The sequence below is a fragment of the Phyllostomus discolor genome, chromosome 11 (assembly GCF_004126475.2).
Source record: "Phyllostomus discolor isolate MPI-MPIP mPhyDis1 chromosome 11, mPhyDis1.pri.v3, whole genome shotgun sequence".
In the NCBI taxonomy this organism is placed as follows: Eukaryota; Metazoa; Chordata; class Mammalia; order Chiroptera; family Phyllostomidae; genus Phyllostomus; species Phyllostomus discolor.
Window position 1 is genome coordinate 86,254,995 of NC_040913.2, and position 271,102 is coordinate 86,526,096.

General features: G+C 49.3%; 4 protein-coding genes across 6 annotated transcripts; 1 reads left to right on the forward strand and 3 right to left on the reverse strand.

Annotated features, from left to right (window-relative positions):
- Window positions 1-1,368: 1,368 nt before the first annotated feature.
- Window positions 1,369-85,917, reverse strand: SNX25 (sorting nexin 25). Its single transcript, XM_036011759.1, is given in 23 exon segments — window positions 1,369-1,953; window positions 2,483-2,583; window positions 3,097-3,145; window positions 3,147-3,286; window positions 6,134-6,192; window positions 9,713-9,834; window positions 12,123-12,160; window positions 12,163-12,286; window positions 12,892-13,005; window positions 15,792-15,932; window positions 16,934-17,065; window positions 18,280-18,444; window positions 20,723-20,995; window positions 22,182-22,313; window positions 27,416-27,597; window positions 35,935-36,005; window positions 40,590-40,686; window positions 49,646-49,647; window positions 50,128-50,314; window positions 51,353-51,525; window positions 55,821-56,037; window positions 61,233-61,317; window positions 85,284-85,917. Coding segments are annotated over 23 exon segments (3,069 nt in total). The 5' UTR covers window positions 85,668-85,917; the 3' UTR covers window positions 1,369-1,872.
- Window positions 85,918-92,313: 6,396 nt separating this feature from the next.
- Window positions 92,314-121,030, forward strand: CFAP97 (cilia and flagella associated protein 97). Of its 3 annotated transcripts, none has more exons than XM_028526956.2 (5): window positions 92,314-92,444; window positions 99,763-100,802; window positions 110,396-110,670; window positions 116,662-116,812; window positions 117,963-121,030. In XM_028526956.2, exons 2-5 carry the CDS (start codon window positions 99,779-99,781, stop codon window positions 118,088-118,090), a joined length of 1,578 nt encoding a protein of 525 aa, XP_028382757.1. In that variant the 5' UTR covers window positions 92,314-92,444; window positions 99,763-99,778; the 3' UTR covers window positions 118,091-121,030. The 3 variants fall into 3 exon arrangements, with proteins under 3 accessions (XP_028382757.1, XP_028382760.1, XP_035867653.1); XM_028526959.1 differs by having other exon boundaries at window positions 92,438-92,699; XM_036011760.1 differs by lacking the exon at window positions 92,314-92,444 and adding an exon at window positions 92,770-93,021.
- A 4,829-nt stretch (window positions 121,031-125,859) lies between these two features.
- SLC25A4 (solute carrier family 25 member 4) lies at window positions 125,860-129,838 on the reverse strand. The gene is made up of 4 exons (XM_028526835.2): window positions 129,601-129,838; window positions 127,809-128,295; window positions 127,150-127,290; window positions 125,860-126,287 (listed from the first exon to the last, which is right to left on the reverse strand). The coding sequence occupies exons 1-4, from the start codon at window positions 129,709-129,711 to the stop codon at window positions 126,130-126,132; spliced, it is 897 nt and encodes a 298-aa protein (XP_028382636.1). The 5' UTR covers window positions 129,712-129,838; the 3' UTR covers window positions 125,860-126,129.
- Window positions 129,839-196,127: 66,289 nt separating this feature from the next.
- HELT (helt bHLH transcription factor) lies at window positions 196,128-197,830 on the reverse strand. The gene is made up of 3 exons (XM_028526251.2): window positions 197,552-197,830; window positions 197,212-197,308; window positions 196,128-196,796 (listed from the first exon to the last, which is right to left on the reverse strand). Exons 1-3 carry the CDS (start codon window positions 197,567-197,569, stop codon window positions 196,297-196,299), a joined length of 615 nt encoding a protein of 204 aa, XP_028382052.2. The 5' UTR covers window positions 197,570-197,830; the 3' UTR covers window positions 196,128-196,296.
- Between the last annotated feature and the right edge of the window lie 73,272 nt (window positions 197,831-271,102).

Sequence of the window (271,102 nt, forward strand, 5' to 3'; positions counted from 1 at the left end):
ATTACGAGATTTTATAGTAGCTAAGGTTTTATCCCTTTCCACACCTCAGGCCCGCGTGCCTCGCTCTTGTCCTCTGCCGCTCGTGTAGCTCTCCTTCTGCCGCCTGAAGGCCCACCGTCACGAGTGTTCTCTCCCCAACACTCAGCCCGGTTCCACAGGCCTTTCAGGATGCCCACACAGCGATGCAATGAAGCAGTGCATGTTGGCTTTAATGGCACATTTAATAGGTTTGCTGCCTTTCTTCACCCAAAGTAAAGAACACGCTTTTCCACCTGCCAATGAAACACAGGTCGGAGTGGCTGCACCTGCGCTGCTCCCTCCACGGTTCCTTTGCGGCTGATCAGCTGATCTGTTCCCCGCCCGTCTGCTGGCTCCCTAGCCAGTGCCAAACAAGGCACTGTCCTTCCTGTGCGACAGAGCGACCAGCCACAGGTCTGAGCAGCCCTCGGAGTGGGTATCTGACACCTTAGAGATTTATACCTTAAAGAGAGACAGAGGAGTCGGCCGTGCTCCCACCTGGAGTCTGAGTTTAACAGCCGCAGCTGCGCTGTGCACGGGGTGGGCGTTCCCGGCCCTCGGCGCCTGCACAGGTGTCGCTTCTCTGGATGTCCTTTCTCCATTCCTACGAAGGGCAACTCCTACCCGTGCAAAGAGCCAACTTCGATTTTTACCTGAAGTGTCAGATATCACCCTGGTTTGGTACATAATTATCAAAGAGCTGAGAGTGTAAGAATCCCAAAGATAACATTTGGTTTACTGATCTTTAAATCATTTAGCTTTCAGAAGTTCTGTTTCACATCAAGAATGTGGCGGCCATGATCTATCGATGATATACTCAGTACCATGTTAGTACCTCTAGCATTTTTTTCATGGATTTCAAACTGCACGTCTGCCTGTCGTTGTACGTTCAATATTCCCGGCCGTCAGAGAGGGGAACGTGTTTTACTGCCCCCACGTAATAGACGGTCAAGCCCCGGAAAACGGACTGAGTTGTGCAGGGACGGTGGGTGCCTGGATGTCCCCGAATGCCCCCACGGGTCCACGAGACTCCGGGACACAGTTGTGTCCCTGCACTCCCTGAGGTCCCTCCCTCCTCTTCCCGCTCCCTGGGCTCAGCCCCCCCCCTCTGCGGCCCCGCCCACCCCCCCCCCCCCCCCCCCCACAATGCATCACTTCTTCTCATTCACGTCCACATCGTGTTTTCCACAAACCCATCCCGTGTCCGGAGAGAAGGCAGCAACCTGTTTCCTTGCAGAAGTACTTACGTGCACCATGTTTTCTACTAAAAAGGGCACCCGATAAGTGTTTGAACTGCCTGCAGTGTTTCAACCTCTTTCACATATAAGCAACTTAAACGTCATAGAGCACTATGATTCGTTTTTATATTTTATTGCTTCAAATGCTTCAAACTATGGGAAATCTTTGGTAAAAATAAAGACAAATTTTTCACAATAACTTTACATAAAGCATTGCACAACAATGTTCTTCGATACACATGAGTATAGGAATGTTCAAAATCCTCAGCGAGGACATTATCTGTACAGTATTTACAGTTCTTCGTTTCAAAAGTTTTCATAAATATTTATAATATTTCCTAGGTTCTTACCACATATTAACATTTATATGTCAATCGGCACGTTGAACTTCAAAGTATTTATGTTCTCATGAAAATAAAAACCAACAGTCAACAGAAGTGGTGTTTCCTGTTGCCTGCGACAGCATCGACTCCCTCTGCTCACTTCCCGTGAAACCAGGGGGACGTAACTAAAACAAAATCCACATCGTTCTCAGTCAGGCCCTCCGCGGAAAAGAGGAAATGCGGCGTGTCTATTATCACAGACGTTTCTCGGTGGTTTATTTATCTGTGCGGACTCACGCCTGGCCCGCCCTCGGCGGGTCCCCGTGCGCCCTCAGCTCCGGACACAGTTCGGTCAGCAGCAGTTCCATCAGCACCTGCACCGAGGAGGAGGAAGAAGAAGAAGAGGAGGGAAGACTGTGTTTTTTCTCCAAGGGTTTCCTCAAGTATCTACATTTAGGAGTCAAGTCTAATTTTAGGTCTGGGATTGTTCTCAGTCAACAAGTCACTCCCAAGGAGATGGAATGCATAGTGCTTTCGGTGGTCGGCTACCCAGTGCCACACCATCACAACAGTAACACTGCAACTCTAGTCAGACAGACGCCCGGGTGACGGCTTGCTCTGCTGAAACGGGAAAAACAAAGCAGTCGTGTTCCATGACGTCAGAAGCCAAAAGGCGACACAGTAGGAGAACAACGAGGATGCACCAGCCTGGGGGTGATTTGTTTTTTCAACCACACTGAACAGGCAGACAAACGAAGAAGGAGGCGGAGAAAATGGTCCAGAGTGACAAGTAAAACGGATGATGAAGAGTACAAAGAATTTCAATCTGCCCTATAACACATGGGTAGAATAGTAAAACTAAGGAGGACAGTTAACTCTCTGGTCAGCCTTTGCGTTACTCACATACAACAGGTGTTTATTGGCTCTTGTCTCCTGCAGCGCATTGAATATTTTGATTATCCCATGGCGGGCATTCTGCTGTCCGACAAGGCTCTGCAGCATATCTGAAAAATCAGGTGGATATTCAACGCTGTTACTGGTGAAATGCACAGTGCACGGAGATTCAGTTACGTAACCCGCCCACCATAAATAATGGCGCCGAAGCCTGAGGAATGGGAATGATGAGCTTTCTCCAGTGTTTACAGAGAAAATAAGATTACTTAGAATCTTTCCATGTAAGATATTTATACAAACTATAATTTTAATACATTGCTACCCAATTAAAATTAAGCATTCAAAACAGGTGGACTTTAGCAGGACTTTTAAAACCCCACAAGTATTCTGTTCTAAAACATTTTCCTCCCCTAAGTTAAAACAATGAATAAACAGTATAGTTCTTATTGAGATTTCATGTTAATTTCTCAGCAAGGAGCAAGCATGGTTTTGGTCTTTTTAAGTGTGATCATTCTTTTCATCGTAAATAGTGTTTCCCGAGAGAGAGAAATGAGGCACACCTTACCAGGCGAACCTTCCCCCTCTACCTCTGTTCTTGCCAGGGCCAGGGCCCAGGCCCTCACCTGGAATGTTTTCCAGCAGCTCTGCTGCGCTCATCTGCTTCGTCTCCTCCATTTTGCTCCTTGCTTCTGACTTTGGTGGGGGGTGCCAGTTTCCCATGCGGCCAGAAGGCGTCCCGGAAAACGGTGATGTAGTAAACCAGCATCTGCTCGCTGAAAATCCAGCTCACCGTGTCCCGAATTTGTTTTGAGAGAAGAATATTTCTTGGATGAGGTTTTAAAAAATTGTTCGCTTGTTCTCAAAAGCATTTATCAATGGGAAGGTTAAGATACAGCCACATCTGATGTTTGATGAATAAACGAATTGGACGTTAAACTCTGGCTCTGAGAGTTGTTTTTTATTTGGTGATGCCGTGTGACCACTGACCCCTGAGCTCCCACTTTATCTTCTCTCTGGCGCTCACTGCTCCGAATGCTCCGAGCAGCATCTCCCCGGCGAGGAGCTGATTTGTTCAAAGCTGGCAACACTCTAGCTGTGCTCAGCACCTAATATACTAATTTCTCCTCGACGTAGTACCAACAACTGAAAACTCAAATCCACTGATGGACAGTTAAACGTGGCCTGCAACACCCTGAGTTCTTCAGGTCCCAGGGAGAAACAAGGTTCTCCGTCTCTGGTGTCGCTATGGTAGACCGTGCCAGCAGTGTCCTCTGACCCGGGGCGCATGTCTGACACGCCCACAGGGCCAGAGGAAAAAGAGCCCCTCTCCCCACAAAGGAAGGGCCCTGGAAAGACACCCCTACCTAGCCATGTCGATCTCCGTGGGAATGACGGCTGGGCACAGTGTAAAGAGGTGGCTTATGTCTGTAACCCAGGTCTCCCACACAACCCTGGTTCATCGGTTATGAGTCAGTTCTCACCAATTATAGGACTATGCAGTCAGAGACAAATACAGTTCCAAAACCTGAGAGTAGTTATTGGTTGGGAGCAGGAAGTCCTCTTTGTTGAAAAAGGGAAAAGAACTGTTTTAGATTATTAGTGCCAGAAACACTGGGAAATTCAAACTCAATTCACGAATAATAAATTCAAAGCCCCTTTTAAGAATCTGACTTCCCAGTGTCGCAGGTTCGATTCCCAGTCAGGGTACATGCCTGGATTGCAGCCATGACCCCCAGCAACCCACATTGATGTTTCTCTTTCTCTCTTTCTCTCTCCCTTCCCTCTCTAAAAATAAAATCTTAAAAAAAAAAAAAGAATCTGACTTCCCAACCAGATTTTTAAAGAGACAACGTAAGGTTCTCAGAAACAGTACCTGAAATAGGTATTTCAAGCCTAGAATTTCCGGACAGGGGACAACGCTCCTACCAACTGGGCCGCGGGCCAGGGCTCCGAGCCCAGCATTCTTCGCACGGCAGCCCTCGGGGCTTAGAGACTGCGCGGTCGAGACTGTTCATTCTGTTTCGTGACTGCACGTCTCCTGAGCTACTTCCCTACATTGCTCAGAAAGTGCATTTCAACGCATACCTAACAAAATCATTTTGCTAATGTAATGGGACTTGTGACTCTAAGAAAACCCTGTCAACCTGCCTGTCTGGCCTCAGAACATCGGCATAAAAAGGCAGACACCTGGTTCCTGTCCGTCATCTTCCCTGGGTTACCCATGGGTACTGCATGAAGAAAGGGAACGAGAAAACTTTACACTTGCAACTTAAAATTAGGTAAGTGACTCTCACCCAAGGCCATCACCTAAGTATTTTCCATCAATGTGGGTCTGGCTTTCTATTAGCCAAAACCACAGGAAGCTTCTGAAGCAATTCCGGTACGTGGATTACAGCTGGTACAAAGTGAGTTCTGCTGCTTGTTTTTATGTAACCATATCAGCTAAAGGCAAAGAAGCAGAGGGCAGGGGCGAGGGCCAGGGCTCCATAAATCCCGCACCGGAGAAAAAAAGCCGTTTGAAGGACTAGCCTGGAACCTCTACACCGGGCCTCCCCTCCAGCACCATGAAAGTAAGTGCCCGTGTGTTCACACCGACAAACTGCAGCTGTTCATGCGACACCAGTAACTCGGAGCCAATATCGTGCTGTACAGACAAGCAAGGACAGCGGGAATGACCTGCGAAACTGAAAAGGGAAATGTATCAGCAAGCCTGGAGTCTCCGAGAAAAACAGGGCCGCCTAGGAAACTCTTACCCAGCGCCCGTCCCTACTGAGGTTAAGAGGGCTGACCTTGACCTAAGCTGCAAGTTCAGCAGGCCCCTTTCTGCTGAAAACAAACGCCTATGATCTGAACAAAGAAATCACCAACACCAGTTTTAAAAAAATCTAGAATGGTGTGTTTATGACCACAAGGAAAATATATTCTATACGCAAGTGAATGGAAAGATAATGTGTTCTTTATGTTTTCCATAAAAATTCACACGATAAAACTATCACATTAACGTCGTACACATGCTTGACAACTGAGTCTTTCAATTGGAAAAACCTGATTTTCATCTTAAAACATAATTGCTGTACAGAAAAAAGTGATCTTTCCCCTTGCTTTTAGCAGCCGACTCACATTTTCACTGTGTGAGAAAGACATAATGTTCATCCCCTGAAGAATCCTGGGTATGGAGTGAAGCTTTTATGTTCAGATAAAAACATAACACATTTAGATACACAGACATGAGATTAAAACATTCATGTGGCTTACAACAGTGGTACATGACGGTCCAATACTGACTAACAAAAGGACCCTGGCTGAGGGTCTAAGCCTTAACCTGGTTCCCATCGTGTGACACAAAAACACTGTGTCCGGGATGCCCAAGACGGTCGTCACGACCGCAAGAGCTCTTTACACACGGGGCTTCTGCGCGCGTCCCCAGAATGCTGGTGCTAGCTCAGGCATTTGCCGTCTCGTGCACCGTGCATTCTGTGGGGCGATTCTTCCAGAAATCTGCTCCCCTGGCCGATCCCAGAATCGTATCGGAAACAAAAATTAAAATAAACTACCTTCGGTATGAAAGTACAGCCAGCTACTGTAGCACAGGTGGTTTGACTACGGAGGCAAAGAGCAGGTGAGCATTCCAACATTAATTTTGTGCAACCTCACTTGTGATGGTCCTTCCAAAAGTGGCCTGCACGAGAGCAATCAGCGTTCTTCTCACCCATTTAACACTGAAACACAAGTCAGAGGAGAAGCGTCCGTACAGGAGCCATGGTTACATCACTTTCCTAGCCGCACCGGCACAAACCTTCCCCCCTAACTCACTCCGCGCCCTGGTGCAAGCTGGGGCTGTGAGTACCGCCGAGTGTGGGTGAGATTCGCAAACCTCTACCCAGGAAAAACTCCTTACTCAGCTTCTCATTTGCCGCTTAACAACCAGATAGGATGAGACTCGGGGCTTTTACAGCTTTCTGATGGCTCTAACAATGGCTGAAACGAACGAGCGGAAATAGGGATTAACTCCCTGTGTCCCCAGGCTCCCGGCAACAGGTCTGTGTCCACCGGCAGACGGTGCGGCTCCTGTTCCGGATTCTGGCTGGCTGCCGCCCAGCCGCCGACCGCCTCTCTGAACGCGAAAACACGCTGCGTCCCAGGCTGACGGCCTGCTTGCTGGTTTGAAATACTAGTGATCTGGTGGGTCTCGCTGCCTCCCATTCGCGTACTAGTTCAGGAGCACCTGGCACTTTTCTCTGTTTTACGCTGTTGTGGGCGGAGCCGGGATCCCCCTGAGCGGTGAACCCAGCGTTCCCCGGAGCCTGCGTTGCCGCCGCTGCCCCTGCTGCCGCGCCACGGGGGCAGCTGGCTCCGGCCGCCTTCTCTGGGCCACAGTGCCCTCATCTGGGAAAGGACGGGGGTCACGTGTGCTTGTTTTGCTCTGAGGGTCTCGTCAATACTTTGTGTGAGAGGGCCCTGGGAGGCGCTCACCAGTCTAAACTTTCCTCATTACCTCGGTGACGACGGGATACAAATAGGAATGGGAAGAAAAAGAAGGCAGAGAAACGCTGCGAGGGTATTTTAGGTCTGCAAAACTGGAATCTAAACCAAATTTTCTGCTTATTCACCCACATTCATCACAAACGGTTAGCCTCTGACACACGAGCACATGAGAAACTCAAACTTGACTGTAGCGGAGCCCAGAGTCCAGGGGCCGGTACCAGCCCCGAACCTGAAATGGGCGGCCTCACAATGACCCCTGGGCGAGGGAAGCCTCACAAACAGAAATCAGCAATGGCACACGGGCTTGGTGCTGGGCGTACCGAACATTCCAAGGTCACGTCTAACTTTTCAATGGCTCTAAGTGTCCAGTTAGAGTAGTGGTGTTAATCCTTCAAGTAAGACTCAAGTCGTGGAGTCGGGATCCTGCCTTCAAGGCACCTGACGTGGCTGAAGGCATTCAGGACACGTGGCCAGCACGCGGGCCTGCGCGGGGAGGCTGGCGTGGCGGCTAGGGAGTGCGTCTGTCCGTGATGACACCCTCCCTCTGCCTTCCCAGGGCAGAGAGGCAGCCCACAGCCAGAGGCTCTGAGGACAGGGCCCTCCAGAAAGAAGGCCTGTCGGCCAAGTGACCGGTCCCAGATTGTTAAATGGCTGTGTGGCTACCGGCCCCTTTTGTGTGCTGAATAGAGCAGGAACCAGGAACTGCCCTGCTCCAGATTCTCCCGTCACTGACGGCTGCTGACAACTTTTTCCCGTCCCCCCCACCCCAAAACAGCCCCCATGAGCCCTCTGAAGGGCTCGTCTGTTGAAAGCCACGGAGACAGCTGCAGCAACAGTAGGATTCTGCTGATGGCAAAGATATCACATCTCATTATAGATGATGTTCTATTTTTTTCCCCTCCGGAATGTCACCGGCCACACCAGATATGCTCTGGGCGGGCACGTGACAGGGGAGAGGTGCCCGCTGCGGAGAGGGGAGTCTGAGCCCCACTCTGCCCTGACAGAGCCACCACGTCTCCATCTCCGCACCCCAAAGACACAGACAGGGACACAGACTCAAAGGGCGCTTCCCCCTTCCCGTCAGCGCTGGGAACCCGGGAGGCCTCACAGTGGGATGGGCCAGCCTTCCCCGGGGAAGAGTCGGGTGCTGGGCGGAGGGACAGTGTTTTCTGACGGTTGCCGGACCCCGTCCAGCGGCAGCACACGTCTTAATGCGTCCCGAATTACACGAGCGGCGGCGACGGCTTCTTCGTCTGAAAGGACCTTCAGTGCTTGGGTGGCATTCCGTCACATGGAGGTTTCTTCACTTATCCCCCACTTCTGAAATGTAGCTTCCAGCGTTTCAATGCTAAAACTATGCTAGAAATGAACGTCCTTACACCTAAATGTCTGCCTGTGGTTTTTGCATTTCGTTTGTGTCTACTGGATAATGTGAGTTAGGCGTTCAGAACGCTTACATTGTAAGTGACACATTGTGAGTGAGCTGAAGGGAAGAATCTGCATCCGACATGGTTTTGTTTCCCCTGCAGAGCTGCACGTAAAACACATGCTCCCAAGGCGTCTGCTGACTGTTGAGGCTCTGGCTTGGGCAAAGGAGAAGTTCAGTAACCAAGATAATTCATTCCGGCGCTTGAAAGCTTCCCGCCTGTTCATTCACTAGTGCACCTGGCCAGGCGTCGCCTGGACCACCTACTATGGCTCAGGCGCTGTAGCAGAGACTGAGGATTAAAAACGCATAGATGTGCTCAAGTGTACAGAGCACTTGAAGTGTTTGCATCTGCTAATAATTCCTGAAGGGACACTAAGGGACATGTAAGAAGGGAAGCACAGCCCCACTGCCTGTATGAGACCAGCTCCCGGCCTGCCTCCCTTGCCCCCAGGGAACAGATGCTAATCTGCGTGGACAGAGCACGGACGGCCAGAGGGTGTCACCGTGCAGGCTGGAGGTTACCCCTGGGCCTTGCAAACCCTTGCTCCCCTCGCGTGCTTCCTCTTCGGGCGGTTAGTGGGGCCTTTCGGCACCATCACACCGCCAGCTAGTACCCAGGCCCCAAGTATGGCTGCATGCGCCAGTCTCCTGGTGTGGCGGCCGTGGGAGGTGTGGGTGGGCAGGGAGTCCTGCTTCGGACTCAGGTGCAGACCAGGGACTGAGGTTTGACCTTTCGCCCGAGACTCGAGTATTGCTTCAGGAGAGGGGCCCTTGTGTGGGTCCTAACAAAATGGTTGTTTTGATCCTATGTTTGCTCTTGTTTCTTCTAAGTACACCTGAGGAACTACTAGGGTAGGGTTTCTCAACCCGACGTCACTGTCACTTGGGACAGGAGTCTTCGTGCTCAGGGGCTAGCCGGGCACCGTGCGGGGCTCAGCAGCAACCCTGGCTCCCACCCTCTGGGTACCGGGAGCACCATCCACCAAGCTGTGACACTGAAAATGCGTCTAGAAAGAGAGGTGGCTGGAAGGGGATCCAGGCAGTCCTGTAACCCCTGTCCTCACAACACCCAACCTCTTCTTCGGCAACCGGGCTGAGTCACGGGAACAGAAATTCAGGCCATTCCCTGTGTCGGGGGTCTTCGGGCTGCGTCCTCAGATCCCACCACACTATCTGGGTGACCCTTAAGAGTATCTGCTGAATGAGTGAATGAATGAATGAATATAAATATAGATACATGTTTGATTCCGAAATAAAGGGACATTAAATGTGTGTATGTGTAACCGCTGAGCCAGAAACACACCACTACATGGTAACAAAAAGACTTACTTCCTCGGAGTTCAAAAATCTCCCCAATCAACATGAAACAGGGCTCGGCCAAGGAGTCTTTCCTCCCGTCCACGTCGTCACCGTAATCTGACAGGTCGCTGTCCTCCTCTGCCTCCTCCTGGGGGCACAGAAAAGTCACAGAGGCAGGTCACCTACCCCACTAAGTGGCAGCGCTGTTCTCTGTTTCCAGGTGTGGACGCCACGCTCTGGGCTAACATTGCGACCCTCACACAACCTTTGACTTTCCTACGTGCAGATGTCTAGGTATTTTCAATGGAGAGGAAAAAAATGTATCTGACCATTCCCCAGTATTTACTTTTTAAATAAAAAGACTTTATTCGTTTATTTTTTTTGGGGGGGGGAAGGGAGAAAGAGGGCAAGAAACACTGCTGGGGACCTGACCCACCACCCAGGCACATGCCCGGCCCAGGATTGAACCAGCAGCCTTTGGTACGCAGGCGGCGCTCAGTCCACTCAGCCACCCCAACTGGGTGGGGCTCTCTGGTGTGGGATTTGAGCACCGTCCTCCCCCTCCAGCTTCAGTCAACACCAGGAGTCAGGCCACGGCTTCCTGTCCACTGAGAGCGGAAGCAGCAGAAGTCCGAGCGGAGACTGGAGGCTGACGGAGCCTGTGGCCCCCTGAGGACGAGACTCCTGCTGCCCCACTCAAGGACACGTTGAGCTGAGAAGTGGGTGGCTGACACTGGTAGATGCGGGTGCTCCTCCAGGCCCTTAGTAAACCAGGGTTTACAAGCTCAGACGCCTACGGGGACCAGGTCGGGAGCCGGGGGAGGGGTGGTAACAGCGAGAGCCCCGCCCTGCCTGACCGGGAGCTGGCTCCGGGCACAGGCCTTCCCGTGCGCTGTTTTCAGAGCCGCCAGGCAATTCTCATGAGACTGAGCGGGTGTCCTGCACGTGTCCTTCACTGAGTTCTGACACTGTCCGCCTAGAGACTGGCATCAGACGCCGAGGGTAAGGACTCGGTCCTACAAGGCTGCCCCCACTTCAAACACCAATGGCACGTCTAGGTTGTTACCTGTTCTCCTCCCCGACCAGCTGTCAATCAGGGGTCCCATGACCCGCCCCCCTCGGGTTCAAGTAATTTGCTAGAGCACCTCACAGCACTCAGAGAAACATTCACTTACACCCGCCAGCTTATTACAAAGGATGTTGTATAGGACACAGGTGAGCATCCTCACGAGGTGCGTATCCACAAGGAGCGTGGAGCCACCGTGCCCCCGCCAGGCTCACCACTCTCCCAGCAGCCCCACGTGCTCATCAACCTGGATGCTCCCCGAACCCCGTCCTGCTGGCGTTTTACAGACACCCCGCTGCCCAGTCATCGTGCTATATGCTACACCTGACAAGCTCAGGGGAGGCCCATCTGGGGGGGCCTTACAACCCCAGCGGCCAAAGTGACCACACAGGGTGGTCTGCCTGTAACTGAAAGCCGTTCGTGGTGGTCAGCCAAGGCCCCAGGCCTGCGGCTTCCTTGACAGAGGTCGGTCTTTAACTCTGAAACGGTCTGCTGTCTTTGTGCATCTCGGGTGCCATCTCTCTGAAAGTCAAAGTAGACTTCTGTCGAGAGTGCCCAAGGGAGGGCCGCTAGCACTGGAGTGTGGGGCCGCCTGCGGTGTCTGCCGCGGCCGCCTGCAGCGCGGGCACGTCCGCCCTCCCGTGCCCGCCGATGTAGCACACTCGTCTCTGCGTGTCGCTTCTCATCCATCCCGGTTTCCCGCCCGGGCTTCCTCCCGCCTCCCCGATCTCTCCAGCGGAGTTCCTGCAGCCCTCCGCACGCCTCCCCCTTGGGTAACAATGTACACGATAAGCTGCAAAGCTGACATTTTCTGGAGCATTTTCTCAGTCCGTTGGGATTTTGCTTCCCAGCAACTGTCTTCACTTTGGTTCAAATAAACTCTTACAAGACTTAAAAAGTATGTACACAAAATTTTAAAAAATCACTCCTCAACCTGGCACGGCCTTGCCCCGCCCACTCCTTGCCTAATCATCCATCAGTCCAGGGCAGAGACCCCGCCGCCCCCAGTCCAAGCCGCCTCCTCCCCTCCACAGCAGCTCCAACTCCTCCGTGAAGTCCCCCCACCCCAGGGACTGGCTCGTGCAGCCACCTGCAGGGGCTCCTAAGAGCTTCCCACCGCATTTCACTTACCTGCCATCATGAACCCTTTTGTTTCTGAATCTTACTGCTGCCGAGTGGCTTGGAGGGGGCACAGGCAGGTGTCGCAAACACGACCATGGCAGTGACTGAATGAAAACGGGTGTCCCTGCCTCACCCCGTGAGCAGGGTGCTTCCCACGAGCGCGTCACCGCGAGCTGCCTCCGAACAGACCGCGGCTCACGCATGCCAACCCGCGGCCCACGGCCCGGGCTCCAGGCAGCTCAGCTCACCTCCTGGTGCGGGAAGAAGTCGCGAGGAAGTCTTTCCAAAATGAGGATAATGAGAAGGTGGGTTTTTTCCCCTGCACATCAATGACCTTGAGGTAGTCAGGAGAAGGGCTCAAAAAGGCATAAAGTGCTTCACTCTGAGACAGTCTTTCGTCTGAAAGCAGATTCTGCGGGAGAAAGGGGGGCATCACTCCTCTGTGGGACCACGCGCTGCAAAGCCACCGGCCCACGTAACAAAGGTAGCTTACTCTCATCAGGATTCCGAGCCTAAAACCACGGCCCTTGCCCGCTGGACTCGAGTGTATTAGATCGGTTCCCCGTGACGGTAGTGGCACACCACCATCCCCTCTGGGTGGCCGCGGCGCCCCCACCAATCTGCTCGGTGGGGCTGCTGTGCAGAGGATGGACCCGCTCTGGCCCACCTGCTCAGTGCAACCAGATTCCCCCTCTGCACACGACTCGGAGTCTGTACCGCGGCTGCCCCTGGTTCGGGGGCGGGGACGGGAAGGGAACGGGAGGGACTGGCAGTTTCCAGACCGAGTGCTAGTGACGAGGGGGTGTTCGGTTTGGGGAGACAGAGAGGGCTGTACACACAGTGTCTGCACTTCCCGTATGGATGGCGCACTTTAGTTACCAACAAACAAAAAGTTATTCTGAGGATCTGGCGTGGCCTGCGGGAGCAGGAGGCCGACAGGCAAGCTCTGCGAATGACGACAGTTTAACCCCAAACAGCTGCTTTTCCTCTCACAGCCAAAACGTTTCCGTCGCTTACCTGTAAAAACTTATTCAGCTGATTCTTGGACTTTTCCATAAACTTCTGATCTACAGATTTGAAAGGCAGTTTGCTGAGAGAAGGCAGCTGGACTTTTTTTAGAGAAGGGAAGCACTGTGGGGGGAAAGGAACATGTTAGATCCTGGAAAGTACACTTCGCTCTCAGAGAGACATTCGGCATCACAGTGAGGACAAGCCGGGGCCCTTCCTCCTGCACTCGCCCCTCTGACACTCAGGCCTTGGACACCCACCTGCTCCGACCCGGCTCCGGGAACCCGGAGGAACGGGGTGTTTGGTGGAAACGCTAAGCCTCGTGCCCGGGCCCTCGGACCCTGAAGCCAGGCCAGGCGGGTGGATTTGCACGCCGTGCACAGGTGCGGGGCGCGCTGGGTGTGCACACCTGGCGCACAGCACCAGGGGCTCCGTTTACAGCGTTGCTGGTGGAGGTTGTCCAAGGCGACAAAAGAACACAATGGGAAGAGAGAATAACCTGGGTTGAAGCCCCATCACTGCCTTTAATGGCACGCTGCAGAGTGTACACCTGCCAATCACACTAGTAACACAGGTCAGTACATAACAATAACAAGAGACTTCCTTTGTGGAGGAAGGCCTGCCCTGTGCAGACGCTGTGCCGGGCCGGCAGGTGCAGCAGCTCCATGCGGTGGGGATTGGGGCCGTTCCGTTTCCCACGTGAGAAGATTCAGGACCGGGGATTCAAGCCCAGACCCGCCTGACTACGAAGTCTGTGCTCTTTGTGCCAGTTCCCGCGGGACGCTGCCAGTGCGCCCCTCAGAGAAGAGGGAGAGGGTCCCACAGGTCCCCACAGCCCCACTGCCAAACGCCGGCCTTCATGAAGGCCCCTTGCATGTGCTGCACGAGATCAAGCGCTACTGACAGGCAAATGCGCACAGGGTGGGCCGGCCACAGCCTCGGGGGCCCCTCGCCACCAGGGTCAGGCAGCCGCCACGCCCCACCCCACGGGCCTGGCCACAGCAAGAAAGGACATGTAACTGGCGGCCTGTAACGAGCGCTTCCGGTGGTGGTGAAGGGGGCACTGGCCTTCCCCATGCAACCCGCTGGAGCTCCCCCAGCACGAGGGCGCCTGCCCAAGGAGGAAACACCAACCGGTGCTCTAATTCAGGGCGAGGGGTTAGGGGAAGGACACCACACCACACGGGTGAGAAAGGAGCAGGAAGGGAGGAGCACAGCCAGCAGGGGCCAGAGGAAGGTGCCCACCCAGGGGGCACTCTCCACAGGGAACGCTCACACGGCAGGACAGGAGACCCCAGGGCTGAGCGCGAGCCGGAGATCGGGCCACCGAGAGGAGGGGGGACAAAGCCACGGAAACACCACCCAGGGGCCTTCACAGTCTGTCCCCTCTGGTGCCTCAGTATCACCGTTTTTATTTCCTAAGAATGTCCTCTCTTCCCTAAGAGAAATTCCGTCACCCCTAAATCCCTTTCTCTCCTTCCTTCCATTTTTACCAGCAAATAGATCAATACTACACTTGGGCTTCGCCGTAGTTCGTCGTAGGGCAAACGATGCATCTTTCTGCAGTGTGCCGACATTTGGGGGAGAACTTATTCTTACACCGGTGACTGTTTTGCTGGCCACGCTGCCAGAGTGGCCACGGTCCATTCGAGAAACGCCGAAGCGCAACATTCAGCTGTGGCCACCCTCCTCTTAAAAGCGGTTGAAGAAGTAATTGCATTCAGAAGCTGGTGACTCAAAGGATTTTAAAGAACCACCCTGGGAGAAAAGGTTAAAGGGACAGGCAGAGCCCACTGGCAGAGGAGGCGTCTGAGAGGCGCGCACAGGGTGTGACCGGCAGGAGTCCACTCGGAGCGGAGAACCTACCGGCCTCAGTGAAAGCGGAGGCAAGGGAAGAACTGTTTCGTCGCTGGGGTGGAGGGCAGTCACCTCCAGGACAGGGCGAGTTACAGAAGGTGGCCTTTCTGGGGCCAACGGGAGAGCAAGGAGTTGGAAGCCAGACTACCTGGATGCCAGTCCTGGTTTGGCCACCAGGTACACGTCCTATGGGAAGTCAGCTACACTCTCCGGGTCAGTTCCCCCGTCCGTCAAATCAAAGAGCTGACCTAGACTGATGGCTCTCAAAACATTTTTAACCAAACCCACAGCAGGAAAGACGTGCTAAGTTGCAACCCACAACACACGTGCACCTACACAAGTCTGTATAAATAACACGCACACACACACACACACACACACAAAGCTGAAACAGATGCTCCGTGCGCAGTGCCTTCTACAATGCTAACCTGGGGATGCTTGCTGCGTGCCCCCCATCTCCTGCACACCTTGTGTTCCCCTGTCCCCTCATTCCCACAATGGCTCTGAGACGGGCGAGGGGGTGCTGTCGGTCGGTGCCTGTATTCCACCGACAAGGAAGAAGGGCCACAGAGGGGCACAGAGTGACGAGTCCTGGGTCACAGAGTGGTAAGGAGTCACGCTCACGCTGGGGTCCCAGGTGGCGCAGTCACGCCACTTAACCGACTCCCGGAGCTCTGTGTTGAAACCCGGGGCAGCCCCCTCCCCTCCCATTGCTGTCGCCGCCCAGCGCTGGCTGCACTGCCCACTGCGGTGGGGCCCCAGCAGGCAGCTCCGAGGCCGCTCCCTGGTCCCTGGCCCCCTTCCAGCTCTGGGGGGTCCTCTGGGGCCCCATTCACGATGACTGAGATCAGACAGTTATCTGTCCTGAAGGATTTAGACGAGGCCAGATGATTGGAGCTATGAGTAATTCTAAATGTCAGGCCGAAAATGCCACTTTGCCAGTATCAACAGCAAAGAAAAAAGATGAATTGGTTTCCTTATGGGGAAAAATCGAAATGAGCTCTTACACCTTTTGTTGCTCAGGAATCCTAATGGTCTGCGAGTATGCGTACCTCACTAAGTTTCCGGTGCAGATTCTGAAACTCACTGAGCCTTCGGGGGACTGTCCAGTTCTTAGTTTCAACTCCTTCCACGTCTTGCAAGCTCACCATGACAAAGTAGCAGGGCATCTGCTCGCCGTTCTCTTCTGTGACCTTGAGAGCAAAACAAACCAAACCAACACAATGATAACAATACAACGCATAGGGAGCCTGTGGGGTAGCAAGATTTTTACACGTCCCCCCGGATTCCGCCCCCCCGCCGGTGCATACGCCCTGCACAATCCCTGGGACTGGGACTGGGACTGGGATGAATTCTGTCCCGACAGCCAGGATGTTACCTGGCACAGCTGACCTACACACAGGGAGATGGCCCGGGTGGCGGGTCTAAGCTAATCCCGGGAGCCCTTGAAGAGCAGAGAGATCTCTCTGGCCAGCAGTGGAAGAGGAAGTCACGGAGACTGGGGACGCGAGGAGGATTCAACGTGCTGCTGCCAGCTTCAAGACGGAGAGGGACACAAGGACAGGACTGGGAGCACTTCCAGTAACTAAGAACAGCCCACAGCTGACCGCGAGAAACCTCAGGGAACCGAATTCTGCCACGAACCCGGTCATATCGTGACTAAGGGCTTATAGACTTGTGAGCTGATAGATGGGTGTTGTTTTAAGCTATGAAATATGTGGTGATTGGGGCAGAGTTAGAGAAAATGAATACGGCAGACTTAACATCCTCTGTTCCCTTGGAAAAGCTCATGAACAGCAAGCCGACAGGTGGGAGGAATGCCAATGGCTCTCAGAGAGGGTGGGGGTTCCCCCAGCTCAGTTCCAGGAACCCACACACTGGGATTTCCGTTTCCATGAAATTTACCTTGGGAGACATAACGTCCTCTCCCCCCACCCCCTCTCCCGCCTGAAGTCCCTCACAGTTCCCGCGAGCAAGGACGGCTTTCCGTCTGGCGTGGGGCCCCCTGCCAGGGAGGCTGGGGGAGCTCCCCGTCCTGGCAGAGCCCGAGGCAGCGTGTGGGGGAAGGCGGGACAAGGGCAGTCTCCAAGAGCAAACGTGAGTTTTCTATCCGCGACCTCAGCTCTCCAGGATAAATCTCGCCTTGTGAAGCCCAACGTTCACAGGGAACGGGAGGAAGGGCGGTCGGACCCACCTGGCCCCCGGTGATGGCGGCCCTCCACAGGCCCAGGTTCTCGCACCACCAGTCCGTCCGCGCCATGTGCAGCTGGAGGTCGGCGCGCTCCTTCTCGGTCAGCATGATCTCCTCCTTCAGCTTGGACACGATCTGCCACGGGGAGAACACCCGGGGGGTCACGGAACCACTTACAGTGCCGCACGGGGCGGCGAGACAGCAGGGCACAGAATCAACACACAGAAGTCGGCTGCATTTCCAAGCACAACAGACAATCCAGAAAGGAAATGAGGAAAACAACTGAATTTACGATAGCGTACGAATAACAAATTACATAAGATGAACTTAAGCAAGAAGGTGAAAGACTTCTGCCACAAAAACTGCAGAACGCTGATGACAAAAATTAAAAATATAAATAAATGGAAAGGTAGCCTATGTTCACAGATTAGAAGACTAAATATTGCTAATGTCAATACTATTCAAAGCAACTTAGGGATTCAGTGCAGTCCCTGTCTAAATCTCAACGATGCTGTTTCTTTAAGATAAACAGAAAACACCTGCCCTATAGTTCGCATGGGATCTCCAGGGAGCCTGCAGAACCGAAACCACCTGGGGAGAGGACCAAGCCGGCAAACTCACTCCCGACTTCCAGTGCCTGCTGCAAAGCTGCATTCACCAATGCAGCCGGTGCTTCCTGGTGGCCACCCTCACTCGCCGGCCCCTCACTCATCGCTGGGGGTCCTGAGCACACACTCGGACAGCACCACAGGCGGTCCATTCCGCAGACCAAAGGGTGCCGCCGGCTGTACCTCTATGGCTGAAATGTCCTTGTCGGACCCCCAGGAGGCGTGGACACAAAGCAAAAGGCCACACCACCTCCTGGGTTTGAGAAACGCCAACTAGCAAGATGCTATTTACACTTTTAAACTTACAAATTTAGTTGGATTTTAGCGAAATAATTTATTTCTTGCACAATTCTGGGAGGCTCTCTATGTTTTACTTGCCGCATTTATAAGAAAATAAAAAAAAAAAATGTTCAGATTGTCCTTGAGTGGTTAACACACTTGCAGAAATGACCTTGGTACCAAGGAAAGCTGTGCCCCCTCCCCAGAGGTACTGCAGGCAGGCCAGAGAAGGGGCAGAGTTACTCATGGTTGGCAACTGGGAAAGAAACCCAAATCATGTGATATTAGAAACAAGTAACGTTCTAATTCTTACTAGAAGCAAAATAATAATAATAATAGAAGTCACAGTAAAATTCCTTTTAAAGAAACGGTGATACCTCTCAACATAAACTAAAATTTGCTTTTTATCAAATTAAAAAAAATAGAAACATTCAACAACAACCTCGAAAGCAAAAGAGTTACCTTCTTGTCAGGTTTTGGTGCATTTTGAATAGAATTTAGAGCTTGCCTTTTATATTCAAGCTTCTCATTTAGCTCTCGGAGTCTGTTTACAGCAAAACTGGCTTGTTCATTAATCTGGCTGGTGCCTTCATCCACGGCTTCCTCGCCAGCCTCACCTCCCAGGCCCTGGGAACAGAAGGCACGTGACCTCCATAGCTTATAAAGGTGGACCACTCAGTAATTATCATCTATTCTATAGGCGCTACAACACCATAGTGCACGCTCCAAAGTACTAGGTTCCAATAAGGAAAGAACCTATAGTGGGATGTCGAGAAGGGGAGTGAAAAATTAAAGTGTTTGTAGCCCAAGTGACAGGTATTCAGAATTGCAGTGAAAAAAACAAAACAAAACAAACAGTAACCTAGAGAAAGGACAAAAGTCCACACCATTATTTCCCAAATGGGGGGGCACCCAAGGGGGTCTGCACGGAACACAGGGCAGCCCCGTCATGTCCGCAGCTCAGCCTGACTGCCCTGGGCCTGGTCTCTGACAGGCATGCCCAGGCTGGGTGGGCCCCCTCTTGCTGTCCTAGGAATATTAGGAACAACTCATGCAGGTCCCTTTAAAATAAAATTCTCAAATTCCTACTAGTCCAAGTACTTTCTGTATATACTTCGTTCGGTCCTTCTCTTGAAGATGTATTTTATAAATCATTGGGTAGACTGTTTTTCTAGTAAAATGGTTAGCTTCTGAGAGGGACTTCAAGTTCACAGAGAACAGTGTAACTTGGAAGACTCTGGGTAGATCATCAAGGGCTCATTAGTTAGACCCCTGAGGGGCAACAGCGGCGGGGCGCTGAGAGGAACCGCCAGAACTCCGGTCTGGTGAGTTTTCTCCCGAGCTTTCTTCCCGAGTTTTTCCGTCCAACTTGTATTCATTGTAACAAACAGGAAATTTAAAATTTTCAAAGAAAAATAAAATGTGATCATCATAGAAAACCAAGAGCTGTTTTTGTTTTTGTGGGTTCTTTCTAAGCCTTGTCCATAAGTACATCACTATTACATCCTTCCACACCTGTGTACACTCAAGTAGGTAGGTCCGCCTTTTTCACGTAACGCACAGTGCCGCATGTATGGCGGGTGTTAGAGTCTTCAAAGTTGTAATTTATGCCCAGACAGCCCTTTACAAACTGATGATTTAACTGTGGCAGAGACCTACTGCTGCCCCTGCTGGGGGCTGGTTTTGCATTTTCGCTGTCCCAGAGGTACTAAGTCAAGCTCCACTGTGCATAAATGTTTTCCTACATTTTAGCTATTCTGTAGGACAGATTTCTAGAAGTGGGAATTACTGGAACAAAGAGTAGGAACTATCAAAAGGTCAGACATACATAAGAGGGTAATACAATATACCCTTCTTGGAATCCTAGGTGAAGTTGGACATTTTTTCATGTTCATTTACTATGAATTTCCATATCAACTGTCAGTCCTTGTTCAATTTATCTGTCAGGTATGGATGTGTTTACTAACTTGAATAACCTCTTCTGTAGCGCTTGCACACTAACCACTGTAACCCTGAGGCAGAGGGATGACACGGTTACAACAAACTGGACGGTCTCAAAAAGAAAATGCAATGAGTCACGAGCTTGGGACCAATCAGTGTAGCGGGTTTTGTCCTCTGAAAATGTAAAGAATCACGTAACAAAACTTTTCTTTCTTCAAAAAAGCCTGAATGAATGAATTTAACAACAGTTCCGGGGTGCCAGATCCCAACGCCATCAAGAGCAAGCACTTGATCTTCAGGGCTTGAAACAGAGTGGACTGGGAAGAAAGAATCCAGGATAAATTATCGTCTTTCTACGTGAGATGACTCGAAAACACTCTGTTTCCTTTGTACGTTCACAACTCCTAGAACTCCTGTGTCACTAGCAGGAAATGAGAGGCGGCAACAAGGGCTGCCCAAAACGACCCAGCACACCAGGTGAAAATCACACTTCCGGTGCGGCTGAGCAAGGTGCCTTCCAGAACATCTTCATCTCATCGGATTTTCTTAACTCCAAGATGTGTCCTATGACTCCGGCCATACTCTCCTTCTCCCCTCATTTCCCCTCCGGCCAGATGGTCCAGTTCCACTGATTCTCTAACCCGGCCTAGGCTGTGGACGGCCCACCTCCCGGACTTCCCGCCCTCACTTTTCAGGAGTTGAACTCAGCCTGTCTCTCGGGCAGACGGAAGGCAGGGAGGGCTGTGACTCAGAGCTGGGACACGGCAGCCCGTGGTCAGAGGGACAGAAAAAGCAGTGTGTAAGGCCGGAAGCAACGAGGTAACACAACATCAAGTTCCAGTGGAAGTCCTGCATGTTAAAAGATGAAAGCGCACCCCGACTTTGGCTTCGACAGTATGTGCTTGCCCGATTATACTCAAAGCTCGTGCACCGAAAACGAAGCAGAAAGTGGAACGGGACTCACCACGTCATCCTTGTGAGAAATCAGCTGCGAGGCGCGCTTCTCTTCCTCTTTCAGCATCAACCTCTCATACAGGTCACTGACGATAAACGAAGGGTAGTACCTGTCCTTCAGGACCTCGTAAACGTCTCCCTGGATCCTGCAGAACACGTCAATGCCCTTGTTGCCCACAAGGCATTGCTGGATCTCTTTGTACAGGGGTTTTTCCACGGGTATCTCTTTGCTCTCCACGAAGAAATTCTGGTAAATTTCACCAACCAACTGTGGGATTTCATTCTGAAAAGATGGGAAAACAGTGAGAAAAGTGAGACACATCATCTCTGAGAATTACTTTCTCCTGCACACTCTCTGCTTCTCGGAGCCGGAAGGCAGGCAGTGAGAACGCACGCCGGTGCACGCCAGGGCCGGGCCTCGGCTTTCGTGTGCACATATTCGGGCCAGGGGTACATGTCAGATGCTGAGAAAACAACGGGTTCCCTAACGCGACCGCCATGTTGAACAGTTAACAACAGGTGGTGCTCAGCTCTGGCAACAAAGTACAAATGAGTGATTGACTTAATGTGCACAGTGCTCTGTGCGCTTATTTTCATAAGCCTCACAAAATATACGTATTATACATATTGTTAAGTGTATTTATAGACATAAACACACACATAATTTCACATTCTTTTTTTTTAATCTTTTTTTTTAAGATTTTATTTATCTATTTTTAGTGAGGGAAGGGAGGGGGGAGAGGGAGGGGGAGAGAGAGAGAGAGAGAGAGAGAGGGAGGGAGAGGGATCAATGTGCAGTTGCTGGGGGTTATGGCCTGCAACCCAGGAATGTACCCTGGCTGGGAATCGAACCTGGGACACTTTGGTTCCCAGTCTGCGCTCAATCCACTGAGCTATGCCAGCCAGGGCTCACATTCTTTAATTTAATTCTTAAATACATATTGAGAAATTACTGAGTATTGTACAAAACACAATGCTTATTGCTGGGCTTTTCATTATAAGGGGCATCTGTAATCAAAATTTGTTTTGTGTTCCTTAACCATATTTTAAAGAAAACAAAAGGAGAACAAACATTAGTATAAAATATGCATATTATGATATTAAAATTAACAAGGTCATAAAACTGAGTTGTAGGTGACAAGACCAACTTTATTATAATAACAATGTAGGTACGTATATGCCTTTCTATAATGTGTTAAAAAGGAATCACCTTTTACTAAATTTACCATTTTGGTACATTTATTGATCTTTTTTCCCCTTTGAATCTATATTTAAAATAGTCTTTTGTAAAACAAAAAACTCTAATTTTATTTACCCTTATAGGCTAGGACATAATGCCAGTGTTACATTTGGTTTAAAACACTATTTCAATGTATTTTCTTAGATCTCCGCTGAGAAACACAGACCCAGGGCAGAGCGTGTGAGTTTTCACCGGCTGGTGGCTAACACTCCTCGGCCTGACAGACTACCTTGTTAGCATTCTTTAAGCATTCCACAGACTCCCAGAAACTGATCAGAGCTTTCTTGTCCATCCTTTCCATGTACGTCCCGAAGTGCTCTCGGTAGAAAGTACTGGCCAAGATCTCTTCAAACTGAAGAATCTGTTAAGAGAATTTAAGAAAAAGTTCTGAAAAATCAAATTTTAAATATCAGTTTGTCTTAACTGCCAATGGATTAATTTCTACTTTAATTAAGTTCTACATTTATTAATAAATGCTTTGTTTTCTTATGGCCACAGACAATGTAGTATAGTACTTCTCTCCCTCTCCTAAATGTTGAATGGCAAAAGTTTACCAAACATTCAAAATGCACATATACAATAAATACCAATTTTCTATAGAACATTCACTCATTCAGTAAAAGATCTATTTGGCGTCAACTCTATATCAGACACACTTCCAGAAAAATGAAACAAAAATCCCCGCCCTGTGGGATAAAAGTGATACCAATAACAGAGAAACTAAAGAGAAATGTATTGAAGACCAGCAAGCTGGAGGGTAATAATCTGGCATTTTTGCTTTCCATCCTATTTTATTTGGCTGAGGGAATCCACAAATGATTTTATACTTCACCCTTTTGTTTACAGCATCCCATTCATTGAAAAAATCTTTTGTAAGCATCATTTAATTGAACAATGGAATGTAACACTCCATTGTATGGCCAGACCCAAACTACTCCTTCATCATTCTGCCAGCTTACCAAACAACAAAACCCGTCCACCCGAATCCACTGCGGGAGCCATCGGGAGCAGGGACTGCCGCAATGTGAGAAAGCAGATGACCCTCATTACACTTTCTAACTCAGTGAACTAGGGGAAATGCCTCTAATTTAGAAGAAATGTAAGCCCCCTCATCCTTGGTTCCTAATGAGGTTTAAAAATGGCACCTACGTACAACTCAAATGCAATGAAAACATTTTAAGATTGTTTAAAAAGATTCTTGCTACTGTAGCAGAAAATTTTCAGAACGTTATGTGTCACATCTCTGCAGAACCAAGTGTGTATGTCAACGCCTGCTCAACTCCCCTGCCACCGACAGGAGGCCCCTAGACGTGCTCGCTCTGTGGGCAGAAAGGGTCAGGCACCTTCTCTCGCAGCTTCTGGGCACTCATTAAAGGAGATGGCCGCCACTGCTGCAGACCACTAATGATTGGTTCCCACGATCATTTCAGACCAGCGGCACCTAGCTGGTTTGCTAACGGGGGGAGACTGCAGCATGGACCCTTCCTTTGTGTAAGCCGTACCAGCGAGGCACTTTGAAGTCCAAATGCTAACTGTCCACGCTCCTGGCAGGTCTGAAGGAGCTCATCCCAGCTTCGGCTGGGGATGACAGATCCCTCAGAAAGCGATTTATTTTTAACATAGGGAGGAGATGAGCAGGAGGGACAGTCAACAAATTTTTGGGAAGTCTCCCCAGGATGATTTCACTCAGATCAAATGAATTCCAAGTAAGATACCAATTCACATACATTTGCAAAATTAAGCCTAAAACATCTTCTAATTCTTTCATTCTTTCTATGTTCACTCCCAAAAGTTGCAACTATCTCCAAATAAGTGAGAATATATATATATATATATATATATATATATATATATATATATATATCTCAAGGATAATTAAACACCTGATGTATCTTGTATCTTGGCTGGCGGATGAGCCAAGTTCTCTACTGCATTTGTTTTTTCTTCTCTTGAAGTCCGCATGAGCATTTCACCTGTGTAACACCCACACTACTTGCAAATAGACATCCGTAGGTTTGAATCCCGGCTCTGTTACTTCCTAGGCCCATGAGCTCTCGTTACTGCATCACTCTGAGCCTCGGTTTCTTCATCTGCAGAATGGGGACAGTACCGCCTGCTCTACAGGCTGCTGTGAGACTTTCAAGAGCTGTTGTGAATCACAACAGACGACAGAAACTCATCACAAGCCTGAACCAGGATTTTGGCGGAGAAAGACGATGATGGAGGCCAAAAATCAGGGTGGTGAAGAGGCAACTTTCTAGCTGGGTAAACATGGGTGAAAGGATTAGATCAGTGGGTCTCACGTGGGTTTAAGAGATCACAAAGGGCACCAGGACACGTCTGGGGGTGACAAATACATTCACTCTCTTAATCGTGATGATTTTGTGAGCATATATACTTGTCAAAATGTATCCGTGTACACTTTAAATATATGCAGTGTACTGTATGTCATTACACCTTAATAAAGCTGTTTTAAAAATATGTATTGCACCAAGCCTTGACAACAGAACTGCAGATAAATGATGTGTGCGATGTTTACACTAAGGACCCAGCGCCAGGAGAACATACAGTGCAGGACTTTTCCTATTTATAGATGGCTGGATTCGATTCGCTAGGATTTTGTTATGGAACTTCCTGTTTAGGGTCAGGATATGATTGATCAGCAGTGTTTCGGTTTCTCCCTGTGATGTTTTCTCTGGTTTGGTACCACAGTCACCCTGGCGTCCTGTGAAGGGCTGAGTTCCCTTCTCCTGCATCTTACCGGAAGGGTGTGGTTAAGACTGATGTTATCTCCGCCCTAAAATGTTTAACAGAACTCGCTAGTGAAATGATCTGAGCCTGACGTTTTCTTTGTGGGAAGGCTTTAAATTATGAATTTATTTCCTTTAATACATCTAGGGCTAATCAGATACTCTGTTTCTTTTTGAGTGGGTTTTGGTAATTTGTATTTTTAAAGGGTTTATCTACTTCCTTTCCATTGTAAAAATGATTGGCTTAAAGCTGTTCATGATATTCCTTTGTTAACCTGTTAACGTACGTAGGATCTATAGTGATGCCCTCTCATTTCTAATATTAGTAATGTGTGTCTTCTCTCTCTCTTCTCTTAATCAGTCTAACTAGCGTGTATGAATATTACTGATCTTTTCAAAGACCTATTTTTGGTTTCACCGATTTTCTATTTGTTTTCTATTTCACTGGTTTCTGTTGTTATATTATTTATTCCCCTTTAGTTATTTTAGTGCTAATTTGTCAGACTGAAGATGAAGATCACTGATTTTTGACCCTCTTTTTCTTCCTGGTAAGCTCCTTGTTTTAAAGTCTATTTTGTCTGATGTTAACGTGAGCTACTTTAGATTGTTTAAGTTTATGTTTGCATGGCAGGCTTGTTCCCCTCCTTGTACCTTCAACCTATTTTTACACCTTTATAATTTCTTGTGGACAATGTGTAATTAAGTCTTGGCTTTTATTTATTCACTCAGGCAACCTCTTCTGCTTGGAGGACTCACCTAATGTTGAAGGGGATGTTTGGAAACAGAGTCCGTGGTGACGCCTCCAGATCAGAGACGACTCATTGGGATGGAGCGAAGCTGCACTGTCTACTTGTGAAGACAGCAGAACAGCTCGGCACTAACCGAAGTTTTACCTTCCAAATGGCAGCCCACCACACACACTGGAACGCTACTGTACCCGAGCCTTCCAGCCTGAAGCCCCGAGGAAACGGTTTCACTCTGAGGATAAACTGTTGCAACAGAAATGGGTTTCCTCACCTCCTAAGAATCTGGGAGAACGAGTCAAAATGGAGCTGGGACCAGGTTAGCTCTGCTTCTAGTAGGAACTGCCAGACAGCCTGCGTGGGAATCACATTCGGTTCTCCTGAAATGAGCTTCCCTTATCTTTCCCAGGGTTTTTCTCTATCGTCACGTCTAACACCGCATCACCTTCTGAGTAAGTAGCTAGCCACCAGCTGCTTCTCCTAGGTGTGCATCTCCCCTCTCTGTTGCGTCACTTCACCTATAATTGCGTGGGACTCTCCGACTCATTTTGTATCCTAATGCCTTGCACTGTCACTGAGAGATTCAATCCTCTCGATAAATGTCCATTGAATGGAAGGAAGGAAGGAAGGAAGGAAGGAAGGAAGGAAGAAAGGATAGGACACAAGAAGACCTCATCTATGATCAGTGTGGCTGGACATTTATTTAAGAGCCCAGAGGCTGAGGAGAAGGAGGGAGAGGAACAACATTCAACCTGTCAAATCCACTCTTTCTCCAATGTTTACCAGAAGGTGAAGTTTACACTTTGAACCACAAAACCAAAACCGCAGAAAGGTGCATTTGCTAACAGCAGAATAAACAGCCCCCCAGTGGCTAGCGGCCCCCTCTTTAAAACGAAACCTCCTTGGGGCCACACAGCACCCCTTGTGCAGGATGCTGCAAAAGAGCTGGTCCGGCACGGAGCGTGAACTTTCCTGCAGGGGCTCTGACGGCCACTGAGCCAGGAACAGGGTCAACTGTCATCAGTGCTGGGATAGAGAGGAAGGGGTGATACACGGATGAGCAAGAGCTGAACAGGGAAAGGTCGAGAGACTAAAACCAGAGTGAGTGAGGTTAGGGGCTGTAGCCAGAGTTGGGTGACACAGATGCTGCTTCTTTGTGGCTAACTAAGCGCCACCTTACAAAAGAGGAGGGTAAGAGGAGTGTGCCTTGAAGTCCGTTCCCAAGTGGTACAGCCGAGCTCCTCAAAGGGTACTGCGGCTGTTTCCTTCGACCCTGGTCCACTCTCGGTCCTGGAAGACAGGCTTGGTCCTTGAAAACAAGGACAGGTACGAGGTAGGGCCACAACACTTTCTTCTGTGCCATGCCTTAAGGACTGGGCACCAGACGGTCCAAAGTTTTCTTACACAGAAACAACCACCGATACGTTGCGGTCTAGCGAGAGAGCACTCAGATCTGTGAATCAGCTCGACTCGGGTCTTTCAGCTCGTTCTGCCTCTTCTTACCTGCGCGGCCTTAGGAATTTACTTGGGAAGGAACCAACTCTGTGTCTTCACCGATCAAATGGGAATATATTTCACGGCAATGTGGTGAGAGCTAAGTAAAATAACTTACAAGACACCTTCTACTTCGTAGGTGGTTACTTCCGTCGAGTGGTAACACGCTGGGGTCCTTGCAAATATGAATGTGCTCCCGTAGGGGTGGGGGAGGGCAGAGGGGGGATGGGAGCGTGCACACGGGCCTGTGCACACACACACCCCCCCCCACGCCTCCCTGCCGTGCCCACTCTCACTCCCAGCAGTCAGGGACACCAGGCAACACAGGTCTGCGCTCACGAAAGCACACGCACCAGTCTGTGTCCTAGAACATGTGTCTTAAGTCACACACCGAAAAGTCGGAAGACTGCACCTCTGATTGCATCGGTGTTCGTAACGAACAGGAAACGGCCAAAACGAGAACTGGAAAGGCCTACCTTCTGGCTTTGAGGCCCTTCCCCCTCGTCCAGGGCCCCGTCCTCCTGCTGGTCATAGGCAGGGCCGCCCAGGGCTCGGATTCTCTTCTCGCACTGCTTCTTGGCCACGGTCAGCTGGTTAATGTACCGCTTCATGTTCCTGGCCCTCAGGAGGTCGGCCTTCATCGCAGCCGTTTCTTTACCTTGAACAGGATGGACGGAGAGTACCCGGTCAGAGGACAAGGCACAGAAGAGGGAACACGCAACTCTGAGCCGGATTCACGTCTGACGCAGTGCATTCGGAACAACGGTGGGTGCTAAAGGACAGGGTAGGGCAGGGTAGGATAGGATGGAATTTATGCTAAACACACGCATGCTCTCAAATAGAAACACCATGAATTTCTACATACACCACTGACAAATCTGACTCAAATGTAAAAACATGTTTAGACACCTCCTCTGTACACGTATACTCACAAACTGGTTTGCATGTGTGCAGGTTTGCATGCAAACATGTTTGCATGTATGCATATAGTCGGCCCTTGAACAACAGGAGTTTGAACTCCTGTCCACTCATCGGACCACGCATCGGTCCACTCATATGTGGAGATGGCAGAACCCAAGACTGAATCAGAGAACTTTCAAGAAAAGGCAGGTTTATGAAAAACACGACTTCAATGTTGAACAGTGTGGCGGACGACATTTGCCGATGGTGGCCATAATATCACCTCCGTTCTCACATGCTGTTTTACAATGTCACGCGGACAACCTCCCTCTGAATACCAGGGTATGTGCTCCCTTTCCCTGGACCTGGGTGGGTCTGTGACTTTGCAGGAAGGGACGCTATGACTTACAATGCCACATGGTAGAAGGCCACTGACTTGGAGCCCTGAGCTGCCATGTAAGTCATGCGCCAGCTGTGAGGCCTCCAGGCTGGGAGGAAGCCTAAACAGTCAGTCAGTGGCGAGACCTGTGTGGCGAGTCCCCCGGCCCACCGGCCTGGCTGGGTCTCAGCCCACATGCAACACTGACTTTGCACCATGTGCTCGCAGCTCCTTGAACATGACCTGTCCAGCCCCAGACCAGCAGGGAAGCGTCACCCCTGCCAAACCCTGCCCAAACTACAGGTTCACGAGCCAAAGAAACGATGGTCGTTTAAGATTCCACATTTCAGGGTGCTGGGAGAGGCCGCAAAAGATAACCGGAAGAGGCCAGCCGGGTCTGAGGGGACTTGAGCTATTACAGCAGAGACTTGAAGTGAGGAATTAAAAAGTGCCTGGCTCTTAGATGCGGACTTCAGGCGTAGGAGAGTGAGACAGCCCGGGAAGAAAACAATGACCCCAGGATGTAATCTCCTCGGAGCCTCCAAAAGGTCAATGCAGGCTGCCCCCAAATTAGTCGATGGAAGTGTGTGTGCGTGAGCAACGAAATGCTTGGAACAGATCGTTTTTCAGAAAAAAAATCATTTTTAAACATATATCCTTAAAAATCTAAATTTTGTGCACAGCATTTTATATTACCCTGAAACTGGAGACCAAAAAAAAGTGTTTTTTACAAAGTAAACCTAGACCACAATTTTAACTTTGAGTAAAAACAGACTAATAAAGAAATATACCTAGGAAAAAAAATGACACACACTTATCAACAACCGAGTTGTTCTTGTCCTAAGAAAGCTTTAAAAGCCTTTCTAAATGTACAGAAACTAGGAGCACATTCCAAAGAGGAGGAGGAGAAAAAAGAGAACAAGCCTTCCGCTGCAACCCAGCTGCAGGGCTGAGAATGTTCCAGTGCTCCACTGGAGTGCCGCCTGCTCACGGGCGCCTCCTGCTGGCAAAGGGCAGCCCGTCGCTGTGGTCCGGCCGCGCAGCACGCCGCTCACAGGTGCAGCAGCCGCCGTGGTCCGGCCGCGCAGCACGCCGCTCACAGGTGCAGCAGCCGCCGTGGTCCGGCCGCGCAGCACGCCGCTCACAGGTGCAGCAGCCGCCGTGGTCCGGCCGCGCAGCACGCCGCTCACAGGTGCAGCAGCCGCCGTGGTCCGGCCGCGCAGCACGCCGCTCACAGGTGCAGCACATCGCCGTGGTCCGGCCGCGCAGCACGCGGCTCACAGGTGCAGCACATCGCCGTGGTCCGGCCGCGCAGCACGCGGCTCACAGGTGCAGCACATCGCCGTGGTCCGGCCGCGCAGCACGCCGCTCACAGGTGCAGCAGCCGCCGTGGTCCGGCCGCGCAGCACGCCGCTCACAGGTGCAGCACATCGCCGTGGTCCGGCCGCGCAGCACGCCGCTCACAGGTGCAGCAGGCGCCGCGGTCCGGCCGCGCAGCCCGCCGCTCACAGCTCACAGGTGCAGCAGTCACGTGGCGCTCTGACAGTCCCGTCTACTTCCGCCTCAGCAAATGAATGCCACGCTCAGGGCCCACGGGCTGACACGCGACTCATGCAGCCCATGTGTCTGTCCTGCAACAGCCCTTGTAAACCCACTGATGCGGACGAATACACGTCTTCACGACCTGAGAACCCATTAGCCAAGAAAAATTGGAGTCAAGAAAAGTGTAGACGCGGGCACGCAGCAACCAGCGTGGCCCAGCTGGAGCCAGATTCTGTGGCTGTTTCTCTGCGGGGCCTTGGGTCACACCGTGCGTCGTTGAACCTGTGTTGTTGCACATGTGCTGTCGTGTGCTTACTCACACAACATTTACTCTAGCCTACAACGGGAGCATAAACAGCAGCGGGTGGAACTGGGTAGCAGTCGCTCTTTAAACTGCTGCCAAGATGAACACACAAGTCATGCAATATTCTAAAGCAATTAATTATACATGTTCACTGCTTTTCCTCCTAGGTCATCTAGAGTCTGCTGAGGTCAAAGCAAAAAGGAAGTGGCTTCATTTGGGTTTGTTTGCCGCAAAGGACATTGGGAATAGACATTAGGTGAACACCTTTGTCTATAAAGCCACCAAGAAGACCTGTGACCAACATCACAGAGTTTCCTGTTGCTAGAATCTTCTGCCCATGAGGTTTTCCTTGCTTAAGCAAATGGAGTGGCAGTTAAACAAGAAGAGGGGATGACTATTTGCTACCATTTCTAATGAGGCAAAGGAGGGCGAAGTAACTTACAGCACAAACTAGCGACTTGAGAAATAGCACAGGGATAAAGGGATGGAAATACCACCTCTACACTTGTGGAGGGAGGGATTTGGCGGCGGACGGGGCAGGGTTCCTCAACCTCGGCCCCAGTAAATCTTGGCTGTGGGGCCGTCCTGTGCCCTGCAGGGGTTCACAGCACCCCTGGCCCCTGTCTACCACGAGATGCCAGTAGCACCCTTCTTCCCAGACGTCACAACCAAAAATGTCTCCGGACATTGTCAAATGTCCCCTGTCCCCTGTGGCACGACCCCCGTGGTGCTGCGGGAGGCAGGCTGCACGCCTGTCCCCTTCGCGGGACCCCCTCGCCAGACCCCCGTGGGTCTTCTCACATCCGCCAGGCAACGCAGGTAAGGAGCTAGGGGAGCGCCTCACTAGACAACCTGGCTCCACACCAACAGACCCACACACCTTTGAGTCTCTCTCAAACACGAAACAGAAGTTTTAACAAACACCCTTTGAGGGGAGGGCTGGAGAAACAGGTGTGTATTTACTCGGGCACCAGCCAGGCTTCCGAGAAATGGTGCCTGACTTCTTGACAGCAATTCTCGGTAGTGCCTAAGCATCACCGGCTCCTGCAAAATTACTGGAACATCGCCTCCAAGTTTACCCAGGAACTTAAAAAAGGTTTACCGTATGTTTCAGCTTGAAGCCGGTAGGTTTTGGGTTTTGTTGTTTTTTTCAAAGAATAAAGGGGATTCTCTTACTGCACAGAACACTTGAAATTCCCTGAAGTGTCACTCCACTGCAGCAGAAAGCACACTTGAGGAGCGAGGCGAGAGGACCACAGGAGTTGGCGCAGAACCGCTCCCACAGTCCAGGAGGCAGCGGCAGAGCGCTCACACTGTCGAGGAGAAGCTCACAGGCCCCGCACAGCCTGGGCAGGCATGCCTGCTGCACTCCTGCAACGTCCTTCCTTTAAGTGTGGCTAACGCTGCCTTTGGGTTTAGGCCCTCGAGATGTTTGCAATATACATTCAACGTCGTGATGTCATGTCAATGAAACCCACACGTTACGTTACCAGGACAGCCCTGCTCCCAAATCAGAACGGTTAGTTGAACAGACATGAGACATTCGCCTGGAACACAGATCTGACCCGCATAATCTCTAAGTGTTGAGCACGGCTCTCTGAACATCGGCCTGTGTGAATGAGCAGGGCGGTGGGAGGGGCCTGGGACCGAAAAGCGGGAGGCCTGCGTCCACGATCTGTCCACCATCCGGCTCTGTGTGCAGACTGACCAGCGGTGAGAGCCACACAGGGCACAGCATGAGCATCCCTGCAGCAGAACCTGATTTGCATGGATGCAGGTATTGGCATCTATGGTGACTCCAGTTTTCTTGGGGGACGGAGATGGCAGTAGGGTTGCCTGTCAAATTACGAGACTCTGGAGAGTGTAAAAGTGCTCTGAACCCTGCGTCCCTGGAGGCAGAGAAGGGAGGGGACGCAGGGGGACAGTGGCAGTGCCCCAGGGTGAGGCTGGACAGGGAGAGGCTGGCCCGGGTCCTGGGAGCCACGGCGGGGAACCCCCCTGGGGTGGCCAGTCAGTGTGGGTCATTCATGAATCAGGCACGGTCTGCATCAAATCACCGCAATGCCGGAAAGTCAGATCACATCCAAGCATCAGAAAGGACCCTGAGATGATCAGCTCCCTCCTTTCAGGCAGGGACGCCTTTAAATCCCAAAGTGGACGATCTTCATAAAAATAATTCCCGATGGAAATCATTATGGTTCTTAGCAAGTGATTGTGTTTCTGTGTGCATGTATTTGATATATTCCAAAGTTCTTCTACGGTTCTACTAGATACATGTAATTCCCAAACTGTTTACTTACCCCCTGAAGAAAAGAAGATGCACGATTTTACCAAAGCCTCCCAGCCCACGCCACGAGTGTGGCACCTCCAAGCACGTACGGTTTACACACAGCAGTTTCTGTCAGGCTCGAATCCGCATCAGGCTCTTTGCTGTAGTCAGCTCAATGGGTATTACTCTGAACCGCCTGAACTATTCTTGGTAACATTTCAGGATTCAGAACAGCAGAAAAGAAGGCTTTGAAGGGAGCCAAAATGCTAGGCTTATTCAGATTCACATCAAACTACAGAGAAAATGTAGCGTATGTCCCATCGCTCCTAGAATTCCTACACTTGGCCAGTGTTTTTGGTTCATTCTGGTGACTGTAACCAAATGCCACAGACAGGGCGGCTGTGAAGAACAGAACTGTATTTCTCACGGTTCTGGAGGCTGACAATGCAAAATGAGGAGCCAGCAGGCTGGGGCTCTGGGGAAGGCCCTCTTGCAGACGGCCACCTTCTTGCCGTGTCCTTAACGTGGTAGAAGAAGTTGGGGATCTCTCCGGGGACTCTCATAATGCACAGGGTCCTAATCCCACCCGTGAGGGCTCCACCTCATGGCGTAAGTGCCTCCCACAGACCCCACCTCCCAGTGCCATCGAGTCGATGTCAGAAGCTCAACATGCGAATTCTGGGAAGGCACAGACATTCCGACCAGCGCAGCCAGTTATTCTAACGGACCACTTCTCAACCACCCGGCTGTTCTAACTGTAAATGGAAGCTGGAGAGCTGGGTACCAGGATGCAAACACGAAGGCGTCAGTGGCTCTGTATCGGAGCAGGGGTCCCGGGTAAGCAGCCTCGGCATTGCTGGGGAAGCTGGGGGCACTGCATACCCTCGGGGCCCACTCCGGATGCTCGGGGTGGGAAATCCTGGGGGTGGCCCAGCAGGCGCACTTTGACTGGCCCCCCAGGAGGTTCTGAGAACGCCGCAGTCTGAGAACCTCTGCTCCACGGGACGAAGTCCTGGCACCTCGGGCTCGCGTGCCAAGCTCGGCTCTCCAAGGCAAGCCAAGCAGCAGCACGGTGCCTCACCTGGCCTGACCCACACACGGGACGCTGGTCCACAACGGCCTTCTTCGTCTCTGCACACTCAGTACCCTCCACCCGCATCCACCTGACAAGCCCAGAAAGGGATGCCGGCCACTCCGTCTTTCTGAGTCGCTCTGTCCCCCCCTCCAGGGAAAACCCTTCTCGAACTCCGGTCCAGGCGGGGCTGCCCGCACCACCACTGAATTCTGCACCTGCTGCTCTCACCGCAGTTACCTGACTGCACCATAACCTCCTGTGTGTGACTGCCCATCTCCTCGGTACACTGTGGCCGCCTCAGGGTCAGGGACGGTTTTATTCATGGCACAGCTGCTCTACCACATACTGGCACTCCGAAAAATGCAGGTGGGATGACCCACTGCCTACTTCTGGTGGGTAAGGTACCTTTCAGAGTATAGTCTCCGCTGACATGGGGGTCTTACGAGAACTCAAGTGCTCTCTCATCCACCCAGGACCGGGGAGGCGGGAGAAGAGACGGGCAGGATGAAACACAAAGGATAAGTAGGAACTGCCCAGGCAGAGTGATCCTGAGAATAGGGCGGCATCCCAAGGAGAGGAAGAAACAGAACGTGCAAAGAACAGGACGAGGCAGGAGGAATCGGGCATGTTGGGAAAACCGGAAAGTCCGGGCGGCTGCGGAACAAAGTGGGGGGCGCGGGGTCGGGTGGCAGGTGGTGAGGCTGGAGGCGGAGTGCAGGCCAGAGGGAGCAGCACCGCGTGGGCTTCCCATCAAGGAGTTTTCATTCTAAGAACGACGGGAAGATAATAAGGGGTTTTAAGCGTGGAGGTGACATGATAAAATGTGCATTTTTAAAAAATCATTATGGGTTCAGTATGAAAAACATAGCAAATAGGGCCAGGAGTGGAGGCAAGGAGGCCGGTTAAGAAGCCACCGCTGTGGCTGGGGGAAAAGACCGGCGGTGGGAAACCGCGGCGCGGAGCGAACTGAGTCGAGATCCGTTTAGGAGGTCAAGCTGCACGAGGACAAAGGACTAGCTGGACCTCGCGACGGAAGGAAGGAACGAGGGTGACTCCCGGGTTTCGGACTTGGATGCATGGATGGACGGGGACGCCATTCATGGAGACAGGAAACCACAGGAGGTGGCCAGGGTTGCGGGACTTCGGCTTGGACATTTTCTCCTGGCAGAACAGAGTGAGCTGGCGAATTGCCCGAGGTTCCAGAGGGCGCATAATCAGAGGAAATTTCTCACACCTTTTAGATGCCATTTTTTTCTTTAAGTCCTCAAACTATTTTCACTGTTGCATATCATTTCTTAAACGTCAGTGATGATGATTGAAAAAGGCTTGTTGGGCCCTGGCTGGCGTAGCTCAGTGGATTGAGCGCGGGCTGGGAACCAAAGTGTCCCAGGTTCGATTCCCAGTCAGGGTACATTCCTGGGTTGCAGGCCAGAACCCCCAGCAACCTAACACATTGATGCCTCCCCCCCCCCTTCCCCCCGCCTTCCCTCCCTAAAAATAAATAAATAAATAAATAAATCTAAAAAAAAAGCCTTTCTTAAAAAAAAAAGAAAAGAAAAGAAAAAGACTTGTCGGAAACGTCTTTATGTGCAGCAACGAGACTACATTTATAGCGCATACTCATTCGTACACACTACGTTCATGAGCGAAGTTCCCATCTCCAGGCTGAAACAAAGATATTCTTAGGATCTTCCATCTGTTCATTCTTTTGTAAAACTTCTTCCGTTTCCCACTCGCAAAGCGAATGTGGAAATGAGGAGAGCAGCAACACTGGAGAAGACCCTAAGTACAACCGCACACGCGGCCCGGTAGCACCGCTGCAGGGTCCGGGACACCGTCACGCGCATGCGCGGCAGCGTCTGCAGCCGCTCAGCGATGAATGGAGACCTGCCCTGCACGCGGGACAGAGCAGGTCCCCCGCCCTCGCGTAGGACAGGGGAACGTGCTAGACCAGCAACGACAGGGGGGCTGAGAGCCCTCGCCACCCCTCCCCACCGCTCCTCAGGACCACGCCTGCGTAAAACGCTCTCCATCTGAAGGGAAGCACACGGGGAGAAGAAACAACCTAAAGCCTATTTCTTCGGAAATACACGCGAGAGCGGCGCCAGGACAGAAGGCGTTCCCGATTCAAATGCTTCACGCAGGAGAAGGTTACTTATGAAACAGCAGCTCACTGCGGTCATTTCAACGGTGATCAAGATTAAGTTTCTAGATAGAAATATTAATAAATATTAAGATTATTTTTACTCTGTGACCAAAGCTATGAAGCCGTGTTTAGCTTAAAAACAGAACAAAAGCACTGTCTACCCAGTAATTATCATCTTTTCAGAGTTATGACTCAAGATGTACAGTTTCTAAAGGAATGGAGAAACAAACGAAGGTTTCTGCTAGGATTAAATTATATTTACTTTCTCTAATGCTGTTATGCTACTACTGCAATAAATCAAAACTCCACGTGTAAGCCAGAAGAACGCTGAGACTTGGCAAAGCTCTGACAGTAACTAAAGAAAACGAGGTGGTTCTTACCCTTGTGCCTCTTCAGCTGGGGAAAGCTGCTAATTGTGGTTGCCTGGATTATTTCCACTACAATTTGATACCTGATGTTAAAAGAGAGAGAAGAAGACAAGATTGAATGGAAAGAAAACACCATCCTCAGAGATACTTTTACATTGAGCCTGTACTAATCAAACAGTACACGGATGGTGTGGGTCCTGCCCACATGTCACCAAACCCACCAACGGAACGGACCACCTACCCCGGGCCGGAGCTATGCCGCATGCTGGCCGTCTCTGAGACCCCGGCATGAGAATGGCGAACTCGCTCCCCTACTCCGTTCCCTACACCAGGAGCATTACTACCTGCCCCCTCCCCGAAAGCAGAAATCGGAGGCTATGCTCAACTCCTCCCTTGCTCCTCTCCCCACACCGGTAACCAGAGCCTACTGGCCCCACCTCCCGAACCTGCACTGTGCAGTGAGGTGCCCACGAGCCACGTGCAGCGGCTTGAACGAGTTAAATCCAACCTTCAGTTCCTCGGCTGCATCAGCCACAGTTCAGGTGCTCCACGGCCACCTGCAGCTCACAGACCATATCGGACAGTGCGTGTGAACATTCCCATCGCTGCAGAAAGTTCTGTCGGACGATGTTGTCCTACAGGCTTCTCAGAGCTGCTCTCCCCGCTCCAGCCCCACTGTCACCGTCCTAGTGACTGTCCTCACGACCTCCTATTTGGAAGGCCCTTTCAGACCAACAGAACAGAGGACCTGCGGTGGGACCCTGGTGCCAGCAGCGTTCCCACTCCCCAGCTAATTCTAACGCAAGAAAGAGCCTACAACACCAGGTATATGTATATGTGACTAAGAACACCTTCGAATCAGGGAAAAAACAGCTTCCATTTTAAGTACAGTGGGGCCTTGGTTCTCAAACTCAATTCACTCCAGAAAACTATTTGGGAAGCTATGTGTTTGAAAACTGAATCCCCTTTGTCTGTCGCCCAAGAGACAGGTGACTGGGCAGACAGGCACCGGCAGGAGAGGGCTGCCAGGTACAGAATCGACCCAGAGTGTTGTTAGGCAACTGGGATGCTTTTCCCTGAACAACGTGGTTCAGAACCGAACTGTTCGAGAACCAGGGTTTGCATGTACTGGGTGTAACCCCAGAGTTGTGGCTACTTGGGGCATGTTCAGGTGGGCTTTAAGGGCTCAAGTTCTAGGGCTACTCAGTGGTTACTAAGTATTGCCCTAAACCCTTGTGTCTCTCAGCCCTTGATTATTTATATTGACTAATTAAGAATCTGCCCTAATAAAGCTATTTGACATTAATTATTACTCTGGACACAAACTCTGCAGCACTCTGAGATTTAATGCTACATCTGGCTGGCGTTGTACACTCTTTTGCTTTTCAGCTAAAACCTAATGGGATTCAGGAATTCATCACAGCTACAGCTATTCATGGGGTCCCCACAAACTCACATCGTTCTGTTTCTTCGCTTGTGTAATATAAATACCAATGCCCGCCTCCCACCACCTCGAAAACAGGCTGTCAGGAGCCCCGTGGCCTGTCGTCCGGAGAGCGTGGCGGACACTGCTGCTTGCCGCACCCTTTCTCTCACGTCCTCCCTAACTGAGCCACAGTTTTATCAGGAAAAGCAATGCGCCTTGCTGAACACCTTCTCCCTAGCAGCCAGAAATGGCCACTCGGGACAGTTCTAACCTGTGAGAGATAAGCAGAAGTTGCTAGGAAAAGCCGCCTAAGGGGGCAGACTCCACAGAAAAGCCTCCTCCTGACCCGGCTGGCGTAGCTCAGTGGATTGAGCTCGGGCTACGAACCAAAGTGCCGCAGGTTCGATTCCCAGCCAGGGTACATGCCTGGGTTGCAGGCTATAACCCTCAGCAACCGCACATTGATGTTTCTCTCTCTCTCTCTCTCTCTCTCTCTCTCTATCTCTCTCCCTTCCCTCTCTTTAATAAAAATAAAATAAAATAAATAAATAAATAAAATCTTAAAAAAAAGAAAAGAAAAAAGAAAAGCCTCCTTCAGTCTTTTGTCCACACCCTTTCCCCATCTACCTGCATGAACCAAGGATGCAGCTGGGGAAAGGAAGGCACAGCAGCCGTGAGGATGAAAGCCACCGGCTGAGATGGTGTCATAAGGAGACCGGAGAAGTCTAGGTCTCTGATGGCCTCACTGAGCCATCACAGCAGCCCCACGCTGCCCATCCTGGGACTTGCTACACGAGGAAAATAAATCCCTAACGTGCTTACGTCCCTGTATGTCAATCTGTCTCATGGCCCAATGCCACCCCAGCTGACGGAGCACACTGTGAAGACGTCACACGCAGAGGAGCCAGCTCCAGGCTGCGAGCCCCGGGGCCAGGTCCCCCAGACGGCAGCTGTGCTGGGACACTGAAGAGCAACCAGCTTTTCTGGCGGCGCTGCCTCCTTCCCTCCGGGTGACGATAGATCGCAAAGGTGGCTCTTGATGTGGTTTCTCCTGCTCCTTACTAAGCAGGTGAGGAGACAGCTTAGAAGCAGCATAAACAAGCCTGCAAACATCAAAACCTAACACTCCCTAACCAAGTCCTTAACTAACCTGGGACTGCCGTTCCCTCCGCAATGGGACCCTGGGCGTCTGATCCAACCCGACCTCTTTTTCTCCTCGAGATGAGCCTGGACGTCAGCCAGGACAGTTTCTGTGCACCCCTCATAACCACGGTCCCTTTCCAGGCTATTGCTCATGCACGTTCCTTCAGGAACCATCTGCCTACTTGGCCACCCAGCTAGATCTCACACCTATTACTTCTTCTTCCCGCAGCTCTTCCCCAGCCCCTCGAAGCCGCATTAATGCTTCTCTCCTCTGAACTCCTAAGCCACTTCTGCTCTACAACAGCATGCATTCAGGTATCACTTTTACACCGCTGATGGAGAGAGTCATGTCTCCACAAAGGGTGCTGTGAATGAAGGAAGTGGTGAGTCCAGGCCTTCTCACTTCCAGGCCTAACTGACACTTCTGTAAAAAAGGGTAACACATCTGAGCCCCCGACAAAGCTGCACCTTTGTCCGTGAGAAGGATGCACCACCTTTTTCCTCCCCAGCTTTGCCATGAGCCTCTCTGAAGACAGGGATTGTGTCTTGTATTCTCCCACAGGACCCGGCCTGGCCCCAAACATGTGGTAGGCACTCAGTCAACACTAGTGGGTGCTGTGGATGGAGGGTTTGTGTTCCCCCAAAATTCATGTTGAATCCTAGTCCCCAAGGTAATGACATGTGGTGGAGGGACCTCTGGGGAGGTTGATCAGGTCAGGAGGGCGGTGTCCCCATAAATGAGATGAGTGCCCTTAGAAAAGAGACCCCCGAGAGCTCGCTTTCCACCAAATGAGATTACGGCATGAAGACAGCTGTCTACAAACCAGAAAGTGGGCCCTCAGCAGACCCCCCAAGCTGCCGGCCCCTCATCTTAGACTTCCCCGCCTCCAGAACGGTCAGAAATAAATGTGTGTTGCTTAAGCCACTCACTCTGTGGCATTTTTGTCACAGCAGTCTAAACTGACTGAAACAATGAGCTAAATTACTCCGTGACACTTAAATTACCATTGCAACGCTTAACAGGTACAAATAATATTCTGAACAATCTGTTCTTTCGATATTCTTAGTGATGCACACTCGGGAACAGATGAATCATCAATGGTGCTGAAAAATAACACAACCACCTGAGTAAAGAGTTAGCTTTTTTACTGTGAACCCAGCTAACATTTTCGGATTCCTCTCATTGGGTACCAGGCACCTGTTTAGATATTTTAATGTATATTACCTCGTTTTATGCTCATGATGAGGTGCCGTAATTATCCCGACGTTACAGAGGAGGGAGCTGGAGTTCAGGGGACCGAGAAACCCGTGCAGGGTCTCGCTTTCAAGTGTTTTGAAGGACGAGGGCCTCGATGACCGAGCAGAGCTGCCTGGCTCGAAAGCTCAGGTTGTGAGCCACGTTCCTGCCACCCTCAAATCCAGTACAGGTTCAAGTTTACCCTGTCTGAGGTCTTTCAACGCATTCAAGCATGGCCAATGCCAGCCACTCTTTCTTTCACCCTTACTGCCTTCGATATCCCCCTTGGGTACCACTTTTGTGCCATACCAGACCACATGCGATACCCCCCAAACACTCTAGCTCTCTCCTGACCCAGCCTCTGCTGATTCTTCTCCCTCTCGCATGCAGTGCCTCCCTTACCTGTCGCAATCCTATTTGTCCTTAAACACTCAGCTCATGGCCACTCCTCTCGGAAGCTTCTTAGACTCCTCTCTTCTACGGGGTGAAGTATTTGCTCCTACACACTTCTTCACTCTTACACTCTACTTCTGGCCTTTGTATTTGTTTCATATTTAACTACTTACCCCCACGTGGGTCTCCTATGCTGGACTATTAACACCTGACGGCAGGGGATAGAATCCAAGGATCCACAACCAATTCACCTTCACATACACCAGACCCACCTCACACAGAGCTAATGCACATAGTAGGCACCTGAACATGGTTAATGAGTTTGTAGAATTCACTTTCGCTTGACACCAAAAGGCAAAGTAGGAAATGAGCGGGTTTCTCATTCCCAGCAAAGCCATATAAACACCCGCATCCGAGTGCAGGCCAGCCTTGAGGGCTCCTGGTCCGCCGGGTGGTTCTCAGGGATACCTGCCACTCACTCGGCTTTCTTCCTCCAGAGGAGGACGTGGCCTTGCTGGGACTGTGCTGGGTTCAAGGACTAGGGGGACTGGTATTTGCAAACATTCTGTGGCTCAGAAGTGCTGAGACTGTTAGTGTATGTTTTCCCAAAATGGTAATGCAAACTCCGGTGTTAAGAGAAAGCAGCCTCATAAGAATTCAGCTCTTTTCCAACTCTTGCGAGATCCTACCTACAGTGTCCCTTGTCCCCAGGACGAGGAACAACAAGTCACACAGAGATAGCTGCCACCTGCCCCTCCGAGCAGCCGGCTCGCCTCTCTGCAGACGGACACACTCAGCTAAATTAACGAAGACCGGGAGCAGCTTTGCACTCGGGGACTCCTGCTACCAATCTTAACTCACTGAAGTCCTTGAAAACAACCCCTTAGAAATCCACGGACTTATTGTCCTTCTCCTGCCCACTGTTCAGAACAGCCTTGAAATTCTATCAGAACGGGTTTCAAAATTATTTATAGGTCAAATAAAAAAAAAACAGTCTCTTCATTTCATTAGGAAAAATGTACACAGATTTTTTCTTAAATATTATTTTAAAGCCATCTTTAAAATAAGATGGGCCTGAACACCCTGGAATGTCTTAGCAGAATCAAAGGCTGGGAAAATCCTACCCTCAGGTGTAATATGGCAAATGGTATAAAATACTTTTATGTTAAAATTAGCAAGGGTATATTGTAGATTAGAATACCACACACACACACAAATGTTTAAGAAAAAATAAAACCTTAAAAAGAATGTTTTCAGAGTTGCCACAGACCACTTGGCACTAGTCCAGAGAGAATGTTTTCATGGGAGGGACTTTGGTTAAAGCGTCTGAGAGGAAACAAAGCCACAGTGTGTCAGGTAGCGAAGCCGAAGCTGCTCCCTACCTTGGGAAGGGTCTTAGAGTAGTTAGGAATTGTGAGCGCTGGCACCAGATGGCCCGGGTTCAAATCCTGCTGCCAACACTTACTGAGTCACCTGGGGCAAGTTATTTAAGCCACCTAAAAATCAAGAGTCCCCATCTGTAAAAAGAGGACTAACAATATTCTTCCTGAAAGGGTTGCTCTGAAGATTCAGTGAGATCACACCTTTAAAATATTTGGAATAATGCCTGCCCACACACAGTGCGAGTTCAATGTTAACTATGGCTATGGTTGCTGAACCCCACTGCTGACCCTTTCAACATGCACTATTTGGGGAGACGGTGTGTGTGTTTGTTAAATAGGCAGGAAAATTTCCTAAGTAGCCTTGTTTTCCTCCTGACTACACGAGTGCCTCAGCCTAATGGACCGAAGACCAGCAGGGCCGCGGCGGCCGATGATGTTCGGTGTGTGACCCACAGGGGGCGCCCCCCACACCAGGAGAGGACAGAGCTCCCGCAGGGCTGGGGGAAGGGCGGAGCGCAGATGGAATTTAAACGCAGCAGCAGCGGGGCAAGCTCAACACCGGGCTGCGGAAAGAGGTCACGTTCACGTTCGGGAGGGTCCGGGGTCCCCTTTCCTTGGACACAGCAGTCAGGAGAGTCGTGGGATGCTGGGCCGGAAACCCACCACGCGCGGCTCCACTAAAGGGCGGTGAAGGAGGCTGCTTCTCTGGGCGGATGTGTCATTCTCGCTGGTAGAATTTCCAACAACAAAGCTCTCAGAGTCCAGGTGAGCTTTTCGAGAGAGCGCAGTTTCTCACTGAATAGGAAAGAAGTAGTCCCTCCAAGAAGGGAATCGTTCTGACGAGCTACACACAGCTGCTGCGTGCCCTTGAACGAGAGACTGTTTCCTGTTCACTTCGCAGCTGCCTTCAGTGTCTGCTCCCCCAGGCCGATAAACGGATGGGCGGACGGCACTGTCTCAGGCTGAGCCCATTCTCACTTTCTCTAAAGAACGTATGTTCATGGAAGAAAATTGGAAAATACACGAAACACAATATTCAAAGTTAATCGCAACATTTGGTATATCTTTATAAGCTTTTTTCTAGGCAAACACGGTATTTTGTTATAAGACTGAATTTATGCTTAGAAATACTGCCTTAGAATCTTTCTAATTTATCAATTTATGGTTATTGCCTTCCAGTATTATTAAATATTCGGATGCAAGACCATTGTTACATGGTGATCCATTATATATACACATGCCAAAAAAATTTTTTTATTTTACCCAGCCCTTCTAGTGACGCACGCTGGTTACTTCGAGAATTGAACCGACCCCGGGGAGGAGTGTTAACACCATGGAAACCGGCTACACTAAGTCAGGGCTTCCCATCCCTACGCACAAAAGCCAGTTTTAGAATTACCAGCACACCACTGGCTCACTCTTCGCCACAGTTCCTGCAGCAGACCCTGTGAATCATGAAATTCCTCCCTGCTGGGCACAGACTTAGCATCCCCTAGTCTTTGTTTTTATAAAGAAAAAAGCACTCCCCACCCAGCCCACCCCACCCCCAAGTATGGACGTTTCACTCCAAGTCTAAGTGGCTCCCTCCCTGGCCTCTCCCCACCGCTCGCTCCCTCCCCTCCCCTCTGGGCTCCCTGGAGAAGGAAGCGGTTTTCGATGGGACCACGGGGCCGGAGGGACTGGGCGTGCGAAGCGCAGCCGTCCACTCTCCTTCCTCTTAAGAACATGTGTCTCCCCACCTCCAGGGCCGGCCGGCTGGTGGGCGCTGCACCTGCCAGGGAGGTGCGGTGGGGGCAGACGCAGGGACAGGGAGGCCTGTGCTGCTCCGGTGCTGCCCAGTCCGGTCCGGCACTGCTAGGCGGGGAAGACGCCCGATTCTGAGACTCAGTCTTAGAGTCTCACAGAGACGGACCACAAAGCCCAGGATCCATCAGGAATGGAGGGGCATCTTGGTCTTCGCTGGCCTTACTCCTTGGCCTGAGATGGCGCAGACCTCAGGATGGAGAGAGAGGCGTGCGACTTACAGGGTGTCCTCAAACTCCCAGTTCCAGGGGGCCACTCGTAATGGGCCAGTGTGATCCCTGGTCTGATGATTACAGGGACAACTGTAGTGGCTGACGACGAGGAACAGGCAGGTGCTGGGCTGAGGGCTCCACCCACACTGCCTCGTGCCCCTCACTGCTGTCATGTGCTCGCTGATTTCTGACGTGCCCATGGTGCATCAGTCGGTCTTCAGGTGTGTATAGTTTTCCTTGCACATTCCTCTATAACGTAATCTCATTACTGCTCGTGATTCACAGCGTAGTTTCAGAATCTCTGTTCAAAACGCTGAGCATTCAAAGAATTTAAGTTCTTTTACACACATGCATGCAACTTTCAGAATTTTAATATTGTTGTGAATACACTACCTTCATGTGCAAATGCGGCTAGCTAAACGAATTCGGAGATGAAAATCCATCCCCGTAATAGCTAAAGAAAAAATATTTAGCAACTCCCTCATTAACCCACTCCACCATTACGTATGGTCTCCGAACTTGGTCTATTCGTTATTCCCACTGCCTCTTGCTTTATCCTAGCAAAACAGAAAACACCCCATCGACCTTAGTACGCACTTGATAAAGGGTTTGCTTCTCTTTTCTGAGCCAAATAAACTTTATCTTTTTCATTTTAAATCTTTCATTCATTAGGAGAATGTCCTCTCCACTATTTTCAGATTTTCCACGTTGCTCTTCGATTGAGGGGTCAGGAATGAACCATCCAGAACCAGAAAACCTAATAAAGGTTTGGCAGCAGATGAAGTCACAGCAGTGACGCGCTGCTCGGACTTCATTACCTCTCGTCTCCCTGGCAGCCGGCCGCCATCCTGAGCTGACAGCACTCTCTGGCAGTGTTTTTCTTGCATAAGGAAGGGCCAGTGCCTGCAAAGACTCACAGATCGCAGAGGGTTACGGCCACACCACTGTGAAATTCCACAAGGTTGGGGCTGCGTGTCGCTGCTGTCCCTACCTGCCTCGCTGGCAAGACACACCCAGCTTTTCATATGGGATCTGAAGTCAGACAGACCTGAGTTCAAATCCCAGCTCTGCCACTTACTAGCTATGTGATCCAGGGCAAGCCACCTTCCTTTCTTCAAGCACACGGTGAGAATAATAGCGCCTAATGCACGTGGCTATTATCATCATCACTGATGATCACAGAGAACCTGACATGATGCTTAATACTCATTAGACATTCAACAAACAGTGGATTAAAAACGAAGACCGTTTTTCCCTCCTTGAACCTCTGTGTGGCAGCTCTTCAGCCCTGGCGAATGTCCAGGCCGGGAAGGGAGCCCTTTTCCGAGGCCCGTGTGCGATGCTGCTAGTGCCACCCTGCTTCACTGCAGCTACACGACACGCAGCACTGTCGAGACACGGCTGTCTGCCTGTCCCAAACCCACTCTTCTCTCTTCCTTGGTGACAGGATCCTCCTTTTCAGCTGAGCCTAAGGCTGCCAGAATAAGGCGATCAATAAAAAAATATAAGCAGAAGTGTCAAATAAACAGCTCCCAGAAATTTCCTGGAAAGACGGCCAGTGCATGACCTTTGCCGCTGCCTTTCCTTGCCTTCACGCTGCTTCCTGGCCATGATGGATGGCGTCCTAGAACACGCCCTGGGCCCTGAGGCCCCTGGAACACACCCGCTGGGGCCAGCGGAGCAGCGGGCTGGAGGGCCAGGAGGGGAGTGGAGCCCCCCACTAGCAGTGCTGGAATGCCTACCAGACTTTTTATAGAAGAAAGAAGAACCCCTCTGGGCTTCAGTAAACCATCTTATTTTGTGGGTATTTCGTGAATCTAACCCTAACTAACATAAGTGTCTCCAGTCTATTCATGGGGTTAAAGCAACGGCTCCTATTGGGGTGACTTGGTCCCCCTGTGGACATCTGGCGACGTCTGAAGTCACTTCTGGTTGTCATGGCTGCGGGCCTGCTCGTAGCAGCCAGTGGGGGGAAGCAAGGCATGCTGTAAACACTCTACCATAAACACAGCAGCCCCCACAGTGAAGAATTATCAATATCCAGCCCAAAGGGTCGGTTTTGGCAAGGCTGAGAAACCTGGGGTTAAAATGCATCTCAGGAAGGCCTCTGCTGATTACAGTAACTTGGTAGGAGAACGAGGTATCCTGATTAACCACCTTTCTCCTCCCCGGAGCATCTCTAACAGTGATAGGCCGTTCTCAGAGAGTTACAGTACAACGAATTGTGGGACATAACACCCAGCCAAGGCTTCAGATTGGTAGCACATGGGAGAACATCCCCTGCAAAAGACATTCTCAATACTAACTGCATGTTCTAATCCCCTGGGAAGCGTTTAAAAATGCTGATGCCCAGGTTCCACTCCAACCAGCGATGTAAAAACTCTCCCATTTCATGGGGGAGCAAGTATTTTTCCCTGGGGTGCTTCTTACAGATTCACTGGAGAATTCCGCAGCGTGCAGCCCCGGATGCATTCCTGGGCCACAGCCCACCCACTCCTTTCCAAGAGGCACTTTCAAGAGCAGTATCTTTGTTTCCCGTTGCCTAACGTTTACCTCGACTCCGGCTTTATCTCCAGAATAAAGGAACACGCAGTTCCTTCCCGGGGGAGGCCAGTTCCTTCCCTGGGGAGGCCGTCATTGTCGAGCTTCCCCACAGGGCACTGAGCTCTGAGCCCCGCTCCGCCTTCCCCGCCTGGACTCACCGCCCCACTGCCCACGGTGGCGGGAGGTGGGGGAGCCTGTTCCGCCTGCCCTTTCATATCCGGCACCGAGATGCCTGTCAGATTTGGGGGCTCCTGTTTTATCAACAGAGTGGGTCGCTGCTTCTACTAGAAGAGCCTGGAAAACTCAAAGTCTTGAACCGAGCCAGCCACCACAACCTCGCTGCGACGTCTTAGAAGACAAAGGAAGCAGCCAAGGAAAGCGAGACACCCAACTCCCACTGTAATTTTTTCAAAGCCTGGGTGATTTTCATAAGCAGTCAGGATTTAAAAAAAACACCCACTAAGTTAGTATAATTGAAGGAAGTACGTCTAGCTCTAGACTCCTGCTGTGAAAGCCTCTCAGGCCGACTCAGAAAAAACACACACCGCAGAGCTTCAAACACTACCTTCAAGGTTTGTCTGCTTCTTTGTCTTTAACACATTCCGACCTGGCCGAGGTAAGTGACTTTTTTCCCCTCTAGAAAGTAGGCATCTCTCTGTCAAATACGCGTCAAACAAAAGGGGACAGTTTCATCAACCTTGTCGTCTAAATAAGACGCATGCCCTGCCTTAGGCAGCCAATCTAAAACTTTAGGAGCAGCGAGTTGAAAGTGGTGGCCCAGAGCACCCATCAGGTCAGACGGCAGAGCGCTCGCGTGTCCTCAGAAGGGCCACAGAACGGCGAGGACCGAGACTGGAGCGGCCGCACCGCCAGCGGCAGGCAGCTGATAAGCCTCCCCGTGTGTCGGCTCCAGCCGGGAGTCTGACGGAGAGCGACTCCGCCCGTCAGTAACAAAAAGCAGACCTGACCCCGGCCTAGAGAGCAACTTCTCTGTGGGATACACAATAAGGAGCCAAATAGCAAGATAATTTCTGCAGCACCACCTACGTGTTTGGGCAAAACGATCTGTGTCCGCCACGGCAGCGTTGTTCCCGGTAGCCTCTCGGGCTCCAGCTGGGCGAGCAGCAGAGGATAAAGGCTGGCCCCCGGGTCTGTTCCCGAGATGCAGCGAGCAGGGACGGCAGCCCCGCGGACAGAAGACACGCCAGTGCCACAGGACGGCCCGGCGCTCTATCACACGGCAGAGCCCGAGGAACCGCCTGAGCCCCAGGTCCGGGGCCGCTGCCCCAGCACAGTGCGTACAGAAGGACCCCGAAAGCTAAACTCTGGGTGTGTGCACCGATCGTGGAGACCAACGCCTTCCGCAGTGTCCTTCTCCAAAGGGATTTCGCCAAGATCACCGAGGGGTTACCATGATCCCCTAGCTGTGCTGCCAAATGCATACGACTCTTTTAACAGGTTTACATTCCTTGTTAAGAGAGAACTTTGCAGCCCTTCCAGAGGAAGTTAGAGACATAATTCCAGAGACTGGCATGTGGAACTGAAAGTTTATAAAGAGACAGACAGGGGTCAGAAGAGGTCATTCCAGTTGCGCTCCATTATGGCACCAATGTAATTAAATCTGAAAATGCATTCTTTTTGTTTCTAATGGAGTTCGATTATCTAAATCACCAAAGTGTCTCCAAGGGGCCTCCCCTGTGACTTTACAGACTCCGTTGGAAGCACGTCTGACGGTGAGGCGGCAGGCCCAGGGAACTCAACAGTCGGACAGGAATGTGCCCCAGAGACACGCCCTTCCTGGGGTCGGCACTCCGTTACTCCCCGTCGGGGGCAGGTGTACAGCGGGGGCAGGCGGCCGCCGAGAGAGGTTAGGAATCTGCAATATTTTATGTGACTCTCGTTTACAAGGTGGGGCAAAAGTAGGTATACCATTGTTAATGTGGAAAATAATACAGTAATCAATAAGTAATAATACAAGAATAAACTCTGTGTTTATTCCAAAGAATGTTTGCCCCTCCCTGTGTTTACCAACAGTCGCTGATGAGGCTACTGAAGATGCTCAACAATTACTCAAAGGGCGTTCTTTCAAGTGCAAATGAAAGATTTCCATGGGCTGGTGAACGGATAAACAAATAGGGGCTATTCATACGATGCAATGTTATGCAGCCAAAACCAGGAATAACATATCGATACATGCTACAACGCGGGCGAACCTTGAGAACACTATGCTCAGTGAACCAAGTTCCAGTCACAACAGGCCACCTGTTGGACGACTTGATTTCCACGAAGTGTCCGGAACAGGCAAATCCACGGAGACTGAAAGCGGGCTAGTGGCTGCCAGGGGCCCAGCGGGGGAGGAGGGGAATGGGACGGGACTGCTAACAGGCACGGGTCTCTTTCCAGGGTGATGAGAACATTCGGGAACTGGTGACGACAGATGCACAGCCTTGGAATGTACTAAAAACCACTGAATTGTATACTTTAAAATGATGAATTTTGTGGTATGTGAATTATCTCAATATTTGAAAAACCCATTCTTTTTTTTTAACTCCTTTTTTTAAAGATTTTATTTATTTATTTTTAGAGAGGGAAGGGAGGGAGAGAGAGAGAGACGGAGAGAAACATCAATGTGCGGTTGCTGGGGGCCGTGGCCTACAACCCAGGCATATGCCCTGACTGGGAATCGAACCTGCGATACTTTGGTTCACAGCCCGCGCTCAATCCACTGAGCTACGCCAGCCAGGGCTGAAAAAGTCATTCCTGAGTTCAGCATTTGCGCTGCCCGTGAAAAGCCTCCCTGTGCTTGGAGGGCCTGCCCCCTTCTGTAGGACCCCCCCCCCCCCGGCAGTGCTCACACGGTTTCTGTTCCGCCTCATGTCAGAGGGAGCGTGTGAAATCAGAACGTCGGGTGCAAGCCCTGGCCACGCAGACCGGGGCAGTCCACGGCGCCACTACTGGGACAAGCGCGGGGGTCCGATGGCCCTGGGGCCGGCGACACCATGGGCCGGTCTGTAGAAGGCAACTCTTGCCGAGCTGTTTCTTTACCTGCCAGGTGACGAACGGCCAACACGAAGCTATGCATAGCATCCCTAGAGCTGAGCCTCCGGTTGGTGCATTTTGAAAAACTAAACCATTAATTCTTATTACGATCCACGCCTATAACGAGGAACTGCGCTCGGACGCAGAATGACAGGGGACGCTGAAGGACCTACCAAGAGTTGGCTGTTCACAATAATTAGTTCCGTTTATTTTTTTAAGGTCCTTTGGCCACTTTTTGTAACTCTGCTTAACGTTGACCCCAGTTCAGAGGCAAAGAAGACAAGTGTAAAATCTCAAATAGTCAAAGATCCCATTTCAGCCAATGTTTACTTTTCCATCAGCGATTTGCCAAAATGAGTTATCAGAGGCAAAATGATGTGCCCGAGTTTCCTTTCTTCCCCATGCGTGACCATCTGCAGACGCTAAACCCAGAGTGACTAGAGAAACAGAAGCCCAGAAAGGCCACCAGCTACACATTACGCAATCATACTGTATGTGCACACACTTACTGTAAAAAGAACAACAACAAAACACACACACTCACCCCTAAAATATATCAAGTACGGCAAGTGAGATCGAACTTTCTTATAAAATCGATTCCTGGGGTCTATTTCAAATGTGTTTTCTCGAAGCAATTAGTCAAGAGCCCTTTACTCCCAAACCTGCATGTTCTCTGCAGGGGTCTCTAAGACCAATGAAAATCAACACCGCGTTCTGCAATGTAATGTAAACTCCCATCACCTCCTTCCGACGCTTGCCTAAGGAAAGGTCCAGAGTGGCTGAGCCTGATACTCCTGCCAGCCGAACGGCTTTCAGTCCATGTAACCTAAGTACCTAAACGCATGACACTTGGAGAAAACCCACTCCACTGCTTGAGGAGGAGCTGGATACGTGCGGCGGTCACTGAAGGCAAGGCGCGCACACTTCCTTCGCCTCGGCTTCCCGGGCCAACAGGCTCGTCTCCACCCACCCAGGCCGAGGCGAGGGTCAGCAGCTACTGTGGTGCTCCGGCTGGGCCCCCGATACCTGAGCTGCTTCAGGAACTCCACGTCCGAGTTGCTGTTGATGAGCTTGATGAACTCTTCGTAGGAAGGAGCGTAGGTGTAGGCTCGCTTGTGATGCTCATTCATCTGCTCCCTGCGCTCCAGCTGGGCCAGCAGCATCTGGTTGATGTAGTCTGGGTTGCTGAGCAAGGCCACCGCGGGCTTCAACACTGCAAGGGGAAGACGGCACAGCTGAAAAGGGCATCGCTCTTTAAAGGAACTGTCTTTCTATTATGTCACTGAATCCATGTTTGGGGAACATTTAAAACTACCCAAATGAGGACCATATAGTCACACACATACCCATACACACACGCGCCTGCCTTTCCGAAATTACTAACAAAGGTATCAAAATTAAGTGCTTTGATTTTTTTTCATTTATTTTCTTTATAAGGCTCAACATGTTCTATCTGCCCAAAGATGAAAATCAACTTTCTTCCCTACTGCTGAAAGCAGACCTCAGGGGGGAAGTTGTTAAAAAGTCAATGACACCATTACAAATTCATTCTATGAACTTTAGGTTCAAAAGTTCCTCTTTTCTCTGTGGTTGATTACATCAGCTACTGGGTACCACTGGCTAATCCTGAAATACTGAGGGTCAATCAATGCCCAGTAAATGCGATGTTATTTGCGTGAAATTACGAGGTAGAAAATTTTCTCTTAGGTCCTATTTTCTTCTTTTTCTTACCTGGCTAAGCATGTCCCTGGATATACTTTTTTCTAGTAATCACATCATATTGTGGTACAGTTTCGTTTTTTTTTAAATGTATTCCGAGTTCACAAAATTACACATAGGCATTATCAATGAATCTTGTAGCAAAGGTATTTTAAGTAAATGCACAGTGAAGTTTGAGTAGAGATACTCTTTCATTAACGTATACGTTCCTGGCCTGGATGATGCAAAAGCTATCCCAAATGGATGTTTCCTATGAAAAGTGTACGGGGTGGTTACCCTGTGTCAAAATAAACAACAAAATGTACTCTGCACTGGGTGATGCTATATAAAAATCTGTTCATCAGGTATGGCCAAATGATGCCCTCTCTGAGTGACATATTCTAAATAAAATATTCTAAATCTCCTACACCCTACAGTGTGCAAGGTCCGTGTAGGTGTCCTGTCACCTGCTACCCATCACATTAGTGTGTAGCACCTTCATTTGCACAACTGCCATCACAACTGGAAATATCGATTACTTATGGAAGGCTACCTTTCATCGTGAGAATCTCTGCGAGCATTATACGTAAGCTGAGAGACTGCACGTCCTTGGAGGGGAGGAGACAAAACACCAGAACCCGAGAACACGTCTGTAGGAATCTTATTTCTTCAGCCGAGTTCCTCAAGCAGGCATGCAACACAAAAGGCCTTGGCTGGTCTTCCTGTCTACAAAATGGACACATGAGAGAGGATAAAAGAAGGAAAGAAAATTCTAGAAACACTTCAGTTATAGGCCATTAGGTAAAACATATTTCAAATGGGCAATGCATCTGTTTTAAAAACTGTATCTGCTCCTCAATAATACCAGTGGGTCAAGAATTTTCTCAACCAGCCCTGGCTGGAGTAGCTCAGTGGATTGAGCGCGGGCTGCGAACCAAAGTGTCGCAAGTTCGATTCCCAGTCAGGGTATATGCCTGGGTTGCAGGCCATGACCCCCAGCAACCGCACATTGATGTTTATCTCCCTCTCTCTCCCCCACCCCCTTCCCTCTCTAAAAATAAATAAATAAAATCTTAAAAAAAAAAAGGAATTTTCTCAACCACAGACTAATCTGGGTGCAAACACACGGCCTTTGGGGATTTCAAACCTTAAGTAGCACCAACAGTTATACATAACTCCCGAATCACAGCAACACTCCGGAAAGGTATGAGTACATCTTTAAGTAGATTATTTTTAAGTCTCCTAGATCTTTCATAAATGTGATCTATAGCTTTACTTTTCAAGGGAAAAAAAAACAACAACAACAAAAACCACTAGCAAAGCATAAACCAGAGGCACCAGCCAGCTTCCCTGACTGGGGGATCATGGGATTAAAAACACCTACGGCGCGTCTACTGAGGAGAGCGTGCACTGCTTGACGCTACATAATTCGGGGGCACACTGCCTTCCGTGAGGCCCCCGAGTGTTTCCCAACTAGTTCTGCCAGCCCGGGTCACAGACCCCCTGTCAGCACTGACCCCACCCCACCCGAGGGCCACTAGGTTGGAGGACCCGAGGAAGGAAGAATGGAGAGAACTTTCTGTACCTCTTTTTCTTACAGTACCTTGGCAGCAGCTCAAGAAAGAAGAGGGAGGTAATTTGTTAAAGTTTATGGGCTTCTTACAGTAACTGGTGGCTAATATTGGAAGAGAGGAAAAAACAAACACTGAACGGACTGGGAGGAAGCAAACCAGGCCCTGCCCGGGAAGGGAAACAATAAGTGCCTACTGGAGCCGTTATGACCAACGTCTCTCAGGGGGGAACCGTGATTTCTTTTTGCACGAGGCTAGACTAGTTTCTAGAATGTGCACACTGAAAAAGAAAGCTTTCCTCCTTGTCTTCTCCAGCAAACGGGAGGGGTTCGCCCCTAACGTGCAAAGCCGACAGCACGAACAGAGAGATGTTAAGAGCGAGCCTTTGCCCATACACTAATCTACGCTGCCTTTTTTAACTGGCGCCTTCAATTATTTTAAACTCCAGCTATGCTGCCGGCTAGAGTTCAGTAAGACTCACATGCTACTTTGTCATTTCAAGCACTTTTAAGGGTGACACTTTACTTTAAATATACATATTTGGTTAATATTATTGTGGGAAGCTGGCTGGAAAAAAAATCCCAATTTCAGGAGTTGCTTCTTTAAATAATATCAAAGTGCCCCCCAGGAGTGCACACCGCCCCTTCTGGGTCCAGTGGGAGACGGACAACGGACGGGGCCTGACCCTCGGACTGCCGCGGATCCCTCTCCGCCTGCAGCTGAGTCAGGGGAGCGCCTTCGGACCGAGCCGAAGCCCAGAAGGCCGGTCAGACAAGCTTGATCTCTGGGGAAAGGAAAGGGAGCCCTCTGTGAACTCCGGGCAGGATATTCCCATGATGCCCCCTGGTAAGTGGACATCAGGCGCCGCTTCAGAAGCCAAGAAACAATCACGGGTCCAACGGCTGCTTCTGGGTCAGGAGTCGTCCACGTCGCGTCTGGAGGACCTCGGCCCTCGTCCTGGCGGCGGCATCCTCCTCCCGTGGGTGTGAATCTGCTCACTGCAGCCCTGTGACTGACCTCGGGCTCTCGTGCCCCGAGGGAGGAAAAGGGCCTTTCGTGAATTTCCTAGGTGCACCATTACTTCTCTTTCCCATCTACACCAAGAAGTATACGTGGTCATCACCATTTATAGATGAGAATGTCAAGGATCTGAGCGGTTAAGTGAGCGGTCCAGTCACAGAGGTAACAAATGGTGAACATAACCCTCAAGGCCAGGCTCTTTACCCCACACCACAGTCAGAGACTGCACAGATTTGGGGCGGGGGGGGGGGGGGGGGGGGAGGGAAATGCAGCGATAAAGAAAGGAAATATGTGAATAAGAACATTATTTTTCCCCCTGAAACACCATATCGGTGCTTGACTGGTAAACAAAACACGGAGATCGTAAAGCAACTACAAAATTAAAGATGCTATCGATGTGATGGCATAAAAAACAATTGTTTTTAGATTTCCCTGAAACCCGCCAGAACAAGACAGATGGGACAGAGGAAGTGGAAGCAGAGGCAAGAACTAAGTGTCATCTGGGTTGGCTTGAAGCAGCAACAGAATGTTGGCCCGGAAATAAAGACAGGCCCCCCGGAAAGCTGCCACCACATAACTGCCTAACAGTCGGCCGGAGGGTGCGCTGCTTTTATTAACGCAATTTATTATTCTCTTGTCTGATAGCGGCCAAGTCAACCGGAGCCTCCCAGGCTGTCGAGCCATTTCGCAGCCAAGGGCATCTGCACAGCCATGGAGATTTCCAGGAGAAGGGCACGGTGCACCTGGGGCCAGCAAGCACAGACCTAGCCAGCAAACCCAAATGAGCTGCCTACCCGTCTCCCGGTGTGATTTGGAGAAGACGACACACAAGCAGATACTAGCTCTCCCGGCTTCCCCTCCGGGGCACGCATGATCGTCTGTGTGCAGAACACCAGTGGCCCTCTGGTACTTTCCAAACATCCGTAATCCCAGAGAACAGTGAGAGCGTATTTCCTTTAATAAGGACTATCAACGAGAGTGTCCAGGCACAGCCTAGATATCAGTAGAACAGATCTGCCCTGGGCGGAAGACCACTAGAAACCCAAAGACAACTAGAAACTTCATTTTAGAAGTTTCTAAAATGCAATCAATTTGCCTCGCCCAGTGTGGCTCACATGGTTGGGTGTTGTCCTCCAGATCAAGAGGTTTTAGGTCCAAGCCCTGGTCAGGGCACACACCTGGGTTTGTGGGTTAGGTCCCTGGTCCTATGAAATTGGGTCACATCACGATGTAAGATGTATTTCTTTCTAGGGGTCCAAGCTTTTACAAGTTTGCCGGAAAACTGTAGGCATGTGATGACTCTGTTGTGGACCTCAGACTCATAAGCCTGTGCCCGGCAGACTTCGGGAGAGAAGACGATACGGAGAAGAAGCAACACACCGGGGGTGGCCGGCAGCTGCCGTACGTACGAGAGGTTCAGCAACCAGGCCCCGCCGAGCAACACCGCAGGGCAGCAGGGAGGCTGCTTCCTGATAGATTCATGTGAGAGACCTTCTTAGAATAAGAAGATGCGTTATCACCTACGCAATAAGGCTCCTTACTCACCCCCTTGTGTAGTTTTCAAAAAACGTTCTCTCCTCCCTAAAAGTGGAGGTAGAATAACACCAGAGAAAATAGGCCAATTAACCATAGGGAGCCCTGTTCCTGCTCCAGCTGGGTCCACTTCCAAACCGGCAGAGGGCTCCTCGTCTCAGGAGCCTGCTCTGTAGGCACAGCTTAGGAGCGCACAATGCACCCCTCTTACATGCACTCGGGAGCGACGCGCTCACTGAAGATCCTATCAGCAAACCTAAGGAAGGAAGATTTACCACCAGCACAGAGCTGGCCTTGTTGAAGTCTCCTTCCAAAGGCAATTGCGTGATGGGCACAGACCCTCCCCATGCACGGCGCAAAAGGCCAACAAGCCCCCCGTCCGCCGTCTTCACATCGAAATATCTCCAACTGTATCGCACAAGCTCCAGTATTAAGTTCCGTCTAAAAATGCATTTTCAGGATGTGGTAATGTTCTTAGCACAGGGCTCACCAAAAAAACCCAAAAAAACAAAAAAACTGAACTTTTCTAAAAATTGTAAACTCAGTGACACTCTTTACAGCATAAAACACTATCATTTTCTATTTCTAGGCATCCATAATACTATTAATAACTTCATGATAGTGCTGATTCAGTGAAATTCACTTCACTGTTTAAGATACTTACAAAATTAAACAAGTCCACAAAGTAGTTTGCTATTACCAAGTTATTTTAAAAAAATCTCTGTGCTATCACAACACCATGATTATTCCCCTCAACATGTCTACATTTCAAGCCAGGCGTCAGCAAGAGACAGAGTATTCATTCTACAGTTCGTCTTGACTGTGGTCCCTTGACCAATGAGAACAGTATTTGCATGTGGAAAAGGAGGGCGAGGGTCCCCGTGTTCGAACCTTTACCTGGCATTCGCAGCCTTCAGGTCACAGAAGTGAGTGAGTAAGGTCCGCACGACGTCATTGCAGACGACTTTCACCACGTCCACGTGGCTCAGTCTGTGGTGCAGCTGCTTGGCGATCTCCCAGAAGTCTTCCAAGAGCAGGTGGTACAGCTGTCCCTCGTCTTTGCTGAGGCTCCCGTACCAGGACAGAATGTAGTCTCTATAGCTGTAGTCAAACACTACCGGGAATACACAAAGCAGTGAGCAAAACTTAGATGAAAGAAGCAAAGACCGACACAGCATCTGTTTATACTGGAGACTGGCCACCTACTGTTCAATGTACACTGTTTAAAATACAAAAAGTACAGTAGAGCCCTGGCTATGTGGCTCAGTGGACTGAGTGCCATCCTGCAAACCAAAGGGTCATGGGTTCGATTCCCAGTCAGGGCACATGCCTGGGTTGTGAGCGAGGTCCCCAGTGGGGGATGCGCAAGAGACAACCACACATTGATGTTTCTCTCCCTCTCTTCCCCCCCTAAAAATAAATAAAATACAAAGAAAGTACCAAAACAAACACATAATCTTTCAAAATGAAAGATTCTCATTTAACTGGAAGTTTTGGGGTACAGTGACCAATGAGCTATGCCTTGGATTTTCTTGGGCAGCCCAATTTTTAAATAGTCTGTCTGATTCCAAACTATCTAAAAATAGAGCATCTTGGATAGTGACAACACACTTATGGAGCGTACTAATTTATCAATTCGTTGCCTTGCAGCTCCAAATTCACCCTTTTTTGCCCCACTCTGATCCTGGAGCTCAACCCCGTACACATTTCTTCTTTGCCAACCAGAATAATGTTATTGCGCTCTATCAGCAGAGGGTGCTGGGGGCGCCCTGGGGCAGAAAGGGCTTCTCTCCTGGTTCCTGTGTGCTCTTCTTGGGGGGCTTCTGCACATGCAGCTGACGGCGGCACAAGGGGCACTGGCGGTGCTCACCGCCAGCAAGTTCCAACAGCACCCAGAGGGCAGCTTCCCAGAGGACTCCGCTGGCACATGGGGGGTGGCTTCCCCCAGCCTCCGGTACCTCCCCAAACTTCTCCACCATCACGTGGGACAAGGCCGTGCCCTCTCCAAAGAGGCCTGGGTCGCAGCTCTCTGTGGTGAGGGACTCCTCTTCCAATGCACCCCTCACTCGAGTGCTTTGCCCAGAGACCCTGGAGATAGTGTTCCCACTCATCTGCTAATCCCTATTCTTCAGAGTTCTCTTTACCCCTCAGGAATTAACCCCATGTGACAAGCTAGTAATTCTTTTTATTTTAATCCTCCCCCAAGGATACATTTATCGATGAGAGAGAGAGAGAGAGAGAGAGAGAGAGAGAGAGATCGATGTGAGAGAGAAACATCAATGGGCCGCCTCCTGTACACATCTCAACCGGAAATCGAACCTACAGCCTACGTACGTGCCCTGACTGAGGATTGAACCTGCAACCTTTTGGTATATGAGACGATGCTCCAACCTACTGAGACACCCAGCCAGGGCCAGGGGAAATTTTTAAATAAATGTTCTTAAGCATTTCTTATAAACTGAACTCAAATTGCCGTAGCCTTAACAAGCACCCCTGTTATAATTTGCAAGCACACCAAAAAGACCCTCAGTTTTATGAAGGCAAGTCTACTAAAAATAGCTAATAATATTCAAAATTTCAAGTAAATATGCTGGTACCAGGGTTCAGAAATATAAATTAAAATACTCTAGAGATGCAAATTATAATCACTACAGATTTTCTAAATGCTTACAAAACCTCTCAGCCTTCCCAACACACATTTTTAGGCTCTAATTCCTTCTTAAATTAAATGTCCAAATTTTTAGAAGGCAATTCTGGTTTTAATTTGTCTCATGTTAGTTTTTTTTTTTCAATTAAATATTTTAAATGATTATTTTCTTTATTGTATAGAAAAGCTTTGGAATATTTAAGCTTATTAATATATTGGAAAGGACTATGTGATTAATGTACTTTATTGCTAAAATATACTGCATTAACCTTGGTAAAACAGCAACTTGAAGCCCATGGTTGTTAATTCTAGGTTTATTTTATTTGGGGACTGGTCTGAATGGCTTGGAAAGCTGTCACTGATACCATGATCTAAGTAGGAGAAGTACACTCTCTTGGCTGTGTTCTCTGTATCTTCTTAAATTTTTTCCTGTGTTTGCTTTTTTAGCTATTTTATTTTGTATTGGGTTCAGGTGCACAGCTTAGCAGCTAGACAATCACACAGTTTGCACAGTGCTCCCCGATATTTCCAGTACCCCAGCTGGCACCATGCACAGTTACTGCAATATTCACACTGTTTTTTAACAACTACTGCTAAATGCATAATTTTTTTTCTCAATAACCACTTCCATTACAGCCTATCTCTCTCCTTTGGTAGATCATATAATCATCAACTCTCTTGGAAATCATTTGGCTTAAAACAAAGGACAGCATATTGTAAAGGTTAAGAATATGCCAAAAATTACTGTAGAAAAGTGTAACTAACTAAAGCTCTTACACCCAAAGGCTTTGGATAATGGGTTTTGTTTTTTATTCATTTGTTCTGTTTTGGTTTTTGTCAACTAGGTCTCAGCCCTATCCTGTATGTCTTCCCGGAATTACTTCTGGAACGAACTGGCCCATCCTAGAGAAATCTGCCATGCTGAAGTGCAGGGAAATTGCACTTCCAAGTCTTAAAAAATTAAAGGGACACCGTGTCCATAGCAGCATTATGCACAACAGCCAAGAGGCAGAAGCAACTAACGTGCCCGCTGACGGGTAACGAATGATATACAACATGCGGTACGTGCCACAGATGGAATGCTATTCGGACTTAAATGGACGGAAATTCTGACACATGCCACAACACCGACAAGACCTTGAGGACGTGATGCCAAGTAAATAAACTAAAAACAAAAGGACAAACACTGTATGATTCCATTTACACGTGGAACGTAAGAGCCAAACTCACGAAGACAGAAAGCAGAACGGCGGCGGTTACCAGGGACTGGGGAGGGGAGAGCAGGAAGCGTGGTCTAGTAGGCACAGACTTTTAGTTTTGTGAGATGAAAGAGTTCCACAGACTCCACAACAATGAAAATGTACTTAAAACTACCGAAGTTTATACTTAAAAATGGTTAAGATGGGAAATTTTACATTATGTGTACTTTACTGCAATTTAAAATAATTTTTAAAAAAATTAAGGAGAGAGTTCCAGGTCCAGGGATGGTGGAATAGTTTTTATCAGACTAACCTTCATACAGAAAACAATTAGGAACCCTAAAGGAAAATTAAGAACTATTTAAAGGCACTGGAAACAGTCCAAGTAAGCGGAAACTGAAAAAGAGTCCTCCTCTGAAAGAAGGAACCGATACTGCGTGTAACTCACGTTCATACAGCTTCCCCCCGAAGGCCCGCAAAGGGCCTGGACGCGCAGGCAGTTCAACTTCGACTGAACATCTGTTTTTCGGTTTGGATTTTGCTTGGGGTTTTTGTGTTGTTTTTTTTTTATTTTTAAGATATCAAAAAACAGAGTTAGAAACCGCCAAAACAGCTGGAAACACAAGTAGGAAATACCAAAAAGGGTACAGCCACAAAACCTGGGTACGAACTCTCAAACCGGTTGACGGCTCTAAACTCAACGTGCATGGAGTGGGACCACGTGGAGACCAGTGGGAGGTGGAGACCCGGGGAAGGCTGAGAGAGCTGAGCAGAGCCTTCAGCCGCTCTCCCCGGCAGGGCTACCTGCAGGGCTACCGTTGGGAGGCCGAGTCCTGCTAAGCTAGAGGTATGACCGTGGCTTCCACTGACGCTGCGGAAGGACCACGAAATAGGCGAGTTCAGCCGAAGTCCCGGGACTAACAGATCCACGTAGACTAAGGACAAAATCCAAATCAATTCGCCCTTAAAAAAATGCCTAAAACCAAGTATCTTCAAGGTGATCAATCAGTTGAAAATTAAACTGCATACTAGAACAAAACTAATATTCTTCAGAGGAAGAGAACAGAATCTAGATTGTCTAGAAAGTAGCATTCACATTGTTCTGTACACAATTAAAAATAATTAGGCCTGAGAAGAAACCCAAAAAAGTAACATGTAGTTAAGAGAAAAAGCAATCAACAGAAACCAACCCCAAGGCAGCCTGGATGCTAGAATTTAGCATACAGGTACTTTAAAGCAGCTATTATAAATATGTTCAAGGAATTAAAGATAAAAATGGTCAGAATAAATGAGAGATGGGGAAACCTCAGCAGATAAACAAAAAGGGACCAAAGAAATTCTAGACATGAAAAGTACAATATTTGAAATAAAACATTTGCTAGATGCACTTAATTAACTACAGGAGGCAAATTTTCTGTAATGACATTCTTCATGTTGGTGAAGGCGGTGATTACATGGTTATAGGCACTTCTGAAAATTGTTGAATTGTACGCTGAAGATTTGTGCATTTCAAAGTAGATTGACTTTACCTCAATAAAAGCAATTAAAAATTGCTTTTGAGATTAATAATAATAAAGTTGAATTTTAAGCCCAATGTTTTATCAAAGTCACCATACTTTACTATTATAACAGAAACATTTTCAAAGTTTAATCACAGTCCCCAAAGGTCTGAGATTCTATGAAACCACACAATTTCCAACCGTCTCTGCACTTACATGGTATTCACTTTCAAATGTTCATAAGGTGATGTGTGTGAACTACAGCCAGTAAAACACACTAGCTTACGCGCCACTTACTTAGTTCTTTCTGAACTTCCTAATATCACGTATCCGCCTGAAAAACTCACACATTTTTTGCACATATAACTGAAACTGTCGGTGTCTTTGGAAATATAATTTTAAAAATCGTTTTTGAACTTTAATTCAATCAAAATATATTATCTTTTAAATGTCAGTATTTATAATTACACTTATTCCCACCTTGAGACACGTAACAATATTACACCCTCCGCAACTCCCCATTCAACCTTCCTCAGTACAAATTTCATTCTTTTGTAAATCTGGTCACTATCCCTTATTTTGCTCAATTGGTTTGTCCGTCAGTGAGCTGAAGTAGAGTGTATTCATTCCCCCTACACCTTCTCTGGGTTACATCTAAAAGAAGAGAGTGTTTTAGGGGATAGAGAACAGACCCTTGCTTCCTGTGGTGAAACACACTCCACGTGGCTGGCTACCTTCAGGTGACCTAGAAATTCCAGCTTAATAAAATGTTTATATCCTGTCTGTTCTACCAAAACATGGATATATTTATTTAGTCATCAAATAAAAATTTCATGAAGAAAAAAAATCCTAATAGTACATAGAGACAGGAAGGAAAGATAACTTTGCTAGAGATTATTCTCCTCTTAGAACACCATAACGAAGTGCTCTGTATGGCAATTACACTCTCCCATTTAACCCTTACCTTCTTTCAGAGCTTTATCCATATGATGAGAAATTACCACCCTTCTCGACTGAACTGTCTCATGTGAGTTTCCACAAACAGGGCTCTGGCATGGAAGAGAAAGAGAAAAGATACCGATTACTAAATGAATAAAATCACATATAAAAATAAAATCAAAGGTATGAAATGTCCTCTACACAAGCCATAACATATTGCTTATCAGACCATAAAGTTCTTTGGGAAAAATAAATAAGTATTTAAGGTCAGTTTAAAGTTTTTGGAAAAAAAAGAATTCAGGAAGGACTTTTTCCCTTTTAGATATCAAAAACGTATGATGCCAACATAGAAAGAAGCAAACCAACAGAACAGTAGAAAGTACAAAAACTTGCAAGATGTTTGGGAACTTGTACACCAAACTATTAAAAGTGGTTCTTTCTAGGGAGGGGCCTAGGATTTTTAACTTCTTAGTCAATATATGTCTCTATAACAGCAAGTTTTTAAAAATGTTAAATACCACTCAGCAAAAAAAAAAAAAAAAAAAAGGCGGAGGAGAGAATATACAGAATTAAAATCCCACTATCGGGCTAGTAAGACTACAGTAAAGAGGAAAAACATTTTAAGTGTTCACACACCCAAATAACCAAAAGCATGTATAATGTAACTGAGCCTACTCATTGGTTTTGGAGGCTAAGTAGTGTTAACATTTGTATTTTTTTTGCACTGCACATATTACGAGTGTTCGACTAGCATTATCACATCACTAAGGAGCTCAAATGGCTAATATTACTATCACCCTCGTGCAACACACCAGCCTGAGGAAACCACTTCATTCGCAGGCAGGCCACCCAAACACAGCTGCAGGCAACCCCGTGCGTCCGGGCCACCCAACGGGGAGCAGGAAATTACTAGACCCAGCTTAGTTTCACACTATCCATTGTGGCAAGTGCCAACAGTGTCATCTGTTTTTGTGATCACCTGATTAAAAACAAATGAAAAGCCATAGTTTTAAGATTCCTTAGTTGAAATACTTGAAAAAGCCTTAAGTGTACAGTTATATTCATGAAAGAAAAGGATTCCTTTATGCTACAAATTAACATACCATTCACTACTTTCCTGTGGCATGTTTTTAAACCCTTAAATCATCATAATCCTATGGACGAAAGCCATTTAATGCATTAAAAAAATGCACTTTCAATCATTTAAAACTATTTTTTACTCCCTGAGCAGCTTGTTATAAAATTAAGTGCTCAGCACATTTTATTATAATTTTTAAATTCTAGTGCTTTTTAGAGTATCAGGAAGATATTTAAACAACCTATGGATTTTTTGGGACAATTTTTTCATTGAATTAACATTTGTAGAGCACTATACTGAAAAATAACTTTAATTGCAACTTTTCAGGCCTTTGACAAATAGGCAGGTGCCGTTTCCCAAATACGGGCGTGGCGGTCTTAGTGCCCATCACTCCTCGGACGGCAAAACCCAAGGTCACCACACTTACGCGAGAAGCTCCACAACTGCGGGTACTGAAATGAAAACTGCCTTCGGGGGATGGGAGAGAAGCAGGCTTTCGGTGCTGGTGTCCATCTTCACAAGTTCCTTCAACACTTAATTTTTTTATTCTTACTTTTAATTTCTTTTGTCTCCCTAGTTTAATTTCTTTTGTCTCGCCCTACTACTTCTTGCCATCTGTCTGCTCATGTCTTTTCTGCCTCTGCTTTACACTGAGACATAAAACGTACATAAGCACATGTTGTCACGATGACTGTATCTGAATAAGGAGTTAATTTATTCTCTTCAATTTAAAAAGCTAATGAGACTAACGTTTTTCCATTTTAGGCTCTTTCAAAGTAGAAGGCTTATTATTCTGTCAATCTGACTTTCCAATCTGGTTCTGGATTTCCCCATACCCCCACGCCCAGGGGGCACTGGCCCTTATTAGAAAGAAAAAGGTTCTTCAGCCCCACCTCGTCCCACAGACTGATGGTGAGTACGTAAGGGGAACAGAAAGGCAGCAAACATCGTGGGCCAAGAATAACTGTGTAACGAGGCATGGAGATTCCTTTCTCAGGGATTAATATTCACGGTGCCGGGATCTCCTTATGTCTAAAGTCCTACGCAAGTGTAAGTTTGTCACAACACACTTCATTTCTTTCAGATCACAAAGGTGGAACTTACTAATCATCATCCCAAGGAAGAGAAAGAAAAAAAAGAAGGAGAGTCCTGGCTGGAGCAGCTCAGCGGATTGCGCTCTGGCCTATGAACCAAAGGGTCACCGGTTCAGTTCCCAGTCAGGGCACATGTCTGGGTTGCGGGCCAGGTCCCCAGCAGGGGGCACAGAAGAGGCAACCACACATAGATGTTTTTATCTCTCTCTTTCTCTCTCCCTTCCCCTCTGTCTAAAATTAAATAAATAAAATCTTTTTTAAAAAAGGGAAGGAGAGAAAGGGAAAGGAGTAAAGAAGAGGGGAGGAAGGAAAAAAAGAGGTAGGGAGGTAGGAAACTGGAGGGGCGGAGTGGTGGGGAAGAAAGCTAGCTGAAACAGATGCAAAACGTGAATAACTTCCTGTGGCCCGGAGGTCAGTGAGCAGAAACTGTCTTCATTCTCCTTCTATTTATAAGTTTGGAAAAAAGAAACTGCACATGGCAGACACTTCCCCAAAGCACTTGTTCTTTAAGACAGATGCAACCTTTCCCCCATCTGTGTTGCCTGTGGAAATCAGGCTCTTTTACTGGACCACGAGGAGAGCATGCCAAGGACTCGCACACGGGAGACTGGTGTGGCAGGATGATTTATTCAGGTGGAAACAGAAGCTGCTCCCCGGGTTTCCAATGTCGCCTTTCCCTTTGCCCTGCCATGGAAGAAGTCCAACCACGTCCTCAGCAAGAACAAAGCAAAAGCCAGTGTCCACAGAGTTCCTGCTTCATATTAAGCTCAGCTCAGGCCACCACCTGCCTAGTTTAGCTTGTGTCTCCAACTACAATCCGTTGCTGTGCTGAGATATTCAGTCTCCCCAGTAGGGCCTGCATGTGAAGTCCATGTGGCCACTGCTAAGGCCACATGGCTATGGAGAGAAGACACATGAGTTCATGGGGCAAATGTGGGGGCGGGGGAAGAGAGAGGGATATCACTTCCTTGCTCCTCTGGGATTATATTAGCTTGGGTTTGGGATGGACCAGGTACTTTTTCAAAAGAGCCAGACAACTTCCTAGGCTTTTGCAGGCTTTGCAGTGAGTCCATCCCCTAGTTAGACTGACAGGCCTCTTGGGTCAAGCATCTCCCCCTGCACCCCCGCCCCCAACAATCTGAGACTGGAGAGGGGAAGGAAGGAGTGTTGATCCCCTTGGTGGAGCAAGGCTATGGTCCCCTGGAGTATGAAAAGCTGTAGCTTCCTGGTGAAGCAAATAGGCTCATGCTCCCCTGTTTATTAAACTCCGTGTCTAATTCCCTTTGCTCTCCACTTTTGTAAAATTAATAACTAGCTAACTACCCACGGTAGCATCTGCACAATCACAGGTCTCAGCCCTCAGGTAAAGCCTGCCTCTCTTCCTGACAATCGCTTTCCTAAAACAGCAGTTTTAGGAAAGAGGAAAGAAAATTAAATGTGCTTCCTGCTGTCACAAAGGATAGGTGATAGCAATCTTCGATATCCCGGTCCGGACATTAGGACTCCAAAAGTGGTCTGACCAGTCAGTCAGCTCTCACTTTAAGTTGTTAGTGTTCATACCGCACCGTTCACTCATAAAAGCTTTTGTTAAAGTGGTGCCCTTTGTCATGTAAAAAAAGTGCCTTAATTTTCATTTCATTAAGATAAATGTAATCTGGCTTAATTTTAAGATTTAAACCTAACTTAAAACCAACACACCAAGGTCATTTTTAATCACCCAATGAGTTCCTTGGGGACATAAGAAAATAAGAGGTCTTAACATATAAATGTTCAGTTTAGGAATGCTTTCCACAGACAGGGCAAAACCTGGAAACGTTCCTAATACACATGTGTAATGGCATCCTCAGCACCCAGCAAGAGATGCCGTATCAAAGAACCCTTTCCCGAGAATGTACCAGCTTTCTGTGTACTCCCAGCTACCAGCTCTGAGTCCACAGCCACAGCACAAACCGTCTGTGTCGGGGCTGAGGCAACGTGAGTGTATGGTGGCTGTGGATGCCCTCCCCGGGCATCCACCAAGGAAGTAACAGCCACCGAGTCTCTGTGCAGAGAGACCTGGGTGCTCCGGCGCCACTGGCCACTCAGCACCCGGGGACAATCTGGCATCCGGCCAAGACACACACGCCTCAGTGTCCACCGTTCACAACGCTGACATGGTTTCCCACATTGCTCCCTGGGGGGGCACCGATGGGCCAGGACAGCCAGTCACGACTTCCAGTTCCCGCCATGCCCACTGCCTCTCTCCTTCATTAGGAGATACTTGTACTCCCACATTTTTTTAAATGTATTTCGGTTTACTTTAAAAAGAAAAACGCTTGAGAGTTGCAGGGGTGGTGGCTATGATTTCTTGTAAAGCTATTAAAGTAGTTAGTGACTTACCCTAGGAAAACACACACAAACCCCCAATCATCACCATTAACCACAGGGAGCTGTCACATGGCCGAGTCTCTGCAGATGTCTGAGCATCTGACTGTCCACTGGGGTCCCATGACAAACAGTCTCCCTCTTAAATTGTTGTTCTCCAAGCCATGGCTCCTTTCAAGCCAATCACACTCTGCCTCCGCCTTTAAAAAAAAAATAATTTATTTAAAACCAAAGAAATGAAGGAATCACACCTATTCTTCCGCAGGAAGGTAGGAAAGGACTGAGAAACCTGAAAGGCCGTCTCTTTCAACTGAGACCCTCACAGAAGACGGTGACACGGCAGTGAAAGTCATGCCCAACGCAGAGGCTGCGCAGCCCCGTCGCAGAGCCAGGAGGGGGGCAGGCGGAGCGGGAAGGAGGCCAGCTCTCAGGTCTAAGGGCACATTTTCCTACCGACAGATCCTTGACTCAGCCACTTCCCCCTCTAGGTTAAGCAGGCTTACAACACCTCAGAGGATTAAATAAAGTGACTAATTCAGGGGCCCAGAGGAGAGAGAGAAAAAAACCCCAGGAGCTTAGTGAGGACTGTAAATGTGTTAAAGGGGTCACTGCTGTGCAGCTGTACCGCTAGGTGTTCCAATGTTTTGCAACAAAGAATGAAGATCAAAAATTTTAGATGATATCTCCAAGTAGTTCATCGTTATTCCAAACACTCCTTGCACTGTTTGGGCCAAACCATAAGCCATATTCAAACCATGGGCATCTTAGTCTGTAATTGCTAGCTCACGGAAAGCACGTAGCAGAATGCCTGGCACATACTGCCATATATAGCCATGATCATCAATAAAATCAAAATGTTACTAACTCTCAACAAATTGAGGCTAATCAGATGGTGGCTAATCTGCTTTCTAAGAGAAAAATGAATATGAACACAAAAGCAAAACCTCTATTAACTGATCAGTAGAGGTAGATTTGGAGGTAGGTTAGCATACTTCAGACTGCTTTTCCATTCAGTTGGAAGAATTAGACTCCAGGGAAGGAAAAAAGTGCTTTATTTCTAATGTCAGGGACTCAAATCTTAAGCTTAGAAAACACACTCCACTTGATTACAAGAGAAATGTAAGTACGTTTCAAATCAGACACGGATTTGGAAACTGAAATTACAACATACACGTGACAGTCCACAGGCAGACAGCAGTTTGCCTAAATTGGCAAGCACAGAACAGATATTTGGGCTGGCAGGGAAGAATGAAGAGGAGCACATTGGCTGAGGAAATGCACTTGGAAACTGACATTAGCGTTCTGCATTCCTGAAAGGTCTGTGTAATAAACATCCTGTAGCCACTCGATCCCTGGCTTCCACCGTGGTTCTTCTGGGTTCGCAGGGGAAGGCGCAGGTTTCCGTGGTCTGAATCGCATTGCCATCACCCAATCACCTAACACTGACTGAGGACTCCGTGTGTGTCTGCCACTTAGCTCAGCGCTAGGGAGACAGAGGTGAGTGAGTTACATTATCTGTGCTCCAGGGGCCTACTCTCTTCTGGCTGGAAGCTCATAATCAAGGGGCTAATGAGGCACACCACTGTGGGGAGCCGTGTTTAGGAATCCTAATATGCTTCCGATTCCGGCCTCTTCTCTACGTTTCGCTCTCCAGCCCAGGTCATGGAAGAAAAGTTATTCAAAGGTACCATCAATCCACAAGATCCCTTCAGAGGAGGTGTGAAGTCCAAACATATCGAAGTGGATTACAAAAATTTCTCTCCTTCACGAGAGTTCTCACTGAAACCGCGGAACGTAAGTGATGAAGGAGCCAGCGTGGCTGCCCCGGCTTTGGGGTTCTCGAGTGGCCCCACGACGGATGAGTCACACACAGTGGCTTTTTCCGCAGGGATCTTCGGTAATGAAAGCAATTACTGTTTTATTTTTATGCTCCATGTTCTGGGATAGCATAAGGCCATTCCTAATGAACGTGTTGACTGGCCTTTAAATAACAACTGGTGATACAGTATTTGGTACCTGGTTAGAAAAATATTACATTGGTAGTGTGATTCGGCGGGATCTCAATGTCCATATTACCGTTGAAGCAAAAATTTGAGCTCTGGGCGGAGGGGCCCGGACAACTCACATGAACGAGATGCCGAGAGGGTACGAGATGAGTTACTGCCACAAAAATAATTCACGTTACAGAAACGTGAAAGTGCAACTCAATGGAATTGACTCAAAGAGGCTGGCGTTTAAACCCCTTCTAACTGGGGCGTGAAAGTCACCTGCCCCGGACTAGGTTTGGATCATAAAAATCCTTTCTCCCAGTCCCATCTAAAATCAACGTGTTGAAACTCAGAGAATAAGACCTCCTCCCTGAAGAAACACGGCGTGAAAGGTCGGCCGCCGTGCCGCAGGCGTGTGGAGCAGGGAGATCGCTGACGGCGACCCTGCTGGGCGGCAGGAAGCCCCTCCCCGCTGCTTCCAGGCACACTACTCGCCCTTCAAGAGTCACTTGGGGAACTTTTTCAAACATGTGTTTCTAGATCCTGTCCCCCAAGAGTCTTCATTCAGAAAGAGTAAGGTCTGTCTTTGGAATAAGTACAGTACTTTTCACAAAGATTTCTAAACTATTAATGTTCCCTTAGATCACACTGAGAAACACCATTCAATGGTTGTCGTGACAAAATATGACCCTGAAAACATTGAGAAGTGTTTTATTATTCAGAAGATTTATTTTAATGGAAGAATGTCGCAATCATTTTACGTAAATTGGGAGCAGAATCACAAAAGATGCGCTCCTACCTTCAAATTCGCTTAGTTCACTGAAACGATAATAATGATGCTTCATTTGTATTACGAAGCATTATAAAGAAAGGAGGCAGTATGAACTCTGTCTTACAGAATTTCTATTCCACAGTGATATTACTAAATCATTAATCACTTTAAGAGGCAAAGAAATCAGTTAAATTGATGAAGAGGCCGTTTTAAATGCTGTGCATAAATCAAACACAACTGTAGTCCTGGAATGTCTACACGCCACACTGTGCACAACCGCTGAATAAAACAATTCTTGGACATCTGAGTTGGCTAAAACACACTCCTCTAGAGAAACAAGCGTTCTCCGTATGTCCTGACGCCTGATTTCTACTGCACTTAGCAGATAAAACTGCCCCTGAGCACAGTGATGAGCACACACCCCGGATGCCCTGGCCCCGGACAGACGGTCACGAGACAGCAGCACCCCCGGCCCCGGGCCCACGCCTGGCCTCGCCCGCCCCTCTGACTTTGCGATGGGTACTGCAATCTTCCTTCTCGGGCGACATTTACCGGGGACCTTCTGGAGGCAGTTCCTTCCGTCAGGAGAGAAAGAAGAAGATGAACGACGTGGACCGTCAGGGCAGATCACGTCCACAAGTGATCTGCGACCCTCCAAGGACCCTCGGCTCCACTCCCAGGTCTCACGGCCACGCCACAGGCTTTGGCATGACAGTTAGGAGACCTCCAATCCCTGTGGCCGTCCCTTTTCTCTAAGCCCGTAGCGCCCTCCTGGCCTCAGCTCCTTCTGGGCTCCGTGACACCTGCAGGACTCTCATCAAGCACGCCTGCGCCCTGACCTTGTCGTAGCCGGCCCCCCAGGCTGTCTTCTTCACCTAAGGCAGGAGCGGAGTGCTCCTCCGACAAACACACCACCTCTTCGCCAATGGGCATCATCACCACATCGTCCTGTCCTCCAAAACAACCCGCCCCCTTACCTTTGCTGCACCTCCTCTCCTCTGCGGGCAGGAGAGCACGGAGATGAGGAGGGGTGGCTCCTGGGTCGGAAGAAGCCTGGATCCCTCATTCATTACCTCTGTCACCTTTGGCGAGTCACTTAACCTCCTTCAAACTGTTTCCTGCCTGGCTGGCGTAGCTCAGTGGATTGAGCGCGGGCTGCAAACCAAAGTGTTGAAGGTTCGATTCCCAGTCAGGGTACATGCTAGGTTGCAGGCCATGACCCCCAGCAACCGCACATTGATGTTTCTCTCTCTCTCTATCTCCCTGCCTTTCCTATCTAAAAATAAATAAAATCTTAAAAAAAAAAAAAAAACTGTTTCCTGTTCCATACAGTGAGGATAACAGTATCTATCTCATGAAGGCACTGAGGACTGAATGAAAACATCAGGTACTTAGTGCAGGACCTGGCACGCAGTAAGGGATCAGTAAGTGTTGTTGCTGTTATTCCCTCCAGTAACTCTCCCTCAAACCTTTCACACCGCTCTTAAAATCAGTCTTTACACACATCCTTCTCCTCCCCATCAGCAATCAACTTTGCCCCCCGCCGCTCACCGAGAAAGTGGAGGTGACCAGCAGGAGAGATCTTACCCCCTGCCTGCCTGCCTCCCGCAGAGTGCTCTCTCTCTGCTCCCGTTTTACCTCTTACACCTCAGTCTAGGCCTGGACCGCCCACCTGTGCCCAGACCCTGCCTGCCGGGACACCACGCTATCAGTCACGTACTCCGTCCCAGAGGTGTTCGGGCTCTCCCTGTCCATGTCACAAGTCTCCCTTTAACCCAGAAACGTGCTTCCATCTCTCCCCTAGCAACCAAAGGTTCCCCAAACGCACACAGCACACCGACCTGCAAGTGCTGCCTTCTCCTCCTTCCTTCTCGGCCGCACTTCTCGAGCCCAGCCCACGTGCTGCCTCTGCTCCCTCGGCCCCCCCAGCTCTTCGGCCAGGACGGCATCACGTCAGTCCCCACGTCCACCCTGACCACCTGAATAACACGGGCACAGACCTCCCAGCCCTGCACGCTGTCAGAGCCAGTGGACGCGTCTCGGTCCTCCTGCTGGACCTCTCGGTACCACCTGACGATACTGGCCGTCTATTCCCTGCTGCTCCTGGCCTCTCTGGGCTTTTCGCTCCTGTTCACCGTCCCTGGCTGTTTTCCCCCACACCCGGCGGGCTGCCCTCTGCCTGCCCCTCGGCTCACTGCTTTTCATCCATCCCAGGCTACCCTTGGCTGTCACACCCAGCCGGTGCTTTAGTACCGCACGTGCACTGACCGCCGGCGAATCTGCTAGTTTCACCCGGTCTCTCCCTCCAACTGCAGAGCTGAACCTATCAATAAGGTATCTCAAAGCGGGCATAGCCAAAACTTAGTTCATTATCTCCACCATCACAAACCTGCATCAAAGGGCCCTGTGCCCATTCGACCACTCCAGTCAGACACCTGGGCTTCACCTCGCCTTCCCTCTCCTCGCCTCAGGAAAAGATTTTTGGGCAGAAACGAACAGCGTGGTGAAGTGGACTGCAGGAAAGGGCGGTTCACCTGGAACTTTAACGGCCAGAAATGAGCGTGTAGAAATGGGGCAGAGGTCTTCCGGGGGCCTGTGGGTGCACACGGACATCACAGAGAGATAAACTCGGCAACTGCAAGTTGCTTCGTGGAAGTGAAGAGCAAGAGTGTGAAAGACAAGCTAAAAAGGGAAATCAGGAAGATCTGTGATGCCGAGTGTGATGTTCACGGTTCGGACCCCGCCCGCAACTTCCTTCCTCTCTACGTGACCCACTTCTGGACCACGAAGCCAGTCACCGAAACCCTGCCCCTCACCAACAGCTGGGTGGGAATGGGCGCCTGCCCGAACCTGGCCAGTAAGCGGATGGGAAGGGGGCACTGCCACAGACATTGCTAAGGACGCCTTCCTGGTTCCTCTGGATGTCATCTTGCGTCGCTGTGGTACCCGAGATGCTGCAGTCCTACGGCCCACAGCCTGCGGGTTGGTCCCACCCCCAGGGGGCGGAGCTGAGCAGGACACAACAACAGGTGCTGGAGGCCGCCTCCCCCCCCCCCCACGCTCCCCGGAGGGGGCCTGCCCACCCCTGCGCCTGCCCTACCTCTGAATTCCGTATTGTTTTTTCCAGATAATAAATCTCCTCCGGCTTGTGGAGGAAAAGGAAGGGGACAGATACAGGGACTGACCACGTTTAGAAAACCCTGGGTTAAAAGCAGTGACTGTGGGATTCCTCAGACTGTCAACATAACACTCACTGTGAAGCTTTAAGAGCCTAGCTTTTCAAACCACTCTCTCCTCTTTCCTCTTCTTTGTTTTCCCAGTGCACCTAAAAGCATCCCCCGGAAGTAAGTGCTTATGGGTTAGAGTTTAGAAAACTCTGATTTTTTTACCAGAAGAGGCGGAAAGACTCAAGGACCAACTGTTGCGATGACAGAGTAGTACAGTCACCGCAAAAAGTGCTACAGGGGCCCACGGGGATCATCGCCCGTCCGTGAGGTTCTCGCTCAGAACGGCAGGTGGGTTTCAGGTTATAGGCCAACTCTAGTCAATTCTTGGCGGCTACCTGGAACACTATCCTGAAAGGGATCCTGACGCCTCCCCCAGATTCAGCAGGAAAACAAAACCAAACCCAACACAACGACCTTACCTGATCAGTAGTGACCGTCGTGAGCACAGAAGGGACACTTGTGCCACCACCCTAGCTCACCCTGAGACCTCTAAAATAACAAATTCCTAAGCAGAGCCCAGAATATCCCACAGAGTCTCAAGTAGTTGTTGTTGTTGTTTTTTTCCCATAAACCTGAATCAGGCCAGACTTATCTTCAGTAATTAAAGCGTAGTGAAGTGGCTACGAGGCAGGACAGTAAGGAGCTAGGAAAATTCCTTGGCAAGTGGAATGGAAACTGAGAGAGCCAAACAGACTGGCCGAGCAATTAGCAGCCGGACACAGGAGGTCACCAGGGCAGAAAGCCCCAGTGCCCAGCAGTGGGCACGCCTGGTGTCAGACCTCACCCTCAGGGCGGCCCTTCTCCCCTAGGTGTTGCCCGTCACGTGGTTTAGACCCCCTGACCTCTCCTCCCTGGAGATAACATCTAGGCCTCAGCTGTGTATCAGCTCCAGGCCCAGAAAACTGCAAAGCCAAGTGGGCAAGGCCAGGACCGGCCCCTGATAACCCATGACCCCCTGCCCTGGTGCTGACCAATAAGTGGAGACCACAACCCTGAAAGGACCCAAAAGCTGCTGACTGTTCCATAGAGATCCTTCCCTAAGAACCCTATAACACCAGTCTTTTTAAAAAAGGTTTTATTTATTTATTTCTAGAGAGAGGGGAAAGGAGGGAGGGAGACAGGGAGAGAAACATCAATGTGTAGTTGCCTCTTGAGCACCCCCTACTGGGGACCTGGCCCACAACCCAGGCATGTGCCCTGACCAGGAATTAAACTGGAGACCGTTTGGTTTGCAGGCCAGCGCTCAGTCCACAGAGCCACACCGGCCAGGGCTGACCCCAGCCTTTACAACCCTCAAGAGGAAGGACCCAGCGTGTGCTCTCTCTCCCGCGGTCACGTCCACACATTTCCCACCTGCCCCTGCTTCCCACCCAAGCACCCACCTCCTAAATTCTAAGGGGCCCCAAGAGACTTGCAACCAGGGGAGTAACGGGCAGTGGCAGCGCATCCCGGGCTGAAGCCCTGAGCCTGTCCCCAAGGCCCCTTTCTCCGACCTCCCAGTGACTGACACCCCGCCTCGGCTCGCTTCTCTCCCTGCTGTTTCTCGAGAGCCAGAGCAGCTCCGCCTGTCTCTCGCTTTTTGCTCCCACCCTTAAGCCTGTGCTTGTTTCACTGTCCCCGGCTTTAATAAACTGACCCTCAACATCACCTGGACTCGTGCTGTGAACTCTCTCCCACACGAGATCAAAAGCCCACACACTACCGGCGGCCCCAGGCAGCCTGCTCCGGCCCGGCCCCTTCCCAGGGACAGCTAAGTGTACAAGCCCCGGAGTCAGACAGGCCTGGGTCTCGTTCTCAGTTGCTCCCTTTGCCTGGACGCACATCTAGCCTCTCCAAACCTCAGTTTTCCCACCTGCAAAATGCGATGGGCAGTCCCTGCCTCACGTGGTAGATGTAAAAATAAGACTGGGCAACACCCGTGTGCGCCTGCACACAGTAAGTGCGATAAACATCAAGTTCAGCGATAACAATTACTTTGCGACCGTCACAGTATGACTCCTGCAACACACATATTTATCCGCTGTATTCACATTCCAATTAGAGTGCGATGAATTAAACCGAAGCCACAGAAGCCACCTCCCTGAACCCGTTAACGATGCCAAAACAGGCTGCGATACGCAAATGCTGGAGCTGGTTACAAAGCAATATTCAAAATAAGCAAGGGTTACTTGCCTTTAAGAAGACAGAGAGAGCATGGGCGATTGTTATCTGCAAAAGACAGACTTTCCCCCCATATTTCTCCATAGAGAAGGCCAAGAAACAGTGACCAAACCAATGGCAATGAGCCTCCCTAACATCTAGAATGAGTTCTTCCCCATCCCCCGCCCCTGCCCGGGGCCTGGGACTCTCAGTGCTAAAACGAAGACAATTCCAAGCAAACCGGGACAGTCGTTTGCCCTACAAACACGGCTCGCTCACGTGGCAGCTGGGGCTGGGTGTGGCTGTGCAGCTCAGAGCTGAGGCATAATGAGTTCTTCTTGAAACACCGTTTCCCATGAAAAGAAATCAGGGCGCTTTCTGCCGAAACGGCTGTTTCCAGGTGTGAGCAGAATCACGAATGCTCAAGATAAACCTGAAATACCCTGTTAAACCAGGTACAAGGAAACTCTCAAAGACGAGAAGGGCCAGGTCACAGGACTCAGTAGGCAACGTGAAGGGGGCGCTCACTGGCCAAAGACAGAATTACATGAGCTTCGAAAACAATCATCCCAGCTGACCGAAACCCAGCAAAAATGTGCAAACCCATGAGTTCGTAATATTTCTTCTAAAACACACAACTGATTGGTCACGCTCAGAGAATGATGAGGAACTAACGCATTGTCTGGGAGACCAATAATGGGAAAGAATCTAGCATTCATTTTGCTTTTTACATGAACTATCCTGCTGTGTAACTAAACAGTAGATGAAGGGAAAATGTCTCTTTTTAAAAAGTATATAAAAAATAAATAAAAAGTATATAAAAAATAAATGACAAAACATCACCATTTTTTGTCATCCCCAAGGAATAATGGATTTAGGGTACTGAGCATCCATGGCTACTAATATAGCAAAGACAATCGGACAGTACGCGCCTCCCAGTGAAAGGTCACGCCACCACTGCCAAAGGGACCAAACGCACATCTGGTCAAGCCTCTGGACCCAGCTGCCAGTTTGCGGGACACACAAAGGAGAGAGGACCGTGAGGAACTGTATCACTCATATGCAGTCAGCAAATTCCAGACTCTCGGGCATGCTACAGGACAAATGCTCCAGGGTCTTCACCAGAGAAAGTGTCAGGAAAAGAACAGGACAGAGGGGAAACATTTTTTTAATGGGAAAAAAATCAAGTATATTGTGCACAGGAGCACGTGTGAATAAAATTGCTAACGACAGGCAAGGAAATGGTTACTATGAAGTCAAGATGGAGTTACCTAGGGAGAACAGAAGGGGCTGGCCCTGGGTTTGGGGAAGGTGCAAGGGTATTTATTCTCTTCTTAACCATTCATCCAACGAGACAGGTATGTCGTGTGATTTTCTGGGTCTGCATCTTTACATGTTATGATAAAAAGTTTTTTAAATAAGGTATAAGTGTAAAGTCTACCATTTACAACTTTCTATAGTCAGAGCACTTTAATAAATGTTGGGAACTGCCCTGCCTGGTTTCAGAAGCTGTAACCCCCGCCAAGGCTAAGGCTGAGGGAACGACCTTGGACTGTAAGCCACCAAGGAGACAAAAGCTTATCTCCCTGGCAGGAGCATCGCTTCTGCTTCTTTTACTTCATCCATAACTGGCCCCCAGTGCTTGGTCAGTTAGCCAATGACGGATAAGATTCCCCAAGGAGGTAACAATCTAAGACAGGCATGATCATGTGGGAGGCCCCCAAGGAAGGACTTTGGGGGCTACAGCAAAAAGGGCTGATGGACCCTCGCCCCTCGGCTTTGACATAGCCTGAGTCCTCATTCTGTCTGTGAGAAAATCTCCTAATCTCTTGGTTGCCTTACTTCCCTTGCTCCACCTAAGCCTGAAACAATGACAGGGTGGTGCAGCCCTGTGCTGGAAAGGGCAGGTTCCCCAGGTGATCAGGCCTAAGAAAGAATACATAAAATCCTATGAAACTTGCTTTGTTTAGAATGCTCTCAATGAAATGATAAGGGTCCAAAGAAGAAGTAAGTTTGTTCCTCAAAGTTTTACTGCTCTTTAGCTATCTGACCCTGACTCAAAATAGGCCCTCAGAGTTCTTCATTATCTGTTGTTTGATCCTTACTTCCGGACAATGATTAATGAGCTTTACCTGAATTCTTGTGTAAACGAACCCAATAAAAACCCATTGAGGAACAGGCTCTCAGCCCTTCTCCTTTGAGAGATCGGCCACCTTTCCTCCCCAAGCAGATCATGTCTTGGTAGACTTACTCTCATCTGTGGTGGCTGGGGGGGGGGGGGGGGGGGCTGCAGGAGGAGCCACACCCACAAATAAATACTAAGTATTTGTATTTTTAAATCCTATGACATTGTTCCAAACAACCCCTGAAGGTATTTACTATCTCCATGTTTGAGGTGAGGAGACTGAGGCCTAGAAAACTTTTTAATTTTTATGTATGTATGTATATATGTATGTATTTTTAGAGACAGGGGAAGGAAGGGAGAAAGTAAGGGAGAGAAACATCAATGTGAGAAACATTGATCGGTTGCCTCTCACAACATACCCGGACCCAGGGACCAAGCCCACAACCTAGGCAGGTACCCCGATGGGGAATCGAACCCAGGACCTTTTGCTGTGCAGGACAACACCCCACCAACTGAGTCACACTGGTCAGGGACAGGAATCTTAAGTGAGTTGCCCATAGTCACAGAGTTATTAGGGCAGAGTCAGGATTCAAATTCAGACAACCAGCTGACTCGAAAACCTTCTCTTAATGTGTATGCCCTATCAATTCCCAGTTATTCGCTCAAGAAATATTTATTGCTTACGCACTAAACCAGATACAGAGGGGAGTTTCCGCCTTCGTGGAGTTCAAGGGTTAATGAAAAAGACAGACGGAGACGTGTGCACGTGAGTATAAAAATGCGGCTACGGTCAGCACGGGGAAGGAGCGGAATGTGGGGCCGTGAGAATGCACAAAGCTGGGAAACAGGAAAAGCTTCGCCGCAAAAGTGATGGTTGCAGTCTGAGTTAGAGACGTTCACGCCGTCAGAGGTGAGGGGGCAGGGCGTCTGCAGGCAGAGGCAGGGACAGGCCAAGAAGTTGCTGATGGAGGGAGCTTGGCACTTTGAGGACTGGGGATGAAGTACGAGACATGAAGGTCGTTAGGACAGGAGGCAACGCTGAAGAGCTGGGCAGAACAGGAAGCTGCTGATGGGTTTTAATAACAGGAGTCGCTGGAGAGGAATTTGCCTGGGCTTGCGGTTTTGACAGAGTGGAGTGGAGGAGGAGCCAATCAGGGGGCAGAGGCTACTGCAGTCACCCAGGTGGGGCATGATGGTAGTGGGGACCCAGCGCGAGAGAATGAAAGAGAAGTGAGTGAAAGCAAGATACACAAGAGGCAAAAAGACAGGACTTGCTGGTGGACTGCAAATGGCGGGGGAGTGAATTGAAGGAGGTGTCTAGGAGGACTCACTGGCTTCCGGCTGCGGGACTAGACTTTCACAGGTGCCGATCACAACACGAGGAACTAGGGACGAGGGATGGGGAAACTTGGACTTGAGTTCCAGGCACCACTGTGAGCGCCAAGCAGAAATGTCAAGTTAAGCAGTGGAATAAATGAGTCTGAGGCCCAAAGAGAGATCTGAGCCTGAGGAATAAATCCCTAATCCTCAGTGGAAAGACAGTTAGCGTAGGGGGCTGGCAGGGGGCTGGCGGGTGAGGCTGCCTAAGAGTAATGTAATTTTTTTTAAAAAAAGAGATTTCAAGAATGAACTAAATTCAAATCTAGAAAACAAAGCAACTTCCTTAGCTTCCTTAGCTTCCTAGGAATCAAAACCTCCCAAAGTTTCAGTGAAATGGGAAAAAAAGAAAAAATACAAAATTAACAGCCTCAAGAAAAACATATTGACATTTCTGGATCTTTTAAGATGTTAATTTCATGTCTAACAAGTTGGCCACACCTGCCTGCTGCCCTCAGGTGTGTATCTGCAAGAGGTGACTGGCAGGGGAAGAAGAGATCTTTTGGGAGGTGGCTTGTTGATCCAGGTTCAAGGTTAGAGACCTCTAGGAAGCTTGGATGCTGGGAGAGAAAGCCCCAGCTGGACCTCAGGGACTGCTCCAGGGCAGGTGGAGAGGAACTACAAACAAAAGGGAAGGGGCTGTCTCACCAGGCAGGAGAAGCAAACAAAGGCAGAAGCCCAGCAGCTTCTTTAACAAGGTTTAAAAAAAAAAAAAAAAAAAAGGCTTGCCCAAACTAGAGACACTGGCAGCCTCCCAGCTTCTGTACAGCCCGTGCTGCGGCCTTGGCTCAGAAAACAGCCCGAGGAGTAAGCACTCGTGGAGGTCCAGCTTCAGGGCCCTGAGACGGCAGGAGCCCAGCAAGAGGTGGACTCTTTCACGTGGTGGCAGCGGTTTCAGCGGGCACGGAAATGGAAGGGCGTGAGTGAGCTTGTCCACAAGCCCAGGAGACACTGCCTGGGGACTCCCAGAAATGGAGGCGGGGCGGGTGGAGTTAGGGGCGCTGGCCAATGAGGCCCCGTGTGAGCGGGCGAGCAAACACCCACAGAGTTTGGGTTAGTACTATGAATATAAACTCACTCGTGCAGGTGGGAGAGAACTACAGAAATTCAGGTTTGAGTTGACAAGGGAGTATTTGTAAAAATGTGTCTCATTCTCCAAGCCGTGAAGTCTACACTAAAATTGAAAGCTTATGGGATTAGATGCTAGTGACCTGAGCAAGTTCACGTGTCAATGCGCCATTCACTCCATTTTCTCTTGGCCTCAGGGGCCTTTGCCTGGAGCCACTGGGTGGATTCACTGCCCTTGACCTCCAGCTTGTGGCAATTCACACGTGGAAACCCGGGGTGGCTGACAAATGCGCCCGGACTGACCAGTGCCTAGAGGGGCTGACAAGCCCTGGCCAGCCCCAGGGGCAGAGCGGACACACCTTGCACTCCTAACTACATTCTCCCAAAGCAGCACCTGGACCCTGAGCGCTGTGGCTCGGTGGGCTGGGCGCCGTTCAGCAAACCGAAAGGTCACCCGTGGGATTCCATGCCAGCGCACGTGCCTGGGTTGTGGGCCGGGTCTTCAGTTGGGGGCGAGGGAGAGCCAACGGGGCAATGTTTCTCTCACACATCGATGTTTCTCTCCTTCTCCTTCTCCCTCCTTTCCCCAAAATAAATAAAGAAAAACTTAAAAAAGAAAAAAAGAAAAAGCAGCACCTGAGCTGACAAGCCCAGCGAAATATAACCAACTCCCCTAGGCTTTCTGGAAAGCTCCACATAAGCACACACCCCAGAGCTAAAGCAAGGTGTGTCAGGAGTGACCGGGCCCAGGCCCTGACCCCCAGCGTGTCCGGGAAGTGACCCCTGGGGAGAGCTGTCTGCCCCTCACCATCACCCAACCGACCAACCCTAGTCTGGAAAGTGACCTGACAGTGCGGGGTTGAAATATAATAAATTCCCTAGTTTGCAATGTTTTTTTCTTTCCAAAGCAAAGCTGCAATTAAACCAAAAAAAAAAAAGTTTATATGCCATCATTTTAATCAGCCTTCCACAGAAACTATTCATTTTCTGAAGCCTGAACCGCAGCACCGAACTTGCTGAGTCACCTTTTAGTACAATACAATGGCTAGGACTCACACGTTTTAGGGAATCTAGGGCACTTCCTGTCCCCCAAGTGATAAGGTTGGGAAGTAAGAAGGCAGCATTCAATGACTAGGTGACATCACAGCATGCACCCAAAACAAACGCGGCCTAGGATTCAAATAAAGGCTTCAACTAGAACGTTCCAGTTCGGAGACTTCCATCTTCCCATCTGTAAATAAACGTTCAGTTTGGGGCTGATTTTATCCTTTGAAGACAATGTTAGGACACTCTTTTTTTTTTTAAGATTTTATTTATTTATTCTTAGAGAGGGAAGGGAAGGGGAAAGAGAGAGAGAGACACAGAGAGAGAGAGACAGAGAGAGAGAGAGAGAAACATCAATGTGCAGTTGCTGGGGGCCGTGGCCTGCAACCCAGGCATGTACCCTGACTGGGAATCGAACCTGCAACACTTTAGTTCGCAGCCCGTGCTCAATCCACTGAGCTGTGCCAGCCAGGAGGACACTCTTGAAAAGATCCTGGAACGTGTCTGTACTGAGGACTAATAGCAATGAATGAGCTGCCACACCTGCAGACAGATAAAACTCCAAATCTGCTTTCTCGGCTGCGGGTTTCCGGGATGGGGCCGAAACCGCCTTTCCAATCCGAGCTGCTCTGGGTCATCATCCCACGTACTCACCGGCAACTCCCATCCCAAATGGTACACATATCGCATCTCTATACCGGTTTGCTGGGCTCAGTTTGCCTTATTTTTGTGCACATTGTGAGAGTACATACCGCTCCCTTCGGACAGCTTTGCCAGATTCAAATACACACTTGCTTCCTTTCTTAGGATACATGTCGGTTGTGATGAACTTTTTTATGTTCTCGATTTAATCATGTACTGTATCTTCTGACTTCAAAGATATATGGTATATATCTTATATGTGGTATTCATATATAACTTCACCTTATGTTTACGACCATAAGAAATAGTTCCTTCATAATAAAGATACAGAAAATAAATAAATCCTCCTTTGCGTGTAGTCAGCGTTTATATATCAAGAGATTATAGGCATCAAAAACTTTTTTGAATACACACTTGCATTTGCTTATATGAGTATAACATATATTTGAAAGAATAAATAGCACCTATTAATAGGGGCTATATGGAAGAGAGACTTTTTTCCATAGATACCCTTTCATATGCTTCTACTTTTTAAAAAACATATTATATAACCTACATTAAAAATTACATTTAAATATTATATACAGCATAAATTTAAAATGCAATAAAACAGCCCTTACACCACAGGAAGAGTTACCGTAGATAGGATCCTGTCATTTAAGGGATTCTCAAAACACCATCTTCCCCAGAACTATTTTTCTCCCTGGCCACCTTGACTGAAACCCCCTAGTTAAACTGCAAACACACACTCTGAAGACAGCAAGTGTACTGTGCCACTATCCATTATCCCGTGATTGAGGATTAGTTTATCACATTAGCATAATAAAGAGAAGCTACAAAGAGGCCGAGTGTAGTCCCCCTAATTCCCATTTCTTTTCCTTTTTCCCCTCAAGTAACTAAATTAACTTTGTTTTACTCAAAGAACTTTTGTAATAGTAAAAGAACTCATTTAGGAGTTCTAGAAGGCCTACCCAAGCCAACGGGAGCCCTGGATTGCCGGGTGAATGTTTTCACTGTCTCTCTCACAGACACCCGCCCTCCCGTCCAGTATCCAGTCCGCTCCAGCGGCCCGATCCCCTCGCCCCAGAGTCCGGCCCAGGGAGTGCCGTCTGGCTCATCTCTGAACCCTCCCACTCCCACCACCAAAACATCGCCACGCACTTCGAGAAAGCAGTTACACAGGCTCGCAGTGACTCCTGTGGCCCGTCTCTGACTGTTCTCTAGGAAGCTGGGATGGATATCTCAAATCAAAAATGTCAACGAGAGACTTAAATTTGTTCTCATCTCAAGCAATAATCCCCTCATTCAGCAAAGTCCATCTACTAATAGCCTACTATGCCCCTAGCATAGCGCTCAGCAATTAACTAGGAAAAAATTTTTAAAAAGACCTTGGCAAGATCAGAATAGCAAATATAGAGCAGATAATAAGTAAATTCTTACTAATGAGATTTGATGAACTTCTTGAACTTCCCTGCCTAAACTCTGAAGTCTTTCATTTCTGTTTTCTTTCCATGGCCACAGACTTCAGTTTCCCATACGCTGTTAGCACAGGTCTTTTTCCCATTACATGAGGATGCCCTTTGTCATGCTGGCCCAGTCATGAGAATAAATTCTCTAAACTATTGATTCGCTTTCACCATATTTCTCTTGCTGTTGCCTAGAGTCAAGTAACTGTGGCTAATGAATGAACCTCAGGCTCTTGGTCCAGGTGACTTACTGGTAACTGGCCTGGCACAAGACCAAACTACAACTTTAGCCTATGACAGCCCACTCAGCGAAGGCGGGCTAACCCTTTTAACCCGAGGAGAAAGCGTCACAGCCTCCATCCGCGGGCCTGAGAGCCATGCAAGCTTGTCTAAAGTGAGGCCCAGTTATCAACTGCCAAGACTTAAGTATCAACCTTTCTGACCTTACAGAAGTTTTCTTAGTAGCTGAAAATACCACACTTTATTTCTGCCTGAAATAATATGGTACCTGCAAGGGATAACAAAAGGTATCAATCGTGTGGCCTAATTGCATGTAGTTACAGCCAATAACTACAGCATGCAGAAGCATGTGAACTCTCCTAGACATGAAAACACCTTTTCCCTTTTAGCTGAGGCTTCTCTAGCTACCAACGTTTAACAATGTATGCATTTTTTCCTCTACAGAAGGAAGTCAAGAAGAAAGAAACAAGGAAGGGAAGGAGGGAAGGAGTGACTGGCAGACTGAAGGATTAGTCGCAGTGTCTGTCTTGTCTAGCTGACACTAGAATAATCCAAATGTACACAAATGAATGAGGACCTTCTGTAGCTCAGTTGATCAGAGCATCATCTTGATAAGCCAAGGTCACGGGTTCAATCCCAGGTCAGGGCACATACAAGAATCAACCGATAAATACATAAATAAGTGGAAAAAACGAATGTTTCTCTCTCTCTCCTCCTCAAATCAATTTTTTAAAAAAGAATAAAGCCCTGGCTGGCATAGCTCAGTGGACTGATCGCGGTCTGCGAACCAAAGTGTTGCAGGTTCGATTCCCAGTCAGGGCACATGCCTGGGTTGCAGGCCATAACCCCCAGCAACCGCACATTGATGTGTGTGTCTCTCTCTCCCTCTCTTTCTCTCTCTCTCTCTCTCTCCCTTTCTCTCTCCCTTACCTCTCTAAAAATAAATAAATAAAAACCTTAAAAAAAAAAAGAAAGAGGATTCTTTTTTCATGCTGAGCCAAAATTTCTTGTAGTAAAGTAGTCATTGTATCTTCAGAGGCACCATTTGGTTTAGTGCTAAGCAGCCTCCCCCTCCACATATGTTAGATGACCTAAGTGGTCCAGCTTCTACCCCCACAGAACTGTGGATATTTTATACTACGCCATGTGCTTCTGCCTCCATTCATAAACAGAACCCTTTTTTAAAACCCTTCAACACATATTCTTAGAAACACAGCACAACTAAAGGCATCAGTACTATTTTTAAAAAGAAGTGTGCATGATTAATAGGCATTTCAATTTTAAGTAACATATAACTTAGTAAATTTCCTAGTGTATTTATTTCCTTATTTAAGGCTACTATAAGAATCCAGGTTCTAAAAGACTGGCCAACAATTTACTTTCCTTAGATGATACCTTCATCTTTTCTAGTACCTGAGATCTTCAGGTAATGCACATGAGAGATTACATACACTGCTAGTTTACTGTCACCTTTAAAGTACTATTTCCTCTAATTCCTCTACCAAACCAGCTTTCTGGACTGTCCAAGTTTAACCCACCCAGAAGTGCAAGTGAGCTGGGAGGTTTGGGAGAATTTGTTTTCTAGGTATCAGGGTGGTAAACCATAACATGAGACCCTCAGAAGTGGACTGCAATACTATGGCTTTGACCGTGACCTTGCCTTCTTCACTTCCTGTCCCCATTTACTAAGCACTTTTTTTAAACGGGTGTCAGAACCAACAATGAATGAGCCACTCAGATGTCAGAACATTGTCTCTCCCCCATACAGAGCAGCCAAGCCCCCCTTGAGCGCCACTCACTGCAGATGCCATTCTTCACCGCTCATCTTAACCACTTTTTGTTCCATAGCCTTTATCACTATCCAAAAGTATCCCATTTGCTCACTGTCTGGTCCCCCATAAGAATATAATCTCCCCTGGCTGGCGTAGCTCAGTGGATTGAGCTCGGGCTGCGAACCAAAGTGTCACAGGTTCAATTCCCAGTCAGGGTACATGCCTGGGTTGCAGGCCAGCAACCGCACATTGATGTTTCTCTCTCTCTCTATCTCCCTCTCTTCCCTCTCTAAAAATAAATAAATAAAATCAAAAAAAAAAAAGAAGATATCTTGATATCTTTAAAAAAAAGAATATAATCTCTAGAGAGATGTGCATTCATGTGTCTTGCAGATTCAATCCCAGCTTCCAAACTAATCTCTGGCTTGTACAAAATACTCAATAAATATACACACCGAATTACAACTTCTTACAACACTCTGAAGAATGGCAAGGCTATTTATAATTGATCAGTGATCAACAAACCAACTAGTAAAATCTTAGGGTCCTTTTTCTTTCAAAAAAAATCATTGTAGAGAAAAGCAAGAGGAAAAATGCACATGCTCACCAACTCCTGCTACATTAGACATGAGAAAATAAACAGCTAAGTGAAGGTTTTTAAGAAAAACCAATATTACTAATTTTCGAGACTACTTCTGAAAACAGAAGGTCCTCCTTCTTCATACACTGAACTGTCGATCAGCCTAGAGAGTGAGCACTCTTCAGCCATCATCTCCGCGCTGCGTGCAGGCTCGGGAAGGGGTATTTTTGAAGAGCAGTCATGATTTTTACAAAGACGCAAGTGGGTCTTACCACAAACACACACAACACCCCGGGGGTCATGGTCCCTCTAACAAATATCCTTAGGAAGTTGAGCCACTACCACAAAGTGCCTGGGCAAGTTCGGTTTAATGACAGTCGGGCAGCGAGCGTCAGGCTCAGAGACAGTCGGTTTCGCTGAAGGGTATGAGCCGGAAGCGGGGAGGCAGAGAAAGCAGGGGTCTGGCACTAGGGAAGAAAGGAGCTCATTGAAAAGACTGCCTCTTTCCTACCTTCCCTAAGCACCGCCCTGCTGTTCCCTACCTCACAGGCGACAGCCTTCCTTTCGCGGCACCCTACAGTGATTTCTGGCACCCCGCCCCCACCCCCACCCTTGGTAAATCGCACAAACTAGCCGGGACTGCCTTACTTCGCAACATGGTGGGGCCAGGATGGCGTGGTATCTACAGGCGCACGCGAGCTTGTTGGGTGCGAGGGGCTGCGTGAGTGGCCTGGGCCACGTTGGTCTCCCCAAGCCAAGTTCCCTCCTCCGTAAAATGTCCTGAAGTTACCTTCCCCGGGGGACGGTTAGCTGATCCACTATAACGACCGACCCCGGGTGCAGCGCCTGCGCCCAGGGAGCGCCGTGCACGGCTGCCTGGCACTCGCCCGCCGCAAAGCAGTATCGGGGCACTGGGATGGTGGCTCGGCCAGCACGGCGGTGGCTGAAGATGGCTGTGGAGCGACTCCACCGCCTCACACCGTGCCTCTCGGCTGGCCCCGCCGCGACCACCGGGTCTCGAGGGCGGGCGGCGGGAACCAGGGGCCGGCGGAGCCAGGCCGAGGCTGGGGCGCGCGAGGAGGGGGGAGGCCGGTACTTACCCCCGACCCGCGGCAGGCGGCCTCGGCCAGCCGTCTCCAGGCGGCGGCGAAGTCGGGCGGCGGGGCTCGCCAGCTCCGGCAGACGAGGGAGAACAGGGTCCCGAACAGGAAGGCGGCCGAGGCGCAGCCCAGGTACAGGACAAGGCTGAGCAGGGCGGCGCACGGCCCCGTCCCTCCTGCCCCCTGCCAGCAGCCGAGCCCCAGGTAGGAGAGGAACGCCGCGGCGAGGGCGGCCACGGCCACCGGCACCCGCCAGCTCCCGCCGCCAGGGCCCCTCGGAGCCACCGCGTCCTCCCGGGGCTCCGGCCGCCGCTCGCCTGGAGCGCCCACGGCCGGCGCTGGGCTGAGGCCGGCGCCGCTGCTGTCGGTGGCATCGGGGTGCATGCTGCTTCCTGGGCCGCTGGGGACAGGCTCATCTCCTGCCCCGCTGTCCCCCGGCGCAGCCCTGGACCGTGGCCTCTGCGCGGCGCCTCCCGCCCTCGCCGCTCCCGCCGCCGCTCGGGAGGCAGAGGGAGTCCGCGATCATGCCCTCGCCGGCGGCCCACGGAGGGAACGGCTCGGACAGACGCCGCCGAGCTCCTCTCGGCGACCCCTCAGCGCCGCCAGCCGGCGCGGGGCCCGCAGCTGCCCGCCGGGCGCGTCCAGGTAGCCGGGCAGTGTTGTGACTTCAGCAGGCGAAGCCGGAGGCGGGGCGGGGGCGGGGCGGCCCTGGAGTGCGAGTGAGGCGGCGGCGGCGGAGAGCCGCGCGGCCGGCTGAGTGACAGCGAGGAGGTGCCCGCCCTCCGCAGCCCGGGGGAGGGGTCTGACCCTGCGCTGCCAGCCCGGGAGGGGGTGCGACCACTGGCGGCGGAAGCCGCTCTGTCCTGGGCCTCCGGGTCCCGCCAGGACACCGTCTGTGGATGGAAAATTTTGCTGCAGGTGTCAGAAGCATTTATAATTCTCGAGCTCAGGTGATTCCTTAATCTTCGCTCTCCGCTCATCTCTGAAAAGTAACCTTCTTGCACGCTTACAGGCCCCCACATTTCTCTGCCTTGTTTTCTCCGGCTACTGAGATTAAATGGGCAACTATTCCTGATCCTCACTTTCAACAGTTTCCTCTAACAGCCTTGCCGTTCCCATCCGGCAGCCTCAGGGAAGGAACCAGACAAACGTGGAGGAGTAAATGAAGCCTGCAATTCCTAGTTGTGCCAAGGCCCGAAGAAGTCGGCCTGGTGCCAGGCGGGTACCAGCTGCCATCAACACTTTGGCTCCAAGTCCCTACATTCCACTGCCAGCGATTCAATGCAAATGCTATTGCCCACGCAAGTGAAAGCAGTCCAGATAATTTTTAGAGTACATATTTTCTACCATGGTCCCAGCGTTAATATACAGACAATGCTTGCGGAGAGGATGGCAGTAGGCTAGAGAAACACAGTTACTACTACTAACACCAGTGGAACAGCAGATGTATCTTGAATGGATAAAGGAATTCTAAAGGAGATAAGGAATCCTAAAGAGATGAATTTATTTGAAAAGGGGGTGATAGAGTAGAAAGACCAAATCCAGAACTGAAAAGAGAAAAAAGGGAAGGAGGGATATTGATAAACGGATGAGGGGAGCAGCGAGAAACAGAGAAGGAAATGGGAGATACTTGCAAGCAAAACCCCAGGGCTCTCCACTTGAAGCAGTCGTGACAAGTTTTAAGGTTAAATTGAGATTGAGTTATACCCTGCTTCCCAGTAATCATAGTTAAGAAAAATAAGGATGAAAATATTTTTCAGTACTGTAACTGTATTGTGTTTTTCTAAGCAATCATGCCTCATGTCAACAGAGGAATATACATTAGTAAACTATTGAGTAAGACTATTTGTCTTAAAACTATTTTAAAACAAGGAATTGTCTAAGAGGTTATTATTCAAAAAAGGAAATACTGGTGTCCACAGACATACATAGTCCACCCGTGTAGTCATGTCTTCATAATTGATTTCCCCGGAGTGGCAGAGGTTCAAGTGGGGGAGGGAGTAAGAGGTCTAAAAAATTGGCCCTAACATTTAGTTCTAACAAAACGGCACATAAGTGAGTTATTTTCTATAGCTGCATGAGATGTATTTACATGTGTCATTTTTAAAAGCTTTTTTTAAATATTAATATTCACATGACACTTCTTACACCTCGCAAGTCAAAGACAAGAAGATAACAACTGCCTTATGCCAGATGTGACTCTGCCGTGCCCAGGTGACATCGAGAGAAGCTGTGACCTTCCTCTTCTCCTTGCCTCCGACCCCCCTTTTAAAAATAAATAATAAGTAAATAAAGCAGTGTCACTGAACTTGAAGGGTTCCTTTTGCCCCTAAAATAGTTAACATTCATTTCACCAGCCCTCCTGAAAGTGCACCCCACTAATCCAAATTATTTCAAGGAAAGCATGGGTAGCTTGTTATTACCGACAATCATATCTATTTTTTTTTTGTTCATGTACATGCCAAGGACTGTGTGTCGAGGGCTTTCTGTACCTTTTCCACCTGAAGCCCGTGGCGGGCGATAACAGTACGTAACTGCACACCCCGTGTGCCAGGTACTGTTGTAAGCACTGGGAATGCTTTATCTACTTCACGGCAACCCTGATAATGTTATCTCCATCTACTCCTGAGGAACCTGAGGCAAAAAAGGTAAAACAAATAACTTGCTCAACATTCCAGAGCTAACACGTGTCATGGTCTGGCGTTAGAGCTGAGCATTTAACCACCGTGCCTCATTGCTTCCAAAAATCTGTCATTTACTCGTCCCATGTTACAGAGGAGAAGAAAACAGGTTTAAATCCTGAACTTAGGACACGTATTCTATTGCTTTAAACTGTTGAGTTGTGGTGCTCTGTGAGGAGAGCTGGTGGTATTTTGGCCAGGCCCCTGACGAGGGCTGAGTTGAGTGTAACTTCAACAAGTAAAGCGCAAACTGGTCTTTCTTTTATTCAGAGCCCTGGTCTGCAACTCTTAAGACTCTAATCTTTCCGACACACCAGTATATTGTTCCCAAAAATAATGCAGAGCTGGGGAAATGTACAGTCGTGGTCGGCAAACTTCCTCCAAGCGTGGGCCATCGTGCTGCTAAGTCAGCGGTGACACTTCAAAGATTCTCTTCACAAAAACCACGGGGCCCCTGTGCTGGGCAAGGTCTGAGGAGTCCAGGAGTCAGGTGGGACCAGGGAGCACCAGGGAGTGACTAGGACCAGCAGGCGCCACGGGAGAGGACACCAGAAGTCAGGCATCATATCAGAGCCCATGTGTTCCTTCCCAGAAGTGAGCGTTGAGTCCTTCCAGGTCTAAGGGTTAGAAAGCAAATTAGGTAGGGAAGCCTTATTTATATTCCTTAATAAAGCCAGCACCTTTGGACAGGCAATAATGGAATGTTCCATGGGCTAGCTTCGTTATCCTCTCACAAAAGATGGAATGGCATCTGTCTTAACTCATTGGGATATTATAAAGACAGATTAAGTGGAAAAATGACATTTAAAATGTTAGGCAGTGTAAATAAGTAGACAGCACAACCTCTGGCAAAATAGATGACCATCTTCCTCTTTCACCAGTGTATTTCTCCTTAAACCCTGGCCCGTCCTGGAAGTAGCTACAGGGTTAGAGAGAAAACCACAGTATTTGCCCTTGACCACGCTGGAAAACATTGTGAATGAAGATGTTAATGGGAGTCAAAAGGCCTAGATATCATGCCAGTTTCTTCTGTGTATTCACTGTAAGACCCTAACAGGTCATTTAATTCCCCTCTTTTCTGTCCTGTAACTTTCAAGCAGAGTGTAGTTTACAAAAAATAGAGATGGGTGGCCAAACTTCAAAACTAAAAATCATAAAATACTTTCAAAGCCAATAGCAGTTGGCTAAAGATTAGAGGAAACGTCATGCAGCATTTCTAAGAGGAAGATACATCTCTTGACAAAATTTCGGAACACATGTAATTTACGCCAAGTGGCGCTCCATATTGGTGCAGCCACGGCTCATTTCCCTGCACTTTGCTTCACTACACTGCACAGGGGGCACATTCTTTACAGGTTGTAGGCCTGGGGCAACCTTGTGTCCAGCGAGTCTGTCAGCGCCGTTTTCCCATCAGCATTAGCTCATTTTGTGTGACATTTGGGTATTTCCTGCAATATTTCTAACTTTCCCATTATTGTATTTGTATGGTGTTTTTTGATCTTTGATGTTACTACTGTAATGTTTGGAGGGGTGCCATGAAACACACCCACATAAGATGGCGAACCTAATTCATAAATATTGCTCTCTGTTCCACCGACTGGCCGTACCCATCTCTCTCTCTGTCTCTCTGTGTGTGTCTCTGTTTCTGTCTCTCTTTCTCTCCCCACCCCTCTTGCTTCCCCTCACACATAACAACATCGACATTGGGACAATTGATAACCCTCTGATGGCCTCTAAGTGTTCGAGCAAAAGGAAGAGTAGCATGTCTCGCACTTTAAATCAAACGCTAGAAATACGGAGCTTAGCGAGCACGGCATGTGGAAGCTGAGATAAGCTGAAAGCTGGGCACCTTGTGCCTGTCAACCAGGCTGAGAATGCAAAGGAAAAGTCCTTGAAGGCAATTAAAACTGTTATTCCAGTGAACACATGAATGATAAGAAAGTAAAACAGCCTTATTGCTGATATGCAGGAAGTTTTAGTGATTTGGATAAAAGATCAGACTAACTCCAAGTAAGCCAAAGCCCAGTCCATAGAAAGGGCCTAACTCTTCAGTTCTGTGAAGGGGAAATGGGGTGAGGAAGCTGCAGAAGGAAAGTCTGAAGCTGGCAGAGGTCGGTTCATGAGGTTTAAGGACAGAAGTCGTCTCTATAACATCACAGTGCCCGGTGGAGCAGCAACTGCTGAGGGAGAAGCTGCAGCAACTAGGGCTATGCTTATTGAGAATAATGCTTGTTAAGAACGTGGTTGCACAACTCTATGTGTGAGACTCTGCTTTCAGTTCTTTAGGGTGCATATCCGGAAGTGAAACTGCTGGGTCATATGGTAATTCTATGTCCCATTTTTTTGAGGGACTTCCAGTTCTGTTCAGTGGCCATACCATTTTACATTTCCATCAACAATTACCATGGGTTCTGACCTCTTCACATCTTTGCCAACCCTTGTTAATTTGTTGCATTTGCCATCCTAATGTGTGTTAAGTGGTTATCTCGTGGTTTTAACTTGCATTTCCCTAGTGAGTAGTGATGTTGAGCACCTTTTTTTAATTTTTATTATTTATTTATTTATTTTTAGAGAGGGAAGGGAGAAAGAGAGAGAGAGAAACATCAATGTGCGGTTGCTGGGGGTTATGGCCTGCAACCCAGGCATGTACCCTGGCTGGGAATCGAACCTGTGACACTTTGGTTCACAGCCCGCGTGTTGAGCACCTTTTCATGTGCTTATTGGCCATTCGTGTAGCTTCTTTGGAGAAATGTCTATTCAACCCCTTTGTGTAATAAACTCTAACCACAGAGTAGAAAACCATCCCTGAGAAATGGGGACAGCATAGTCTTATCAAGCAGAATTAAGTGAAATCCTTCCTTTTGGCCTACAAAAAAGAACAAAGAAATGATTCTCTGTACTTGCTGGTAGTGACAACCACATACAAGATGCATTGTGAAGAATGAAACTGCAGCCATTTCTTTAGCGAGAGTCCCTAGGATATGGCTAATCTTTACTTCCTTTGCAATTTCATCTAAAAAAATATTTATTGAGTACCTGTTATATTAGTTTACGATTCCTGCTATAACAGATTAGTACAAAGCTAGTGGTTTAAAACACATTTATTCTCTTACTGTGCTGGAGGTCAAAAGTCTAAAACCAAGGTCTTGGCATGGTCTTCCTTTTGGAAGCTTCAGACAGAGTCCCTTTCTTCCCTTTGCAAGCTGCCACAGGCGCCTGCTTTCTTCGGTTCATGGCCCCTTACGTTACTCTGATCTCTTGCTGTGTCTTTTTTTTTTAACTTACAATTTTTTTAAAAAATTGTTCCAGTTTTATTGAGATGTAATCAACACACAATGTTATAGATGCTTAGGGTGTACAAGAGAATGTGTGTATATTACAAAAGTCACCAGAATGAGTCTAGTTAACACCCACCACTTCACAGAATTTTTACTCCCTCCTAACTTTTAAATATACAATATAGTCGCCATGTTACTACAGTAAGCACCATGTTGTACTTAAACCTCTTGCTTCTATGGCTAGGACTCCCATTACTGTCTTTGATTACTGACTTTCTTGCTCCCCTAAAGCCCACCTGGATTACATTGTGTCCACCTCGATAATCCAGGTTCATTTCCCCATCTCAACATCCTCAATCTCATAACAAAGTCCCTTCTGCCATTTAAAGTAGCATATTCTCAGGTTCTGGGGGTTAGGAGGTGGACATCTTCGGGGGACCATTATTCTGCACCGCCGCCACCACCCCCCGCACTATGTGCCTGTTAATTCAAAATCGAAAAATCATGACATCCCTTGTATTCTACAGAGATCATTTTTCTCTTAGATTGTTTGAACAACCCACCTCGGTTGCCATTAGTAAGAGGGTTTCTCACGTGTCACCAGCCCCTGGACCAGAGAATTAGTTGTCTGAACTGCAATTTGCTGATATAAACAATCACAAAGACACAGCCGCCCCATTTTTATTGTTACCGTTGCTGTTTTGGTAAGTAAGTACAAGAAAACGAAAGGAACTTTCCCCATCAAATTGGCACACAACTAGCCCCACCACTATTCCGCTTCATAGCGGGAACCGTAGCAGTAAGACCTGGACGGAGCACTGGGCACCTCCGGAGGACATTGCCTTCCTGCACGTGCGCCTTCCAGCCGAGCGCTGTGGGCCGGGCCTCCCACTCCCCACCCGAGCGGGCGGGGCCGGTGGAGCCTCTCTAGGCCGCCGGAGCCCTCCGCGCTCTATGACGCCCGCGACCAGCTGCGCAGCGCCGAGGCTCGACCCCCGCCGGCTTCCCGCGACGCTCGCCACTGGGCCCGTGCAGCTCCTCCCCCTCCTTCCGCTGTCTCCGCCCCGGAAGCGCGTCGGCGCGTGCGCACGAGGAGGCCTTCGGCACTCCGGCCGGCGGCGCGGAGCGAGCTTTTTCCCGCTTCCTCGCCGTTCGGGGTCCGTTTCCTCTCTCCGGAGCCGGGGCAGCGGCGAGCACTCGGGGTCGGTATAAGGAGGCGCGCGGGAGGGGAGCCGGCGCCTGGCCAGCCCCTCGGGCGGCGGGCGTAACCGCGACGGAGGCGTCCGAGAGGCGGGTCCCTGGCGCCGCCCGCATCCCCAGCCCCGGTGGGCACGGCCTGTCCTCCAGGCGCCTTCGGGGTGGCGTGAGGGTCCGAGGCAGCTCTCAATTAGGAAGTGGCAGCGACCAGGAGCCGGGGCAGGTCACCACCGCCTGCGGATTTGAACCTGAACCCTGAGGTGGGAGGAGGGGCTGTCAGTTGTCTTCCCGCCGCCTGGAGGGAAGGGGTGGGGTCTGGACCTCCGCTCCTGAATCCAGATGTTTACTGGGGGACTAGACTTCGTGTACCTAATCGATTACCGTCTTTGGGCCGTGTTACATAGCTAACTACCGAAACTTCAAGTCATAGGAACAGAATGACAGTTTGAAAAATGCCAGTTCTGATCTGTGCGCTTTCCCGGGGAGACTGGAAAGCATCGCGGACGCTGCTGGAGCGGGGCTGATGGGGCGTGTCCCCGGCAGCTTTGGCGAACACCTGTCTTCGCTGAGCGCCGCTTAAGGGTTATTCAGGCCTGATGAACTGCCATTGAATGTTTACCGTTCCCCAATATGTTGTAGAGAGATTCGTTGCTGTGTTAAGCCCGTACGTTTATTATGCTCTAATATAAATGGAATCTCACTAACGTTGAAGTAAATATTATAGAAAGGATTGTTTAGTGGGTGGGATTGTTGGATCATTTTCCGGTGAATTAAGTGAAATCACCTGAGCGTTGAAATCCTTAAAATAACCGTACCTGTTGGATATTCTCAATCCATATTTAAACCGGGAAAGTTTCCCGGGCACTGGGCTACGCACCGCCTCTCCCGAACTGTGACCAGCTAGGGAGGGTACAGCTGTTGGGGACTACCGGCATAGGGTCAATGCAGATAAGGGGACAGTGTGGTGGGGGGAGGGGAGGGACGATGACGGTGGGAAAGTATCAAGGAAACTAGCTCAGGGAAGAGAGGTGACTCTTAGGACATAGCTGTCAAAAAGCAGAACCAGGCTCAGTCTTAATTCTCAAACTCCATGGGATAAACATTCTTTGAGTAATATACTTGTCAGATTCTACTTTAGGTGCTATGAGACTTAGTGATGAGGTCGTTCTCAGGGGTTCCCAGTCTGGTAAGGAGACGGCAAGGCAGGGGACTGTTAGCTGTTGAAAAACAGGGATTTCAAAGACGTATGTAATCATTGGGTTTGGGGACTTAGACCCAGTTCACATAATCTTGGGGCTGGGAAAGAGCATGTCCTCCTAATGCATGAATGCCCTCTGCAGCAGCCCAGCCAGTGCACGGTCAGCCTTTTCTCCAACTTCATCTAGTGGGGCGTGGCTCCTGCTCTTGGGAAGTGGCCGGGTCCAGCTGTGTTTGGGTGGCGCAGTTGGTTGGAGTGTTGCCCCCGCACACCAAAAGGTGTTGAGTTCCACACCGGGTCAGGGCACATGCAGGGGGCAACACGTTGATGCTTCTCTCTCACAACACTGTGTCTGCCTGTCTCCCCTCCCTCCCTGTGCATCTCTCTGAAAACTCAGTAAATATATCCTTGGGAGAGGATTAAAGAGAAAAAGAAAGTAGCCCCAGTTCATTTTTGAGCAGTTCTAACGTTAAACTCAAGATGGCTTTCTAGTCCAGTGCATGTGCTGGAGTAAGTTCTGCCTCGAACTACAAGTAAGAACTCTAAAATCTGTTTGCATGCCAGTCCTGCAAGTCTCTGAGTACATTCTGTTCTGAAAATCCTTAGTCACGATTTACATTTCACACTCTTCACTGTAGCTCCCAGAACTAACTGCTTCATTCCCGAAGCTCTGGGGTGTGCTATGAAATTGTTTGCTTTTAAAATTGAAGAAACTTTTAAAAAATTTAACCTGAAAGGTATTCTTAGCCATGGAACAAAGTCAGAAAGGAAAAAACAACCATGATTCTTTTTTATTTCAACTCTTGACTCTTTGGATTGTAGGATGAATTATCTGACCAAAGAAAAGGTAGCTCTCTTGGGAATTTAATGACAGTGGGCGCTAAATTCTTTTGGGAATTTAGTGGTAGTGGCCATTTAATAGGTTTGTTGTTTTCCTTTGTGAGCTGGGGCGGGCAGAGTTGGGCTGGTAACTGTCAGTCAGACGCCTCACCTTGGTGATGACCTGACCGCGACCACAGCCCTCCACAGGGTTCCCATTCTTCTCCTTGATGCCTCTTTCCCACCCTCATCCCTCCTCTCCCCGCAAGGGCTCAGGCACTTGCATGTCTGATGTTTGCCCTTCCAGTCCGGCCTGTGTAACTTTGTGTGTTGGTGCCCATGAGGAACAGAGTCTTGTGTGTGCTTTAAGTTTTTCATAATGGTATTGCTGTTCATTTAATTCTGCTCTTTTAGTAATTTCATAGATCTCTGCTCATCCTTTGTGACTGGTGTATAATATACCACATACACCATTTGGCTTATCCATTTTCCTCTTAACGAGACATTGGATTTTTGTCTAACTCACTGTTACTACAAGTAGTGCAATCTTGAGCACCCTTGTGTTGACGGGAGAGACCTGGATCTTCTTGCTGGCGCATGTAAAGAATTGCAGATCAGCAAATCTATTAGTGTACAGTCAGTTTATTAGTGACCTGTTCCCACGGAAGAGAACGGGACTGGCTGGGGTGGGGGGTGAAAGGCAAAGTTTCAGGGCAAAGCTGGGCAGCAAAAGTAAGAGTGGCTGGAGACCAGAATGGCAAGCCCCCTGGTGGCCTGAGGCCAGGTGGGGGCCAAGAGCACCCCAAGCCCGACAGAGAGAGAGAAGAAGAAGAAAAATTACATATTGATCACTGTGTTAATGTGGTACCAGCTTTCCTGGAGCGATGTGACTACCCACCCAAACGTAGGTACATGTGGGGGTCTGTTAGCCTGAATCCATATCTTGCTCCAGACTCCATTTGTTGGTGTTGTTATAAAACAAATGTGTGACAGGAGGCAGTTAATTAAGATTGGGGCACTTTCCCAGAGTTATTCATGGGCTCTTTTTGTAAGCACCAGGGACTCCCTCTTAAAACATAATGACCAGAGGTAGACGATTAAACCAAAGTTGTTTTATAAGCCGCTGCTTTGGGCACTGTGGACCCTCTCCTGCTTTCCAGGCCCTAGGATGAAAGCACAGTTTCAAGGACTTCCCTCCTTCCTTGCTAACATGGTGTTTCTTGGGATGTTGGAACACCTGGCAGTAGTATCAAACCTGGCTCAGGACTGCTGAATTAGCAGGTGAGGCACGTCTTCCTCCTCCTCCCTGCCTTGCTTTACTGTTCATTCTACCTAAGTGATGAAGGCGTTTCCTGGCAACCAGAATGCTAGATGCTGGCCGGTAACAGCAGTGCAGTTACTTCCTCTGTCTGCAGCCTCGCTTGTACACGGGCCTGGGAACACACAGCTAGGAAGTGGCGGAGTCGAGCTTGAACCCTGAACCCGCGTGCATCAGACGCAGTTCATTCATTTTCACTTTGCAGACTCCCGGCCATCACCCACGTGCCTAATTTGTTGCATGGACACTGCCATAACAGTAATGGAAATACAAAATAGGCAATGGGGTTGTTGATTTTTCTAACAGGTCAACTCTTAATTTATACCCTTTTTTCTCCTGGCTTCTGTTTAAATATATAAATTGTATCATTAGTAATCCAGCATGGGCAATCATTCTGTATACTGCATTTTTCATGCTGATATAGCCCCTAAATCAGGGGTCCACAGATTCTTTCAGGAAAGGGGCAGTTGGTAAATATTTTAGGCCTTGTGGGCCATGAGTAGGGTCTCTGTCATTTTCGCAGCTCTGCCCCTGTAGTGGGGAAGCTGCCGGAGACGCACCTAAACCCCTGAGTGGGGCTGCGAGTGGGGCTGCGGGAGGTTTCCGTTCCTAAGATATTTGACCCTCTTCTCCCAAAACCCTTGGAATTTCCCAGGGGTTGAAAGTGGTTCTGGTGTTTTTCTTATGTTAATGAGGTGAGTTTTGGACCCTACCCAAGGGTGGGGCTGGTTGCTGGAGAGTCCATCAGATTAAAGGTTTGGAACTTCCAGTTACACTGACCCTCTGGGGACAGGGGTTGGAGATCGAAGTGCCAGTGGCCAGGGACCTAACCCTCACTATGCAATGAGGCCTCCGGAAAACCCCGGAGAGCTGGCTGGGTCTTCGTGCAGAGAGCTTCCGCGGGGAGCTCACCTTGCACCTCTCTTCATCTGACTGTTGACACGTACCTCTCAACGTCCTGTGTAATGACTTGGTACTCCAGTGAGTAAATGGGTTTTCTTGAGTTCTGTGCACTGTTGTAGCGAATCAAATCCAAGGATGGGCTGGCGGGAAACTGGGTTATAGCCAGTCAGAAGTACCGGCAACAACCCGGGTTTGTGTTGGGCACCCTGAGTTGGAGGGGTTTGTAGTCTGGTAGTCGGAAAGTGCAGGTAGCCACCGGGGTTTGTGACTGGTGCCTCCAGTTGAGGGTGGTCGTGAGGGACTGAGCCCTTTTCCTGTGGGATCCCATGTCCCTAGTGTCAGAGTGGAGTTGAATTCTCAGACACCCTGTTGACGTCTGAGAATTGTTTGCTGGTGCGGGGAAGCCTCTTACATTGGAATTTGGTCTGGGAACCTTTTCAAACTGTGTTCCTCTAGAATTTTTACAGAAACAACTATCAGGCCAAATTTAGCCCGTGCATAGTAGTTTGCTGGCCCCTGGTAAGTAATTATTTAATGAAATCATAATATTCCTCTATTCAAGTTTTTTCAGTATTACAAACCGCTATTGTTAATACCATTCCTTCTTAATATTGTTAGGATAAATTTTCAGAAATGGAGGTACTGGTTTAAATGATTTATGATTTTTTTGTGCCTCCAAAATTTTTTTTTAAGATTTTATTTATTTTCAGAGAGAGGAGAAGGGAGGGAGAAGGGAGAGGGAGAGAAACATCGATGTGTAAGAGATACATCAGTCAGTTGCCTCTTGCATGCCCACAACTGTAGACCTAGCCTGCAACCCAGGCTTGGGCCCTGACTAGGAACTGAACCGGCGACCTTCCAGTTTGCAGGTTGGCACTCAGTCCTCTGTGTGGCTCTAAAAATTAATTGCCAAATGTCTTTAAGAGACAAGCTTCAGTTTTTATAAATTACTATTTGAGAGAGTAGACTTTGATTTCAGTATGGGTAAATATTATACCTAAAACCATATTAGACATCTTTTTTGAGGATTTTGGGAAGAGCTTTTCTTTTGTCACTTTGGATTTTAAAACATAAAAAGGGTGTTAATCTGTGTTATGGGAGGTAATATTTTTTGTATTTTAATATTTATTAGCTGTAGGTTTTATAATCTAATTTTCTTAAATATTTAAGATTTACTTAACACATCTTATCTCAGTTTAAATGTAATAATGTTAGAATTTTAAAACTCATTTGTACTTTGATTAACTTTCATTTAGTTTAAATGTCCTTGAACATTGTACTCCATTTGCAAATTTATTTCACTAGTAGCACAATTACAATTTTAGTATACAGTATTTGATTTTCTTCCTCAAACATCTGACAAGTCACACTTAACAGACCTAATAAACTCTTCCTAAGTACTTAGATGTGTATAAACCTAATAAGTCTAAACTTACTGATTTAATCAGATTCCCTTATTAGTTTAATATGTCAGAATCTCTTAAATTCTTTAAAACTTTAGGCAGACAGATGATCTAATGATGATAAAATGTATTACCCCATATACTTTATCGTGTTGAACTTACCACATTAGTATTAATAATATAAGTTTTAGTTGATTTTAAAATCATGTTCATACTTGTTTTTATAAGTTGCAAGGTCACTTAATTAAAGGCTGCAGAGTATCATGGCCGATTTAGGATACAGATAACATAGTTTTTTATTGTTTGATTATATATAACAAAATTAACCAAATTGGATATAATGAGCACATGATTGTCTTGTTACCTGTATGTTATTATTGGGAAGTTGTATATTGCTTTCCTTTAACATAACTCATACTATTTGCCCCTTTTGAATATCAATTTGGACAGTGTCTTCCCATAGAATTACGTTTTCATTTTTGCATATGTTTTGTTTCTTGTTTTTCAGTTTTAAATACCAGCTTGAACAGTGAAAGCCCCTTTGAAACAGAGTCTTTTGTTTTGTTGCCCCTAACTCAGGCGTGTTTGAATATTGTGCTTTCTGTCAACAGTAAGATATTCCAGGCCCTTTTTGAGCCCCTCCCCCTCTCAGAAATGGAATCAGCTGCTCTGATTTTTTTAAATTAATTAATTTTTTAGTGGAGAACAGTATTAGAGGTTATACTCTGAATTCAAGATTATTAGTAATAGAAGTTGTGGCACTGCTGGTAAGACCAGTGAGAAAGAGAAATATCTCTAACTTAATTTCAGTCGTACAAAGCATTAAAATATGTTTAAATCAGCAAGTCAGCTGGTAATTTAAGGTCTGTAACCAAAACAGTGGTTTCTGCACTATGCTAGAGGCACCTCCTTTGAACATTTTTATGTATTTCTCCCAGTATTTAACTCTGTCTAAATAACATGCTCTCATTTTTTTACTTTAAACAGCCCATTTGCTATAAAATCTCTTCGGTTAGACTCCCTTTAACACAGTAAGACATGCGGACCCTTCCCTTGTCCTCTTCCGTACTCGGTTACGTCCCGGGCTGTACGTCCCGGGTTAAATTTTAGAGGTTTGCCCCTAGCTGCCTGGATAGCCTGTGCCTGTGCCGTAGAGTTGTGGCTGCCCTTTGAGAAGGACAGAGGCAGCTTCTCTTTCTCCCGGGAACCTTCTCCTTTCTGTCGCTGCTTCAGTACCCGCGGTGAGGGAGCAGTGAAATGGGTGGTTTGCCATCTGCATTATTATACCGCTCTCACTGAAATGATGTGTTTGTGCTGGTGTTAACGCCATCCTTCCTTACTCTGCACTCTGCCTGCACTTCATTTATGGGAGGCACCTTTTCCTTAGGGTTCGTCTAGTATCCATGTCTCTGATGTCCCCGCCTCGATGATCTGTTTTGATTTTCTTGTGAACTGAACTATTAGGCCTGTTTTTGAAATCACTGACACAACCTGGAAGTGCTCCTCTAGCCCCATTATCGCTTCTCTGACTTGCTGGGTTTTGGTGGGGTTTTGGGGGGTCATGTTTCTCTTAATGTATTAACCAAACCTCTTTGTTTAGGAAGACTGAATTCCTACACAAAAATAAGGAGTATCTTATGATTACTTTTTAGTCTGATTGTTACATTTTTCTCCTTTTTTAGATATATTTTTGCCATCATGGATCAGTTCGGAGATATATCAGAAGGTGAAGTGGACCATTCTTTCTTTGACAGTGACTTTGAGGATACAAAGAAAAGTGAAAGTAACTCAGTTTTTGACAAGCAAAAGGATAACCCTAAAGAGAGAACAGACAAAGATACAGAAAATGTAAACTCAAAATGTAGAATGCAAAGAAACGAAAATTATCTTACTGAGAAAGGAAATGAAAGACAAGTGGTAATTCCTCCAAAAGAACACGTAATAGAAAATGATAATACACAAACCAGAAATTCTTTACCATTGACCACTTCTTCGAGATCAAAGAAATTGGGTGATGCTACAACAGGACGTAAAATACACCTGACCATTCCAAGTAGAATTCCCAAAACTGCGAAGGAAGGTGAAGATGATTACTATACGGATGGAGAGGAAAGCAGCGATGATGGGAGAAGACATCATGTCCGGTCCAAGTCAGCCAAACCATCCAGTCAGGTTAAAAAAGGCCTAAGTAGAAAGTATTCCAAAAGGAGCTCCTCTTCCTCTTTGTCCTCCTCAACTTCACGGTCCGATTCTTCAGATGCAGACTCTGATAATTGTACATCTGATTCATCTCCGTCATTAAAGAAACCTCTCTCTCGAGTAACCCACTCGTCACCAAAACAGAAATCTAAATCGGGAGTACCATCGGCGGGAACACAGCCTTCAAGTACTAAACCGAAAGTCGGTGACCGCACCGAGGAATCTGAAGACACTGTGACAGACGTCACTCCTTTATCGACCCCAGACATCAGCCCTGTGCAGTCTTTCGAACTGGGCGCGTCAAACGATCAGAAAGTAAAAGTTAAAAGGCAAGAAAACGTGAGTCAGGAAGTGTATGGAAATGTTGGGGATTTAAAAAATAATTTGAAATCGGCCAAAAAAGGAAGAGAAAAGCATGGGGCCGATCTCACCCCGAAGTCCCCGGTGTCGGATTCCAGTTCAGACCGCAGGCACAAGCAGAAAGCCCTGAATGACACCATGGACCTGAATCATCTCTTGAAAGGTAATTTTTCCTTTTCAAAACTGTTGCATTTAAATATGAAACTTAAAGGTATATTGAGCTTAAACATTACATGCTTTGACTGTATTGATTTTCGTAATATGCTTTGTTGTTTGGGATAATTCATATCATAACTTTACTAGAGATTCCAGTTTACCATAAAAGTATCAGGAAGGTCATCCTTTACATCATTGCACAGCTGATCAATCAGCTAGGCCTGAAAATGACTTCACACTAATTCTTTTTGTTGTTAGTGCCACACAAACTCCAAATGCCTAGCGGGACCAAATGGGTGAGGTCGTTGAGACGGGTGGAGCCAGCTGGGGTTTCCCACACTCGGTAGAGACACTGGCAGTAGATCTGTGTCGCTTTCGCCTTTTCGGAAGGCAACAGCATGGAGGTGAAAGTGACCTGTCATCTTCCCACCGGGGAAAGTGGCAGGAAGGCTGGCAAGTGAGAGAACTCAAAGTAAACTGCAGGGCAATATTCAGATTATGTGTTACAGGGTAAAGAGCATTACTTGAAAAGAATTACCTAGTTGATGAAATTGCATAATTCAATTCAAGTGTAAATATTTTTAACTAGAATAATCTTTATTGTTATATTTCCGTATCAGTTTATTATTATCCACATTCATTGGAAAGGAACAAGGCGTTTATTCCAGGTGGACTAAGGGCAGCTTCAGACTTTCCTTTAGACTTGTTGCTGTAACGGAAAATACGGGGCTTTGCAGGTTAGCTTTTAGGTCGGTTGAAGATAACATTTTCAAGTTGTAAGTAGAATTCTCTTTGTTTGAAGTGTTAGTTGAGAGAATAAATCTTGAGCTTCATAATTTACACGGTGGTGAAAATGTAAGGGTGTAAATAAATTCCCTATTTAGTCAAATAACTCATAGGTTGATGAAGTGATTTTGGAGCATTTTGCACTTGGGATTCATTCCCTCTCTGGGAGGTTTGCTTTTCCCTGTGCTCTGACTGTCCCAGGTGCTCAGTGTGTCTGAAACACGGGACTCCCACTGGCCATCACCACCCAGTGGCCAGGCCTCTACTTACAGTGCCTTTCCTGGTAAATGCTCATTCGGCCTCTTACAACTTTCAGGATTGAGCCATTTTCTATTGTTGATCCTCTGCTTCTTCCCTCTGACAACCAGAGTGTTGTTTTAAAAAGCAATCCCTACTAATTTCGTAACTCTTTTCAGTGGGCTTACTCCTATATTAAAAATAAAAGCCAAATCCCTTATCGTAGCCTAACAGCCTCCCAGGCAGCACGTCGGTGTAGTCTGGAGAACCAGAGAGACAGATTGATAAAGCAAACACTGATGCCTGGGCCCCGCCAAGGGCTCTCTGATACAGCTGGGGTGATGTGCTGTCGAGGCTGGTGAGAAGAACGATTGCCCTGCACCGTGTGGATGTCGCCTGCAGCTCTGTTCCATCTCCTGTTACTTGGCTCCAGTTGCACGGCCTCCTCACCGGTCTCGGAACAGCTCGCACCTACGGGGCACTTGCACTTGCCGTTGCCCTTCGCGTAGGCTGCTTCTGTGTCTCAGGTCTCGGCCTGTAACCACCTCTTCAAAGAGACTTTCTTAACTTCTGTCTAGTTTTAGCTTCATGCCCTTGATTCCTACCCACCTCTCTGTCCCAAAAGCCTGTCTCCTCCCATCAGAATACACATTAGACTCTGAAATTGGTCGTGTTTGCTTTTCTCTCCCCTTAGAGTGTAAGCAGCAGGAGGGCAGGATCGTATTCCTTACTAGAATCCCAAAGTCTAGCGCGTGTTGGCACATAGTAGATGACACCTGTCAACTGAGGGAACTGTGAGGGCGCTTCTGTGCTGCACGGCTCTAACAGTTAGGAAATGCGTTTCACGTTTCACTGAAATTTGACTTTGTGTCAATTACCCATTAGTCTTCCTTAGATTTGCCATCTGAAGTTTCATAGAATAAGTCTGTGCCTCCTTCTGCGTTACGACCTTTAGTAAACTTGATTAACACTCTTCTCTAGGGAAAGTTGCTAATTCTTTGTCAAGCTATCCACTGTAACAGTTTTCACTTAAAAAAAAAAATTCGTATGGCCACTTTCCAGTCTAGAAGAGCTTCTCAACTTCATATGCATACAGGTCCCTTGGGGACCCTGTTAAAATACAGATTCTGGTTCAGGATCTTGAGCAAAAGCCAAGGAGCAACATTTCCAGCCGGCCCGCCAGCAATGCCGGCACTGCCGACCCAAGGACCACAGTCCGAGCACCATGATTCTAAAAACGATTCGGTGTCCTGAAAATACAGTCGTCTCTCCCTGTCCTTGTCTGACGAGTTGGATGCGGACAGCCTGTATATTTTTAAGTTTGAAATGGGAGAAACAGTCATCATACCCAGAACCCCTCAGCAGTTTCTCCAAATATAAGTGAAGCGCGGAAGTACTGGTTCAGCGGGGAGACTGAGCGTGTATGTGGAGGGGGGGCTTCATTCGCACCGCTGCCCGGTACGGAGCCAGCAGGGAGCGTGGTCTCAGCGACTCGCTGCCAAGGGGCGCCCAGGGCTTTTAAAGGCACCGGAACACAGGGGGCATTGGCTGGCTGGTACCTCTGCCATTGGGCTCCATGACAGAACCACCCATGGATTCTGTGTAATAGTGAAACATTTCAAACACTAACGGTGGCCCTTCGCCTGTCACATAATGTTTTTCTTTAGTTCTTCAAAATTATTTGTTCTCAATTTACCCAGTGAGGCTTTCAGATCCAAGAATATTTTTATAAGCTTTCTTTATTTTTGCACATAGCACTCAGCCGTGGACACGTGGATCGGAGCTGTGTGCACAGCCGTGCTTTTTCTGCACTCGGTTTCTCAGCACGCTTTTCCACGTGCGGCTGCTGCCGTGTGGGCTTCCCAGGCCTCTCTGTCCCGCCTGATCTCTTCACAGCCTTTTCCCCTTGGAGGATAAATTCACCTAGTGTAAGGAAAACGAGAGCAATGATGCGTACAGCACATTTAAAAAATTGTGACACGAGACGTGATCCTAGGAGAGCAGCTGAGGTAGGGACACACGTGTGCTGTGTCATCTGAATTTAAACATCTGTCGCCAGCTGAGTGCAGAGGTACATAAAACAGTTTGTTGATCCAGATGATGACTTTTGAGTAAAACATTTCGCCAGTCATCATAGCAGACACTGAGCGAGAGTTTATAGTGAGGGGTGCTTACAGCTAACAGTGTTAACGTTATTTGTTGGTGTAAAATAACTTTGTTAACAAGTTCATTGATGCTTGTAAATTTGAACTATGAAATGATAAGCATATGAAACAAAGGTTAATAAAAGAATATGAAATCAGGTATCCCCATTAGGGCCAACTGGACTATGAAACAGTGTTGAATTTGAGTGAAGAAAATTCTGGAAGTGGAATCAAAATTTTAGGCTTACTCACGTGACCCTAGACAAACAGCAACTATTGCGTGCCCCGGTTTCTTCCTTTGTAGCATGAGGTGTTGGTACATGTTGCTAAGGCCCTGTTCCAAATTGGGATTTCTGGGGTGCTTGACAAGTATTAGAAGGGAAGAGCAGTGTAACTAGTATTATTAGACATCGGACATTCAAGTAGATCTTGAATTTATTAGAATCTCTGAATATTTAGCCTCTTTTAGCTCAATTAGGTACTGGTTTGGGCGATTTCCCACCCCTACCCCAAGCCTACCTTTGGCTATGTAAATAGCAAAAAAGGGTATGTTTGGAATTTGTTCTCTGACCTTGAGCTGTAAAGCACTTCTCAAGAGAGAGCATTAAAAAGTAAACAGAGTAAGAAAAAGTTTAGGCATCGGGTTACGGCCTGACTGGCTCACAGGTGGAGAGCACTGAAGACGCTGACGTGACCAGAGTGGAGGGTGTGTTCCATGCACTTCGTTTAGGTGAAACTGGGTCAGTTTGGGAGGAATCTGCGGGGCAAAGCGGGGACCGTTCAGGAGTGCTCCACCTCAAATGTTACTGCGCAGATTCTGTATGAAATAATTAGATACATCGTTAGGTGATGTATCCTGAGAAGAAAAATGATAAGAGAAGCAGATGTGATCAAGGAAGAATTAATGAACAAAGGAACTGACTGGTTAAACTTATTGCTAAACTGATGCCTACATGGGAGGGAGTGAAGCAGACTGACTAAATCCAGGGGGCGCTCGGACCCTGTTAGACCCGGTGAGGAAGGGAACGCCTGTGCAGCAGCCACCCCCGCGCCTCCATCCTCAGTGCATGCACTCCCCAGACCCCTGCAGGGCGCTGAACCTGTGTGCGCATACCTGCGATGAAGCCCACCTTAGAAGTAGGCGCAGTGGGAGATTAGCAGCAACAGCTTAGTAATAAAACAGACACTTCCAACAATGAACTGTAATAAAAGTTATGTGAATGGCTTTGGGGCCATTGGTGAGGAAAGGCAGGGTGCCCTGAACACGAGCGTGCGGCTCTGCCACAGGTGATCGGCTGGCCCAGACGGCCACTGAGCACCTGGAGTGTGGTGGTGAAGACCGCGTGGGTTTGCTGGCTGGACAGAGGGCCGGTTCATGTCCTGGGTGGGGCAGCTTGAGATGCCATCGTGCTGCTCAGAATGGCACACAGTGCAAAACTTAGGAATGGTGTATCTTTGGAATTTTCCATTTAACGTTTGTGGGCCACAGTTGACCACAGGTAACTGAAACCCCAGAGAGCAAAACCATGGGGGTGGGGGCTGCGGGGGGAGTTCTGTTCTGAGATCAGCTGCGGGCACCTCCACCCTGGCAGCACGTTCACCCGTCTGCTGGCAGGCTCAGCCGACCAGACTGGGGGAGCAGGCGGGCGGGAAATCTCAGACACCCTCGGCAGACACCAGGCGCCTGCTACCGAACCTCTGGGAAAAGACTGGATTGGCAGAGGCACCAGGCTCGGAGTCGAAGGCCACAGCACTTGAAGCAGAGTTCAGAGTGACGCTCGGTGGTTTTAGGCAAGGACAACACTGCTTTCACTAATAAAGCGGACAAGATTGGCTTTTCACACCCTTCTGTCACGCGTGTACAGCGGGGTTTTCCTGGGGCCACGGGACGACGACAGCGCAGCAGGTGGGTGCACGACCCTCAGTGAGAGTCGGCTGTCTGCCACCAGGGCATTAAAAGATGTGCAAAATGTTACATTCTGCCACTCCTCAGTTTTTCAAATTTTTAAATAAAATGTGATGTTAATATATCATTGGTTATTTTCAGATGAATTAATAATTATCTTTAATTTTTTTAACTTTTTAACACATGGTAAATATTGGTAGATGTACCCCACATAAGCATTCCTTGGGGTGCTCAGCAATATTTAGGTGTGTAAGAGGGTCCTGAGACCAAAAGTTTAAGAACTTCTAGAAGAATGGATTAGAGTATATGATTCGTAGTGTATTAAGGAAAAAATGTAGTATAATCTTCCAAAAAGTGGGGAAATGAGAAAAAAAGTAATAACGGGTATACTTTTTTAAAGTAAGATTGTGGGAAAAGAGATCAAACAATGTAAGTGGATGTTTTTAACTTACCTGAAGATACCATCAGAGGGAGTTAAAAATTTCAAGTCCAACAAAAGAAAACATTTAAAATAATATAGAAAGGATGAAAATAGAGGCTTGAACAGTATGTCAGGTGAGTATTGTTAGCAAAGAGAAAATAGAGTTATCAGTCATATTAGTTCACAAAATCGAGTTCAAGGTGTGAAAAGCCCTGAAAGGAACAGAGTGTTTTACGTCAATGAACTGACCAACCACAACAGAAAGATTTAAGGGCCATTGACCTGAAATGTACGATAAAACCAAAACACAACTGGATGATGAAGCGGACAAGACCACAATCACTATGGAAGATTTATAGGTCAATTAGCCCCCACTCCGCCACCCCCCCCCCCCAACAAACAAACGTTAACTGCCTGCTGGTGGGCTGCACTTGGCCCACAGATACCTTGTGTGTCACACAACACTTTTGTGTGTGTGATGACATGTCAGGGCCATTCCTCCATAGTAAGTTGCCCCAACACAGAGGCTCAGAGGCAGGACGGGGATGGTCCGAATGCTCGTTACTCACACGTCGGGCGTCTGGGTTCGGGGTGACTTGAGCAGGGGGCCCACGTGCACCCTCTCTGACCTGGCTTCTCCAGGAAGGGTGGCGTCAGGTCGTTGGCCCTCTCACATGGCGGCTCAAGTGTCCAAGCACAGGGTTCCGGGAGACAAGGCAGGACCCTCATCGCCTTTTATGACCTCGCCTCCGGGGTCACGCAGCTTCATTTCTCCCGTGTTCTGTTGCTTTAAACAGCCACAGACCTTCCCCGATTTAAGGAGAGGAGCACAGGCCCTCCCTCTTAATAAGTCAGATAACTTACAGACATGCGTAAAGCCTCTTCGGTCTGCCCTCTGCCAGGCAATAACTTACACACCCTCCTCCCAGACGCCGAAGTGCTCGTCTCCTTTCCAAAGGCCCCCCAGCCTCGAGACCCAGCATCTCAGAGAAGTCCAAGTGCAGCTGGGGCTGCTCAGACATGGTGCCTCACTTGCGTGTAGCCCCCCGAGTACTCTGAGAATCTTCTGCCGGCAGGACTGGACAGGACAAGTAGTTGTGTGTATGTATTTCCAGCCCTCACCCCAGGACTTTGTTTTCATTGCTTTTTAGGAAGAGAGGAAGGGAGAGAGAAACGTCGTTGCTGGAGAGCAGCACCCACCGATCGGTTGCCCCCCATAAGCGCAGGCGAGCAGGGGTCGGATGCGCCCCACAGGGCATCGAACCCTCAACCTTCGGTTGCGGGAAACACCCCAGACTAACTGAGCCCCACTGGCCTGGGCCAGGAGATGTATTTTGGATCCCATAAGTCCTGGCTCTTTTATATTCTCTCTAAATCTTACTTGAAAACTGACCGGATCCTGTTTCAGCCCATCTCCTGTCGGCACTGTGGATGAAATAAACCGCCGAAACTTTCAGCACTCTGTGTGGGGGTCTGCTTCACCCAGCCCAGAAGCAGGTACCTGGTCAGCCGGCCGGCCAGCCCGCAGCGTCCCTGACAGTCTGCCGCTGCATCCTCTTCTCAGCGGTCCCTCTGGGTCCTTCCAGCTCTCCTTGTCCCCTGGTCTCTCAGCCAGGGCCGTCTGTTTCTGCTCTAGTTACAGTAACGCCCCAGTTCCTGGCACGCAATTTTGTGCCAGTAACTGCTGCTCTGATAACACATCACAAACCTCGGAGAGGTGGAAGGCAGCACCCTAGGGTGACTCACAGGCCAGGGTCACAGTGCCTCTGCGCGGCCCCTCCCTCTGTGCGGTTTGATCTCCTCACAGCCTAGCAGCCCTAGGGCTCCAGGGCAGTCAGCTGTGCAGGGCAGCTCGGCTGGGGCCCAAGGACAAGTACTCTAGGGAGCGGGTGCTGGGGTGGGGGGGTGCATCTCCTTTTTTGCCTAGTTTTGACAGACACTTTGGCTGGGTCATCCTGGTCCGCAAGCCTGCCGGATTCAAGGAAGGGGACTGGAAGAATGTCACAGAATTTCTCATCTGACAGGTCCACAAAGACAAAGAAATTCAGTAAATTTAATTATTATTCCTTGAAATGTGACTTACCAGTTTATAAGTTCATATTAATAAAAAAAAACTTTAAAAATCACTTTAAAAAGCAAATACCATTTTTTAAGTAGGGATCCTGAATATGCCTACAAGATGGATTTTTTTTAAAGAACTAATATACAAATGAGGTCTTAAAATGGCTAGGGATAAAATTTTCGGTGATAGCATTATGTATGAATTTTTAAAGTGCTGTCTGTCGGCCTAGGTGAAAGTGGACTGACGCTTCTACTAAGTGGTGTTAGATGACTCCGGAGATGGCTCTGGTGATGACGGCCCCTGACGAACCTGTAACAAGTTGGAACAGAATTGTTCCATTGGAAACAATTAGGGAAAAGCAGCATTTCATAAATGTGCACATCCCTCAAAGTGTATTCAAGTTCAAAAAATTTAGATCTTAATTGGAAAAACCAATGGCTCATACACAGGGGCGTGCAAAAGTAGGTTTACAGTTGCGAGTGCTTGGAAACCATTCATTCTTGTGTTACTTTATTCATTGTATTGTTTGTGTTACAACTATAAACCTCCTTTTGCTCACCGCTGTATTTGTGGTTGCTTTCTACTAAAGCATGCAGCCACTTTAGAAAAACATTCTAGTACTACCTGGTATCAAAATATAAGCATTCCATATATATACTTTGTCATCCAAGTCAGAATGCTAATTTTAAAAATGAATTAGATTAAATGTCCTTTTTAATTATTGTTATAGCCTTATTTTACTTTTGAAAACTTTTTAAAAGTGCCATTAAGAAAGTAGTTTCTAATTGCCTTTAGAATTTCATTTTAAAGGTTTTCATATATGGCTAGATTAATCTAGAAACCTTAAATTCTACAAAATGTGCAGTTTTTGGGAGCAAGATAATTAATTATCTTCAGCACATCTATATCTTCCTAAATGTGTTCTCATTCAGATTCTGTCATTGACCCAGTATTGTTTTCAACAAATTACCAACCATTAATTTCCTTCTTTTTTCTATCAGGAAGCCCCTGCAATAAATTTTTTTAAGTTTCTGTAATCTCTGATCGTCTTCAGTTAAATGTGGGGAGGTAGACTTACAGTTTTCGTGACCTTGATTAAATGTTTTATTTCTGGACCAGGCACATTTTTAGATGAGGGTTAAACATGCCCCTTCCCTTACAGCGTTGTGCTTGTAACAGCACAAAATGCTAAGCGAGGAAGAGGATTAACATGAAGGTACTCGAGGTAAAAACAAGTAACGGTTACTTTAAAAAATAGTGTGAAAAAAAATGTGACAGTATATTAATCTGACAATGTATTCATTTTTAGTATAGATTTAAGCGGAAGCTTTAACAATGAAAACATTAAGTGGTAATATTTTTGTAAACTTTTATGTGATAATCATAGTATGCAAAATATTTTTCTTGGTTAAAAACTTTATACACTGTATTCGTGTGGGCTAATGTTTAGTCAGGAATGAAAATGTTTGACTTTTACAGGAGCATTTGTTTTAATACCAATATTAAGATCATAAATCTTTTTTAGGAAAGTATTTTCGGATTAAGTTGAAACTTCAGAATACTGAGTTTGTTTTTGCCACTTTCTAGCCCTTGTTTCCATCAGTCATTGCGAAGGGCATTTTATTTTTAAAGCATGCCTTCCAGTGAACAAATGCTGTCCAAGTTAAGTATTGTATTAATGTACCCAACCATAGGTTTCTAGTGTACTCAGCCAGAGGTTTCCAAGCTCCCTAAAGTAAGCTGCCTCAGGGAAACATAAAATTAACCTGATACCTACCTTAGAATCAGCATCATGTACATTTCTTATTAAAAAGTTTCCGTTGTTTTGTGTACAGCTGTTATTACCAAAGAACCCAGTAAACATAAAACAGTAAGTTGCCTCTGGATTTTTTCCTGCACAACTGTAGTCTGGGTGCAATTAATATTATTTCATCCATACCTTTTCGTGGGTTAATGTAGTTTTCCCTCTTAAGAGGCAAAGCTCGCACCATTGTATTTCTGTGCTCCTCTCTTAAGCTGTTTTTCCTTCTGTCCACTTCTGTAGCTTTCCTGGAACTGGACAGAAAGGGGCCGCCGCAGAAGCATCACTTCGACCAGCAGCCTCCAGCGGCGCCCAGGAGGAACTACTCGTTCACGAGAGAGGAGGTGCGGCAGATCGACCAGGAAAACCAGAGGCTTCTGAAGGAGCTGTCGAGGCAGGCTGAGAAGCCGGGAAGCAAAAACGTGGTTCCTAGAAGGTCCATCAGTCACACCCCCAAGCTGTATCACAGTGCTGTCAACCGACAGAGAGAACAGCAGAGGATTGAAAGAGAGAACCTGGTAAGTGACTGGAAGTTTTCAGTTATCAGAGAAAATGCATTTGTGTTGCTTTTCAGTCCAACTTACTGGAAACCCCAAAACAGCTCAAACTTCAAATTTAATTCTATAAAGTAGGTTTAGCCGTGTCTTTGCGTTGAAATACATGATGGACTCTGAGCCTGTAAGGTACGGTATGTAGGGTTTTTTTCCAGAAAACTAAGGGAACATTAAATGAAAATACGGAAAGCTCCATTGTCTCTCTGACTAGACCTGTTAACTTAGCGCAAGGCCACAGGAGATGGTGTCCCAGTGTCGGATGGATACATCTGTGAAGTGTTCAGTCACTAGCGAAACCCGTTTCACTGGGTTGTATCCCTGAAAGCCAGAATAATTTATATGTCACCTGTTTCAAAGAATAAGTAACATTCTCATAGAGGTCAAATTTGGTGGTCTGCTACTTGAACTTATGAAAGGCATTGATTGTTGAGAAACATGGTTACACTCTGGTGTTGTTCTAAGGACTGTATACAGGGACTGTTCAGACCTTCACACTAAACACTTACTCATGCATATCACTGGCTTCATGGACTCCAGTTCATGATAATTGCTGATGTTTACTGAGCTCTTACTAAATTCCTGGCATTATCCTTGGTGTCTTCCAAGGATAAGGAATCCTGTATTGAACCCTGATCTTGAATAATCCTGACTATTGAATCAGTATTAGCTTATTGATTCTCTCAGGTGGGGGCTATTTTAGCCACACCCTACAGATGAGCTAGCTGAGACCGAGGAGATTAATCAATCAGCCCCAGCACAGAGCTGGTAAGCGGCTGACCCGCGATTCTAAACCCAGGCAGTGTCCTAAACTAAAATTAGATCCTCAGCACACAAATTCAGAGCTACAGTAATTGATAAATCCTTTACCTTCCTACCAGAAATAGGATGTCTTCTCATTTATTCAGAGATTTCTTATATTCTACCTTAGTAAGATAACTTGCTTCAAACCCACATAGTTTTATTCTATTCTGCATGAAATTTTTTCGTTACACTTTCTTACCGCTTGCTTTTGTAAACGGGATTTTTGTATTTTTATTGTATAACCAGCCACCTGTCAGACCCCGTGTAGAGCCACGGTGGCTCTAACAGCACTTCACTGTGAGCTGATGTACTTTTAGAGCTGCTTGCTAGGCTCTTCGTGGTCAAAACACATGCACACGCGTGCACGCACGTTTGTACTTCTGTGTCAGATGTACTGCACGGGCGGCGCCCATTACTGCGTCTCCAGAGACAGAGCCCAGTTCCTCTGCTGGCGGTCAGCGTGACTGCGGCAGCTCTGTTGCAGGACTCGCGCGTTCGCCGGTTGGCGGTCCAGGCGGGGGGGGGGGGGGGGGGGGGGGGGGGGGGCGCTGTGCCTGACGCAGTGCCAGACGGAGCAGCACGGCCATGCGGCGCGGGTGGGAAAGGAGAGCGGAGACGCGGAGTACAGCCGAGCCCTAAGCGTCAGAGTTAAAAGTGTGCTGTTAATCTGCATTTCTGGTGAATTTCGACTTCTTCACTATTAGTTTCACCACCGTTTTTTCCCCTCTCATTACCAAAGGAAATAAACCAGAGGAATAATAAAGAAAAAGTAACTTCATCCAGTAGAGGGCGCGCTTGCTCCATGTAGACTCAATTATATTAGAACTTTATTATTTCCAACAGGGGAGCCATGTTTTAACTCATGAATTTTGAAATATTCTTGTTAAGCCAGATTTTCTTATAAAAGAGCACAAGAATAATCTTAGCAGAGGAGAGGGAGTCAGTAAGATGATTAGCTTAAATTTCACTTTACCCTCTGGTAGAAAGGAGGTTATTTCGTTCTTCTACATGTAGGCCGGTTTCCTTAGCTGTGAAGGGAGAGGGGGCGGGCCTGAAGCTGGGCCGGGGGACCAGTGCCCCTGCTGCAGGATGTGTCGGGGCTGGAGCCTGGAGCTCAGACAGAGTTGACGTATTTCCATCTTAAATCCAGAGAAGTACAAATAAGTGGACAGTAATGTAGACCACAGTCTTTCCACTCAGGAGTTCCTGTGTGCAAATGAAAGTAATGCATGTATAAATTTAGAAATAGAGACTGTTTTTCAAGACACTAAGTGAAAAATAAAATCCTCTTTTTCTTCTGTTCCTTGCTGGTCTAGAGGAGTAATTTTAGAGCTCTTACAAAGGGAACACTATTAAAAGGGGGAGTGATGCATTGTCACAAAGATGAACATTTGTAGCAGACATCGTGCGTGTTAGTCTGTTGAATGATCAGTACCTTTGTCCTCAGAACTTGAAGTAATTTATGGTTCGTTCAGTCTGGCTTCTCTCTGCTTTATTGTCTGATGTCTCCTCCCGTAAAAGAAGTAAACCTAATGATAACTCAGTGTGACTCCAGCTGCAGAAAACAGGGGAGAGCAGTCCTGGTTGTGGGACTGACTGTGGGACACTTGTCACTACCCTCGGGCGGCCTTCAGGGTCTTCGCTTTGTCGCCGCGGAAACAGGAGAGTGGTTCCCCTCTGTGCAGAACTGCAGGGACCGCGGACACGTTGTCCAGTCGTCCCCTCGCTCTGACCTTCCTGCCTCTGAAGACGGGGTTTAGGCTGGGCTGTGTTTCTTTCCAAAAAAAAGGAAAAAGATAACTTCCAAGATAAAATAATGAAGAAATATTTAGATAAATTATTTTGAGATTCATTATTAGAATCTGAATTGAGTAGCAGTTCTAAGATTTTGTAGACCATAAATTGAAAAATAAGTAATCATTCTTACCATTTTTCAGTTCATTAAACAAGTATTTAATTGTGAACTATGTAAGATACTGGAAGGAATATAAAAATATAGACTTAAAATACTGCCATATCATGTAATTTATAACTTAGCTGGGAATATATACTGTTACATGTCAAGCAACTAGACAATAATACAAAGCAGTGTTAATGGCAGCATGAATATTGAGTAAGTTACTACTGTCTGCCGGACACTGTTCTGGGCACTCTGAGGCACTGTCTCACTCACCTCCCCAAACTGTTCGAGGTTTATTGTTAATATCCCTATTAAGTTACTTGGTCAAGGTTACTTAGTGGCAAAGCCAGGATTTAAACCCAAGTCTTTCTGACTAAATAGCTTACATTTTTATCCCTCTATTACAAGTGTTTACAATGTTTTAAACTATCAAACTATCATTTTTAAGTTTTCTCCAGGCATTGTAAATTGATGAGTGAACTGAAATGTATATACTTTTTTTATCCTCACCTGAGGACATTTTTTCATTCCTTTTGAAGAGAGCCGAAGGGAGAGAGAGAGAGATACTGGTGTGAGAGAGAAACATTGATTGGTTGCTTCCCTTAGGTGCTGGGACCAGGCAGGGATCACTCGTTTGCACCTGGACCAGAATCAAACCCGCAACCTTTTGGTGATGGGCTGATGCTCCACCCAGCGGAGCCACACTGGCCAGGGCTGAAATGTATATGCTTTTGATTGTAGGGTTTGAACTGCAATCAGTACTTCATTGTTTTGATATCGTTTCCACAAGCAAAAGCAGTCAGTCATTCAGCTTTTGCTCAGCTTATGGAAGTAGGGCCCCAGACTGACACTCGGCAGTGTGGCCCTGTGGGGCTGGGACAGCTGCGCCCGGGCGCGTCCCCTCCCTGGGTTTGCATGCAGTCTCGCCCAGCGACACATCAGGACTGGAGAAGGGGTACACTTTCTGCCTTACCATCAGAATACTTCACAGTTGATTTTGATGATAGTTATGTGTTTTACATCTGATGAATGAGCATTGCAATTTTCTTAAAATTTAAAGAAAAATATGCATCTAACCAAAAAACTAAATTTAGAAACTTAGGAGTTTATTTTTAAAATATTGAGACTTGCACCAGCAAACAAAACAAAATTAATAGGTAACTGAAAATATCAAGTTCTCTTTCCCATGCATCCCACTCTGGAGAGCTCAGTGGGTAGTTAATAGGATAATTAGGTAAAACAGTAAATGTTGCTCCAACCAGTGAAATACATTGATGATGTGATTGATACATAGGAAGTTTCTTACTCAGAAACTTTTAGGCTATAAATGTCTTAGACATGCAACGGTACTGCCTTCCCAACTAAGTTGTAAATTACATGACAGGGACGTATTTTACATTCTTTTGTTTCCTCCAGTATCTCACATAGCTCTTAGCAGTTACAAACTGTAGAGAAAGAAGATACAATCTTAGGTTTTGTCACCTAAATTATCCATCTCCTCTTTCTACAACGAAAGATGGTGTTATGCGGGAAAGACCACAGACTGGACAGATGGAGCCGCGTGTGAACCAGAGCTCTCAGCCCAGTGGGGAACCACCAGCACAGGCGGGCAAGGCTTCCCGAGGAGCTGACCATCTCCTGGCCTTCGAAGGGGCGGACCGGGGAGGGGCATTCCGCGCAGACAGAATGGCTGGCAGGCAGCGTGCGCACGGTGCTGTCTGCCTCTTCGCGTGTTCTGTTCCTCTGCCCCTGGCCTCCGTTCGTTCCTGCAACGCCCTTCTTCTCTCCCTTCTCCAAACAGCTCTCCCCCCGAAAATCTTGACTCTACCTATGCCCCTTCCTTCTCGGGGGGTGCTCAGAACACTGATAATAGAACCTCGGAATAGAAGGGCAGGGGGAGGAAATGCTAAGAGCAAAACACGAGGTAGAAAAAAAAGTCCCAAAAACGTTTGGCGTGATGGTTCACCATGATGTGCGTGTACTAGATGCCACTGAATGGTGTGGTTCAAGTGGTAATTTCATGTTACATATACTTTGCCACAATATAAAGAAAACTTAAATTGAAAAAGGAAAAAAGGTGATGCAGAGGGAAACTTGTCCTATGATAGAACAGCTGAGGCTGATATTTTAATGTGAATTGTGGCACAGAACACAATTCTCTTTTCAGACGAAGTTCAGTATGCTACAGAGAACGTTTAAATCAAAGAAAATAATAAAATACAACCATGGATAAATTCCCAATGCGTTGGTCTACTTAAATACTGTTCCTTTCTCAGTGATGCCTGGGGAAAAGCAAACAATAGAAACTCTTTCACCTTCTGATTTGTGAAGAAAGAAAATAAAATTAGGAGTATTATATGTTAGACTCTTTTTAAAAAATTTTTTTAAAAGCACTTTATTTTTTTTTTAATATTTATTTATTTATTTTTAGAGAGGGAAGGGAGGGAGAAAGAGAGAGAGAGAGAAACATCAATGTGTGGTTGCTGGGGGCCGTGGCCTGCAACCCAGGCATGTGCCCTGACTGGGAATCAAACCTGTGATACTTTGGTTTGCAGCCCGCGCTCAGTCCACTGAGCTACGCCAGCCAGGGCTATATGTTAGACTCTTCCTAAATCTTATTAAAACACCATGTTATGCTGTATCTTGGCTGGTTGATTTATGTATGCTTTATATTTTATAATAGTTTATTTTCAAACTTAACAGCAAAAACTTACTTCTCAAACTGAATTCCATGCAGAATCTCCGGCACGTAAAACAGACCATCAGAAAGCGTAATGGGACTGGCAGAAGCGAGGGGTGGGGGGGCCCTGCCCACAGGCCTTTGCTCAGTGTGCGGTCACCCTGCAGCCAGCACTGCCTGGGACCAGCTCGAGGGTTTCCAGCAGTTGTAGTAAGTTTATGGTCATTTCTGGGCTTTTAGCATTATTCCCATTACGTCATTTCCATGAGAAGGTCAGGTTTAATGTATTTCAACTTATAGCACCTTTTCTAAAATTGTGGCCTGATAGGACAGAGAGATGTGCCTGCAATCCGTCGTGAGAGCCGGCGAGGTTCTGGTTAGCTGGAGAGCAGGTCACAGCCCTCGGGTTTTCCTGCAAGTGTGTTGTTTGAAACACTTGTTCCCGTGGCGTGTCAGCAGTGACTTAAAGCCTGTTTTATTTCATGAGGTTCAGGCTCTAAAGATAGTTGTCCTTTTGGGAGAATGTTGCCGTTTCTCTGACACTGACTCTCAAACCGCTTCTCTCCGAACGAAGGCGTTACTGAAGAGGCTGGAAGCCGTGAAGCCGACGGTGGGCATGAAGCGCTCGGAGCAGCTGATGGACTACCACCGCAACATGGGCTACCTGGGCGCCGCGCCCTCCCTGAGACGGGTCCGGTCCACGCTGGGCCAGTACAGCCCGCTGAGTGAGTGCATCCGGATGATTCTGCGCTTGCTTTTGTCCTTTTTAAAAAATACAGCTTCTGTCCTTACGATCGAGCTTTAAAAGGCTGGCTTGCGGAATGCGTGTTATGATTTTTCACTGCGTGCTCTGTTCTGTGTGTGTTCACTTGACCTCAGGTGTCGTGTGCAGCAGGGAACGGCAGCACAGCAAGGAAACCAGGAGGAAAAGCCACTGAAAATATCAGTAGTGTTCTTAGATAATGGAAGAGAGACTTAATGACTTCCATATATTTATTAAAGGAAGAAGTGAGTAGATGTGCTGTTTAAAGATCGCTGGAACGTGTTCCCGAGCCAGCGAAGAATTGTTAACATCTTCAGCCCTTGTGTGTGCTTTGTCTTCCTCACGGGGGAACGACATGAGACTCAGCCGTCAGCGGAGGCATCAGGCGCGATCCCTCCTGCTGATGCTGCGTGGTCAGTGGCTGCGTGGGCAGTGACTCGGCCGTCCATTGGCGGTGTGTGCCGGAGAACGTGGCACAGGGGGGCCGCTCAGTGCCGGGCCTTGTGGCTCACGGGAGGGCCGGGCCCTGGCCGGGACGGGAGTCGGTGCTCTTACTGCCCATGCATGTCCCGGACTAGGGACAGTAGGAGGCAGCAGGGACAGGGAGTGGGAGCCACCCACCAGGCCACGGCATCCTAGCGCTCACGTGAGTCCTACCTCACCAGTCAGGTGACTGGCAGTCCCCTCCCTCCTGCTCCCAGCGTCACTTCCTTGACTCAGGGACTGAGTTGGGGCCTTGTTCCAGTGACGCACACGGGGTGCTGGGTCTTGAACGTGGTACGTTTTTCTGAACAAATATATAAATGGTTGTATAAAAGGTGTTTTTTTCCAGTTGAATCACATGATAAGCTTTTTAAAACATTTATTCCCAGCCCAGATCTGTTGAATCAAAACCCCCTAGTGCAGCATCTGGGGGTGTTTGTCACTTCATTTTTTAAGCTCCACAGGGAACTCGTCAGTGCATTCCTGGTTGAAAATTCTATTGGACTAAAACACGGGAGATAGGAAAGAAAAAGTTAGTGTGGACTTACAATTAGGAAGTTTATCTGATGATGATTTATGTGTTTAGCTTAAGTAATTCAAAACAATCTCTCGTTTTTGTGTGTTCTCAGGAGGAGCCTCCAGGACGTCGAGCGCCACCAGCGGCCTCAGCTGTAAGAGCGAGGGAGCGGCTCTGGACGCGTCCCGCGGCCTGTCGCTGAGGCCCAAGCCCCCCAATGTTCGCGCAGCTTGGTTATAAACACTTTTTACTTGACCCGTGGTTCATCTGATTCTTACTGGATTGCTCTTGTGGATCAGTGCAGTCCTCTCTGTGAGCATCTGTGATAACTGTTTTAGGAATTTTTTAAGTTGTACAACACTGAGTTGTAATTTACTGTAATTTAATGCGGAATTGTTTTCAAAAAACAATGGAGTGTAAAATCGGCGTCTCCGACAAGAATGTGCCCGTGGGAGACGCACCTGTGTTTGGGGGAGAAGGCGTGTGTGCTGTCTCGGCACCGACAGAGCGGCTGGGACGGTGACACGGCACGTCGCACCCCCGTGTTGGCTGCGCGTGTCTCGTTGTATTTTGTTTTCATTTCCCACGCGCTCCCAACCACCAGCATGACTCCTAGACTCCTAGACGTATCTTCCTTTTTTCTGTTTGCTTCAGGATTTAGGTGCTATGACTCATGGCTTGACTAGAACACTTTCTTACTAACGAAACCAATGTTGAAATTCGATTTCACTGGTGGAGCTGATTCACTGGGGCAGTCCTTACGGGTTCTCCAGAGACATCTGCTACCTCTGCCTGAGGGCGCTGAGTCAGACCTTAAAATTTGATCAGCCATTCCAGGCCGTTTCAGACTAAGTGTCTGAGGAAGTTCCATTTAGCAGCCTCTCTCGCGTGTTTTTGTGCGCTCAGATGGAGCGCTGTTAATGAGGTTCTGAGAAGTGAGGTAGGCCTCAGCGCTGCAGCCCGTTTGTGCGGTGAACAGTTTGTACACGGAAACATCGTCACGAGCAAAAACAAATAGCATTTGAATCAGCAGAACAGCACCGCCAGTTTGAAGAGCCGAGAAGTCCATCCTCAGTTGTGGCGGAAGTGTTTGAAGTGATACCGTTAGCAGGTTGTGTTATATTTAGTGTTTATTGTATTGTATTTACAAGTGTTTGTTGAAGTTCAGAAAGAAACGTATTGTCTCACAGCTTTAGAAATTCCAGCTAGTGTTTTCAAGGGTTGGAAAGGAAAACTAAAACATAAACAATAAAGGGGGAAAATCACATATTGTTGGGTCTACTTTCAATGTCTGCACATTTTCTGGTTTTGGGCTTACAGGTTGAATCCTGGAATGTCGTTTTTGCTAGTTCCACTTAAAGTCTTCATAGTCTTAACTGGAGTAGGAAGGTATAATAGAGTTGACTTTTGAAGTTAGAATTTTTTTATTGTGTTATACAACAAAGCATGTCTCAGCCATGGTTGCTTCTGCTGTCCTGGTATCACTGTTTTTCATTACTGGCCTTTTTACTCTATCCTTAGAATGGATTGGAAAGTTTCCATATTAAATGCCAAACCTTTCTTTTTTTCCTATGAATTTTTTATCTGTGGCTGCAGTAAGAAGATTGGCATTTTCTGGGTTAAATCAGGCTCTGCAGCACGTCTGTGGAGAGCCGAACTACATTTTACTGACATCATCGTAGAATTTCTTGGACCTAGTGAGAGTGTCAGCCCGCAGACTGTGCTCAGGGTGGGCGCGTGGCGTGTGGGACCAGCAGGGCTAACAAACCCGCAGGCACAACCCAACGGGGGGCTCCAAAGTCGGCTCACTGTTGCGTGATGCCCTGTTCTAGCGAACGGGCTTTTTCATCCGTGAGTGTTCTGCTTGCTGTGTGAGCCCTAGCTACACTGGTGCAAGGCTTTATCTTTAACTTATTGTACTTTTAATGTTCGTATAACCTGTCGTTACGGGGAAATAAGACGATGCGGAACTGAAAACTCAGCATTTGAACCTCTGTCTAGTAGTGATTAGCCAATGTTTTTTAATTGGTTTTAAGTTGTTAGGGAGAAACATACGTCAAAACTTTTAATGTCCTAGTGGCATTAGTCTCTGAACATTGTGTGTGACCCTTGCCACGTGTCAGGTACAACACGACTTGGCAGGCAAAGCTGTACTTCGACTTTAGACACGAATGTGATGCCTTCGTTTGTACTGCTCCGACAGGGGAGGGAGGAGCATCTGAATATTACTGACAGGAATTCAGCTGGAAGGAAAAGTCGGGAAGAGTAACTGTTCATTTCCTCCGAGCAGGATTTACGCTTCCCTGTCAGGGTTCCTTATCTCAGTGCAGGTAAAAGGCTGGTCATTGCCTAACGGGACTTTCTCTCGTGGGAGTCCGGGCCTTGATGAAGGACTCACAGTCGCACCGTTCTCACCATCAAAGACGTACAAAGCCAAGGGTGGTCTAGCACTGCTTTGTGTTTGGTTTGCTCGTACCTCACTGTGTGTGTACTTTGACGATTTACTTCTGCAAGTAGAAATTACACTCATTCCAAAGTCTCAATGGTTAGGCAAGGTTCTTATTGAGAGTTATTTTCCTATCTGTCACGTGTTAATGTTGCCTCCTTTTTGATAAGAGTCCATGAAAGATTTTGAACTATTAAGAATCTTTCCTAAGGGATAGCTATTATCTCTCGGGCTTCCCCTACTTCCTTTTCTCACTCTCCATAAAAAGCTACCTTCTTAACTACTACAAATAAAATTTTTCTGGTTTGCTTATAGCGTACTGCAGTTGTTTTCAACCCATTAACCCAAATCTCCAAAATGCATACCTAGACAGCTTTCAGAAGAGGTCGTTGTGATGGATTTGATTGTGTCCTTGTCCAGACTCAAATACTGCACACCGTGGGAAGTGTTATGACCCATATTATGTTGGAGACACACGTTTAATTTACTATATTTTGATAATTAAATTCACAAATGTTTAATATTGTAAATGCCAAAGTCTTTACCTATATATAAATGATTATGTAACATCCTAGAAAATGTGCTTAATGCTAATGACTACTTTTACTTCCATGGATGAAGATCAGCAAGAAACTGAAAAATCAGTACGCCTCTTAAACTTTTCAGTCCGTTGTGATGTGTTTTAGTCATCAAGAACTAGCTTGGCATAATGAAAACAAATAAAAGAATTAAAGATAACTGAGTTTTGAGATTACGTTTCTCTCTCAAATTCACAGTCTTCTTCCCATTGAAAATTTATAGTAATAGCCTTTACGTGCCATGGAAGACTAAGAATTGGTGAAAATGAAGATGGAAGGAGGGTGTTGTTTATTTAATAGAATTTCTAAAGAGTTTGGCCCTGGCTGGTGGAGCTCAGTGGATTGAGTGCGGGCTGCAAACCAAAGCATCGCAGGTTCGATTCCCAGCCAGGGCACATGCCCAGATTGCAGGCCATGGCCCCCAGCAACCACACATTGATGTTTCTCTCTTTCTCCCTCCCTTCCCTCTCTAAAAATAAATAAATCTTAAAGAAAAAAAAGAAAAAAAAAGTTTGCTTGAAATCCCATTCTAAAACAAGTTATCTGATCTCTGTAAAATTGTTACGATGCTGCAATGGACACTTTGTTACAGATTAAAGGAGTGCCTTCTAAAAGTATCTGTCACCTACATCAACATTTCACACATGTTGTGAGTGATAAGAAATACTCATTTTAAAACTTGCTGTTCAGGCATCAATTTAGGAACTAACACGTCCTTTTACAGAAACTTAATGAGGGTTTTTCCCTATGGACCTAATTTCATATTGCTGTTACAGTAAGAGAATTTGGATAGTCACCAAAGGATGGTTTAAAAACTCTGGTCCTGAATGTACAGCACATGTCTCACGGTGACAGTCTCCACAACAAGGACACCACGTGTGTTTCACGCGTGGGGATGCCAGCTGGTCTCCGGGTCTGGAGGGTGCTTTGCTTTCTTCATTTCATTGAGAATCTTTATATTTGATTAAAAAAAATACAGAACCATAAGTAAATACATCTGCTTCCCCATGTAGTTATGTATACTAACTAGAAAAAAAACATTGAGGAGCTTTCGTTTTAAATTCCCTTTTGGAGACTGAGAGAGGGACGTGGCCCTTGAGGCAAGTGTCCACGAGAACATGGCACTTCCAGAGTTCTGTGAGTAGCTGGTGGTGGTCTAGGTGTTCCAGAAACACAGAAGAGGGTGCTGAGCATCAACGTGCAACCCGTGCAGCGGCCCAGAGCAAACCCCCGGGTTCCCACTCAAGTACTGTTCCCGCACTAGAACCCCCAGATCCCGGGGGCTCCCTGCCAGCCATCACTCTGCCAAAAGGTAACTGCCGCCCTCACTTTGAATGCCGCAGTGTCGTTTGGTCTGGAGTTTTTTTTAATGTCCTATGAATGGAATTATATCTTTTTATGCCTGGCTGCTTTTGCTGGGCCTGTTGATGTCCAGGAGATGTTTCCATGCTGTCTCGTAGCTGGAATTCCTTCTCGTTGCTGTGTCCCAGTCTGACTGTACCAGGACTTATTTATTCGCCTGGTGGTTTATGGTCCCTTGAGGTGGTTTCCAGGTTTTAACTGCTACAAATAACGACATGAAGGCTTTGGAGGTGTGTCCCGAGGACCTGGGCATGAACTTCCATCGGGCATATTCATAGGAGTGGAGTTGCTGGGTCCTAACACCTACAGATTCAGTGGCTAAAGCCGGAGCTCTCCAAAGTGCGGCCCAGTTTACTCCCCCACAAGAGTGTGCATGTTCCTTGGATCCTGCCTCGCAGAATGTAGTGCCGGTCATTTTCAAGTTCAGCCTTTGTGGAGGGTTTGGAATGGCACATCGTGACTTTGTAATTGCACGACTTACATCTGCTTGAACACTCTTTCTTGTTTATTGGACATTGGGGAGTACTTTTTCAAGGGTGGGGGTTTTTTTCTCGCCTGTTTTTCTATTGGGTGAATGTCTTTTTCTTACAGATGTATAGGAGCAGTTATATATTCTAAATACACTGCAGTTCCGGTGAGAGTGACGGTACAATAAAAATATTCTCTCCTAGTCTGGCTTACCTTTTCACTCTGAATGGGCTCTCTGAACAGAAATTTTGAATTTTCCTGGCTGGTGTAGCTCAGTGGATTGGGTGCAGGTCTGAGAACCAAAGGGTCACAGGTTCAATTCCCAGTCTGGGCACATGCCTGGGTTGCGGGCCGGGTCCCCAGTTGGGGGCGCACAAGAGGCAACCACACATTGATGTTTCTCTCCTGCTCTCCCTCCCTTCCTCTCTCTCTAAAAACAAATGAATAAAATATTTTTTAAAAAATTTTTAAAATTTTATTTAGTCCACTTTACCAATCTTTTCTTTTATGGTTAGTACTTTTGTTAAATGTTAGATTTCATGAAGTCTTCATTTACCTGAGGGCGTGAAGATAGTCCCACTACGTCCTGGAAATCCTGCCTTTCACACTTAGACTTGCAGTTCCCTGGGTGCTACCGCCTGTCTCTTTCTCGCTGACCCTGTCACCTTAGTTATTTCCTCCCAGTCTTTGGGTTTCGTGTGCTGTCGTTTTTCTGGCTTCTTGAAATGGAAGTGTAGTTCACTGGTTTTCAGCCTTCTTTCTCATAGATGCATTGAAGGCTGTAAATTCTTAGCATAGGTTTAGCTGTTTCTCACAAGTTTGGATAGCATGGTATTTTTAGCAAGTTCAAAATATTTTTGGGCTTCCTTTGTGATTCCCACTTTTAAAGTAAGGCGTGCTTTATGTTTTCAGTTGGATATTTTAAAGTTGTATTTGTGGTTTTGGTTGATAGGAAAAGTTTCAGGAAAACCTTAACTCTAGTAGGCCAAGGGCAGCCAGGGACAGCCTGTGGGCAAATTCGGCAGCTCGGTGCCCGGGTAGGTGGCTTTAACTTTGTTAAATGAGCTTTAAGATCAAAAGAATGTTCTGTGACTGGTATGTGCTACATGAAATTCACACTGACAGCCTCGTCCCTCAGGGAGAAGGTTGGCCGACCCCTGCTCCGGATGCCATTTCTTCCCAGACCCCCGCCTCTGGCAGGCCGCAGGGGCGCCCCCGCCTCAAATTGGGGTGACCCGAAGGCTGGCGTCCATGAGGGCAAGCCCGCCTGTTTCCAGGTCACCCCTACTGCTGGGACGGCAGCCTCTGGCTCCCCCTTCCTTGGCAGCCCGAGGATTCCTTTGCTTTGTTTTTGTTCCTTTCTCCCCGAGAGGCTTTCGGACTCCCCCGTGCCCCGGTCAGTCCTTCAGCCGCATTTTCAGTGTTTGCAGCCCCTCGTGGGGAGACGAGACGTATCAGATGGGGGGCGAGGTCAGACTCCCTCCTGGGGTGTCATTTTCCGCACCTCGGTCTCCCCCCAGTGCTCTCCGGCAGGTTCTCACTTCAGACAGTTGTAACGCCTTTTCCAGTTGCCGCCAGAGGGTGCACTGGTTTGCATTACCTGGGCTGCCGACGTAGAAACCCCTCATTAACCATCAATATGCTTTGTTTTCTAAGGTAACTCTTAGGTCTTAACAGTGAAATAAGTGTGCTGATCTTGAACCGGAATGTGTGTGTATTTGGGCTGCCACCCGTGAGGCAGCCCCACTGTCTCTCAGATCTCTGCTAGGCTGGGCTGCGTGTCAGGCAGGGCATCCTTCTGTGTAAGTTTTTAATCCTCCTTGACCACTTACTGCAGGAGGGCAGAGCGCTGCCCTGTGGGCACAACAATTTTGGGGGGTACGGGAGAGTGCTGCCCTCAGTTACTGCGGTGAAACAGGGCAGCCGGTTTCTTACTGGGGATGCAGGGCTGCGCGGGTGGGAGGGCTGGGGAAGGACGGGAAGGAGGAGGAGGTGCGGGGGGGGGGGGGGCACCACACCCCTCCAACCACCTGTCAGGAGAAGCAGGACCCGTGCCTGGTTCCTGGGCCTCACCTGGGGCGGAGGGACGCGTCTCCTGCCGGGCACTCAAGGAGCCAGGACCCTGGGAACTGTCTGGTCTCCTGGGCCCAAGTGCCTCCTTTCCCACTTGAGATGGTAACTCTTTTCCTCTTGCTCACGCATTTGTGAGTCAAACCCAAAAACTGACTTCTCCCACTAGGTCTTGCTAAATGGTTACAGAAAAGAACGCTGGCATGCTCGTGCCCTGCCCATGCGCGGGACGCTAGCAGATGCTCTCCGCAGCCACGCATCTAAGTCCAGTCATCTTCCTCGAAGGTGCTCCTTCTGCCACGGCCCACACTGCAACCCCCCTTCTACTCAACCAAGATTCACTACAGGAAACATGACATCACTTAGCAATGCCATTTCTCGCCTTGCTCCTCTGCCCATGTAAGCGTCTTTTTAAAAAGTGCATCGAGAGAGAAACATTGGTTTGTTGTTCCACTTGTTTATGCCATCGTCAGGTGATTCTTGTACGTGCCCTGACCGGGGACCGAGCCCGCAACCTCGGTGCACCAGGACGATGCTCCGACAGAGCTACCCAGCCAGGGCCCCACTGAAGCTTCCCTGAGGATGGGTTCCTGTCTTTCCGTGTCTCCCACGGAACCTAATCATCACGAGATTCTAGCTTGCTACGTGATTTTTCAGTGCATAGTGTCCGCTCGTCATAAAACTCTAAATCTCCCAATTCTTTAACGGTGCTAACACAAAGCACTTCCTATGCACGCAAAACTCTCGAAACTGTGACTTAAAGCTTTGCGTGGGAGTGCGGAATTCCTGAAGACAATGGACGCGCACAGAGTACGGTGAGGCTATGGGAGCTGTGACCTGGGCCAGAATTTCCGAGCCTACAGCAACATGGTAGTGAGCAAAGAGAGTGGGTAGCCCGTTCAAGGTTGCAAGCCGGCACTTTAAGCACTGTAGGTACTCACATGAGACACGGCATGATACTCGACACTGAGCACCTGGGCCACTGACGTGTGCGAGTCGGGCTAGAACACAGGCATGCGTGTGTCTTACTCCCCGTGGCAGTTAGTGAGAATTCAACAGAACATGCGTTAAGTGGTCTTTATTGGTTTCACATTCAGTTTGTTCTTTATTATCAGTTCTTCAGTTCATTATACAAGGATGACACGTTCTCTTTTCTGTGGGAATTTAAATGTAAAATAAATACAAAATACATTCGTGGTTTAATGAACACTCAGTGAAGCTCTTTTCTTTTTTTTTTTTTTCCTGAGGTATTCCTTTCAGTCTGGTTTTATCCCAGATCTTTCTGTTTTACTTCCCTTGGGAAGAGTCTATTAAACCACACACCGGGTCTGGAACCAACGAACGCGCTAACTCCACTAGACGTACTTTTTGATCTCGTCATACAACACCAGCACAAAGGCGCCGCCCATGCCTCGCAGCACGTTGGACCAGGCCCCTTTGAAGAAGGCTTTGGCTCCCTCGTCTTTGGCGATCTTCCTCCAGCAGTCCAAGGTCCCCGTGTACATGATGTCCGCTGTGGAGGCAAACGGCGGGGGGGGGCCCGTCACTCTAGAGGGAAGCGGCTTGGCCTCCCAGAGGCGTCAGCACGCAGTGCTCTCCGTCAGTCACTGGAGCAACGAGGCCCAGCTCCAAAACAGCCCACGAGAAATCCCCTCCCCTGCGGAACGGGCAGGCAGGCTTGCTTATCGCTCCTTCTCCTTGAACTCAAGAATGTGGCAGTCAGCCAGCTCATCTGCAGACCCCCGAGCTGTAAAGCAGGTGGGGGGGAGCAGCGCGGGACAGCAGCCGTGCGGTGCGCTGCGGCATGCCCTTTCACGGAGGAGCAGACTGAGGCCTGGTCTCCGGCCACACCAGCCCCCCGGGGCCCACACACTGAAAAGAGCTGCGACTGCTTGGCTGAACCACAGGAAATGAACACGGGACCTTCTGGCTTTAAAAATGGCAATGTCATGGGTTGCAACCTATGGCAGCCAATGTGCCTTCTCTTTCATAACTGACGGCTTCGGCCATCTCTCGTCCAGCTAATCATCCCTCTTCCCTCCCTGTAATAACTAGATAAGGGAAGAATTATTTTCAAATAAACCAACGAATTTCTTCAATTCTTTCCCCTTGTTTCTCACCAGGATCTAAGAGTAAAAAAGGGCATAAGGCCGCCATCATGCCAGATACCCAGGTACGTCCGTCTCTGAACATCCCATGTTTGGTGCTCTGACCTGTGTGATAACACCATTCCCTAAAGACGGAGCGGAGAACCTCTCCTAAGTTCTCAGCACGGACGTCTGTCTAACAACAGGACTAGGCTGGACCGGAAGCCGTATCAGACCGTGTTCCCGGGCAGCGCGCACGCGGCGGGGACCGGCAGGCGCCGGGCTTACCCCCTTTCCGGCCGGACTGCATCATCATCCGACGGCGCACGGTGTCGAAGGGGTAGGACACCAGCCCCGCCACCGCCGTCACGCTCTGGGCGATCATCCAGCTCACGATAATGTGCACGTTCTTGGGGTCAGGCAGCATCCCTGCGGGCGGAGCCAAGAAGCCAGACGGCGGTGAAGCGATTCCCCTCGGCAGCTGGGCGGAGGGCAGGCGGGGGCGGGGAGGAGGCTACGGGACCTCCCGCTCCACGCTGCCCCTTCCAGAAGAACCTGCCCCCTGGGGGTGCCTCCCGAAGCCAGCAGCCAATGGAGCACGAGGTGGTGGCTGCCCTCGCTGGGTCTGGGAGGTCAGAGCTCTGCCCGGCAGCATGCAGGACAGGTTCAAGTGTTATTACTCAGTAACCAGAAGGGCCTTGAGGCAGCTAGTCTGCCCCTGCCTCCTCTGAAGGACTCAAAGCCCGAGTCTGTTTCAGCAGAGGACAAAGAGAATCCTCTTCCTCTGGTCCCACAGCCTCAGGGTCGCCCAGGGACCAGCAAAAGACAAGACTGATGAGTATAAAGCCCTGTGTCCGTGGCAGATCCCCCCAGGATTCTCTTTGCACAGCCTCCCCCTCCCCAGGCCGCACACATCCCCCCACCCCATCCCCAGGCCCCTCTCTCACCCTTGGCAGTATCGTAGACTCCAAAGTAGGCAGCTCTGTAGATAATGATGCCCTGAACAGAGACGCTGAAACCCTGGTAGAGACCCCGAAGGCCATCGGACTTGAAGATCTTGGTGAGACAGTCGCCCAGACCACTGAACTCCCGCTGGGCGGCGCCCTTGCCCACGTCGGCGGCCAACCTGGTCCTAGCAAAGTCCAGCGGGTAGACGAAGCAGAGGGAGGTGGCCCCAGCTGCCCCGCCGGACGCCAGGTTCCCGGCGAAGTAGCGCCAGAACTGCTTGTGCCGGTCCACGCCCCCCAGGAAGATCTGCTTGTACTTGTCCTTGAAGGCGAAGTTGAGAGCTTGGGTGGGGAAGTAGCGGATCACGTTGGCCAGGTTCCCCCTCCAGAAGGAGAGGAAGCCCTGCTCCTTGGGGATTCTCACCACACAGTCAATGATCCCTTTGTACTGCTTCTCCGCGCTGATCTGTTTGCTGGCGTGCTGGACCTGTGGGGGGGGGGGGGGGACGGGGAGGGGTTGGGCGTCAGGGAGAGCAGGAGGGAGGGAGGAGGAGAAGAGGGCAGGAGAAAAGGAACGTGCACTTCTCAGAATTCCCTTTTTAAAGACGTATGCGGGAAATTGAATATTGTATATAAACACGTTAGCTACTTGGATAACGAGCCAAAAGTATCCACTTTTGCTTCAATCTGAGAGAAAATGTTCTGCCCCAAATACATGGAAAAGACGATTTAATTGTGTGGAGAGAGTCATTTGTGGACTGGATTTTCCGGAGGTGCCAGAACTGTGCCAGGGGCTCTCTGGGACACAGACATGACTGGAGACCCTGTCCCAAAGGGCACCGGCCCTGATGCTACAGGCACCAGGGGCAGGAGGCGAGGACTCCTGCCCCTCACTCCAGCTGCAGGAGAGACCGACCGTGATCTCTGAGTAGCAGGTGTTCTCACAGAAGGAGAAGAAATCCCCCAGGCCCTACGGCCGGGACATTGTCAGGCAGGTGATCCAAGTCGCCAATTACTGAGGGCGCACTGCTGTTGTGAGTGACTCGGGGGGGCTTTTCTGGTCACGGATCGTTTTCACTCCGGAACCGGAGAGGCTCACGGAGGGCCCAAGCCGTCTGGACAAGTGGGGAGAAAAAGGGCAAGTGGGATGACGGCGATAAAGCCATTCAGGGTCTAGGATGCAGTGGGAGAGACTTGGGGAAAGGGTGAGTGAGGAAGGCCGAGTGTCTTCCAAACACTGTTTCTTAATCTCTCAAATCTGTTTCTTCATCTGTATAACTGGAGGAGGCAATACCTGTCTTAGAGGTTATGGAAAAATGACTGAAAATATATGCATGCCAGCCTCAGCAGAACGCACGAGACACAGTAAGCGAGTTCCGTAATAACTTGAGGCTCTTATTGTAAAGGGTGGGTGCGGGTGAAAAGGTCCAAGGAGCATTGAAAGTGGAAAGGTGAGGCTGACCTACGAGGCCTCGGTGGCGTGCCAGTGTTGTCCCAGGCACAGGATCTGGCTGGCTGTAACCCACTCGGGGTCGGTTTCCATATATAGACACCCGGGCGCTGCGCGCCACCCGACACCAGGAATCTGCTACTGACGCTTGGACCTGTCTGCGCAGAGGGCACCTTCCCCTTCACGTAGGCCGGGCGCCGGGCCTGTGGCCTAGCGCAGATTTGCGGCGGCCCGCCCGCCGGTCCCCTCTGGCTGCTGCGCCCGGCAGCGCCCGGCGCGCCCAGCGCCCGTCCGCCCCGCTCGCCGCGCCCGCGCCCGCGCCCGCGCCCGCGCCGCGCTCACCTGCAGCAGCAGTTTGACCCTCTCGATGGGGGCGACCGCGGTCTTGGAGACGGCAGCGGCGATGCCGCCGGCCAGGAAATCCTTTATGAAGCTCAAAGCCTGATCACCCATGATGACAGCCGGGCGCACACAGCCTCCGGGAGCCGCGCTCTCGCTCTCGCCTCCGCCCGGCCAGGCACCGCCACCCCGTCTCCGTCCCTGCGCGACGCGAAGGGGCCGCCTGTCTCGCCCCGCATCCCTCCTTATATCCCCCGCCCGGCCTCTCGCGAGAGGAGGAGGGACCCCGGAGCCGTGCGCGCAGTGCGCATTGGCTGGGCAGGTGCTCGGACACCCCCCGGCCGTCCCCCTCCTCTGCAGAGGGCAAAGGGGGCGAAGGCGCTTCCGGGAGGCAGGGGTGGGTCGGGGGCTGTGCCTTCAGCTTGGGACGTTTAAAGGGCAAATTCATGTTATCTGTCCCGGCAAGCAGTGGGAACACCGTGTCTCCGCAGCATGTGGGACGCTGTATTTATAGCACAAGACGGCTTGGGCTGGGGCCGACGCCCCAAGCAGGGCTTTCTTTAACCTCGAGCCCGCACGGGCTGCTGCTGGCCAGCGGGTTTCAGGCTTATTTTTTTCCTCCTTCCCCGGAATGGTGTCCCTGGCCACAGCTCGCTGCCTGGATTGGGGCCTCTTCAGAGCTGTATGCTCTCAGACATAGTGAAGATCTTCCAAAATAAATACGAATGTCACTTGATGTCGTGATTTCCTAATAGAATCTGGCAACCTGCTGATTCCCCTCTTCTCTCCATGCAAGCGTTCAATCGTTCATTCTGCTATCAAATGTTTATGGGCCTGGCACTCCGAGCCGCCCGGGAGGGCCCAGCACGGGGGGCCACGGGTTGTTTCAGCGTGTGTGTGTGTGTGTGTGTGTGTGTGCTGCTTTTCCGTTTGTTCAGCCTGCCACCCCCTGACACACAGCCTGATGATGCTAAGAAAAGGGACCTTATAGGACACATTTTCTGAGTACCTTAAGAGCTTAAAGTGCCACTCTGCTCCGAACGGCATCTCAGCACATATTCTGGGCAGAAGGTGCTCAGGCAGCTGGCGGCTTCCGGAGGGTCAGCACCGTTGGCATTCCCATTAGAGTAGCTGGGCAACCAGGATATTAAGAGAAGGTCGAATCCTTGGCTGTATCTGTCTCTTTTTAACAGGTGTCTGGGGTTGGGAAGACATCGGATATTTAGCTCTACTGGCATTAGTCTTTGAAAATATACATAACTAGGAGCTTTGAGCCTTAGTGTTTTTTTTCAAGCAGTTCTTAAAATCACACGAGTTTTTCAGATACAGCTGGTCTCTCCCCCAGAATGATTGCAGCGAGGTTGTAACTCGACACTCCTCACCCCGTTCCATTCTCTGCCTGTAGCTGTGGCTGCTGTGGTGGGCACTGACCAGTGTATTCCGTTTCCCACACGCTTGCTGGTGAATGCAGACACCGGGTTAGGTGCTGACTGAGCTGCAGCTGTGTGTCACCCCGGGTCCGGAGACTTCATTGGAGCAGAGGTCACAGTAGTCCGATGCCAGGGCTGCCGGGGGTATGCCTTTATCTGAGGTTGGGGCAGGCTAGAGCTCAGAACTGCAGGTGAGCACTGGGAAAGCTAGCGAAGTGCACATAACACCAAGGTCACGGCAGGCAGGAGGTCAAGAACTCGGGGAAAACAGAAAAGCCAGCTATGCATTCATTGAACAAACCCCTGAGCACACGTTGTGTGCCAGGCGCAAAGGCTGGCCCTGAAAATTCAGCGTGAGTGAGATATGGCCCAGCCCCCAAGGACTGTACACTCCAGCGGTAGACGTGTTTGTTGTTTAACTTTACCTGCCACAGCTGCACATACGGATTTCCACGGACCACCACAATCCACGTATTAGTCCTCTTTAATTTACAATGGTGTCTCGCATTCCATCCTGTCAACATAGAGCGATTGCCGAATCCATTTTCCTTTTCATGATGATGCATAGAGCTGTTTCTTCTGCATGTGATGAAAAATAACGCTGCTATAGAAATGCTGCTGCACAGGTTTTACTTCCCCCTGTGTTTTTTTCTTCTCATATGTTCCCCAGACGGAATGAGCGGATTGAAGATTTTACAGGTGTTTTTGGAGCTCCTGCTGCCTATCGAGAAATTGCTCCACGGAAACGAGGAGCGTGCCGCAACGTGGACAGGACTCTTGTTTCCCACAGGTCCTTCTCCGACACCGGCTTCGTGTTAACACAGCGTCTTTTAGTTACTTGTGCCATTTGGTGAATTCTAATTTGTATCTCTTTTTCTAACTTTTAAAGAAAGATTTTATTTATTTATTTTTAGAGAGGGAAGGGAGGGAGAAAGAGAGAGAGAGAGACATCAATGTGCAGTTGCTGGGGGTTATGGCCTGCAACCCAGGCATGTACCCTGACTGGGAATCAAACCTGCGACACTTTGGTTCCCAGCCCGCGCTCAATCCACTGAGCTACACCAGCCAGGGCTGTATCTCTTTAATTGCTATAAAATGATACATGTTCTGTATGATTTGATTTAATTTGTCCGGACTTTCCTTCTATGTAAATTTTTATCTTCCTTGACCGCCTGTGGCAGGAAAGCAGAACGCTTCCCTGTATTCACGGCGATTTTTAAAACAGGTTTGGGCAGTAAGTATGCGTTGAGCATTTTTTCATTGTGTTGTTTTTCTTTTGATATTTATTATATTACATTGTTCTACGTGTCATTTTTTGAATATGAACACATTCATAATATGATGGTCCGCTTCATGTTCCAATGGTAAAGGTGACTCTTTTGTAGATAATACATTTGCCTATTTGCCCCACAGATAATTAGTCTGCTCTCTGCTCCTTCTCTCGGTAGTTATTGTTTTCAAGTCTAACACCACACTATCTGTTGTAAAAGGTATGATCCAATTTCATTGCTCTCCATACCATTCTTGGGTGTCTCAACACTAGTTCCTCGGTAGGTATTTTTGTTTCTTCACTATTTGTCTTGTAGTACTTACTCTAGTTTGTTATTTACTAAGTTCTCGTAATAACTTAATTTACAGAATCACCATGCCATGACTTATTTGATCATTAACCTTAAAAAAATCACAATTTATATTTTATTTTGTCTACAACCACTTCAAAAGTAAAAGTTTGTAACTGCTTATATGCCTGGATTCATTTTTCCTGTCAAATTGTTCAATTTCTTAAGTTAGATATTAACTCAGAACATTAATTCAGGAAGTATTAGCGTCTTGGTTATACTTGATGCATTTTTGAGATTTTGTAAATGGGAGATACCACAGTTCTCCTTGGCTTCTGCCCAGGTCTCCTGCCACGTTGGAGGCGCAGTGGCTGGGACCCTGGACCAGGGCTTGTCCATGGAAACCCACACACTGACCTCTCCCTCCAGTGACTTTCTCAGAAGAGGGAGGCCTCGGGTGCCCTCTGGAGCATGAGCTGCCTGTGGTCATGAGATCCAGGGATCACTTACACAGGCAGCGAGCGGCCGGTGTTCAGCAGAACATGTGTCCACCTGCCAGTCCCGGCCCCCGGGGGTTCTCTGCCAAGGCGAGAATGGACAGGCATCTGGGAGATGAGGCAGAAAAATCTCCACCTTCAAATGGGGCTCGGTATCCTGGAGACAAGGATCAGGGTACGAGGTACAAAGGAGAGGAAGGTTTTGAGCTGGTCTTATGGCTTCTGGTGGGAGCTTTTAAGGAGTTCGTCTCGTTGACCAAACTGGGAATGGAGAGTGGGGGCTGCTAGCGAGTCAAAGGCCAAGACGGAAAAGTGCCGGAGGGTTTGCTGGTGGTGGTAGCCAGGTGGCGCCTGCGTGTTGGCGTGTATCTGAAGCCGTTAGCCACTAGAACACACAATTACTACTTGTCCACATGGTAGTTTTCAGCTAGAGGAATCAACCCTGAAATAATATTTTTGACCACATACAATCACATATGAATTGCTGACTTTCAGTCCGAGGTACTTAATGGGCTGATTCTGCATTGCTTCAAAGAGACAAAAAATAAATGCAATCTTTCTCCACAGTTATTCCTCTGGGTAGCTTAGTTAATTGGAACAACCCCCCAGGCAACGTACTGTTTCACATAAAGTGTTTTATAGTGAGGTCTTCATTGCAGTGCACAAACACACACCACACACACCCTCAGCTCTCCCGAGTGTTCCTGCAGAAGGCTCCGGCCAGCAGCTCCTGTTAGCTAATGACCCACGAAATTATGGGACTGCAAAATGTGTGGGTTTTTTAAACCTGTCTGTAGAAACGTCTCATCCTTTATTGATCAGCCACCTGCCTTGGGAATCCCCTTTCCTCCCCCTCTTCCCCATCAAACCAGAAGTCCTCTGAATCATTCCCATCCAGTCACGCATTCATTCATTTTTCCCCTTTTCATCTTGCAACAAGCATTGCGCATGCCTACTTTAGACACCGACACCCCGCAGGGGCCGGGTGACACAAAAGTCAGAAAGGCAAGATCGCAGTCCCAAGGGCGCTCGCTGGCCAGGGACACCCTCGTGAGGCCCGCAGGGCTGTTCCCACGCGGTGTGGCGCGGGTCCGAGGAGGGCTCTTGCTGTGCTTCTGGGCGAGTGACTTCCCAGGTGGTACCTGAGTCAGCCCTTGTATTTGTCACATCCTGGGAAGCAAAAAGTTTTGTGAGAAGGATTTCAGGCATCCTTATTTAAAGGGGGTGATTTCCGGGGGCAGAGGCACCTCAGAATCATAAAACAGGTGATCAGAGGGTCTTCCTTCTGAACGAAGACCCTCACCCCTGAGGGGGTGACCCAGCGGTGGCTGGAGGCGGTGAGCCTGGGGACTCTCCAAGTCCCCTTGGGCAGCACACCCCTCCCCCGCAGGGAGACTGCCCTCCCCCATTGTAAAGAGAGGCCCACAGCTCCTCTCCCACCTCATCCTCACACCCCCTCCTCACCGGACCCAGGCCCCAGCGGCACATCAGTGTTCTAGGGCACAGCCAAGCTTACTGTTGTGCATGCGTACTAGTGCCTTCCAACCACGACCAGCCATCCCTCACCCCGAGCCGACTTGATTCATCTTCTGAGTCCACCCTGAATGGGCTTCCCCGGTGTGTAGTGCTGGGTCCATCCCACCCATCACTTCTGAAACACTTGCTTTCTCCCCGTTAGGGTTAAAACCGGTGCTCAATGAATGTCACCAGAGGGACCTTTTTGCTCATCTGCACTGTTAAAGAACAATAATTTGCAATTTTAATGAATGAAGGTTTTTTTTATATGCTTTTTTTTTTTTTTACCCCATGACCCCTTCCTCATTCTGTCAGACACATTCCAGGTCATTGCCTCAGAAACAGAAAACATTCAGAAGGCAGAGAGAAGCGTCTGTTCTTGGCATTAGGCTCTCCAGAGGAAGGGGAAGAACTCAGGGTAGACAGCAGACTCGGTGGAACACCTGAGGAGGGAGAGCAGCGTTTCCTGCCCACTCGCCCTCCCTAAGGTGACAGCACGCTTTCCCAAACCTGGGGAAAGAGGACCAGGGCACGCGTGTCAGGGGGAGAAGCGGAGACGTCAGTGTGGGGCTTTGAGAAAAGGCCCCCTCCCCCACCCACTCCCCCGAGCCCAGGAGGCAGCAAGGAGCCAGGGGGAGGAGGGGCTGGATGTGGTTCTGGTGCAAAGGTCAGACACCGCCTCGCGGAGATCGTCGGAGCGTGAGCGTGAGCAGGGGCAGGAGAAGGCACCCCAGGCCCCCGCAGGTCCCCCGCCGCAGTGGTGGCGTTCAGGGGCTCCGACGTCAGCTGAGCGGAGCCCAGGCCTGCAGAGCCTGGTGGCTGGAAACCCGGCCAGCGTCCGGAGTGACCTTCACGGGGCAATGACTGAAGACCAGGCAGGAGCAAGGAGCTGGCTGCTGCTGCCAGCTCGGACAGAGGAAGACCCGGCCCACGGGCCCACGCTCCCCACCCTCGGGTCTGACACAACAGACGTCCCTGGGGTTCAGGGGCAATCCACTGGAAGGCAGCAGAGAGAGAGGGGCGCTCTACCAGCTTCCTCGGCGTCACAGAAGGGGGAGTTGGTCTGCCACTAATTCATTCTTGCTCTGGTATTTTCTCCGTTTTGAAAGATAATGTTTTAAAGACACAATTTTAGAAACTCTTTACTTTTCTTGTTCCATCCATCAGAGACATTTCTTCGAGGAGACACGCACTTAATTGAGAGTGTCTGTAGGGGGGAGGGGCTTTAGGGCAGTCCCCTTCCCCCACTAATCTCGATGCACGTCTATGAAATGGCTGAATTAAATCCGTACAATACCTGCCTCTTCTAACATGCTACCTTAAACACAAGAGCTGTTCAAGAAATGTTTGCTGAACAAGTAGAGAGATAACATGCTTCAATTCCTAGCAGAATACTTTTTCCCAAAACAGGAGCACCTGGAACCCACCTTAATTTTTGTGGCGCACCATGAAATGTAGGTGAATGGAATTTCATCCTATCAAGTAGGAGTAATTATGCCTGCAGAAACATGATTGTTTATAACATACTGTCTACCGTATAAAGTCATAGCCATCTCAATGGTGGATTTATCCATTTCTTTTTGTAGTTCTGTTAAATTTTTCCTTATGTATTTTGGGCTTTGTTTTTAAAGGCATGCAATGTTTGAAGTGTTATACTTTCTGGGTGAATTTTATTTGCTGTTGTTAAGCTGTAGCGCTCTTCAATTATAGCAATGCTTTTGCCTTAAATCTTTTCACCCTAAAGGAAAGAGCCACACCTACTGCCTTTGGTTTGTATTTGCCTAATTTTCTTTTTATATTCCTGCACTTCCAACCACTCTGTGTGTTTATGTTCCCTGTAAACTCTATATTTCCTTTTCCCTTTTAAAAATTCTAAATTGACACTCTCATTCTTTTAGCTGGAGACTTTGGAGCCATTTCCATTTATCACAACCAATGATGTTTTTAAAATTTTATTTTGAAATAATTATGGATTCAAAGGAAGTTGCAAAGGAGTCACTATACATATTTGAAAGTTTTGTTTCTGCCCTTTTATTTTATGCTAATGAAGTCATCATTTACATGCCACTTACCATGAGGGCCCCATGTCAACTGTTACATGTGCGTCTGAATTAATCGTTAAGGTGGTAATAACACCATAATTGATAAAACTTTGCCAGGTTCTGAGAGTGCCAAGCTTCCTGTTTGGGCACTGAGTGTCTCTGGGGACCACAACACCAGTTTGTTTGCTGCTCCAGAAAGCACAAAAGTCGGACTAATAAGGAATTACACAGCTGCCACATATGCGGTAATATGCGAGCATGGGTAAATTAAGTCCTGGAAGAATTGTTTGAATTTGATAACATTAGTCAATGTGGCCACTAGAGGGCGCTCACATACAGCTATTTTAAAAATAGTATTCTAGGTCTCTAATTTTTATTAAAACCCTGTAAACAGCACACAAAACTAAAAAAATAAAAACCTTTCTACTTTTTAAAAAGACATGCAAGTGCAGCCTCAGAATAGTAGACAAAAGTAATTAAGTCAAAGCAGAGATTGTCACATGGGAAAAGAAACTAAGACCAAGTGTATGCAGCCACAAGAAATGCACTTTAAATATAAAGACACGAATAGGTTAAAAATAAAAAAGTTAGAAAAAGCTACAATTGAAGGAATACTATCAGGAATAAATAAATTCATTTTATAAAGAATAAAGAGGTTGGTTTATCAGGAGGACATAACAATTCTAATTATTTATTCATCTAAAACCAGAGCTTCAAGATACATGAAACATGCCCTGGCTGGCGTAGCTCAGTGGATTGAGCGTGGGCTGTGAACCAAAGTGTTGCAGGTTCAATTCCCAGCCAGGATACATTCCTGGGTTCCAGGCCATAACCCCCAGCAACCGCACATTGATGTTTCTCTCTCTCTATCTCCCTCCCTTACCTCTCTAAGAGTAAATAAATAAAATCTTTTTTAAAAAGATACATGAAACAAATATCGAAGAAAGAGGCAAATCAACAATTCAAGTTATATGTCCCAATAGCTCTGCACTAGTGTCCTAGGGCTGCTGTAGCAGATTATCACAAACTGGGTAGTAAACAGAAATTTTTCCTCTCTGCAGTTGGACTTCTAACTGGAAGTTAGAAATCCAGTATCAAGGTTTAGCAGGACACAAGAGCAAGGTACAAACATAAATTGTTTCTCTATACTAACAGTGAACTTGGAAACTGGATAAAAGTAACATGTACAATAGCATCAAAAATATAAAATACTCAGAACTAAACCTGACGTAATAGATCTAATGCAACCCGGATCAAAATCTCTGGAGGCTTTCTTGGGGGTAGAAACTGACAGACTGATTCTAAAGTTCCTATAGAAATGCAAAGGACACAGAATGGCCAAAACAACTTCGAAAAAAGCAGAAATAAATTAGAGAAGTGATATCACCTGACTTCAAGGTATTTAAAGCTACAGTGACCCAGACACTGTAGTATTGCTATGGCTCCGGGGCCTTCCGTTTTAGATTCGCTGGGTACTCCCGTATTCCTGCACTGTCTGTATCTACATTTGCCTAATGTAAAACTATTTTCATTGAGATTACATTAAATTGCAAGACTACTTGAAGGAGAATTGGCATTTCTGTAACATTCAGTAGTTTTTCCATGAGAACTGGATGCTTTGGGACTTTTATTCATAGTAGATACTTTGTCTTGTTGATGCTATTTTAAATGGGATTCTTTCTTATGTTTCTCCAAAGAGTGTTGTTTGCCTATTGAAAAATTATTGGCTTTTTAAAGATTTGGACTGAATCATGTTAAAGAAGTTTCACATTGTTACAACAGTTTTTCAATCGATTCCCTTGAATTTTCCAGGTCAGAAACCAAATCACCTGTGAATTATAATCATTTAAGAAGTAAAATAATCTTTCCAATTACTGTGTCCCTTGTGTTTTTTCCTCTGTTAATTGCATTGGCCAGCATCATCCATCAAGGGTTAAGTAATAATGGAGATGACAGACATCCTGTGTTTTTCCTGACTTTATTTTTTTAATTTTAAATTTATTTTTAGAGAGAGAAGGAGGGAGGGAGAAAGAAAGGGAGAGAAACATCAACGTGTGGTTGCCCCTTGCGTAACCCCTCCTGGGGACCTGGCTGGCAGCCAGGTATGTGCCTGACTGGGAATTGAACTGGTGACCCTTTGGTTCACAGGCCAGCACCCAATCCACTGAGCCACACCAGCCAGGGCAATTCCTGACTTTACTTGTAATATTTCTAATGTTCCTCATGAAGCATAATATTGGCTTTTTTTTTTTTTTTGCCATAGTGTTTTCTTCTATGGCTGTACCTTTAGAAACTATCCATCTTATTTTATGTTATTGGCAATTTAAAAAATCAATAATGGATTTAACACAAAAATAAAAGAAAATAATTACATTAACCATGAAGAATATCAATAAATTCGGCTTATTGAACTTCAGTTAATCAGTTACATTATGCATCAGTTTGCTAGGGTTTGCCATAAAAAATATATTACCACAGACTGGCGACTTAAACGTCGAATTTATTTCCCCACGATTCTGGAGGCTGGAAGTCCAAAGTCAAGGCGGGGCAGGCGGGGCCTCTCCTGAGGCCTCGCTCCTTGGCTCACAGACGTCACTCTTCTCGCGGGTCCTCCTACGGTCTTCCGTCTCTGTGTGTTCTAATCTCCTCGGTTTATATAAGGCCACGAATCATATGGACTAGGGCCCGCCCTGAAGGGCCGCATTTTAACTTATTTCTTGAAAGGCCCTATCTCCAAACACACTCACGTTCAGAGGTACTAGGAGCCTGAACTTGAACATAGGAATTGGGGGGGGGGGCAGGGCACACAATGGAGCACATAACACACCATTCAGAGTGACAAGGCAAACTACCCATCAGAGAGGAAGAAGACACCCAACCCAGTTCAAAAATGGATGAAGTATTGGATGGAAACAGACTTCACGGAAGAGATTATGCGCATAGTTAATAAATATATGATACGGCGTTCAACGTTATTACTCACCACAGAAAGTATTTTAGGTTGAATCCTATGAAAGCACCATTTCTATAAGCCAATTATCAGCATTTTTATGATTCAGTCATTAAAATAAAGTCCCACAGCGAGCTACCACTGCAGCCCAGAACGCTGAAACTAAAAAGAACAGTTGGCAGGCGTTGGCAGGGATGTGGGACAGCGGGAATCCTCATACACTGCGGGTGGGGATGGGAGACGGTGCGGTCACTTTGGAAACTAGCTGATGGTTCCCACTAAGGCTAACCACGCGCTTGCCCCGCCGTCCACCAACTCGGCTAAGATACATAAAGCCAAGCATGAACCTTGAGCACCCTACGAAAACGTCCTAGGGAGATTCTGATAGGATAGAGAGTATGGTTAGGAGAAGACGTGTCTCCGAGAAGCTGGGGGTGGGGTGGGGAGAGGTCCACGGGAGGTCCTCCGTGTTTACTCGGAGAAAGCAGACGGTTTGGGTGGCGGGACGCGTCCGTAGCGGCGCCTGGTGCAGGACTCCGTCAGCCTGGGAAACTCCTCTGACGTGCCCAGAGGGGAGCAGGGCGATTGGCCTAGTACAGAAGGAACAGGGTTGCCATTAGATGAACTCCTCGCTTGCATTTACCTTCCCTCACCTGGCCCAGTGCTGGGGTTCGGAGAGTCCCGATATGCCCGCAGGTGGGTGGGTGGGCGCTTCAGCCGCTGAGCCCCACCCGGGCCACGGACCCGCTGCAAAGGGCGCTACCAGGTCCTCGCTCGCGGCCGGCACCCCGCTCCCCGGGGACTCCCAGGGCGGGCTCGGCCGCGGGGTGGCGGGCACTCGGCCGGGCGCGGTGGAGGGGTCTTCCGCACCCCTCCTCGCCGCCTCTGCGGGGCTCTTCCCCGGCTTCCGAAGGGGCGCGGCGGGGCTGGACAGTGGGCGCTGTCCCGTTGCCCGTGACCACCTCCACCCCGCGGCGAGCTGAGCCCGCACAGCCCAGCCCAGCGCCGGGCGGCTGCTCCTGCGCAGGAACGGGGACGCCAGGGGACAGGAGCCGAGGTTCCGAGTCTTGGGGAGCAGTGGGTTCGCGACGAGGTGTGAACTAGGGGCCGGGCTGTAAGGAAGCTGGCTGGGATCCGTGAGCCCAATGGTTCTGGGCCCCGCGCCGCGCGCAGCAGCCCAGCCCACGGTTCCCAGCCGCGGGTGAGACCGGGTGGGCGGGGAACGCTGGCCCGAGCGGGCGCGCCCCCTTCCGCCCGCCCGCCAGGCTCCCGGGGCGCGCGGCCCTCTCCTGCGACGGCTGCCTCCCCACGCGCCCGCCTGCACCACAGTCCCCGCCGCGGCGTCCCAAGCCGCTGTGGCACCCCAGCGCCGACCCCGTGCAGCCGCCGTCGGAAGAGACGGCGCCCACGGAGACACCTGCAGCGGCCCCAGCGGCCCGGGAGGAGCCGAACGCAGGTGAGTGGGCGCAGGGTGCTGGTCCTGCTTCGGGGCGACACCGACAGACTCTCATCTCGAACTCGCAACACCCAGCTCCCTACGGGCCCCTCACTCGTCCCGGGGGGTCCTCCACCGCGTCTGCGAGGCGGCGACCCCGTGGGAAGGCCACCCATCTCCCCCCAACTCAGCTCAGCGGTTGCTTTGTGCTGCGCACTGCGCTAAGCCCTTGGCATCCGCCGGTATCACGCGTAATTCTTTCAGCACAACGCAGGCAGGCGGTGTTCCGTTTATCTGGGAAGCAACTTGCTCGAGGCCTGGAGAGGGCCTCGCACTGAGGACCCCTCCAGCCCTGGGCAGAGCCGTCCGGCACCTTCCGCGCCTCCGAGCTCAGCCTGCACAAGGGCGAGGCTCTCAAAGGCCCCGCCATTCCCTCCGCAGTGTGAACTGGGTTCGATCCAGCAAATTCCATTTTCTGTCTCCCCGCCTCCCTCGCTTTCCCTTTCTGTCTTTTTCAGTCACCAGGTGTCGGGCCTGGCGGCGAGGAAGCAGAAATGGCTAAGACCCTGCCCCTGTCTTCAGGGCGCTCACAGCTCAGGTCCCCGTGCTGGCTTCGGGGTGTCTGCCTTCCAGCTGCCTGCCGGTACCGCTGGGGCTGGCCCTGAAGCTGCGGAACTGACCGTCATCTTGGTCACTCCGAGGCGTTACTTCCCTGCCTGAATCCCCTAGGACGTCTCCATACCTTTTACAGGACAAAGTCCTAACACGTCAAAGCTGACCTTGCCTCACTCCTCCCCAGCCATATCTGGCTTCGGTTTAGGCTGCATCCCTGAACTGCCACGTCTAGTCCTGGTGTCTTGTCTCAAACTGGTCACCTGCTCGAATTCCTCTTCTCCACCTTAGCTGTCCCATGTGGTTTCATTTCCTTTTCTTTTTAAAGATGCTATTAGAGAGAGGGGAAGGGAGGAAGCAGAGGGGGGAGACACATCGATGTGGGACAGAAACATCATTGGTGGCCTCTTGCACACGCCCCGGCCAGCAACCCATGTGTGTGCCCTGACCGGGAAGCCAGCTGGCCAGCCACCTGGTGGAACGGCGCCCACACAACTGAGCCACACCAGACAGGGCCGTACTTACCTGTGTATAAAGACCCTAGCTCCCACCCTGGCTGGCGTAGCTCAGTGGATTGAGCATGGGCTGTGAACCAGGTATCAGAGGTTTGATTCCCAGTCAGGGCACATGCCTGGGTTGCAGGCCACGGCCCCCAGTAACCCCGCACATTGATACTTCTCTCTCTCTCTCTCTCTGCATCCTTCCCTCCGTTCCCTCTCTAAAAATAAATTTTAAAAATCTTAAAAAAAAAAAAAGACCCTATCTCCCAAAACAGCCGCATTCTGAGGTCCTGGGGTGAGAACTTCAACATCCGAGTTTCGGGGAAACATAGTTCCGCCCCGTAATGCTTGCCAATGCTTTGCTGTATCGATCTGAGTAGTTTTGAGAGCTAAGTTAATAGTTGTCAGTGGTGGTGTGTCATGAACCTGTATTGACCTGTCTCTTTCCCATGCCAGCCGGTAGTTCTTAAAGCGGAGTCCTCTGTTTTACTGAGCTTTGCAACCCCACGAGACAACACGCAGTTGGCATTTTGTAGATTCTTGTCCTTCGAATTACATTCTTAAATCAACTAAAAAACAAAGTGGTTTACTAGGTTTCGTAGACTTGGGCTGGTTAGAATTCTTATTATTAAAATATGTTCTTTCAATTTGTTTTTATTACTTTCAAGCTTCATAAGGTATACAGTGGTCATCCATGGAACTGATCCTCTGTCCTGACTATTCAGCTCTCTGCTCTCTTCTTCTTTGCCTGTGAGTCTCTGAAACGCATTTCTCTGGTTTTTAGAAATCCCAGGCAAGGTGGGGACACAGCAAGCCAACTGCAATGCCAACCTAATTTGCTTTGTTTTTAGGTCCTCCAAAGGTGTGAGGCAGTTGAGTTAAACGCAGGTTGAAAATGAACCTACAGATTGTGGTCTCATGAGAAAGGACACTTGATCTAAGTGTTAAGCATTTGTTTTTATATACTCCTTCATGACTTTAGGAATGACGTTTTTATAAAATTTTGAATTTAGTCTTAAATACACAGGTTCTAATTAGAAAGAAATAGCTGTCCATCAGAACATTTCCACCCTCGCTGATGTGGCTCAGTGGATTCAGTGCCGGCCTGTGAACCAAAGGGTCGCCGGTTTGATTCCCAGTCAGGGCACATGCCTGGGTGGTGGGCCAGGTCCCCAGTAGGGGGTGAGCAAGAGGCAACCACACATAGATGTTTCTGTCCCTCTCTTTCTGCATCCATTCCCCTCTTGTCTAAAAACAAATAAATAAATAATAAAAACCTTTAAAAATTTTCCCTGATGCTTTCTCTTCCTGGATGTTCTAGCTGGGAATGAGCTCTCTCCTGGACTGTGTGACTTGTATGTACGTAATCATTATCTTAATCCTCCAGTTAGAATGTGAGCTCCAAGAAGACCGTCTTGGGGACTTCATAGCCCTCCTGCGTCCTATACATACACAGCAGAGACTCTTCGAAAGGTGCATAAATTACCCTCCTTGTTCTCCACCGTCTTCCCATGACTCTTAACAAGAAGAAAAACTTAAAAATCCTGAACGTAGGATCACATGGAAACTTTGCCAAGTGGCAGCGTCTGATCTCTCTTTCTCTCTCGGAGGTTGGAGAGGAAGGTTTCTTTTCAGTCCCGAAAAGGTTTGACTTGCATCCGAAGGAGCAATGGCTGGACGACGTCCGGAAGAGAGGCAGCCTTATGAAGAGTCCAGCTGGCATGCGTTATCTGGATGTGCCTGGAAACGCCCAGGATCACAGGAGAGAAGGGGTCATGCACAAAGTCCTCTCCCAGCCCGTGCATGGGCTGCAGGACATCCACACTGTTGTTGCGGTTTTCCTGATCCTCTCAGTCCTACCAGAGCGCTGCTGAACTCTCAGGGGGGCCCCTCAGAGGCCCCCACTTTGCGGTGCAGCGTCTCCCTGCAGACCTTGCATGAATGCACAGGTGGCGGGTGGGCCCACAGATCCTCTGTGAGGACCAGCTCTTGGCCTCCAACCCATCCTCTCTCTCCTGAAGCCAGAAAGGCGTTCCGAAATTCGTATCCAACCAAATCTGGTCTTCCGGGACCCAAGTGCTATAGGATGAAGCTGCTTTGTGTTGTGACTGAAGTCGCTGGTGTCGTTATTAAAATGACTTTCATGCAAGAACCAGTTGGCCTTCCCTGGCTGAGGAGGTGACCGGGGCGTGTGGAAGGATATGGAAGTGCTCACTGGGCATGACTCACCTCCCCCTGACCGACTCCTTACTTTTACCAGCGCCACACTTTATTTTTAGCTCTGGCCTTCTGCAGCACTTGACCTTTCGCCTGGATAAAGGAGTGCGCTGTGGCACTCAGACCCACAGCCTCCCCTGTTTCATGAAACAGAAGGGGTGTATTGTTAGGTTACGGCTTCTTGGGAAGTCTGCGATCTAGAATGGTCTTTTGGGACAAAATAAAACTGTTTATATTCACACACACACACACACACACACACCCCTCCCTATGGTAGCATTATCTTGCACATTTGCATTATAATCTTTTCTTTTACAAGGTATTTCTTGTGCCATCTGCTGCAAGAAATTAGTATAATCTTAACACGCAGGAAAACATTGTTAAAATGTGGATAAGGATCTTAATAGAACACTGTATATTCTGCCTGTTTTAGAATAAACTTAGAACAAAGCTTCTAAAGACGAACAAAAAAACCTAGGAACAAGTTTCTAATATAGAAGAGCAGTTAAATAAATCAGATGAAATATTCATCTGATGAAATACCACGAAGCCATTAAAAATGATTACCAATATTTTTTAAATAAACTGGGATAATGTAATGGAATAGTGAGTGAAAACACTTACGTCCAAAACTATGGAACCACGCAAGCCTGGCCCTGCCTTCGCGTTCCACAGCCGCCTCGATGCGCCCACTAACCAGGTGGAACCCCACCCCCCGCACCCCGTGCGTCTCCACGCCGAAGCCGGAGAGGTCTGCTGAATTAGCACTCAGCCGCGTCCCCTCCACACTGGACGCTCTGCGACGACTCCCTGCCACCTCCAGGATCCAGCCCGGGGCCGCAGCCCGCTGAAACCCTGCCCTGGCCTCTGGGTGCCCTGCTTCCCGGTGCAGCCCCAGGCTGCCTGGCCTAGCCTTTCGCCCGTGTCCTCTCCACCTGGAGTGCTGCCGGCTCCTTTTTGCCTTGATGTCTTCTTCCCGTCCCTCCCGTCTCTGATTAGCCTCTGGAAAGCCTCCCGCGTTCCTTCCCTGGGTTGCTTGCCGCTTCCCCGTGCTTCCTCCCTCTCTGCGCGTCCCCTCACTGTAGAGCCCCTGGCCCCTGACCGTAACTGCTGATGTCCTGCCCGAGAGAACAGCGTCCGGGTCCACCATGCCCACTGTGTTGGGTCCAGCGGACAGTACCGTGGCGTAGGCTTTCGGTCACTATGGGAAGGTGGGCCACGCATCGGGCAGACACACGCATCGGCTGGTTCGCAGGAACTTTCTCTAAGTGACTAATTTGGGGGTGGTTTTAAACGTCCTCTTTACTCTTAAACTGACACCAATCTTCCACGGTGGTTAAAAAGCCTCACTATCAAACTTGCCGTCTTAAATTCTGAGTGCGCGGTTCAGCGGTGTTAAGTATATTCACATCGTCGTGTAGGAGGTCTCCAGAAAGTTTCCACCCTGCGACCCTGAAACTCCACCCCCGCTAAGCTCCAGTCCTCCTGCTGTCCGTCTCTGCCTGGGCCTGTGGGACTGCTGTGCTCCGTCTGTTTCCGTGGTTCCGACTACTTCGTATACTTCGTGCGACAGCAACCATGCAGTATGTATCCTTTTATGGCTTATTTTGCTAAGCATAATAATGTCCTCAAGGTTTATCCATGTTAAAATGAATTTTTGATATGAGCTCTATTACTACTATAACACAAAGAAGAAAGAAAGAAAGAAAGAAAAGGAAAGAAAGAAGAAAGAAAGAAAGAAAGAAAGAAAGAAAGAAAAGAAAGAAAAGAAAGAAAAGAAAAAAGAAAGAAAGAAAGAAAGAAAGAAAGAAAGAAAGAAAGAAGAAAGAAAGAAAAGAAAAGAAAGAAACCTTCTATAGAGTCACAGGAACTAGAAATGACTCTAGACTTGATCTGGACCAGTTTTCCATGAACTTTATTTACTTTTTCTAGAGGAGAAGTTTTGAAATCAAAAAGCCATTTGTCTCAGGTTAAAGGTGAAATGAGGCAAGCTTGACCCAGGAAGTAAAAACAAGTACTAGAGATAAATGTTTAGCTCTTTCGCACAATTTACAGCAGTTTCTGTGCTTTTATTTTCGGCTCAGCATTGGCTGCTTTAACGTATTTCTGTTTTCTAGCATTTCAGTTCGCATCTGAAGTAAAAACATCTGCTAGCTGCTTTCCTTGTTTAGAAGGCACAATGCACTTCTCTTTCTTAGGAACTGCGTTTCTTCAATTTTGTTTGTATAACACATTCCACGGGAGGCTGAGATTTCCATTCCGGGCATGAGGATCTGGGCAGGAAATAAACGATTCTTTAAGTTTACAGGAGAATTTGATTCCTGAGCCACACAGATCTAACAGGGCTGGAGTCAAGTACAAGAGACGTTTTCTTTGGTTCAGCTGCTTGCTGTTACGGAGCATTCTCTCCTCCTAGTCTGAAAGAGAAAGAGCTCAGAAATTAGTTTATCGAATAATTGCCGAAGAAGACCATCCTGTTCTTGGCCCCCAGAACTACTTTATGTGTTCAACTAACATGCATGGAGTCCACCGCGGGCCTTGCTGTCATTTAGAGACACACTGGAGACCCATTTCCCGAGTTTGTGAGGAGAAAAAGGAAACGAACTGGAGGGTTAAGGCTAAGAGCTCTTAGAAGCTGTGTAGGCAAGTCCCCTCCTATTGTGTATGAGAAGCAAAGTCTAGAAAGGGACCCCGAGTCGAGGACCTACTGAGGGACGTGCTAGGACTTGAGCTGCCTGCTTCTGGCGTCCAGGCCACCGAGGGTGCCCAACCTCCCGACGCCTGCGCGTGGGCTTTGAGTGTAGTGGGGCACAGAATCTCACGCAGCTTGCTTCTTATTAAGATTTTACTCACTTTTTTCATAATTTACTTGTCAACGTGATCTTCAGTCTCATCTTACTATCTGCTTTTTTTTTTTTACAAATTTTTTAATTTATTTATTTTTAGAGAGGGAAGGAAGGGGGGGGGAGAGAGAGAGAAACATCAATGTGCGGTTGCTGGGGGCCATGGCCTACAACCCTGGCATGTGCCCTGACTGGGAATTGAACCTGCGATGCTTTGGTTCGCAGCCTGCGGTCAATCCACTGAGCTACACCAGCCAGGGCATTACATGTGCTTTTTCAATAAAGAGCTATAAATAATGGAGTCTTTGCTGATTTCACTTTTCCACAGTGCACATAAATAGATCAAAACATATTTTCTGTTTCTCTACAATAAAATGGCAGATGAGAGTTTTACTTATGTTTATGAAAGGTAACTGTATGGATTATCATTTTAAGAATTTCTGAAATTAGTTGATCTTAGGTGAGAGGTTTTAGATATTTTCCTGCCCAGTAAAAAACTACCAACGATAATTTCCTGGATTTAAAATGATAATATTCAAAATTAATCATTTTATTGCCTTTTCTTATTCATATGTCTTGTAACCAAATGATTCACCTCCCTGATTCCGTATTTTAGGAACAGTTCATCAACCTTCCCGGAAAAGGGAAAGGGTTTTATCCCTGCCTCCGGACGGTGAAAATGCCTCAGCCGGCCACCAGGTGGCGGAGTCTCCTTGGATTAGATTGAACACTGCACTTTCTACTGTTAGCCAAATGTAGTTGACAGCTAATGTGAGGGGCCGTCAAACCTTTTACTCAGGTGCCCGGAAAACAATTTTGAAAACACATGCACACTCCACAAACTCTTACATTCATGCATAAAATTGTTCAGCAAATGTTCAGATAGCTGAAGAGATAACTTCTGATATACAGTAAACACTGAACTTTTAAATGAAAAGTGTTAATAGCATTCTTTTAAATGAATCTAATCGAATACAAAACATTACAGAGACTGGATAGCCAATATCATCTGTTTTTAGAAATTGCAAGATAAGTTTATTATTTACAGTTGGATACATTACATCACCCTTTTTCCTCCTTGACATCTGCTTTCCATTTTATTTCCTCTGTGGAATGGCATACCAATACAAAATGTTTCATGCTTAACAGCTTTGGTCACCCAGTGTTCTTCTCTGCAACAGAGTGTGTGTACAAATGAAATGGAATGTTTTGTATTTCCTGGGACTGTAAGGTTCTAACTGTCAAATTTTTATAATTCTAAATTTCTAATACATGTTAGTATATACTTCTAAATTTGCCCAGTATACATTTATTATTTCATTAATTTGGAATAAAAAAGAAAAATGACCCTCAATCATAGCACTTAGATAATATTTATAGAGAATAATACTCGTATTTGGCAACCCCTCTTTTGCGCACCAATTTGTCTAGATAATTTCTGTTAAGTAGTTGATACCCTTTCATGTGTTTTCTAAGTGTATAAGGATCTAGTCTAAGTTTATAAAATTTGGAGCACAAAATAGTAAGGTGCTGCCAATATTGCCTGTTTAAGACAGTCTTTCCTAGTGTTCCATTGGCAGTGTGTGCGTCTGTATACATACACACATACATGCACACACACATACACACACAAATCCTATTTTAAAAAACCCTAACTGAGACATGATATTGCCAAAATTCAGAGCTAACCCCTTGAGAGTTTAGGAAACTGCGGAGCTGGCGAGAGAACAGTTTTCCGCAAGACCGTCCTCACTTCCGATGCCAATTGCATGTTCTGGGATGGTCCCAAAACCACTCACAGGTTCGATCATTTGCTGGCAGGGCTCATGGGAAATACCAAAAGCTGTTACACTCCCAGTTGTGGTTTGTTACAAGGAAAGGATACAGACTAAAATCAGCCACGGGAGGAAGTGCACAGGGCAGAAACCAGGAAAAAGGCAAGTGCAAAGCTTCCGTTGTCTGTTCTGCATGGGGTCTTGGATGTGTTCTCCTAGCGTCTGGGTGGGACGGGTGGAGTGTTGCCAACTGGGGGTGGAGTGTTGCCACCTGGGGAAGTCCGCCTGAGCCTCGTCACTCAGAGTCTCACTGAGCCTCCATGACTTAGGTGTGGCTGCTTAGGTGGCTGATCTGGGTCTCCAGCCCCTCTGGCCAGCTGATGCTGTGTGACCCAAAGCCTGTTCCCCACCGCCGTATCACATTGTCGGCCTGCCCCCACCCTAAGTGTTATTTGCTGTGCCTGGCTTCACGTTTGTACCACACTGCTAGGCTACCAACATAACCCATGGCCCGCAGGTAAACAAAGACATTCCAAAGACCTTACCTCCCAAAGGCTGAGGGTGAAGGCCACGCCTCTTTGGGGTAAGCTTAAATTCTTTACTATACAGATACACATGCACAGAATACAATGCACCCGTTTGAAGCATATGTTTCAACGAGTTTCGGCAAATGTATACGTCTGGGTAGCTACCACCAAAATCAAGACAAAAGACATTCCATCACCCCAGAAAGTTCCCTTGTGTTCCCTTACAGTCATTTGCCCTCTGCCCTTGACTTCTCCATTTTAGAATTTTGTGTACAAAGCCAGTGGAATCTCAACAGCATGTATTTCCTGGTGTGTCTTCTTTCATTCAGCGTGTTTTGGAGATTACAGTGTGTCAGCAGTTGGCTAGTGCCGGGTAGTATTCCACACTCTGTCCGTACTACAGTCTGTCCATCCAGTCACCTGTTAACAGACATTCGGGCTGTTTCCAGTTTGCTGCTGGTCTTTGTACACACAGCTCTTTCTGTAGACTGTGTCTTCCCTTCTAAGGGGTGGATGCCCAGCAGGAGAACTGTTGGTTCAACGATAAGCGTTTCCTTGATAAGAAACTACCAGACTGTTCTCCAAAAGGGTTGTAGTATTTCCTACGAGCAACACAGGACAATCCAATTGCCCATAACCCCCAGCACTTGGTGTTGTCCGTCTTTCTGATTGTAGCCATTTTAATGCGCATATGGAGTAGCTGCTCATTTAATTCGCATTTTCCTGATGACTCAGGATGTTGAACATTCTTTTACGAGTTCATTGGCCATTCGTATATCCTTTTTTGTAAATCTTACTGAATCTTTTACTCGGGTTGGCTGTGTTCTTACTTCCATGTTGTGTGGGTTCTTCATCTATTTTAGAATATAAGTCCTTTTCTAGACACATATGGTTGTGGCTTGCTTTTCTATTTACCAATGATACCTTTGGAACAGTAGAAGTTTTACTTTTGATGAAACTGAAGAAGACCACATTTTAAAATAGTGCTGTGAACTCCCAACTATTTTTATGGCTACTTTGCTGTCACCCCCAAATTATACACATGTTATCCAGCTGACCACTGGTGAAATTCAGGGAAGTCTCCACTTACTAAGCCTTGTTAAAAATGAAGCAAGGTAGTATGAATAGTAATATTACCCTGCATCCCACATGCCACCGTTAACAAAGTCCTATTTTGGTGGAAAGAAAACCTGGGTACTTTCTGAGGATTAGGTGTTAATTCTGCCTCCTCTTCTCTTTGTTTCTGGACATAGCAGACACATAGAGACCAGTCAGGAATAGTTAGCAGTAATAACACTGCTACATCGTTTGACTGCTGCATTCCACACTGGGAGGTAAAACAACTAAAACTCATGGTGGCTCTGTGAGATAGATACTTTTGTTCTCACCATCCAGGCATTCAGACGAGGAAAGTGAGGCCCAGGGAAGTTAAGGGTCCTGACCAAGACTGCACAGTCAAGAAGCCGCTGGGCTTGGATTCCAAGCGAGGTGTGTCACCTCTAAAACTCACGCTCTTCACTGATGCTCTCTGCACGTTCTGGACTCATTTTAAATATAGTGAATATGGGTTTTGGCACGTCGTGGAAGGAGCAGGCGCCAGGGAGAGGGGATGTAGAAAAGAGATTAAGCAGGGGCTGCTCGTGCCCCAGGTGCTAACCCCCTAGACAGACGGGCTAACTTTGTAGCTGGTTCAGGGAGTCAAGCCCAATTGGACCAACAGGAATACAAACTGGTAGCCTAACTACTTTAGAGAATCTAGTCAGTTGGCAGGTTATTCAGAGTACCACACGCCTCTGCCAGCTTTTCATCAGATCCTCCTTTCGGTAAAGAATAGTAGAGAGTGACCGCCTTCAGCTTCGATTATGTGAAGGCTCGCTCTGTAACTTGACGTGTGAGCAGTATTTTGGTTGGCACTGCTCACGTCAGATCTCCTCATTAAAGCCAGGTAGTTCCTCGGAACTTTATCCTAGCGATTGACACTACTTCCACTCGGCTCCCTTCTGAAACCCTTAGTACACGGTTATTTTCCCAGCTGGCAGATGTGGGATTCCCTCGGTTTACTGAGGCTGTGAGGTGGGGACACCGGCTGTGACACATTACGAGTTGCACACTCTGAGGCCCCTCCTTCTACTTGATGGCCTGAGTCTCTGCCATTTGCACAGCAAAGACGAAATGCTCAGGAGAATCACCAAATTATAATCTGATCAGTGATAGGCTATCCACTGTTGTATAATTCTACTGAAGACGCTACTGACGCTTTGGGTTTTCTTTCGTTATAGTTGTGTTACATTTGAAAATCCAAATAATCTTGATTATTCAGACCAAGACGAGTTATGAAGCTGTGTATGATCTATTAGAAGTTATACATTTATTAATAAAAAAGACATTCACATTTTCCCATTTCTCTAAGAATCAAAGGCCAAAAAGAATAATTTAGTTGTAGAATGCACCGGCATGGTAATAAAATGAGTTGAGGAAGGAAGAACCGAATTAGAGAGGAAGTGGTAGTAACATTTGCTTAGCCACAGGCTGTTTTCGACAGAAAAGAAGAACCCTTATACACAGGCCACGGCTGTGTTTTTTCAATTGGAAAAAGAGTCATGAGCGTTAAAATAGAATTTCTCAGCCTTTTCTCCTAAACTCCTAACATGTTTCTTTTTTTTAACCTGAAAAACACAAAAACACCTTTCTCCTGAGGAGTTCAGTGTCATGTTCAGACTTGTTCTCGTCATCCTGTAATCTGCTCTCTGATCCCTACAAGGTAATGGGCATCCAAGTTCCCTCAGTACTAAAGTTGGGATGTTCAAATACAGAGAGACTAAGACATTGGCCCAGAGGTAGTCAAACACTGAGCTGGTTTAGATATTTGGTTTTCCTGACCAGCTTAGAATTACTCTAATTTTTAAAAAAGTACCTAGCTTATTATCAGATTGGAATTTAGTCTCCCTATAAAGTTTTCATGCTCAATTTTAATGTTTCCACTTAGAATTAAGGCATTGATAATCATGAAAACATTCCAGAGAATGCCTCATATATAAAAAATTTTTGAGCAACACTTAGAAAAATTAGGATAAAAAATCACAACATCTATGTCTTTCTCCTTCTCTGAACCCAGCTTCCAGCCCCCAAAAAGCTGTGCTGAAAGGAGGTCTCGTTGGAGGTAAATATATTTTCTAGACTAATTCATGAGGAGGAAGGGTAGGTATGGCAGGAAAAACCACAAATGAGTTATAGATATAAAAAAGGAAGTCAGTTCAAATACAGTATATGTATGTACTGAAAAAGGAGAAGAGGCTTATAAAATAATAAACTCTGTTTCTTTGGAACCTTATTTTCAAGGCGTTTTTTACATTTCCATCTTATAATATTCTGCGAGTTAAGTGGACAGTTAACAGTCTTCTTGATGGTTGACAAGTAAGGTCACAGAGAGGTCAAGTCCACCAGCTCCGCCCTGCAGCTGCAGCAGGAGGAGAACCTGTGCCTCGCACTGTGTCCATGCCCTCCTTCTCTGCCCCTGGCTCTCTGCCTGGGGGGCGGAGCGAGAGCCGTCCCACCACGCAGGGGTTAGCTGGGCCCACCGCGGAGGGGCCGTGACAAAGAATAGGCATCACTCCACGTCAGGCACGGAGAGCGGACAGCTAATGGGTAAGAAGAGTCAAGTGATATCGATCGGTGGCTCCCCAGGGTTGAATTCAAAACATGTTCTGCTGTCTCCTGGATGCCACGATTTGACAGAAAGGGCAAAGGACAACGGGAACAATGTGGGGTGGGCGGCTGAAATCCCCATGCATTGTCGTTCACGTGGGAATGGAGTGCTCAGAGTGAGGGGATCTTGACAGGGCTCCCTGCCCGCCGCAGCCTCTTGTTTCTTATCAGCGATGTCGTACTCAGGGCCTCTTTCTCTTCACCGCTGGGGTTGGGGCAGGGGCAGGGGCTGGGGCTGGGGAGCGCCCGAGGAGAGCACCCTGGTAGCCGAAGGGAGAGATTTTGTGTCGGCAGATCTTTGTCCTTAATGGGAAGAAAATAAGGGGAATGAAAAGAGAGGATTCAAAAGGAGAGGCTGAAAAATCAGAAAAACGCTTCAGAAAATAGGCTAAATGAAAGAGAAATAAAGTGTCTTTGGGTCGCTAGAAAGCACCAAATTGTGGGGCGGGAGGCTTGCAGTGGAAAGAATAAAGGATGGTTCAAGAAGCTAAACTGTAAGAAGTTAGACACAAGCCATACATACTTGAGTAAGTGGTTGGTTTTATAAATGGTACATACACACAATGGAATACCATACAGGCTTTTAAAAAGAAGTAAGCATACAAATGTTAGCACAGATCTCCAAGACTGATTTAGTGAAAAATGACAGAAAAAGTGTTTTCAAATATACTTTTATTTCACAATAATAATTCATGTTAGTCTATATGGAAAATCACCTGGAGGATGAAGCATCAAGCAGCCAAAGGGAGTTATTCTGGGGGACAGAGAGGGCACTTACTGTGGAAGGGAAGGGGGTCATGTTTTATATTATACATTTTTGTGTACTCAAAACTTTCTTTGTAAAGCTCAATTTCCGTTGTACGCTGGGAAAAAATTAATAACAAATACAGAAATAAGTTATGTCACAAAGAAGAAACAATACATATAAAGCAGAAAAACAAATTTTATTGTTTATCATAAAACTTAACACTGAAGTAATTTGTACAGACGTGTGTGTCTATGTAAGGCTATAGCTACAGTTATGCCTCCTACCTTTATCTATTAAATGGTGACCCCAAAGTAAAAGTTTTATCTTCATTTGAAAATGTCTGTTAGTTCAAAGTGCACCCAGCTGTTGGGTGGTGACCCGAGGGGAGCAGACCAAGGTGCGGGGAGCCGGGCAGGAGGCTGCGTCATCCACTTTGAACAGGTGATGGTCCTGAATGTGTGCTTCATTGTACTGCACTCGCCTACAGTAGAATATTGAGCATAATCCACAATAACAACACGTCTTACCTATTAAGGTAACTAGTATTTTTTCAGTGATTAAATATTTTCTTTGAATTAACTCGAATTATTCCCTTCAGCTCTTCAGCTGTATTTTGTCAACCTCATAAAGCATTTTTAATTACTTTTGATTTAAAGACAGCCCTTCCCACAAAAGAATTACAAAGCACTAGACAGTAAGGGAGAGCAAGAAATTTTTACAAATATATTAAAAATACACTTAACAGAATATTTTAGGTCCGATTTTTAGGAAAAAGCAGGATTTGGTAGCCAACTAGACTGCAATTGTCAATCTCCCTGGATGGCTCTAATTGCCCCACATTTTGAACCAGGTCATGTTACATATGAAAAACAGAGTAAGTTACAATTGCTTCGCCTGGAAGTAAGATATTCAACCACTCAGCGTTTAGAAAAAAAACCCTATGTGAAACCCGACTGGGAATCTCCCCAGTGCACTGGCGAACCTCAGCCACACCAAAACAGATGGAGAAAAAGTGTAAGCCCTTTGGGTTCAAAATGACCCAGACGCTGTATCGCCATTTGTTTGCACGTTGCATTCTGATCAGACCGAGTTCTATTTAATAGGGTTTCCTGAAACAGTCCCCCCACAGAAGGCTGGGGCTCCGTCCCAAATTAGCGCTAGCATGAAATGATTCTGTCCAAGATGAAAAAACCTTCCACTGGGACTTAAAATGTGACCCCGGAGACTCGAGGGCCCGCGTTATCCATTTCTGGTGGAAGCCAAGCAAAACTTCAAAGGCATTTGTCCCCCAAGTATGGTCAAAAGTTGGAGCCCACGCAGAGAAGACTTCAAGAGCCAGCCGGAGGTCAGCTCCCGTGGGGATCATGAACACGCAGGACGCTGGGAAGAGGCCGCGGAAACAGCCCCCCCTGCCGGCCGTGGGGATCCAGCTGCAGTGGGTCCTAGGGAGACCCGAGGGGGCGGCACGTCTGGGACGGAAGGAAGGCGCTGCTGGTAAACCACCCAAGCTGCGCAGGGCCGAAAGAACAACTCTAAAGCGGACCCCTCCAGGGCCACTTTCCACGGGCCTCTGAGAACCCCGAGCCAGCGCTGCTCCTGGGCCGCCTCTCTCCTCGGAAGGCCCCAGGGTCGGGTCATATTCTCTTTCTCTCTCTCCCTTCCCCTCTCTAAAAATAAATAAAAGTGCTTTGTTGACATAAGTAAAGGACTACCTATAATATCCAATACCCTCTTTTTGAGGTTAGTCTGATTTAAAAAAATCAAAACAATAACAACAACAAAAAAAAACATGCATCTCTAGGTGCTGCGGTCCAAAAGGCCCCTGGCACGTGCCCTGGGGGTTTGGAGCGGCCCCTGACCGCCTGTGGATCCCGACGGCAGACGGAACTGGCAGAGCTCACGGCTGGTCTCAGGCCCAGCCCAGCGGGCCCCTCTGCGGCCGTCCAGCCCAAACCCACGGGTCTCTGCGGGCAGTTGCAGCCTGACATTGGAGCATGGGCCTGGGGTGGAGGTGTCCGGGGGGGTCAGAGGGTGAAGAAACCAGACAGTGCAGGGCAGAGAGAGCGTTGTCACGTGTGGAGAGATCTGCCACGTGATCTGCGCTAGTGGGTTTTCCGTCACCCTGGGCTGGATCGGTATCTTTTGATATTGTGCTTTTGTTTTAACATTGCATACTGTCCTAAGAGTATATTTCTGGAGCATTACCTTAAATTATTTCTCCATTTGGAAATAAAGCCTGAAGATACTTTTTCCAGAGCCTGTGAATTTATTTTATAATAGAACCCACATGTTTTCTGAGAGAACATGCCATTAAAGATTTTGACAATGGTGAGGGAAACAGAGGCGATGAAAACATTGTTTTTACTTCACGTGTCATTGTCTATTTTTTTAAAGATAAAGTAGTCTAATTGGAAAAAAGCTTGAAGAACAAAAAAGTAAACAGTCTTAAAAACAAGCCCCAAGCCCTTCTTTAAAGAAAAGGTACTAGCCTTAAATACTTTTAAAATAATAAATAAGATTTCATCACAAACCAATAAAATAAGTATTTAATTAAAGATACATTTGTCAGGGAAATATATACTTTTGATATGGCCTTATCTCCAAGGATTGGGTTGAAAAATTAGTGCTAAAGTGTAATGAAACAACCCAAAATTTGGACAGCAGATATAATACTATCTCCATTCTGAAATACGTTTAGCTAACATAGATTGCATTTCTTTGTTTCTGAAGAATGTCATTTAGTAAAAATTACAAAGTAAGTACAAAGTCCTCAGTGAAGAGCTCAAAAGTAATTCATATAAACCCTTCAATTTGCAGCATTCCCATTGGAGTAACTTACTTGTTGGGGTAAATAAGTGACCTTTGTTAAATGTGAGGCCTCATACCATATCTTCTTTATTTACGTCTTTTGGTTTCCCTGGAAATGCCACCCACTAAAAGCAACGTCTGATTGTTAAGTCAGTATTAAGATAGAACCCAACTGTGTTTCTTCCTGGATTATTTATTTTTAAATTACTTCTTGCATTCTATCCACAAATACTACACTCTGATATTTTAAAACTGTTACATAACAGAAAGGGGGAATTTCTATAATGGGACTTCTGCTTATTTTATATGTATGAAAGCTGCTTTGCTTGTTTGATTATTTGTTATATACAGAAGCGTATGGACCTAAGGAAAAAACACCCCAAGATATTGTCTATTATGGAATTTGAAAGAAAGAGCCTGACAGCAACTGTTTCTCAGGGAGAAGTATCAGAAACTAGTTTCCACCCCGAGGACAGATCATAGTTATTGTGTGACAGACGCTTTTCATGATTTTAAACACGCTGGGCCTGTGCTAAAATACCGTCTGGGCTGTATGCCTCAAGACTGCCTTCTAAGAAAAGCAGGTCTTTGGGTACTTAAGAATGTAAGCTTTCTTGGATGAAGTTCAAGATGAACTGTTTTTATGTCACAATCCGCTCATAGAGTATAGTGTCCAAGTTTAGCTTTGGATGCATTGACATTGTCAGAGTCTTACCATGTATCAACTTTTCAGTTTTTCTGGAAGGATTGTGGAGATACCTTTTATTTATTTTTATTTTATTTTTTAACAAGGTTTTGTTTTGTTTGTTTTGTTAAGACTTTATTTATTTATTTTTAGACAGAGGGAAAGGGAGAGAGAAAGGGAGGAAGAAACATCAGTGTGTGGTTGTGTTTCATGCATCTCCAACTGGGGACCTGGCCTGCAACCCAGGCATGTGCCCTGGCTGGGAATTGAACCTGTGACCCTTTGGTTCACAGGCCAGTGCTCAATCCACTGAGCCACACCAGCCAGGGTGGAGATACCTTTTTATGCTGGAGAAAGCGCACCACGCCGGGAAGCTAATAATCGTAGGGAGAGAAATGGCAGCCCTGCTCAGGCAAAGAGAGAAACAAAAGGATAAGCCCTCGGGCTCCGGAGTCAGCGAGCAGAGCTCAAGTTGTAGCTCTACAAGGTACGTAAGGTTTCGCTGTATTGTGGACAAAACAGTCCGTACCTCATCGTCTTGTTGGGAGGATTAAATACGTAAATGCATGTAATGTGTCTGACATGTCATAAGCGATCAATAAAAAATGGCTATTATCACAATAGCCAATTTTATTGAGCCAATACAACAACCAATATTATTACAGTAGCCATTATCATTAAATGGCTGAGAATTTCAGCACCTTACCCCATTGCCTATAGAGACAGGATCAGTGATGAGCTAAATAGGGACTGGAGGTTTACGTTTGAAAGAGTCTCCTGGAGTCTAAATGCAGGCGGCCTCACAGCCATTTTCCTTGTCGCACCTGTCCACGGTGTCAACTCTCCGCTTGTCCAGCCTGTGCACCCTCTGAGTGTTATCCCATCCTGACGTTCATGCGTGCACCCTGTTCCCTTTCCCAATTCCCACTCCTCCCCTCCTTCTTCCATCCCCCACCCACACACCTGTCGGAACTCCCACACCATGAGGAGGAAACTCGGCTGTGTTCTCGACCGCTTCTAGATGTTACAGTTTCGGTGTAACCAAAATCCGGCTCTCTGCCAAGGACACAGCTTCCCCAGCAGCCCTTTCGAGAGGGAGCTGCTCATGGACCTTACCACTCGGTGCCACTTCCAGACCGTTTCTCTTCCACCATCTTTGGTCGCGTCAGAGGTCGCACTGATACTGTCAGGACAGCACTGAGGATGATCATAGTAATTGATAATTGGAATTATTTGGGGTCAATGCATGCAAAACGCTTAGCACAGTGCTAAGAACATGTTAAATTTTCAGTAAATATCAGCTTATACCTCTTATATCTCCCCTCTTCTCCCAACAGATTGTGTCACCGTCCAAAACACACCTATGAAATCGTACTTTTAGTCTGTTCCTGACTAGCGTCTTCTGCACGTTCCAGTCCCGCGGTGCTCGGCTGGTGCGCTGAAGAATCTTTAAAACGCGCAGTCAGGGGCACTGACCTCTTTTCCCTTCGATTGTCAAATTAAAAATGACAACAGCCAACAGAACAATAGCTATCCGGTGTGAATCAGTTAAAATCATGCCTATTTTTTTTTTTTGCCAGAGCGACAAAAAGTATAAGATATTTTTTTGTGTGCTGTAGAATTTTAGAAATCAGTTTATGTGCACCATGAAATGAAGGAGGTTGGAAGTCGACGCTGTAGTCCGTCGGTCCCTCTGCTTTTTCCCCTGGCCTGTCACTGCAGGCCTGTTCCCGCGTCCCTCTCTCGGGTGGAATTCCGTCCTCCCCCTCTGTCGTTTTCTGGTCAGCCTGATAAACTCTCTTGCTTTGCTGGCTTTCACTCACATCTACCGGGCAGATTCCCAAACCTAAATGGGTTCACCTGTGCCTCCTGTCTTCGCCGGCACCCAGGTTACCGGGGAGAATCACGCTACTGAGTCCGTGTTTGTGTGACTGTAAGTTCATCGTCACCAGCCTCACCTGAGCTCCCAACACGGCGTCACTCCCTGCTGTGTTCTCCTGGGCGACTCTCCATCTCATTCTCCGCTGGGCTATTTCAGGCCTTTTCCGTGTTTTCCAAACACACGGCCTCTCGCTCTCCTTCCTGCCCCCGTAAATAACCTTGCAACCTACTTCGCAGTAAAGTTAGAAACAGGGACATGCCTGATATTTAAAAGTCTATAAACCCATTGTGTCTTCAAGTCCCCATTTTAGTGAAAAAGGTGTTCGTTCCCTTATCTGCCCGTGTTCCTGACCTCTCTTTCACAGGATCCATCGGCAACGCCCTCTGTTTCTTCTCTCGGTTTAACCTCTGCCTGGATATGGTCCCTGTTAGCATTTTTCACACCGTTCACATTACTCATCTTTCAAAAGCAAACCCACCTCTTCTTGTCTCCTTGTTCGCGTCCCCACATTCTCTGTCTCCATTCTCTCGAGTTCTACTCGCTGCTCACCCACTGCGGCGTGGTTTTGGGTCCTCTGCGCTAGAACTGCTGTCACCAGGGTCATTGGCATCGTGTGTCCGCCTTCAGTAAGGGTTCATAACCTGCTTGACGTCTTAACTGCTTTTGACACGACTGACCACGGCTTCCTTCCAGAAGCCCTCTGTGCTCTTCGCCTCCACGACCGTTTCTCTTGGTTTCCCTTCTGCCGTTCTGTTTACTCCTCTTTGGAGCCTCTTGCTCCTTCCTTTGCTCATGTCTTTTTTAAAAGATTTTATTTACTTATTTTTAGAGAGGGAAGGGAGGGAGAAAGAGAGAGAGAGAGAAACATCACTGTGCGGTTGCTGGGGGCCGTGGCCTGCAACCCAGGCATGTGTCCTGACTGGGAATCGAACTTTCGATGCTTTGGTTCGCAGCCCGCACTCAATCCACTGAGCTGCGCCAACCAGGATGCTCATGCCTTAAACAGGTCTCTCTTCAGTGACCTCTTTTCAACTCACTGGACATGTTTTTCCCCCAGTCTCACCTAGTCCTATCGCCCCAGCTCACTGTTCTGTGGGCATCTTTCCCAAGTCTGCAGGCAGGAGCTCTTTGGAGCTTCAGACCCGAATCTCCAACAGCTCAGGGAGAGCTGTTGGCGATGTTAACAAAACATCATTTAAGGTTGGTCCACAATTCATTTAAACATTTTTACTGCCTCAGCATCTGCAAATGGACAGGAGGAGGGGCCGTGTCGAGGAGACGACAAAGGGAGAGGGGTGTCGCTGTGTTTGCGGAGTTGGGGAGGGCATAGCTGTAAGTGGAAAACGTCAGGTCCTGGGGATGAACGTTCCCACGTCGCCCTTAACACCGTCTCTTGTGTGGATTGGAGGCCGGGCTCAGCACGTCTAGAACTGAACTCGTGATCTTCATTTGCACCATCACAACCTGCTCCTCTTCCAGGGTTCCATGATATCACCTCTCTTTTTATACATACCAACACCGAGGCTCAGGGAATTATGTGAATCCTCTGAGGCTACATACAGTCCAGCGGCAGGGCTGGGGTCCAGATGTTGGTTTAATCGGTCTGAGGCCCGTGCTTTCCCCACTACATTTTACTGCCGCTCCGAAGGAAGGCCCCTTGAGCAAAGGGGCTGCCGCGTCCCTGTTACGTTTAAGCGATTTATTCTAGTATTTTGAGGGATTTTTAAAAACCTGTATTCTAGATCAATGATAATATTACAATATACAACATTTATATGATACTTCCTGTTTTTCAAGGTATTTTTATTTTCCTTATCTCACTATCCTATGGCCACTCATTAAGCTACAGAGCTTACTTCTAGACCATTTGAGAGTGGAGAAAATGGAAATATTAAAGTTAAGGGATTTTTGTCATGATTTCATAGCTATATAATGGTAGATATAGGCTAGATTTAGTTCTCTTGACTTTTCATCTGCTATTTTTTTCCACTATGCCTAGGAAAAACTTGTTTATTTTCCTTTTTAAGGATTGAGTTTAAGAGCTTAAGTCCAAGTAAAACTAAAGAATGTCAAGTTCTCAGACAAAACGCTACAGATTTATTAGTACTGACAGTGTCATTGCTAAAAAGTGAAAAAGGGAACAACAGGGAATAAGCTAAAAAGTGTTATGTGTCTCATTAAATAATCGACTCTGCCTTTTTATTTGTCTACTTTTATGCAAGTGAAGAAAAGGACACACAAGGGCAAAGTCCCTGAGACGCTGTTCAAATTCAAGTACGTCTGAAATAGAAATATATGACAACTTTATTCTTTGCAGCCCATGAAGGAGCCGTCTTTGTTGCATTATTCTCGATGGTATCTATGTTTTGTTTTGTAATTATCAAGGAAGTAATAATGAAAATGAAAAAAAAAAACACTTTTTTGTGTCATTCTCTCATTTCATTACTGAAACAAAATATATTCCCCTCTTTTCCAAAAGTCAGCTGGGTTTTATCAGCTTTGCAAAATGATGAATGAATGCCTTCCTTGTTCATTATTATTGCTTAAGTCATTCTTATTTATGCCAGTAATTCGAGGATTATGTTTCAATTGTTCTTGAGAGATGAAAACACTTTCTCCCCGATGAATAAACACTGCCACTTTTTAAATATTTGTATGCAAAATGTCTTTAAAGCCACTATGAAATGCTTTGCAAGAGCATTAGGAAACTGTTTTTCGAAAGGCACTTTTTTTCTCTACCTTTTCTTTCATGCTAAGCAGTCCCGTTGAAAGGCCTTTCAGAGTTAACTTGTTTAAGCAATACCAGTGTTTTAGCGTAATGAATAACTTTTTATGGGAGACAATCACACACAATTCAACATTGCGGTATTTCTGTTTCTTTGCACCGCCAGTGCAGGGATTCTGTGGTAGAATCTCTTTCTTTGAGAAAGCTGCAGCGATCAAAACCCCGATTAACCTCTGATATTCACGTGGTGCTCTTGATCTTGAGGACTGCAGCAGTAACAAAGCGTTAATGGCAGCCATATGCTTAGGGCATTGTGGGTGCGGGTGACTCACATGTGAACTTGGGGGGTGACTGATGCTAACCGCTATTTGTTTCAGGTTTGGTGTGGAGATTACTGATGAAGGGTTGGAGTTGCTGCTGAACAGAATCCTCCCTGATGAAGACGAAAATGTCGGATACGTGCCGTTCACGGCCATGGTCGAGTCTCGGTACTCTCTTTTCGCATTTTCTCATTCCCTGGTACTTTTCCGTTCTCGTCGTTTTAGTACAGACAGCGCCCCACCCCCAAGAGTTAGGGTTATTTCCAGTTTCCTCTTTATTTCTTTGCATCTCATGTATTAATATTTTTATAAGTGACAAAGATTTTGAAATGGCGATGTTAACAAAACATCATTTAAGGTTGGTCCACAATTCATTTAGACATTTTTACTGCCTCAGCATCCGCAAATGGACAGGAGGAGGGGCCGTGTCGAGGAGACGACAAAGGGAGAGAGGTGTCGCTGTGTTTGCGGAGTTGGGGGGGCATAGCTGTAAGTGGAAAACGTCAGGTCCTGGGGATGAACGTTCCCACGTCGCCCTTAACACATTTCCACGTGCGCTGACCTTCCACTCGCTCACTGACCTCCCACGCACTATCCGTGTGCAAGGCATCTCACCACCTCCCGAAGCGCTCCAGCTGGGACAGCGGGGTACACGGCAGTTGCCAATGGTTGTGTCAAAGCAGAGCATGAACGCTTTCTAAATATTCCTAATTTGTGTTCTCTGTCACGGACCCCAAAGTTTTACTCTTTCCAGCAATTTTTTTATGGATTTTTACAGAGTCAGTCAAGGCTGAAGTATTTAACATTCTGACCGATATTGACCATTTTATTGCTCAAATATCTGGAGGGATATTGCAATCCCTGGCGTCTCATGTTTTTAGCTGAGACCACAGAAAGGTGGGCGCCTTCTTCTTAAGGATGCTTCTTTTCTCCGGGGCAATTTCAGGGAGTAACTGTGCTCATCCTGCACATCTCTGCTCCGTCCTCCAGCTCTCACGCCTGTGCTTTCATCCAGGAAGCCCACCCATCGCTTCCTGTTGGCTCTAGACAGCGGGGTGCACAGTCACCAACCTGATTTGACTTGAAGGTCACGGCAAAACACGCTTCTCCAAAATTATTTTCCATCATACCCACCACAGAGCCTGAAATTTGTACCTTAAGGGGCCCAGTTCTTTGAGACAGAAGGTACTGATCCTCGGAAAAAGTTGTTAAGATACGAAAATCTCTGAGGAGGGTAGTATTTTAATTTGTCAGTCATTAATGCTTAGTTCAATGTTTCCCCACTAGGGGTATGGCATAATAGGATGGCCAAAGCTCTCCCGGTTAAAAAGGTTCCCAAGGAAAATAAGTTCAGTGAGTTCCTTTCCTGAAAGACTTCCGATAGTCTTTTACATTGCCAGTCTGTGTTGTGAATCTTCCAAAGCGAAGACGCAGAGCATTAGACAAATAGTCTATTTCAAAGGTGATCCCAAGAAATAAATACTGGTAAGGGATCCGGGGAGGGAGGCCGTGAGAGAAAGCAGGCCGGTGCAGGAGGATGCGTTACGGAGCCAGAGGTCGGCGTGGGCACGGGGACTCTCCCCTGCGGAGGAGGACCCCTGGGAAGGCGCACAGCACCCACCGCACAGCTGTGCCGGCTGGGAACAAGGGAGGCGAGTAGACACCAGCGCCCACCCGCGGTAGGTCCGGGGCTCCCTTTGCAGCGTGAACACCCTGCCTCTGCGTAGAAGCTGGCAGAGCGCGTCCTCGGGCGGAGGTGGAGGAGCTCGCAGCAGGCACCAGGAGCGAGGAGCGTGGAGCGTGGAGAGGACGCGCCGGTGCGCCTTCTCCAAGACGGGCTTCTCCCGTGGTGGGTTTAGACTAGGGCGCCTCCCAGACTAGTCCGACCTTTCATGGAGCGGGTTGGAGGCCAGGATTCCGCGGAACAGAACTGCGGAAGGCTACCTTACTTACTGCAGATAAGTTAATTTGCTAAGTCGTTTAGATCTTAGAAAGTCAAGATCGGGCGCCTGAGAGAATGAAGTGAAGGAAAGGAGAGAGCTTTAAAAACAACGTGGAGCCCACAGAGAAAGGCACGAGCAGGGTGCTGCAGGGAGAGTCTCCTGAGCACCCAGGGGTGTGACGGGGTAGAAGGGCCCTTAGGGTGCCGTGTCCGCCCATACCAGCGGAGGGTGGGGCGCCCAGGGCGAGGTGCAGGGGCGCTGACGGTAGAGCCCACGTTCGCCTGGCCCATTCCCTGCAGTTTGGGTGGGTGAGCGTGGACGGCAGGAGGCAGCGCTTCTCATCCTTGATGTCCTTGGTTTAAGATGCCAGATAACAGACTGTACCTCCACTGTCGATATTTACAGGTGCCTCTATTTATCTAACATTAGATGTATCTTGGTATTATTCCCATTTTTCATGTGGGAAATGAAGCTCTGGAAAGACCGAGTGATTTAAGCAAATTGTGTAAGTCAATGTCTGGTTTCTTACAAATTTCCTTGGAGGGAGGACGCGAGAGTTTGTTCTCACGTGTTCTCTGACAACAACAGTAGCAATAGCTAACACTCAATGCCTACCGTTTGTCAGGCACTACATGTTAACTCATTTCATCCTCACAACAACCTGTTCGATGTTTTATGTGTGAGAAACCGGAGGCCCACAGTCTAAGCTGCCATTGTCAGTGAGCCGGTGGTGGTCGCCAGGAGGCAGGCCCGACCCAGGCAGAGGGACTCGGGGGCCCACACACCGCGCACCACTCCGCCTCTCTGGGCAGGGAGGAGCGGTTTCATCCGCTTCACCAGTGCGGTTACCTGTGGCTGTGGGGCACACGAAAGAAAAGTATCAGAGAGTCTAAGAAACTGATCTGTTCTCAGAATTTATTATTATTATTAAATTCAAAATGGAAATGTTATGGAAGTATAAAAACCAGATTTCTAAAACTTAGGGTTAAAAAAGAATGATTTTTTATATTGATTACATGTTGAAATGACAATATTTTGGGTATATTGGGTTATATAAAGTAAATTATTAAAATTAATTTTACCTTTTTAAAAGACCTTTAAACATGTACAGTTGACAATTTTAAATGATTTAAGTGGCTTGCAGTGTATTCTTATTGGACAGAACAGAATTAGACAGCAAATCTTTTTAGAGTAGGTAGCAAAATGGAAGGAAGGAATTACTTCAGTTATTGTCTGACCCCGAGTAAGTCAGTTCTTAAAGTCTCTGTGCCTTAGTTTCTCTATCTGTAAAATGTGAGAGAAAACTTAAATTTGCCTCACAGGTTTAATTTAATTAACAAATTGAGCAAAAGTAACTATAAATCATTTTACCCAATGTTTACAGAAGACTAGACAATTATTTGGGAAATCAGGAATAGTGTAAATAAATTGCTTATCTAGATTAAATATGAATTTGAAGGTTTACCTATTATTTTCTTCTAGCAAATATGCAACTTTGCACTCCAGGCACTGAACCCCAGGCAAAATATTTCTGTAGTGTCGAGGTTCACTGTCCTTTCTGGCTTTACAGTTTTATCTGAGTAATGATCATTTACTTTTAGCATGGGCCAATGAGGTGGCAAGGGCAGGTATTGTAATCTCCACTTTACGGATTTAAAAATAGGCTCAAAGAGGTTAAGACGCAGGGTGGAAACTTCTGGTGCTAAGGCCAGTGGTACCCAGCTGGGATTCCCGTCGGGAATGAAAGGGGGAAGTAGGCGAATGGGCTGAGGTTCATCAAAGCTCCTGTGCTTTGCTTGGACATGAGGCGTCACTCCTGACGGCCCATTTTGACAGAAAGCAGAATCCCAGAACTGTCGCTGTGAAGTCTGCTGTGGCTGAGATGTTGCCAGAGTGGTGCCTTCATGTGAATGAGTTCACAAATATAGCTACTTAAAGTAGGTAAGAGGTTCAGACAGTCCAAGCAAGCCATAGCTTTTTGGTTATTTGTTTCCATTATTTTTTAAGTTAGCAAAGCAATACATTCTTGTAAAAATCTAAGTAGTCCAAAGAACAGAGGGAGATGCCCCTGCATCCTTCCCCCAATTTAGCTTCAACAATAACCTGTTGATTATCAATTTTAGCAGAAGACAGCACATTAAATATTTTCATCCTAAAATTATTCAGAAATTGTCATAGTGTTCTATATGAATGTTTACTGTGAGCAGAAAAATATCCTTTAAAAATACCATATGTATACGATTTGTTGTTTGTCCTTTGTAGCCATTGTATTGGTTAAATGTGTATCTCTCATCTTCATTCAGGATGACAGTTCTACTAAAATTAAGTGTAACTTCAAAAATAGGGTTTTTTGCAAAGGCTAAAGAAAAACTGATGGAGAGCAGTGGTATTCTCCAGAGATAGTTGTCAGAAGAGTCAGATTTTATCCGCATCGCAGCTTTGTTTTGAGCTGAGAGCATGGCTTATTGTACGGCTGAGAAAGGTGGTCCATTTAGTCATGAATACGGGGGAGTGCCCATACCATTACAGAAGCTTTTGTTTCTGTTTCGATTTATTTCGGAAAGCAGAGAGTTTTAATAACCCTTGGAAGAGAAATAATTCGGCCTGGATGGTCGTCAGGATATGGTTTATTTTATCATTGTTAAGGTCATTTACCATAAGCCATTTGAAGTGTTAACATAAGCATATTTATCCGACACACATAATTACATAAAAATCTTACACAGGTTTCTTCTTCATAAAAGTCGCTTTTCTGCTGTGAAGAGTAACCACCCAAGAGTAAGTCAGTTTGATGCCCAGGGGGGTCCACAGCTCAGTGTGCCATAAACTCCTCCCTGCTGGAGTCGTGCCGAACGGGGAAACCGCTGCTGTCTCCCTCCGCATCATAACTTAGGAAATTTTGGAAGTTTGTTGACCAATTCTCTAATTCTGAACATGTTATCTGAGAGCAAGAGGCCAGAATTTGCAAGTCAAATGGTGGAGGCATCTATTGTCAGACAATTAAAACATCTTCACTGGGACCCACCGAGCTAACCTTTGTGTGGTCTTGCTCTCAGAAACGGTTCCTGGAGACAGTTGACAGCATGGATTCCGAGCCGACCCTAAATGTGTGTGGGAACTTGCAAAAACAAATCAACAGAAAAAGATTTAGAATCAGGGTTTTCTTTGCCACTTTTTTTATCACGATGGGGTGGGAGTGGGAGTGGGCGCTGGGGCCGGGGGCCGGGGGAGGCTCCGGAGGGAGAGGTGACATGAGAGATGCCGGTAAAAGTTAGTCCTGGTCAAGCCCGAGGCGAACAATGACTCAGTGTTGTTGCGGGCTGCCTCCGAGACTTAGATATTCTTCCCATGTCAGTATAATCACTACTGGGAGGTAGCTCGATTAAGGATTACCATATCATTAATAGTATCCATGACTTTTGTTCAAAGGCTACTTGTGCAATGTTGCCTTGTGGATGAAGCGCCGTAATCCTCTGAGCCGCAGCTGTAAGAGAGGGAGGCTCCTCGGAGCCGCCCACACTGACTTCCCTGTCCTCTCGGATCAGTTCTAAGAAACAGACAGAAACAACAGTCAACTCAAAGCCAAAAAAAAGAAACATCCATTCTACATTTCCACATTCATCTCCAAGCTTCAATCCCTGCCAGTGTCTCCCATTCATCTCGTCTCTAACATCCAGATCACCACTCGGATGGTGGCCAGATTAAAGGGGAACAATGCAGTTTTCAATGTAAAGTTTGCATCTAATTTTTTCCTTTGCATGAGAAAAAGCACATTGCTTCTGTCTATGTGTCCGTCTACTGCTTAGTCCGTCATTTTCCAGGTCTTTCTTATTTTCGGTGGCAACGTGAGGCGTGCTCGCGTCTCTCAAATGTCTAGGCTTTCTGAGTTTATTTGGTGACGACACCAAACGTTGAAATTTGTATTTGACTAGAAAAGTATGCACATCATTAATAAACAGTGGGGTTTTACTTCACTAATATTACTGCTTCTAAGAAACTTCTACTTCCAGTGGGTCTGAGCATTGAAAGAAATCTAAAAACTTAGCAGCAGTTTGAAACCCAAGCAAACGTACCAAGATCTTGGGGGCAGCATGGAAGGAAATAACTGAGTGACTGGCTCACATCTGGTGAACACTGCAGGCGGGAGAAGACAGGAAAGAATGGATGTGACCTTGGGAGCGCGTTTCATTTCATGAAGATTGCCTCCTCAAAAGAAGGAAGATGAAAAGGAGAAGGAAGACCTTCTGTATCTGGCCCAGGAAGGTGTAAAAGCGAGATGAAGCACAGAGTTGAACTTGTTGTGTACATTCATAATCACACTTCCATTTCTAATGGGAAGGAAGTTATTCCTTGATTTACTCATAGTCATTGTTTTTAAAACAGTTTTTTAATCTTACATTTTCATCTTACTGCTTCATTGAAAAATCGCTCTAACATTATGTTTTACTAGAGTATGGCTGTGTACAGCATTACATTAGTGTCACGTGTACAGCCGTGACTCCACATTTGCATGCCTTATGACGTGGTGAGCACAATAAACCCAGGAGCCATCTGTCACCGTGCACCATTATTACAACATTACTGACTACATTCCCTGTGCTGCACTTCGCTTCCCTGTGACGTGTTGATTTTATGACTGAAGTGTGTGCCTGTCGTCCCCTGTCACCTTTTTCACTCCTGTCCGCCCTTCCCCGTGGCAACCTTCAGTTCTCTGTATCCGTGAGTTTGTTCTTGTTGTTTTGTTTGTTCATTTGTTTCGTTTTTAGATTTCACATGTAAGTGGATCCTATGGTATTTGTCTTTCTCTGTCTGATTTATTTCACTTCACATAATACCTTCCAGTTTCATCCATGTTGTAGCAACAACATAAGTACATAATACATATATAAAGATATAATTTCAACAAGTCAGGGCTTTTTTGAGGTCCCTACTGATTTTAAGAGTGTACAGGTTTTCTTGGGCCCCCCTTCCCAAATTTGAAAACTGCTGCTCTAAACCGTAATGGGAAGAGAAGTGCTCCTGCCTAAACTAGAAACTTCTGGATGGTTCTGTTACAGAAAAGCTCCCACAGGAGATGGCTTGCTTTATTCAAATAGGAGAAAGTTCAGGACTGGGAGCTCTGTGATTTGGGCATCTCAGTTTGCCCAGGTGAAAAATGGAATGGATCAATCTGTAAGCCAGTATTCACTGAGGGTCTTCCAGGAGCTGCCCACTCTTGCCCAGGCAGTGGGGGTACGTATGTATGAGCAACTCCATCACTGCCCAACTCACAGTCAAAAGGGGGGACAATCACCAACGAAGAGGCAACGATAATGGAGAGAGGCAGGTGTACATGAGGTGCTATGGAAACAGAGGGGCCCCTAATCCAGGGAGCAGGGAAAGGGGCGGGCACTTTAAAGTGGTTCTGGAAGGACAGGTAAGGATGAGCCAGAAGAATAAAAGGTGAAAAGTAATACAAATGGGGAAGTTAACATATGCAAGGACCTAAAGCAGTGATTGTGTGTTTGTTTGTTTTTTCCAAATGGTGGGTTGGGAGCCCTTAAAATGATCGACATTTTAAAAATAACACAATAGAATAGAAAATACCAGAGTGGACCTCATATAGTATGGGTATTTTTTCATGAAACCTTCTTTTCTGTTGTATTTACGTGTGCATGTGCGAGAGAGAGAGAGGGAGAGAGAGATAGATCCTGAGACTATGGGGCTACAATGTAAAATGTAGTTCTTATGTTGGTTTAAATCAAATTTTTTGAAAACCGCTGGTCTAGAGGACTAAGAAAGGAACCCTGTGTACTAAAGAATTACAAACGGTCATTCAGACAGGGACGCAACAGGGGGTGCTTGCAGGTGGAGCCACCAAAGAGGTAAGCGGGAATCAGAACACAGGGAGCCTAGCGACCTGCCCAGCGCTTTGGATTTGACCCTGAAGGCAGCGCAGTGCCACGAGAGGACCTTAGGAAGAGGGGAGGCACGACCCAGAAGTGCTGGCTGCACGGAAACGGCTCCAGCAGCCACGCGAAAGGTGGGCGGAGCTGGTGGCCCTGAAGTCGGGCAGGAAGGGACCTCCTTCCAGGCTGCTGCGGACACTCAGGGGCCGGAAACGAACCAGGAGGAACAGAGAGGACTGTGATAGTTTCTGATTTCTTAGAACTTTTTAGAAAAAAATATGTGATTATTCCTTGTGTAACATTCTGTTCTAGTTTCATAGACGCATTATATGCTAGATGATAAGCTACATGAAGGTAGGAATTTTTGTATCCTCTTAACAACTCAGCATCCTCAGAAATGAGAACAGTGCTAATGTTTATCAGCTGTTTGGTGATCTTTGTTGAATGAATGATAAGGGAATGTTCTCTTATTCTGAGAGGAAATTGATTATAGGAGGTTGTTTTAAGTTTTTTTTTTCTGCTTCCTGCATTATCATTATAATCTTCCTTCTTCTTTTCTTCTTTTCTTGCCATTGCCTTTTATGTTTTATGATCTCTGTCTCTCATGGTAGAGGCTTTCCTAGCTGTTCAGTGGTCTTTCAATATTCATTTACACTTAAAAGTAAGGCTTTCAGGTCAACTGAATACTTCCTGTGTGTTGGTGACAGAGTGATTGCTGAGGGTCCAGTCGTTTTACTTGGTGGCTTCGAAATGTCAATTTTTATGTCTTTTCTCTATTGCGTGTCACTTTTTTACTAGAGAATCTTCTCATTTTCTGCCTTGGGAAGATGAGCCTGGCCAGCAGTACCCAGGGGCCCGATGGGATAAAATATCTGGCCGTGAAACTGTTGAATGGGCAGACTTCCACTTAATTCTTGTACTCAGTGTGACACCTGAGCCTGAGTCCAGTTCCCCTGATGCCTCTGAATCTAGAACCTTCCTGGTTCAGTTTCTCTGCAGTCAGACTTTTTACCTCCTTTTTTAGCCTCTTTCCTTATCCTTGCCTTCCAAGTTCCCGGATGCATCCACATCCGGGTCCCGGCCAGGGGTGTGTGCTGGGCGCTCCGTTCCTCATCTGCACACCCTTGCTCCTGTCCGGAGGTTCCAGCCCCGCTCCCCCGTGACCGAGCCTCCTTCTCCTTGCCAGCATCGACACTGCGTGGGACGTCTCTTGTGTGCTGTTGTCCTCACTGCTGTGCCCTTTGTCCTTGTGAGTTTAGGCCATTTTTATTCCTTTACTCTCATTTTAGACAGTTTTAGGAGAGAGAGGGAATAAACGTGTATTTAATCTTTCATGCTTAAGCAGAAATCTCAGAAGGGCTTTTTAGAAACTAGCTTTATTGACTGACTAGATTAATTACTAGTCTCACTTTCTCCTTCATTTTCTCAGATCTAATCACATGTGTTCAATTTAGTTATCCAGAAGAAGGATTTTAGATTATTAGTCATGTTCTTTGATTTTAAAAATAAAAATTTTCTTCTCAGATAAATGCTATAACACACATACAGTGGTAATCTTTTAGAACAAGTTATATTACCTGAATACTGATACTCATTAATAACTTTAAATAGTCAGTGAGTTCTTATTTGTATGTTTGGCAGTTCTGACATGAAAAAGTCTGGTAGAAAATCTACCAAGGCAACTGGAAAGTTTGTTTTTAAGACTTTTTATTTATTCATTTTTAGACAGAGGGGAAGGGAGGGAGAAAGAGAGTGAGAGAAACATTTGTGTGGTTGCCTCTCAAGCACCCCCTACTGGGAGCCGTGGCCCACAACCCAGGTATGTGCCCTGACTGGGAGTTGAACCAACAACCCTTTGGTTCACAGGCTGGCACTCAGTTGACTGAGCCACACCAGCCAGGGACAACTGAAAAGCTTTGCTATGTTACTATGCATAGGGAAAATAATTACAATGATCGATTACGCTAAAATTAAGAAAATGCCATCAACGCCATTAAAGTTAATTATCAAAGTTCCTAAAGAAATAAAGTGTCTAAATAAGTAAATGAGTATTATTCATGCATCCTGACACGCGTGTGTGACAGAATTTCGGTGTAACGAGAGCCCGAGTTCTAGGGACCAGCTGTCCAGTTCCGCATCAGAGCTGCACTACATCGGAGTGGTGAGTGTCCGGCCCCTTTCCTCAGGTTCCCCACTCTGAATGCACCCCGGAGAGCCAAGGCTGGGATCCTGCTTCCTCTCTCTAAGGGAGACTTCAGGGCAGCCCTTTCCCCAAATGCCACGTGCCGTTGTCTAATGTCCCTCTGGTCTGACGCCTGTGCTGGCCAGCCGTTAGGAGGCTGATCCCAGCCAGGACGGGCGTGTGTGCACCTGCACAGTCGAAATGCCCCAGAGAGTGGCGTTAAATATCATTCTCTGCTTTGTGTCTTCTGATGTGTGATTTTATTTTTATTTCTAACCTCAAGTAAGTTGAAACGTAATTTACAGGCAACAAAACGCACCCATTTCCTGTACACAGTCCAGTGGATTCTGATACATGGACACCAGCATGAAAATGAGGCCTCAGAACACTGTCCTCACCCCACGTGGTCAGTCCCCTCCCCCAGCCCCAGGCAGGCGCTGATCTTTCTTTCTCTTCGCAGTTTGCCTACTCTGGAATGTGTCTGTATGATTGTAGCAGTGAGAGCACATTGGCGCACGGATACATTGGCATCGGAACTAATAGAACATGATAAAAACACGTGAGGAATAGTGTTACTTCACGGGAACTCACAGCCTGTTTGGTGTGAGTCACTCCGTGCCAGGCAAGTTTTGGTGCTTGTTGGTGAGCTGAATGGATTTCAGGGAGATTTGGGATTCCAGAAACTTAACATGTATCTTGTGAGAGGACCTCGGGTTCTCAGAAGGTCAAAGTGAACACCTTTGGCCTGTCAGCCCGGTAGGTAGCTTCCCGGCCACCCTCTCCATACTCCCGAATCTCTAACGCCCTCCGGAAGGGTCACAGGGAGTTTTAACCTTGGGGAAGAAGTCCGAGCCAGCCCACAGTGGAAGGGCTCCGAGAGAGCTTTACTTCCCACAGGGCCGCTTCTAGTAAACCGCTGGGTGCGCTGGGAGGGCGTTCCTCCCGGGCACGGGCACACCTGGGCAGGTAGCCAAGGCGTCTGTGTCAAGTAAGGCCTATTACCAGGGCTGGGAATGGACGACCCGTCACACGCCAGGTGCCTGTATTTTTAGTTTCACTTTGCAAACTTCCATGGTCTAAAATAACTACTAACTTGAAATCTTGCAGGAAAGCTCATTTGTCTCACTGTCCAAATCATTTATACTTACTAAACCGGGAAGTAAGTTAGTTTATTCCCAGAACATTTTCCTTTCAGCACATCTGGAGACACTGCCTGTATGCAGAATGCATGAGTTTGTATTTACAGTATTTGCATTTTGTGTTACTCCCTGGGGAAAAGCCACATTCTTAGCAAGCTAGCACTAACAGGAACCCCCGAGGTCAAGTTGTCCCTCTTCTTTCGCATACAAGGAAGGAAGCCGAGACTCAGAACGGTGACTTCCTGAGGCCCCTGGAGAAAAAAAGGTCAATTCAGGAATCAATTTTTACATGACTCTTAAGTCCTTTTCTGAGTCAGTTAAGATTTCTAAACCTAAACCAGTAGTACATCTGCACCAGCGCCCAAACCACCAGCCCCTATTCATTCCCCCGTCAGTGAAGCCTTATTTCACAACCGTTCTTCACCGAGCGCACGGGCTCACACACAGTGTCTGCCCTGCACTACCGTCACGCCACCACCAGTGTGGGCACACGGATCACCGACCTGTCTCGTCCGAAGTATCCGTTCAATGTTTGTCTGCGCGCAGTACTAACGTAACCACTGTCTTGTGCTCATTCAAGAACATGGCAAATGCCCAGCCTGTGTCGGCGGAGCCCCTGAGGAGTCTTAAGTCTGAACGTACAGAATTTAGGTTAAAAGGATACAGAAGACGCTACATAATCCATTCCCCTTATCTATGTTCAACAAGTACTATATATTTTAAGAAACTTAGGAAACTACAAATAGTTTGAGAATTTTGTACTTTGGGGGAATGTTTTTCTGATTAGAGCAGTATTTCAGGAATGACTACGTGGACTTAGTGTTCACGTTACGATAATTCTCTGATCTTTCAAAAAGATAAACCAGATTTAGGAAATGAACATTTGATGTGAGTGTGTATTTACCATTTGCTGCCTCACTAGGCAGAAAGCATTAAGTGTCGTTCTACAAATCCTATTATTGAGATGACTTTCAATATAGCAGCTGTAGTTGTTACCATGGCTACCGAGTATCACTGTATGCCCTCTCCCGGCCTCACTGACACGTTGCTGACAGCTTTGGAACTTTCCTGCCTTGCTTTCTCGTCTCCTCTCATGGCTGAGAGAATCCGTTCCATTGGATTCTTGTGTCAGACAGGTGTCAGTTAGGGTGCGGTTCTGTGTCCACAGAGGACACTTGGCTGCTGTGTTTTCTGTCCCATAGGAGCATGGAGCAGAGAGCCCAGGGCGGATACGGGTCCCAGGCTGCTGTACCGTTCTAAGGCCTGGTTTTCCTAGTTAAAGGTTACTTCACGGGTCTAATGCCTGCGGAGGCTCTGGCCTTCGTGTTCCAGTGGCAGGCTAGAAAAGGGGAAAAGGCAGGAGGGCAAAGGGGGTGCCTTTCGGCTCAGTCTGTTCACTTTAAGCACCATCCCCAGAAATCTCACACAATACCTCTACTTACCTCCTAAGGCTAGAGTTTAGTCACTTGGCTAAACCCAGCTGCAAGGAAGACTGGGAAATGTAGTCTTTGATTCTGAATAGCAACGATCCCAGCCAGGAAGGGAGGGAGGGAGGAAAGGCAGATGGATGTTGTGGTAGACAACTAAGTCTCTGCCACAGACACTTAGGTGGAACATTCTGTCTGCATGTTACAGAACAAACAAGGGGGGCCTTGGGATGATATACTATTACTGAAAGACACCCCTAAGTCTGTTATGTCTGCGTCTATAGGAAAGATGTCTCTCAATGCCAGAGATTCGTGAAAGGGAAAGGAAATGTTTATTTAATTTTATACAGACTTAAGTAGTGACCTAATGTCTTCATCAAAATCCCAAAGTCCCTTAAAACACCCACAAACACACACAGTCCTTCCTTCCCCCTTTGCCCAGTCTGCGGTACTATATCTCAGGAAAGGAAATAGAAGTCCATGGCTCAGCCGTGCTAGGCTGGTAGGCCTCCCTTGGTTCCTGGCACCCTCAGCTGAGTTGCCGGGATCTCTGCTCCAGCCGGGTGGTCCTCTCTCCCAGGGCCACGGGAGTCCCCACTCAGCCAAAACCGAGTGCTTCTCCCCTCAATGGCTGCCGTGTCTGGGTTTAAATCGCCTGCGCCAATCTTCCTCTGCAGCCCCATTTCCGACTCCTCCCACACTCAGCTACACTTGCCCTCAATCTGCTGTTCTTTCCAGCTTTTCTGGTTGCCATCGTGGGTCTGGGCAGGTGTGGCCCTATGTCATGGAGCCAATCGTCTCTGAGCTCCCATGCAGGCGCTATAACTCAGGGGACCTGTCCCCCCCCCATCACATCTTGGGGGCGGGTTCCCTTTCCATCCCCCTGGCCCAGAGCATGGCCATAGCTATTTAGCATATCCAAGTGACCAGCCAAAGGCTATAGGTATGTTAAATGACCATGCCATGGATTAGCTGCAAAGCTGCCCTGCATGTTCTTGCTCTGTGGGGGAACTCACACCTGTGAGGGAAGGGGTGGAGACATCTCACACCTGTGAGGGAAGGGGTGGCGACATCTTAAAATTTCCTGGACACCTTGAGTTCTGGACCCCATTTCAAATGCCCATTTGGGGTCCCCCTTCTTGGCTGCACCCTGTAACATGCATCCATGACGCTTTCATGGCTCATAAACACTGGCCACTGTTTACAGAAATAGTGTCTGTGGATTCGCGATTGCCGCAGTCACTTGAACGGCCTCAGAGAAGCTCAGCAATTACTCCTATGTCCTAAGAGCACATTGACAGTAATAGTTTGTTCTCTCCCAGAACGCTCTCACCGACAGGGATGCAAGTAACACAAAGTTGGAGCCAGAATCACAAAAAGATATTTAAAGCCAAATATGTAACAGAATCTTAGGGAATCCTAGGGAATGCAATAGACTAAACAAAACCTGCGAGAAATCCAAAACGCACTGAAAGGCTGTAAAAATAATGAATGGCTTCTTATGAAAGAAACACTCTAAATATAATTGCTTCCTATAACCCCCCAAATAAACTTCTGATCATTTTTAGGAAAGTTGAGAAGCTCTGGCACCAAGTTATAGTCTACTTCCTGCCCCTCCATACAGGTTTATTAATCCCAGATCTGTCAAGATAAGTTTTTTTGATATTCTGTACTACCATTTACCTACTGTGAGATTTTTTTAAAACAGGTTTATTGAGATATAATTTGCATAGTTACAAACCTGCAAATATTTACTCACCTACAGATTGAATCATTTACAAATCCACCCGCTGTAAGTGCCTGGCTCAGGGACCCCCCCCAGTGGGTGTGCAGGGTCGTGGAACTCTCGCTGCCACCCAGTTCAGAACAGGTCTGCCCGCTCTCTGTTCCTGCGAATGCCTTCTCTCCGGCACTTCCTGTGGGTGTAATCAGGTGATAACATACTTTGTGTCCAGCTGTTTCACCAAGCATCATCGTGTGTCCCAGGTTCATCCGTGTGGTAGCATGTATTGGGAATTGAGTGCTTTTAATGGCCAAACAGTGTTCCATTGTATGAGTATATTACATCCTGTGTATTCACTCATCAGTTGATGGCCATTTAGAATATTTCCAGGTTTTGACTGGTATGAATAATGATCCCAGGAACACTTATGTGCGTTTCTTAGTATAGACCTACATTTGCATTTCTCCGATAGACTCACCGGAGTGGGACTGCTGGATTGTACTGTAAACGTGTGTTTGACTGTTTAAGAAACGGACACACAGCACTTCAGAATGGTTGCACCATTTACATCCCCCCAACAAGGCATGAAGTTTTCAGTTTCCCCATTTCCGCCCCAACACCCCTCAATGTGTATCTTTTTACTGTCATCATCCTAGCAGATGCCTATGGTATCTCATTGTGTTTTTAATGTGCATTTCCATAATGATGGATTTTGACATCTTTTCCTGTGTTATTAGGTGTAGGAATAGCTTCTTTGGTGAAATGTCTATTCAAAAGTTTTGCTCATTTAAAAAATCAGAGGTCGGGCAACATCGGGGGATTGTTGAGGCACCGACGAACTAGCCACATGGGGAGGCCCCCATCAAGCCTGACACAGCGAAGGACAGACGGTGCTGCTGCTCACGGAGCTGGGGGAGCTGTGGAAGAGGTGTCCTCAGCACCCCGGAAGGGGGACCGCCCTGGGGAAGCTGGCAGCCGCCGGCCAAATCGGGGCTCTGAGGCAGAGACACAGCAGGGGTGAAACGTCCCGCCTCTGTCTCCTGCTGGTGCCTTTCACTGGCAAACCCGGGACACAGGAGCCAAAGTGATGCAGGTTCTAAGGAGAGATCAGCTTCCTGGGGTACCAAGCAAGGAAGAGCAGTGTGGCTCTTAGGTTTCTTCCACCTCAGAGGGCCGTAAGCTTTGAGACCACGATGCACTTGATTTTCATAGCATGCACCCTGATTCTTACCCCACCCTGACTTGAGAAGAGCAGAAGACCCAGAGATTATACTCGAGACCATATGAACAACCAGTATAGTACGTGATGGTATAAAGGTGCTTGGGTGTTCTGGCACTGCCCATGGGGTTGGGCACATAGCCCTTAGCTGTGAACTTTCACAGCTAAGCTCAGAGGTGGGAAGGCAGCCATCCGTCAGCCAGCATGTGCTTGCTGAGCATGTGCTGTAGAGAATAAATTAATGACCTTCAGTAACATGGAAAACTCCTCTGTTTTTCTGCGCCTCCTTCAGAACTGATTAGTTTATTTAGTACTTAGGAGTTAATCTATTATATTTTAGGGACCCCCAACAACTGGATGGATAAATTAAAATATGGCTGTTATATTTGAAGACTTTATTTTGGTGTTTCTTTTTTTTTTTTTTTCTTTTCCCTTCTCCATCTCTTTTGGGTAAAGCCTGCCTTGGTGCTAACGGTAAGAGGCAGCTTTTATTGTGAAATGCGGCAGCTCCCACAGCGAATCATTCGCTAGCATCCCTTTCCAGTTTAGTGGGAAGGTTCCCCTCCCGGGATTTTCGGTGGTCGTACATCTCTGTTGCAAATCTCCTGAAGGAGAACTCGCTGACACGAGGTTGCTGGCTTCAATCAGGGCGACTTCTCGTCTGAGTCCCCCACCCTGACTTCTCGTGCTCTCTTTCTCCGAAGGTCACGTTCAACTCAGTGTCCCCACTGTGCTGGGTCAGCAGGAACACGGGGCAACCATTTTCATTGATCACCTTTTGCCTAAACGTAGAGAAAGTAATGTCACTATTGATTTCTCTTCCAAACTATGCTGTTGTACGTACAGAATTTTTCCTTTTCATGCCTTAGGCCTGTGTAAGAGGTAAAGATGAATTCTCTGCTTTTCCGTTTGGGCAGGACACTATTAAACAATGAACGCGGCACAGAAAATCACTGATTAAAACTCCTTATTTCTTCCGGTAGCCACATGGCGTCTATTTCAAGCGTGTACAAGATCAAGTGTCCATTAGATCTTTTTTCATTTTTTTTGTACTTTTAGGGGCTTTCATGGAACTCTGGAAGCGCTGTGCCCTCTTTTAAAAATGAAGTTAAATTAACCAAAAAGGGGAAGAAAAAGAGCCTGCATTTTCTGGGGTTTCCCCAGAGGCTTTTTATCTGTTTAGACGAAGCAGGGATTTTTCACATATTGACATAAGCATTCATTTGCTAATTTGCTGGACATTAAACTGCACAGGAGCCTTCCCCAGAATCTTGAATGAAGCTGAAACCCTTGGGTCCTCCGGCCGGCTCCAGTCTGGCAGCTCTGTGCACACAGACGGTTTTCCCTCCTCTATCTCCTTAGATAAAAAGTCAGTGCTGATCGCCTTAAGGAAAGAATGGGTTAAATGGCCCAACATTCTAGGCCTGGCTCTAAAAAAACCTGGCCTTTTCAGAGGCGCCTTAGCACCTGCAGCAGCAAGGTCATTTGCACATACATAAATAAATAAATTAACAATGAATAAATAATTTAATCCCGACCACACAATGCCACCTTGCAGATTTGATCCCTTGCAGCTCCCAGTGAGTTTGTCCATTTCTAATTCTTTTTGATAAAGTCCTCAGATACTTGCTGACTGTCAGGCTCATTTTCGTATTGTTTTCGCTTGATTAGTTCTGTATGACCTAAGGTCGCCCTTAAAACCCATGTCTCTCATGAAGACTCCGAAAGGCCTTCTTTTTAGTAGCCTCTCTCCCCCAGGGGGAAAAAAAAGGATGGAAAGTGCCTGCCATTTCTCCACACAAAAGCCTGGAAGGTTTTTCATCACCAGCCTCCAGAAACAGCCCTTCGGTCACCCAAGTGCAAAAAGAGCTCATTAAGGGGAACCATGTTTTCTCAAGCCTCTATCCAGTGCCCTTGGGTGTGCCCTTGGGTGTGCCCTTGGCAGGTCTCCGGGCTGGGAGGGACTGGCCACCTCCCCTTGAACTCTGTTAAGTGGCCCTGCCCACCCACACCATTGCCCTAGGCTGTTTGTTCCGCGTCCATGGTCTTGGGGAAAAGACCCTGGCCTTCAGGGAGGGTCAGGGGGCTTGCGTTTTTTTTTCTTTTTTTTTAAAGATTTTTTATTTATTTATTTTTAGAGAGGGAAGGGAGGGAGATAGAGACAGAGAGAAACATCAATGTGCGGTTGCTGGGGGTTATAGCCTGCAACCCAGGCATGTACCCTGGCTGGGAATTGAACCTGCGACACTTTGGTTCGCAGCCCACGCTCAATCCACTAAGCTGCACCAGCCAGGGCTGCGTTTTTCTTTTCTCTTGAGGCTGGCTAGGAGCTGCTGCCAGTTCCTGGTTTCCGGCCGCATGTTCAGTGTGGGCTCCGGGCCCAGAGGCAGGAGCCCTTTCTGATGCCCAGTCTCTGCGATCTGCACGTCTGAGCCGGCCTTAACCTCGTGTGGCCTGGGCCCCGCACACTGTGTCTGCACTGCCCGTCACTGGGCGCTCTGTCCCCTGCCCAGACAGCTCCTTGAATGGGAGGGAAGAGTGAGACCCTGGGTTGGCTGACGGTAATAGCCTTAATTAGTGGAAACCAAATTCCTCACTTTGGGTTTTATTGAAAAATTCTCAAAGATTGTTTAAATCAGTTGTTCGGTATCCTTCAATGGTTCTGATACATCTTCCCCTTACTTCTGAACATTAAGTCTTTTGGATTTCCAAGGAGATTATCTTTGTAAATTTGTTCCTCCTTCCTTCTTCCAGACCATTAACTAACAGCTTGCTATCTTTATGGAGCCTTACATTTGATAGTGTCTCTTGAATACTTAAGGGAGGTATTAATGAAAACATCGTATGAAAGTTTGAAAAAGTAGGCTCCACAACCCACATAGAAGTTTATACCATTAAGTTTTAGACTCTCATTATCTATTTTCTTCTGTGTGATAGTATTTTAGAGTGGATTTCCATATAGTTGGGTACCTTTGAACTGTTTCCAGAAGGACAAGTTACCTAGGCTGAACTGTCAAAGCCCCCAAGAGCCTGGGTGCATCATCGGAATTCTGTACCCCAAACCTATATAATTTTTATTAATCAATGCCACCCCAATAAATTCAATATAGTAGTAATAATAATAATTTTAAAGAGGCAAGTAGCCTCAAACCCAGATGATGTCAAGATGCCCTGTTGGTGCAGGAGCTCTGGAACAGCGTGATGAGTGTGACGCACAGGGAGGTGAGCTTTCTGACCACGCGTGTGCCACGGCACGCCAGCTCGAGTGCATCTTCAGGCAGCCGGCACCCAAAGCCGTGAGTGTGCATCTGTGTGTCACATCTGAGCCATTAAAGAAAAACCTCCCATCCTCCAAAAGATCTATCACTTTATTTATTTTTTATTTATTGATTTAGGAGGAGGGAGAGAGAGACAGAGGGGGAGAGAGAGGAGAGAGAGAGGGAAAGAAAGAAAGTGAGACATCTATTTGTTGTTCCACTTATTTGTGCATTCACTGGTTGCTACCTGGCCAGGGTGAGGACCCATCACTTCGGGACGGTAATGACACCAAGAAAATGCAACTTCAAACGCTCGCATGACCACTTCGTGTTCAATGTTCATTGCCCCCCAAGGTTGTGCGGGGCACTCTCTGAGGCACTGGAGACACTGGGACGGCCGACATTGTAAATGACTGCTGAGGGGGCTTCCTTTATATGTAAGAGAGAGTCTCCCAATCTTTTTTGTTTGTTTGTTTTTGGCTATTAGGCATTTATTGCAAACTACCCCGTCTTTTTAAGGAGAAATCTCTATTGGATGTCTCTTGAGCTTGTGAAGAGCAATTTATGAAAAACTAGAATTGTCGGCCCTCCCAGAGAGAAGGCTGCAGCAAACAGACTCGCCCGGAAATGATAAAACTGGTACAAACACGTCACACACTAGGTCGTAACGGCAACGCTAGCTTTTCCTTCCTTTGGACGCCATAAAACATTTCAGGTTTACAGGAAAATATAGGGAGTGGCATAGCAAGCCCTGGTGGGCAAACCCACTACCCAGATGCAACAGCTGTCAACATTTTGCTGCATCTGCTTCAGCTCTTTTCTTCAATTTACTGATGCAGCTGAAACCTTATTCATCTCCCTCCCTGGTCACATTCCCTCTGAGCCTCCACGGGCTAACTCTCAAGTCTAGTTTTTGTCTCTGTACTTTACCTGCTAGAACGAAAGTATTTGTAAAAAAATGTACATGAAAGGTTAGCAGTTGATTTTTATAAAGTTTTGGATTTTTCTTCTTTGCACTTGATGTATTTTCCCATGTTCTCATTGATCAGATATTTAAATAATATTAAGTAATGATAAAGTAATAATTAGGTAATAAGTAATGATACGTGTGTTACAAAATAATAACACCTTTTACTATTTGCAAAAATAAATGTATTTCATTGTATGGAAAAGTATGCCAAGGCTGTTTCCGACTCCTAAAATCACGGGAAGCCTTTCACACCTACGCTCACCTTCACGGCCCCTTCCTCAGCCAGAAGCATGAGTTGTGGACAATAACCAGGTCTGGATGTAAACCCACAAATGCATGTCAAACTAGTTCCCGGGAGATGGGCGTCATTAGCTTGAGGCCATATAAACCTGTCACATCAGCACATAGGATGTGTGGCTTATCCTGCACGTGGTGATAAAGAGCAACATCCAGCTTGTTAATGCTGAAGGCTGAGTCCTGTCCCCAGGGTAAGGTTCAAAAGACGACACAGCAGGTCGTACCAAGGTCACTTGTGATTTCTCTTAAACAGGAAACGCTTTTCTGTTCACGTTTGTCATGTCACTCCTGTGTTTGCAGGGAGTGACCTCTTATCCTCGCCCTAAAACGCCCTGGTCCCCCTCACGCTTCCCAGTGGATAAGGGCTATATGCCGTATGTTCTTTCATTATCCTGGGGTTTACAACCCATTTTTTAGCTGTTCCCCAAAGAGAATTACACTGAATGCTTTAAAAACACGTTTAGAAAATTTAAGCACAGTAGTTTTTAAGCCAGCTGCCTAGTGACTCTGACATATGAGAAACACGGTTGAGGGTCCAGAGCAGCGATGGGGTCTCGGGCACCCCCGCATATGCTGGGCTTAGGGGAAGCATAGCCTGGGATTTGGGTTTATAGGCCTGGATTAAGTGTTAGTTTCTGACAGTGCTTTATTATACAATTGATTTTGGCCATTTTCACCTTTCATCGGAAGATATTTCATTATTTTTATTTTTTCATTTCCTTTGCTCCTTGTTTGGGTTTCTCCCTGGTACTGTAGTTTGCACTTAATGTCATGTTTTTGGAGGGGCAGGAAGTCGGGTAATAGCTGCCTTAAAAAAAACCTCGTGAGCTCCCCCTGCTGCTTTGCAGTTGACAATACAGACCCTGTTCAATTAATTCCCAGAAGCATACAGGTGAAAGAATTAGACTCCCTTGCAGACTTGCTTGATCCAAGAGGCAGATTAATGCTTGTTAACTTTATTGTGAACATTGACAAAACAAGAAAGGAGAGGAAAACTCTTTTTAGCATTTTACCTGGCTATCACTTAGACTAGCGCAAGGGGGGCGTACCGCTCATTTGAAGCAGGTGTATGCTGTTGAAACACTACCAATGAAGAATGAAGAAATAGATCATGAAGTTACAGCAGATCCAAAATGAATTGACCTGGAAGATGGGTTTTTAATCATTTTTATTTTGATCTGTAAAGTTTTGATCTGAAAAAAAAATGTGCCTTCAAAATAAGCCATTGATATAGTTTCTGTTGTGCTTAATATTTTCTCAATACTTCTTGAAACTTTATATGTGTTTGATTTAAATGATATGCCTTAATTTAGTGTGAATTTTCATGCTAAAGACAATTACATGTTATACAGAAATTACATTTATTACTCATTCATTTTCAAGACTGTACAATAGGGTGCCACTCTGCATGAGAAATTAAAAACATCAGAACATATGCATTTATCAGATTACAAATATGTGTTGGGGCACCTGCTAGTCACCGGCCTCAGTGAAGGTGCTGGGATGGGAGCTCGACCCAAGCAGAGGTTTCTGCCTCTGTGCAGTGTACCGTCTGTTCGGGCAGGCAGCCATGAAATAAAACACTCAGATGAGCTTATAATTAAAAATTATAACTTATTTGTTGGATATGACACCAAAAAACACAGACAAAAAATAGAGAAATTGGAAGACTTTTGCACCTGAAAGGTCCCATCAACAGAGTGAAAAGACAACACAAGGAATATAAGGAAGTATTTGCAAATCATATATTCATATATTTGATAAAAGGTTAGTATCCAGAATATACAAAGAACGCTTATAACTCAACAACAAAAAGCCAAACCACCCAGTTTAGAAATGGGCAAAAGGCTTGCACAGACATTTCTCCAAAGATACAAAGGTAAGCACAGGAGAAGGTACTCAGTATCACTTATCACTAGAGAGAAATGCAAATCAAAACCGCAGTGCGACACTACTCCACAGACATTAGGATGGCTATTTAAAAAAAAAAAAGAAAATCACAAGCATTGGTGAGCATGTGGAGAAACTGGAAGTCTTGTGCATTGCTGGTGGGCATGTAAATGGTGCAGCTGCCATGGAAAACAACATGTGGTTTCTCACACAATTAAACGCAGAGTCACCGTGTGGTCCAGCCATTGCACTTCTGGGCATATACCCAAAACAATTGAAAGCAGGGACTTGAACATGTATTTGTAACTCAAGTTCACAGAAGCATTTTTCACACAAGCCAAAAGGTGGAAGCGAGTCAGGTATCCATCAACAGATGAATGGCTCGACAGAATGTGGTCTATACATGCAACGGAATATTACTCAGCCTTAAAAAGGAAGGACACTCTGACGCGTGCTACAACGTAGGTGAACCCTCAAGATAGGATGCTCAGTGAAACAAGCCAGACACCAAAGGACACATACTGACTGATCCCACTGACATGGGAAGGCTAGAGTGGTCAAATCCATAGAGATAGGAAGTAGAACGGTGGCTGCCTGTGGGTGAGGGGAGGGAAGAATGGGGAATTGTGTTTAATGGTTACAGAGTTTCCGTAAGTTCTGGAGATGGATGGTGGCTGATAGTTGTACAATAATATAAATGCACCAAACGACACAGAACTGTACACTTTAAGATGGTTAAAATGGTAAATTTTAGGTTATGCATATTTTACCACAATTTAAAATAATTGTGATAAATAGCTTGGAGGGCAAAAAGGCAACCGAGTCTTACCACCAAGTATTTAGCGAGCATGGGACGGAGAGTCCGAACGGAACGGGTGGTCCAGGAAGGTGTTGCTGAAACCTGATGACGAGCACGTGAAGAGCGGAGTGGAGAGGACTGCCTGAAGGGCACCTGCCGGGAAGGGCGTGGGCAGTGAGGGAAGCCCGCGGTGGCCGGCGTGCAGACCCGGGTGGAGCCCGGGAGGCAGTGAGGTCGGAGGGGTTGGCAAGAGTCTGAACACACACAGCCTTGCTGACTCTGGGAAGTGGTTTGGATTTTACTGCCGTCAGGAGAGGTTATTGAAGATTCTAGTGGGGGAGGAAAACAGGATCTAAATTCTGTTTGAGCAGGCCAGGCGGACTGTTGTATGGGAAGAGATGTCGAGGAGCCAGAGCGTAGCTTGGGAATGTGGCGATGTCGCAGGTAAGAAATAGCGGCGTGGGCCATGTGAGTGTCAGGGGGCGTGGAGAAAAGTGGACCTAGGGTTTTGGCGATGGGTTGTGTGTAAAGGTGGGAGAGAGGGAAGTACCGGGGTGACTCCCTGGTTAGTGGGGTGTCGCTACCGTGTTCTGCATAAGTAGCCACATGACTCAGTCTGATCTGAAAAGTAGGATCTCTTATTTCACCTCAGGACAAATGAAGTGTCACCTTTTGATTCTGCAAACAGTGCTCCCTAGATTCTATTCATTGGAGTGGCCATCCTAAGCTCTCTATCACCAGGATCTAACTTAACTTCTGATCGACTGGGTCACAGGGTCTGGTGATGACAGTGATGGGCAATGACTGTTGTTTTAAATGACTTGGGGCCAAACGTGTATTGAGAAGATGAAAGGTGACATAAATGAGATCTCACTCGAACCATTTAAAGTTTATTTTTTCCCCTTCAATATGATTGAGAATAATATTTGGGACACAGTGGGGAAGAGGCAGGGGTATCTGAGTGAAGGAGGAATATCCTTCCATCTCGTGAAGTTTTGTGGGTGAAGTGCCATGTGTAAACTAGGCTGGAAGCCCCCAACTCAGGTGCCAGGGAGCCTCTGCCTACGGCGGAGATACCAGTCCCTTTCCTCCATGTCGGGGAGCTGATTAGCTCAATGAGCTCTTAGCGCAAAGGGAGGCCGTGTGCACGCACAGGAAGCATCTCTGTGCACAGGGTGCAGCCGAGAGCAGAGCGGACAGGCAGACCTGGGGGCAGCTCTCGGGGAGGGGGGGCTCATGGTGGAATGTGAAACTTATTTACAGTTCATGCCATTTTTTAAGTGCTTACTTAGTTTCATCAAAGGAATCAAACCTGAGTCTGATGTAGCTCCCGGATCCAGCTGCAGGACACAGAAGCCGGGAGAACACGGTGAGTTGCACACAAGTCTATAACCCGTGAAACCCAGCCTCTGCAAAACCCGGCAGGTCATGTAGCCTGGACTTCCCAACACAGAAACTGTAAGGAAGTGGAAGTTACGGAGGGGAGAACCTATAGATTAAAAGAGATTTAAAGGACATACTAAGTATTTTTAAATAAGCAAGATGAAAAGTAAACTATATTGTCCAGGGATGCACATGTGGGTGATAAAGGTACTTTGTAAAAATCCAAGGCAGTGGTTACTAGGAAAGTCGAGACGGTGGTTACTTGGTTGGGGAGAAGGGGACTGGAACTGTGCCGAGGCTACATTTAGATGGCAGAGTTCTGCTTCTCGATCTGCGTGGTAGTTACAAGGGTGTTCACCTTAAAGTAAATCATTAACCCAATATTTTACGTGGCTTCCTGTATCTTTATGTAATTGTACAATAAAAAGGTTTCTGGAAAGGGTTTCGTTCTTATCAGGTATTTTGTTATCTTTAGTTTCTTCTCGGACATCCGTAACCTCTCACCACAGTTTAGCCATGCAGCTGGGCGGCGCTCGCATCAGATCTCTGTTCTTACACAGACCTCGTGCGCTTACTGAAGTCATCGTGGCTCGCTCCCGTGTCAAGCATGGCCTAACGAAGATCAGTTTCAGGGGCTGCCTGCAAACCGTTCACCTGGGGTTAGATGTCTGGCTGGCTTCCACCTTGCAGTTAATACTTGTTGTTTTAGCTTAGGAAATTGGTGTTTGTTTGATAAAGATGCTAGTGCCTTAATTAAGTAATATGGTTTTTTTTAAGATTTTATTTATTTATTTATTTTTTAGAGAGGGGAGGGAGGGAGGGAGAGAGAGAGAGAGAGAGAGAGACATCAATGTGCGGTTGCTGGGGGTTATGGCCTGCAACCCAGGAATGTACCCTGGCTGGGAATCGAACCTGGGACACTTTGGTTCCCAGCCCGCGCTCAATCCACTGAGCTACACCAGCCAGGAAATAATATGTTTTAATAGAAATAGAAAGATACTTCATTTTGCATTACTTTGTTCAATTTCATAAGAGCCTCATCTTAGAGCTTACGCTCCCCTAAGGAAGTGCTACCATTTGTGTTTTATGGACATGTCTTGCACTCCATGCTAATAATCTCTGCTAGGTTCTGGTGCTAAAAAAGATGAATATAATCTGGTGCCCTTTCAAAAAGCTCAGAAACAAGTCAGCGATCAAAAAGAATGCAGAATTATAAAGCTCAAACTGATACTGGGCTTCAACTCTCTATGGGGAAACCCTATGTAAACACTATAAGCACCAGCCCCTCTGTCTCCAGTCCTGCCCCTCCACCTGCCGAAACCAGAGTGATCTTTCTAAAAGGCCTATCTTCTGGTCAAGCCTTAAAACAAATCCACTGGCCATATAGACAACCATGAATTTCTCAGAAGTCCCTGTTTCTTCCTTCTGGGTCATCATGTAAGATGTTCTCTACCGGAAACTGTCTTCCTTCCTTTTATGCCCCAGCTCACCTGGTTAATTCCTGCACTTCCCCCAGCGTCAGCTGAACTGTCCGTTTCTCGGCCTCCTTTGGACCATTTGGGAGCCTTTGCTCTGGATCACCCCCCCCAACCTTGCACCCAGAGTGTTTCTTCCCAGCATGTCTCACACTTCAATAATGGCCTCCTGATTCCTTCCCCATTCCACTCTCTGACTGCTGTAAGGACATCAGTCCCTGGAATGTATGGGCACTTAACAGATACTTGTCAAGTGGATAACAGGGGTTTCACACGGATGAAATTAGTGACACAGAGATGTACCTAATGATACTGGGGGGGAGGAGGCGGGAGGGAGATGGGGTGTCAGAGAAAGCTTTCCAAAAGAGCCGCTGGCTCAGGGGAAGCTGGAGCTGGCCAGGTAAAGAAGGGAGGTGAGGAGGTTGGGATGGTGGTGGAATGCATTTCTAGAAGAAAGAGGAGAGGGCACATGCAAAGGCAGGGGAGGGCTTGGCAAGTTTAGAAAACTACAAGTATTTTGAAGACAGAATTGTAAGGGGTCAGAATAGGCGAGTTATTCAGACACAGCGACTCTTACCACTTTCCTCGCTCTGCCCCAAGATGTTATGTGATTTTGGCCGAACCCTCAGTATGACTGATGTTGCATTTAGGGTAAAAAATAATGAGCAGGCATTGAAGAATTCTAAACAGAGGAATTACAGCTGTGTGTTTCAGGGGGGGAAGTCACTCCAGACACTATGTTAAAAATGAATTACAAGGAAGCAAACATGGCGGCTGGGAGAATTGGTGGGAAGCTGATGAGGGGCATTGGCAGCCTGGTCTATGGCAAAAGAGGTAGAAATGGGTAGGACTGAATCAACAAGACTTGATGACTGTTTGGATGTGGAGTTTTGGGGAAGGAAGAAGGGCCAGTCAAGGGGCAGTGATGAATCGGGTGGTGAGTCTACCTGGAGCGAGGCTAGACCTGGAAATCAGATCAAAGCTGTTTCCTTTCATTTGCAATGGGATGGATTTGCCTCGATCAAGGGCCTCAGAAGAATCCTTCAAAGTAACCAGATCCTACTCTATAGGAGGCAAAAAAAAAGCCAGTGATCAGGGCAGGAGGGGGGCAGGTGGAGAAAGAAGGAGGGACGGGGAGGAAACATTTGTGTTTTGATATATTTATCTGGGGAGGAGGGGTTTGTCCGATAATGTTTTTCTGTAGCTCCAGAGCGACTGGGAGACCCTTCACAGGCCTTTAAGGGGCCCCATAGTAGTGGCCACCTTTGCTCCCCAGAATGCAAATCAGCTCTTAAACTCAGCCAGGTCCCCCTTAATAACTGATGAGATTTATCATGTCCTGTCGAAGCATGACCCGAAGTTAGATGGAACACTACACCAAGAATCTTTTTTGGAAGAAACTCGCAAAGCACAGCCAACACCCGAGGCCCCAAACCTCCACCAGGTGCTACATAGATTCATCATATACTCTCTTTACCTGCATCACTTGGTTATCACCTGCAGAACTGTCCCCATGGGAAGGCATTTGGTGCTCTAGGAGCATTACTGTTTCCTAAACTCCACCATCCAATCCAAAACGTGTTTAGCTCTCACGGTATCTTTTTCTGTAATGCATAATTGGAAAGATTTGAAAATGCTGTCTTGCTGATAAATGTCCTTTTTATACCAAGGAAACAGGTAACACAATCGACTTTCAGAAATTGCCTTTCGACTTTCAATTATATTCTGAAAAATTCTTAGCTTGACTTCTTCCTTCTGAAATTGATGGCACAGCAGTGACATGCCTCCCTCTGCAGCCTCTTCTCGCCACACACGTTTGGGCCGTCACCAGCCTGGGGTTCAAGGTTAGAGTAATTATTGTTCAGTTCCCATATGACAGCTCAAGGTCTCCCAGAAATGCAGTAGTCAGAAGGTTTCATTATGTTCATAAAGCTTTAACTAATATATTGGGTTGGCCAAAAAGTCCGTATGGCTTTTTCCATAAAATAAAAGACACGTTTTTCATTTTCATGAATAACTTTATTGATTTGGATATTTGAGTATGTCAGCTATCTCCTCCGTGGTAGAACATCGATTGTTCTCAATTGATGTCTTGATTTGATTGCTATCAACTCCACCTGGTCTACCTGACCATGGAGCATCGTCCAGCGAGAAATCTCCAGCACAGAACTTTGCAAACACTTTTGACTTGTTTGATCAGTCATAGCACCCTCTCCATACACTGTACAATCTTTTTACTTTGCATTTCAGTTGCATTTTACCCTTCTTGAAATAATAAAGCATATTATGCTGAAAATGTTGCATATATTCTTCCATTTTCAGTACTAAAATAGCTACATAAAAACTCACCAATTTTGATAAGTTTTTTAAAATGCACCCTGATATGACAGCTGTTAAAATACAATCTAACAAAATTGTTTTGTTTTATTTTTTTAATTTTAATCATTGTTCAAGTACAGTTTTCTCCCTTTTACTCCCATTCCAGCCCACCCACCCCTCCCCACTTCCCTCCCGTTACCACCCTCCCCCTAGCTTTTGTCCATGTGTCCTTTATACTTGTTCCTGTAAACCCTACCCATTCTCCCCTGAAATTCCCTCTCCTCTCCCCTCTGGTCACTGTCCGTCTGTCCTTTATTTCAGTGTCTTTGGTTATATTTTGCTTGTTTCTTTGTTTTGTTGTTTAGGTTCCTGTTAAAGGTGAGATCATATGGTATTTGCCTTTCACTGCCTGGCACAAAATTGTTTTGAATGAAGTTAAAGACAACTAAGTGCTACTACAGACATCTTACGTGAAAAAAACCCAAACTTTTTGGCAACCCAATACTCCATGTATTGACCCTTGCTTTGAAGCTATGCATAATAAACGAGGCTGGTTGGGAACAGAGAAGGCAAGAGGTGCCCAGGTTCCCCTTTCTCTTGAGGTCCTTTTTCCTTGCAGCCTCTCTTTATAGCTCAGCCCAGAGTTCCTGCTCCCAGCTTCCCACCGCCCCCTCCTGTGGCTTCGGTGTCGTTGCTGCTGCGGCCCGCGGCCCCATTCAGCACGCAGCCCTTCCGCTGCCTCTCCAGTGCTGCGCTTCGGCGCTCCCCGCCATGTGGAGGGTTCGTCAAAGGTGACAAAGGGACAGAACTACAGACCTCCGTGGCGATTGCTGCGTATCTCCAAATGACCAGACATAGTTGGGTCCCGCCAGCTCTAACCTAGCAATTCTTTCAAGTGGGTGGCCCTTTCCTTGGCCTCAGTTTGTCCATCCATGTGCACACATGTGTACGCTAACCCACATCCTGTGCACACACACGTGTGGGCACTCCTGGGCCTGCACCGTTTGGTGCAGGCAGGCGTACGCCTGTGCCTACTTCCCAGATGCACACGTGCAGGCGCCCAGGCTCTGGGCTTCAGGGTGTTTGACGTGTAAAGTCACTGTTCTCCCATCTGCGCTTAGAACCAGTGAGGCGTAGGTGTAAGACGGAGATAAAAATGTCTATTTTTCGGATCACTGGAGGATGTGACTTCAATATGCAGAGAGAGTGAGCTTGCAGCACTTCACATTGGATTCAACTTGCCCATGAAAAGCACAGAAGAGCTAGAAATCTTCCTACTAGCCTAGTAGGGAATGCTGGCTTGCTCCCTGCGGGCAGGTTGGCACCCAGGGAGGATGCGGCTGAGGTGCGTGTGTCTGGGTCTGCCCCCACACACTCCCGTCAGTAGGTGAAGGATGTGGGCGGACTGCTGAGAGACGTCAGGAGTTACTACTCCAGCAGTCTCCGACTGCAGGGGGCCCGTGCGCACACACGGATAAACTTGTACCCCGGGCCCTGGGCACCTGGAGGGTCGGGCACCTGCAGCCAAGCCATCGGAAAACGAGGGAGCGTGAGAACTGCGGGCTGCATGGGTGAGGGAGTGGGACTTAGGGGCAGGCTCCAGCGCTGGGTGTCTTGGCTGACCTTTGACCTACACCCAGGCTTGGGCCTGGAGCCACGCGTGGAGCCCACCGCCGACGAATGGGCTAGATAAAAGACTCAAGTGGGAAAAAAGATGGGGAGAAAGCCGAGAAGAGGGCATAAAGCTGCCATAGAAACTGCACTTAAGGAATATCGAATTAGTGTATTTACTCCGTGCTTCAGTGAAGATTCTGCAATGGCCAAGATTTGTGTGCGAGCAGGCATTAGAATGTGTACCTGGAGGAAGAACTTGGGACTGCAGGTGTATGAGCCGTTGCAAAACAACGTGAGGCCAGACTTCTGTATGTGAAAGAGCGGAGAGAGGGCATTCCTAGTTATTACCAACCATAACGCTGCTGGGCTCGAAGTGGGCACTGCAGCCACCTCTGGCGGCAACACAGAGCCCACCTGACCACGGAGTGAAATTAGAGCTCTCGGCTCCCACCCGCCCTAAAGGAAGAATACTGACTAGTTCCAGAGTGCGCCTTGCGGTTTAAGAAGTCCTGAGGTTTAAAATATTTTTTTAATGATTTGCCTTTGCACTTTGTGTTTAGTTTGAGGCAGTTCCCAGGACCCGACCCTCTGGGAGAAGGGAGAAAGGGGTAGATAATTATGCCAGCTAACACGTATCGAACACTCACTGCGGGTCAGGCACTGTCTAGAGAGCTCTGACTGTGCCAGTTCGCTGAGTCCTCAGACTCTTAGAGGCTCCACCATTGGCCCGAAGGCATGCAGCTGGTAGCGGCTGAGCTGGAATGCAAATCCAGGTGGGCCGGCTCCACAAGCCACGCCAAACAACTCAGGAGGCAGAAAAGAAGGTAGAATCACCCCAGTCTCGGACCTTTCCCATGTGAAAAGATCAGAGTTTAAACTCAGAACTGGCCTAAGAGAAGGGGTCCTGCATGTGGGGGTCCACAGTTAGCTGGGCCTACAGTGAACCACCTTAACGCTGCGGGCCGAGCGTTGCCTCCTGCTGTCCCACCACAAGGTCGGTGTTTCCGGGAAAGGCAGGGTCACTGCTCCCGCTGACAGCTCCTCAGAAGGTGTACATCGTGCGACAGATGTCTCGGGGGCTGTCCAAGTACTTTCCAGGTCCTGCTGCAGTGGGGAGGGCGCTGAGGGCCAGAAACACCAGGTCTAGGCGAGATGCAGAATTCTAAGAGACTCCGCACTCTTAGGCGATTCATTCCGTCGTTCCACAATTACTGGGCTTCTGCGGCGTGCCCCATAGTGCCCCCCTCTTCTCGGTGTGTTACCGCTCTACGCAGACACCCATCCCAAGATTTCTGGGGATCCATGCTTCTGTGGGGTCAGTTAGGCACTGGGGAGCTGCCCTGCACCTCCCTTGCCCGGCGTCTGGAGCCCAGACGGGAGGCCCCCACCGCCACGCAGGCTGTGTTTGTTCAATAACGCTTGGGAGCACAAGTGAGCTCTGTATTACCGCCCTTCGGCAGGGGCGGCCGCAGTGCCTGGAAGCGCCCCGCTCCGGCCCTGCAGAGCCACGGGGACCGGCCCGAAGCACCAGCCACCAGCTTTGTTCCTCACGCCTCTGGAGAAAACCTTTGATTTCATGGGATGATTATTTTTATTCTTGCCCGCTCAAGGATGAAGCCCAAGAAACAAGAGGTCGCCCCTTTCAGAGGCGTCACAATGGGTCACGTCCAGCCAAACCCGCTGGGTTTTGTTTTTTGTTATTTCTGGGTCTGGTTGAGCCTCTCTCGGAAACCATTACTATACAACTTACTTAAAAGGAAGACTGGAGGGACTGGGCCCAAGAGAGTCAGAGGGTGGGGGAGGAACGGGGGTGGGGGGTTTGGGCCAGGGAGGCTGGAAGTAACGCGTTGTCAGAGAAAGTGCCAGAAGAACACATTCAAGTCACCATCTGATTTGAACCGATTCCATTTTGCAGTGACATTTTTAAGCTTGTGCAAAGTCAAACGACTTCAAGTTTGACTTTTGGCCAAGCCTGGAGAATTGGAACTTTGGACGACGGTTTCAGAGAAAGAAAACGCACACACAGACACACGCGCGTGCACACACACACACACACACACAGAAAGGGGGAGAGAAAGAAAGGGGAGGGAGACTTTTATCCAAAAGTCATTGTAAGCCCGGAGCAGGGTTTTATCCTCCCCAGCTAAACGAGGAAGAAAAAAAAAATCAAGAATACCAACATTCGCGGTACAAAGACTGTCATGGGCCAGTGGAAGTTTGCAGAATTACATGTAAATGACCGACGTTTTTACTGCGGTGGCCCTGTGCCGTTCCAGGGCTAATCCCGAAGAGAAAATCTACTTAGCAAAAGAGAGTTTTGTCTAATTTGGTTAACAGTCGAGAAGTGACAAAAATGCTGAATATATTAATAATTTATATTTCCAGGGTAACACTATATCTTTAATGCTTCGCTGCCAAAGGGATTCAGACTGGCTTAAGGCTCAGGGGAGGAAGAAAAGCCTGAAAGGCCTTCTTCATATTCCGCATCCAGCGCCGGCAAAAATGGGTGTAAGACGAGTGTTCCAGTCACAGGCGCTGAGCAGCCCGCCCCCCCACCCCCGGCCTGCAGAACCGGTTCCCACCCTGCATTGCCCGTGTGTGTTTGCTGCCCAGAAGGCCTCCTGGCCTGGCACCCCCTGTCCTGCGCCAACGGCACCAGATCATACGGGAGGAGATATTTGTTTGCATATGGAATTTTTTAGGTAAGTATCGCAGTGACGTGCGGTGCACAGAAGGACAAGAACTAGTGACTTACAAGACCTTTTCTGAAGTTCACAGAAACGTAACCTGCCTGCCCCCCCCCCGCCCCCACCAAACATACATTTAAGTCTGACTTTGTGGGCCACGGAACTCGGTGATTTGTTTTGTCCTGTCTCTGTATTCAGGTCTGACGGCTACAAATCGCAGGTCATCCTGCTGCATGACCTCGGTAAACAGGCCGGGTCAGAGCTCCCTCCAGCCCTGTCCACAGAAACGGAATAAGTTCATTTGTTGTCCTTCAGCGAATCTGGGCGATGACAACTCATCATCGCTGAGCCGACTGGCCTCTGGAAACGGGAAAACCTGCCCCACAGTTTTGAGTCATTTATCCCATGGGCATCAGAGTTAACCGGAGCAACAAGCAGAGATGGGAACGAAGAAAAAAACCAGTGAAGGAAAAATCCAAATTTCCGCCCACGTGACTGGAGCCGCTCAGGCACCTTGTTAAGTGTTACCTGTTTGCACAAGGCAGCAGTGGGGTGTATTCTGCTGCTTGTGTCTTGGAAAAACCTGATTTGAGGTCCTTCTTTCAAATGTAGCGCTGTGTCATGGGTAAGGTCCAGATCGGACCAGAACTGAAAGCCATAAGCCCTTAAAAGTCCTAACCAAGTCTCCTGCACCCCCACTTACCTGTGCTCTAGGTGCAGTGAGAAGGTTAAAATCCCCCCACCCTCCCATGCTCCCATCCCCACACCAGGGAGAGGGGAAGAGAGGAAGCCTGCTCTTCCTAGGCCTGAGAGCCCGGGCTGGGAGCGACCCAGAGTCGGGCCCTGAGCCATTGGGGACCGCAGAGGCACAGCCCCTTGGGATAGCTCATCTCCTGACACACTGGTGCTGGCCTCTCCCCTGCTGCCCGTCCCCTCCGAAGCCGAGCTGCTCTGCGCATAAAAGGCAAAGCCAGTTTCCCCAAACCCTCCGGGGCAGCGCCGGGTAGTTGTCATCCAAAGACTTTAAAAAAAAATTGTCAGATGTTTTTAAGCCCCAACTTAAAGTTCTCCCTCTCTCTCTCCCTCTCTCTCTCTCACACTCACACACACGCACACACACACACATTTTTTAAGCATGTAAACCTCATCACGCATCCCGCAGGCCAGGGTGTCCCTGCGCTCCAGACCAGCCGGCGGCGTGCGCTAGCGTCCCGGGGGCCTCGTTGGGGGTAGGAAGGGCGCCCCGTTGGAGCTGGCGGAAGCCCGAGAAAGCCATCTGGGGACGGGTCCTTGGATTTGCGTTCTCTGAGAGCCAATGTCCAGGTCACTCTGCCCTTCCGCGAGGCAAACACGCCCAAGATGCATTTGGGGCGGATGCGGGTCTGCAGACTGGGGGAGCCTCGAAATCCCGTCCCCAAGGACGCCTCCGTTTAGCCTCCCCTCCCCAAATCACCTTGGCCCTTACGAGCCTTGGGCCATCGGCAACGCCAAGGGGACGTGTTGTAGAGGAGCCGGAGGTAACAAAGAAATCCATCTTTTAGCGTCTTTAACAGAAAACATTTATTGCCAGGAGGAGGTCCTTCAGAAGGCTAATATGCTCTTGGCCTTCCCAGATCCAGCTATTCGTGGCACAATATTTACACCTGTACAATATACAGTATCTCTCCTAAGCAGTGCCCGAGGCCCAGAGCAATCTGGCGGGTGGGCAGGTGTCAGAGCACCTGCGGGTGCTGGGGCGCGTGCAGGTTGAGGCCGCTGGGGTGGGCGTGGCCAATCAGGTTGAGATAGTGCCGGTCCAGGCCCTGCACTGGCCCTAGGAAGGAGCTGTGCTGCTGCGCGGTGGGGCTCGGGAGCGGCAAGGGCGTGCTGGGCAGGTAAGGCAGCCCGGGGCTGCGGGCCGTGCCCTGCGACCAGGGGAAGGGTCCGGTGGCTGCACCCTGCGGGAACACGGAGGCCTCGCCCGGGCTGTGGCCCCCGAACTCGGGACCCGCTGGGTGCAGCTGATAGGAGAAATCTGGCTCCGATAATGACCCCAGGGGCTGGAAGGCGGGCTCGGCGCCCAAGCGGGCCTTGGATTGCAAGAAGGCGAGGATGCGCGCGTACTTGGTGTCCTTGGTCTCCATCCGCTCCACGGTGGTGAGGTAGTGCACCAGGTTCTTCATGCACTCGTGGTAGCCGTAGTGGAAGTAGTTGGCAAACTCCGCTAACAATTCTGCTGGAGGCGTGAGTAAAACCATAGAAAGGAAAAAAATCCGAGCAGCCCCTTTGCTACCGGGAGCCGGAGGGTCCCCCATCACACTTTCTGGTCAAAGCTTCACTCCCCTCTCCCCAGACTGGAGACTAGAAAAAGCGCAAACAAGAGAACTCCTTTTTCTTAAGAGGCGGACTCTACCCCTCCCCACCTGAGAGGAGGCCAGGGAACCAGTGCGCTCAGAAACACATTCTCCAGCCCCCTCCCCGCGCCGCCCCCTCCCCGCCCCAGCTTTTGCAGGGTCCCGACGCGCAACTACTCCGGCGGTGTGCGGAGACACCTCTCCCGCACGCCCCTTCACCCCTACTGCCACCCTCAGGTCTCTCAGTGGCGCACGCTGTATGCCCAGAATCCCCGCTGCCCAGCCGGCGCCCACCTTTTTCCCTTCCCCGGGGAAAATCAGCGGAGTGCAGCGCCCTCAGGTACTGAACGGTCATCTCCAGGATCTCCGCCTTCTCCAGCTTCCCGGAACTCTGCAAAGGGAGAAGCGTTCCTCATGGCTGCGCAGCAGGCGCAGGCCGCCCCCCAGGCAGGATGGGTGCAGGGTTCTGTCTGGAGGGGACTGCGGAGCAGAGCGCCGCTGAGGGCGTGCGCGCGGCCCCGGGGAAGGAGGCTCCCGGGTAAAGGCCTCTCGGCCCCCCGTCTCCCGGCGTCCAGGCGGGGCGTGGCAGCAGAGGGTCCCCAGCGCCTAGCCCCCTCCCTGGCGCCGCCGGTACCTGCTTTGCCAGGGCCATGGGCACTGTCTTGCCCAGCTCGTTCAAACAGCGGTTAATCCGGTCCCTCCTCCTCTTTTCTATCACTTTGTGGGAAACACGGATTCTCTGCGAACAGAAGTTGGAGAATTACTGTGAGCTTTGCGCAGGGAGTCGACAACGGCCCGGATGTAGCTGCCTGCCCACCGTCTTCCCAGCCCCCAAAAGCTGCCCATGGGCGTGCTCCCGGCGGCGGGAGTCCCTGCGCCTCCACACCTGGATCAGACGAGCTCTGCCCTCTCACACCCGCGCTGGCGCGCCCCCCTTCCAGCCTCCCTACCCGCGGGGCTACACAGCCAGGCTGAGCGCCAGGGCAGTGGGCAGGTGGCCGCTAGGCGTGGACCACTCCCCGGTTCAGGAGTCACCTCTCTCTGTCCTCATTCCCTTCTCAAACCACTCAGAACTCCCACAGAGGAGAAGTCACCCGTGGCCACGTTCCTGCCATAGGCCCAGCCGGGTGGCCTCTCAAGACTCAGCGGCCCGCACCATCAGGGCGCAAGAACCGGCTGGCCGCAGCGGACTCACTTTGCGGTCCTTGAGCTTGTCTGACATCCTGGTCAGAGCGCGCCCTCGGGAGAGGCGGCGGCGTGAGGCACCCGTCCACTCTCCGCCTCGTGTGCCTCTTTTAGTGCCCAGGTGGACCACTGCGGCCTCCCGGCTCCGAGGGTCTCCCTTATAAAGCGATCATCTTGGCCTCCAAGTGCATTCACGAGCTGAATTATTCCATAGGATTAGGGAGCTGCGTTTGGGGGATGTATGCATGCAGGATCAGCTTTAAAGAAGTTAAGGAAAAAAATTTAGCAGCCGAGGGGGGGCGAAGCAGGGGCCAGATCAGCTTTGTTAATCCACGTGGCCCTTAAAAGGACACGTGATCGGCGGGGAATAACATTTGCATGGCAACAGCCCGGGCAGGAAAAGGAGGCGGTAAACTGGACGGCCGCGGGTGAGCGCCTGCAGCAGCCGGAGGCGCGGAGCGCAGGGGCGCAGCGGCCGCCGGCTCCGGGGGGCAAAGACCCTCACAAAACAGTGTCGCCTCCTTTAGTCCCACCGCTGAGACTCACACGATTGCCTGTTTACAAATCCCAGCAAGACCGCGGTCCCAGCGCCGAGTGCGTTTTAAAGCCTGTCCAGAGTCATTAAAGTAATTAAGTAAGCCTTTAATAGGCTGTTCCGCTGGGTTCAAGGGAGAGCTCTTGGAGACGGAGGCGCCCCGTTTGTTCCCAGGCTTTTCTCACACGACTTGGTGACACGTCCGTCTCCCCCTTTTTTGTTTACACCGCTTTATTTGTCCGGACATCCCGGCAGGTGTGGGGCTGCGGCTGGCACACGAGGCTGCCGTCTCGCGCCTCCCCGCCCTCCGCTCTTTGGCACGCGACGCTCCCCCCTGCTCCACAACCGCGTCGCTTGCTTTTCTCCCTCCCCCCTCGGGCTCTCTTCACGGGGGAAAGAGGCTCAATTTGTAGCCTCTTATCCTATACGAAAATGTGCATTGAAAAGTATGAATAGTTTTCATTGGGCTCAATTTTAATAATGCCAGAGGGGTGGGGGAGGAGAGGCTGGCAGGCGTGCGTGCGTGCGTGCGTGCGGGGTGAGGGGGGTGCTGGGAGGGTTGGGGGGCCAGAGCAGAGAGCGGGCCGAGAAGAAAAGGGGGAATGCAGCTGGCCAGGCGAGCATTATGCAACGTCACCTGCGAGAGGGGGCGCCTACAGACCCCTATTCATTTGCCTAATTTTGGTCAATTTAACAAACTTCAGGAGAAATTATTGTGGCTTTGTCAGGGAGGGTGAAGCCTTCTGATCGAATTAACAGCATGTTTTGATCCGGTAAATGTCATTAGAAAGGGAGAAACAATCGCGCCCAGAGGGCTCTGAGCCGTGCGCCCAAGTGGCGACGCCAAAGCGCACGGCTCACAAAGGGAGCAAGGAGCTGCCACAGGGAACTTTTGTGCCCGCCCCTCGCCCAAGTTTTGACACAAAAAGGCATTATTTCATACTTGAATACGTTTAATCCAACGATTGTCTATTTTCTGCAAACATATTTTCACAGCATTGTTAACTTTTTATGTCCCCCTTTCGCGGGCGCCCTTTCTTCACGTTTGAGGGAGGGAGCGCGCAGACACTTTGGGCATCAATATTTGTCACTGAAAAGGGCCGCGTGAAGTTAGGGGAGTTGATCTCTTTTTTATGGTTTTAGAGAGCAAGTATATGGGGGGCGGGGAGGAGGAGGGGGATCAAGGCAGGAGCAGAAACCCAGGGAGGACATTTGCTGGACCGGCCCAAGAGGCAGGAGGAGGGAGGCGGCGGGGAACTCTCTCCACCGACCGCGCCTCCGGGCCGCTGGGGCCCGCAGCCGGGGTCTCGTCCCCCACCCACGGGGCTCGCTCACGTTCGCCGCCACAGACCCGCACTCTGGGGTCTCTAGGCTTGCGGGGGATGCGGGCAGGGGTGGCTTTCTTGCAAAGGCAAACTAGAAAAATGGTTTTTGTTTTACGACCTGCTCTAGAGCCACGGGGCTCTCTCCTCTTTCTAACCTGTTCCCTCTGAGACCTGAGACTCCTTCTTACACATTCTGCCCCTCTTTTCTGCTTCCCGCCTCCCTTCGATTCTCTCTGCTCTGCTGAACGATGGCAAAGCACCCTGGCTCTCCCTTTGGGCGCTGTGGGTCCTTGGCAGAGGCGGCCGGGGTGGAGCCCTTGCTCACTGGTGGGAACGCGGGAGCTCCTGGAACGCAGAGCCGGCCCCGGGGGTGCAGGCACTGGGGAAGCGAGCTGCCTGCCTGCCGCCCCCTTGGGAGGTGTGGGGCTCGGTCTGCACCCCCAGGATGTCCCTCTCCATCTTCCTGTCAGTCTCCTCATGACGTTTCCTCCCCACTTCATGCCAGGGTGGGCACCCCGCACACCCTCCCGCGGACTGCTCTGCCAGCCCGGAGTGCCCTCGCAGGGGTCGTCAGTGTCAGGATATTCACTCTCACAAAGGGATTAGACAGGGACCCTTATCATCCAAATGAACTGACGTGAATGGGCGAAAGGGAGCGCGCACACTCCTCGCCCCCTCCCCGGCTTTAAGCCGGCGGACCAGGGGTTGATCCTCTTACGGCTGGTGTTAACCGCCAGCTGCAGGCACCTTCCGCGGGCCAATTTTCAGCCTGTGCAGGCTGTTTAATTCCCCGTGTTTGCTCGGGAGCTGGGCTCCAGGGCTTGCCTAGGGCTGCCAAGTACTCGTGTGCCTTGGGGACCCAGTGATTTGAAGGTGAGTGTGTGGGCGGGGATGGAGTGGAGGGGGGCGCATCCTCATTCTTTCCGGGGCAGCGGCCCTTTCCGGGAGCCAGAGAAGGCTTCTTTCCTGAGCTGAGGGGAAGGGTGTGTTTCGTCTCTCCGTTACCAGCCCGCACCATCCTGACGGCTCAAACCGTGCAGACAGGAAGTGCGGTGCAGGGATCCTCCTGGACGTCACCCCCTTACTCCTCCTCCTCCTCAGAATGGAGATAAAGAGTTCCCTGATCTTGACCTTGTTTCAGCCGCACAGGAGAGCAGGGTGATGAAGCGCAGTGGTCGCTGGAGCTGAAAAGTTCTTCAAATTTCGGCTCCCCCACCTATCAGGGCAAGACCCAGGGTGGACCACTGAGCCTCACTGTGCCTCAGTTTCCTCTTCTGTGAAACGGAGGAGATAATTACTTTAGTTACCAGGTGACAAGGTGGCCACTGGAAGGAAGGAAGCGAATATAGGCAAGGCACTCGATACAAGGCTTACCTGCTTAGTGAATGGTTGTGTTTTGCACGGAAATCTCTTCGGCTGTGGCTCTAGTGTAGTATCCTGTGAAGTCTGCACTGTTGTATGAGGCTTTCATTCATCTCGTATTTATTGTCTCATCCAGAAGAAAGCTTCGCTCTCCCTGAAAAGCCACAGGAATTTCTTAAGTTGACCAAACTTAGGCAAACTCTCAGGGGGCACATCACCTAGTGCTTGCCGGCCAGCCGTGTCCTCCCGGCGTGTGGGAGCCTGGAAAGGGGGCAGAAGCCTGCCCACGTCACAGTCACTTCAAGTGACTCAGACAGTCGGCAACAACATCAAAGCAAAGCTGGGAAGTAAGATACTTAGAAATTAGGCGATGTTGATTAAATAAGTCTGTGTTTAGACTCCTGGAGAGATACGCAGGCAAGAAAAAAAATCGCTGCATTACAGAGGGAGACAGCAGCACCGTGAGTCCCCGATGAGACACGGGGACAACAGTGCAGGCAGGTCCTCCTTGCTCGTGGGGAGCCTTGCCGTCTGGGCAGTTAATTCACTCCGCCTGGTGCAGCCTGAGGGTCCCCGCCCTTGCTTTCCTGCCGTCGTGCTGGGGTGTCCACTCCGACCTGGGCTTTGCCCATCAGGTAGCCCTCGGCTGCCAGAGAGCAAACGGCGGCCTCCCACGCCAGGCTGAGCAGTGCTCCTGAAGCGCTGACGTACCCAGGAAACAGGCGGAGGTCTTGTTATTGCAGGGTCTGACCCCCCGGGTCATGTTCACGCTGCTCGGCACAGTTTTGTGGAAGGAAGGGAACTGGGGCAGGGCATCACGATGGTTTGGCGTCGGCGCTGGAGGCAGCCTCTCACAGGACTGCCCGTGGTCCCACTCCACCCCTTGGTTTGGGGCTTTTAAAACAGCTGGGGGAAGTGTAAACACAACCGTTGGGGAGGAACACTTACAGGGCGATCCCTGGATAGATGAAGGTGCCGCTTCCGCTTTCGAGGTTAACGTCACAGAAGCCGTGCGCACGTGGTGTCTGTTGCGGGCTCCGACAGTTCGAGGCCACGGGCTTCCCTTGGGGGCTGATGGCTACAGCCTCTAGGTCTGTGTCAACTTGAGCAACCGTCCACAAGTGATCCCCAAGGAAGCTGTGGCTCAGAGTTGAGGCTAGTTCTTCTTACAGGATAAAGGTCTGTGTCTGCTTTACACGGCGACTTTGCACAGAAAACGAGAGACCCATGTTACTGAAAATGAGACATAGCTGTGACGAATCACATAGAACTTGGGGAAGAGACTCGGGCTGAGCAGAACTGTAACTCACAGGGATGTTGATACTGGGCCCCGCTGTGCTGTGTGGGCGGTGACCCCGTAGCAGCAGACACCTGTGCGTGCAGGTGGTGGCCGGGCTCCTCCGCTCACTCTCTGCCACCTGCCTTTGCTCCCCACCACATCCAGCACTTACTGCGTGCCCCGCCCTGGGTGGGGCAATGCGGAGGGGGGGCACCCCTGAGGGAAAAAACGAAGAGCTTGTGGTGAATGTCTCAGCTTCTAGGAGTGAAAAGAAGAACCTGGCTAGGGCAGTAGCTCTAAGGGCAGACCCCTATCCCTAATGTGTGGGCTGGTTGGTCCCTAAATTTGCATCGCATGGCTTGGAGTTTTAATTCACTTTATTTCTTGACATTATTCTGACCAATTAGGCATTAATCCGAGGGTTTACGACTCCTCTCCTGGAAGAACTCTGTTGCCTCTGAGAGCTCCAGGGACTCTCATTAGGGTGAACTGATATAACCAGATTCCGTTTCCTCCCTAACCCCAAATCAAGGAGGCTGCCATGGAAACAAGCTTTGATCAAGATGGAGTGATTTTGGGAAAGCTCCTGTATTTGTTTTCTGGGGCTGCTGTCACAACTGACCATCACCTGGGTGGCTTCACACAACAGCAACTTCTCCCACGGTCTGGAGGCCAGGAGGCTGACATCGGTGGCCCCGGGCTGCAGTCAGGTGTCTGCAGGGACACTCCTGCTCTGGAGGGTTTGGAGGAGGAGCCGTTATGCTGCCTGTGTAGCTTCATGGTGGCCAGCCTGCCTTGGCTCGTGGCCGCGTCACTGCAGTCCCTGCCTCCACAGGCACAGTGCCTTCTCCGTGTCGGACCTCCTTCTGCTTCTCGTAAGGAACTTCGAGTGGCATTCAGGGCCCACCTGGAAAATCTTCCCATCTCAAGATGCTTAACTCAGTCACATAGACAAAGAGCTCTTTTGCCATATAAAGTAGCATTGATGGGTTCTGGGAATTGGGGCACGGGTGTCTCTGGGGCCATTGCTTAGCCTCCCATATGTGGTTAGATGTCACAGTGGGGGCTCAGACAGCACCTGCGCACTGAGGCTTTGACAATGAGGCCATGAGAAGGGGGCGGGGGCATGGGCACGAGGAAGAAGTCGGGGAGATGATAAAACAAAATCACATTTGCTTCCCAACTTCGCAGAGCTGCTCATCCCCTCCGTCCCTTCCTTCTTGTTTCCCCTCCTTCCCTTCCTCCTCCCTCATCCTCCCTGCAGCACAGGGCTCCGTGCTGTCAGGCCTGAGAAGTGACGCTGCTGCAATACATCACCATTCTCACACACACACACACACACACACACACACACACACACACAGAGTGGCTCTGCCTGGAAACCAGCTAATTAAGGCCCCATCGTTCCCCCACTCTTCTCCAATGCCCCCTCTTCTAGTTGGCCTCTGGCCTTTTGAAACGGTCTTGCTCATGCTGACCGGGGCCTGAGACTTACCGAGATCTGGACATGAACTCTACCTCTGCCTACGGAATGGCCTTGGGCAAGGCGCTGCCCCTGGGTTTCTGCATCTGTGAGACGAAGGAGGTGGTGCCTCCCTCCCAGGCCCACTGAGATGACCCCGTGAGGCAGTGTCCCGCAGTCCCAGGCGGGAAGCCCGCCCCAGAGGGGGGGCACGGGGGCTGAGAGGCTAACGCGCCGATTTGGATGAGCGCCTCCCGCTCTCTTCCTGGAGCAGCGCTCATGCTGCGGTTGGGCATAGAAGCTAACCGCTGCCTACGGGAGGGTTTTGTTTTGTTTTGTTTTTGCTTCTTTTTTGGCTTTAGGAGATACAAATAGGGCATTTGATATAAGCCATGCGAGTGTGATGGTAGGAGAAACTCAGGGCTTCCTGGAGGAGGTGACGCATGAGCGCGTTAGCTTGCTAGGGCTGCCACATCACGCCAACTTGGTAGCTGGAAACCATGGGAATCCCTTTTCCCACAGTTCTGGAGGCTGGAAGCCCACAGTCAAGGTGTCAGCAGAACCATGTGCCACCCGAAGGCTCTCGGGGAGATTTTCTTCTCTCTTCCACCTTTTCGTGGCCTCGCGTGCCCTGGTTTGTGGCAGCGTGACTCCAACCTCCGTCTCTGTCTTCACATGGCTTCCCATGGTCTCTCCTCCTCTTTTTATGAGGACACTTGGCATTTAATTGAGGAGTGGGCGGAGGACCTCTGCCAGGAAGGGGCCATCGGAAGGCAAGGAAGAGAGGTCAGAGGGCCCCTAGGGTTTCTGGGAGCAGAGGGGCGGGTGGCCTCGAGGACGAGGGTATACCAGCAGGATGTGATGCAGGGGAGATCTGGGAAATATTTATAGGCTTCAAGAGGCCCTTGGGGAGTGAACATGGAGGTCTTCATCAAAGTCTGCACGTTTCCAAAGAGTGGGAGAGACAGATGGGCGGGGGGGCTCACTCTCTGTCCCTGACCTGGGCTGTGAGCATCGGGGTGTTTCTCAGCTGATGCATTCACACTGCATGTCAGGAATACGGTCCTGGCAAACGAGCAGCTGGAGCTGATGAGCCTCTCCTATAACAGAGACCCACAGACAGCCCAGTCACTGGTGCCTTGTGGGGGCTCTGCAGTGCCGTCCTGCTCGTGTCCCGCGTGGGCCAGTAACAACGACGGTCCGTGTGCAGACGAACAACATTCAGAGCCTCTCAGCCTCTGTGCTCCTCCTGGGGGGGGGGCGCCAAGGGCTTTGCAGATAGATCTCCGCTCATTTAACCCCCCACGACAATGAGATGTGCATTATGTTTACTTTTACACATAAGAACGCAGGCTGGAGGAGTTCAAGGACACGTAAGGGTCCACTGCCATTAGCTGGTAGAGCCGGACACAAACTGAGGCTGACCTGACCCCAAACCAGTGCCCTCTCCAGCCCTGCTACCGCCTCTGCCCCACCGCGATCAGAAGGCCCAGGAGAGACCCCTGAGCTGAGGGGCTCCCACCACCTTCAGAGGACCCAGTGTGGCTGCTGCCCCACGAAGCAGGGGAGCAGTTCCCAGTGCACCCAGTGACCTCGCCGGTGTGTCCCCCTTATAGCCCCCAGCGTGCAACGTGCCTTTGAGTTCAGTTCTGTCTCGCTGCCGCTCTTCACGTTCCTGAGCTCCAGTGAGTAGCAATGGCTTCCAAACTCTCCTGCATGTCAGATGCTTTTGACAACGTGCGTTCCTGGGCCCCACTGCAGACTTGTTAAAGAGAATCTCTGCGGGTGTGGTCCTCAAGTCTGTGTTGAGAGAGGGAGATGAGAGGGAGATGAGAGAGAGAGAGAGAGAGACTTCTCGGGCAACTCTGAGGTGCTCGGAGGCATTTAGTTGACACCACTGCTATACAATGGCTTGTCGGCCACGTGGGATTATGCTGCGGTTGTCCAGGGACATGAGATTTTGGCAGACGGACGCGGTAATGAACATGCACAGGTGTTTCCATCGTTTACCTCTTTGGTTCTGATACATTTACTAATAAGGCAATCCGTGGCCTCCTTCTGCGTTATGACAGCTTGACTTCCTCACCCCTGACCTTGGTATCACTCTGCCTGATTGGCGCGGCTCATTCTGAGAAGGTAAAAAAGTGTTACTATTAGGAATTCGGGAGCAGAGGGATCTCGTGCCCAGGCTCTTCAGGACCTGGGAGGGCTGCGTTGGTTGGAGGGTTGTCTGGTGCCCTCTAGTGGATGGAACTGGTTAACAACTTCTAAGACCAGGGCTCACCCCCTTGAGTGACTGAAGAAGAAATTGGATTCAGCCTTGAATTCACTGTCTGGACACCTGCTATGCCTTGCCAGAGCAACTCACCTCTCTGGCTGCAGTATTTTTATGTATAAACTGGAGGAGTTGGACAACGATACCAGCGAACAGGGAGGCAGCTCGTCCAGAGGGCTGCCCAGGAGGCCTGTGGAGTCTGGGCAAGGGGGCAGGCGTGCCCGCCCCGGCTGCTGCACACGTATGAGCGCCCCTGGCGTGTGAGCGCTCGAGCCTGGGGCCCTGGAGAAAGCATTGAAGAAAGGCTTGTTGGAGAATGAAGGGCAAAAGGGGGAAAGGTAGATGGGTGGGCTTGCTCATATTTGCTCGGGAGGTGGCCGGTCGAGATTCAGTCTTGTGAGGTGGAGGGTACTTCCCACGTCAGAAACCTGGCTGACAGGTGACGGCCCAGCCACCGTGGGTGTCACACTGCCCCCCGAGGGTGAGTAGCCCCCTGGATTCTGACTCCAGAGGCGAGGAACCCACCAGAAGTCTTCGACTCACAGCACAAGCTGGGCTCCTTCCGCCTGATAGAGCCGGGCGGGGGTCGGTGTAGGGGGGGTTTCTCCTCAGTGCCGGTCGTGGGGGCGTGGGGTCTCCTGCCAGGGGCCTTTGTGACTTCCGAACCGGCCCCCACTTGAGTGTTTCAGAAGACTTCGGGCAAGCTCTCTGGTTGCCAGGAGACCCAGTCCTGGTCTTGGGTCTCCACTGATGTAGCTTGACCTTGACAGTCCCTTCCCCACCAAGAGGGAGGCTCTACCCTGGTCGACGTGGTCACAGCCAGGGCCTTTTGCTCCTTGCACATCTCTGCAGTCGATGGGCCCCCCAGCGTGCGTGGGAGAGACAAGCTGGGGAAGGATACACAGAAAGGAAAGAAAGAAAGTGGAAGGACAGGGAAAAGGCATGAAAAGAGAAGCAGGCAAAGGAAGGAGAAAAGGAAAAGAAAGGAGAAGAAAATAAGTATGAGATTAGCAGATTCTATTAGTTGGCTCCACAAACATTTACCAAGGACCGCTTTTTACTCAGTGAAATGGTTAGTTTTATGTGTCAACACAGCTAGGCCATGGTACTGAGACATTTAGTCAGATACGACTAGTCTAAATGTTGCTCCGAAGGTATTTTTTAAGGAGCACTTACATTTAACTCGGTAGACTTTGGGTAAAGCACATTGTCCTCCATGAGGTGCGTGGGCCTCACCCAATCAGTTGAGGGCCTCCAGGGGATAAAAACAAAGAGGTTCCCTGAGGAAGGGGCGAGTCTGCCTCCAGGCTGCATTGGGTGGGACCTGCAATATCACCTCCTCCCTGGGTCCCACCCCAGTCTGGGACGCTTGACACAAAGGAGACTGTATTACCTGTGAGCTCACTTGCCTCATAAGCCTTATGAAACATTGCCATTATATTGCATTTCAGTAATCCCTATGCCAGTTTTATTGAAAAAGAATAAAATTACACTAAATTGGAATCCTTCTCGAAAATATGGACTATAAGGTTGCGTAGGCAAGCGAAGCTGTGGCAGAAAAATAAGAAGACTAGAAAAAAGAGGAGAATTATATACTCTATTTCAGCTCGTTTCTAGTTAAGAGATTTTACAAAGCTTAATTCCACCAGACTGCTTTTGTATGAGTCAAGTGTGTTGGTATGTACAATTCACCACTTAAAGGTATTCTAAAAATAAATCAGGAAAAGAGAAATGATAAGTGACGCGAGAGAGAATTGCCTTAAATAGCTGTTATTACCCATGAATACCTCTGGGCAGTGAGGGCAAAGGTGGTTGCCGGTTGAATCGTGTCCTCCAAAAAGATATGCTGAAGTCCCGAGCCCCAGTCCTCGTGTCATTGGGAAATAGGGTCGTCGCAGGTGTCACTAGCTAATATGAGGTCGTACTGATGGGCCCTTAATCCATGTGACTGACGTCCTTACAGTCACCCCCTCGCTTCTTCAAGGAACCGCAGGCCAAGGCGCGCCCAGGACGGCTGGCCGTGTTCCGCAGAGGACCGCGGGTCACTCGATGCGTCCTGCCTGTGAGTGTGGCCCACAAAATGTCCCCTGCCACTCCTTCTAATTTCCCTTTTGCATTTGTCTGTTTGTTTGTTTGTTTGTTTGTTTGTTTAAATCCTCACCTGAGGATATGATTATTGCTTTTAGAGAGAGAGGAAAGAGAGAGACAGAGGGAGAAACTCAGATGTGAGAGAGAAATGTCAGTCGGTTGCCTCCCATGCGTGCCCTGACCGGGGGTCATACCCACAACCTAGGTGTGTACCCTGACCAGGAATCGAACCCACAACTTTTTGGTGTGTGTTGCAGGGCGTAGTGGTGATGCTCCAACCAACCAAGCCATCTGGCCAGGGCCCAGTGTCCGCTTGGAGTGACTCAAATGGAGACCAGTCTCAGGGCAGCCCGGGAAGGAGGTTTGGAAAATGTGGAGCCACGAGGTGGGAGGAAGCGTGGTTCCCGGTGGGAATCCCTTGGGGGAAGTTTTCCTGCCGGTCAGGGGCGTGTGCTTCCCGGGTGACTCAGCAGAAATGGGCTGTTATTGTGTGGGGCCGATGAACGGGGTCCGTCCACTCCCGCAGTCAGTCTGTTCCGTCCCAAGCAGAAAGATCACAGAAATGACCAGTCGTAAAAACTGGTCACTCAGTGCATGACCTGCTGTGACTCCACCCTTTTGCTCATCATCGACGGTAAAATAACAGCCAGCCTTTACCGAATGTCCCTTCCTGGAGCTGCTGGCGCGTCAACAAGTCCAATGGCCAATGTCCACGACAGTCCTTTGAGGGAGGTGATATTTTTAATCCTCTTTTCACAGATGAGGAAGCCGAGGCAGAGACGGTTAAGTACCTTGCTGGGGCCACAGAGCTAGTAAGTGGTAGGGCTGGATTCAGAGCCAGGCGGCCTGGCTCTGAAATCTCCTCTGTGAATTGCCTGTTAGCGCCCGTCAGGATTTCGCATGAGACCCCTGCCCGTGTGATAGACAGGAAGAGCACTCCCGGGCTTCAGAGACCGAGTCTCGGGCTATTGGGCCACGAGGGTTGAATTGTGCACCTCGACACCCTCATTCTGCAAAGCAGCACCTGGTCCCAGACCGGGGGGGCCTGGGGGAGGTGGGCCCCTAACTTCTGCTCGGGGCTTCATGGTTCTGTCCGTCCTGAAGGAGGAGCAGGTAGGAGGCGGCCATGCAGTGTCCTGAGAGTTGCTGTTGTGACATCAGTCCCCCCCGGTGGCATCTCACTTCTGGCAGGAAGATGAAGTCCAGAGGGCTGGGTGGCTCCTCAGATTCTTCTTCCAACAGGTATAATTAGTGTCCCCGATCTGTCTGCAGCTTGGGCAACCCGAGCTGTGCCTCCCTTCTCTCGGTTTGCTGACCGCCACCGCAGCCTGTCACCCCAGAAGCCACACCCTCCCCGCGGGCACCCACTTGGGGACGTCACAAGAGGACAGGGGAGCACCCAGCACTGGCATCACGGGGCTGGATTTTGCCCACTCGCCCTCATTCACTGTTGCCCAGGACCCCATCGTCAGTGAACGAAACAGCAGCTAAGCCAGAGCCACGCCCCGCGGCCTCGGCCTGGAAGAAATGCAGTCTGCTTTGTGAGACGAGTGTCGCTGGTTTCAGGTGAAATGATTTCCCGGCCCCAGATGTGGCGTGAGATGTCGCACGGCGAGTATCAGTGCAGGCTGTGCAGGAATGCCGACCGTGTCCGAAAGTATTCCAGGCGGCGTGGGAGGAAACGCGCCCGGCAGATGGTGCAATGTCTCACAAGCCAGCCAGCCGTCGGAACTCGCTCGACCGGCGCCTCCCGCTCCCCAGCAGACCTGGCGTGCTCGCCCTGCATCTCCCCCGTGGCAGAGCTGCGGTGCCGCCAAGGAAAACCGCCGTTGGAGGCCACACAGGTAAGGCGTGGTGTCTCGGAGCCCTCCTGGCCCACCCACTTCTTGCAACAGGGACGAGGGAAGGGCCTGCAGGAGGCACAGGTGTCCTTATCTCGGAACTGGCGACCCAGCCCCTTCCCTATCTCCATATAAAGCTGTGTCAGAGGGCAACGCTCGGAGGAGACCTCTGGGTGGCTGCGCGCAGTGTGGGGTGACTGAGCCACAGCCGGGCCCCGTCACGCCACCCAGCGTGCTGCCGCCACCACTCCCCTTATCTGGGCGGCACAGCCTTCTCCGAGGGCACTGGGGTGTTCCCTGCACGCTGGATGCAGGTTCATTTTCGGTTGCCACTGCAGCGAATCACCACAAGTGTAGTGGCTTAAAACAACACACATTGATTCCCTCCCGGCTCTGGAGGCCAGAAATCCAAAGTCACGTTCACTGGGCTGATGGCAAGGAGTGGGCGAGGTGTGGTTCCTTCTGAAGGCTCCATCGGAGAGTCCGATGCCCTGCCGTCCCCAGTGCCCGGCGGACACTTGTGTTCATTCCTCCGTCCTCCCCGTCATCCCATCTCCCTCCGCCTCCCTCTTCCAGGACTTGAGACTGCAGGTCGGGTTCACCCAGATCACACAGTGTCATTTCCCTATCTCCACATCCCTCATTTCATCACACCTGCAAACTCCCCTTTGCACATGAGGGAACATTCCCAGGTCCGGGGATTACGACACGGACGTCCACGGGGGCCATCGCTCAGCCTCCCACACCGGGCCAGGGTGGGCTGCCCGCTGCGGGGCAGGCGCGGGGCACCGTGACCTGGGCCCCGGCAACGTGGGGGTCGGGGGGGCGGCGCTGTGAGGGCAGACCCTGGCTCTGGGGCTTTGGGGAACGGGGTGGCCACTTTGGGTGGGAGTGCCTCTGTCAGTGCTGATGCTGTCATTCCTGGGACACATGCACTTTCCTCGTTGTCCGTAGAAAGTCTGCCTCGTTGGTCGCACGCCACGCCGGCTGAAATCTCCTTGAGCGACGGCGGCAGCGTCGCTCGGTGGGGCTGGTCTGGTCGGAAGGCAGCCACCAGCCTCCGGGCCGTGTGGCGGGGAGCAGCACAGAGCACACGCCGGGAAGCTGGACGCCAGCCCTGGTTCTGCCGCCGGCTGCTTGTCGGCTCCCGATGAAGCCGTCCAGTCTGTTCCAGCTCAGCTGAATTCCCCCGCCCCCCGCCCCCCGCCAAGCTGTGATCTATAGAACTCTGGTTGCGAGAACAGCTATGTTGGGGGGGGGGCAGGCCCAAGTACGTGGGAAGAGGTTTTGGTGTGAGTACACCTCCACTCCTGTAGGAGAGCCGTGTGCGCTCAGGCACAACCCAGACCCTGGAAAGCCCTGCACGGACAGATGCAGTCGGATGACTCGCAAACGGACCGTTTCGTGAGCTGTGTTTGGATGACAAAGCACCTCTGGGGTTTTTTTCAACACTGAGGACCAGACTTTGGGAAATACCGCTATGATGGTCTCTGAGGAAATCAGGAAATCCTGACTCCCGCCCCTTTAGGATGACTTTCACAACTGAGACATGTTTGCCAGTAAACTGGCCCCTGAGAAGAATAAAAACTGCGCCGCAAGACTTTGCCTTATCCGGTTCATCTTCAGCCTCAGCTTTAACGGGGTGCCGGGCCCAGGAGCTAGAACGCGGGAGCCAGCCCTGACGGTGAGGCGGCCCCACGAGGGGAGGGCTTTCCTCTGCCACCAGCAACCCCCCACCTCCCCCCGCCGGTCTCCTGTGGGCCTGGGTGTCTCCTCAGCGTCCGCTCGGAGTTTGGCTCTCGGGATGAAGGCAGCAGAGGAGACCTCAAGCAATGCAAGGTTCTGCAGAGCGAACGACCTTCTCATAAGGCAGCAAAAGGGGAAGACACAGCCAGGCTCTGAGCTCACGCCAGGGGAGGGGCTGTGCTCCCGCCCCTTGGTTAATCCTGGAAGGCAAACGCTGCTGCCCTTGAGACGTGCAGGGCCCACGGCAGAGAGGAGGCAGGGGACTTGGCCGGGGACACGTGTCTAACGAGTGGCAGAGTCGGGAGTCGGCGTCGTCCAGGTGGGCGGGGAGGAGGCGTGGTTCAGAGCAGCGCAGAGGGCCACGGGGAAACGGGACTGCGGGGGGAGCCCGGCTTGGGAGTCCACAGGAGATCCAAGTTCAAGTTCCGGCTCTGTGACTCTGGACCATTCACTGAACATTTCTGTCCCCCCAAGAGAAAGGGGGCTGGGGACGACGGTCCCTCGGCTATGAGGACGACCCACTGCCATGGGGGTGGGACGGGGGCAGGCCTGGGGAAGAGGCGACGGTCTGGCGGCAGAGGCAAGCAGGCACAACGGCCGGGAGGTGAACAAAAGCTTGCCTGCACTCAAGACTATTTCCTGAGCACTTGCTTTGTGCTGGGCACGGCACTGGTTCCCCAGGACTCCGCAGAGAGCAGAGCCAACCAAAGCCCTGGCCCTCGGCACTCAGCTTACACACGGCAGGGTGGGGGGATACACAGTGTGGGGTGCGGGGAGGTGAGGAGCACCGAGGTGAGGTAGATTGAAGGGGACCGGGGGTGGGGTGGTCTCCTCCATCATAGCTGGTGACGGGGGCCTCCTGCCGAGGCGCTGTGTGAGCAGAGACTTGAGGAAGGTGGAGGATGCAGGTGGAGGCTGGGAGACGAGCCTTCCAAGCAGGGGGGGCCTCCCACGCCAGGGCACAGGGGCCGGAGGGGGAAGGTGACCACCAGGTTCAGGGACCAGCAAGGGGGCCACAGCGCAGTTAGAGGAGGGTTGGGGAGCAGGAGAGTCAAGGAGGTGAGGCTGGGAAGGTTGGTCTGTTTTTCAAATGCAAACATGTGGGAGAAGTTCAGTGGTATGTTAATTCTTGGTGATCAACAACAAGATTAGAAAAGTTTAAAATGTTTCGTTACCCGGTCCAAGATTCTGGGGCATGGGGCCTGCGTCCTTGATCAGACTGTGCATCTGGGAAACACATGACCTCCTGGGAACCGCCTCTCCCGATCCCGGGGACCGTCCCTCTCCCGCTGTCTCAAGGACGGCTGGGGCCTGCCCTTGACTAGCGCGGGCCCAAGGCAGTAATGAGTTGGTGTTCGTCACGTTTGTTCATCGTGTTACCTGACCTTTGTGAACATTGATGTGGACGCCAGCCTCTCCACCATGGGACACACGGGGTCACAAATGCCAGGCGTGTCTTCCTATTTAGGACAAGTCCCTCTCGGCGGCCTGTTCTGACTCTGCAGCCAACCGGCTGTGTGACCGTGAACCCATCACTGAAGTCCGCCTGGGCGCTGGTTTCTTCGTCGGGAAGTGGCTGGGCGTGGACCAGACGACCTGCCTGTACAGCCCCTTTCACCTGGAAAGCCCTTGATTTCCCCTTTCTAGCAAACAATACTCCTTTCCCAGCATCTGTCCTCGCAGAGGTCAAACCGGCAATGAATTCCACCCCACTGTTCCGCTTGTAAAACATGAATGATTCATGTGGGCTCCTGGCGGGGGCAGAGGACACTCCGACCTGTTGCCCTGGCCCCACATGACTAGTGCTCACTCACCAGGAAGTTCACAAGGGCAGATTCTAATTTTCTTTTTTTGTTCATTGATCTGAGAGAGAGAGAGAGAGGGAGACGAAGAGAAACATCGACTTGTTGCATGTTTTGATGCACCCACTGGTTGCTTCTTGTACGTGCCCTGACTGGGCATCAAAACCACAACCTTGGTGTATGCGGGCCGCGCGCTAACCCACTGAGCTACCTGGCCAGGGCAGATGCGAATTTTCTTCCACATTCAGCCACTGCCCTCCAAGATTTCTCAAACATAATCCATTGCATGATTATATAGGTTGGGGCAAAAGCAGGTTTACAGTTGTTCATGTGGAAAACAATATAATTAATAAATAATAATACAAGAATAAACTCCGTGTTTCATGCACTCACAGCTGTAAACCTACTTCCCCCCCACCCTGTATCTCACAAAGGTGTCTGTAATTGTGGAGCCACAAGGAATCTTGTTCCGTATCTTCACAGCCACTCAGGACGCGGAGGTTCACACAGCTGGTGGCCTGCCCCCGATGGCGCGCTCTGGGGCGGAGCCAGGACCAGAACCCGGTCCCCCGGCCTCTGGCCGGGCCAGAGTCGCTTCTATTGCTTCTGTTGCTTCTATTGCTGTTGCTCCTCCACCTCCTGTTGCTTCTATTTTGCCATAGCTAACCCTGCCCCTCGAACTGTGAGACGTCTGAAAATACTCTTGGGGGATGATGACAAAGCACTTTTAAAGTAAGACGTATTTATTGATTTATTTTTGCTTTCAAGTATGCACTCACAGACCCAGTGCCAGTGAAGGGGCAACCAAGGCCAGTTTCCCTGGAAATGCCCGATTCACAGACGTGGTCGGGGGTCTGGCCTGCGGCATTCCGTCTTAAAGGATGCATCACAGACCCCGAGCAGTGAGCGAGGGAAAAGGAAAGACCCAAAACAATATTCTTAACCTCAAAGGGTGTGACGTTTCAGTTTTGCAAGACGAATACATCCTTGAAATCCGAGGTACGGTGTGGTGACTACAGTTAACAATGCAGGTGTATATACTGGACATTTGCTTAGCAGATCTTAAATTATGTCTTCTAACATCCCCCACAAAACACAATGCTAGCTATGCAGAGACAATGGATAGATGAGTGTTAGCCTGACTTGGGTGATTGTTTCACAACGTGCATGTATCAAAACATCAAACAACACAGACAAAATAAAGCTGTTTAAACAAAGAAGACTCTTACCCCCTCACTGGTGTATTTTATCTCTCTCATCACTAGGTGTCCCCCTGGCTAGCACACTGGTTTCTGGAACGCTGCCCTTTTTGGAGTAAAGGTTAAAGGCCAGAGTCTGTACGAACTCTCCTGCTTTCCTGCCTGTCCAGAGGGGCCGGAGGAGGGTGAGGGAGGGGCTCTCTGAGGGACCCCCGGGTCTGGCAGCAACCCCTCTAACCCAGGGGAAGAGCCGGAGGGCCCGGCTGGGATTAGAATGAGCAGATGAAATGTGCAGGGAACACCGTGGAAACCTAATTTCCACCGCGGGCACACGTGCGGCCCAGAGCGGGTCCCGAGGATGGAGGTGGCTACACCGCAGGGTGGGCCCTGGACAGAGGGCAGCTACACTCAACCCACTGGAACACTGGCCGCTCACTGACTCGTTCTTCCCCAGGCAGCGTCCCCCTCCCCCTCTGTAGCTGCCCCTCTGCTGTAACAAGCTACCAGAGGACACCGGCCTCCAGCAGGACCCGCACTGTTCCGCTGGGTGTGACCGACAACAGCGTGTTCTGCGGCCCAGGCTTTGGGCCTCAGGCCTGGGCTCACGCAGCCTCTCGGAGGTGCAGTGTGTGGTAGCATCTGGTCCCCTGCAGAGCGTGGCAATGCTGCTGTCCTCGTGAGGTCGACTGAGGGGTCGATGAGATACGGTAGGAGGCGCCTGGCACCGGTCTGACCCCCAGAGGAGTCATGCCCTCGCACCCCTTCTGTGGTTATAAAGAACCACCTTTCCTGTTCCCTGTCCTGGCCATGGGGAGCTGCTCAAACCTACGGGAATGAGAACTGATGTCATCAAGCCAGGCCGTGAGTATGGCTTCCACTCTGTGCCGGGCGGCATGCCCTGGGCACACGCCTTCTGGCCCTCAGGAGTGCAGCGTCTAGAGGGACACACACAGAAAAAGAAAACATCCTGTGAGGGCTTTAGGAGGTGTGGCGGCTGAGGGAGTTGGACAGCGTCACGGACGGACAAGGGGCGAGTGCGCGGACCAGAGGGGTGAGGGTGCCTCCCGGGCAGGGGACGCGAGGTGTGAAGTGCGCAGGCGTCAGGGCCTGAAGCTCGGCTCTGTGCCTGGAGGGCCGGGAGCCTGCGGGTTGCTGGGGGAAGGGACAGGCCTGCTAAACTGGAGGTCAGACACCGAAGGGCTTTGTTTACCCCTTTATCCAGACTAGTGAGTGGGAGGGAGACTGGAACAGAGTCCTGAGTAGCACCTAAGGTGTATTTGTGACCCAGCGCCTACAGGCTTGGGAGCCAACTGGCTGGGGACCAAGGGGAGCAAAGAGGAAGGACGGCTCTGAGTTCCTAGCTCGGGGGATTGCCCGGGCGCTTCTGAGGGAGACGAGCTCCGGACCGAGGCCTGTGAGCTGGAGATGCATGTGGACAACCCATGGGGTGTCCAGGGAACTGTGGAAATGGGGTGGGGGATGTGGAGCTTGTCAGGCTCTGCAAGAGATTCGGGGATTGTTGGAGGCGGGGAAGTAGCTGAAGCTCTTCTGATGGGTTAAATCGATTAAGTCGCTCAGACCTTTAAAAACCTGTGCAAGTTCTTTCAAGTCTAAACTGCCCACCAGATCCCAGCACCTCTTTGCAAGGCGTGATGAACTGCAGTGCGTGGTCATAAGTACCCTGTTAAGCATCTGATTAACACCATCACAATCCAAAAAGTTCACCTATACTGTCAGTCCCCTCCCGCAAGTCCCAGCCCCTGGCAACCGCCGGCCTGCTTTCTAGCCCCCAGTTTTGCCTGTTCGTAAATGTCATATGAATGCAACCACAGTCTGTAGCCTTTCATGCTCCTTCCGGCTTCCTCAATGTCGCATCATGTTTTCGAGATGCACCCGTGACTTTGCACTCACCGGTTCCTTGTTCCTGCACTTTGCTGAGTAGCTGTCTGTCGTACCGATAGCTGCAGTTGATCCGTTTTCCTGCCAGGCATCCGCATTGCTCCCAGTGTCAGCAACTGGGGAATAAAGCTGCTACAGACATTCCTGTGCGGGGCTCAGTGTGGGCAGCGGGGCCCTCTTTGCACAGCTCATCCGGAAATGAGCGGAGTGCCTAACACCACCTGCCCGATACCCCTACATACGGCCTCTGGAATCGCGCGTCCCAAAGCTCCTCTGTGGTATGGAGACATTCCACTTGTGTAGGACTAAAAAAGTGGAACACAAACCAGAATGTTTTCAAAATGAAAGTGGACAATCATCAGCTCTGGCTCCCGGAGGACTTTTACTCTGTCCTTCCTTGTACATTTCTCTGCTGGACTCTGAACTTTCAGGGACCGGAGAAATAGTACCACCCATAAGGAGGTTTGTTGTAAGGAGCCGTGGAGCGAGAAGGCAGACAGGACTCTTGTCTAGACAGGGGCCTGGAACGGGGATCGCAGGGACGAGACGGACCAGCGCCCGCTCCAGGCGCTGCAGATGTGACAGGTGGCAGACCCCTCAGAGGCACCTGCCACCCTACTCTGCGCTCTCGTCCTGCCGGTCAGGCAGGCCGCAGACTCCACGGGACGACGGCCAGGAGCCAGGAGCTGTTTGTCCTCAGGCACAGAACAAGAATGGCCCCTCCCCTCACGGAGCTAAGACCTACTGTCACTCTGGTCTCTCTCTTTCTGTCTTTCTCTCTTCCCCGCTTCTCCCCTCTTTGCTACCTCTTCCTCCTCATTCTCCCCCTACTCCTCTTCCTCTTTCCCCCTCTCTCTCCTCCTGCCACCAGCTGAATTCTGTCTGTGCCCATCTGTGGCTCATTTGTGCTTCAGTCCAGCATTGTCCAGCGTTTGCTGCCTTCCTTTCTCTGCCTGGCGTTGGGCTCACGCCACTCCCACCCACCGTTCCCTCCTGGGTGCCTCGCATTTCAGCTCCCCAAGCGAGAGGATCGGATCGGCTCAGCGAGTCACAGCGGAGCCTGGGCAAGGCTTGCATGCACTTGTGGTTGGGCCGCCCTTGAGGCCGGTGTCCCGCCAGCGGTGGCCACGTGGCAGTGCCACGCAGCACAGCGCACTGTGGAGGCGGCGGGTCACAGAACACGACAGCTGGTTCCTCGGTGTGACTTACAGCATGTGGAAGTTCTTTATGGAGTCTTCGGAATTCTTTATACAATCTTAGAATGTCTTTCTACAATCCTTACTTTTTAACTCAGAGGTGAGGTAGCGGAGAAAACAATATTGCATAGGAAAGAAAAATATGTCCTAAGAAGGATGACAAACACTCCGGTATGTTCCCTCTGATCGTATTAGCACAGGCCCCTTCACCTATGTTGGCTCCCTACCGAGGGGCAGAGAGCAAGGCCTGCGAGAACGCGCCCATCAGACGTGGGGTGCAGAGAGAGAGAGACAGACAGACAGAGAGACAGAAAGACAGAGAGAGGGAGAGAGGTGCCTGGGGCACCAGGAGGCTAAGGTACGGCCGAGCTTAGGAGGAGGATTGGAGCACAGACTGACTCCTATTTTTTTTTTTTTGCTCAAGATGGCCCTGAAGACCTGAACCCCCGGGAGATGTGGCCACACTACCCCTCGTGGAGGCCACATCAACCAGAGTTGCTATATTAAAACAACATTTTTTTATTCCTACGGAGACTTACACACCACACCTCCCCTGAACACAAAGAGTCCTTTCACTTGAAAACACCAACTATTTACTTAACTGTATTGTTTTTCATTTTTATCACTGTCTAAATACGGATTTCCATGGCAGCGACCAATGAGCTGGTGTGTCTTGTTCTTTTTAGTCCTGTGTGGTTTTCCATGCGTTGCCGCAGGCCTTGTGTGTACCATGCTGAAGACTCTATATGCTGTCAAACGAGTGTGTGACAATACCTCAAAGGTTGGGCACTGGATTGCTTACGATTTTTTTTTTTGCTATTATGAAAAACCTAATAATATAGAAATTGGGCTCGTTTCTTTTTTATCCGTAGTGACTATGTGTGTTCTTTTGGAAAACTGTTTTAATATGTTTCCTTTCCCCGTTGATTGTCTGAGGCCTGCCCACAGCACTGGGCCCGCTTTCCCCTGGGGTGACTGATAATCCCCGGGGCTCCGGAAGGCTCAGTGCTCGCTCGTTGCCAGTGCAGGGTGGGCGGGATGCCGGAGAGCCTGTGCAGTCCCCGGGGACCCGGAGGTCGGCTGCCCCTGCTTTCTCACCAGCCAGAGGGTCATTGCAGAACATGGATTTGGATCTTAAAAGGCACCAGATTCCCACACAAGCCATGGTGACGCCCACAATCGGGCTTCCAAGGCTACCGCTGTTTTTGAAAGCTCACTGCTCGCTCAAACATTAGCCGAGGCTTCCAAAAGAGGGGGCGGGGTCTGGAAGGGAGCCCCGCCTGCGCCTGCGCCGCACTCAGGTGAGTGCCGGAGGCTTTGCTGAGCCCACGACACTGGTCCCACAGTCCGTCTTCCCCTTCCTCCTCACGGCCCCCCTGCCCCTTCCATCCCCCCCACCCCAGACTAGAGCAGCCCCAACTCCTCTGGAAGGCTCTAGCAATGTCTGTCCTTAAAAGGGAGCCTCAGTGACCCCTGTGCAAACTTTCCTTCTCTCCCGCCCGTCACCCTTAGAGGGTCATGCACCCTAAAACGTACCCAAAGCCACTCCTTCCGAGTTGTTCAGCTGGGGCTGGGTAAGGGACCCAGCCTGGGCTCCTGAGACATTAGAGAAAGTTTTCTGTGGCCATTCCTAGGAAAGTCTCTCTTTCTGACAAAAACAGATCTTCACTTCAAAAATGCCATCTTCACTTCCCCCTCCTTTTCACCTTTAACAGGGACACGATGTCCGGAGCTTCAGTAGCCATTATGTGCGCATGAGGCGGTAAACCCGAGAAAACAGTGAGATTTTCAGGAAGCCATTGACCCAACATCAGCCACCACCTGCACCCCCACTCCTCGTTGTGCTTGAGCCACTTTAAGTTGGGTTCTCTCCTCACTGCTGCTGAACTTATCTCTAAGAGACATTTTGTTATTAGAACAACTTATGGTGAGATCTTTGCACACACTCTGAACTTTTTTATCGGGTGAATTCGCCTGAGAGCAATTGGGAGACGCTGTGCTCTGAATTGACCTGGTTGACCCCTCGGGAGTTAATCGTCCCCCAGAGGCCCGCCTCCACATACTATGACATTGGGGATTAAGATTTCAACACGGGGATTTTGGAAGAACCACGTGTTCAGTTTATAACAGATACTCTGAATGCATGGCCATGGGGCAGGGCAGCTCGATGAGCCCAAGAACCAGCTCTGACATCTGTCCACCCATGCCCTCCTTGGAGTCTTCCGGGGATAACTGTCCTTCATGGAGGAAATTTAAGAAAAAAAATGGTGGTAGAATATATATATATATATATATATATATACAGCAGCCTTAGGAAGGAAGGAAATTCTGACGTGCCACAGCACGAATGAGTCTCGAAGGCAGGCTGAGCGAAAGGAGCCCGTCACAAAGAGGTGGATGCTGTGTGATCCCACTTACAGGATGCACCTAGAGCAGCCCGAGTCACAGAGATGGAGCATGAGCTGGAGGTTGCCAGGGGCTGCAGGGAGGGGTGGGGGCGGGCTCCCCTCTCACTTGAGAAGGTGGAAAGCTCCAGAGGTGGGTGGCAGTGACGGCTGCACAGCAGTGTGAAGGGACATCGCATCGAGTTCTGTTCTGTCCTCGGGCCCCTCTTGGTTGTGGCTGTTTCTCAGGCTCTCCTTGATTTGCATGGCCCTGACAAGTCGGAGGTGCACTGGCCGGGTGTTTGGCCACAGACCGGTATACTTAAAATGGCTGAAATGGTAAAATTTACATTGCGTATGTTTTATCACAATTAAAAAATAGTATGCACAGCCTCTCTTGGGCGGAGGAAAGGGATCTGGAGAGTGACTGTGGGCACACAGAGCAGTGGCAAACAGCCTTGCGCTGAGCTGGGCGGTGCGCAGTTCGATGAGGAAGAGATGGACTCGACTACATTAGCTGACCAAATTCACGTGCAAAAGCAGGGAAGAGGTCAGCAGTAGGCGAACTCAGAGGAGGGAGCGGTCAGGACAGGATCCTGAGCTCCGAAGGGAGGCAGGGTCATGAGGCAGAGCCCAGAGCAGAGGCTCGCTGGGGCTGGGGCTGAGGCTCTGGCAGCCCCACTGGGGTCGGAGGTCGAGTGGGGGAGGTGGGGTTGGGTGCCAGGCCAATGAGCTGGTGCTGGAGCTGCTGGAGGTGGCTGAACTTTTTTTTTTTTATTTAAGCAAACCTTTTATTTGGGAATAATTTTAGATTTACCAAAAAGTTGCGAAGATGATACAAAGGGTTCCCGTAGGCCCCTCACCCAGAACCCCCTGATGTTAAGATCTTGCATTACGGGGGTGTATCTGTCACAGCTAGTGCACCAACATGGATACACTGTTGTTGAGTGAAGTCCATCCCTTATTCAGATTTCCCCTAATGCCCTTTTTCTCTTCCAGGATTCCATCCAGATTTGCACACATCCAAAATTGCAAAGCTAGTGTAGCCGTTTCCCACATACTCAGCATCCCGTTTTCCTCACTACCCACATCTCATGTTGTTAGTGTGGTGCACCTGCTCCGGTTAACGAACCGATGCCGATGTGTTCCTGTTAGCCAGGGTCCACGCTGCCCTCAGAGTTCCTTCGTTTCACCCAATGTCCTCTCCCTGCTGCCGCGGTGCCTGGAGGTTTCACTCTTTGCCATTTAAAAGCTGCCAGCATTCTTTTGCACCAGAGGTAGAGGCTCACCATGCCCTGGAGGGAATTCTTTCGTTTTGAGAAAATCCGTCAGGTGCGGCCTTTCAGCCCCAGAAACCGGACCGTGAGCACAGTGGCTGGAGTTCTCAGAGACCCCGACCCCTGACGGGCAGTGAACTAACTGCACCCCGGCAGGGAAGCCTTTGTTTATTCGCAGATGTGTATTTAGCCTAAGCCGGAAGATTCTGTTGCTCTAGGGAAATGTTTGTGTGTCTTTCAGTCCAAGCGTGCTCACGCGTGAGCTGGGGCCGCACCGGGCTCTGTCCGAGGGCCTGGTCTCTGCCTCTCTCACACGAGGCACACGGTGGCAAGCCCTGGCCCCGTGCAGCTGGGACTATTTTTCCCCTGTTATTGAAGTAAAATATCCGTTACATAAGTTTACCGTTGTAGCCTGTTTTTAGGGGAGGCACCGGCTGCACTCACAGTACTGTGCAGCCATCATCCCCGCCCATGTCCGGAGCTCTTTCGTCCTCTAGATGGAAACCACTGTACCCCTGAACTCTCACCTCCTCGTTCCCCCCACCCCCAGCCCTGGCAGCCCCCAGCTACCTCCTGTCTCTGCGAGTCTGACTACTAGGTGCCTCATATCCGTACAGTGTTCGTCCTGAACTGGTTGTTGGCGGCACCAGAGATCGAAGGGGCCGGACTCTGTGAAATGCACCACTGGTTACTTACTCTGTTGACCGAACCTGGCAATGGCGAGCAGACCCCGTGGGTGGAGGTGGATGTTTTCCCCTGAACCGATGGGTGTTAAGTCATCCTGGGAAGAGTCTAACCCGAGAGTAGGAAAGATGGGGGATGAGGCGTGGAGAAGTAGGACTTTTCTCTCTGGGGCTTATGTGGCCTGGCTTCCAAGGGCCAGAGCTGCCGGTGGGCGAGGGTGGTGGAGCGGCGCCCTGCTCCCAGGACCCTGCTGAGGGCAGCATGGTGACCACGAGGGTGACCGAGCCCTTGGGTGCTAGCGCTAAGCCCTCCAGTGCTTAGCTAAAAATAGCTCAGGTATGTAAGCAAGCTGTTCAAATTCCATGTAAGCAAAGATACAGACATCTTCAGTTGGGTGCATATTAAGTGTACATAACTATATGAGAAAAAACAGTAAGTACAAAGAGCGAGGCTGCAGGACATTCTTCCCCTTACATGGAAACAGGACCAGTGTACGAAGGGTACGCCTCCTCTTGGTACTGGAGAAGGCACGTTACTGCAGCGCGGAGGGGAGAGGAGCCCAGCGTGGGCCCGGGCCCGGGCTGCGCTCTCTGGCGATCTGTGGGCGCAGCTTGGGACCTGTTCTGGGCGAACCCACTCAACTGCTCTCCTTCTCGCCTGCCTCCCTCACACGTGCATGTTGTCTTTGGTGTCTGAGCATGTTTGGAAAGCCTTTCCCAGGTGCACTCTGAGAGGGAGCAGAGGGCACGCCCCAGCTCATTCTCCTGGGAAAAAAGACCAGGCGGGACAGCTGACTGGTGCCCGGGCAGAGGGCACGGAGGGAAGGAATTTCCATGTTTCCCCCCAGTCTCTTCATACAAGCCCCCTGTGTGTCTCTGGGAACCCACTGGGGTGGGCGACTCAGTTCCTGGGTGACACAGGTGCCTTTTCAGTCGCCCGTCGGAGGGTGCAGAGCGCCCGGGAGGCCAGCTGCAGCTTAGGGGGAGAGCAGTTTCCCTGAGTGCCTACTTGTCGGGTGCCCTACCCGGGTGGCTGTACGTGTGGGTGCCCCGGGCAGTTACCTGTCTCATGCGCAGGCCCCTGGGAGGGCCTGCACCCAAAATATGTCCCCACCGGTCTGTCCCAGACACCTGCTTTTGCCATCAAGAGTTTGTGTCTTTGAGCTAAGGATGCAGGAGCCAGGATCACAGCACTTCGAAGGCCTCCAAGTCAGGGCTTTGGCCTCACGCCCATCCGCTCTCCTCCTCTAATCCCTCCTCAAGGCAGGGATTTCCCCTCAATTTTCTCTCCTCATTCCGCAACCTGTTTCCTCCCCCTCGGGTACATGCACAGAGAACACAGGCAGATTACCGCTGTGTGGTCTAGTTGGGTTTGAGAATCGTGATCTAATCCCGAATCCCACCAATGGTGGAGCTGGCCTCTGACAGCACAGAGCCTGCTGTTTCTGCTCTGGCATCAGAGGAGACGGAACGGCGTCTGTTTCGGGGAGCTCCCTTCACGGCGGTCACCCCCAGGAGGGGGTCCGCACTAACACGCGGGCATCCCAGCCGCACCGTGTCGTCGGGCCCTTTCCCGGAGACGGCTGGCCAACAGCGTGAGTTCGCAGTGAGCTGGGGAGGACACACTGACACCAGCGAGCTGACATGTAGGGACAGCGTGATTGCAGGGCAGCGAGTGACTCCAGGTCTCCCTGTGGGGAGGCCGTGGAATGCCTCGGTGGAAGGGCAGGAAGTGTCGCTGGGGACCTGGAAGGCTAGGGGTCAGGAGAGGAGGGGAAGAGCTCCCCCAGAAATCTCTGCCCTCTCCACTTCTCTGAGAGGCGAGGAAGTTAATCAAGACCAGCAGCACCCACAGTAGCAAGACAAGTTTTCACTTACAAATTGCCTGCACATGGCCCGAGGAGTGTGTCCGGGCAGATGCAAATCATCGCAGAGCTGCCGACAGACCAGAGGCAAACCGCGTCCAAAGACATCTGGGGCCAAGCTGTCGGCTGCGAACTCTCTGCGCGTGCGCTGCTGAGTGGCACGCTCCGTGGGCCACGTGGCTGGAGGCTCTGCCCAGGGTTAGAAACGGACACCAGCTGGGATGCAACAGAACCGAAGCGAGGGCTCTCTGCCAAGTCAGGGTCAGAGACGGTCTCCCTCCCTCGCCCCTTCCTTTCTCCGGTGAGGAAAATCAGTAAAACGTAGGAATCTCCAGACAGATCCATCGGGGGGGGGGGGGGGGGGGGGAAGAGACGACACAAATGACCAACATCAGTGTGGAGAAGCTATCGCTACAGATGCTACCGATATTAAAACAGTGCTTCTCCACGGGAGGGGGGGTCTTCTCCCCAACCGCCACCCTGCCCCCAGAGGGCACTGGGCGGGGTCAGGACTCGTCTCGGGTCTGCACGACACTCTGCCCGTGTCGTTCCGTGCAGCGACGCCTCAGCAGCACGTGAGAGTACTGGGGGGCTCCCGCGGCTGTGAGAAGGACTGGTTATTGTAGCCGACCCGGGGCACCTGGGGACTTAACATTTATGTGCTTCTCACTGTTTAAGAACTGTCCTCTTATAAGAACCCACAGGCCATGATCAAACCCACATGCCCCCGCCAGGAGGATCAAAGGAATTATTCCACTTAGAAGAGACTGGGGGCGGGAGCTAATTCATTCCTCGAAATACTTCCAGGGCTCCAGGTTGGAAGAGGTGCCCTTGTCCTTAACTCTCTCACCCCGTGTCCCCTCGTTCCCCCTCGCGTTTTCCTCCTTAGCCTTTCTCCAACCCTGCACTCACACACACCCCCTCCTCCCTGGAAAGGCGCGCTCCTTTGCGGAGTCAAGGGCCTTCCTCCTGCTGTGCAATGCTGCCCCCCAGCCTCAGCCAGCTCTGCGCGAGAACTCCCTCTGCAGAGCCCCCTGCCGGCCACGCCAGGCCGCGGAGTGCGCCCCCCACCGGTCGGTGGGAGAAGTGAGGGCAAAGCAGACCCTGGACATGGTGTGTCTCCTTCCACCCACGGCGGAGGCCGCCTTTCTCCTGGGTTTAATGGCAAACACGCTTCACCGACACATGCGAGGGTTTTCTTCCGAATACCAACACTGTACTCTCAGGCAAGGGATTCATGTTCTTCCTATTAATGTAAGTTGGACGCTACACCTTGCGGGAATAAGAGCCCTGAGGTTCCGGCGCCACAGGAGCCGCCTTCCTGGGACTAGTTTCACTGCGGAGGCCTGAGCCGTCCAGGCTGGGCGGGTGGCGCGGGAGACCTCGGCCAATCTCATCCGAGTTGTGAGCCTTGTGCTGTTTATGTTTGGGAGATCCTTGGTCTCTAGGATGCACCTGGGCCCGGAGCAGAGGGAACCGAACAGGGAGCAGGTAGGTACTGGCTGGGGGTTGAGCTTAAAGGAAGCCATTCCGTGCAACCCAGGGCACGTTACTGAGCCAGACGCGCAGGTGTGGGGCAGAGGGAGCTGCAGGGAGTGGGAGGGGGCGGGTAACGGCACCCGGGAGAATGGTCGGTGAGAGTGTCAACAAATGGGAACTCCCTAACAGACACCACAGGGGTAAGAAACTACATACCGATGCTTTACACATTTATTTCAATCCCGGTCTTGGATGGGCCGCGAAGGTGCAAAGAAAATTTCATTGGTTCAAGGTCAGGAGGGTTTTCTTTATAGTTTAATTTTGTTTTTTTAGATAGAGTTTACATTCCAACATCAAAAAACCCCACACCATATTGTCTTCATTAAGACCCTATATTGTTTTTGTTATTTCTGCGTCGCGTCTTTTCCTAAGCAGCTCACACCGGCTGCAAGCCCTCGGGCAGAGCCCGTGCCTCCCGGCCCCCCCCAGAAGTGTTGTCTGTGCATCCGTGCTGTGGAGGCAGTGGGAGAGGGTGCGATGGGAAAGCCAGAGACCGCAAGGTATCATCTCAACTCTGCCGTCCATTAGTGGTGTGATCTGGGGGTGTAAACACTTTCAGGGCAAAGTACATTGGCTTTGAGTCCCTCCTGGGAATAGCCCCTCAACATGTCATGAACCCACTCAGGGCCTTCATTTCTTCTGTGTAACATTAGGGAGCAGAAAGAAATAGTTTTTGAAGTTATTCTCAGCCATTTCATCCCCCGTACCAATTCCCTTTATCCTCGCCCTGGGCAAGCGTCGCTCCCATAAGCACTCATATTGGCACATGTTGGTAGGTGCCTAGAGAAGTATTCTCGCGTCCCCCACGGCGAGCCTTCAGGCCCTGCCTGCTGGTGTCCAGGTGGTGCGGGGGGGGGGGCGGGGAGCGTGCATCTGAGAGACAGGTCCAGCCCCGCTCAGCAGCGCCTCTGTGAGAGCCTGGGCTGGGGGACTCCATGGTCCACAGGTCGCACATTGTCATCTCACACACACGGGGACTTCTGGGTAAGGGTGGCAGGTTGGAAGTGCTTTGAATACCCCCTCTCCTGAAACCCCTCTAAAGCTATAGGAGAGGAGGTGGTTTTTGTTTTGTTTTTTAAGGCCTGGGGAGAACGGGAGAGGCGAAAACTGCAGCAAATCTTTGGAATCCGGAAAACAAATGCATGATGTTAATTGATTTAGCAGACAGAAGGAAGCTGAACCCTAGCCCGGCAGTGCGGAAGGCAGATTAACGTGGCAAACTCCCTAAAAAAGGCTGTGAACCGGTAACACTGAGCCCCCCTGGAAAGGGGAATGGGGGGGGGTCTAAGGAAGGGGGACCTGTTGAAAGTGTTTCAAGGAGCAATTCAATGCCCCGGGCCACCTTCACCAACGCGTGCAGATGGCCGGCCTCCTGAACACGCACAGAAACGTTTGGGGGACTATTCTGTGCAGAGGGAGGCAGAAGGTCTCTGGACTCGGGGGGCAGGAGGCAGAGACGGAGGTGGGTGCCGGACTAGAAACAGGGAGGTAAAATTAATACATTCTTCTTGGATCCTGAGACCCCCCGGCCCTCTCCATGCCCCTCTGCTCTCCAAACACTAGCCACAGGCCTGCTGCCACCCGTGGCGGAGACTGGAAGGGTCCTCGGAGCAATGTGAGCGGCCCAACAAGAAAGTGTTCAAGACACAGATGAGTTTCCCAAGGAAGCAGCTCAGCCAGAGCACCCTAGTGTGAGGTCTGCTCCTGGAGAGCCCCAGGCACAATTCACTCTTGTGGGCATGTCATCATCGATTGCCACATGTAATCCTTGATGGGAAAGATTCAGACCAAGGCAAACCAACACACACAAAAAATAGCAGCATGAGGAAGCTTAAAAAGAAAACCCATCAGTGGTATCTCCAAGGATATAAGAAAAGATATTTCAACCTTGAAACAGTAACACTGGTAATAAAACAAAACTTTTAAAGAAAAGGGAGCCTTAAACATTTAGAAACATGGCAACAGACATTTTAAAAAACATAATAAACTGGAAGACAAAATTGAAGAGCTCCTTCAAAAAGGAGAGCAAAACCACAAAATTATGTAAAAGTGAAAAAAACAATAGAAACCAAAAAAACTATAGGATTAGTCCAGGCGACCTAATATCTAAATAATAGGAGATTGAGAGAGAGAGAGAGAGAATAGAGAAAAGGAGTAGAAGAAATCATTAACAAAATGACCCAGAACAATTTCCCAGATAAAAGTGGTGTACGTTTCTAGACTGACACACAGCAGGCAAAAACAGATACAAATCCCTGCACATCATTGTGAGACTTCAGATCTCCCAGGACGAAGGGCAGGTCTTAGTGGATCACAAAGGATCCAGCAGACATGCTCCCTGGTTTCTCAATGGTGGTAATACCGGAGGCTGGAGACAACAAAGCAACACCTTCAACATTTTAAAGAAAAACGACTCCTATCTTAGAATCCTCTACGTCGGTAAAACATCAGTTCTGTGTGGGGATTGCATAGAGACATTTGCAAAAGGCAATGTTTCAAAAGTTGCATTTTCCCACGTGCCTTTATCAGAAAGCTCCTGAAGAATGTGCTTCACCAACGCAAGGGACCGAACCCAGAAAGAAGACCTAAGATGCAGCAAACAGGAGGCCCAGCACCAGGGAGAAGTGGAGGGAACCCCCGGGAAGAGGGTGGAGAGACGTGTCTTCGCCAGCTGTCGGGAACAAACGTCCAGGCTAGGGCAGGTCAGAGGACCTGGGGACCCTGCTTCAAGATGAACACGTCGGCCTTGAGAGGAAGCTAGTATAACTGAATGGGATTTTCCTGTTTGAAATAATGATAAGCAACAACAGTAACAATCCCATAGTAATACGATTATTATCCAGGGAAACAAAACGTCGTTCTGGAGAGAGAAAGTCATCATAGTTTACTCCATGGCGCCGTTGGGGGTGACGTTTATGGTCATACTGAGAGAGACACTAGGTGAAGCTCTAACAAACATGGCATCCCTACGGGAAGCGTAGGGGACGGGAAAGGTGTGGGGTGCGGGTGTGGGTGTGTGTGTGTGGGGGGAAGGCGATGGGAGGACGGAGGGCCAAATCCCCAATTTGCCAACCAGTGAGTCAGCAGATGATGCCTGAACATGAAAACTCAAGGGACGTGTAAGGGAGAAAAATAATGTTCCCTGTACTCTTCTGAATTCTTAGCTGAGACAGCTGTCGTAGAAGACAGATTAATGAGAGAAAAACAAACAAGTTTATTAGCACAGACACTTCGCCTATTCATGGGACACACCCAGGGGAAATGAGTAACTCCCAGAGGCGGCTTAGGATCTGAATGTAACAACCGTCTCCTCGGGGAAGGGGGAGGGAGGCGTGGGCCTCTTAGGGGAGAGGAAATGATTCTCAGAAGGGGTGAGTGGGCCCTGAACCGATGAACAGATGGGGGGTCTGATGGCGTGTGACAATGTGGTGCGGACTTCGAGCCTCCTGTCTTGTGACGAGCGTCCTCAGTCCTCCCTGGCTGACAAAGCCCCTGGGAGAGGACCTAGCCCAACCGAGCTCTTCTCGCAGGTTCGGTCTGCAAGCGGGTAAGGGAGCCCAGCGGAAGCCGCTCCCTGCATTGCTGTTTTTCAAGCGCCTCTGGCTCCAAACAACGTATCCAAAGTGGGTTATTGTGGGGTGGTGTGTTCTGAACTCCTACAGTCATGTTTTGGGGCGCCACATCTATTGAAAGCAAAGCCAACATTTTATTGAGGGACGTGGAGGTTGTTACCAAAAGCATCAGCACAGACACTTGGAAGGGGGTCTTCTGGAGGAGAGGCCGTGGGGGCACTCGGTCTGTTTGAGCACCAGCCTCTGCCAAATTCATGCTTGTGTTGTAACTGCACAGAAACCTCATCCCTGCTGATCTGGTTTTTCATTTTTATTTTTCCCGTGGACTCAAGCTGGCTCCCCCAGCGCCCTGGTTCACCCCTCCCTCCCCCTTGCTTGATCAGTAAGCCCTCAGGATGGAAAGGTTCTGGTCAGCACCCAGTGGTCTCGGAGACACAAGGTCCTGAGTCTACTGACTATTGAGACGGAGTTTCCCATCACCCTGAACACAATGTCTTGGCCTCAAGATACTGTGTTTTAGCTCTAGACCCAGGAAAGCAGAAGGATCCCCCGGAACAGATCCCTGCAAGATTGGCCAGAACAGCTCCTTGGCTGACGTCAGGACCAGAGGCCATGACCACTCACCCCGACCCTGGCACCCACCAATCAGTAGAGACCACGAGCCCAAGTCTGTTGGTCACCAGAACTAAAGATTTTCCCCTATGTAACCCACCTCTTGGCAGCCATCGGGTTGCCAGGTCTGTGAGCACCAGCTACCTGTGACTCCGGGCCTGGCGCCATCCCCTTTCAAAACCCTCACTTTCTTGGCTGCAGGCTCCTGGGTGCGTCTTATTGGGGCTTTGATGTGCACGAGCGAATGGACCCCTTTAGTCCGGTGATGGTGTTACTTCAACAAAAATTAAAGTAAAAAAGTATAAACAAAGAAAAAAAAGCTTGCATGGCACGTCTCTCTGAACTAGTAAATTAAACCAAGCGATAACATTTCGTGGCACTGAGGCACCTCGAGCTCAGAGCCAGTGAGTCCCATTTTGGACCCTGGGAGGAAGCTCAGCTCCAGAGTCTGGATAGACAGACGGGGGACTGGGAGGCGGCCCGTCCCAGAGGCGGGGAGAAGTCACAGCAGGTGCAAGGTGCCGTTGGCACTGATGAGTAAACGCCAGGGGCAACCTGAGATTTCAGTGTTTAATGTTTATGTACGGGACACTAAGAAAGAAGTCTTGAGAACTGTGAAAGGATGATTGAACAATTTAAACAGGTGTCAACAGATCAGCTGGTATGTTTTCTTAAAAGCAGTGTGTCTACAAGTTCAAGTTTAACCTTTCTGATGTGGAACCAAGCCAAAAATAACATAAAGGACACATCAAGCACCAGAGTGATGACTTGAAATTCAAAGGGGTTGTTGACTTGCTAGTCCCCTGGCCCCGTCGATTTCAGCGTATGATTTCGTGTATCCTCCTCCTATCCTGTTGTTCATACACGCAGGTGAGGAAGTGTTAGACAGGGAATAAATAAGCCTGCTAAAAGAGGCTCTCAGGGCGGGTTTAGAGAGCAAACTATTCTATTCCAAAACTCCAGATGAGTCCAAAGAACCCACTGCTACATACAGAATGGACTCCTGAACCCCACAAGAGCCAACAGAAAACATTTTCAAGGAAACAGAAGGAATTCAAAATAATGCAATGAATTCCCAAGCCTTTCTCTCTTCCCCTCCCTCTCTCTCTCTCTCTCTCTCCCTCCCTCCCTCCCTCCCTCCCTTTTCCAAAACCTTACTTTGGTTTCAAGTTAGCTTTCCCTTAATCTCTTCAGACATTAATTTCCGGGTATAATCATTCAGCTTTGGTAAGCGCCCTGCTGTAATTTCAGTTGGTGGGTCAATAACACCAAGCACCTGAAAACTTCTCCCCTGTATTGCTAAAAGCTAAACTGCTCAGGAGATTAAGTATAAAGGTAATCCTTTATTCACACAGCCCCAGGGAATCCCCCCTCCCAGGCACCATGGGTGTTTAAATTGTAAAGGCCAAATGTGTAATTTAGTCGCAATAGTTTATTGGAATAGAGGTGTGGCTTTCTGTGTTTTCCTGACTTCATTTTCTTGAGTTTATTTTCAAATTTACATACAGAAAAATTCACTTTTGTTTGGTGCACAGTTCCATGGGTTTTAATATATTGTCAATCTTAAAAGTAAAACAGCCAGTTATTTTGCCAGCGAAACAGGTTTATTCAGGAGTAGCAGAGTTGCAGTTTGGTACAAGCGAGCTGCAGCAAAAACCACAGGCACATCCTCAAGCAAGGGAGAGGAACATTATTTTATAGAGAGAAAGGAGGAAGTTGGGAGGGATTATTTTGAATGAAAGTCTGTTGGAGGAAAGTGAGAGTTCAGGGTGATGATGGGTTTTCACTGGCCGAGCTGCTGAACCGGTAAGGAGATCCCCTCCACCTGCTGACCTGGTGAAGCACCCTTCCTTGGCTTGCAGGGCGGCCCCTCCTGCCCAGGTCTGCAGTTGACAGTCCTTCCTCTCGGGCCTGGCATTGAGGCCCACGGGTAGTGAGTGAGGGCCGCCCTTTGGCCTCCCAACTGCACTTTAAACTAAGTCTTCCATTATTAGTTGTTACATGTATAGATTCACCGACCCCACAGCAATCAGGATACAGAACAGTCCATCATTCCAGCGTGCCTCGCACCTGTAATCCCTGGAAAGCACCAATTCGCTCTTCATTTTTTAAAGTTTTCTCTTTTTCAGATTGCCATCTAAGTGAAAGCATTTAGAGTGTAGCCTGTTGTACCTAGCATCTTTTGCTTAGTGCAATGTGTGTGGGATCCATCCCTGTTGCTGTCTGCGTCACATATGTGTGCATGCACACACACATGCACATGCTCGCATGTTCACGTACAGGTGCCCACACATGTGTGCACACATGTGTGCAAACTTCATTTTGGAGTTTAAGTATAGGGACACGAGAAGTTGCCCAGACAGTGCCAAACAGTTCCCCGAGCCCTCCAGCTGGTTTCCTCCGGCGGTGACAGCTCATGTGACTGTGATACCGGAGGGGTTTCAAGAAGCCGACGCTGCACCCGTGTGTGTCATTCTGTCACATGTGCAGACTCCTGGAGCCACCGCCTTGGCCAGCACGCAAAGCCGCCCCCTCACCACAAAGGTCTCCCCAGTGCACCTTCGGTAGAGTCACCTAGTCCCGCCCCTCTGCCGTTCCTCGCCAGGGCAACCACTAATCCGTGCTCCAGCTCTGTGATCTTGTCCCACCAGGAATGCCACGTACATCGAATCGCACAGCGTGCGCCCCCTTGACATGAGTCTCTTCCCTCGGCACAGCGCCCTTGAGAAGCTCTACCAAAAGTTCATTCCTCGTTGTTACTGAGGTGTATCCCGCTGGAGACGTGGACAGTGTTGACACAGTCACCTGCTGATTTACCTCTGGATGATCTCAGGTTTTTGGCAATTATGAATGAAGTTTCTATGAATATTGGCATATAGGTTTCCTGCAAGCGTAATGTTTCGTTTCTCTCGAATAACACCTAGGAGAGGAATGCTCCGTCACGTAGTGAGTGTTTATCTTCGTTTATAAGAAGCTGACAAACTGTGTTCCACGGTGGCTGCACTGTTCGCGTTTCCCGCGGCGCTGCGTGAGGGTTCTGAATCAGTGGCTCTGCATCCTTGCCGGCACTTGCTGGGGTATTTTTTGGGGGGTGGTGATGAAGTTGGGGGGGCATTGTTAGACATTCTAATAGATGTGAAGTGGTATCTCATTGTTTTAATGTGCATTTATCAGGATGGATTTGGAGAAGGAGAAAAACTCAGTTTGAAGAAACATTACTTTGATTTCCCACTTCAAGATTTGTAGGATTATTCATCAATGGATCTAAAAAAGATCACAAAGAGTTGCCGACCCAGGCCCTGCTCAGGAACCTGAACGTGGAGATGACGGAGACAGCCACCTTCCGTTTCAACCGACCGACAACTATTGTCGTCGACCAGCCCCTCTGCTGAGTGAAAACCTCCATCGAGTCCCCGTTCATTACCTGAAGTGAAAAAGCACGTTTCCTTCTCACTCCATGCAAGAGGCATGTTACCGAACCATAGCGTGGATACAAATTGTGTCCCTTGAACTTATGTTCAAGAGCACTGAGGAGGCTTCATGTTTTAGGAATTCCCAGCGGAACCCGTTTGTTAAAAAGAGGTCAGCAGGGTTCAGTGGGAAGTGTGGTGGAAGTTTGGAGGCCCTCTTGTCTGGCACCGACTGCGTGACCTTGAGCTGGTCTTGAAGGTTCAGACTCCCCTGGGCTCTGGTAGTGGGCAGCAAGAGACCCTGCCTCCACCCTCCCACACCCTCCCCTCTGGGTGCCACCCAGAAGGGTTTTGTCCCTCCTGTCGGCCTGGGGTGCTCTGTGACCTGAAGAGATCCATTGACTGCAGATGAAAAGCAGAGGCAGCTTAATGTGGCGGAAGGAGTGCTGATTAAGGGTCAAGAGGTCAAGTTCAGCTCTTTGACCTGAGCTGTGGGCTTTGATTCCCGCATTCATTAGACAAAGTTTTCTTCCAGCTCACAGGGTACCAAGATTCTAGTAACTTCTTTGCCATGCCCCCACCCCCATCCAGGACCTGCAGGCACACGACATTGTTTGTAGGCTAGCTCTTGCGGAGACGGGCAGAGCCGAGAGCGTTACCCCACGATGGAGCCCGGAGGGGCGCAGGCTGAAGCTCAGCTGCGTGTCCCGCAGGGCAGCGCAGGGGGCGGGGCCAGCCAGGCCGCCGCCGGGAAGTATCAGACGCAGACAGACAGTCCTGTGTGGCGGGATAAACAGAGCCAGCTGCCCTCACCCCCACCTTTTTATCAGGGGGCAAATGATTTGGGTGGGGCCACCCCTCCAGATGGCCTCCAGAGAGAACCTCTCCAGTAACGGGAGGCAGGGAGTGTCTTTTGAGCATTAAATGGGCACCGTAGGTCCCAGGCTCATTAGTCCCAGGAAGGCACGTTCCTTGGGTCCCGCAGGCCAGACGGAAGGCTGCGGCTTTCTAAAGCGGGTGTGCTTGGGGCGAGGAGGTGCCCTTCAGGGGGACCCCGCAGAAGTCGTATGCTCGTATGCTAGAGCACACCCATCGGTGGCCGGAGCCTCAGGCTGCAGTCTTCCAGATTCCGCATGACGTCCGGATGGAGACCGGACCCCTGTGGCATCAGGGAAGGGGCTGGACTTCCCCCGAGAAACAGTGGCCCCTGGGCTGGAGGGGACGTGCGCGTGCGCGCGCGCGGAGGCGCAGGGGTGGGCTGCCCCTGCAGGTGGAGACAAGGTTAGGAGGGGCCAGATTGCCGTAAACCATGCTCACTTTGAACTCTCGGGTGGTGTCCCCGAGGGAGGGAGGGAGGCCACCCCCAGACAGCAGAGGCTTTGGCCGTCCCGCTCTTGGGGCCCAGAGGGTGACGGGACACATTCAAGGAGGCGTGCGGGGACCCTCGTTTTCCTGCCCTAATTCTACGTGACGTCACGCGTGGGCGTTTTCCCTGGCGGCTGGCACTTGCGCACCTCACCGAAAACAGAACCATCTATGCGTTCCCGTATTTGTTGTGGGTCTCCTCCGGGGCCTCCCCTCGCAGTGCGTGGTGACGCACTGTATAAAGGCTGTTAACTCTGTCACTTAACACATGTTACGTTCAGGCTTGCCACAGACTAACGTTGCCGTGTATCAGTCCGTAGGTTATTGTGAAGTCTCATCTCACGGTGAGGAGCCCGAGAAGTGGTTGGGCCTGCGCTTCCAGAGTGTTGGCTCTTGACCTTGAGGTGATTCATCAAAGAAAGGGTCATCCTTTGAGTTGGCCCCCCCGCTCGGCTCCTTTCTTCCCAGCCGAGGAATAGAGACATCCACGCAGCCAAGGTCTTGTCCAAGGGGCCTTTGGAACGTGCTGCTGAAGCTTCCCACGTTCCCAGCATCCCCGGCAGGAGGCAGGCCGGGGCTGGATGCCTGCCACAGCTCCTGCCCGTTCGTTCTGCTTGGGTTTCCTTTTCCTTTGACTGTTCGTGGAGTCGGAGGGAAGCTGAGAGGTTTCCCCGATGAAGCTTCCTGGGTTTGAGTGAAGTCACACCAAAGTCCCCACCGGACTACCCTGGTCTTGACAGTCTCCAGAGGCCGAGGCCGCCAGGACCACCCCAGGGACCGAGGCTCACAGGCACCCACTGACTGTCATTCAGAGTTTGTCTTTCTTCTCTGGCATGCAAACCCCTTCGAAAGTTTCTCAGATCAGTTTTTGATCTGGCGTTTTCAGTGGCTAACTACGTTTACTGGCAAGTAGAATTACCTCTAAATGCAGGTCCTTGCCTCGCATTGAAGTCCGGTGGGTTTTGCCTACATCTAACAAAGTCATGGTTAGGCCTCATCTTCTGTGGACCGTTTGATTGACTGACCCTCCTCAGCCTCTCTTCTCCACGTCACAGAATTCCCTTCTTCCTCCTTCAGGAAGAGGCCCAAGCCCAGGGGGGATGTTGCCAGAGGGAGAGTTCTGCCTGGGAAACCAAGTAGTAGGAATATTTTCCCCTAGTGACTCCAGCAAAGGCCGCCGAGTTCCCTACGTCCCGGGTTCAGGGCCAGCGGGCGCCCAGGAGGTTGGTCTGGTTCTAGCCATTTCCAGGGTGCAAATAGAGGTGTTGCTGGCTCTTAGCTAGCTTCTCTGTGCAGAGTCCTTCCAAGTCCAGGGAGACCCGAGGGAGGTGGACAGGCCCAGGGCCAACCCTGAGGCATCCCGAGAGCCGTGGTGGCTGCCCAGGGGAGCCCTGCAGCCAGGGCCACCTGCCCACTAGCGGCTCATTCTGGAAGAGGCCCCACAGCGACCACCACCGCGTCTTTCCAGGATGGGCTGCATCCCAGGGGAGCAGCTGCTGCACCCAGGCGCCCTGCTGAGCCGGTCAGCGCCCAGAGCAGCTCTGTCTTCAAGACAGATGAGGCCTGGCCCTATTTTAAGACACTGAAATGCATCATTTAGACAAAGAATAGGATACAAATGACTCTTCTATGGGAGCATGATTAAGAATAGGCAGTTAGGGGACGTTTTTGCAGCTCTTGAGAGATTAATAATGTAGATGCAAAAATATAGACCTAATTTCCCTCATCTTCCCATTGGTGACGTGTATGCAAAGACTTGGCTACCGTTCGCTGCCTTTGCAGACAGAAATCCTCCTGTGCGTGGGAGCATGGGATAAGACCACTTCCCAGCCACTCCCCCAAAGTGAGGTCGTTGCCTCTTTGTATGGTACCGGGTGACGGGCTTGCCTACCCACATCCGAGCGTGTTTCACTCTTCGAGTTGGGTGCCTGGATTTTTGTGTGAGCCGCAGGTTGTAGCTGAATGCCCCCTTTTGGCACGCGCCCTCTATGTCAGGGACCAGAAAACTGTTTGCATACAGAGCAAGGTAGCAAATGTTTTAGGCTTTGTGGATCATGCATTGTCTATGGCAGCTACTCCACTCTGCCGGTGTAGTGGTGGGCAGGCAGCCACAGAGGGTTTGCAAACAAAAGGGGATGGCTGTGGTTACAATAAACCTTTACTCACAAAAACAGGGGGCAGGCTCAATTTTGGCGTGCAGGCTGCAGGTCACCTGCCCCTGGTCTGCAGTCAAAGGGATGAGAAAGTTCCTCCACTCCCCTTCACTGTTGCTGGGTGGTGCCTGGTAAGCCTGTGTCTGTCCATCCACGCATTCATTCATCAGACTCTCACTGAGCAGTCTGCTCTCATACCAGGCTGTGTCTCCTGAGTCTGGGAGACAGCAGAGAGCAGAACATATACAGATCCTTGATGCACGGAACTTACATTGCAGCAAGGAGAGGCCAGGAGACCGTGGTGACGAGAGAAGAGTGTGAAGAGGACAATAGTGGCAGGGGACAGCTAATGGGAACTCATCATCAGGGGCCTGTAGGCTAGCATAAGGACTTAGCTTTTTCTCTCTGTGCAGTAGGAGGCCACTAGGGAGTTTAGAATCGAGAACTGCATGGTCTAACACATTATGCTGAAAGTAAACATAAATTATCTTGCTAATAGAATAAGGACAGATGCAGGGACTCCCGTTAGGAGGGCAGAGCAGCAATCTAGGAGGGGGTGGGGGCAGCAGGAGCTGGAGTGGAGCAGGGAAGAGAGTGGGAAGGACTCAGGTTCCGGGTGTGTTCTGATGGCAGAGCCAGGATGGTTCCCTGATGGGCGTGTATCTGTGAGATAAAGGAGGCAAGGATGTTCTGGGCCCAGCCGTTGGAATGTGGAGTTGCCCCTGACGGAGACGGGAGTCTGAGCTGCAAAAGAAACGTGTACGTTGTCAGCCTGGGCCAGTACGTGGTGTTTGTTAGAGCGCTGGGATCGGCTGAGATCACCGCGGGCGGGAAAGCACACAGCAAAGAGGAGACTGCCCTGGGCAGTCGGGGATTGTGCAGCAGGGCAGAGGAAGAGGAGCCGGCAAAGGAGATTAAAAAGGGGTGATGAGCGAGGCGGGAAAAGGAAACCAAGAGAGTGCAGCGTGTGTCCTGGGGGCCAGTGAGGAAAACACGTCGGGAAGGAGGCAGTGATGTGCAAGGCATGTACTGCTTGTGGGCCTGAGGCCCAGCGTGAGGCGAGGACTGGATGTCGGCCGTCGGATTCGGCAGCCTGGTGGTCCCCGCTGACTCCTGGAGGAGAGCAGTTTACGTGCAGGGGAAAGAAGGCCTGGGAGAGAACGAGGGGACGGGAATTGGGTGCAGCAGTTACAGAAAACTGTCGCAAGGGGTTTGGCTACAAAGAGGAGCAATTGAATGGGGGTGGGTGGGTAGCTGGTGGGGAAGTAGGGTGAGAAGAAGGTTTTTTGCTGTTGTTTTTTTTTAAAGATTTTATTTATTTATTTTTAGAGAGGGAAGGGAGGGAGAAAGAGAGCGAGAGAGAGAAATATCAATGTGCAGTTGCTGGGGGTCATGGCCTGCAACCCAGGCATGTACCCTGACTGGGAATCGAACCTGCGACACTTTGGTTCACAGCCCGTGCTCAATCCACTGAGCTACGCCAGCCAGGTGCTATTGTTTTGTATATGGGAGAAGTTACAGCATGTATGTGATGGAAATGATCCCGCAGAGGATAAAAGTTTGGTGCTGAGGGAGAGACCAGGAAGGACTGCCGGGAAGGTGACCTTGAGCAGGGAGGAAGAGGGGACCTCCTACCCAGGGCAGATGTTAGCCTTTGAGAGTGGCTGAGGAGTGATGGGGACCGGACCGTCCATCTACAGCCAGAAAACTAAGAAAGCGTGTTACGTTCGAGAAGCAAATGTATAATTTAATAATTACACTAAAGAGGAAGAAAGTCTAAAAATGATGTCAGCTTCTACCTTATGAACCTAGATAAAGATAAGCAAGGAAAACCCCAAAAAAGTAGAAAAAAGAAATATTACAGATTAGAGCAGACGTCACAATAGGAAGTAGACACAAACAATAGGAAAAAAATCAGTGAAGCAAAAGCTGGTTCTAGAGAAGAGCACAGAGGAACAATGTGTAAATTTTCTTGATTTCAATTAGTGTGTCCTTCACATCTGACTGCATTTTTTTTATGCTGCGGAGGTCCTCACTAAGTTCCTTGGGCATCCTGATAACCCGTGTTTTTTGAACTCTACATCGAATAGGTTGCTTCTCTTCATTTTTGTTTTAGTTCTTTTTCTGGAGTTTTGATCCGTTCTTTTATCGGAGCCCTGTTTCTTCGTCTCCCTGTTTCGGCAGCCCCCCCTCTTTGTTGCCATGTATTTGGTAGAGTTGCTATGACTCCTTGTCTTCATAGCATGGCCCAATGTAGTGCGTGTCTTGTAGGGTCCAGTCGCACAGCCTCCCCTATCACCCAAGCTGGGTGCTCGAGGTGTGCACTTCATGTGGGCTGAGTACACCTCCCTCTTGTTTCTGTTGGCAGGTCAGTGGGGAGGATTTACCCAGGCCATTTCAGCTGCAAGGATTGGCTGTGACCACTGACCACCAACCTTCACCTCCATGGGGGACCAGCTGTGCAAGAACAGAGTGGTGGTGCTCCAGCGTGGTCGGTAGCTGTCCACTGGGTATGCTGGCTCTCAGGTTTCCCAGGTGGTGCAGGCCAAGGTCAGCCCCCACCTGTGTTTTGCTCAGAGCCACCCTACCTGAGCTATAAAGCAATCTGAGATGGCTGCTACTTGTGCTGGGCTTGGAGATTCCCAGGCAAAGCCACACTGTGAATCTAGGCTGGCTGCTGCTAGTGCCCGGCCTGGGGCCTCTTAGCAAGAGATACGGGGGCTGGGGCCTCACTGAGGTCAGCTGTTGCTCGTTTGAAAGAATTTAGGAAGTTGTGCAGTGTGAGCCAAGACCAGCCATTTATGTGGAAAAGCAGCTTGAGTGGGCCCATAAATTGGGTGGGGTGGAGTCTCTGGGGATCTCCAGGGTGGGGCAAACGGTGTTATCCAGGCTGATGGAGTCTCAGATATGGCACCAGCCTGCCAGCTCTGTGGCTCTGTGGGGAGAGGGTTCAGAAGAGGGACAATGGCCTCTGCTCGCCTTTCTGTCTGGGAGGAAGCTGCCCTCAGCTCTTCCTTTGATGCCAGACACTTCATGGCCTCTTTGTATGCCCCTGGTGCCTTTCCAGCTGCCACCTTGGTGCTGGAGCTCAGAGAGAGTGCGTCCGATTAAGTCCGTGTGCGGGTTCTTTAAGAGGAACTGCTTGGGGCTCCAGCAGTTTCTTCTACTGACTCAGTCCCCACTGGTTTTTGCAGCCAGAAGTTATGGGGCCTTCTCTTCCTGGCACTGGAACCTTGAGCTGGGGGCCTGCTGTGGGGCTGGGACTCCTTGCTCCCGAGCTATCCCTCCTGAGTTTTATCCACCACACGTGGGGGAGGGACCAGGCTATTCCACGTCTGCACCCCTCCCGCCAGTCTGGATGGATGTGGTTTCTTTAATTATGTAGTTGTCGGACTTCCATTCAACTACATTTCTGATGGTTCCGAGTGATGGTTGTTCTATAGTTTAGTTGTAACTTTGACATGGTTGTGTGAGGTGAGCCATCACTTATGTGAGTCTGCTCACATAAGTCTGCTTATGCTGCCGTTTGGACCTGGGAGTCTCCAGGTGTGAGTCTTTTGACTGGAGAAGTCATTTGTATTTCTCAAGTGTGCTTAAGTAGGCTGGTTTTATTAGTCTTATTCCACAGGGGTTTTTCCCCCTAAATTAAGACAATACTTTGCTTTAGTTCTTCCAGACCGTTTTATAATGCACTTGATTCAAAACTGAGCCATTTATCAGATTATTTAACCAGTCTGCTTTGCACATGTACCTTGCCTCTGCTTGTGCCCCATATTCAGTGTCGAAGTTTATGTGTGAAATATGATTCACTTATCGCAGGAGAAAGTCTGAGCCAGTTCCTGGGCTGCCCCACATGATAAGGAACCCTCAGGTACTATTAATTCCTATCAGTTAGTCTCTGTGCTCAAGTTTCTGATTTCAAAATTCAAAAGATAATAGGTTGTTCCAGACTGACAAAAACCACAATCATCTTATTCTTTTATTTTTTTTAAAGACTTTGTTTACTTATTTTTAGAGAGGGAAGGGAGGGAGAAAGAGAGAGAGAAACATCAATGTGCGGTTGCTGGGGGCCATGCCCTGCAACCCAGGCATGTGCCCTGACTGGGAATCGAACCTGTGACACTTTGGTTCACAGCCCGAGCTCAATCCACTGAGCTACGCCAGCCAGGGCTCAATTATCTTATTCTTTTAAAGGCTTAAGTTGTGAAAATAACTTTTGGGGGGTTTTGTTTATAACTTTTGGGGGGTTTTGTTTTATTTTATTTGAAAAATTTGATTAATACTGTCCTTAAAATGAACAATCTTAAATATTTTTTAAAAATGCCTGTAGAGTGTACCAAATATTAGGAAGGACTTCAAAGGCAAGCTTGTGCAGTCCGTGCTGCGATTCCCACCTTATTGCCCATGTGTCCGGGGTGCACTTGAGAAGGTCACGCATTTGGGGAGGCCAGGGCTCTGCCACTCGGCCCAGTGCTCTTATCACGGTAGTATACCTTTTTGTACAAGCACCGTGAAGGTCAAGGGCTCAGGCTAGCATGCGGACCATATCACCATCCTAGAGAAGCACACACCTCAACACCCTAGTTGTTTTCTGTGACCCCGATTTCATTTAGGACTAATGCCCAGGACGTTAGTGGGAGAGTTCTTGGCCTTTAGGAGAGGAAAACAGGTAGGGGTCCTAGCTGGTGTAGCTAAAGAGACACCTTAGTTACATACCTTTCACAGAGATGGGTCTCAGGCAAGTCAGCACCAAACGTGAGAGTGTTCGGGCTCCCCACAAATGCAAGAAGGGGGCAGTCACTGTTAGGATGGGAAACAGGGAGGGGGTCTCATCTTTCTGTGCCCTGCTGAGTGGGCTGGCCCCTGGGCTGTTACGGATCTGAGAGGTGGAAATGACCCTCTTCCACCCGAGCACGGTGAAAAGTCTGCCTTGGGCTCACGCAGAAAATTCAGGTCATAAGCTATAGATGCTGCTTATCTGTGTGTGCATGGGAAGGGCTGGGAACATCTCACAGAGGACCGCTGGTTGCCCTGGCAACCAACCAGCCCCCTAGGACAAGGCTGTAAATAGACAAGAGGTGAGGACAGCAGGGCCCACGTCCACGGGAAGACCGTTTTCTGTGCTGAGCCTTCCCTGACTGTAGCCATAGCTAAAACGTGAAAGCCAGGAGCCGTGTTCAGGACGGCTGCGTAACGCTTAATACCTGTGCAAAACCGTGCTGGTGTGCTTGGCTGAGGAGAAGGCAATGTATTCCCACTTCCTTACCCAGTGCCACCCCTGGAGCGCCCCTGGTTATCCCCGCAAACCAGGGCAGCCCGTCGGAGGGGCCGTGCAGACGGGTGCACCGCACGTGCAGGGACAGGGGACGAGGCTTCGGCTCCGCTCTGCTGCCACCACGCTCTGCGGTTTTAGGGAAACCACAGACCTCACCTGCCTCAGTCTTCTCACCCGTCAAATAGGAGTGGTAGCTGTTCTTCCTGGGCACAAGGCGGTTGTGAAGCTCATTTGTGATGGGAGCCAGGGCAGTGTTGGTGGTCACGGGTGTGTTTCCCAAAGCACGCCGATGCAGCCTCTGGGACCTGGGTGGGGACTCGGGATTGCTGATTGTGTTCATCCTGAACTTTCAATGTTTCATATCCCCCCACCCCCACAGATGGTTCAGATACCACGTGTACCACTAAATGGCTTCACGCTTTTCTTGCTTGCGAGGGGTCTTGCTGTGATTATTTATATTTGCTTAGTGGCTTTCTAATCCCTGGCCCACGAGTCTCAGACTAGAGGTCAGTGGAACAAATCCAGCTTGCAGATTTAGTGGGTTTTGACTCTCACAATGCTGAAGGTTTTTAAAAAAAATTTGAATTAGTTGGCCCTGGCTGGCGTAGCTCAGTGGATTGAGCGTGGGCTGTGAACCAAAGCATTGCAGGTTCGATTCCCAGTCAGGGCACATGCCTGGGTTGCAGGCCATGGTTGCCAGCAACTGCACATTGATGTTTCCCTCTCTCTCTTTCTCCCTCCCTTCCCTCTCTAAAAATAAATAAATAAAATCTTTAAAAAAAAAGAAAATACTTGAAATTAAAATTTAAAAAAATTAAAAAATTGAATTAGTTGACAGTAAAAATCCAGACTTTTAGCTTTGTTAAAAAAAGGAAAAAAACAAACAGACATCTTGGCTTCATCGCCACCCTGCAACAACAGGCGGGAGCAGAAGAGCCGCTTCCCCCCCCACCCACCCAGAGAGCACCCGGGAGTGTAGCATGTTGCCCTCTCCCCCGCCCCCATGGCAGCCTGCCCACCAAGGCCCAGGGTCCCCCGCATTTTATCAGGACACTTGCAAATCTCTTCCACTCCCTGACAGGGCCTGCCCCCAAACTCTTCTGAATCTCTCATCTCTTATTCTCAACGGTGCCGGGTACAGTCCTGGCCGACGGACCCAAAGGCATCCTTTCTTGGGTCACGTAGACCTGTGGTGACCCAACTCTTAGCTGTAAGTGGCTTCAGTGACTGAGATTTGGGAGCCGCAAGGACTGATGGGCTATTTGCAGTCTTTACAAGTCAGCTTTGTGACATCCTCAGGCAGACGTGGGTACACCTGTTGCTTCCCTAGTTGGTGGTCCCCTGCAGCTCTGCTCAGTCTTCCGCCCAATGTCTCCGAGGCCAGCGCTGTCTTAGCATGGTCTCCAGGGTCTCCGCTGGTCCCTCCTTCCTGCTGCCACTAGTCATAACGAACACCCTCGTCTTTTCGCCGGTCTTCCTGCCTCCACTCCTTCTCCTCCAGTCTATCTGTTTTACTGGGGCCCGAGTCAATCTTCCAACAAAACAAATAAACCCGGCTTTCTCCCCCGCTTAGAAAGCCCTGCTTCCTCAGGGGTACAGTCGGAGCTCCTTGGGAAAGACCTCCACCTTCAAGCCCTAAGTCCCTGCTCTGTCCCAGCTCCCGCCACGCGCCGGGCTCCTCTGTTCTCCTTGACCCTCAGCCCGTGCCCACAGGTGGCCTTTGCATTAGCTGTCCCCTCCTCTTGGCTTGGAAGGCGCTCTTCACGGTTCACAAGCCTTCAAGTCCAAGGCCAGCACATGCTTTAGAACGTGGGAAATGCGTTGTTGTGTTAGGCCAAGTAAGAGAGACTATAAATTATAGGAATACCATCTATTAGCACCTCTGTATTTCACAAGAGGAAGAAAAACGGCAGCACTTCGAAAGAAGGAAGTATGTCATTTCAAACCAAAGTCGCTTTCAGTTGAATAAATCTAGCTTTCTGAAACTCTCAGTACCTTGCCCTTATTTTTCTCATTCCCCTTCAGACCAGTGAAGAATGAGTCACCAGCTTCTATCCTGGGTTTGCTTGTGGGACCCACTACCCTACCCACCTGTTTCTTTCTAGAGAATTCCCACCCCTCCTTCCAGATCAGTGCTGCACACTGGTTCTCGAGTGGAGCCGTTCCTGCCTCCTGCCGTCCGAGGTGGTCCCTGCCCCCTCACTCACACCCTCGTCTGTGTGAGAAAGACGCACAGTTGTGACGGAAGTTTCTGGAAGTGGGAAAGGGAGCTGAGCCACGAGTCACTGAAGCCTGTTAAAGAACCTTCTTACACATGCCCCCTTCTCCCCAGTTTCCACTTCCTGGGCAGTCATGCTCCCCTCAACTTTCATTTAAAAATTTCTCTTCCAGCTTTTCCCAGCATAACTGTACACCCTTATTACCTAATAGTGCACTAAGGGAAAGTTCAGCAAGACCTGAATCTGCCCAAATGACAAACCACTCGTTGCAGGAGCTATGATGCTGAAACACGGATAAAAGTCAGGCAGTCTCTTGAGTCCACGTGGAAGGCAGAGGTCTCCAACAGGGGGACAGAATGGTCCCTGATATCCTTGCCAAATGGGCTCAGCACAGCCAGGCTTACAGCCGTTGCACTCACTGCTTGTCCCTATGACCTCTTTGGCCTGCTTCCTGGCCCTGGCTGCCAGTCTGGTTGGAGGATTCGGAGAAGAGCAGCCCCTGTCGGCGCTGGCCTGGGGACCTAACACATCAGCACACTCGCTGTGTCCTGGGCTTTCTAGAAACTGCCTGTGACTTCGCCAGGTGCGCTGTGGGCAGGGGTCACGCCAGCCGCACATACCAGGAAAGCCGCGGCAGTGAAATTCTGGGAAGAAATCCGGCCACCTGTGTCCTTTCCTCTCCTGCAAACCATAGGCATCATTGGTTCCTCGGGGGCCTCTTTGCAATGTTGGGAAGAGGCCTGCTCCTTATCTGTTTGGGGACAGGACATCCAAGACCATGTTCCTTGTTTGTTTGGGATCAGGACTGCCTGTTCCTTGTCTGTGTGGGGACAGGACTGCCAAGACCACGGCAGGTGACACTGTGCTAAGACCTAAGGAAGCAGGGCACGCACGGCAGGTCTGAAGGCTCCTCTCCACCTGCCTGTGCCATGTGCATCTTGCTGCTGCTGCCTGACCGTTCTCCCTGGCTGGCCGCCGCAGGCCGTCTGTCCCGGGGAGGAAGTGCACCCCCTTCCCTTCCTTTAAGAATTGGCCGTTTCTCTCCTTGGGCTGCTCGTCCAATCCCACGCACAGACAGGAGCATTCTTCTGTCTTCCAGAGAAACGACGTGGTGACCCGAGGGGAGGACGTAAGGGGAAAGCTGCGTCTGGCGGAGACTGGGAAGGTAGCAGTGATTTGGGGGATGGAAATGGTGAGGGGTTGATGGAGGCCCTTTTCTTCGTAGGAGAGTCCCGGTGAGAACTTCTATGTGCCTTATTTGCTAGAACTACGTTATGTTTTTGTTTGGTTGAATGGATAAAGGGGAGAGAACAGAAGGATGTTTAGTTTTTATTAAGATCACCTGGTTGAAAACGTAGCTACTGAAAGGGAGCACTATCCTCAGGCTAGCTCCTTAAGATGAGGCGACATGATGGTGAAAGATGAGGGCTCTCACAGATGAGTAGGCTGGCACCCCTGGGGCCGGGGTCAGCCCGCCGCCCTTGGCTGAGGACACCCGCCTCCTGACTCTGGACCCCATCGCCCAGCCGCCCATGACTGCTGATGGCCCTGCTCTCTCCTCTCCTGCCCCGTCACTACCGGCTTCCGTGCATCTCCAGCCTGCGCGAAAACTCCCTGCCCCACGCCGGGCTAGCTCCTTTAACAGGTGCCTTAATGGGGTGGCCTGAGCTCCCGGGGAAACCGTTCTTCAGTTGTATTTGATTCTTGACAAGAACGCTCCTTCCTGGGGTGCTTCGGCCCCACCACGGGGATGAGTCAGGGCCCACCCTCGTCACCTTGCCAGGACTCAGAGCCCGAGGTCATCCTGCAGCTGAGTCTGGCTCGTGCACCCTTCTGTCCTCACCAGCGGGGAGTGCGTCTCCTGGGGACCTTGCGCTCACCCCGTGTGTCTGTCGGGGCTCACTGAGCCCGTCGGACATTTCTGCAGGTATCAGAATCCAGCTCTGGACAGGATTCAGGTTCCCTCTCTTGGACCTTCCGGCAAGTCAAGGGTGTGGCTGGACAGTTGCTCTAGACAAGTGACCCTTAGCATCCCTTGGATTCTAGGAGCGTGGGCCTGTCCCCAGCTCCCGGACGGTCTCTGCCCCTCCGCACTTCAGCATGTGTGAGCCTCAGCTCTGGCTCAAGAAAAACTCTCTGTTCCCGGAGTTTCTGTTTGTGTGACAGGAAAAACTGCCACCCTCTCCACCACAAATGGCCCCGGAGTCCCGACACTGCCCTAGGGGATGAGAGAGCAGGCGTCAAAGGGGAGTAAGGCCCTTCGGTGACCACAGCAGGCCTTCAAAGGAGACCGTCGGAACTCTAACTCTCCCTGGCCGGAATGCTGACCCCCCAGGAGGTCTCGGTGGAGGAACACCAGAGGAAGCGTGCCTTCTGTGGGGAGGAGGGGGGCTGTGGTGTTTTGGGAGGATGGGATGAACTTCTCAGTACCAGCGGAGACCCTGGGAGACGTGGGGGCTGAGCTGGAATGGGAGGGAGTGGATGCAAATGGGAGCATGAGGAAACCCGGTCTGCGGGAGTGGGAGGTGTCCCTGGCTGCCCCTGCCACCGCCCCACCCACCTCGTAGAAGCCTAGGCCAGGAGGGGCCACGAGGAGGGCCGGGTCTTTAGGCAGAACCTTAGTTAACACTCCCTCCCTTGCAATGTAAATCCTCTTTTTTAAAAAAGGTTTTTTTGTAGTAAGGTATATATCACGTAAACTATAACATTTACCCATTTTTGGTTGTAGAATCCAGGAACAACAAATTCATTCACACTGTTGTGTGAGCATCCCCGGTATCTATTTCCAGAACCTTCTTCATCCATGGCAGAAACCCTGTGCCCGTTAGACAGTAACCCCCGTCTGCCCTTCTCAGCCGCTGGTGGTAACCTCTTCTACTGTCTACTGTCTGTCCCTGTGACTTTGCCTGTTCCAGGTGCCTCGTACAAATGGGGCACTGTTTTACGGGGCACTATTTATTCTACTGTTACATGACCTTCAAAAAATGCGCCTGATCTGTTTTCTCAATTATCTCCTCTCTGCCCCTCCCAACTCCACTTCCTTCCCGGGGAAGGTTTTTGTTGCGTGTTCAAAGACATTCTGTTGGTAAGGTTGGATCTCATTGTTGGGCCCCGAAGAGGAACCCTGTCCACACCTCTGTCCCCGCAGCTCCCTGGGCGAGGAGTCGGGGGGAAAGAGAACCTCTTGTTCCCAGTTGCCTGTTGTTTGGACCACAAGCCCTCACGCCGCAGAGAGGCTGCCAGAGAGGCTGCGCTCTCCTCTTCGGATTCGACAGCAGCACATTGTGCTTTCGTGCATCTGCTTCTATGTCTTGTACTGTGTTAGAAAAGGCTTTGAGATGATATAGCAGCATTTATATCCATTTATTAACTTTAGAGTTTTTGGTTTACCATTCTTTATACTTTGATAAGTTTCCTTTCAAGGAAGGACTGGAGGACTAAATCAGAGAAAAGGGAAAATGAAAGTAGAGGTGGATTCCAGGGGGGGCAAGGGGTGCAGATAATGCCCGTGGAGGGACCCTGCAGAGGTGCGGGCGTTGGGGGGCGGGGGGCACGCAGGCAGAGCTCCGTAGCGGTTACAGAGAATGCCCAACAGAAGACTCACCTTATGCCTCTTTCAGTGCAGAAGGAACCATGAGGCAATCTTGGTTTTCGGCTCTAAGCATTTGAAAGTCCTGTCGAGAGGCGGCTGATACTGTGTGGAAACTGGTGTCGGACGGTGGCAGAGGCGGCGAGTGGAGAAGAGAGCAAGAGCCTGAACCGCAGCCAGGGGGGAAAGCTGCCCACCCTCCAGAAATTTCGGTTACTATTTGGGAGTGTGTGTGTGTGTGTGTGTGTGTGTGTTACCTCAGCTAACCGGCCTTAACTAATACGGCCCCAGAAGAAAGCTCATGATTGTGCAGCCTGGTTTCGTCACCTTTTTGTATGTCTGGTACCTCTCTTCCATTGGAATGAAACACATGTTCAAAAACATGTTTCCATGCCCAGAGAGCCTGGCGTACAGTCACGCCCATGGTGAGCTTCACGCCTTCAGTAAACGCTGCACGAGAGGTTCAACAAGCTCCCAGTGGGGCGGATTGGGTCTCCGGGCTTGTTTCCAGGAGTAGTATAGCGTTATGTGCTGTTGGTTACTTTTTTTAAAAAAAGGATTTTATTTATTTATTCTTAGAGGGAAGGGAGGGAGAAAGACAGAGAGAGAGAAACATCAATGTGTGGTTGCTGGGGGTTATGGCCTGCAACCCAGGCGTGTACCCTGGCTGGGAATCGAACCTGTGACACTTTAGTTTGCAGCCCGCGCTCAATCCACTGAGCTACGCCAGCCAGGGCTGTTGGTTACTTTTAATGAAGGCTTTGCCATGAAGGAACTTGAGAGGCAATATATTCCTACAGGGTGCAGAGCGAGGGGAAAGAAATAATATAGATAGGCCCAAAAATCCATTCAGAATTTCACGGAGAGATATTTCTCTCTTTAATCCTGGAGGTTATTGCATGTCATGGAAGGTCCAGTAGAGTGGACACAGGACTGGAGTTGGGAGAAGACTTGGGCCTCGTGTCCCAGCTCTGCCACAAACGGTGTGACTTCCAGTTTCCTTGCTTGTGAGATGACGCCAGCGGTCCCCCACGGGAACTCTGTGTACTGGCAGAACATTGGCTTCCATCCAATTATGTATCTATACGTGCCCCGTGCAGTTTTCTACCCAGCCAGGTCTGGGAACCCCTGGGCTGGGCTTACTTTAACCCAGGAGCCTGCCTTTTACAACATGGAGATATAATTTTCCTTTTCTGATCGAAGGTGGTAGAACTCAGGTCTGGACAGAGACAGATAGGTTGGTTGACCAATCCAGCTCCTGGGGAAAAACAAAAACAAAAATGAACAACAGCAAAAAGAACACCTCTAGGTAGTCCAGAAATAAAATGGAAAAAGAAACATGATTTGAGATGATCACACAGAGGAAGTACCGTATTTTTCAGGCCATAAGATGCCCCTAGGTTTTAGAGGAGGAAAATAGGAAAAAAATGTTGACGCAAAAAAATGTGGTAAGATATGTAATAACATCAATAACATAATATTTCACCAAGGTAAATGTAAACAGAACTCAACAGCAGCATTAACAACCATTATTCCTCCCACATCTGGGGAGGAGAAAGTACATCTTATAGTCCGAAAAATACGGTATTTTCTTTGACAGGATATTAGAAAATTTGTCAAGTGTTATTAAACAGGGAAGGCAAGGGCTCCATGGCAGGAGCTTAATAAATATTTGTTATGTAACCAACGGATAGGCCAATTCAAGCAGAGCAGGAATTTGTTGTTGTTTCAAAGTCAAGATTTCCAATTGCCCATTCAGGATAAAAATACACTTTGTGCTCCCCTAAGCAACGCAAACCATCCACCCTGTTATTCAAACACACACCGAGCAGCGTCTGATGTCTCTGACAACCAGAGAGAGAACTCCCCGCTGGCAGATGCCAGCGGCTGCTTGCCGTTGTTGAGAAATGTCGCGTGGTCCGTGCCCTGCGCTTGGCGAAGCAGGTTCAAATCCTGGGCCATCAGGAATCCCAGGCAGAAGTCCCTGTTCTCTGGGACAGCTTCGTCCCCTGCACTGGGAATGTCACCGCGCCCCTCTCTGAGTACGAGCACCGTGTCCCTGCAGCCGGGCACCCACGCTGGGCCCAGGTTCAGGAACTCCGTGTCCCTGGGACTGGGTCTGACACCAGAGAGTAAGAGGCTCAGCCCTTGTAGGGACTGAAGTGGTTGGCAAGAGACGAAAATAGACGTTCCAGTTTAAGAAACAGGGAAGAACCCAATGGTTGGGTCAAAGATGGGGTTCGTTTGGGGAGGCAAAGCAAGAGCACACAGGGCAGGGGCCCGGAAAGGGCGTCCGAGTGGTGGGCCCCAACCACTGGCTGAGGACAGGACTGGCCCCGAATGCCGGGCTGAGGTGGAGCCCGCAGGTGGGGGAGGTTCGAAGGGGATGGCGCGGGGACAAAGGTGCCCTGTGCTCTTTTCTCTTAAATAATCATCTGTTAGAAATTCTGTTGATCCGGAGACCTTTCACCCTTGTACCTAAAAAAAAACACGAGGGAGAGAAAGGCTAGAGAGGTGGCAAGTTTTGATTCGGCCCCGCTGATTCGGGGGAGCAGTTGTGTTGACTCCGATCTGGCGGCTGCGTATTGGACGGCTGGAGCGAGGGAAAGACGCGCCCTCTGGTAGGCGTGGCCGTGGCCTAGCTTCAGATTCTCCGTAAACAGTAGGAAGATTGGCACATGAAAGTGTGACATAGGTCATCCTTTTAAAAAGTCAGGCAGGGTGTACACTGTGGGACGCAGTCACTGAGGTATACACTCGTGCAGGGCAGGGAGGGCGGGGGCCCCTGTCTGAGGCGGGAGAGGGGTAGGGGGTGGATAAATGCCGGCCTCGGTGCAGAAAGCCTGAGTTCTGAGCACAACTCCGCTACTGCGGTTGCTCTGGGCAGCGCCCTCCCCTGTGACCCGGCTCAGCTGCAACCCCCGAGAGGGAAAAGGATTCAATGGAATTGTGTCTTTGCGAGTTCGTCGAAAGAAGTTGCAGAGAATTGTTCTCCTATAACTTAATTTTACAATCCCTTCCTTCCTGCTCAGCTACTCAGGCATTGTTGGCTGAGTCGAGCATTGAGTATTCCACTTGATTTGGCCTGTGCAGACCGGTCCCTGTGACTAATTCCACTGTCCCTTAAGGAGCTTGGTGGCTGGTCCCTCTGGGAACAAGTCACCTTGTGTCCAATCCCCCCTACTCCCTTACAGCAGCAGGGAGACACAGCTGAAATTCCTCTCACTACCTATGCACTAATCTCACTTAAATTACTGGGGTGGAGTCATAGCAAACTAGGAGTGAGGGGAGCCATGGAGATCTAAGAGAAGGAGGCAACTGGGGTTCACACTGTGTCCCCCCCCCCCCCCCCCCGGCTCCTCTGTACGCCTCCCAGCCCAGACTCGCTCTCGTGCCCCGGACTCCCAGAGACCCAGCAACGATCCACCTTGGAGGGGCTCGCTGCCCAGAGTTCTCAGGACATTGTCTTCTGGAACTGCCAAAGCCACTGGACAAGGAAGTGCCCATGCAAGAATTGGCACGGGCCAGTCCAGCAAGCAGAGAACGTTCTGGGGGCCCTTCCATGGAAGACGGTGTTCATTTATTTCCTGGGCAGGTTCTGTGCATCTGGCACTGTGCTGCATTTTTCTCACAAAGACCTTGAGGACTATGTCATTGTAGAGGTGAGTGGGATGAGGGGGAAAGAAGTTAAGTGACTTGCTTAGTGTGGCCAGTTCAAAGCAGGCGGTAGAGCCAGATTCAAGCTCAAGTTTGCTCGAGAGCAAAGCTCCTGCTGTTTGCGTTGGAAACCGCACAGCTCCTCCTCCGGGCAGTGCTCAGGGGTTGTGTGCCAGAGCTGAGGAATCAAAGGCTGACAGCCCGTGAGATCGGGGTCAAGACCACAGTACGGACGAGTCAGACCTTCCTTCCTTCTCCTTCCCGCCCTCCCCCCTGTTCCTTTATCAACCTGGGAGAGCCCAGGCAGGAAGGGAGGGTCTGGGCTGGGTCTGGAGGTGCGCTCAGAGATGGAGCGCTGCAGACCTAACAAACAGACCAGAGCCGTGGGGTCTCTGCACGTGCACCACCAGGTGCTCAGTGCACACAGCTGGTGCTCCCTTATAGAGCAGGAGATTGACCCCAAATGTCCAATGACAGACAGTGCTGCATGTGACACAAGGCCAGAGGGAGAGCTCCCAGCAGCGAGGGTGAGGGCTCAGTGGGCAGGTGAGGTCCGAGGAGAAGAGAGTGGACGGAGGAAGGGCTCCCCAGAGGGAGAGGCATGGGACTCCACCCATCCGCAGCCCACACCATGTCTGTGTCTGGCTCGGAGTTGGGGTTTGCTGAATGGAGAAACGAAAATGGCAGGGTGGCTGGGTTTCCAACAGGAAAGCATGAGTGGAGATGGCATCCTAAGAAAGAGGAAGACCTGGTGGCAGGAGTAAGTGTGCAGGGAGGAAACACCAGCCGGCTCAGGTCAGGAGGGAGTGGGGGCAGCAGTGGGCAGCTGCGCGGCACCGGCACTGGCGCTGGCGGGCCTTCGATGGCTAACTGCCTGTCCCGTCCCGTGGGCACACGTGGCCTGCAGGCACTCTGGCCCGTCCACCTTGGTGCCCAGTAAGCGTCATGTTTCCAGCTGAGCCCTTGATCTCCAACCCCCTCCCCCCAAATGCTAGTCTTTCACGTGTTAGTTGACGGCCACTCCATCCCTCCCCTTGCTGAGGCCCCAAATCTTGGAGTCCTTCTTGACCCTTTGTCTCGCAAACCATGCCCAACCCTTCAGGAAGGAAGACCGGCTCCATCTTCGCAATCTGTCCAGATGCCGGATTTCACCCCTCTTGTGCCCCATCCAGTCACCACCCCGGTTCAGGCCGCATCGCCTCCCCCTGGCTCACCGTTGTGGCCCCTGGTGGATCTCCCTGGTGTTGCCCCTGCTGCCCTAGAGTCTGGCGTGCAGGTCGGGTCATATCGCTCCTTTACTCGCAACCTGTGGTTGGCCGTCACCGCTTTCTGGGGGGAAGGCCAGCACCCTTACGGGATCCGCCAAGGCCTACTTTCCTCAACCTCCCACAACCTCTCCTCCTCCCGCCCTTTCTGTCCATGCATTCCCTCTGCTCCGGCCAGGGTGGCCTCCTCGCTGGTCCCCAGAGGCTGCAGCCACGCTTCCCTGTCAGGGCCTCGGCACGTGCTCTGCCTTCAGCCTCACGGTCAGTGTGGCTCCTCCCATCTCCTGTGTCTTTCTCCGGGGTCAGCTCATCAAGCTGTATAACGCCTCTCCCTTGGCGCTCTTACCCTTTCTTGCTCTGTTTTCCTTCATAAAATCCATGTAATCCGATAAGCTACATATTCATGTCGATCAGCAACTAGGGGGTAAGCGTCATGAGAACCAGAGCGTCTGTGTGTTGTTTATTTGGCAGCGGTGCGTCTGGGCCCCAGAACGGTGCCTAGCACACAGTAGGCCTTCAGTCAAGCTAAGATGGATTAATGCGTGAGTGCGAGAGCACTTGGTCAGGGAGAACGTCACAAGCGAACAACAAGGACAAGAGTATCACGCCCAAACTCTTCCGTTTCTGCTATTACCCGTGTATTTGTTTAAACTCCCCTTGGAGTGGGAAGACTCCCTCCACTGCGTGTCATCTTCTGCCTTCTCCCTGCCCTGCGCTGTCAGGTGGTGGTTCTGCGGCTCCGCTAGCAGAGAAAAGGTCTCAGCCGGTGTCATGAGTTGAACTGTGTGTCCCCCAAAAGATATATCCTAACCCTCGGTACCTCCGAGTGTGACCTCATTTGGAAATAGGTTTTCTAGAGAGCGGATCGAGTTAAAATGAGGTCATCAGGGTGGACCCTAATCTAACAGACTGGTGTCCTTATAAAAAGGGGGACTTGGGACACGGGGACAGACACGCACAGAGGGAGCTGGCGTCCAGGCGCACACGGGGAAGATGGCCCCGCGAGGGTGGAGGCAGGGATCGGAGACTCGCTGCCACCCAGGCCCAGGGGTCCCAGGAGAGAGGCCTGGGGCAGAGTCTCCCTCCCAGCCCCCAGAAGGAGCCAGCCCTGCTGACTCCTGGCTCACTTTGAACTTTTAGCTTTCAGAAAGAACCGCGAGACTGCACATTTCTGCTTTTCGTAGGTCTTTGTCACAGCAGCCCGAGAACACGAGTACAGCCGGGGTGCTCCCTCCAGGCCAGGCCGTCAGGCTGCTGTGGGCAGAAGCTGGGACATGCCGACTTCATCCCGCCTGCCATGAGGGGGGGGGCGGGGGGGGGGCACGGGCTGGGTCACTGTGCCAGGGCGTGGGCCTGACACCGAGGAGCAGGACAGCCACCTACGAGTGGGCTGGGCACTGCAGACCAGAATTCTGGTTTCCCCTATGCACGCCCAGCCCTGTGCGGTGGGCAAACCATGCCACCGTCTGGGTCTCCACACCGTCCCCTGCAGAGTGGATTTGGGGAGTGGGTCTTGTCACAGCTCCAGCTAGCACTCTTGTCCCCTCACTCTGAGGCATCCTTGGAGCTCTGAACAGCAGCAGAAAGCAAGAAGAGAGAACGTGGGATTCATCGGCGACCGTGAAAACACTATCGAGATAACCACTGAGTTGCAGAGCCCGTCTACGCACTGAAAACACTTTGTATGTTCCCCTGGCTGGCTTCGCATCAGCATTTATTTCTGGCCTAGGCTGGTGTCATTGATAATATGAATGGGGAGAGGAGCCCGTGGTAACTACTAAATTAAGCTAGCTGTAGCCTTTTATGTGCAATCAACTGCCAGCTGGCAGAGGGGAAGGGCAGAGGGACACTGGGTAAAGGGATCAGTCAAAGAACATACCTGTGCAACTGTGGACACAGACAGCAGCGTGGTGATGGCCAGAGGGAAGGGGACGTGGGGGCTGGGAGAGTGGCGGCAAATGAGGCGGGAATAGGAACGTCAGTAATAGTGTGAACAGTAAAAATAAAGCAAAAATAAAATAAAAAGCAGAAATGGGACAAAGAAATCACAGGAAGGAAGTGCCCCAGAAGGGGATCATCTGGGGTCTTGTGAGGGAGCTGATTTGTGCAGAGGGGCCCCAAGTAAGAAAGGCACAGTGGGCAAGCTTCCCCACAACTCTGCTACTTCAGTCCCGGTAGGATTATATGTCAGTTGTGTAAACTGCTATAAATAATTGTAGATTTTGCAAAAATTATGTGCAAACAGTAAAGCCAGTGTTCTGTGGGAGCCACGTCTCTGAAATATCCGGATTTGGAAAGAGGATCGACCACCTGCAAAGCCGGCCACCACAGTCCGCTACCACGTCGATACTGCAGCGACCAAGTTCAAGCACTCACTCTCCCAGAAAGTGGGTGTGTGTTTTGGGGGAGATTGCGCCAGCTTAGCCTGGGCAAGACATGGCTTTCATTTAAGGCTGGAAATAGGGACTTGAGAAGTTATCTATGCAACCTTCCACTCAACCCAAGAAATTAGAATATGACCAAATAGGGGTTTTCACTAATTCACTCAGCACCCCCTGCAGCTGCCCAGGTACGCAACCCCAGCGATACAAGCCAAACACGGTTCCGCTTTACAAAGCTTATGATTTCCGATACAATACCTGGAAATTATGATAAGAACTGTGAAGGAAACAGAAAATAACAAGGGCACCAACCCCTTACCCAGAACCCAACCTGGATCCCCGGATCTGCCAAAGAAATCCTTGCGTACTAGTCTTTTGTTCCAATAAGTGATATAACTTAAAACATTTTTCAAAATCAAATGCTTTCATGCATATCAAGAAAGTATAATATTTTTTAATTTTGTCTCAGCCATTAACAGTTTTTCTATTCAATCTCCTAATGACACGGTTGCTACGCAGTGGCGTTCCTGTGGTCTGACGCGTAGACAGGAGTGTTAGGGGCCGTGAAATTAATAACCGTGTTGGGCGCAGTAGTCAGGTGTGTGGCATGTGCGAGGTAGCTGCCCGTCGTCATCACCCTTCCCGAACCCTTTGGGCCAAGGAGGTAGGGTGAGTGAGTGCCCACATCCTACTGTTGGAGGGGCCTTGCACTAATAAGGAAACAAGCTCAATTGGAAACTGCAAATCAGGCTATTTAACTCACTAGCAAAGAGTTGTACAAACCATGTAGTCCTTGGGCCGCCTACCTCGGAGTGGTCGGAAGTTACTCGCTGGAAGGGCAGACCCCTGCTCTGCCCTTGTGTCTATGGAGTTTCTCGATACCCACCTGTCCCAGCACATGTCATTGTCGTGATTGTCGCCACCGTTGTCCGTAGCTAGTGACCGAAAGCCACGTGTGAGTCACCAGGCCAGTGCTCTGCAGGAACCTCCGAGCTCCTCTGATCCTGAGTTTTAGAGAGTTCTTTTTGTGTTTTATATTTTTACTGTCTAAAGATTTTTTAAAAGGTATTTTATTATGAAAATGTTCAAGTACAGGTGAAAGCAAAGGACTATAGTTCGTAATACTGTAATAACTATGTAGGGTGTCAAATGCACACTGGACTCACCGGGATGGTCACTTTGTAAGTTATATGAATGTCTGGCTGCTATGTTGTACATGTGAAACTAATATAATATTGTCAGTCCACTGTAATTGAAAAAAAAAAACAATTAAAAAGAAACAGATGAAAGTAGACAGCACAGTTAAAATAACCTCATGTATCCGCTATCAACTTAAATCAACTCATAGCTAATTTTGTTTTATCTATGTCCCCAGTAATGTCTCCCCAACCCTGGAAGTTCCAGACACCCTGTGTTTCACTTGTAAACATATGTTACATGTGCTAAGGATTCCTCCTGCTCCAACAGAGGAGCAGCCCATAGGAGAGGGGGGTGAGAGGCCGGGGGGTGGGTGGCAGGAGCGCATTTTAGAGGCAGGGTGGCCCAGCTGGGTGTCCGATGCATCTCCTCTCTCCTCTGGGCTGCCTGTGAATCTGTTACCGGTAAGATGATGAGAATTCCGTCCTTGTCCTCTTGAAGGAAACATTTCAGTCAAGAGACAAAGCGTAGTAAAGCAAGCATGAGTTTATTGGCCACAGCAAAAGCACACTCAGATGGGACACTGATTGAAGCTAGGGCCGGTGAAATGAGGAAGGGTCTAGGGTAGAAGAAGCAATGGAGGAGCCCGGGCTGGGCTGGGCTGCTCTGGCTTCCTGGGAAGTCGGGGAAGAGGGGCCTTGGAGACAGGTTCAAGGGATTAGCCTGGGGTGTGCTGCTGCCGCCTGCCACTCCCCTGGTTGCGAGTCTCCTGGGGACCCTTAGAGTTTACGACAAGATGCACCCGTGGAAGGAGAGGGGGGAAGGGGAAGCACAGGCTTGCTCCTGCGGAGCGAGAGCAAGCCCTGGGTCCTTTGTCCTGAGGGTTTCGTCTCTCTCCGTCTCTCTCCTGCAGGGCTGGGGGTCCTTAGTCAATGCAGCCTGTCCTGGCGTCGCCCACCTGGTTCTGCTGCTTTCCTGGGCCTGGAGCCAAAACACCACTGAGGCCTAGATGTTATCTCCAGGGAGAAAGGTCAGGGCGTCTAAACCACACAGCCAACAATCTACCAGGTGAGGAAGGGCCACCCTGGGGCCAAGGTCCTTGTTTTCCCAACTCTTCCAGTCACCAGGGACTTTTCACCCTGGGGAAACCCTGCTGTACCTGACCCATGCCCTTGCTCTGCTCTTGCCTGCCTGCCTGCCTGCCTGCCTGCCTACGACAAACCCGAGACAAGGAGTTTGTGGCAGGCACATTCTGAGGTCCCTCCGGGCTCCAGGACACAGTGCGGTCCTCTCTCCTGAAGGGGCTGTCCCGGCTGGGCTGCCGCAGGGCCAGACGGAGGGTGGTCAGACAGAGGGTGGTCACGGAAGCCGCACGCTGGGCGGGGGAGGGGGAGCCATGCTGACGCGGACACGGACGGGTGTGAGTGTGAAGTGCTTGGTTCGGGTTTGACTGTTTGCCTGACGTTTTCCACCCTTCTTCGCCGGGCTTGGTCGCCGCGTGTCATAAGCATCCCGTCCCCCCTCCCTGCCTCACAGAGTGCTTAACTTCCATGCCCAGGCGCCCTCGGCCATCCTCAAGGCCCTGCCTGAACTGGAAGTAGAAACTTCTTTCCTTTTTTTTAAAGAAAAAGATGGCCTTAGGCAGCCCAACAATTTCAGTTTTCCTACAGAGAACCCAAGCACTTCACCTGTGTGACAAAGTGCCATTGGGTGCTTTCACAGCCACGATGGATTGTCCTTTGCAATTCTCTACAACCCAAAAAAGGCCTTCTGTCCACTCTGCCGCAGGCCTGGGTGCGCATGTGCAGACGCCGCGAGGGAGCCGCGGCTCCCACCACTGCGGTCAGTAAGGGAGAGTGCGAGAATTTAGCCACGCCCCCCTGCTGCAGGCAAAGGAGCCTCCCCCCCCTCAGAGGTCGGGAGTGTCCTGCTGAATCACTGGAGGGGATGTGCGATGAGTCGGATCCTGATCGATCTTTGGCCCAGAAAGCTCCTTGCAGTTGGAACTGCTTTTCATGGCGTTGGCAGTTGCACATTCTGATTTGTACTTGACCACATGTCCGGTAGCAAAGGAGTTTCATCCTTAGGTGACCTCTGCTTAAATGAGCTGTATTTCTTCAGCCTTAAGACACCGCTCTGCTGTCTTGTGAAAGACCACGGTTTCAGTGCAAAGAGCCCGCGGTTGGGAAACAGGCTCCGGGTTCTCAGCCTTGACCGTGCCTTGCTGTGCGGCTGCCCAGGCCCCAGGGCCCCAGGGCCCCAGGGGCACTTGGGAGAAGCCTGTGGGATGAAATCAGCTTTTGTACAAGGCACCCCAGAAAAAAGAAGAGGCGCCAGGTTCTAGTTTTCTGGTTGCTTCTTCAACCGCTTGATTACTTGGACCAGAATAAAAATGTGAAAAATGCAAGCAAAGAAATATAAATTATGATAACAATACACTACCTTTCACTCATATAATGGACAAATATTTCCCAGAAAGATGATACCCTAAATTAGCGATGGTGTAGGACAAAGGGCCTCTGATAATGCGAGTATAAGTTGGTGCCACATTTCTGAAGCACATTGGGCAGTACATGCTATGAATCCCTTAAAATGCATATCCTTTAATCTACTGATCCTTCTTATAGGAGTTTGTGTCAAGAAAATATTCAGACTTGAGTAAAAACTTGTCTGCAACAGATGTTTATAATAAGAGAAAACTGCATGTCCGAAAAGGGGGATTGGATTAAGCAAGTTGTTATCAATTCAATTCATAAAATGGAAATCTTCGATGTCATAAAGAATTACAAAGTAGAGCTCTATTTATTGCCATAAAAAATGTTCCACCATGCATTTTCCTTTCTTAGGCATGTTTTTCTTGTCTGTTTTCCCCGCCCCTCTTTGCAAGGTGGGTGCTGCCATCCACTGTAGCCAATGTAAATAGGCATCATATAGGGCAGATGCTGCCCCGTATGACGATTGTGATCAAGACATCAGAATTCCGAGAGGACGTGAGCATGGTTACCGTTTCAATAAAACAGTGCGAGGAAACTGCTGGTTCCCTTAATGAGATCAAACTCAGAGATCACCGTGGAGGGCACATCCCCGTTCGGGACAAAGGAGCTGGCCTTACAGTCAAAATGCTAATTCGATATTTACCTATTTTTAAAAGCCAGTGTTTTTTAGATTGAGGCAGAATTGACACAGAGCATTGTAATAGTGTCCGGTGTCCAGCATAATGACTCCATATCTGTATCTGTTGTGACGTGATCGACACTAGGAGTCTCACTAACTCCTTCACCACATGGTTATAATTTTTTTTCTTGGGATGAAGACTTTTAAGGTCCGCTTGAACCTTCAAACATACAATTGGGTCTTACTAGTCAAAGTCACCACGCTGCCCATGACACCCCCCGGGCATGTTTATTTTATAGGCGGAAGTTGGTACCTCCTGACTCCCCGCACCCATTCTGCCCACCGCTCCCACTCCACCCCTGGCCAGCACCGATATTTACGAATTCTGGTTTTGCTGCTGCTGTTGCTTTTAATCCCACATTTGAGTGAGATCATATCATACGGTGATCGTTGTTTTCTGTCTGACTTATCTCCCTCTGCATAATGCCCTCAGGGCCCATCCGAGCTACCGCGGAGGGCCGAGTAGCACCCACTGCGCGCACACACATCTGTGCATACCCCCACCCCCCATCACAGGCACTGAGGTGGCTCTCATGCCTTGGCTGTTGTGAACAGTGCTGCAGTGAGCATGGGGTGCTGTATCTTCTTGGATTAGTATTTTCATTTTCTTTGGCTAAACAGCTAGACATGGAATTGTGGGGTCACGGGGTTGTGCTAGTTATAATTTTTCGAGGGAACTCAGTGCTATTTTCCAGAGTGGCCGTACCAATTCAACAGTCCCACCAACAGTGAGCAGGGGTTTCCTTTCAGTGCAGCTGGGAGATTAGATATACTCATTTCTATTTAGAAAAAATGATCATTTGATATTTATTTAATATTGAGGTGGGTGAAAAGAAAGGATGTCCCTTATTATTTCAGGGTCTGTGAATCTAAAAAGTAGACTTTTTAAAAAAAAATTATTTATTTATTTTTAGAGGGGAAAGGGAGGGAGAAAGAGAAACATCAATGTGCGGTTGCTGGGGGCCGTGGCCTACAACCCAAGCATGTGCCCTGACGGGGAATCGAACCTGCGATGCTTTGGTTTGCAGCCCGCACTCAATCCACTGAGCTACACCAGTCAGGGTTAAAAGTAGACTTTTTAAATCTAAAAGGTAGACTGCTTGCAAAAGGAACAAAATGGAGGGCAGATGTCTGAGGCAGGTGGATAAAAATTTCATAACAATTAGAAATTTTGCCTAAATTCTCCCCCAACAACGGGCAGTTTATGTATAGCTCTGTTTATGAAATAAGCATTCATTGTGTGGCAGCCCAGATATACAAAGATGAGCAAATACAGCCTCTTCTCCTGAAAGTGCTCCTGGTCACCCCAGCTGCGTCCTGGCTTTCGTAGGGACTAGCGTGTGGTTCAGTCCTGCTCCAGGTAGGCGAACCCCGTTTTACACCACCTTCAGTGACCCCTTCAATTAATGTTTTCACAGACTTAAAACTGGTCTAACAAACTGGTTGTTTCAGTGTCACATAGATAACACCTGTCACCCACATATAGGGTTGTCCTGGGGCTCAGCCCTCCACCCTCTTCATTCCTGCGTTCTCTCCTCAGTGACCTCATGTGACCTCATGTGGCCTCATGGCTTTGAATACCACATATATGACTCACAATTTGTCTCTCCTTCTGTCTCCCCTGAGTTCCACAGTCAGGTCTGCACCGGCCTATCTGCCACTCCCATCTGGACAACGAACAGGCATCTCAGACCTCTCCGAGGACAGCGGCACGGACCCCATGCCCTGTGGGTCCGCCCGCTGTAGCCCGTGCTGAGCTCTGCTGATGCCGCTGCCCACGCTCCCTCGGCGATTTAGTTGTGAGGTCGCTGAATCACTCAGTTACTTCTTTTCTCTCCCTTGACTCCGAGCTTGGACTTCTTCCAGAAGCTGTCCTGACTCCCTAGCTACCTCCTCCGGCGTGTGTTTCAGATTCGGGTTTCCTCAGTTAATACGATCCCGTTGCTCTTGCCATTCATGAATTTTCTTTTGGCTGTGCTTTATATTCTATATCTCCTTAATTCATTCTTTTAGTGTTTTAGGGTATTTTTCTGTACATTTTGGGCAGGAGGTAGAAATGTGCTCTCAGATTTCCATCTCGCTTTAATATCTGTTCTCTCTTTTTTACAGATTCAGTGTTGCATTGAATAATAAGCCAATTAAATAACTCAACTATTTTGCTAATTATCATTCTGTGCTCCGGGACTATAATACATTTAGGGGCTACTGGGATGTGTAGCCCTACTTCACCCAAACACTAAGTAACACTCAACTGTTTGCTGAGGAAGCAGAAAGCAATCAGAGATCGAGTGGTTCTTGTTTTCTTTAGCTGTGAATGATTACTTCTCACTTCCTTCCAAGTCTTGCTGTTATAATTGTTGGCCGTCTGTTTCATACAGTTGTCTCTCCTTTAGACAAAAACCAAAACCAAAACAAAAAACCATGTGCTTTATAGAAGTTCCACCCCCCACTTTCAGGGAGGAGATTATTTCTGTTTTTGCAATTGCATCATATAAGAAAAAGTATTTATTGGCTTTTTAAAAAACTTTTTATTTTGATTTCCTACGAAAATCAATGACCGAGAATCAACTGGATTATATGGCGTTGGCATGTCCTCACGTGTGTGCCAGGGAGTGGGACAAGCTGTGTTATACATGGACACTGACATGGGGATGAATCTGTACACATATGAGCACATTCGTGTGCATGTATGAATATGCATGCCTTTGTGCAGATATCCATAGGCACAACACATATGTACATCAGTTGTATGCACCCTTTGGATACGCATGAAAAACACGCACTGAGATGAATTAGAAAGGGCGGTGTGGAGCAGCGAGAGTGAAATTGCTTTGGGCAGCATTTGTGGTTGTAATGAGGGCGCAAGATGTGACAGTGTGTGTGTGTGGGGGGGCTGCTTATTCGGCACTGAGAACAGTGGTAGGAGTTGAAAAAATTCCCCAGATTACTTCTTTCCAAATGTGTGGTGTTTTCCACTTGAAACAAAGTAAAATTGAGTTTGTTTGAGCTGAGAGCTTATGTTTGAAGAGAGCGCTGTATAATTTAGTTCTCAAATCATTCTATTATTTTCAAGAGATGGGAGGAAAGACAAGCCTGGTAGCAAAGCTATGTTAATATTCTCTGCTCTTAAAATGTAATATCCTCCTCCACTTTATGAGTTAGGCAAGGGGGGTGTGATGGTTAATTTTATGTGTCAGCTTGGCTGGGTCTTGGTGCCCAGATATTTGGTCAAACATTAATCTCAGTTTCTGTGAAGGTGTTTGGATGAGACATACATCTAAATCAGTGGGCTTTGAGCAAAGCAGATTGTCCTCCATAAGGTGGGTGGGCCTCATTCAATCAGTTGAAGGCCTTACTAGAACAAAGGCTGACCTCCCCGCAGCAAGAAGGAACTCTGCCAGTAGACAGGCTGAACTGCAGCATCAGCTCTTGCTGAGTATCCAGCCTGCGGGCCCAGCCTTCAGATTTCGGACTTGCCAACCTCCATAATTGCATGAGCCAATTCCTTCTTAAAATAAATTTCTTTATATAGTCTATACAGACTATAGACTTTAGACAAGTACATTATCTTTATATCTATCTATCTGTATTTGTATGTATTGGATATATTACATATACATATATATTTTTAATCCCCCAAATTGGCTTGGAGTCCTTTGCGTATCCTCAAGCTGAGGGGTGGGTGTTGCAGAAGTCAGAGTAAACATCACACGCATTCACGTATCCGCCTTGGGAACAGAGGTCATAATGCCCGCTGTAGATGCCCTTTTGTGGATCCACTTGCTCGTCACTGCTTTTGTATGCTTCCCCGGACTATGCACATTATCTGTCTACTAAACACCATGATGGCAGCCTTGCTTCTAGTCTGTTGGGTGCTTCCAGGATGTGGGGCTCCGCTCAGCCCCCGGAACCGCCGCACAGAGCTGTGACTCTGCACCCCACTCAGTTCCCAGCGCTTGCACTCGCCTCCGTCCGCAGTTGCCGGCCTGGGCCTCCGTGCCCAGATACGTGGCACCCACTCGGGTCGTCGCTAACTGGACTCCCAGTCCCGGCCGGTCCTGGTGTTCCATCCTGTTCCTCACACGGACCACAGCGAGCGCCCCGGATCTTACACGGGTGTTTTCCTGATTGTCACGACAGCCTTAAACAGCAACACTTAGGTCTCCTTGGCCTCAGTATCTAATGTGGTCCATATGTTTTAATGTTATATTCTGTAATGTAAGCTTGGTCTTAATAAGGACAAAAGTTTACGAACAGGAAAATTACAATGTAAAAACTCAGTGCTCAGCATTGTCATCACGAACTAATGTTCACCTTAGAAGGTACGCTTGAGGCCTGAGAATAAGAATTCCCTAAGTAACTGCACAGTGCTCAACCTTTAATAACACAGAACTAGCTGTGCAAACCCTGCATGAACCAGCCGGGGTCCAGCCAGGAGACGCGAACCGCAACAGTTCTTTTAACAGGCAGCATTTAATATAACGCATTATTAACCAGGTAACTGCAGTTGTTTCCTACTGCTGCTCTAACAAATCACCACCGATTTTGTGACTTAAGCCAACACACATTTATTACTGCACAGTTTTGGAGGTCAGAAGTCCCAAACCAGCTTCACTGGGCTGACATCAAGGTGTGAGCAGAATTGTCTTCCCTCTGGAGGCCCTATCTAGGGGACAGTGTGTTTCCTTGCCTTTTCGAGCTTCGAGACGCCACCTGCATGTCTTGTCTCCTTGGCCCCAATCACTCCAGCCTCTACCTCCATCGTCACAGCTCCTCAGATTCTGGCCCCGCTGTCTCCCTTTCCAAAGGACCCCTGTGATTAATTGGGCCCATGCAGATAATCCAGGAGAATCTTCCCAGCTCAAGACCCTGAACTGCAAAGTCCCTGTGCCTTGTAAGGTAACATATCACGGGTTTTGGGGATCAGGGCATGGACATCTTTGGGGGGACCATTTCCCTGTCCAGCAGAGTCCATGCCAAGGTGAAAACAGTGCTAAGGTATCACCTTTCATAGACTGAGTTAGCAACTGCAGGGAGCAGCAGCTACCCCGGAGTTCCAACAAAGGGAAGAAGCTGGAGGGTTTAAAACTTTGAGGCTGGGGAAAGGGGCCCACAGAGCAGAAACCTAGGCCTCTGAGGATAAGACGCCCCGACCAGGGCTGGTGTTTTTAAAGGAGTCCCGTGAGGCAGGTTCTCCAAAATTTAGGACTGCAGCCTACTACTGCTGGCATGAAGGGCGGCTGCAGGGGGCCAGCAAGACCGCTCATGCTGACCTCCTTCCCACCTACCAGTCTTCCTATCATGCTCTGGTGGCGGCCCAAGAGCGGGCCAGCTGGCCAAGGAGAAAGGTACCTGGAGTCCTAGCCCCAGCATTTCAAAGCAGAGCACAGAGGGTAAGTGGCACGTGGTTCGACCTGATGAAAAGCAGGAAGCATATGTCACCCCATTGTGTTGACTGCTTCCTTGAAGCATGACCTTTTCACTCATTCGTTGTTTTTTTGTAATGATGCAGCTTCGGACATACCCATGGAAATCATCTAGTGTTTTTAGATATACTCCAGAAAATGAAAAAACTACCAAACTTTTTAGAAAGGACACATGCTTGAACTGTTTGGTTTTACAACATCCCACATGGTGTCTACAATTCCTTCTGGCATATATTTAGTTTTTCATTAAAGCAGATTAAAACTATTCATTTGTTTAAGGACTTCATGGCATTCTTTGAGATAACAGGAGTTTGAGACAACTTAGGGTAGCTGGGTTAATATAGTAAGTGGTTTCATCAAACCATTTCTTTGAAAAAAAAAAGATTTTATTTATTTATTTTTAGAGAGGGAAGGGAGGGAGAAAGAGAGAGAGAGAGAGAGAAACATCAATGTGTGGTTGCTGGGGGCCTTGGCCTGCAACCCAGGCATGTGCCCTGACTGGGAATTGAACCTGTGACACTTTGGTTTGCAGCCTGCACTCAATCCACTGAGCTACACCAGCCAGGGCTGCAATGTAACTTTTGAGGCAGGAAGTAGTAGATTAACTTATGCAAAACTGATCTTTCAACAAAAGTTTATGCTTGAAGGAGTTTTCTGTTTAAGAACTTTTCTTCTGTTAATTCCTATTTTACCTCCACTGCCGCTGATTCCTCCATGACCCGTGTCCCGGAAGCACTGGGAGCAGTCTGAGCGGGGTGGAGTGACTGTCACATACAGAGTGAGTCAATCATTTTTAGTCAGTCAGATTAGCAAAGGCATTTCAAATGGTATCGCTCGGTGCTGGGAAGCGCACGCTGACGACTCTCACGCACACTGGGAGAGCTGTACCCCTTTCTGGGGAGCCGTCGGACAAGCGCACTGAAGAGAAAACATCAAGGGAAGTTTAGAAAAGGTAATTGCCACAGGAACTCATCCTCTAGGAGTCTATCCTTCGAAAACAATAATATCAGTCATACATTTGGACAAAGCCTTGTGTCCAAGGGTGTTACAGCCTGACTATGGCAAAAGTCTGAAATAGCCTAAATGTTCAAATGCCGAAAATTTATTTGAGAATCTATTATACACCTATAGGGAGACTGTCACTCAATTAAATAAAATGTATCCCCCAAAAGAAAATAAGAAAATTGCTAATTATATAATTATTATAATAATTCTTCTTTACATGTTTATAAAATAAACATATATTTATGCTATATTAAAGAAATACATAATAAAATGAAGAATGCTCATAAAATATGATAAAGTGAAAGCAAGGAAATGCAACACTGTACATTCTGGAAAAACCCAAATGTTCACCAATAATTAGATGAATGGATAAACAAAATGTGTGTGTTACAGGCATACAATGGAAAAGTAGTCAGCCTTAAAAGGGACTGAAATTCTGATACATGCGACAACATAGATGAGCATTGAAAATATTATGCTAAGTGAAATGGCAGACACAAAAGGTCAAATAGTGTATGATTTTGTTGATCTGAGGTACTCAGAATATGTACATTCATAGAGCCAGACAGCAGAGTCCAGGGTTCAGGGGCTGGGGGGAGGGGCGGTTACACCAGCCAATGGGGACAGCGTTTCTGTTTGGGATGGTGCAAAGGTTCTGAGAACGTTTGGGGGAAGGGGTTGCACAACATTGTGAATGTGCTTAATGGCATCGAACTGCGCACTGAAAATGCTTAAAACGGTCCATTTTGTTAGGTGTGTTTGACCACCATAAGAAATGCATGGAAAACATTGTAGACACAGGTTTACAGTGAAATTCATGCTTTGAAATTAGGATAGTGTTTAGATAGAGTTGGGATGTAATCTCTGGATACGGACTGGTTCATGTAAAAGTGCGCGTTGGTTCGCACGGCCAAGGTGTTGTGTGGCACCCGGACTCTGTGCCAGCTGCTACTCTGCGGTCTGGGGACTGATTTTGGTGAGTAAGACAAACGGCCCCTCACTCTAGAGCAGGGGAGAAGAGATACTGAGATAAGACGAAGTCCAAGTATTGCGCTGCCGTACCCCCACCCAGGGTCACGTAAAAGACGGGGCTTTCTGTCGGTGAGTTGATAACGATTGTGACCCCATCCCTGTTCCCCGTGAGTTCCTCTTCCATGGCGACAACCAGATGGCCTTACTTCTCTTCCGTTACCTGCAAACCCATCGCAGGCATTGTGAACCTTTATACTGTAAGCGGTGCTGAGCTCCAGCCTTCCTTTCAGGGAGTTTCTGGAAAGAGCCTCGTCTTAGCAACTTGCATCATAACGTTTGCCTGCTCTCCTTGCATTTATTCTGTGTTTGGGTGGGCACAGCAGTTGTTTCCTGATCGGAAGAATCCCCCATGGACTAGCTTCTGGTTACACGCATTTCAAACCATGTTTCTCCTCCATTGCCTGCATGTGTTCGTCCAGTTCCGGGCACCACAGGACACCACAGTCCCGTCGGAGTGTAACCTCTCGTCCTGGACTCTAGCACCACAGTGCCAGCCGAGTCAGCCAGTAAGCCAGAGGGTGTTCCTGGAAGTCAGCTCCACCTCGGCGTGCTCAGTAGTGACTTAACTGTATGCCAAAGTCACTGGAAACCACGTCAGCTACCCACTCCGCCAAAGTGAAATGCATCCCGTGATTCCATCTCCCCCTAACTTGGTCTCCGCGATGCCCGTAACCATTCCAAGGACACGAGGATGAATGGGATGGGGGGGCCGGCTGAAGGGGGAAAAGTACGGTTCACTTAACCAGCTGCGGTGAAGGCATCTTGCCTCTGGCATTCACAGGACTCACGCACATAGGGACACACTCTGGGTCCCCCCTAGGGCCTTGGGAGAAGGTGTTGGTGCCAGGGCGGGGCTCTGAGGCTGAAGCTGCACTAAATGCCTTCCTGCTCTGCTCTCTGCAAAAGAAGAGCCGTATTTGTTTTTTTCTATTTGAAACTAATGAAATCATCTAGTTTTAAAAACTGCTTTATGTTATTACTTAATGCATCATTCGAGCTTGTTCCTACATGCATTTCCCCAAACAGTCTACAACGATACCTCCCTTCCCACATTCTCGTCTTACAAAACACTTTGACACTCCTCCCACTGGGAGGTGGCCGCCCTGTTCCCTGCCTTTGACTCTGGGGGAGCTGGTGACCCCAGCAGGAGTGCTAATACCACTCCCCAAGCCAGCTCATACAAGGTAGTGCGTCTCCCACGTGGCCCTCTGGCCGTGCTTACTCTTGCAGCCTCACAGCTGTGAGGAAGCCCAGGCTATGGAGAAGGCCACACGAGGGGGAACGGGTAGCCACCTCCGATGTCCCAGCCGAGGGGCAGAGTCGTCGTGAAAGCCGGCCCCCCGCACCGCCCCAGGGAAGCCGACGCTGAGTGGAACAAAGACAAGCGGTGGACCGAGGAGCGAGAGGAATGTTTGTTGTTCTCAGCCTTCACGTCCTGGAGCGGCTTGTCCTGCAGCGATGGATGACTGATCCACCGTCCATCTCTGTGCGCGCTCCGCGCTGCACCGCTCCCCGCTCCATGACCACCCTCACGGTCCCCCGGCCTGGCGCCTCCTCTCGCAGCCCCTCTCCATCCCAGTGCCCTCTTCCCGTTGAAATCCTGCCCCTCCCTGAGGCCTCGCTCAGTGGCCCTTCCTCTGCGAAGCTCTCCTCATTGCTCCAGTTGGCTGTGATGGCTCCCCGCTCAGAAATCCCGGAAAACTTTCTCTCTAACACAGATGTACTTATTGCCAGGACTGATATCGGACACACGTACAAACTGGCAAGGCCCGGTGCCGACCAATCAGAAGGGAGGCCTCCTCCTCCGTTCTCGGTCCTGGGGTTGCCCTGCAGCCGGTTTGTGCTGCCAAGTCTTGGCCCCATGGCCTGTGTGCATGCACCATGGGGACAGGGCACCAGGTCTGTGCTTTGCAGCGTCCCTGCCCCATGGGGTGACATGTGATATGCGACACTTTAATACTTGCACCGGTACTATACTTAAAAAATAGATCTCTGACTAGTAAAAGAGAAGGTCCAGAGAGAACACCTACAGGAAAAGGAGCTTAAAACTTGAAACTCTAAAGCTGCTAATCACTGAGAAGTCAGATAAACCTTCTCAGACCAGGACCATGAAGCCCCAGGACTTTGGATGAGAGGTTACAGACACTCCGACTGGTTCTCACACTTCTGCGTGCAAAAGACTGCCTGGGGGAAAAGGAGTGTGGGTGGGGGAGGGGAGAGAATGTGGGCCTGGACCCCGCCCCCAGACATTCCGGATCAGTAGGTCTGGGTGGGGCCGCTGAAATCTCTCTCTGGAGGTGGCCTGTTGCCGGTGGTGTGAGGAGCGCGCTCTCAGCAGCCCGGAGTATTCAGACCCCGCCCCCGGCCGTGTGCAGTCCGTTCCTCGTGCGGCGGTCCGCGCCTGCGGAGCTGGTCGCGGGGGCTGGCCTGGCCGAGCCCGGGAGGCAGCGCGCTGGGAAGGCGGGGCAGGCTGGGAAAGGCCCAGCTGCAGGGCTGGCTGCGAGGAGAAGCACCGCCCGTCATCTCTGGGCAGAGGCAGAACGAGAGACGCGCACGCCTCAAGGACACCCGCGGAGAGACAGGCAGCCTGGCTGGTTGGGGAGTCCTCCCTCTGGGGGTGTCCTGGGGTGGGGCGATCTGTTTCCTCACGGTTGTGTAAATTGTTCACGGGGTGAATCACTCTGTGAGCTTGGCCTCCGCCCTTGGCTACCTGGCTCCTACCAGACCGACCTCTGATTCCACTTACTCATAACCCCAGAGCTCACACTGGAACTGCAGACTCTCATATCAGGTTATCTACGTCAACCCTTTTTTTTTTTTTTACCCAGAGTAAAATCTACACAGCATCCTTCCACTATTTAGAAGTAAATCCGCAGAGGCTTTCCAGCTTTGCTCCCTTAGGAACAAAGATGAGGAGGTCACACTCCTCATCTGCGGAATCCTTCACAAAAGGGGCGAGTCTGCCCTGGACCCCGAGGGTCTGGATGAGGTCTTAGAGCCGCTGCTCAGGCCTGTGACCTCGCCCTGTGATTGCTAAGTGGTGGCTCCCCGGCCTCGGAAACCTCAACTCTGCCCTAGAATAAAAACTGAGGGGTGCTCTTCAACTGAAGCAGCTTTTCCCCGTGAGCATCTTCCCATCGAGACAAGAGAAGCAGAGGAGCAGTAAGCAGCTGCCACGACTCCACACGAATCCTTGTCAACTGTGAGTTACTCAGGAGCGGCCAAATGACCATCTCCCATAAAATTTTAGGCCTTTCCGAAATATTCTCCCTCTCCCCCAGTCCTTGTGCAGTTAACAGTTTGTGTAGATGTCTGCCCAGAACGTAGTGTTACAGACGGACACCTGGGAAGAGATTGGAGTACTGGGAGAGTGTGCACTGTTGTGCAAACGTAACCGCGAAGATGGACAGTCCCCGTCACTGCCGCAGACTTCCCTTGTGATAGAATTCCACACTTCCTGTCATTGGTCTTTAACAGCCGTGCTTTGCTGACTTAGTTACAACATAAGCATCGGTATCGACATTGTGCAGAGCACTCCTTACCATAAGTTCTTTCCCTTCTGCACCACACTGGGAGATGGGTATTAGTTTAAGATCAAGAAACCAAGGCTCTCCGCAGTCTTGGTGACTCTGTCTGAGGTCCCAGAGCTGGTGAGTCTCACACAGGGACTTGAGCCAGCACGGCCTTCTTGAAGTGGCTGGGAACGAGGGGTGCTTCCTAAGCAGGGGTCCCCCTGATGAAGCCCCGCCTCGCAGCAGAAGACCAGTTCTTTCTGCTCGACCTTCTGGATCGCGCTTGTTTCAAAGGCCTCTGCCCTCCAAACCTGCTCTTCTGGACCTTTGGATGTTATGCGGTGGGGAAGAGGCAACCGGCTTTGATGAACACTTGTCGAAGAGAGAAACATCTGTGCTGAGTCTGCCTGAGAGATGTTGGAGAAGGCATTAGTCTTTGTCTGTGTCTGACCTTGGAAG

Coding starts and splice junctions, on each gene's coding strand:
- CFAP97 (XM_028526956.2), top strand. CDS start 99,779: ATGGATCAGTTCGGAGATATATCAGAAGGTGAAGTGGACCATTCTTTC. Junction 110,671..116,661: donor GGATTGAAAGAGAGAACCTG/GTAAGTGACTGG, acceptor CTCCGAACGAAG/GCGTTACTGAAGAGGCTGGA. Junction 116,813..117,962: donor GGGCCAGTACAGCCCGCTGA/GTGAGTGCATCC, acceptor GTGTGTTCTCAG/GAGGAGCCTCCAGGACGTCG.
- SLC25A4 (XM_028526835.2), bottom strand. CDS start 129,711: ATGGGTGATCAGGCTTTGAGCTTCATAAAGGATTTCCTGGCCGGCGGC. Junction 127,291..127,808: donor AGTCTACGATACTGCCAAGG/GTGAGAGAGGGG, acceptor CTCCGCCCGCAG/GGATGCTGCCTGACCCCAAG. Junction 126,288..127,149: donor GCAGTCCGGCCGGAAAGGGG/GTAAGCCCGGCG, acceptor TTGCCTCCACAG/CGGACATCATGTACACGGGG.
- HELT (XM_028526251.2), bottom strand. Junction 196,797..197,211: donor TCCCCGGGGAAGGGAAAAAG/GTGGGCGCCGGC, acceptor CGCCTCCAGCAG/AATTGTTAGCGGAGTTTGCC.